Raw genomic sequence first — 246,454 nt, 5'->3', positions numbered from 1 at the left:
CCTTTATAGCTCAGTGACTGAGTGCCCGATTGAAACAATTCTTCTTGGAATGACTTACATTTACAATCACCGCTCATTTAATGTTTCGCATTCATTTGATAGTTTGAATAATGAATATTCGGATGGAGCCAAATTGTATTGAATTTGCTATTCAAATGGCTGTTGCCCTGAAAAATTATCGTTCTAGCTTCTCAGATGATCGAGATAATAAGCATAAGATATTCATTATGTGTGATCAGGTAGTAGAGCCCAATTACAGTGTCGTAGCACTCAATCAATATTGCTACTGAAATAAACAAATTGCTTAATAACTTCGTCATTTTGGCGCCATCTTTTCAAAATAAAATTCCGGATTTAATCACCTATTGCAATATATGACAATAAATTTTCTAGCATTTTTGTAAACACGAGTATAAGCAAATCAATGTTGATTGGGTGTGGCCCCGAAAAACCAAATTTTCAAATTTTAGCGACAGAATTCTCGAATGAATAGGTACAGTATGTCATCTGCAAAGCAACAAGTCCTGGACAAACCTGGCACGTACTACTTCGTAGCACTTGCCTCTGGTCCGTCAATGGTATAATAAGACCCAACGTATGTAAATTGACTTTGCCCCCCCCCCCTCTATGGCTGTATTTTCAAAGCAATGCAGACAAGTGTATACAAAATACGCGATATCTATATTCGTGGTTTTCAAGGATGAATTGTTCGACCCATATTTTTTAAATATTGAACGGACATTAATTGAACGCTGGAGGTCCTAGCGTTCATCTTAATGTCCGTTCAAATAAATTCCGTCCGTTGAAAGGCCGATAAGGTATATAATACTTCAATTAAGAATTTGAAGTAGTTTATTTGACTTTTTCTGTTCAAAACTTATAACTCGATTAGGCCCAAAATTTGGACCCCAAGTGGTGTCAAAAACGCGAATTGAATTAGTAATAGTTATTTTAGTCTCTTGAGTCTTGACACCACTTTAGGGTTAGAGGGGTTCCTACTAGCCGTAAAAGAACAAAAATCACTAAACTTACCTTGGTATCGATACATAAAACCACTCCTTGAACTAGATGAAATTTACAAACTAGATCACGTAACTGCGCACCGAATTCTCAATACAAATGCAGCTAACAAAGCCGCGCCCAACCCTGTAAGTGATCACAAATTATTAAAAGACTCCCTCATAAATCAGTCAAAATTTAGTCAATCCATCAAACCACTATGCAGCAAAAAGTATAGAATTCCTAAAATCATCGAAGCTCTAACCAATCAATTCAAAAAATGTTGGCAATATCAAAAATCTACTTCTTCTAAACTCTCATTCTATCACTCAATCAAACACACCTTCAACCGAGAGCCCTACTTATACTTATGCAAAGGCTTTTCTCGTCGTTACAGCACCACAAAACTTAGAATCAGCGCCCATGATCTCCATATTGAAAGAGGCAGATACTCCAACACACCCCGTGAGCAAAGACTATGTGGTTGGTGCCAATCAAGTATGGGCGTTGAGACCATCGAAGACGAGTCGCATGTTCTTTACATATGTGACTTGTATTCAAAACAGAGATCGAAATTAGTCAAAAATCTTTCTCAAATGCCAATCATTGAAATAAGCAATGAAATCACCGACTCCAGCAATATCAATGAAACAAATCTCAAAGATCATCTCATGGAAATTTTGTCTCCTTACTCAACTGTAATTCCTCAAAATCACCAGAGCCTCCATATTCACTGCCACCGCTCACTTGATAATTGATATTCAACCAAACACTCCACAGTATATTCAATTTCAAGAAAGGCGCTCCTATACTGTCAACTGTGTGTGCACTTATTTCCTTCGCTGCTCCGAAGAGCGAAATAGCTTCACCGAAGATATGCGTCAGCGTAATTCAAATACACGAAACTTAAACAATTTTACTATCAATTTGGTGAGAACTTCGCGAATTAGTCATAATTAAGACTTAAGGATAACCCTGGCCCTGACTTCAAGCAAAGATGATTGTTTTCATTAACTTCTGTAAACAATTATGACGGTCCATGATAATGGATCTATAATTTAATTTTAATCCTGTGTAATCCTGTGTAATCCTACTAGTATTGTTAGTGTTTTCAGCTTGCAGCTCGAAAAGTAATGAATTGATTTATCTTATTCTGATTTCTTTAGAATGATTGTTTTTCTTGTCCACATATAGTTACAATCTAAGTTTTTAGCTGTGAATTCTACGTTGATCTACTAAAGTACCAATTAAAAATACTTAATTTTATATCTAAAGCGGGTCCATCAATGATATCTAATACGAAGTGTTTGAATATGGCTTGGTTAAGGTTCCGGAGGAGAAATTGGGGAATCATATTTCTACCACAATAGAGAAGAATGCCTTATTGCCGAGGTATATCTATTTTAGTACTTAGTATGTATGCCGTTATTATCGAGAAGGAGTATCAGTATTCACGCAGAACAATCGACCTAGATGAGGTAAAGTTTTACATATTATCTGATACATACAAACTTCCATTTACCAAGAAAACCGGAGAGAGGGAAAATAGCTTGATGTTATATATATCGTAGATATACGGGCTACACACAGTTCCATGGCCGGATATTATGCCAAATTATTAGACGGAGGTCCATTTCCCGTAGATCATCTCCGGAGATGATTCTCCGGCTCCGTCTACTGTATTAGACGGAGATGAAGCTCTCCGGGAATTTCTCGGAGATTGTAGCAGTTTTTGGCAGTTTCTTTGCACTTTGCTCCTCCTGTGAGAATCAACAAAATTACCGTAGATGGTCTCCGGATAAGGTCGTGGAACTGCAAACCGGAGAAATATCCGGAGAAATATCAGTAGACGATCTCCGTCTAATAATTTGGCATAATATCCGGCTATGGAACTGGGGGTAACTTTTGATGCCATCCTGTTGATGAATGTAACACGTTGGAGAATGTTACTCGGTTAAGGTAGGAAATGCTTAAATAACCTCACGGTAAATCATGGTTTGACTCCAGTATTATTAATTATTATATACTGCTCCGTTAAATACCGTAAGTAGTGGACACACATTCGAGATCAGTTGAGATTGTACAGTGGTGTGATCGTATTTTGATTGTGGTGTTGAGATTGAACCTTAGTAGAGGCTCTTATACGGGCAAAAATACGTGTTTTCTGCTATGAGTTTGGAGACCTTACCATCAATTGGACACAATAGTATGATGTGTAAGGATCAAGAATATGTTTAAAAATATAAACAGGACCTTATTAGTCACGTGCTATACCAATGCGCGATTTTTTGACAGTCTATAACGATCTTAGGCCAATAACGTATTTATTTTCATATTTTGTCAGTAATAAGATCACATCGTTTTCTATTTGGTATGAAAATATGAGCTAAATCAAACGTAATCTCGCTGATGTTATGGCTGTTTGAGATTTTTGATGAATGCGCAGGAATTAAACAGGAATTAAACACGAAATGACAAAGGAGAACACTAACGAACTCGTCTTGGTAATACATCAATTGATCATAAAGATGACCAGAACTCTAAAACATCGAGTTAAAGCTATAAAAAGTAAAATCTTCAAAATTAACCGCGTTACAATTTCACGAAAGAGAAACAAAATCAAATATAACAATTTAAATACGAGTAAAAAATGGAGGCTGTGCAATGTGTTCTTGGAATGCCAATAAAAAGGAAACAAGTCATGGAAATTGGAGATGAGTTAATGAGGATGAGTAGGAGACGGGAAGTGATCACTAGGACTTCTTTTTAGGAGGATTTCTCTGTTGTATGGAATGAGTTCATGATGGCCCCAATATATTCATTTAGCATGACTAACGACGACTCTGACGAAAGTATGGTAACAGAGTCTGATGAAGAAGACAGCGAGATAAAGTTGACAGATCCCGGCTTATATTGCCCAAATAAGAGGGCAATATTTCAGGAACTATAACTATAACCTATCCGTCAATGACATATTCGACAACCAACACATCTCCACTATCGTAAACATTGTAAACTGCACACTAAACGCTTAATTGTGCCAGAGGAGCTGGACTAGACTGGTATAACATAATAACATAGCGACTACTCACACGTTGTCTTAGTTCACCTCTCTCTTCCGCATCCAGCTACCACTTAAGCGATCATTTATGACACATCTTACAATACTTACCATCATCCTACATTACACATTCTGATTCCACCGGCATCCTCTCATAGGAGGATCGCATGTGGTAGGCAAAGCATCCACATGCGATCCTCTCGTGGGCCACCCAGGCCCAGCCTATCCACACAAAAAAAGAAAAAATAGTTCACAGATAACTCGGATGACGAGGACATTGTGTAGGGTAGAATACGTTACGGTTAATTTATCATCTCACCCCAAACAAACACTAATTAACTCTGACACACCAACACAATAATTTAATTTTAACAATAATTAGTAAAAATATGCAAAAATTTGGAAAAATCCCGGTTTGGTCCCGGCAAAAATTCCGGATTTTGACCGGGACCGGGATTAGGCCGGGATCCCGGTCGACCCTTGAGTACTACTACTAGGTATATCGGCCGAAAGCAACCCTAAAACATTTCTAGAGAGTGTAATTGATGTAATAAAACCTGAACTTATTATAATTCGTAAGCCGTGAATGAATGGGAAACGCGAGCGACTGATTTCATTCTCGGTAAAATTTTGCATTTGAGAACGGTTATTCGAATTGATATCATTTCCTTTTGTTTGGGAAAAGGAGACACTCACAGACACTGGTAACGGTCCACTTATACCCAATTATGGGTTGTTGTAAAATATATTACTACAATCTGTCTTTGAACAGGGGTTTCAGAAAACCCTCTTCCCCATACTCCTGAAAATTTTCCATTCGATTTGGTCAACGTCTAGATGCCCTGCAAAATTTCAGACTTCTAACTTAATTTTAACATGATTTTTACCCACCTGAATATTAGTCTATGTAATAAGCGCCATGAGTTGGCACAGAATTTTTCCCGCCAATTTTTAATTTTATACATTTGGTACAAAAAGTTGTCTAAAAATGCGAATAAAATAAATCCATCGTTCACATATAATGTGACAGAATGAGCTTCATTTCCCAATAACAAAGTGCACGTAACTATTACCTAGCTAACCATTCGAAACAAAATATTTTAGGGCTATGATAACGAACCATCAGATAATTAGTTTAAATGGTTTTAAGGACACCTCTATGGCGGCCGAGATGGCTCACCAAAATTTTCACTGAAAATTTTGAATAAAAAAATTAATTATACAATTAATCGCAAAATAAAAACGATTTTGAATTTGATTTGTAAAATGATTTTAAAATTTAAATAAAAAACGATTTTCATATTGAAATTGAAAACGATTCTCATTTTTAAAACGATTTTGAGTTTGATTTTGAAAACGATATTGATTTTGATTTTGATTTTGATTTTGAAAACGATATTGGTTTTGATTTTATAAACGATATTGATTTTGATTTTAAAAACGATATTGATTTTGATTTTGAAAACGATATTGATTTTGATTTCTAAAACGATATTGATTTTGATTTTGAAAACCATTTTGATTTTGATTTTGAAAACCATTTTGATTTTGAAAATGTTTTTTTTTTTTTTGGTGGCGGCCGAGATGGCTCAGCCACCATACGGCTAGCTAATTAGCCGTATGGGATTTATGTTCCGGGGTATTTGGAACAGGTTTAGGGGTTTAAATAGTTAGTACCTGTCCCAAACCATCAGAAAAATCAAGTTTCGACCTCCCAACCCACTCAGGCCACTCACAGGGGCCACGCCCATACGGCTAATTAGCTAGCTGAGCCATCTCGGCCGCCACCGAAAAAAAAAAAAAAAAAAAAAATTCAAAATCAAAATGGTTTTCAAAATCAAAATCAAAATGGTTTTCAAAATCAAAATCAAAATGGTTTTCAAAATCAAAATCAATATCGTTTTAGAAATCAAAATCAATTATATCGTTTTCAAAATCAAAATCAATATCGTTTTTAAAATCAAAATCAATATCGTTTTTAAAATCAAAACCAATATCGTTTTCAAAATCAAAATCAAAATCAAAATCAAAATCAAAATCAATATCGTTTTCAAAATCAAACTCAAAATCGTTTTAAAAATGAGAATCGTTTTCAATTTCAAAATGAAAATCGTTTTTTATTTAAATTTTAAAATCATTTTACGAATCAAATTCAAAATCGTTTTTATTTTGCGATTAATTGTATAATTAATTTTTTAATTCAAAATTTTCAGTGAAAATTTTGGTGAGCCATCTCGGCCGCCATACACCTCACTGTAGAAAATAGGTATCGTGTTTTGTGTTTGACAAAGTTACCAATATTCTATTATAATGGTTGGATCCGTGCCCTTTAATCGATGTTGTATTATAGTTGTTAGATTGACCTAATGGCTAATCTACTACGTTTCAATGTACAAAAAATGGGTATCAAAATTAGTCGATAATAATAGAAACAGGATGTATGCACCAGTAGGCAATGTGTCGTGTCCACTGTCCCTGCTACATATACTTACATAACAGGAGCATGTAATAAATAAGCTTTATAAATACGTGCACTCCTTTGTACATTGTACACAAGAGCTGGTGCCTTGTGCAGTACTCTTCTGCTCAGTGCTCATGCTTACGTAATTTAATTTCATTGGCTTAAAAAACCAATTCATTATAACCAACTAATAGATATATATATATCGTTATGCAGTCATGATTATGTCATTTTTCTTTAAGAAATATTTCATTTTCCCTTCATAGCGCCATCTTATTTTGTTGTCCCATCAACCGTATGCTTTTTACCAATTGCAAAAAAGGATATGGCGAGTATACCGAATGCTATGAAATATGTCAACCAAGTAAGTTTCCCGCCAAAAAGGCATTCGAGTATAAAATTGAAAAGGCAGCAGGAAATATATCTCAACATTGCCTGGGCGACGTGGGTGTACAAGGTTTACAAGGTGTGTGTGTTTCACAGCAACTCTTACAAGATGCTATAAAATCGCCCTTTGTTTTTCAACTTTTACTTTTTTTATTTTGTTCTTTTATAAGTTATTTTGACTGTACAACTTTCACATTTTTGAACGTCGTAAACTAATTAAATCACTAAAAATCTATTAAATTAATTTGGTATTATGTAAATGTAACCACATATTATAGCACGCTAGCAGTAGCTACATGACACGTCGACATGAAGGCCTTGTTTCAATTTTAAATGAAAAGCTTTAATAGGCAACTTTGGAGCACCTTAACGGAATTCATTTTGACGGACATTATTTTAGAGGCTCGTTACAATCTAGAGAAATTTGCTTTAATAATAATGTCCATTCAAATAAATTCTCTCCATTCAATGTCCAAATTTAACAACTGTGTATACCCTAAAAAATCAAGATTTTTGTAAGTTTCAAAGTGCCTTTCTATCATTCATAATTTTGTTTAAAAATCATGACCGTTTACGCAATCTCCATCCAAATCATGTCCGACATGATAATAGTTAAATTGTTCAGCGAGGCAGAAACGATAATGACTATCATTATCAATATAAATAATGATTTCTATTTTTAATCCAAAATTAGCAGCTCTAATTGATTACATTTTTTCGTAGCGTTTATATCAATGGTCTCACTTTTGTTTGACTCTTCATGGTGTAGTTTCCGGCTTTTGCTAATTCGCTCGCCTTAAAATTATCACGTGACTTTTGTTGTTATGATTTTGCAGTCGAACAGTTTTCACAAGAACTTGAAAAAATTGAGGCGAGCGATTTATAGTGAAAGCTATGTCATGGGGGTGATTCGGAATCAGCGTCCCAAAATACATCGATCCAAGTTGATTTCAACCTTTTAGAAAAATCTCAAAGATCGATTGAAAGTGATTTAGCACGCTCGTGTTGCGTTTGCGAACGTTAACTTAAATTGATATCATTTATTTTTATTTCGAAGAAGGAGATACTGGAAACAGTTCAGTCAACCCAATTTTGTAAAAAATAGGGTTGAATTTAATTTGACTGAACTTAGTGAGTAAGCAACGCTAGTTATTGGTTATTGTCCTATATAGCGGGGATTCTTAAATTTCTCAGTCTCACAAAAGTCTAACTCTAATGTGTATTTAGTTTTACTCTTATTACCATTATTTTGATGCAGCCTTTTCATTGGGTTAAATAAATATTAATATGTTGGCACTTTTAGGCGAATAAGATAAATGAACTAACCCAGGTAGGATGATTCCAATAACTTTGGGAGAGGCACTGGACAAAACAAACAATCATGGCAGATACCAGATTTTGCTGTTTGTTCTATGCTCACTTTTCACGGCTCAAGAAGTATTTCACATCTGTTTAGACATCTTTACCGCTAAGCCTCTGTCTTGGAGATGGAGAAATGAGGACACAGAAATTGAACGGTAATTTGAGCGTGTTTAGTACGGTAAAACATCTCTTTAACAATCGCTGCGGGGCCAATGCCTCATTAAAGACGGACCTTTACCAGTTTACCGTGTTTAACGATTTTTCGTTCTTGACGTATATACCTAACATTTTAGTCTCTTGCTCGCTTTTCTCACGTGATGAAAAGAAGCTTACGTCTAATCGAAGAGGCTTGAAAATAGCGCCGTTTTCAGTTTTTAATCTAATTCTACAAACGCGTTGGATGTAAATTTGTTAAACTGAGGACAATCGAGCCATATCATAAATATAATCTAGAGCCAAAGTAGTAAGTTGCGAGTTACTTTATCAATTTAATGTGCCGTAATATCAAGTACAACTCCTTTTAGTTTTGTTAAATTTGTCGTCTTGAAAACATGTTCACATTTCACAGGTTCTCTTATCCACCGTGTCAGGCCAGCAGACCGTGGGTTTATACACAAAACAGCACGGTATCAATCAGAAGGTGGGTGTTTGACCGATCAATTATAAACTAATTCCTCTTAAAAACACTTTCGCACATTTTTAGTATTTTAAATTTTAAATTAGTTATTTATAATCAATTATTATCTTATAGTTATAAAGGACGCATATGAATTGTTAAGTTTATTGTTTGCATCTCTACGATTTTATCTTCATCCCAGCGAGTTTGACCTGCACTGCAGTCCAATAAAGCTAAGTCTGATTCCAGCCTCCTTCTTCGCTGGTCGAGTGTGCGGACTGCTCCTTTTCTGGAGCGTGAGTACTCAGTTTGGGAGGAGGTGGCCTGTCATCTGTTCCATCTGGGCTAACAGCATTGTGTCGTGGCTGCTAAGCTGCAGCGTCAGCTACGAGGTATTTTCAACTTTTATCCGTATCGTGATAAGCAAAACAGTCTCTCCGGAATTATTATTTTTGGCCAGTATTCACAAAAATTCCTATTACATATTATTATGATTAAGTGAAAAGTTTAACCTCAAGCATTAATGTTAATCTGGAATTATTTAATCTTAGATCATTAGATATAGGGATCTTAATTTTGAAACTTAAAGGGGCGTTATAGACTATAGTAGCTTAGTAAAGAAAACAAGTAAAGAGCTACTGCCATCTCGTGATTTTTCAATTCAGGCGCTTTCCATAAAAGGAACGTGATTATGAAACAGCACAATACTTGACATGGATAATAATTAATCACTCTACACTCGACTATCACGTGACACACTTTCCCAATCTTCAACTGAAGCATATGCTAAAAACTTAACGAGAAATTAGACCATGTCACGTGATCAGAACAGGCCGGAAGCATTTCATGTTCAACCCCCCCCCCCCAGTTAAAAGAACATGGATTTAAATTAGTTTCAATTGTTGATCAGGGGCTAGTTTTTAAAAAATCTCGGAGTTTGAGTGTTAAGAGATTTAAAACGCTCGACTTTACATCGCACTAATAATTTTCTTTGGACCACAGGTATACGTTATTTTGCGTATTTTGGACGGGTTCACAATGGAAGGGTATGTGACAATAAGCTACGTGTTATTGATAGAATGTATCAACGAAAAAAAAAGACAAATATTCGCCACTCAATTCAGGAGCTTACAGGTTAATGTTTATTTTATTCTTTATAACGTAGAAGTAGTTACAATACAGGAAAAATCATTAAATTCTCAAAAATAACGACCTGTGGTGTGAAGAACTTTTAATAGTCTGTCATGTGTAATAAGCGCCTGAATATTAGTCTATGTAATATAAGCGCCATGAGTTGGCACAGACTTTTTTCCGGTTTTGATAACTTTTGTACCAGAAGTTGTCTAAACATGTGAATAAAATAATTCCAATTCCATCGTGCAGCAATTTTCGCTAAAAATGCTTCGTGGTACTTAGTTCTTGCTACACGATGTATACCTCTTATCTTCGGGCGCGAAAACAGAAAAGGGGTTTACAACGTGTATAAACGCTTGTTCGCCGCACGTGCTTTTTTTGCGCAAATTTTACAGTTTTTATATTTTTTGGCCTATAACTTCCACAGTTTCAGATATTTTGAAATAATTGTTATGGAGTCGTAATCAGTTCAGCGAGACTAAACTTTTGGTACTAATAAGATAATATTATAGGCATTTTAAGCGAGAAATTATCTATTTTTCGTCCTTTTTACACACTTGCAATGCAGAAGAGGCTCACATACAAATCGACCTTATCGTGCTGCACGGTGAATTTGTATCATTCACACTTAGAGGCAACTTTTGGTACCAAAGTTATCAAAATCGGAGACAAAAAATTCTGTGCCAACTCGTGGCGCTTATAACTATAATTCAGCTAAAGCAAAACTTTACTGTTCATAGGGATTGGGATTCATCATTCTGTCCGCGGTAGCGTATCTGTCCTCCAGCTGGAAAATGACGAGTCTGATAATGGGGCTTCTTATAACGATACACGGAGCTCTTGCTAGTGTGTTTATACCAGAGTCCCCACGGTGGCTGCTCGCACAAGGTCCGAACAAAACTAGCACATCTGTAAATAAAGATTCAACAATATTGCAACATAGGAGATGGGTTTTTACAGCCATCCACATTCCACAGGGGAGTATCACCTCAATAAATGTAATAGATTTGCAGTGTTGTAATTAGTTTAAAACATTTATTGAGGTGAAACTCCCTTGTGAATGGCTGTAAAAAGCCAAAACTAGTCGAGTCTCAAGCGGGTCGCCTCGAGGTACATCGTTTTCATGACTATTTCAGTTCTGAATTTAGGAATAATAAATGTATAGTATTATGAAGCAGCACTATTCTCTTCAGGCAGAAACGGTGATATCGTAACATTGATTCACAAAGTATCAACTTGCAACAACCGAAGGATAAAAGACCAGTTTTACATTATCGAGAACAAAAAAATAACTCCAAGTAAGATCAAGAATCAAGACAGACTTAACTTGGTACTACCATTGCTTGAGTGAATGTCTGTGGTTACTGTGGTTACTGTGGTTACAATAATTATAACTCGACTCTTGGTCTGCTTGACGGATTTTTTGTCAGTTTTTTCGAAGAGTGCGATAACAAAACTATTTGCACTGTTTTGAGAGCAAAATGTCGTTTGACACATTCGTTTTACAACATTTAATTTTGTGTAGATTTTTGATAAGTAATAACCGATATAATCATGTAATATTTTAAGTAAAAATTTGTTGGTTCTACGGGCCAGTCTCCAATCAATCAATCATTGTTTGGTGAATTTGTGTAAATACTAAATCAATACTTGTCAGGAGAGAGTCTTATGGCAGAGAAGGAGTTATTTCTGACCACGCTAAGTCTTGTGATCGTATGGGGTCTTCTTCACGTAGCCGAGTACATCCTCTACTTCAACATTCTCTTCCTGCCTGGGAATGCTTATCTCAACCTGCTCTTACTAGGTATCTTACTCATTACTCAATCTCTCGAGTGGATTTATTGGAAGTTTGTGATAAGATACAAATCTGGTCTGTGCGGATTGTTGCAGAGATTTGTGAAAATTAAATAGCTATATATAGTTATATATACTGAACGTGTTTTTGATCTGTTGGTTGATTCAAATCAAAACAATAAAGTCACTACGCCGAATTGCTACTAGCAACTAAATGTGTAAAATGTTACAAGCTAATGAGGCCGCATGTTCAGGTGTGTTGCTACTAGCAAATAAATGTGTAAAATGTTAGAAACTAATGAAGCTACAAGTACATGTTCAGGTGTGTTGCTACTAACAACTAAATGTGTAAAATGTTAGAAACTAATGAAGCTACATGTTCAGGTGTGTTGCTACTAACAACTAAATGTGTAAAATGTTAGAAACTAATGAAGCTACATGTTCAGGTGTGTTGCTACTATATAACAACTAAATGTGTAAAATGTTAAAAGCTAATGAAGCTACATGTTCAGGTGTGTTGCTACTAGCAACTAAATGTGTAAAATGTTAGAAACTAATGAAGCTACAAGTACATGTTCAGGTGTGTTGCTACTAGCAACTAAATGTGTAAAATGTTAGAAACCAATGAAGCTACATGTTCAGGTGTGTTGCTACTATATAACAACTAAATGTGTAAAATGTTAGAAACTAATGAAGCTACATGTTCAGGTGTGTTGCTACTAACAACTAAATGTGTAAAATGTTAGAAACTAATGAAGCTACATGTTCAGGTGTGTTGCTACTAACAACTAAATGTGTAAAATGTTAGAAACTAATGAGGCCGCATGTTCAGGTGTGTTGCTACTAGCAACTAAATGTGTAAAATGTTAGAAGCTAATGCAGCTACATGTTCAGGTGTGTGTGATATCCCAGGCAGAGCTTTACCCATCGTCCTGATGGACCACTTAGGAAGAAAACGAACTTTGTTTCTGTGGAACCTGTTGGCAGGGTTATTTCTGCTGGTGTGTTGTGTCGACAACAAAATCGTCCGGTCCCTCTCTTACTTCGTAAGTTTGCATTAAAGTCGCTGTATTAACATTTTAGTCTTCTAGTTCTATACAGCAGACGTGGTTTAGAGTTTTTAATAGCATGTCAAAAATTTTGAATCTTAAAGCTTACTCAAATAATGAGCTAACTGTCACTTCCATGGCAGATCGCAAAGCTGGTTATGTCTGGGAATATTGTCCTGATTAAAGTGTACACAAACGACCTGTCACCCCGGAGCGACTACTCTGCGCTTTACGCCTACTGTGAGCTAATGAGCAGATTAGTCGGGTGCGGTGTTCCCTTCCTCCTCTGCCTCAACTATCAGTACCCTTCCTACTGGCACATGTACGCTGTGGCGGGCTGTTCTGTACTCCTCTCAACCATCTTCATCCTCCCTCTCCCTGAGACTCGTGGCAGGGCAAAGCCTGAAAACGTAAACCAGTTTATCAGCCTGTTCTACGGTTCCAGGTTCAGACCAGTTAATCAGGGATATTCTAATGGCCGTGTGACCACCCCCCATATAAATGCACAACTAACAATGAACGCGGGTAAAGCTGTAGATGATCATGTTTACCCTATGTCTAAAAAGTTGATGGAGTCAATTCCACAAGCCTCTACGTCTAGAACGTGGACTGAAAGAGTGGTCCCCAGATTTCCCCGAAATAACATGGATCAGCGCAATCATGGGACGCAAGAATTTAAACTTAGTCTACTTTCGAACACAGACGTGAGAAATCATGAGACACAGCAAGAATTTGAACTTAATCTACTTTCGAACACAGACGTGAGAAATCTCTCTCTACACGACCCAGATATCTACAAATTGAAAAAACACTCCCCCAACCTTGAGTCGGGTGTAAAAGCCCGAGAACTGGTTCGACCAAAATCTCTCAACATCCAGAGACGGAACAACAGACCAGTTTTATCTAGGAACCCTTCTTATGCGAGCTCGTTAAACGACACCAACACCATAATGAGTGCAACACCCGATACCAGCTTCGACCTGGCTGCATCTGAAAACAGCAACCTGTTGACACCCAATAATGCAGATTTTCAGATTAACGAGGATTTGTTGAAACGGAACAGTCTGTTTACATTCACTCCGAAATCAAGCGTTCGCAAGGACTTCTTTTCACTTTCCAGGGTCTAATATTTACCTTGTTAAGTTTATGTGTCATCTTGGCGTTTTCATAGTCGTGTTTTAATGACTTTATCTCTGAATTAGGCTGCAAATGCAAGCCATTGATGATTGAATGTTTGAAACATTCGAAAGGATTGGCGAACCGAATCTCTAACGGTCCGAATCCCTATTCCCTACCAGTACCACTTAACTAAAAAAACTTAACTCAAATCCATTTTTTATACAGTAAGTAAGAAAACCATGGTCGTTAAGCAGTAAAAATTTTCAAATATGTGTACATGATCAGTGTCTAATATCACAGTGTCTAATATCACATAATATCATCTTCTTCAAATGGGTTTTTGTGCATGAAATAGTTCATACTTAAAGCATCAGTGATTTCTAGCTTTATGGAAACGTTTTTTCATCAAACTACCGCGGTCCTGCATTTCAGTGTTAACTTTTACAATTGCCATTCGGCGTGAAGTGGTTTATTTTAAACAACTTAAGGTTATCCTTAACATCACGTGGATTACCTCCCCTGAGTAATATGAACTATAACAACGTCGGACAATGTCCTTGGCAACACGATTTACTGTAAAATCTACAGCTGGAACAAGTTTGTCATGTTGGCGGGGACTAGCTCATGAACTATGTTTTTGAGTGCCATAATTTCGTTGACTTTTTCTGCCAATTGACCCTTGAAAACATCATATACTAGTAGAGTTTTCTGGGCAGACCAAGGAGAATCCTTTCCGTCGTTAACTACCTTACGGCACAATAAAGTTCTCATAGTTGTCATATTCTGGACAAAAAGTTAAGAGTGGAAACATTTTTGAAAAAAATTCAACGGACTTTAACTTGTACGGACCTTAAAGTTAAATGAACGGACTTTATTTGAACGGACATTAACTTTAAAATGAACGTTAGGGCCTCCAGCGTTCAATTAATGTCCGTCCAAATAAGGTCCGATAAGGCAGTCGTCCAGCTGGACGGTTCTCCGCGGGACATATTTAATGCAAATAAAAATAAAAGAGAGACACTGGCAGCGGTCCACTCTACCCAATTATTATACCCAAATTCTATAATAAAAAAGGTGGAAAATATCTTGACGATTATAAGGACAATTCACGTAAACAATGACATATAATTAACAACTTGTTGAACAGAGGCCAAAAGAAAAATCCAACAAAGAGACTTGTCAACTACACGGCTCCGTAGTGAACTCTCCATCATATCAGGTCTAGCCTGAAACTTATAATACATACTTCGTGAACATTCAATGAAACAAATTATTCCGGCCAACTATGCTCCGGACCTTTTAATTACCGGACCTTTTAATTACCGGACCTGCTCAACTCCGGAAAAATGGCCCGTTTAACTGTTCTTTTTTGGTCCGGGGCTCGAAGTTTCACTGTAGGCCGCGTTTTCAATATCAGATTTGCAGAACAATGCCCACTAAAATATAAATTGTAAAGTGGCTAATGCTATATCGGGAGTATTTTGTTACTACTACTATAAGTCACCGCATTTCCACTGAAGATCTTTTGTTCTCTACGACAATACGCTTATTGCGCATCACAATATTCTGCCTCATTCTTACCTGGCACGGCAGGTAACCTCATTCCTGAATGTGGTATGCTCCATGAAGTGAGTTAATTTCACGCAGCGTTCGCGATGGTAGATATCGTCCCTAACCAACCTTCGGGCATTATAAAAAGGGGGTATTCCCGTCCCTTCATCCAAATTACGAGAGGAGCTCCATTTCCTTACGAATACGAAGACATCTCACCGCCAACTCAAAAAGGTAAGGAGGGCCTATGATTTATACTGTAAAACTTTTTTATAGCGTACCTCTCTAATTCTATACCAGGTACTTCTCTATACTGGGGCTCTTCTTTCCCCCAAATTGTTGGTAAATTAGCCCGTGTTTTGATATTAAAATGAGATTTTTTAATGCTTACATCGCATTTGGTGTAAGTACATATCAAGCTGTATTACATCGCATTTGGTGGTTCTGTAAGTACATATCAAGCTGTATTACATCGCATTTGGTGGTTCTGTAAGTACATATTAAGCTGTATTACATCGCATTTGGTGGTTCTGTAAGTACATATCAAGCTGTATTACATCGCATTTGGTGGTTCTGTAATCTGTAAGTACATATTAAGCTGTATTACATCGCTATATAGCTATATGACGCCGCACGTGACTTTCTCCACGTACCATTCTACAAAAGTATTGTTGAAGATGATCAGCTGTATGTCCTCATCTCTTGTCCCAAATACCGTAAGCAGAGGATTAACCTAGAGACTGAAACTAAATTACAACTCTTGCGATATGAAGATCATTGAAAACTTTTAAAGGACACCATCTTTCACTAAATATCCAAAGAAACGATCTCTCATCATCAAATTCAAACCTCACCAGGCATCCATGACTCACACACGTTGGCCGTTGCACTGATTTTGTCGAGTCTTTTTGTTTACATGACCTTTCTTTCTTTTTTACTGACTCTATACTTCTTCTTTTTAAGATATGACATTACACTGATATACCTAAAGATTTTATATAATATATTTGTAAACCTTGTAAACTTAGTAAAACTATACTAATGGGGTAAATGAGAGTCTCATTATGATACCCTTAACAGGTTATTTGAGAGGCTTCAGATACTAGGATACTAGGATTATTAGTATAGATATCTATAAATAGACGCTTTGGCAGGCAATTATAGGTTACTAGAAACCCGCTAGTCGAAAGCTTTGTTTGAGAAAATTTTTAAAATCAGTTTGTTTTACTTTCTCTTCATCATCTAGCTCTGTACTGTAAACACAGTACTGTGTACAGTGTACACACACACACACACACACACACACACACACACACACACACACACACACACACACACACACACACACACACACACACACACACACACACACACACACACACACACACACACACACACACACACACACACACACACACACACACACACACACACACACACACACACACACACACACACACACACACACACACACACACACACACACACACACACACACACACACACACACACACACACACACACACACACACACACACACACACACACACACACACACACACACACACACACACACACACACACACACACACACACACACACACACACACACACACACACACACATGAATTTGTACCGAATCAAATTGTTTTGTCTATAATTTCCAAATCCCCGACCAAACCATAAGTACGGTTTTTTAATATATGTCCCCTAAACTTAGAATAATTTAAAAATCCCCTTTTATTCACCGCTTCATGAGCGGTACTAACAAAAGCATATTTCCGCTTACCATTACTTAGGACCAGTGACGGCTGAGAACAAATTGTACTAATTTGCAGCTATCAATCAGTGGCTAGTAGCTTTGCAGCAGTAGATTAGCACCACAGCAATTTCCTTCTCCGAGAGTATACAAAATATAATTATAATCAAGTGCAGTGTGATTAGTCTGTAACGAGAGAAGATGAAAAGTTGTCTCACACTGGTTTACAATAATAAGCTTGATCGTCGATCGTTTCTCAGCGGCTCACATGACACCATTTACTACTGTCTGGCAATTATTTGCCCTAATCACAAAATTTTTCGACTGTTGGTGCGTGGAAACTTACATCTCTCTTCTCGTTCATTTTCCCTTTGAACGTCTGAATTCTTTATTATTTTCTTATGATAATTTGTTGAACATTGAACGCTAAAAATACCAATTGAAACTTCATCTGCTGATGTCTAGCTGTTATGCAGCTGTTATGTAACTTCTACTGATATTTACACTAATTCCGAAGTCTTTAACTTCTCGCACTGTTTAGTTTAGGTCTAAGTTTAAACTGGTGAGGTTATCTGGGTAGTTGCTGTGACGTGAGTTTGAGTATGGAGGAAAGAAGCGCTGTTCTTTACCCCCCGGATATGGAAAACTCATGTGCGTCTTTGGAAATCACAGTGCTGGCAAGTGCCGTCAGCCCCCTTACTATTATACCCCCTTTACTAGTAGTGTTTTGTTCATTTAGACTCTTCAGAAGTCGTTCAGCAGGTTCATTTGTGTTCAAAATGACCTAATTCAATGTTTAAAATGACAGGAATAGAAAATAGCTATGTGGAGATTTTTAAGAAATTTGCAGATAGAAACCGTCTAGATCGAGCTCCTCTCCCTGAAAAGGCAAGCATTCTGCATTAAAATTTGTTTCATTGAAACAGAGAACGGCGTATTTTGTGTATCGATCTATATTCTCCCGGAATTCTTCAATTTTACCATTAAGTGACCTAACGTTTAGCGAGAAAACTTTCAATTCATAATACTCGGTATGAGTTATGGGACTGGTTGTTTCGGTATAATGCCGTCAAAGCTATGAAAATTTGCATTTGAGAACGGTAGTTCACTTTTTTTTTATTCGGAAAAAGGAGACACTGGCGACGGTCCACTCTACCCAATTTTGGACTTTATTAAAATTGCAGCAATAGCTTTAGCGCAATTGGAGACAAATTTTCTGCAATTCGTGAACACTAAATAGTGAATAGTAAGAATACTTTTGATTTCATTTAACCCCATAAATAATTGTCACATGGTTTGTTGAACTCGATAAAATTCTTCGGCAATCTTTTTACCAACTTAAAACCATGCGCAGTCTCAAGAATTTGCGTTGATTTGTACCTATACTATCTAAATGCATTTGTTTCCTTGATGATCATTTTTGAAGATAGGTTTGATGTTGCATAATATTCTGAAGTAAATCAATTTTTGATAATGAGCATTAAAAAAATATATATAATGCAAGAATTCCGATAATCTCACTCAAACCAATTTATTTTCAGCTCAACCGAAGAGACAGCAAACTAAAGAATCTACAAGTCTGTCAGTAGAGCGTAAGTCTGTCAGTAGAGCGTAAGTCTGTCAGTAGAGCGTAAGTTGACTGTCAGTAGAGCGTAAGTTGACTGTCAGTAGAGCGTAAGTTGACTGTCAGTAGAGCGTAAGTTGACTGTCAGTAGAGCGTAAGTTGACTGTCAGTAGAGCGTAAGTTGACTGTCAGTAGAGCGTAAGTTGACTGTCAGTAGAGCGTAAGTTGACTGTCAGTAGAGCGTAAGTTGACGTCAGTAGAGCGTAAGTTGACTGTCAGTAGAGCGTAAGTTGACTGTCAGTAGAGCGTAAGTTGACTGTCAGTAGAGCGTAAGTTGACTGTCAGTAGAGCGTAAGTTGACTGTCAGTAGAGCGTAAGTTGACTGTCAGTAGAGCGTAAGTTGACTGTCAGTAGAGCGTAAGTTGACTGTCAGTAGAGCGTAAGTTGACTGTCAGTAGAGCGTAAGTTGACGTTATACCCCCTTTATCAAGTCTGTCAGTAGAGCGTAAGTTGACGTTATACCCCCTTTATCAAGTCTGTCAGTAGAGCGTAAGTTGACGTTATACCCCCTTTATCAAGTCTGTCAGTAGAGCGTAAGTTGACGTTATACCCCCTTTATCAAGTCTGTCAGTAGAGCGTAAGTTGACGTTATATATATCTACAAGTCTGTCAGTAGAGCGTAAGTTGAGGTTATACCCCCTTTATTATTTTTTAGAGCGTAAGTACATATTTATTGCTTCCGTTTTAAAAGTCTCAAATTTAGCACTCATAATATTAATAAATCTCCAGAGTTGAAAAATACGTATTTTACGAATTTTATAAAATATCAAAAATACGTTAAATACGGCGTATTTTATTTTCGTTGAATAAAATACGTAATAAGTTTTATTGTACCATTGATAGCTCCAATAAAGTAATAAGTACTATTGCTTTATATAAATTTACGATTTTATCAAAACTCGCGTAACTCTGTCGTTTTTCACCTCGCATATGACTTCAGAGTACTGGGCACGTGCTATACCAAAGCATTAAAGCGTTGAAGTTAAATAGAAATGTGTCTGAAAAAAATGCAAACGAATGACATAACTTTAGTCTTTGAATGAAATTTCAAGAAAAACGTATTTTAACGTATTTTTGACGTATTTTATTTCTTAGCAAAAATACGCAAAATACGGCGTATTTAAAAAATTATCTCACGTATTTTTCAACTCTGTAAATCTCTCTCTCTCTCTTTCTCTCGGTTACGGTCAACGGTTTCTGGCCTCCTACGGTAAGTGGAAAGCCTTCTCGCCGTGCCCACAGAGTGCAATTCCTGCTAGCTACACGTCAGGACTCCCAAAGTATATACATAATCATAAACAAATAAATATCTACGCAGACCCCTTATTGAGTCTTGAAGCTGCCACTACAGCTTCAAGACTCAAGACTCAAGAAATTTATGATTGATAGGGATCCTAAGATATCATTAGTCCAGATACTTGCCATGTGTAACTCAAATATCGGGTGAGATTTTCTCGATGAACCTGAAGGAGGATTGTCTGTCCTTTATTTTTACCATGTTACATCGAGCTAAAACGTTGTTTCCAGATTTTTGCGTAATGCATTCCTTAAAAGTTTAATGTATGTCCTATTTGCATCCCCGAGGAGTTCCCATTGCATTGTTTTTTGTTCCTTGTCCGGTTAGCTTTGCGTCTCAGAACTAAAGAGTTCTGCTATGCTTTAGTGAGCTATGCTGTTCACCAGGGTACTGTAGTAACTGTAGATCTAAGAGTTCCCCGTGAATGGGACAGGCTGTGTTAAAGCTGCTCTGCAGGATGCCCGAGATGAACTGTTTTCGAGCGTTGAGATCTTCCGCTGTAGAAACTGAATAGAACCAGTAAGGTATCAATAAATCAACTACACATCCTTCTCTAAATAGAGAAATAACGGGTTTCTCGGGGTAAAAGTTTTACTTTTAGCTCTATTTATAACACTAATGTGGAAAAATTAGAAATTAGGGAACTGTGTTGTTGTGTACTGCTGTGTAAAAAATCAGTAGTTTCCGCAATCAGACAAGCGAATGAGTTCCAATAAAACCTTTACAACATTTGCAAAATATTTTCAGTCATCGTCAGTAAATACCTAATAAAGATAGGATTAGTATTTAGTACTCCAATAAATTATATTATCATTATTATTATAAATAAGGTTAAATAAGAACAACTCTAATTCACGAAAGGATGGAAAGCACTCGGGTGTGGGGGTAATTGTGAAGCCCCAGCCCCCAACTAGTAGCGAATAAGTCACTAAGTCACTACATAAAAGATGGGATAATTTAAGGACCATTATCGAAAGACTTATTTTCAAATAAGAGAGGCATACCAAAAAGATCACAAGAGTTAATACCATACGGTTTCAAAGTTCCAAGTTTTTATATAAGGAGGTGTTCGTTAACTTCTAATTACTAGTGCTAGAATATTTAAGTATAAAAACGTTATGATGCATCAAAATCAGATCTATTAGAAAGTGTATGTTGGTCTACAAGGTGTACTGCTAAACTACAAGTATCATTATCATCTTTAAGGAAATCATCGGTATACTTTAAGGAAGGGTCTTTTAATCTTACAATATATAAAGCGAGACGATATATACATATATATTATATATATACATTTCATTGCTGAACTTCTACACAATAAAAAAAGCGGTTTTGACTAGATCCTCGTAATTCTTTGCATCCTTTATTAACATCAATTCTGAGAAATTATATCATTAAAGCAACTATAACAAATACGAATCATATACAATTGAGAATATATACAAAATAAAAGAAGTGGGAAAATCTTCAGAACGGAAATTTAAAAAAGGAACTAAAAGATGTGAAAAAATAAACTCTTATCTTATCTCATATCTAAAAACTGATAACTGATTCTCAGAAAATCACTTAACTTCACAAAATAAACCTGTAAAATGTATACTAAAGTAAAAAATGTGTACACACGTCTCTGGAATAATGGTATAACTAAATAAAATCTACAAATACAAAAACTTAAACTAAGCTCCGGCAGACTTAAAAAGTATATGGTTACTATCAAGGGTGTTCATACCCCCAAACCGTTCAAGGGTTTTCAATTGGGTTTGGTAGAACCCCTCTCTAGCTTCCATAGCCTTTTCTTTGTCTGAATTACTAATATTTGGCTCAAATACTAAAGCGTCTACTATAATGACAGAAAGGTGCTTGCTAAGTGAGGAATTATAAGAGGCTATGGTACTAAAATCTAAACCATGATCAATATCTAAAAAATGGTTAACTAATTTACACCTTCTTATACCTTTCTTTATGTGACTCTTATGGTTAGAGAATCTCTTAGGGAGATTTGAGGTAGTATAACCGACATACGACTGTTTACAAGTCTTACACTCCATCAAATAAATGAGGTTATAACTCTGACAAGATATATACTTAGTAATAGGGAAAACTTGTTTAGAATGGTGAATTCTAAAATTGGAACAGGCCGGGACAGGAAATTTTGCTTACTAACATAGCTATTTCCACAAGCATAGTACCCTGGGTCGACAGCCCCGGAACCGCCGTTAGACTTTCTGGGTCTGGTTCCTGGATCTGACTTGCAGTTGTTTCTCTCTCATTATCACAGTTTATAGTTCCACTGGCACGATACTTATTGTGTACAAGCATGCCACTGATAGTTTGATTCTTTCGATGACTCACGAATACACTGTCCGCCCGTACCAGCTTCTTCAGGGCCGGATCGACGTTGAGAAGGTGCTTATACTTAACATATATATAATATATATATATAAACTATCGGTGGCATGCTTGTACACAATAAGTACCGTGCCAGTGGAACTTTAAACTGTGATAATGAGAGAGAAACAACTGCAAGCCAGATCCAGGAACCAGACTCCGAAAGTCTAAGGGCGGTTCCCGGGGCTGTCGACCCAGGGTGCCATGCTTGTGGTAAATGTTATGTTTGTAAGCAAAATTTCCTGTCCCCCTGTTCCAATTTTAGTAGTCACCATTCTAAACAAGTTTTCCCTATAACTAAGTATATATCTTGTCAGAGTTATAACCTCATTTATTTAATGGAGTGTAAGACTTGTAAACAGTCGTATGTCGGTTATACTACCTCAAATCTCCCTAAGAGATTCTCTAACCATAAGAGTCACATAAAGAAAGGTATAAGAAGTTGTAAATTAGTTAACCATTTTTTAGATATTGATCATGATTTAGATTTTAGTACCATAGCCTCCTATAATTCCTCACTTAGTAAGCACCTTTCTGTCATTATAGTAGACGCTTTAGTATTTGAGCCTAATATTAGTAAAGCAGACAAAGAAAAGGCTATGGAAGCTAGAGAGGGGTTCTACCAGACCCAATTGAAAACCCTTGAACGGTTTGGGGGTATGAACACCCTTGATAGTAACCATCTACTTTTTAAATCTGCCGGAGCTTAGTTTTAGTTTTAGTATATTTTGTAGATTTTATTTAGTTATACCATTATTCCAGAGACGTGCATATTACATTTTTTACTTAAGTATAAATTTTACAGGTTTTTGTTGTGATTTTAAGTGATTTTCCGAGAATCAGTTATCAGTATTTAGATAAGAGATAAGATAAGAGTACATTTTTAACGGCTTTCAGTTTCTTTTTTAAATTTCAGTTCATCAGATTTTCCCACTGCTTTTAGTTTGTATTTATTCTCAATTGTATATGATTCGTATTTGTTGTAGTTACTTTAATGATATAATTTCTCAGAATTGATGTAAATAAACGATGCAAAGACTTTCGAAGATCTAATCACAACCGCTTTCTTTTATTGTGTAGAAGTCCAGCCATGAAATATATATATATTACTCGAAAAATTGCAAGCTAGAAACTAGGACGTACTGCAAACCTAGTGATGCCCATAGCTATTTACTCCCACAATCCTGCCACCCTACACACATAGCAGAGAATATTCCATATGGAGTAGCACATCGAGTGTTCAAAAACTGTTCAGAGGAAGAAGAGTATTTGAAATGTAAAATTGAATTTAGTGAATATCTAGAAGATAGGAATTACAATAAAGATCTTATCCATAAATCCTTTGAGAAAGTTGAGTTACTTAAACGGGATGATCTGATTTCAAAAAACCTTACAAGCTCTAATAGTAAGAAGAGTGAAAGATGTTTTCCTTTAGTTTGTGATTTTGACCCTAACTTACCTCCAATTGGTAAAATAGTTAACAAGAATAAATTTATCCTTGGCCTAGACCCCCTTTTAAAGTCTGTGATCCAGCCTAGTAAAGTATTTGTTTCATATCGTGGTAATAAAACTATCAAAGAAACTTTAGTTCCGAGTAAACTTTCAGAAGATCGTAAGTATCATGAAGATAGTAATGTTATAGCTTTAAACTCTAACACTGAAAATGTGGCTCTGCCTACTAGTATAGAAGAGGGGGGATGTTATCATTGTAACTCCAGATGTAAAGCCTGTAGAATGTATATTTGTGAATCAAAAACAGCTCAGAGCTACCACTCGGGGTACACTGTTAACATCATTGGTCAACTAGACTGCAACACAGTAGGGGTGTGCTATCTAGTAAGGGATAAAGTCTGCAGACGTGCTTCAGTAGGAAGCACAGTTAACAATTTTAAGACCAGATGGCAGAACCACAAATCACATATTAGGAAAGCGGTTAGGAGTTGTGAAATTTCTTGTCATTTTAACGATAACCAGTTCCATAACCTTACCAAAGAGCCCTTAAAAACGTTTGACAATGAGTTATCCGATCAGATAGAGGTTATTATTTTTGAAAAGCTAGATTTTATAAAATGTTTAACCTTAGAAGATAGAAGTAGGGTTGCTAAAGAAAGAGAATCATTTTGGCAAAACCAGCTTATGACCCTCAGTGATTTTGGAGGACTTAATAAACGTAGTGCTCTTAATGAAATAAAAAATTGACCTTTATATGATATGCTTTAATATTAATCTTTCCACAGACACTTGCATTTTGATGTTTACTTTCACCTCTGCATCTTTTGTTTATATCTTATGATTGAATGAGACTTACTCACAAATTTCCCATCTCAGTATTGATCTATTTTTGTCATGTTTTTAATTTACTTCATAGAACAGTTATTTTAATAAACTTGCTTTCAGAATGAGACATGTAAAGATTACACAATCGATAGCTTAATGTGAATTTCGTGTTTTACTGTTTCACTGAATGTCTCAAATATATATATATATCCGTACCATTTTACTGACACCACGGCATCAACTTTAACACGACTTTCCGCAAAAAACCGTCAAAGATATACAACTTTAACTTTTTTGACTGGTTCAAATGCTTTAATGGCCTTCAAATCAGCATGAAAAATAAAACATTAGCCAAGGAATAAGAATTTTAGTGCTCAAAATTTGGACCCCCGAGTGCAGGTGTCAAAAATGCGAATTAAATAGGTAATAATTATTTTAGTCTCTTGAGTCTTGACACCACTTTAGGGCTAGACGGGTTCCTGCTAGTAATTTATAAAGATTTGTTCTATGTTACTCTTTTATCTTTTTATGGCGGGTTCTGACAGAACGACCAACATCAAAGAAAGGCGAAGGACAGTTTACAGATGAATTTATAAATTAGATTATAACTAGAACAAGTTCCTGGTGCTTGTTTGATTTTAACCCCATTGATATGATAAGGTTTCACTTCCAATCATAGCAAAACATTTGCAGTTCCTCTGGTGGCATGACTAAAGTGTTGTTTTCTGCATGTAGTTGGGGATTGAGAAGTCTTTTTCGCAAAGATGACCCAGATCTTTTCACATGACTAGTCTTTGTTAACATTGCTAGTCTTTGTTTCTGTTTTTGAGCTCCCGCCTTCGCCGAAGAGACATCAAAGATAAACAGACCAGGCGATCCCTGTGTTTTGGACGACCAAAGTGAATAATCATTTATTTTACAGAAATAAACTTATCCATGATCTGGTAGCGACATCAAATATCGAAATAGGTTTATTTTCCTATTAGATTATGAAAACACTTTTTCGATTGGTTGTCGAACAATTTCTCTCGCCTTGACAGCCTTGAAAGCCTATGAATGCAGACATACCATATCAGGCAAAATAGATCCAATTAGCCGCGCTCTTTAATTTTCCTGTGCAAATTCCAATTAATTTCAAAACGTAAAGTCATCAAAGATAATGAATTTATTGTCGATAATAAGTAAACCAATACTTTTATTTGCATGTCAGTACCAACTCCATGAAATTTTCTCGTCGTGAATTTAATGGCAGCCTTGTCTGTGCTTGGTAGTAAAACTAGCTTTTCTGATGAAGTCTTCTCTAATGACGCCCTAAATAGACAAAGATTGTTCGACAATGAGATGTCGGAAGAAGGGGTAACTTCTCATCAGAATAAGGGGAAGAGAAGTTCAAAGTTTGCATTTATCGTAGGTGCATCTAAACCTGACTCCAAGAGATTCACACGGCAACCCTCCAAATCAGGTTGCAATAAGAATACCTATTACTATTTCATTTGTGACTCTAAATGCTGGCGATATTTACAAAGTTAAAATCACATTAAAAAGTAAAACTAACTTTCTTAACTGGTCCACTAAATATGATATTACCATTATCACCCAAAATGTTTTTTACAGGTCAGGTTATTGTGCTGAATCATTACCCAGATATTAATCAGACATAACCTGTCCTCCCTGTAACATATCTAGCATTCTCCTCCCTCAGACTGTTTGTTTTCTTGAAAAATCTGTAGAAATTTAGAAATCTGACAATTACAGACAATTAATCTTTTTTAGGAAAAACTTGAAAACTGCTCCCTTGGCAATATCACAAGTCCAAGAAAATGTATATGTGAATTAACATATTATATATTTTGCGTTGAATTTGTCATCAACAGGTTGGATGATAAAATATTTCCTTGTCATTAGCCATTCAACTGATGAATGATGCCTGATTACATTATAAAGCCTGCATGTGTACAACTTTTTCATAAACACGTTTTGCACTTTTGTCAATACTCCTGTCTACTGGCACCAACGTAGCAAAAATAAAATAAACTGCTTGTAAGACTAGCATACATGACAACTTTAGATTGTACTGTACCTCGTGGAGCCTAGCCTGTAGTCTTTTGCAATTCGTATTTTTGTATTATGATAACAATAACTATGTTTATCAGTATGTGTATTATTTGTCGTTTTTGCGAGATTAACACTCAAACAAAGTGTCCAACAATGAGAACCTCCGTTTGTTAGCCAATCTGCCAAAATTCAGGATCTGAACGCGGGGTCTTTAAAAATATTTAAGCAGGTTGAGGCATATCACGTGTAGCTGCAGTCAGGCAGTCTGCACGTGTAGCTGCAGTCTGCACGTGTAGCTGCAGTCTGCACGTGTAGCTGCAGTCCTCACGTGTAGCTGTAGTCTGCACGTCTTAAACTTAATTTTAGTGTTTGTTTTTCAAGACACTAAAATTAAGTTTGAGATGTACAGGGAACATTATCTATTTGAAATATTATGGTGGAGGTACTAGTAGAGATGTAGATATTTAAACGCTATTCCATAAATGTTGAACTCCTGCGAGAACTGAGAAGACCTGCAAAAACAATTTTCTGCATTAACTTTGGTGCAATGGTGCAGCTCTTTCCGCGTAAATGTTAATAAACTTAAACAAGGCAGTGGAGCAACTATAGTGCCATTAACACAGTATTTTTACCACCACTTGGTTGTTTGATAAGTACTTTTTAATCCGGGAGTTCTAGTTGCTCGTAGCTAAAAGGGGCAATGAAGCGGTTAAAGGAGACTCTGAATCCAGACACTTCAATACCAGTACCCCGCATACCACCACCCTCCAGAGAGGGGTCCAGAACGTACAATTTAGACAGCTTCAAGAAGTCCTACGCCCAAGCACCACGATCAAGCAGAAGATGGTCCAATCTTACCAAGTCGGTATCACACCCAGGACAGCCCGGACTACCTCTTCCACAGCCCGGACTACCTCTTCCACAGCCCGGACTACCTCTTCCACAGCCCGGACAACCTCATCCACAGCCCGGACTACCTCTTCCACAGCCCGAACTACCTCTTCCACAGCCCGGACTACCTCATCTAGCTCACAATACCCGGCATAACCACCCTGCTAAACATTTCACCAGACTATCAGATAGTGATGATATAGACGATGAGGCTAACAACGCTGAAACAGACGAGCTGATGAGGATCTCTAAAAATGCTCAGATGCACTATCCAACCGATGCTATACTAGCAAGACACCATAATAATGGCAAGTCCCACTGTGATACTTGTTGTAAATGTCCAGCAGTGGTTGATTAACGGGATCATGGATTCTTCCAATCATGAATTAGAGACAATTTAATTTGCAATCATACATAGCGAATCTTTAGAGATAGAACTGTTGCCGCATCACGCTTTCTAAATCACCCTCTTGGTCATTTAGCTGATTATTCTTTTCTTGGACGAACCAAACTTTGAGCGACCCTAATTATGACAGTATGACTATAGCTGGGGCAAGATTTCGAGTTAATCTGTTAATACTTTAATAGGAATTTTAATTTCAGAGGCCAGTATTGGAGTGTGTGGACAGTTGTTGCTGTTATTCGCCTACTTGATCATCCTTCTCACCTTCCCCTTCTCTCTTCTCGTTTGCATCAAGGTATTGTTTTAAACTAATTACAACACTACGAATCTATTACATTTATTGAGGACGTTACAGAAGGAATGTATTTAATGTAGTTATTGAGGAGTCCTAACTCTCCTCACGTCCGTAAATGTAGTTTTCTTTGTATCATATATGTGTATATTGACAAGGATCGACCGGGCCCGCTTTTTTGGCCGGGCCCGGTACTAGAAAAAAGTGCCGGGACCGGGATTAATAGACAGGGACTCAGGGACCAGGATTAAGACCGGGACCGGGATTTAACCGGGATTGGGACCGGGATCTTAGCTAACAAAATGTTTATTTTAAATATTCTTTGATCTTATAATGTACTAGTGTAACCCGGCCTTCGGCCGGGATTTCACTGCCGCAGTTAAAAAGGGCAGGAGTATTTGTTTGTTTGTTTATAGAACCCGTCCCCAATCTATTATCGGAAAATGACTAAACTCAGTTCTGAGTGTGAATACGGGTGGTACCTGCAAGTGTGTCCATTAAGCATTTAGAGTTCTGTAAAACTGCAGTTACAATTGTGCTAGAGTATTTTTAGTATGTACGATCGATATCAGATCTCTATCCCTACAAGCTTCCAAAATTGTAAATCTCCAACTTTTTGCACAATGTACTGGAATGTTTGTAAAAAAAAGGTGTTATAACACTTTTTCTTAAACTAATTATAATGTAGACAATATATATTTTTTAGCTGATGACGTATGTACTGATGAATTAGTCCATTAGAAACACACACATTCCAGGGCTTTCAATCAAATTTCAATCATATAATTATGTACATGACTTGATATTTTTTTAAATTGGTCACCAGAACTACCGACACCGCCCGGGAAACAACAGCACCTAATATGAAACATGGTTCAGTTATAAAACCAAACGTGTCATGTCCCCTCCCCCTCCCCTGTAAATTCTATATAAATCTACTGCTTTTGATTATATGTTTTATGATCGTGTCCAATTTATTGTAAACAATGTGTTTTTACCATGTTTGCTATCATATTTTATGTATCAGTACTATTCTCTAATTCTCTTGAGAACAGTAAAGTACCAGAACTATTCCCTGAGGACAGTAAAGTACCAGATCTATTCCCTGAGGACAATAAAGTACCAGGACTATTCACTTGAGGACAATATTAGAGTACCGGTAATCTCCTTGAACAGATCCGGTATTCTAATCAGGATCAGAGAAAATTATTCGAACACAATTTTTGATACAATGGTCATGACATCATTTTACAATCGCTCAAAGAGAGGACAATATGTTCAACAATAATACATTTAATAACAAACCACTAAAATTACATAGGAATGATAAGCAAACTTATCACGCTGATAAAATAATAGGTAAAAATAAAACCCAAAACTCATTGTCTAAACTCGTATACTATTGTCTTTCAGCTGTTAAGCAATCCGTGGTTTCTAACAGTTCGGTCATCTAAGATCCGGGGCACTGGCAGGCGAATGGTCGCTTCCTCTGCGTGCTATCATGGAAGGAGTCATCGAACTCTCCCCATCTGGAGATGGCTAGAGCATGTTGTCCGTTAGAATCGCTAAGGTACTCGGCGTTATCCTTTCCTGCCTTTGTTCTCCATGGAACGTTCCAATCCTCAACCACCTCTCCATCCAACCACTTCCATATTCCTTCCTCGTTCGAGTCACTTCCTCCGAGCCAGATCCAGTTGTTATTATTCCAGGTCTTCCAGGCGGGGTCCACTGCTCCCAAGAAGTAATCCATGGCGTTCTTCATCTCTTCAACCTCTCCCACGCTTCGAACCTTGGCAAGATTAAGTCCAGCAGCAGAGCAAGCTGCTTTAGCAGACTCCCAAGTCTTAGGTTCGCCAGAAAGGATGTATTTACCCTTGTAGTCACAGGCGTAAGGATGTAACTTGAACTTGTAGGTGTCGTCCCACTGTCCGTGGTGGTTGATCCTCATTTGGTTCTGGAGACACTGTGGCTCATCACAACCTTTCTTACCTTGCTTGAGGGCGTTTTGATCAGGCTGGTTTTTCATCCACTTTTTGAAATCGTTTGGGTTTGACTTATCGGCCCAATTCCAATCTGCTCCGTTGTAAGGTGGAGGTTTCTTCGAGTAACCGTTATTCTTTACTTTTCTGAGACCAGCCCAGACCCATTTTGTGTTGGTCCACTTGCTAGCTGGCTGTTGTTTTTCTGGATAGGCCAATTCCAAGAGGATTCCGAGATCCTGGTTCTTTTCTTCGTCATTTATTGTAACCAAATTTCCCTCTTCTCCTACTCCCGAGCCAATATCGAAGTTCTTGCACCTATTGTCGGCTTCATCGTAGTTAACCATTTCAGAGAACAGTACTATGTTGCAAGTGGCGAAGATTCCATCTCCAAGTCCCTTCAGCAGTTTCTTGAGACCCCTGATCTGGGTCATGCTGATAGCACGTTCGATCCCATTAGAGAGTCCCACTGCTAGTACAAGCAGCACTAGAATGTTCTTAATCATCCTCAAACTAGAGTTAAACGATATGTGACAAGTAAGCTACTGAGCTTGTAAGGTAGTGAGGTGTTAACTGTTAAGTTGGAGCGCTCGTTTGCGTCCTCCGCATCAAGATCAGTCTCTTGATTCTGGTACTCTGGGTCACGTGCTTCGAATATCTTCTTGTGATTGGCTTTGTGTCACGTGGTTCAAATACTGCGTTCTGATTGGGTGATAGAGGTTGTGCTTGATAATATCTCACAGAGGACAGTGGGGTTAATGGGGTGTTTGTGACCACATGGCCAACTCTCTCTGTACACTAACTTTATCGTTAAAGCTATTGTTTATAAAGTGTACATCAAATTGTTTGCAATAACTGGCTGAAAAATAAACCTGAGCTAATTATTTGTCTTCAAGAAACACACTCAACTCTTCCTTACAAGCACAATTGCACAGCTCACCCAACAAACTGGCATTTAACTCTGACACTGTTTTGTTGGTTAATTGGCATAGAATTTCCGGTCCCGGCCGATTTCTGACCGGGACCGGGATTAAGCCGGGATCCCGGTCAATACAGTATAATATATAACACACATAACCCCGGCATGCGCAGGGATTATATTTCAATTTTTCCCGCGACGCGCGGGAAAAATTTATAATAATTTCGAGTGCGAAGCACGAGGGATTATTATGAAAATAACCCCGACGTGCTTTAGCACGAGGGGTTATTTTAATATAACTTAAGCGTGCCGGTGTTATGTGTTATAAACCCCTCCGGGTTAGTGCTAGGACCAACAAATTTGACATTTTACTCTTAATTCTAGCTATATGAGATCATTATGAAAAAATATGAAATGGAATTGGGGACTACCAAATAAATACAACTAAGGTACTATGACTTTTGAAATTGGCGTTATATCTAAACATTATTCCTCAGTCAGAACGTTGAATGAATATGAATATCGATAAGGGGCGTCGAGTTAAGCCTGGCAAGCGATAAAAGCTAATAATGATATCGTGTCATGAAGTTCATCAAAGTAGACGACTATAATACATGGCTTATATCAAACACGACAAAATTAACCGAACCGGACAAAATCAAATGTAACCGTCGAGACAAGTTTTGGAACTGGTCCAATTAATGTAAGAGTTTAAGTAATGTAAGCAGTGTGCTGGAGTTTTGCCAGCGCCTGCAATTAGACCGATACGTAGATCGAGTGTATTTATAGTTCTTACGTTAAGCCATAGGTCACGTGACATATTTTACCAATGCGCGTCGTAGTAGTTAGTCACGTGATACACGTCATCAAAACACGTGACAGTGCGCGGTTGAAATTCTCATGGAATATCAAAACAAAACAAATCTTGTTGAGCCAAATTAGCGGGGCGGGATTATAAAAGCTGTGCCGGGGTTATTTATTCAGCGGGAAAAAACTAACAGCGGGAGCCGGGATTATCAGAATCTATTTAGCGGGAGCCGAGATTATCAGAATCTTATTCTATCCCGGAGGGGTTTATATATATATATGAGTATATGCAAATAGAAACGACCGGTTGAGTCAAACAATTGTTTCAATCATGCAAAATCATGATATCATCATTCATCAGTGACCAGCTTGCCGATTGAGCACTGTCAGCAGACGACGGCGCGACGCCACCCACAATTAATAATTGAGTACATGTATGAATATAGGAGAAATTTGTTCTCCCTTTGAATCAATCAAACTAGATAATTTGTTGTATTAGTGACTTTAAATATATAATCAAGAGTACTAGCCTGCTGATTTATCGCGGCTGTTCTCATCTGAAACTATGCTTGGTGTAGCTTGTTGGGATAGTATAGGAATTCTAGTTCCTATAGTTGGGAATGAGGTAGTTGTCTGTTCACAGATCGCCCTCTAAAAAACTTACAAGGAAATATTTCCTGTAGATCCTTGGTATATATCAGTGTTTATCCCCAAAGGTTTTAAAGTCTTGAGCAGTTGCATATATTTATGTTCACGGACTTCCAAAGTTTTAGGACTATAACTATAAATAATTGACACATAACAAATTTTGTTAAAATCCTCTCTTTGTCTAAAACCATGATCCAACAAGTGTAAGCCCAAACTATATTATTATTCATCACTTGTTTCGTCTACCTTATCACCACTTAAAAGTTTATAATTTTTTAACCTATGTTCTCCAGTCCTAACCCGTAGAGAGCGAGTAGTGCGACACTACATTGGAATATGATTATATATACTTATATATATATATATGAGTATAATATATAATATGTGCCTTTTCGGTAATTTAAGTTGCGATCAGTTAAGAATGGATTTCCTTCATCAACCATGACAGTGAACTTCATATTTTTCAGGTAATACAAGAGTACGAGAGAGCGGTTATTTTCAGACTGGGAAGGATAGCTAAAGGCGGTGCTAGAGGACCAGGTAAGCTTGATTTTTACAACGTTCAATTACTGCTAGAGACCACCAGGTAAGCTCGCTCTTTATAACGTTCACAATCTTAAAAATATATGGTTTAAATATTTGGTATTTTTGTCCTTTAGTCAATGTCTCAACGTTAGGTCTGTGTTTCTACCTACCATGTTTGGACGAGGTGACCGTTGTTGACATGAGGACTTTATCCTTTGCTGTACCACCCCAAGAGGTACTTACTCCGCATGCAATACGAACAGTAATCTCGTTCAGCCGACGAATTCCAGGGACGGGTTCTTCCCGCCGTCGATTTAGCATGTTTTAGTTTTACGCTGTTATTTCTTTCTAGGCATCTGTTTTCACTTTCCGTGCATGGATGAAGTTTACATTGTCGACATGAGGACTATTTCATTCGATGTTCCTCCCCAAGAGGTTTGTATTGCTGAATCTACAGTTATCAAACATTTTCCTGTATAATTTAATAAAGTGCATCAATTGCAATTTTCTGTTGGGCTTCTTTCAATAATTGGAAATTTCTTTGCATGATAAGCTTTCCCTTCTTTTCGTGTAAAAATCGTACAAATCTTATTTTTTCTAAATAAATAACCAGTGGTGAAACAACCGCCTCCCCACCACCCCGCTAGACACCTTTTTCCGAAGTGTAGGTATTTTTTTAAACGTAAAATTTTTGCATCCCGTCCACTTTAACGTTCAGTCAAAAATATTTGGGGTACAAAATGCTCCTAGGGGGGTGACAGCGGCGGCATATAGGTACGTTTCACCACTGTAACTAACAGATGTTTGTAGCTTAAAATTAATTTCCTTTCCCAAGATTCTTACCAAAGACTCGGTGACAGTGTCTGTGGATGCAGTAGTGTACTTCAGAATCAGTTCAGCTGTAGCTAGCGTCTGCAATGTCGAGGGCGTCCAAAAGAGTACCAGGTATCAATTTAATGTAATTAATTAATTAATTACCTTCTTTATAGTAACATGAGCCAAATTTGACCTAACAAATTAGGGCCAATTATTCATTTTCCCAGACTATTAGCACAGAGCATAAGATAATTATTTATTTTCCCAGACTATTAGCACAGAGGATAAAATAATTATTTTTTCCCAATTATTAGCACAGAGGATAAAATAATTATTTTTTCCCAATTATTAGCACAGAGGATAAGATAATTATTTATTTTCCCAGAGTATGAGCACAGAGGATAAAATAATTATTTTTTCCCAATTATTAGCACAGAGGATAAGATAATTATTTATTTTCCCAATTATTAGCACAGAGCATAAGATAATTATTTATTTTCCCACAGTATTAGCACAGAGCATAAGATAATTATTTCTTTTCCCAGACTATTAGCACAGAGGATAAAATAATTATTTTTTCCCAATTATTAGCACAGAGGATAAGATGATTATTTTTTTTCCCAGACTATTAGCACAGAGGATAAGATAATTATTTCTTTTCCCAGACTATTAGCACAGACGACGTTGCGAAACATTCTCGGTACGAAGAGTCTGAGTGACCTGTTGGCAGAAAGAGAGTCTATAAGTCATGATATGCAGGTAAATAAATTACCCTTTGCTTTCTAAATTCCTCCGGGATACTGCTAAGGTAGAAGGGACGGGATAGAAAAAAATAAGGGGCAGCCTTATTTTAATCAACTCCGCTTTGTTTCCAACTTGGTAAATAATCCCTATTCATATTCCGTTCGCTGGTCTAATATGTCACGTGTGCTGATGACGCGTATCATATGACTTACTACTGCGACGGCCTTGTACCCTTGTGCCAGTCAAGAATCCTCTCCTTCTGTTCTAGGAATGCCAATCTAACTAAGGAATGCTTTATAAGTCGGCTCATGTATATTTCATGGTTAATTTGATATGACTTATAACTTTACGCAAGAAATATGGATCCACTTGACACGTACCAGAGTCTCTGCATCTCTGGTCAAGATCAAGAGATGCAGGCGTTGGTAAAGTTCCAATACACCGCTTATTATTGAGTTTCTTGGACCTGTTCCAGAGCCTGTTTTGATTTTTAAACTTTAAAGTTGTTCTGCAGATTTTGTTGTTGAGCCGCGCGCGTGTTTGTATCACGTTGCGACCCCCACGGTCGTTTCACTACGAGCGCGGTGGGTCATACAACGTATGACAAGCGCGTGTAATTAAAATTATATCTAAACTACTATCATCATTCTACAACTGATAACTTAATAAGTTATGTGCAATCCGCAAACCTCATGTATTCTAGAAGTCAGTTCTGTTAGGCCGCCTTTATATTATCTGTGGGGTACTCAGTCACCTTATCTCGTAATCTTATTATGTCCAATATTAGGTCCTGTTGTGATATCGTTATTCAAATTAGTTTCACCAGGATCTGGTAGTACTCATCATACTGCAGTGTCTACGTATTGTCATATCGCACAACTCCTTAAAAAAATATGTCATGACGTGACTCGGACATTTATTGGGTTGACGAGGTGTCATAAAAGGGTTACAAAATACAAAAGTCACAAAAGTTACAAATTAGAATTTTTGAGTTACAATCGCAATTGTCAAAAAATAATCATAGTCATATTTATTTCATCATTTATTGTGATTTAATTAACAATCATTAATAACCAACTTTATATAAATTGAATGATTAATTGATTGAATCTCATTACTAACTAGCACTCATTGGACCAAGCCACAGACCCTTGGGGTGTTGTAGTAGAGCGTGTTGAGATGTGAGTTATCACCATTGTACTATCAGTGTCATTATACTGGCTTTTATTCATGTTAGTAAACTTTGAAAACTGGGGTGTAGGCCACGGGGCGTAGGCCACATTTCTTGGGAAAATCTGTTGTTCATCTCTTGAGTCTAATTGATGGGGGGGGGGGGGGGGGGGGGGGGGGGGGGGGGCCGCACTTTATGCGGTGCAAACAAATTTGACCGGCGTATCCTCTAAAATAACCTAATTTTTCCAATTTTACCTTTTATTATTTTACCTATACGACGCATTTGGCCGATGAACCCATTTATAAAGGTCTGTTTAATGCCAGGCAGATATTGTATTAAAGTATTAAACAACCTGAACAATTAGCGATCAGTTTCGAACGAAAAGCTATGTTATTGGCTGCAAACTGTTCGTTACATTTTTAATCGTTATGCAGCCCCTCATTTGCAGATGGCAGTGGAGAGAGTAGATAAACAAAACATTTCATTAATCGCGAAGCAGAAAACTGTCATTGATTTGCAGAATAAGCTTATTAAAATTAGAAGGACGAAGAACTCAAGTCAGTCCAAACAACAGTGCAGACAGATAAAATCATATTCTTTTGCCCTAAAAAAGACTTGTGCAGACTGCAGCTGCTCCTAATCTTACGCAAAAGAAGATCTGTACTGCAGTTAAGACAATAGCTGAAAAGGACGAAAGAAGCAGGACGATGATCAGTTAGAAAACAAAGTTGCTGAATTTCTTGGTGAGATAAATGAGAAAACTTCATTACGTGACTGTTGTAGAGTTGGTCTGATAAGAGAGCCGACACATCACGACCTACTAATCTATCTCTGAATAGCTCTGATATGGCAGCTCAGGCGCTGAGAAAAGCTAAACTTCTACGCACAAAAGAGGGCTATAAAAGTATTTGAAAGAGAAGTGGAAAGCAGAGCCTAACAAAGTTCATTTCATAAGGAACAATAAGATAAAGATAGTCAGCTCTGATAAGAACAGTTTATCAGCCACGTCTGACGAAATTTGAACTTTTCATATTCTTCACCATACGATAATTTTTTACACTTTCGTTTCACAATGTTGTTTCACATATTGGTTTTCATATCGGGGCCATGTAATTGCGGGCGCATTTTACTATGCCGTACCGTGTTTGGTCTCCCGTCAGATTTTACAGACGGGGGTAATATCTTATTCGATTATAATTTATATTTTATACGTTATAGTTGCTGTACTCTGTAAAGTTTGAAAAGTATTTGATAAAAAGAGGGGAGGGGATGCCGAAAGGGGGGCGCCAACATGCAACGTTACACCACTGGATGTTAATCTCAAAACATCGATGAGAGATAACAGATCGGGCTCAAATGAGTGGCAAAATGCTATTTATGAGAATTGTATCTTTGTCTTTTTTATGTTGATTGTTGGATTTGGGCTCATTGGCACCATTCAGAAACAAGCAGCCAAATAAGCAGCCAAATAAGCAGCCAAATAAGCAGCCAAATAAGCAGCCAAATAAGCAGCCAAATAAGCAGCCAAATAAGCGTTATAAAGTCGACAACAAATGGTTGATGTCTAATCTAAAAGAAGACTAAGTTATTGCTGAGCCTTATTTCCGATTTTGCTTCGAGATTGTGAGTATCAGTAATATCATAGTCACCAGGTGGAAAATTATAACAACAAACTGGTTACGGACAATAACATTATTATAGTGACGGTAAACCCAACAAACCGTTATAGTAAAAAACAATAAGCATTGATATAAAATTAAAATATAGAACCACCTGGGAACTTATTTGCCACAAATATTTCTGTGCAGGAATGTGTTGTCGATATTCTCAGGAATTATCCCAAAGTGTTGTAAATGTAGATCTGCAGGTGGGCACATCTAGCTAGAGTATAATATTTTCTCCACTAAGAACAAACTTTAAAAATTTGTTTCTGCCATTAAAAAAGCACTCAGTAGCTTAATAGGAGGTGCAAAGGGACCACAATGCTCAGATTATGGCAGGTGAATAAGAGAATAAAGGTTTAAAAGTGCTCAAACCTTCGCGAATCGAGATATCTTAATTTTTGGATTTTAAACTAAATTGATCACTAAACTTTTACCGAGATTGTCGACTAAATTGTTAACTAGACTATTAACTTATTAACTAGATTGTTAACTAAATTGTTAACTAAAACTTTTAAGAGCACGTTAGATTTGGCGACAGCACCATGGGGAGTGGTTGTAGAGCGGGTGGAGATGTGAGTTTAGTTTGTGTGCTGGGCATATCACGCTCCATGCTGTCAAACTACTTTATCATGGTTTTCATGAGTCAATATTAGCTCAAACTGTTACTGCGTGATTTGGAGTAAGCTTTGGATTTAACTATTAAATTAAAACTGCTGTTTTGGCTGGTTGTGATATTAGATACTGGCCAATATGCTCATTTCCCATGTTTTTCCCCAACAAAAGCATGTTTATTCAAGTGTGGGTATTCCGTTTTACATTAGGCATTAAGTTAATCTATGTGGACTTATCGGGATTTTTATTGCGAACCATTAAAAGTTTTATAACAGTTATGGTCTAAACTGTAGACTGATCTACAGTGTTCACTCAAGTAGCTCACTTTAACAAACTGGTAGTCTACAGTGTTCACTCAAGTAGCTCACTTTAACAAACTGTTAGTCTACATTGTTCACTCAAGTAGCTCACTTTAACAAACTGGTAGTCTACAGTGTTCACTCAAGTAGCTTACTTTAACTCCCCAGCAAAGACGTGAGGCTGCCGACTAATTTACAACGTGCAATGGCAGCAGAAGCGGAAGCCTTTAGAGAGGCTAAAGCTAAGGTTAGTCTTGTAAACCGATCTTAGTAAACTAACTAGCATAACTATACGTGGTCTACGTGGCGAGATAGTGGGCGTTCCTAACTATGACAGTCTACTTGACCCTAATAAATTGAACCTAATCCTACTTTATTACATATAAGTAAAATAACAAATTTAGCAGTCACAACCGTATTAAGAGAAACCGTGCTATTAAGTATTAACTAGCAGTTATATGCTATAACAGTGCCTTGTAATTAGTAATAGTGATAAATCATTACCTCGTCTGTAATTAGTAATAGTGATAAATCATTACCTCGTCTGTAATTAGTAATAGTGATAAATCAGTACCTCGTCTGTAATTAGTAATAGTGATAAATCAGTACCTCGTCTGTAATTAGTAATAGTGATAAATCATTACCTCGTCTGTAATTAGTAATAGTGATAAATCATTACCTCGTCTGTAATTAGTAATAGTGATAAATCAGTACCTCGTCTGTAATTAGTAATAGTGATAAATCATTACCTCGTCTGTAATTAGTAATAGTGATAAATCAGTACCTCGTCTGTAATTAGTAATAGTGATAAATCATTACCTCGTATGTAATTAGTAATAGTGATAAATCAGTACCTCGTCTGTAATTAGTAATAGTTATAAATCATTACCTCGTCTGTAATTAGTAAAAGTGATAAATCATTACCTCGTCTGTAATTAGTAATAGTGATAAATCAGTACCTCGTCTGTAATTAGTAATAGTGATAAATCATTACCTCGTCTGTAATTAGTAATAGTGATAAATCATTACCTCGTCTGTAATTAGTAATAGTGATAAATCATTACCTCGTCTGTAATTAGTAATAGTGATAAATCATTACCTCGTCTGTAATTAGTAATAGTGATAAATCAGTACCTCGTCTGTAATTAGTAATAGTGATAAATCAGTACCTCGTCTGTAATGAGTAATAGTGATAAATCAGTACCTCGTCTATAATTAGTAATAGTGATAAATCAGTACCTCGTCTGTAATTAGTAATAGTGATAAATCAGTACCTGATCGTCTTTATATAGTAATTAGTAATAGTGATAAAATTGTTCATATCTAATCCATGAAAATGCAGGAAATAGCAGCGAATGGGGAAAGAAATGCGGCGCATGCTTTGAGAGACGCTTCAGACACTATGATGCAGTCACCTTGTGCAATCCAGCTCAGATACCTCCAGGTCTTATAATTATTATACAACTCATAACAACAATATTAGAATATTGCCCGTTTTTTCGATGGAGGTGGACGCTAGATTTCGATCCACTGCATAATCTGACCAGTTTACGTTAAAACATTATCATGGTCCGAGGACTGAGGACGCTTATGATTTACATAATGTTAAAATGATTTTATGATTATAATACGATGATATTTTGTATCTTAAATCTGCTGAAATGTGTCAAATATTAGCCTGATTCACTATAATAGTATGGCTGATTGCTTTATTTTGATTTTTAATCCACTTTATCAAATTATTTACCAAAACGTTTTAACAATTCTGAACGACTATATCCGCAGACGTTAACGACAATTGCATCAGAACAGAATTCAACTATAGTGTTTCCTGTACCCGTCGACTTAATGGGGACCATCCTCGCCAAACCAAAGCCAAAACAGCAAAATAGAGACGTTCGAGCTGACCCTCTGACTGAAACAGGAGCTATATTGGAGTAAACAATTATTACGCTTTCAGTAGCTCAGTGGCAGAGTCCGGTAGCGGGTAGCGGTTGCGTCCACCAATCCTTAGTGCCACAATTGTAACAAACTATAGGATAGTATTTGCTGAGTGCTGACAACTGTTAGTTGCAGAAACCAGTTTCACGAAAATCAATGTGAATTTGTTATCTTGGAATACGGTTTGATCAATATTAGAGGTTATAACACTTACCAACCAGCTCGGTAGAATTTCTAATTGTTTGGAGTTCTCGATTGTTTGTTGGTAAGCAGTAAACAATTTGGAAAACTCTGTTATATACGATACGATAAACGATGTTTTGCATTTACGAAGAAGTCCATTTATTTTTCATCACGTGTTAGAGTATATGTTGTATGTTATAATATGGGAAGATGATATTTGGACACGTTCATTGAAGTGAATTTTGTCACATTTCGGTAACTTATCAAAATTATTATTAACCTCAACATTATCAAACTTGAGCTCTGATTTGCTGAATAATAACCTACCAATAATTTCTGAAAAAAACATCGAATTCTAATCAAGGTATGGTTCTCATTCACGATATCGTATCATTTATTTACTATATTTTAGACCAAGGAATGCTAAGTGGGCAGCTATAGTTAAAATGTGACATTTTAACCATTATAGTGCCTAACATCAATCAATTTTTTTCTGAACAGTGCATATGGGAGTATGGGTCACGTGGCTAATGTTCAGAACTTCTGAACATGCTATATTAATATATACTAAAATTAAGCCACTATCGTCGAAAACGCTATTTTTTTGTATAGAAATATCCCCAAACTTCAATGAACGTGTCCATATATAGTTAGAACAATGTAAGATGTGTTATATCTAATCATAGTGTTGCTGTCATAATAAGGTGTAGTGTGGTGATACTCATAAGTTCAAATTCCAAGAAAAAAGAAGTAAGATTAGAGTATCATCAATATTAACGCAGAAATATCTTTTCTCAAGGCAGGGAACTTCCAGAAAAAATCTTAAATATTTTCTTTAATCTTAAATATTTTTAAAATTCTCAATATGTTTCAAAATAGGGATCAAGTTTAATTTTTTGGCAATTTTCGGCAGCCTTAAATTTCCTCTTTTGAACATCCAGGTCCAGTCTGGCAAAATCCGGCAAACCGGAAAAGATATCGATATCCGGCCGTTTCTGGTCCGGCAGACAAAACTTTAGACCGGTTGGTTCATAATCTGTCACAGCACATTTACCGTCGATTCAACATATCCATCCACGTGTTTTATTGTACGTGAATTTAGATTTTGTCATTGGAGGTCTGTCATTACCTAGTTTGGTTGATTGACATGTTTTGATAGTGATTGATACATTTCGTATGCTGTATGGAAAGCTGACGGATCACCTGCCTCCATACATATGGCTAGACGTAAACGTTCCTTTGTGAGCCTTCAACTAAATGGATTTATCTTGTCAACGAGGCTGTCAGACTTAATCTATTTTAATGATAATGTGATGGTTTGGTTGGATCTCCTCGAGTGTTTCCAGACTCTAATAGGCTAGCTGTCGGAGACAAAGTTCCCGACAGAGATGTCTGATGTACAGTGTTGAAGCGTGGGTAAAGAAGAGAGACCATGTGATATATATTTATATAATATATATATATATATATGTATATATACCACTGTATGTGATAGGTTTCATTATTTGACTTGCCGTTTATTTAAAGCCGCAACTTCCCTGGATTTTTATTTTCGAAATTTTCGATATTCAGTTCAATTTGTTTTGAAGTTATAATTATTTAATTTAAAAAATACGCGAGAATTCAAAAAAAAGTTTTATCGGTACATTTTTACTGACAATGGCTACTTAATCCAACGGAAGATATTGATGCTATTAATTATAACACAAATAGCGCGATGCTCTCATGGGCCATGGCTGAATGAGTGAAGATGACCACGTTAGCTTGTAATAGTGGTACGTTAGTGGTTGCTTAGCAACATATTGTCTTGACGATCAAATTAATTGTCACTATTGGACCTAGCCTGGCCGTAAACTCAATGGTCGGCTCACCTTTTTACAAATATAAACCACCATCTTCATTAATTTAAACTATCATCACTTTCACAAAATAACGGTACTGACCATCGTGTTGACTAAGATTAGGATTGTATGCGAACATAGAATAAATAGTAAAATTTAAAAATTTATTACCCATTTCGGCTTCCTCTCATTCTTGCTTAGAGAAAGCTAAAATGAGTACTAAGTAGCTGAGAACTCAACTCGAGAGGTCAAAGCTGCAAAAACGACAATTTAAAGTGTTTTTTCGTTTTTCTTATATTTACAATAACTCAGAATTGTCTCTGGTAAGTGACTACTTGCAAATCGTGTGTCCAAATTAATGTTACACGAATGATGGTATTATTATTATTAATAATATTGTTTGTTAACGGTACTCACATTCATTAAACACACATTTGATAAACCAAACAGTTCAGCAAGACTTCATTAATTAGACCTACTGTACTAAGATATTCCACGATATTATAGCAAACCTTTTTCTGCTGATCATCTAGAACTTCTAGTTGCGCCATGACAACTCAACACAATCCCATTACACTTTACGATCAATAAAATGCAATGGCGAAGGTCTTAGTTGTAAATAGACAAGGCAACTCATTTTGCCTAGGTAGTAATAACTTAACAAGCGCACCATATTAATCCCCACATTTATTGCATTGGTTTTATCGGCCCTCCAGGTTGATATGATTATGATAAATAGATCAGTTCACGGTTGTCTGTTTTCAAACCTGTCCCTTCTCCCTTGAAAGTAAATTGTTGTTAAAGTAAGTCATTTAAAAAATAAGTATAACCCATCATTGAGATTAACTTGGCAAAGGTTAGTTTTCCTGGAGGTGAATCTAGAAGTTGCTATATGTGTTTCTTAATACTTTACAAAGAAGTAAGAGAACATAGGCGGAGGATTGTAGTAACTTATAGATTCGTCAGGGTAGGCATTAATTGAATGAGAATTAGCGGGATGACCCAGTTAACAGTTTATCAAATACATTTTATGTCGATTTCCCGGAATTAGATAGACCCGCTAGCAATAACCTAGCAGCATCTGATAGAGACTTTGATTTTGAAACCATATATTGAAATTTATGCCACGTCTGACGTAATTTTATTATCATCAAAAGCATAGGACCATGATAGGTACTCAATACTGATTTGGTTGATGTGTGTGTGTGTGTGTGTGTGTGTGTGTGTGTGTGTGTGTGTGTGTGTGTGTGTGTGTGTGTGTGTGTGTGTGTGTGTGTGTGTGTGTGTGTGTGTGTGTGTGTGTGTGTGTGTGTGTGTGTGTGTGTGTGTGTGTGTGTGTGTGTGTGTGTGTGTGTGTGTGTGTGTGTCCCGGGGCACTGTGTGCGTGTCACGTGTCCCGGGGCGCTGTGTGTGTCACGTGTCCCGGGGCGCTGTGTGTGTCATGTGTCCCGAGGCACTGTGTGCGTGTCACATGTCACGTATCTTCGTGAATACAGATTAGGTAATGAGTAACATTTAACTGAAAACTGTGGTATCACTTTTCCGCAATTTGTAATTTTATCCTGTGATCCGGAACCAAATCCACGTGACTACTGACGCTAGCACTTATCAGCTAGCTATGCGTCCTGATTAGTGATTGGATAGCGCAAATATCACGTCACATATAGCGTCATATTATGGAACACGGGGCTTATAATAAGTCATAGGATATGCGTCCTTGAAGCATCAGGTATAACGTTACTCATACTGCCCTATATAAGATATATTTTTTATAATATCTTTGAGTTTATTTCTACTCTCATATCACTATCAGATTGTACAAGCAATGAACTTGCTGAGTGGCTCATTGACCATTTCCCAAGAATAGCTCTAATTGTTCCATAATCCAGCTATTATAGTTATAGTGTAATTTACTAAGTAATATTACAATTTTCATTTTATAATTCATCGAAATGTCCTCACGCACAGACCGCGGTTTGGATATTTCATAGTCGGACCGCGGTCAGACCGCCGCCACCGACAAATTTTGGCGTACATAACGCCGCCGCATAAAAGTAACACGGTGCACATCTCTGCCAATGTACGAAGATCCGTGTTTAAAATTGTATTTCGTTGATGTAGTTTTATATTGCACGTCAAACGCAGGCATTAGTTTCATAACCACTATCAACTTCAGGTGATGAATGTGCGCGTGAATTTGTTGTTCTTTGGTTCCTCCTATCTGATGGTGGCAGCTGTAGCTTTTTTGGGGAACCTTTATAGTATCAGAAAAATTTACACCATGTTAAAGGTGAAATGTTATTTAATCAACTATGATATTACACAATTTCACTATTACGAAAACATTTATAAAGTCATGTTAATATGACATACATTCCTTTCCAATAATATTATTAGTAGCGTGATCTAGTTTAAAGCAATATAAGTAGGGAGTGCTCACTGCTAGACTGCTAGTCTGCTAGTATTATCATCCACGTTCGGGAGCTTCTCTTGAAACCTCCCTCCTATGATTTCCTACTCTGTAAGGCATCTCAGATTGCTTGAAGGTCAGATTCTTTAGAGCATGCGTAGAACCTGTCTTGCTTTATGGTCCTGGAACATGGACACTAAAGAAAGAGTTCGAGAAGAGGCTAGACGGATGTTACACCAGACTTTTTATGAAGGCAAAGAAGATCTCCTGGAAGAAGTACCGTACCCTACGGTCCCTACTTCATATCACTTATATTCTCGCAAAACGTAGAGCTCGTTTACGTGTGTATAAATAATTTGTGAATGGTACTACTCTCACAATTTTAACAATTTTTTAGTATCTTCAAATGATCACGTGACCACACAACTTGACTGCTGACAGGGCAAGAAGCTCAGCAGGAAAGCTGCAGATAAGATTACAATTACAGTTACATCTCACCAGATATTCAGTAACATTAATGCCTAAGATAACTTTGCGATCGAAAAGCTCCCGAACGTGGATATATTAATATTTTAATAATAATATAGTATAAATATATAGTATATAAACCTTATCCTTTTTGCACGCCGGAATGTATAAATATACAGCTACTCGGGCTTTCCGTACTGCATATCTTTATTCACCCGGCGGACTAAAGCCCTTGTGTGGATATTTCATGCATTTTAGAGTGCTGTATGGAGAAGCATATTTATCTTACTACTATTTTGATACATAGTTTAAATCGTGATAAAAATTTACAGCTCGCAAAAAGAAAAGACAAATCTGCATTGAGAAGAACGAATCTGTACCTGATCTTACACATGAGCTTTAGCGACTTGCTATCTGGAATTCTTGCTACACCCTTTACTGGACTGACCCTTCTTTTTCAGGTTCTTTTTCAGGTTCTGATCGAACATTTAAAAAACTATCTGACAGTAAATCTGAACTTTGAATGACCTTATATTTAAATTTTAAAAATATTGAGAAAATCAGCAATGGTAGAGGAAAAATCATGTCAAATAAGTGAAACATTTATTTTGAGATGTTTAAAATCCCAAATAACCAACTTATCAACAGGCGTTAGGAGACGATTCTCCAAATCATTTCTGGCTCCACACAGTGTTCTGCAACGTTTCCGGTTTTGTTCAGTGCACCATGAGCAGAGTAACCATCATATTCGCAATGTTTCTAGTCGTCCTCAGAGTAATGGCTATATACCAACCTAAAACGGTAATATATTATAAACACCTTCGCGATACTGCTAGTGCTAAGGGACCGGATAGAAAATAAGGGGCGGCGTTATTTTGACCCGCTGTTTTGACCCGCTTTCTAAATAATCCCTGCACAGTTCTAATAATCCCACCCCTTATTCACTTAACCCGGTTTGGTTAATTGTTGAGTGATATTCAGATATTTCGTTTTAATTTTGGTAAATTTTATTCGCTATCATCGGACTAAATTATATTAACCTTTTTACTGCCTAACCACTGCTTAAAAAAATACTGTATTAAAAATCGAGTAAAAAATTATCTGCTAAAATTGGGAAACAATTTCATATTAATGTTCGTTCAAAATTATGTCCGACCAATTAACGTCTGATAAGGTAATGCTCAAATCTTTGCACTTATGAACCCCCTCTGTATGATTGATATTATGTTTACTCTCGGCAAAACCAAGCCGATTATTTTATATTTTGATAAGTCCTCAATGTCATATCCACAGATTTCGGAGGAGAGATTTCTGAAGGCAACAATTTATGTGGTCTACGCTACATGGTTGTTTTGCCTATTAATGTCCTGTATTCCCTTTTTCAAAGGTCTGCCATTTCCTCACTTGTTTTTCCTGTTAATGTCCTGTATTCCCTTTTTCAAAGGTCTGCCATTTCCTCACTTTTATAGATAAGTGTGGTTGGTGGTATGAGGTATCTATGGGACCACTGACCATTGTGCTATGCTGACAAGTAAAGTAATGAATTATAAGTTAAGAATTTCTTTTTCTTTCATTAAGCTTGATTGATCATTCAACGTTCAGGTGTTGAGTACAAATACAACAGAAACTATGAAATGGGGTGGTGGAGTATTGACGAAGTATTCCAATTCAAGCAAGGAGTGTTCATAGGTAATTAAAGTCTGTCCATAGAATAATAAAGTGACTATATGGATCAAATATTTCCATCACATTCTTCAAAACTAAAACGGTCCAAAGATTGGTATTGGCCAATTACACTCACCAGTTCTGTCTTTCTTTTTATCAGACACTAATTTACTGCAGGTTATTTGATAGTGGATACAATACCATTCGTTGTCCCTGGAATAGTGGTTCTAATCGGAACTGTTCTTGTCATCGTGAGTACCCCCTCTTTACGTACCACTCTTTATAAAATGTACACTCTGTATACATCTATTAGGATTGGTTTCGGCCTGACGCCCAGCGTACTTTACGATAAGGGCAGTAGTTAGTGTCCAATTAGTTATTGCCAAGTACTGCCTCCGGGTAGTGTTCTTCAATTGATAAGAATTGTAAATGAATGGGGAAAGCGGGCGACCGATTTTATTCTCGGTACCATTTTGCATTTGAGAACGGTAATTCAAATTGATATCATTTCCTTTTGTTTAGGAAAGGGAAACACTGGCAACGGTCCACTCGACCCAATTATGGGTTTTGGTAAAATAACTCAACCGATCATTTAACAATAAAACGACACTATATGGCTAATTAAAAAAATGGAAAGTTAAACTGATGATTTAAGAAAATCTGAATCCGTTGCAATTTATTAATTGTTGATTAGAATGACCATATAATGATGTTATGAATGTTGGCAGCAGACTTTTAATAATTTTTAATGGGAAATATTCTTTCTAGGTCGGTTTGAGGAAAGTTCAAAACTCTTCAAATGAGAGCAAAGTAAGCATAGGAAGAAAGACCCATTCTCATTTCCAAGTAAACTAGCTTCACGTTTCCAAGTAAACTAGCTGATCATGTCTCATTCACATTTCCAAGTAAACTAGCTGATCATGTCTCATTCACATTTCCAAGTAAACTAGCTGATCGGTTCTTTTGCGATACTCAAAACGCGACAGCTAGCGCTGGAAAGCGACAACTAGCGCTATCCAGCGCTAGTTGTCGCAATCCAGCGCTAGTTGTCGCTATCCAGCGCTAGTTGTCGCGTTTTGACTATCGCAAAAGAACCAGCTGATCATGTCTCATTCACATTTCCAAGTAAACTAGCTGATCATGTTTCGGCTATATGATGTATGTATATGTTAGAGCTGGTATGAAATGTACAAAATGTTTGATTTATAACACAGAAGAATGTTTAATTTATTACAAAGAAGCCACATTAAAATTGTTCTTAATCAGTTTTTAAAAATTTTATTAATCGAACTTTGACAAGGCCACTCTGACAACGCTGATGGTAGCAGGCTTGTTCCTGGTATCCTATGGGATGTGGTGGATAACCTCTGTTTACACGCTCTGCAAACTGGTGGGTCTAATTTTTAGTGTTACCACGGTTTCTTATTTCTTGTGTTACCATGGTTTCTTATTTCTAGTGTTACCATGGTTTCTTATTTTTAGTGTTACCATGGTTTCTTATTTCTAGTGTTACCACGGTTTCTTATTTCTAGTGTTACCATGGTTTCTTATTTCTAGTGTTACCATGGTTTCTTATTTCTAGTGTTACCATGGTTTCTTATTTCCAGTGTTACCATGGTTTCTTATTTTTAGTGTTACCACGGTTTCTTATTTCTTGTGTTACCATGGTTTCTTATTTCTAGTGTTACCACGGTTTCTTATTTCTTGTGTTACCATGGTTTCTTATTTCTAGTGTTACCACGGTTTCTTATTTCTAGTGTTACCATGGTTTCTTATTTCTTGTGTTACCATGGTTTCTTATTTCTAGTGTTACCATGGTTTCTTATTTCTAGTGTTTTAATACTTTCAACACTACTATATAACAAATAATTTGAGGCATGTCTAAAAACTATGGCAACGGAAGTCAGCCGATGTCAGAGTAAAAGCCAGCCGAAGTCCCTGGTTGTGAAGGTGGCATGAAGGGTAGGCAGCGGCAGTTCTCCTAGCATCCCCCAGCTTGTCTGGGGTCCTAAACTTCTCAATCAGGCTAGTAATTGAACATATATTTCATTTTAGATCCACATTTTACCTTAAATAACTTTAGATTGTTATCATTGATTGATCTATTTCCTTCCTCTGATCTGATCTATATTGATACTTAATTTACCCCCCAGATAAGTTTTACTCCCCTCTGCCCGTCTCTATTTTCAGGCCGTTACATTCCATTTTACGGGGAATGTCTGGTGACTGCTGCCTAGTACCCCGATTGCCATCCTGATCACCTGGTGTAACTTTGTCCATTGATGCAAACTCTCCCAACCCCACTTCTACCTTCCTTCATCACTGATTTTCTTCTCAGTGCCTCCCAGGAGCAGAAAAATCACATTCTGTCCCTCATTAATGACGATGAAGAAGAATTTAAAGATGCCATCGATATCCTCCCAGAAGATCATCCGACACCTTTCACCTCATCTGAAGAGTCCTTTATTAATCCCTCAACTCCTGAGCCTAAGAAGTTTTCGGATCTTGTTAAACATGTCCAGCTTGACCTTCCAAAGCCCCTGGCTGATGGGGTATTGGATGAACTTAAAACAATGAAGATTCGCACAAGAGGAACGAGAGTAAAGACCTTGTGGCTGAGTCCCCGCATTGAGTCCTACAAGTATGGAAGGGTGGTCAACAAGCCCCAACCAATCAGTCAGTTCCCCAGGATTGTTGAATTGATGAACATTGTCAACGGCAATAAGGCCACCTCTGGGAATATGACTGCTTGTTTAGTCAGCTGTATGTCCTGCAAAGGAGCTAACCTGAACTACCATGACGACAACGAACCATTAATAGATCAGGACAGTGATATTTGTACGGTGTCGTTCGGTGCAGCAAGAGAACTGTACTTTATAAGGAACGACAACAACCTCTCACACAGGAAAGGTACCCCTCCTCCCCCAGAATTCTCTGTGCCTGCGACAGACCAGTCTCTCAATATTATGAAGGCTGGCTGTCAGTCCAGATTACTGCATAGAGTTCCTCCGGGCCTTGAGACTGGTGTCAGATACAGTCTTTCCTTTAGGAACCTAACTGACCCACTCAACACTCCTACATCTTCTCTTTCCTCTCCTTCTCCTCATCATCCTTCTACTCCTCATCATCCTTCTACTCCTCATCATCCTTCTACTCCTCATCATCCTTCTACTCCTCCTCAACATCTTCCTCCTAACACTGACCTCCATTCAGCCCCCCCTAAGAAGAAGATCATACTTCTCGCTGGAGATTCATATTTTGAGCGACTGGATATTGAAAAACTGGCCAAGGGTAAACAGACAGTTTTCAAAGTCGCCAAGGGTGGTCGCAAGATTGATGCTGTATTACACTCAATCGAGCAATTTGTGAGAGACCACCCTGATCTAGAGATTAAGAAACTGTTTGTGTGTGTAGGAACTAACGACATTCGATACTGTCAGACTGGCATATTACACCTTAAAAGCCCTCTGCAGAACTTTATGTCAAAAATTAAATCCTTAGCTCCTTCAGCAAAGATCTTTGTCCAGTCCCTCCTCCCTATACCTGCTAACGGTAACCCCAAGGGAGAACAAAACGTGGTCTCTATGAACAAACTACTCTTTAGTCTTTGTTCCAAATTTAAATTATTTTACCTCGATGTCTTTAGTAGTTTCCTTAGTTCATGGGGCGGCAGGAACTACCAGTTATTTCCTAAGTATAGTTTGGAATCCAAGAAGTGGGATATTCACCCCAATGCTAGGGGTATGGGTGTGTTAGCAAGACACTATATCTTTCTCATTCACTCAACATGGTTTAATCCGTTGGGTTACTGAGATTGGTATTTAAGTATGATTCATATTTGTTAGATAAATTATTTAGATGATGTATTAAAAAGTGAATTTTGAGTGATAGATACACCTGGGTAAAACACAACCGTGACATTGCTACACATGGGAATAAATGACCAGCAACACCGCATATGCACTGGAAAGTTTAATTCTGTTGTTCGAAAAGTTTGTGGTAAAAGAAAAGTCTGCTACGTGTCTGTGTTGTCCCAGTTATGTTCACCCATTGGATTATTTGTCAGTTCACTAATTTTATATCTGTATATTTTGTTATTTATTATTGTTATTTCGTTGGATCTATCAACACGTGTGGACAGTGGATTAAAGAATATTAGTCATATTGGTAGACCTGGTAATCTTCCCAGCCTTTATAGTAGTATTAACCTGTATTTCCTAATAATTATGACAGCATTTATTCTGAGATATTTTGATAAAGGATCTTATTATTTAAAGTGTCGTAAATCATCTGCTCTGAGAAGATCATTCCAATTCTTTCTGAGATGGATTGGTGTTCTTACTGCTCTGGTTATCTACACTTTCTCCCTGAACCTAATATTGCTTATTATATGTAACACGTCACTTTTAAATCCAGGACCTGGGAAAAAGCCTATATCTGTTTTTATAACAATGTACAAGGTCTAATTAACACTCGTGACCTTGCGTCAGTTAACCCACCACTTAACATGACGAAAGTACATGAACTACATGGTTTTTTGTATACAAACAAACCTGATATTGTTATTTTAAATGAGACTTGGCTGAAAAAGTCAATATTGGATAGTGAGATTTTACCTTCTGGTTATAAAATCTTTAGGTTGGACAGGTCCCTCAAAACTCATCCATGGGATCCTGAACGACCTAAGAGGTTTAGAAAAAACGGGGGTGGAGTCTTAATAGCTCATAGATTTGATCTAGATGTTACTAGTACTAGGATAGCTGTAGTGAAAGCTCAAGCTGAGTTATTGTCTGTTGTCTTGAAGCTTCCGACTGGCAGAAAGTTGTGTATTTCGACTTTTTATAGAGTGGGGACTCTAAGCGACGACAATTACGTGGAATTTTCTAATTATTTTAGAACTCTTGCCTTAAAAAAGAAGATTGACAAGCATGTTTTAATAGGAGATATGAATTTGAACTGTGTTTCTTGGCCTGCTGGTGAGACATCCTGTGAACTGCAAAATGGCTTCCTGGATTTCCTTACTGGTGACCTAGGACACACTCAACTAATTAATGAACCTACACATAAAGCAGGGAATGTGCTTGATTTACTGTTCACAAATGTCCCTAATATTATTACCAATTTAAAAATACTGGATCATAATGAGGCGTGCTTATCTGACCACTTTGGTATCAACTTTGGGATAAACTTCAATGTCAGCCGCAGAAAGTCTCCTAAACGCAAAGTATATAACTATACCAAAGCCAATTGGGACGGCTTGAACTTTGCTCTGAGGCGGGTCAATTGGGATAATGTGGCTGGGTCTCATGATCCACACATTTCCTGGCCTCTTTTCAAAGATGTTCTGATTAAACTCTGCAATGAATATATCCCAAAGAAAAATGTTAAGTGTGAGTTTCAGCCGCCTTGGTATGACTCTGATTGTGATAGGGTTCTGAGAGATAAAGAGAAATGGAGAGAAAAGGCTAATGAATCTGGCAATGAGTCTGATCTTGAAAAGTTCCGTCAGTACCGCAAAGATTTTAAACGCATAATGAACGAAAAGATGAGACTCAGTGTCGAAGATGATTCTGATTCTGCCCTTATTTCCAAAAAGTTTTGGACACACGTGAAATCAAAGTCTAAGTCGACTAGGATACCTGAAACGGTCCGATATGGTGATCGTTTTAGGAACACACCAGTTGAACAGGCTAGCTTATTCAATGAATACTTCTATCAACAATTCTCCTCAAGTAGCTCATATGACATTGACATCGACATGAGCTCCAGTAACAATTTCATGGATTTGAGATTTCACGTGTTGGATGTTTTGTTAATTTTAAAAGGGGTTAAACCGGGTAAAGCCGCAGGTCCAGATGGTATCCATGGCACTGTGTTAAAAAATTGTGCGAGCACTCTTGCAAAGCCTCTAACCATGATTTTCAACACCTCTTTTGTGACTGGATGTGTGCCGGAGGAATGGAAGCTTGCTTCTGTTGTTCCGGTACACAAGAAGGGTGAAAAAGGATCTGTTGAAAATTACAGACCCATCTCACTGACATGCTTAGTTATGAAAGTTTTTGAACGTTGTATTTCGAAAGAGTTGCTCGCAGCTTGTGAAGGGTTAATCGACTGTAGACAACACGGTTTTGTGAATGGGAAGTCTTGCACTACCCAGATGGTCCCATTCACAGACAACCTTGCACTGGCCCTGAACAATAAGTCAAGATCCGACATTGTTTATTTTGATTTTGCTAAGGCATTTGACAGTGTATCACATGACTTAATCCTTCGCAAGCTAAAAAATTTATATGGTATTGATGGTCTGATGCTTAGATTTTTAAAGTCGTATTTACAAGACAGACGACAGCAGGTTGTTGTAGGCGGAGCTGTCTCAAGCATGCTTCCCGTGCAATCAGGAGTGCCCCAGGGATCTATTCTGGGACCACTTCTGTTTGTTCTATTCATCAACGACATGTTCTCGTGTGTTTCGGAGGATACAAATGTAGCATTGTATGCAGATGACACCAAAATTTGGAGGGTCATCGAATGCTTTGAAGACCACTATATTCTCCAAGGAGATATAGACAGGTTGTTTGCCTGGTCAATCGATAACAAAATGACTTTTCACCCTTCAAAGTGTAAGGTGTTATCTGTAACTCTGCAAAGAAATGTATTAGACAATCTTCCTTTTAATATTTATTGGTATAATCTTAATGAAGTCATAATTGATTATGTGGCATCCCATACAGATCTTGGTGTAATAATGAACAACAGATTTCTGTGGGGTGCACATTGTGATCAATTGATATCTAAAGCAAGCTCAAAGCTTGGGCTCTTAAAGAGAACCTGTCATTTTACCATGGATAAACGCCAAAAGAGGGCTTTCTACCTTACCATTGTAAGATCAATCTTTGAACATTGCTCAGTTATATGGTGTCCTCAGCGATCGACACACATGTCGAAGTTTGAGGCAATCCAGAAAAGAGCGATCAAATGGATCAATGGACAACAGTTTGATCATTATAGTGATATTGAATTCTATGAGAAGCAGAAGGAGCTTAAAATTCTACCCATTAGATCTAAGTTCATCCATAATTCAATTACGCTCTTCTATAAAATAGTAAATGATTTGGTAAGTATATCTCTACCTGAATATATTACTGTTGTTGAAGCTGGAACAATGAGGTACACAAGGAGCACGGCATCAGTCATTGAAGGACTTGACACCAGCACATATACCTGCTCTATTGTACCAAACTGCGATAGTTTCAGAAACAGCTTCTTTTATAGAACAATGCTTCTGTGGAATGCACTGCCAGCCTATGTTAGACAGACTGAGAAAATTTCTATTTTCAAAACAAAGCTAACTGAATTTCTCTGGTCTTCTGACGTATGCTGGCCTGATTAGATGGCCCATCATGGAATATTATTATATATATATTTTACTTTATGAATGTCATACTCTCTATAATTTGCCCCTCGCACCTGCAGTAGAACGCGCCGTTTTTTCTTTTATGAAACAACCCGAAACAAGCGCGTCACGCAGTACGTGAGTGGCTAGATTGTAGATTGTTTTATTATAATATTATTTAATTATGTTATTTTGTTGTTATGTCGTGTAAGTTTGTGGAGTAGTAGCAAGAAGGTATCGTATACATTTAAATTTGTTCTCTTGATTATTTATTAATGATTTTATGTAGGGTCGGCACCAATGTTATTATGGTCTTACCACCGTGTTTTGGTTCAGCCGAAATAAATTTTACCTTGATGTTTTTACAATTTGTTTCTCACTCCAGCTGAGTCTGGTAGTGTTGAGTATCATGAATATTTTTCTAGCTCTCTTTTTCCATGTTTTTGCTTCACAGGAGATATTGTGGTCTTTTTATTGAATATAACTGTAATACATTGATGTAAAGTTTATTTGAATTTTGAAATAAAAAAGTTACCATGGTTTCTTATTTCTAGTGTTACCATGATTTCTTATTTCTAATTCTAGTGTTACCATGGTTTCTTATTTCTAGTGTTACCATGGTTTCTTATTTCTAGTGTTACCATGGTTTCTTATTTCTAGTGTTACCATGATTTCTTATTTCTAGTGTTACCACGGTTTCTTATTTCTAGTGTTACCATGGTTTCTTATTTTTAGTGTTACCATGGTTTCTTATTTCTAGTGTTACCACGGTTTCTTATTTCTAGTGTTACCATGGTTTCTTATTTCTAGTGTTACCATGGTTTCTTATTTCTAGTGTTACCATGGTTTCTTATTTCCAGTGTTACCATGGTTTCTTATTTTTAGTGTTACCACGGTTTCTTATTTCTTGTGTTACCATGGTTTCTTATTTCTAGTGTTACCACGGTTTCTTATTTCTTGTGTTACCATGGTTTCTTATTTCTAGTGTTACCACGGTTTCTTATTTCTAGTGTTACCATGGTTTCTTATTTCTTGTGTTACCATGGTTTCTTATTTCTAGTGTTACCATGGTTTCTTATTTCTAGTGTTACCATGGTTTCTTATTTCTAGTGTTACCATGGTTTCTTATTTCTAGTGTTACCATGGTTTCTTATTTCTAGTGTTACCATGATTTCTTATTTCTAATTCTAGTGTTACCATGGTTTCTTATTTCTAGTGTTACCATGGTTTCTTATTTCTAGTGTTACCATGGTTTCTTATTTCTAGTGTTACCATGATTTCTTATTTCTAGTGTTACCACGGTTTCTTATTTCTAGTGTTACCATGGTTTCTTATTTCTAGTGTTACCATGATTTCTTATTTCTAGTGTTACTACGGTTTCTTATTTCTAGTGTTACCATACATACATGTTACATGGTAAGGTCTCCTCCTAGTCGTTGGAGTGGCCTGCATCACACACATCGCGTTGGCGGCGTAACATATGTCTCCACTGTACTCGGTTGGTAGCCAAAGCTTCTGTTGTGTTGTTGTCGATGTTTTCAACACCTGTAAACTTAGCAGCATCTTCGAGTACGCAGGACTTCCAGTTCTTACGGGGTCTGCCCCTTGACCTCTTTCCATAATTTGGCTTCCAGTTCAACAGAAACCTCGGTAGTCTAGAGTCTGGCATTCTAACTACATGTCCATACCAACGTAGCCTGGCAGCACTGATGAAAGTCTCAACTGACTTGATGCCAGCCCTCCTAAGAACTTCTTCGTTGGTCACGTGAAAGAACCATTTAATCCTAAGGATCCTTCTCAAGGAGGTTTGATGGAAAACCTCGAAGCGTTTCATCTGCTTTTTGGTGGTGTTCCAGACTTCAGCTCCATACAACAAGATGGTGATGACAGCAGCCCTATAGATCCTGATCTTGGTTGGAGTCTTTATAGTTCTGCTATTCCAAATGTTCCAGAGCTGATGAAAGGCGCCATTAGCCTTCTGGATACGGACATCCAGGTCTCTGTTGATTGTCCCATCCCCACTAATAGTTGCACCCAGGTAGACAAAGTTGCTAACCTGCTCGACGGGTTCACCCTCAACCGACAGCTCAATACAATCATCCTTGATGAAAGGTCGCTGGGAGGCGCACTTGCTTACAGCCATGCATTGGGTCTTCTTTGCATTTATTCTGAGCCCAGCGTAGGAGCTGTAATGAACTAATAGATCAGTTGACTCCTGTAGGCCTTCCCCTGAGTTGTCCATAATAGCCATGTCATCAGCATAGTCGGTGTCCAGAATGACCTTTTCCTCGACCGTCTTCATCTTTTTCTGCAGCACTGCGCCTTGACTGATGATCTTGTTGGTCTCAGCCAGAAATGCAGAGAAGTTTAGGCAGAAATTAAAGACAGGAGGTGCTTGAATGTCACCCTGACCTGTGCCTGAGTTAACATCAAACCAGTCTGTCAGCTCCCCATTAACCCTCACGGCACTCATGGTACCCCCAAAAAATGACTGAAATATTCTGACATATTTTTCAGGCAGCCCATAGTGTCTCATACTGCACCAAATAAAGTCCCTTCTGATAGAATCGAACGCTGCCTTGAAATCAACAAAATTGATGTAAAGAGGAATGTTAAACTCAAGACAGTTATGAATAATAGTTCGGAGAGAATAAATCTGATCAATACATGAGCGGTTCTGTCTAAATCCGCACTGATTCTCCCTGAGAAGACACTCCATACCAGCATGTAACTGCTTAAGAAGAATCATCTGAAAAAGCTTGGATGCTGTAGACCTTAAGGCTTAAGGTGATCCCTCTGTTGTTCCCGCAGACTGAAGTGTCTCCTTTCTTCCCAATAACAATGATCACACCCTTTAACCAATCTTCAGGAACAGTCTCTTCTTCCCACACTTTCTTGAATAGAGACTCTAGTTGATCAACTAGAGCACTCGCACCATACTTCAGTTGCTCGTTAGTTATCCCGTCCACTCCTGGGCTTTTGTTGTTCTTAAGCTTTGTCAGGGAATAACTAATCTCGTCTCTGGTGGGTGGTCCATCCGAACAAGAGAGAGAGTCAAAGTGGGGTTGGGGTGGTACTGTATCAAGGTCGGCAAGGTCGACACTTGATAATGGAGGGTTCAGAAGTTCAGTAAAGTGCTCCTTCCACCTATCCCTCTGCTGTTGGGGATCCGTGATCTTCCTACCGTCCTTGTCCCGGACACAGGATGCTTGAGGCTTCTTGTTCTTACCAGAGATCTTCTTGATCTTTGCCCATACCTCACGCTGCTGACCTTTGCTCGCAGCTTCCTCAAGATCAGTAGCTACTCTAACTGCCCAGTTATTGTCGTCTAGCTTGCTGCTTTTCTTGACTAACTTATTAAGTTTAGAATACTCTGACCTGTTAGCGTCTAGTGTTACCATGGTTTCTTATTTCTTATTCTTTTTTCTGGCAAGCGTAGTAACAGCTAATAGCTGTATTTAATTGACAAACTCATGACTAACGCTATTCCCAAGGCTGGATGGGTAAGTAAAGCTCCTGGAGCCTTTCAGCTGTCCCAAGGTGAACATAACATCCTAATGATGTTATCTCACGGATTCCTGGTGTTTCTTAACTCAGCTCTAAACCCTATCCTGTACCACTACAGGTAATCAGCTATACAATATGCATATACACATCTATACATATACACAGCTATACATATACACTATACAGGTAATCATCTATACATATACACATCTATACATTATATACACAGCTATGTATATACACAGCTATACATGTACACAGCTATACATATACACAGCTATACAGTATACATATACACAGCTATACATATACACTACAGGTTATAGTATACACAGCTATACATATACACAGCTATACATATACACAGCTATACATATACATTATACACAGATATACACTACAGGTTATAGTATAAACAGCTATACATATACACAGCTATACAATATACATATACACTACAGGTTATAGTATACCTGCGGGCATATCCTGTCCAAACCCAGGATACATGACATAAAAGATTCGTTTTCACTTGTTTTTATGAAAAGCATTGATACATATACACAGCTATAGTCTATACATATACACTACAGGTTATAGTATACATATTTACTGCCCTTTAAGCCTTTATAACACTGAACCCCAGCTTGCTTTAAAAAAAATAGAATAGAAACTCGGTTACTATCGCTGAAAACAATAGTATTAAAGCATCCCATATACTCCACAAAGCTCATCGACAGGTTATTTAAGAACATAAAGAAAAAGAAGAACAGTGGTGTCGGGATAACAATATCATCATTGGAAAGATCGCCAGGCAGCTTGAAAGCAATGAATTATAGTAACAAAAAACCTCGAACACCTTTTCGTTCCATGTCTGATAACGGCACTCGCCGCAAGAAGTTTGAGGTATTAATTGGTTGATTTCTTGTTAAACTTAACAGTCTCTAATGTTGGTAAATTAACTTAACCATTATTCGAGATGTTTTAAATGTGATTAAAATTAATCGAATGACAGGTGGTAACGGTTATGGAGAGAAGAGCTTCGTTACAATGTACTTCACAATCAGAGTTGGCAGCCCCGAGTTTTAGACGTAATCTGCTTCAGAAATACTTCAGAAATCATCATGTTGCTCCGGTGGACACAAGGAAAACACTCTGTCCAAACTTTCTTGGAGTTGGCGAAGCATCATCTTCTCACGTTTTCTCCGAGGGAGAATCATTCAATTTAACTTCAGAGGAAAAAAGTCTTTCCTGTGAGTTAAAAAATAAACGGATGTACATTAATAGACAAACATCTGTCTCCGTGTGTGGTCATCAGAATAAGGACAGTAAGTCAAAAAAACTGTGCAGAAAAGTTCAATTCAATGATCAGCAGAAAAAGAATAACTTTGTGATGATTAAAATCACGGAAGAAGAACAGACTACTGAATAAGAATTAATGCTAAGTGACAACACAAAACATAAAGGCTAAAAATTTGACTCAAGTGTCTTGCTTCTGTTTTCAAATGTACAGGGTGGTGGGGGGGGGGGGGGCAAAAGTCAGTACACATACTTTGGGGTGTATTTCTCAGTCACCGAGTGCCTGATTGGAATAATTCTTTCTGGTATGACATCCTATTATCACTCATTCAAGGAATATACACAAATAATAATGTACATTTTTCCGAATGAACGTTCATTTTTCGCACTTTTTTGATATTTTGAATGATTGGGTCAAGTCAAATTATAATTGATTATGTTTGGCATTTTCAAATTTGCTTGTCCTGAAAAATGGAGCATTAGCTACTCTGCAGGTGACCGAGATATCAAGCATAATTATGAGATATTAAGCATAATTAAGAGTTTATTCTTTACGTGGTATGTATTAGGTGATTGGGTTGACATTAGATCCGAAGCAATAATAAATAAACAAATTGCTCGATAACTTCGCGTCATTTGTTCAGGTAATATTCCTCATTTGATGTTAAAATGAAGTTATAAACAATGCAACAGGGTCACTGCGGCCTAAATAAACACCTTCACACCATTTGCAAATCAAACACCAGTGCTTGTCCTATGTGCGGGGACGGAGAGGAAACTGTCTCACACTTCCTTGGACAGTGTCCGGCTATTGCCCAAATTAGAGGTCAATATTTCCAGGACTACTACCTCTCTGTCAATGACATATTCGACAACCAACACATCACCACAATTGTCAATTTCACAAACCGCACCAAACGCTTAATTGTGCCGGAAGAGCTGGATCAGACCGGGGTGACTTAAAGTATTATCTCATATGCTGTCTCGTCTCGTTTTACTCTTCCAAACCCAGCTGGCATTTAAGCGTATCATTTTGACTCATATAACATCCTACACCACCCTCCATCAATCACTCTGATCTCACCGGCAACCTTCCCCAAGGTTGCCACACCCCAGAGGTAGGCAGAGCATCTCAATGCTATCCTCTCGTGGGCTATCATGGCCCAGCCTCTCAAAAAAAAAAAAAAAAAAAAAAAAAAAACAATGCAACAGAATCCTCGAATGAGTAGTTACAGTATACCATTTGCATTAAGTTACAGGTCTGAAATATGATTATCAGAACCATCAAATAAATGCGACAATGAACCTTTATTCGAAAAAAATTAACATGAATATTCAATATTCTTTGATTTAACATAAATACTCAAATGAGTGGTGATAGTAAGTCACCCCCCCCCCCCCCCTCCCGTATATATAGTATAATGTATATGTCATGATTATTCATATGTGTAAACTGTAAAAAACGAGTAAGCTCTTGTTAAAATTGTGTTTCATTTACCGAAACCACGTAGCATTTCACTAAAATTCATAAAGATGTTTTGGCATATGAAACCCACGAAAATATTTTTTCAAATTTATAATAATATACGAGTTTATTTCGAAAATTCGGAGACACCTGGACAATAATATATTTATTATGGCCTTACAACTTTACAGTAGGCTGTGCACGATAAAATTAAACTTGCTCGGATTTTCAACATTTTTGTACCATTGTTTTCTTGAGAATGTGAGCTTTTTCACGATACCAAATTTGTAATACCTTTTTGGAATGATAAGTGATTTTCGCCTAGGTGCCATATTTAATGACGAGCGGGTTTAGGAGCTTCAGTAAGTGTAAAAGTCGCGTAATTTGACGAAATTCATTGATCTTCGTCGTATAATTCCGTCATGTCTTCGGTTCCTGGAATGGGATCATTCTGAAAATTCGTAAGGACCTTCCTATCGGACTTTAAAAACTTTCCGAAAAACTTGGTGGATATCGGAGTTGATTATGATATAGTGATAAAAATGGGGCAAAAGACGTTGCTTTGAGCTGTAACATAATGTCTGATGATTGGATACCGATATGCGGATGCCCAAACATTTTGGATGATGATTAATCACTCTAAGTCTACTCTCGACTGTCGCGTGAATTTTTTAACCCGATCCTTAGGTAGCTCTGAATAACCCTAACCCAATCCCTAACTGAAGCATATGCTAAAACCCTTGATTGACAATGTCAATTCTTCGCAGCTCGGCGTGGCCCAGTGGTGCATTTATCGATTTACTATCAATATAGTAAGTTATAAATATGGTCCATCAAACAAATGAACACTAGTATTCGATCATGAATTGGTTTAAAAAAGAATTTGGACACGTTCCATTGAAAGTAAGCAAGCTCTGTCAGTGTCGTTACTATATTGACCTTCGGTCTCCTATACCGTCTGGAGGATTAGTAGTTAAGTTGAGGCTAACTTTCAAAGGCTCCGGAAAAACTGTTTACAAGATGAAACAGCTGATCAGAGAAGATCTTTGTATTTAATGTTCTCAAATACTAGGATTTTTTTTGTAAAATAAGGAGATGAAAAAATCCCCAAATTGAAATACCATGATTTAATTTGGGTACTAAATTTGGCAGTTTTCGGAAAAAATCCCCTTATTTTCGTTCCCAAATCATTTAGGTCACCAGAATTATGTCGAACATAAATATTTCTTTTAAGGTATCACACCTTATTTATGTTTGCAGTTTGATATAAACTTTTTCTTCGTACGGTTGTTTCATTGTTTCCTCCATTTATTTAAAATTGTTGAACATGTAGAAAACTTGAATTGTACCGGAGATCAAATTGTTGCATGAAAAAATGAATCATAAAACTGTAATAGAATATTGAAATAAAATCATAAAATTGTTATCCATAATTCAACTACAAAGCTATCACAAAATCAACAATAATGTTTCATTTCATGCTGACATTATCAACCCTCAGCTAGTATTACTAATCCATCTAGCTAGTATTACTAAATTAAAGTCATCTATAGGTACCTGCATGAGCAGTTTTTATCCTCCTTTCAAGTGTATAAAATATACCACTTTAGTTATATATAATACGGTCCATATGTTAAAGTATTTTATTACCGCAACGGTAAAAGGAAAATATGTACATAAAACTGTATAAATATTTCAAAATTCAACACGGACCAGATTTGTCAATAGAGTTTCCTTTGAGCTTTTGAGAAATGTTTTTAACTAAGTTTCGTTCTGCGTGTAGGCTACATTGCTTCAGTAGACTCTCTGATGTATCGTCTAACATGGATCCTGAGTAGAAAAATGAAAGACACTGTACTACTAGTACTACCTGTCATTTGTTAATTTCATCTAAACTTGGAGCCAAATTATCGAAATCAAATATTTGCTTTACGTTCCTTATGTGCCGAGTAGAAATTGTGTGCAGCTGTTTTTCAGCGTTCAATATTTTCAAACATTGTATGCCAACATAAATAAAATCGTTTAACTTTTTTGCTTCAGCCGTTTCGTCCTCTCAGTATATTATCCAGCAAGGTAAAGACGCTTACTTGATAGCCATTCTGAATAGTCTGACAAATGTTGAAACGGTAACTTGTTCTGCAAATCCTTTACTTGGATCTGGGCTCCTTTTTCTGAAACCATATTATTCGAAAGAGTTTAAAAATGGAACCACTATTGCAAACATAAATGGTTAATTTTTTCGTGCGTTAAATAATTGATAGTTCAAGTTGACCTTAGAGTTAAATGGAATGATGGACAATTGAAACAAAATGAAAACACATAAGACATAACAATTCATCAAAAATTCAGTATGCATACGTTGGGTGATGGGTCACATAAAGATTAAAGTTATAACATAGCAGTGTTTCATAATTGAGACCTGGTACTTTTAAAAAATCTTCGAATGGTAATGGTACACTGTAACTACTAATTCGAGGATTCCGCCACCAAAATTTGAATATTCGATTTTAATGGGCGCACCAAAAATTAAAATTAAATTGCTTATTCTTGTGTTTGCGAATATGCTAGAAGCACCATTTTAACATATTACAAAAGGTCATTAAATGTGGAATGGGATCTGCAAACTTGAAAAGATGACGCGAAACAAATTGTCCCGCCCCCTCATTTACCGTACATGCAAAATCAAAAATAAATAGATCATTAACTTATAATTATTGTACTGTGTAGCAATAGCATATATTTCCTCACGACAAAGCACTTTCAATGTAAAATGACATCAAGTAGATGCAGTAACTTATTCACTACAAGATTGAACCTCACTATAAGCATTTAGCATTACACGGTTGTTTGGTTCACGTTATTTCCTCCGTCGATGCGCGTTATAGCGAGGTACAATACCCCACACATTTTACTATACAGTATACTTCAATACTAAAGATAGGGCCCACTGCCCCTGAATCATAATCATTAGGTACAGCTGGTACATGCGGACCACTAAGATAGGGCCCACTGCCCCTCAATCATAATCATTAGGTACAGCTGGTACATGCGGCCCACTGCCCCTGAATCATAATCATTAGGTACAGCTGGTACATGCGGACCACTTAGATAGGGCCCACTGCCCCTGAATCATATTCATTAGGTACAGCTGGTACATGCTGGTACAGCTGGTACAGCTGGTACATGCGGACCACTTATAAGACTTACCGATAAGAAACTTGGCTGCGTGGATGTTTCTATACTTGACCGCCGCAAACAGAGGAGTCTGTCCTTCTCTGTTCTTTATTTCTAAATTTGCTCCATGTTCTATCAACAAGCCAAGGAGCTGAAATGATATTTTTGGTGATTCAAAACTTGATTAATTTCAACGAGATTCCCTATTTGAGGACTGAGGAGTAACTTATAAAAATGAATAACGAGATTTAAAGATGTGCAGTGTAGATTACAATAAATAGTTGTTATATCTTATCGGCCCTGATTTTTCTGCTCCTAATTTGGTCAACCAAATAAATTGTTCAGCTCTAAGTACGGTCATAAACTGGATTTTTGAACAATCTCGATTGGGAAGTCAGTCGTTAATTGCAAGAGTCAATTTAGGACATATCGTCCTAAATATATCCACAGGAGACAGATCACAGATGTAGCCAAATAAGACCGATATCTTACTATATATAAAGCGAGACGATATATATACAATGTAGGCCTTGCACTGTGAGACTGTGCTTTCAGCAATACTCATACGTATATCCGTAGCTGTGGTTGCAATGCGCCTAGTCTACTGGAATGATTCTTCGGAATTTCGCTGGATTGCACAACTTTCGTCTTGGTAGATTCCAAACACAAGGAAAATTTCCTTTTGGTTGGTAATATACTCAATGATGGGAGTACAGTGTATTGGCTATGCCCCGCTTACTAGTTTAGCTCTTTCTAGTCCCCTGCTACACGGCATGTAAACAGGGATTGGCTAGTTAGAGGCGGTCCGTGTAGGCCTTACACTGTGCTTTCAGCAATACTCATACTAATACTCATAGGTATATTAAACATAAACAGGATTAAGCATAAAATTAAAATATAGGTATATCTGTTGCCATTTTACTGACACCACGCCATCAACTTTAACACGAATTTCCGCAAAAACTGTGAGAGATATACAACTGAAACGTTTTTGGCTAATGGGACACCATTAGATGTCAAGACAATATTATCCGCACACATTAGCACATACAAATAGGTATAAAAACCAATCCCTTTAAAAAACACAATACTCTACAAGTCCCACGACAAAGTGAGCTCCGAGGATAGCTTCCACATTCCACAAGAGTACCTCAACACTTTGTCGCCAAATGGAATGCCATCCCACCAGTTAAAAGTGAAAGTCGGCTGCCCTGTTAATTTCATCTTTTGAAGCTTCTGCGAAACCTGCTGCCACAACAAAGTCATTGCAACGGCACCAAATCGCTATTCGCTACTGTCTTGCATGATAAGATGGTAATATAATAGAAGCCGTGGTTGCCAGAGGGTCTTAAGGGTAACAAGCTATTCGTCCCCCGCATCCCTATCAAACCAACTGATGCTACGTTTCCCGTTGACATGACTCTCCGAAAATACTCTCTAAGACCCTGTTTTGCGATCACGTCCAATAAGGCCCAAGGACAAACTTTGAAGAGGTTTTTCGTTGGACATTGTGAGAACTGACAATGTTGTCTACCCAGAGGTTTTGGACAAATGATATTTTAACAAAGATTTTGTTTTTCGTGAATTTGTTTTGGAATTGGATTAATAGTAATAGTAATAATTATTAGAAATCAATTTGTTTTGGATTGATTTTTATTTGAAATTTAAACATTTGAAAATGCTGTTTTTCAATTCGACCCAAACAAATTTAGAAAATGAAAACGTGGTGTCAGTAAAAGTATGTAAAAGTAAAAAATTATTGTCGTCCGGAGGACGTGTACCCTGCTAATGTTAATAATACATCTATACTGTATTTTAAAACACAGAACATATCCCAATAAAAGTGACCCTTTGTATGAATCAGTTCGAGTTACAGTTCGCAAATGGAGTCTAAAACTCGCAATTTTTAGCAAAATTATTAAAGCAAAACATGCAGCTATTATAGTATTTTCGGCAGTATCCAAGAAACCCGACCCAATCAGCGTACTAGTCCGTGGACCAGTCCGCGGACTACTCGTTACATGGTGGTAAACAGATCATATGAATTATGAATGGTATCTTGGATGCAATTAGTTACAACTATATAAGTATTAGTTAATTGCTGAATGAAGTCAACGATTACGATTAATTAAATGTCGTATATAAGTCGATTTCTGTGGAGTATTATCAATTACCACTTTCAACAACGACAACAATTAATATTCCAATTCCTGACATGGAGCACGGACTAGTCCGCGGACTGGGTCGGGTTTCTTGGATACTGTACGTTTTTCGAATTTTGATTAAGGATTTTGATTTTTGTAAATAACGTCGGAAGTGATTAGTGAGGATAAATATACGTCAGAATAATAATGTTCTTAAAAAATTTTGACAGCGTCGTTGCGTAGCAACATCAAAATATTGCACGTGTACGAGCAAGCACATATTATTATTATCAATGCACGTTTTCATCTTGGATGCAATTAGTTACAACGTTTTCATGCTTTATGAATATGATACGTCATGCGACTAGCTCACATTTACGCTCACTCTATGACTATTTAAGTATTTGTAACTTTAGTTGTGATTGATGTTTTTCGATGCGTTTAACTTAAAAAGTATTGATTTGAGAATGCCTAAAACTTTATTGCTAAATAAAAATCCATACTTTCTACGCTACATGACGAAGAGAAATTAGAACATAACTGATTTTAAATTTTCTCGACTAAAGCTTTCGACCAGCGGGTTTCTAGTATTCTAGTTTTAAACTAATTACAACAGTCAACACTATAAATCTATTACATTTATTGAGGACGTTACAGAAGGAATATACCTTACAAGACATATTTATAACGTACGAAATGTGGCGGTTTTCCGAAAATTTCGCCATATTTTCGGACCGCCAAAATTTCGGTCGTCGTAATAGAATCCGTCGCATTATCTTTTAGCTTATTTCAATGACTGTGCCTTCACTGCTTTATTTTGTTTCTAAAAAGTAATATCAAGTAAAATAAATAAATAAATTCTGGCATCTTGGGACAAATTATCACCACACCAATGACGAATTGAATGTCAAGCAATACAGTTTAAATTTGCATTAAAATACATGTATGTGCTAACATGAAAGTCTTACAGTCTTAATACAGACTAAGTTTGAACATGATTTTACCGAATTTCAGAAATTTCCTTACTGCTTACTGTCACAAAAAATGATGAAAAATACCCTTATTTTCTGTGACGTCCGAAATTTGACGGTTTTTGTTAAATTTCGCCATATTTTCGGACCGCCAAAATTTCGGTCGTCGCCAATTAGGCCGCCATAAATATGTCTTGTAAGGTAGTTATTGAGAAGTCCTAACTCTCCACACGTCCGTAAGTGGAGTTTTCTTTTTACCATATATATCCCACCAAAATATACAAAATTTCGAAAATAATGTTAAATTTCTGATATTTGGACTGGTAACAAAATTGCAACCGATGTGCATTGTGCAACTGAGGGCTAAATATAGATGATTGCTCCTTCATAAATATAGCATAAATAACTACCTCAATAGTCTGTACAGATTTGGTTGTGATGTGTAGAACAGGATGCCCCGTTTTTTCGTACACAGCATTAGGATCCGCTCCGTTTTCCAGAAGTAACGAGCAAGTCTCCACTTTGATCCTCAAACTTCGCTCTGTATTTTGCAGCAACTCTCTTAGGAGAATTGTTGCTTCATCTAGGATCAGGATTATGTCATGTTTACCATGGATAGAATTAACAGATTTTATGATTAAGAATGTTTAAGAACCCCATTCCAAAACATCGAGTGCCCGCCGATTTTTCAACGGATTATCAAAAGCGGAGCATATAAACATGCTAAAAATTACGTTGATTTATGTTTTGGTTAAATGTTTGAGGTAGACACTACTGCAGGTGGATACTTATGAGTTATCTATGAGTGCACAAAATTTTAAGATAATATTTTTAAAACTCGATTTTTGAAGACAATATATCGATTTTGGCCGTTCAAGTGAAGTCTGTCTGTTCAAATAAAACCTGTTAAAGTTAAAGTTTCTCCCCAAAAGTATTCCACTACGAACTTGTTGTCCAGGATGTGACTACTTTTTAATTTCGGCCAATTTCAATTTCTAATTTCTATCATCGGACTAAATTATATCATCGGATCAATTAAAAACATCGCTGTATTAAAAAGCGATTGAACATTATCTGCAAAAATTGAAAAAAATGCGCTCAAGAAGATGAACAAATTTTGAATTATTAATGGTTTTAAGGGGGCATACACCAAATCTGTCCAGACCAAATGACCTCATAGGCAGTTCAGTGACCTTCTAGCGCACCGTTTCCACACCAAAAAAAATTATTTTGAGAATACCCATTTTTGTAATCGAGCATTTCCTGGTTAAGAGTGCAATTTTCGGAAAAAATTATTTTGTGTTTGAGACGCTATAAGTTAATCATTTCTTGCGGTATAGGGTTGAAATTTTGCTCGCCGTTTATTCACATCTATGTCAAGGTGTGTGTAAAATCTTGATATCGTATCTAAAAAGGCTGGTGTGTTATGAATTTTTAAAGTCAAAAAGCTAAAATTGTCCTTTTCAGGCTTATTTTAACAAAAAGTCAGTCAGGGAAGATCGGATTATTTGATGCTTGACACCAAATTGTTCTCTGAATTCTGGCGCAGTTTTTGATTCCCTCAAAAATATTTTTACTCATTCACCTTCTGATCTATTGGACCTCAAAGCCAAACAACAAATTTAGGCACATTTTTCGTTTTTAATATTTACTGATTTTTCTAAAATTTTGATAGGAATGTGCTATTGACTTTTTGAAGGTTGCAAAATAACTGCAACTAGCACATTTATATATGAGTTATGAACAACAAAACACCCTAAAATGCTTCCCTTTGAAGTTATGGGAGAAAATGTGATTTTTTGGCTTTGCAGATAAAAATCACATTTTCACCCATAACTTCAAAGGGAAGCATTTTAGGGTGTTTTGTTGTTCATAACTCGTATATAAATGTGCTAGTTGCGGTTATTTTGCACGCACCCTTCAAAAAGTCACTAGCACATTCCTATCAAAATTTTAGAAAAATCAGTAAATATTAAAAACGAAAAATGTGCCTAAATTTGTTGTTTGGCTTTGAGGTCCAATAGATCAGAAGGTGAATGAGTAAAAACATTTTTGAGGGCATCAAAAACTGCGCCAGAATTCAGAGAACAATTTGATGTCAAGCATCAAATAATCCGATCTTCCCTGACTGACTTTTTTGTTAAAATAAGCCTGAAAAGGACAATTTTAGCTTTTTGACTTTAAAAATTCATAACACACCAGCCTTTTTAGATACGATATCAAGATTTTACACACACCTTGACATAGATGTGAATAAACGGCGAGCAAAATTTCAACCCTATACCACAAGAAATGATTAACTTATAGCGTCTCAAACACAAAATAATTTTTTCCGAAAATTGCACTCTTAACCAGGAAATGCTCGATTACAAAAATGGGTATTCTCAAAATAATTTTTTTTGGTGTGGAAACGGTGCGCTAGAAGGTCACTGAACTGCCTATGAGGTCATTTGGTCTGGACGGCACAAACCACTGTTTTGGTGTATGCCCCCTTAAGTGCATTCGATCGTTCATTTGAATGTCCGTTCAAAATTATGTCCGGTCAAATAACGTTCGATAAGGTATACAAAATGCCAAAATGTTGATTTAGGTCGAACGAAATATACGCACCATCCACAAGCGGAAGACCGACACTGAGGAGCCATCTTGCACACCTAATATTGTTGTGATGGAATGCCAGGTAGGTGAGTGTGGGAGTTGTCATCTGATGGGACAAGATCTCTTTTATATTTTCCTCATCTTCGTGCATCAGCAGCATTATGTAGTCAGCTCTTCCCTGCAGAACAACTATAACAGTCTTTATAAAGCTGTATACACTATACAGTTGTGTATTTTATCTTAATCAATTTGGCATGCAAAAATAACTGATAGATATGAATATGAGCATGGCAAGGTGTGGTTAAATTTCTTGGCATATTTGGTGAAGCAACCTATATACTGCTGTCACGTGTTCCACACCTGAATAGCGCAGTAATGTTACGTGTTCCACACCTGAATAGCGCAGTAATGTTACGTGTTCCACACCTGAATAACGCAGTAATGTTATGTGTCCCACACCTGAATAGCGCAGTAATGTTACGTGTTCCACACCTGAATAGCGCAGTAAAGTTACGTGTTCCACACCTGAATAGCGCAGTAATGTCACGTGTTCCACACCTGAATAGCGCAGTAATGTTACGTGTTCCACACCTGAATAGCGCAGTAAAGTTACGTGTTCCACACCTGAATAGCGCAGTAATGTTACGTGTTCCACACCTGAATAGCGCAGTAATGTTACGTGTTCCACACCTGAATAGCGCAGTAATGTTACGTGTTCCACACCTGAATAGCGCAGTAATGTTACGTGTTCCACACCTGAATAGCGCAGTAATGTTACGTGTTCCACACCTGAATAGCGCAGTAATGTTACGTGTTCCACACCTGAATAGCGCAGTAATGTTACGTGTTCCACACCTGAATAGCTCAGTAATGTTACATGTTCCACACCTGAATAGCGCAGTAATGTTACATGTTCCACACCTGTATAGCGCAGTAATGTTACGTGTTCAACACCTGAATAGCGCAGTAATGTTACGTGTTCCACACCTGAATAGCGCAGTAAAGTTACGTGTTCCACACCTGAATAGCGCAGTAATGTTACGTGTTCCACACCTGAATAGCGCAGTAATGTTATGCGTTCCACACCTGAATAGCGCAGTAATGTTATGCGTTCCACACCTGAATAGCGCAGTAATGTTACATGTTCCACACCTGAATAGCGCAGTAATGTTACATGTTCCACACCTGTATAGCGCAGTAATGTTACGTGTTTTACACCTGAATAGCGCAGTAATGTTACGTGTTCCACACCTGAATAGCGCAGTAATGTTACGTGTTCCACACCTGAATAGCGCAGTAATGTTATGTGTTCCACACCTGAATAGCGCAGTAATTTTATGCGTTCCACACCTGAATAGCACAGTAATGTTACGTGTTCCACACCTGAATAGCGCAGTAATGTTACGTGTTCCACACCTGAATAGCGCAGTAATGTTACGTGTTCCACACCTGAATAGCGCAGTAATGTTACGTGTTCCACACCTGAATAGCGCAGTAATGTTACGTATTCCACACCTGAATAGCGCAGTAATGTTATGTGTTCCACACCTGAATAGCGCAGTAATGTTACGTGTTCCCCACCTGAATAGCGCAGTAATGTTATGTGTTCCACACCTGAATAGCGCAGTAATGTTACGTGTTCCACACCTGAATAGCGCAGTAATGTTACGTGTTCCACACCTGAATAGCGCAGTAATGTTACGTGTTCCACACCTGAATAGCGCAGTAATGTTACGTGTTCCACACCTGAATAGCGCAGTAATGTTATGTGTTCCACACCTGAATAGCGCAGTAATGTTACGTGTTCCACACCTGAATAGCGCAGTAATGTTACGTGTTCCACACCTGAATAGCGCAGTAATGTTACGTGTTCCACACCTGAATAGCGCAGTAATGTTACGTGTTCCACACCTGAATAGCGCAGTAATGTTACGTGTTCCACACCTGAATAGCTCAGTAATGTTACATGTTCCACACCTGAATAGCGCAGTAATGTTACATGTTCCACACCTGTATAGCGCAGTAATGTTACGTGTTCAACACCTGAATAGCGCAGTAATGTTACGTGTTCCACACCTGAATAGCGCAGTAATGTTACGTGTTCCACACCTGAATAGCGCAGTAATGTTACGTGTTTTACACCTGAATAGCGCAGTAATGTTATGCGTTCCACACCTGAATAGCGCAGTAATGTTATGCGTTCCACACCTGAATAGCGCAGTAATGTTACATGTTCCACACCTGAATAGCACAGTAATGTTACATGTTCCACACCTGTATAGCGCAGTAATGTTACGTGTACCACACCTGAATAGCGCAGTAATGTTACGTGTTCCACACCTGAATAGCGCAGTAATGTTATGCGTTCCACACCTGAATAGCGCAGTAATGTCACGTGTTACACACCTGAATAGCGCAGTAATGTCACGTGTTACACACCTGAATAGCGCAGTAATGTTATGTGTTACACACCTGAATAGCGCAGTAATGTTACGTGTTCCACACCTGAATAGCGCAGTAATGTTACGTGTTACACACCTGAATAGCGCAGTAATGTTACGTGTTACACACCTGAATAGCGCAGTAATGTTACGTGTTACACACCTGAATAGCGCAGTAATGTTACATGTTACACACCTGAATACCGCAGTAATGTTACGTGTTACACACCTGAATAGCGCAGTAATGTTACGTGTTTCACACCTGAATAGCGCAGTAATGTTACGTGTTCCACACCTGAATAGCGCAGTAATGTTACGTGTTCCACACCTGAATAGCGCAGTAATGTTACGTGTTCCACACCTGAATAGCTTAGTAATGTTACGTGTTCCACACCTGAATAGCGCAGTAATGTTACGTGTTCCACACCTGAATAGCGCAGTAATGTTACGTGTTCCACACCTGAATAGCTCAGTAATTTTACATGTTCCACACCTGAATAGCGCAGTAATGTTACATGTTCCACACCTGTATAGCGCAGTAATTTTACGTGTTCAACACCTGAATAGCGCAGTAATGTTACGTGTTCCACACCTGAATAGCGCAGTAATGTTACGTGTTCCATACCTGAATAGCGCAGTAATGTTACGTGCTCCACACCTGAATAGCGCAGTAATGTTATGCGTTCCACACCTGAATAGTGCAGTAATGTTATGCGTTCCACACCTGAATAGCGCAGTAATGTTACATGTTCCACACCTGAATAGCGCAGTAATGTTACATGTTCCACACCTGTATCTAAGATGAGAAGTATGTATCATACGTACTTTTCAAAGTATCGTACAAGTACGTACTTTTAAAATACTGCGGAATTGAAAAGTACCCAATGTTTGACGATCGGAACGTCATCAATGACTTTAAAGATACAGCTAGACTAATGAAGTTTGACAGCGGTATCGCCCTGAGAGAACTCGAGCATTACAGGCTAAATGTGGACAGCGAGGGGCTCAATTTATACACCGAAGTGGATTCGTTGCAGAATCTACCAAATCCTATGTTGTATTGGAGATACTATAGCCCACAGAGTTATGAGGTTCTCCATTTGATCGCTAGAAAAGTTTTTAGTGTTCTGACTTCTTCCTCAGTCTGTGAACAATGGAGTATATCTACTGCAGTAGAAGACTACGCACTAAGCCTGAGAGATTCAACAAATTGATCTACATCTACTCTAATGCAAAACTGAAACGTTAAAGCTGAAAGTAAATTTGATCTGTTGAAATGATGATGCTAGAAAGTTCATTGTTTTTTGTTTTGATGAAATGATGAAGCTTATTAAACTTTCTTTGTTATCTGCGATTGAGTGTTTCTATTATCTCCATGAATATGGCTTTCAAAACCATCATGACAATGAAATTTCAACCGTGGAAGTCGGGAGTTTCCAATAAATAAAACGTCGGATCTAAAAAACGTTACATCGCGCCTGTGAAAATAAGTTTGAAAATTTTTTGAATCGTACACTGAGGTATCATACGTACTTTTCAAAATAAAGTACAAGTACGTACTTTTCGCCCGGTATCATACATACTTCTCATCTTAGACCTGTATAGCGCAGTAATGTTACATATTCCACACCTGAATAGCGCAGTAATGTTACGTGTTCCACACCTGAATAGCGCAGTAATGTTACGTGTTCCACACCTGAATAGCGCAGTAATGTTATGTGTTCCACACCTGAATAGCGCAGTAATGTTATGCGTTCCACACCTGAATAGCGCAGTAATGTCACGTGTTACACACCTGAATAGCGCAGTAATGTCACGTGTTACACACCTGAATAGCGCAGTAATGTTATGTGTTACACACCTGAATAGCGCAGTAATGTTACGTGTTCCACACCTGAATAGCGCAGTAATGTTACGTGTTACACACCTGAATAGCGCAGTAATGTTACATGTTCCACACCTGTATAGCGCAGTAATGTTACATGTTCCACACCTGAATAGCGCAGTTATGTTACGTGTTCCACACCTGAATAGCGCAGTAATGTTACGTGTTCCACACCTGAATAGCGCAGTAATGTTATGTGTTCCACACCTGAATAGCGCAGTAATGTTATGCGTTTCACACCTGAATAGCGCAGTAATGTCACGTGTTACACACCTGAATAGCGCAGTAATGTCACGTGTTATACACCTGAATAGCGCAGTAATGTTATGTGTTACACACCTGAATAGCGCAGTAATGTTACGTGTTCCACACCTGAATAGCGCAGTAATGTTACGTGTTCCACACCTGAATAGCGCAGTAATGTTACGTGTTCCACACCTGTATAGCGCAGTAATGTTACGTGTTCCACACCTGAATAGCGCAGTAATGTTACGTGTTCCACACCTGAATAGCGCAGTAATGTTACGTGTTCCAAACCTGAATAGCGCAGTAATGTTACGTATTCCACACCTGAATAGCGCAGTAATGTTATGTGTTCCACACCTGAATAGCGCAGTAATGTTACGTGTTCTACACCTGAATAGCGCAGTAATGTTATGTGTTCCACACCTGAATAGCGCAGTAATGTTACGTGTTCCACACCTGAATAGTGCAGTAATGTTACGTGTTCCACACCTGATTAGCGCAGTAATGTTACGTGTTCCACACCTGAATAGCGCAGTAATGTTACGTGTTCCACACCTGAATAGCGCAGTAATGTTACGTGTTCCACACCTGAATAGCGCAGTAATGTTATGTGTTCCACACCTGAATAGCGCAGTAATGTTACGTGTTCCACACCTGAATAGCGCAGTAATGTTACGTGTTCCACACCTGAATAGCGCAGTAATGTTACGTGTTCCACACCTGAATAGCGCAGTAATGTTACGTGTTCCACACCTGAATAGCGCAGTAATGTTACGTGTTCCACACCTGAATAGCGCAGTAATGTTACGTGTTCCACACCTGAATAGCTCAGTAATGTTACATGTTCCACACCTGAATAGCGCAGTAATGTTACATGTTCCACACCTGTATAGCGCAGTAATGTTACGTGTTCAACACCTGAATAGCGCAGTAATGTTACGTGTTCCACACCTGAATAGCGCAGTAATGTTACGTGTTCCACACCTGAATAGCGCAGTAATGTTACGTGTTCCACACCTGAATAGCGCAGTAATGTTATGCGTTCCACACCTGAATAGCGCAGTAATGTTATGCGTTCCACACCTGAATAGCGCAGTAATGTTACATGTTCCACACCTGAATAGCGCAGTAATGTTACATGTTCCACACCTGTATAGCGCAGTAATGTTACGTGTTCCACACCTGAATAGCGCAGTAATGTTACGTGTTCCACACCTGAATAGCGCAGTAATGTTATGTGTTCCACACCTGAATAGCGCAGTAATGTTATGCGTTCCACACCTGAATAGCGCAGTAATGTCACGTGTTACACACCTGAATAGCGCAGTAATGTCACGTGTTACACACCTGAATAGCGCAGTAATGTTATGTGTTACACACCTGAATAGCGCAGTAATGTTACGTGTTCCACACCTGAATAGCGCAGTAATGTTACGTGTTACACACCTGAATAGTGCAGTAATGTTACGTGTTACACACCTGAATAGCGCAGTAATGTTACGTGTTACACACCTGAATAGCGCAGTAATGTTACATGTTACACACCTGAATACCGCAGTAATGTTACGTGTTACACACCTGAATAGCGCAGTAATGTTACGTGTTCCACACCTGAATAGCGCAGTAATGTTACGTGTTCCACACCTGAATAGCGCAGTAATGTTACGTGTTCCACACCTGAATAGCGCAGTAATGTTATGTGTTCCACACCTGAATAGCGCAGTTATAATGTCACGTGTGACACACCTGAATAGCGCAGTAATGTTACGTGTTCCACACCTGAATAGCGCAGTAATGTTACGTGTTACACACCTGAATAGCGCAGTAATGTTACGTGTTACACACCTGAATAGCGCAGTTATGTTACGTGTTACACACCTGAATAGCGCAGTAATGTTACGTGTTACACACCTGAATAGCGCAGTAATGTTACGTGTTACACACCTGAATAGCGCAGTAATGTTACGTGTTCCACACCTGAATAGCGCAGTAATGTTACGTGTTACACACCTGAATAGCGCAGTAATGTTACGTGTTCCACACCTGAATAGCGCAGTAATGGAGTGGCATGTATCCTCTCTTGTTAACAACGCTCAGACTTGCTCCATAGTTCGCTAACACCTCCGCTATATCTATTTGGTTATCTGAAGTTCCCGCTCTGGAACTGAAATAAACATTTGCATTAAGTATCTCCTGTAATAACCTGAATAGAGGCCTATCTCCTGTAATAACTTTAATAGAGGCTTCTGTAATAATTTTATGTTTGTTTTATTAGTAAGTACAGTATCAATCTGATATCTGATTTTGAAACAATTAATTTCTTTTCGAATAGAGTTACACAGTGCTTTATAAACATGGAAATGATATTAAGATAATATCAGAATTGGACCAATGTTATTGATTTAATATCGGTCCCGGCAAAATAAAAGTTTCTCTATACTCCCGATAACACCAGATAATTTAAAGATGAGTTATGTAGTGAGCTGCTTGGTTCCTATTGGCTGGGATTTTATTTGTTTTGTAGCACGTGCAGGCTATACGAATAATAAATAAATCAAGCTCATTTCTGGGAAAATGCAGGCTGATATCTCAGAAACAAAACAATAAATTGCATTTGTCTTTCACATATTATTTAAGTTATCAGCTCCACCAGAACTAAAAATAAACCATAACGCTAACTATAAATACTTGGTTGAGAAAGATCCCCACTCAAAGTTCTCTGACAAGTAGTGAGCTGCTTACTTACCCAGTTCCCTGATAAGTCCAGTACAAGTTGACAAGGAATGATCAGGGTTGGTCCAATTTCAAATAAATAACCCACTTTATATAACTACTAACTAGCGAATGGGTACCTTCCACTCACACGTGTGTTACCGTGGGTACCTTCCACTCACACATGTGTTATCGTGGGTACCTTCCACTCACACGTGTGTTACCGTGGGTACCGTCCACTCACACGTGTGTTACTGTGGGTACCTTCCACTCACACATGTGTTACCGTGGGTACCCCTCACTCACACATGTGTTACCGTGGGTACCCCTCACTCACACGTGTGTTACTGTGGGTACCTTCCACTCACACATGTGTTATCGTGGATAATTTCCACTCACACGTGTGTTACTGTGGGTACCTTCCACTCACACGTGTGTTACCGTGGGTACCTTCCACTCACACGTGTGTTACCGTGGGTACCGTCCACTCACACGTGTGTAACCGTGGATAATTTCCACTCACACGTGTGTTACTGTGGGTACCTTCCACTCACACGTGTGTTACCGTGGAGTGTGGGTAACTTCCACTCATACCACGTACAAGTAATGAAGAGGAGTGCCCTTAACCTGCACAAGTAATGAAGAGGAGTGTCCTTAACAAGATCTGTAGCGTTAACATCAGCTCCGTGTTCGATTAAAACCTGGAACATGGAGAATATTTATTTCTTTTTGTTGACTTGTTGACAAATTTTAATTCTAAATCGTGTTTTAGTAAGTTAATTCTAGATTACGTCGAATAAGCATTGACAGTTATCAAGTTTTTTTTGTTATATTTGATATAACCGACACGAATCGTGTCTTAGTTTTCAAAAAATAATTCTTCCTTACATGTGTCCTTTTATACTGCAAATGTAAGTGTTGATTGCAAGAGTATATTCACCTGACATGTGACTACATCGTGGACGTAATGAAGTGGTGTGGCCCCCTGACTGTCCCGTATCTTGACAGAGACTCCCATCTCTGCGAGAATCTCTATAATGGGTATGGCCCCGAACTTGGCCGCCACGTGCATGCAGGTCAGACCCTCAAAACACCTGCGCACAATTAGTTTCATTAATTATCTGTTGCAGGGCTATTATAAAGATTTGATAAAGTCCATTGGAACCAGGATTTAATAAGGACTTGCTTGCTACTATTATTACTACTACTGGCTGATCTATATTTGTGATAACATCTTCTCTGTACTTCTGTACAATTTTAATCGAATTAACGGATAATCAGGTAGTGCAATATAGTGGTACTGCACGTGCGCAATCAGTTATCAGCCTCAATCCTCATGTATATAAAGCTGCGTCTATTCTTTATATAACGTCTGTAAACTTAGATCAAGGACAACTGGACAAGCCCTAGACTAATTCTGGGTGTATATAAATATATACGGGACAATAGTGCTCACTAAATAGGCCCTTTGTCGGTGGTGAATATATGGCAGCTTTATAAGCACAAAGTAACACAGCTAGGGGCATTGTAATATTTGTATACTACTTTATGCGTGCTGGTCTAGTTGGTCTACTAGTAGGGCGTGCTGGTTAGTTGGTCTACTAGTAGGGTGTGCTGGTTGGTTGGTCTACTAGTAGGGCGTGCTGGTTAGTTGGTCTACTAGTGGGGTGTGTTGGTTAGTTGGTCTATTAGTAGGGCGTGCTGGTTAGTTGGTCTACTAGTGGGGTGTGTTGGTTAGTTGGTCTACTAGTAGGGTGTGCTGGTTAGTTGGTCTACTAATTGGTCTACTGTATGTAACCAGTAACTGGGAAAATATTATATATGTCACGTTCCTGTAGGTTACAAGAAACCAAATTGTAAGCTTTTTAGTCTTGTTGAGATATTTCAATCAGCCAGCAGTAATATTTTACAAAAAAAGCAGTTCATTTTGTCGAGAAAATATCAATTTTTATTATAGCAATTTCGACTTAATTTGTAATATTTTACAAATTACATATTTTTATTTTAGGTGTTACGTATTAGATTTACAAACTATGCTCTCTATATGCTAAAGACCTTCAACGTCTTGTTTGTGTTTAGAATAAAATCTATGACCTATGATATTGCAAAGCTTTAAAGTTAACCCATAGGGTGTTGGGACCCTGGCAAAAGAATGAATAAAATGTAGAATATATGCAATGATCGTTATAACTTAATACCACAGACATAAATGCATAAATGCATATTTATAGTGCGTGTCAATGACAAAAACTCACCTAGTTTTAGCACTGGAGAGTTCAACTGCTTTGTATTTGTGATCTAGGACAACTTTGTTGAGCAGCTCCATATCCCCAGCTAAAATGGCGATACTATTCTGTTTTATGTACTGGTAGTGACCCGTTACAAAGTCTCTGAAACATGTTGTTAAGTCTCTGAAACATGTTATAAAGTCTCTGAAACATGTTATAAAGTCTCTGAAACATGTTGTTAAGTCTCTAAAACATGTTGTTATGTCTCTGAAACATGTTATGAATTCTCTGAAACATTTTGTAAACTTAAAGTCTCTGAAGCATGTTGTTCAAATTGCACACACAACTGATGAGCGTTATAGATCTGGTGGTGAAGTGAACAAGGAGAGTGATAATTAGTTTCTAGCATTTACAGACCAAGAATTGTCATGTGTCCCCTCTCACCAGTATCTATCATATATCAGCATATATATTGTGTCACAATAAGTTGATTCTAGTTTGTTTAACTTGTTTAACTTGTTTAACTTGTTTAACTTGTTTAACTTGTTTAACTTGTTTAAATAAATATGTGACCATAATCTTAGCGTTTATATAATAACTGTGTAGCAGCTTAATCTCATTTACCTGAACTTTTCATTGTTCATCAGTTCTAACGCTGATTTCTGATAGCTGTTTTTGGTGAAGATATCAGCCCCCCACTCGATTAGAAGTTTACAGATCAGACGATCAAACCGCTCCGCAGCGATAAAGAAGGGGGTTTTCCCTTTCTGGTTCGGTAGCTCCACCTAAAAGTGGGAAATGTTGGTTGAAAAGGTTGGTTGAAAAGTCAGTTAAAAATACGATCGATTAAAATTTGGACGATCGTGATTATACTGGACATGTTTCTCCTCTAGCTACAGAACAATTTGGCTACTTGCGTTGCATTGACCAAATATGACATTGGTCAATATACGTTTTGCTCGAGCTTTCGGGTAGAATTCCAACTAGCAAACCTATATCTCTATTATACTATTATAATTTATTATATTATTATATATTATAAAACCTATAATATGGTGCTATTTCCTTTATCTGCACTACAGTGCTCAATTTCATGTTATGTATAGGTTATACATACTAGCAGGAACCCGTATAACCCTAAAATGGTGTCAAGACTCAAGAGACTAAAATAATTATTACCTATTTAATTCGCGTTTTTGACACCACTTGGGGTCCAAATTTTGGGCTCTAAAACTCCTATTCCTTGGCCAATTTTTTATTTTTTCATGCTGTCTTGAAAAGCATAAAAGCATTTGACCCAGTCAAAAAAGTTTCAGTTGTATATCTTTTACGGTTTTTGCGGAAAGTCGCGTTAAAGTTGATGCCGTGGTATCAGTAAAATGGCACAGATAAATATATATATATTTTGTAGCTGTACTCCTACACATTAAAAGTCGGTGTTGATTAGGTCCTCGAAATAAGTCTTTGCATCATTTTATTAAACATCGTTATCTCAAATTATTTGTTATATAGTAGTGTTGAAAGTATTAAAACTATATTATATATATATATCGTCTCGCTTTATATATAGTAAGATTAGCTCGATCCTGCTGTCGATGGACTTCGGTCTTCGGGTTTTTGATGATGATGAGCTTTTCTGCCAGGCACAAGTTGCACGTTCTCGCACCAGGCTTCAGGCTTGTATGATTGGCATTTAGTTAATATTTGCCAGTCAATGGTGTATTTTGTTTTGCCTCTCTTGAGTCTCCATACGAGTTTGGATAACTCGGTTGATATTTCGTAGGCCTCGTTCTTGAAGCTTTGGCAATGGTTTGACCAAAGCTTTTTGAAAGCGGTTTCAGTCAGCTCTATGTATAAATATGACGCTCCGTATATTGACTGACAAAGTGGCAAATATTAACCGAAGTTCATCAACAGCAGGACCGAGCTAATCTCAAAATTCAGGCACTCAAGGAAATTCCTAATAATGAGCTGATGTTAACTTTATGAAGGAGCAAACTGTCTTAAGAGAATATTTTTAGATCTAATCTAAATTCCTGACGATTGTTTTAGTTTAATATCTATAGTATGAAATTTGAAGTAGAACTTGCCATTTGAACTTTGTTTCATTTGTTCTATTATAAAACCTATACATATTTATAACATAATTCCTGTTATCATGTCTTCATGTAATTATACAGGGTGGGCCAAAAGTCAGTACCCATACGTTGGCCTTTATAGCTCAGTCACTGAGTGCCCAATTTAAATACTTCTTTCTGGTATGACTTAGTACCACCACTGGTTCGAGGAATTTGTCAACTCGAAAAATATTCGCGTTCATTTTTTTCAAATGGAGGTTCATTTTCACATTCATTTGATAGTTTGGATAGTCGGATCAAGCTAAATGTTATTGAATTGTGTTTGGCCATTCGAATTACGTTTGTCCTGAAAGAATTAGAACTGTAGCTTCTCAGATGACCGAGATATGAAGCATAACGAGTTTATTCATTACGTGTGATCAGGTGATTGGTTTACCTAATCACGTGATAAGGTGCCCCCGTTAACTACCCCGTTAAACATTATGGGAATTGTTAAGGGTGCCCAATTAAGGTGTCGTGTCACGGTGTCACATAATCACCCAGTCAATATTGTTAACGAGATACAGAAAATGCTATTTATAAGTACAGTATGCCATCTGCAAAGCAACAGTTCTCAAATATAAAACACGGCGGAGCTATTAAGGCCAACGTATGGGTACTGACTTTTGGCCCACCCTGTATGAATCATGATAAATCACTAACTGACTACGAATAAAATTATATTTTTATATACTCTATAGTAGCAGTTACTTTCAATAACATGATACCTTGGCGCCTTGCTCCAGAAGGTAGAGTACAATATTGAAGTGGGAATACTTCACTGCCAGATGTAGCCCAGTGTTCCCAGTCCAAATGTCTTTAGAATCTATAAACTCGGGTGCGTGATCGTAAAACTTTATCTGAGTGTGTTCGATGAATAGCAAAGCTTTATATGACCAAATAGATGCTGAACAAGCATATGTTTGGTAGTTAAAAGTTCTTGAAAAGTAACGGCTTGCGAAGTCATAAGAGTGAACAAAAATTGACATATCTGACCAGCTTTTTGACGGTGAGAAGGTCTCCAGCTTTTACTCTTTTATGGTAGACTTTTTGTAAAAACACCTGAAGTAATTTTGTTGTCAATGTTAGGTTAAGAAATACTCTAGTAGCAGTTGCTAGAGTAACATACTCTAGTAGCAGTTGCTAGAGTAACATACTCTAGTAACGGTTGCTAGAGTAACATACTCTAGTAACTGCTACTAGAGTAACATACTTGCTGACGTAACGCTAACAAAGAGGATCGTTATGAGATTTATCAAAATCGTTTGGTTCAGTACCCAGAAAGTGTAATGTACTGCTATAAAACAAGGCTGAATATTAATTGGCCCAATTATTCACATAATATTGGGGGCTGAATTATTTCTACTTCTTGACGTGATTTAACGAACCTGTGATCCAGGAAAGAGCTGATAGAGGAACTCTTGTCCAGGTTTCAACGTCCTGTTTCGGGTGTGGGACTCAAAATACACCACAAACTCCTCCTCGTAGTCATCGGCGAATATATCCGACATCTCCTTCAAGTAGTAGTGTTACCACTTATCTTACTATGTATAAAGCGAGACTATCTAGGTATATCATTTTTATTAGATTAATAAGTTAAAAGGTTACTAGTTACAAATTGTTAGTGGGCTACTTTTTATCTAAATTCTCCATTTCATGAGACTAGCTGAAATAAACTTACAAATTTCCTTTAGTGGCGCCAGGTAAACTACTACTCTACTACGTTGTTTTATGGTTTACGATAAGTGGTCACTATACATTTTCAACGGCATATAAACTTAAAAGTTCAAATTAAATAATAGATCCAATTTGCATAAACTAAAACATCTTTAACTTACGGCAAGTTTCCATAAACGATATTTTATGATCGTCGCCGATAATCGCTTATTGAGCGCTTTTTCGGCGCTTTTTAAAAAAAAAACCGTTTACAATCGCTTTTTTTACGATTATAAACGGTTCAAAAAAAAATCGCTTATAATCGACTATAATTGGTGTCATAATTCAAAAAAGCGCTTTTTTGAATTTAAAAGCGCTTATAAGCGCTTTTAAGCGCTTACTAGCGTCGCTGAGCGATTTGAAAGCGGTTTTCCAGTAGGATTAGCGCCAAAAACGGGTGGATAAGCGGTTGGCCGGATAAGCGATTCGTAGGCGCTTTTTTGAACCATTTATAAGCGACTATAAGCGCTTATAATTGGGGTGCAATTTAGCTGTTTGTAAAGCGCAAATAAAGCGCTTATAAGCGCTTTTAAAATTGAGTCAGGAAAACGCTATATTACATCTTATAACCGCTTATAATCGATTATAAGCGTTTTTTTAGAAATCGCTTATAACGGCTAATTCATCGCTATTTCACCGCTTTTACCGCTTTTCCTATCATCCATGACCAGGTGAGCAGGAATTAAAAAGCGCTTATAAGCGCTTTTTCGATGCTGCCCCTAGCCTGGTCGGAACGGGGTAGTGCCCGGAATTTAAAAGCGCTTATAAGCGATTTCTCAATTCCCCTTAACCTGGTTGGAACTTTCATGTGCTTTTCTGAGCAACCTGGGGTGCACCGGCAGAGTCAGGATTTAAAAGCGCTTATAGGCGCTTATGATCGCTTTTCTACCACTTTTCCTATCACCCATGGCATGGGTTGGCAAGAATTATAAAGCGCTTATAAGCGTTTTTCAATGCTGCCCCTTACCTGGTCGGAACGGGGGAGTGCCCGGAATAAAAAAGCGCTTTTTAAATGCTGCCCCTAACCTGGTCGGAACTGGAAATCAGAGTGCCCGCTTATAAGTGCTTTTCTGAGCAACCTGGGGTGCACCGGCAGAGTCAGGATTAAAAAGCATTATGATCGCTTTTCTACCGCTTTTTCTATCACCCATGGCCTGGTTGGCAAGAATTATAAAGCGCTTATAAGCGTTTTTTCAATGCTGCCCCTAACCTGTTTGGAACGGGGGTGTGCCCGGAATTAAAAAGCGCTTATAAACGATTTCTCAATTCTCTTCAACCTGGTCGGAACTGGAGAGTGCCCACTTGCATGTGCTTTTTTGAGCAACCTGGGGTGCACCGGCAGAGTCAGGATTTAAAAGCGCTTATAGGCGCTTATGATTGCTTTTCTACCGCTTTTCCCATCACCCAAGGCCTGGTTGGCAAGAATTATAAAGCGCTTATAAGCTTTTTTTCAATGCTGCCCCTAACCTGGTCGGAACGGGGGAGTGCCTGGAATTAATAAGCGCTTATAAGCGATTTCTCAATTCCCCTTAACCTGGTCGGAACTAGAAATCAGAGTGCCCGCTTATAAGTGCTTTTCTGTGCAACCTGGGGTGCACCGGCAGAGTCAGGATTTAAAAGCGCTTATAGGCGCTTATGATCGCTTTTCTACCGCTTTTCCCATTACCTAACCATGTGCTTTCGCGCCACTTCGGGCGCGCTTGTTTCACAAGTACGTCAAGAAGTGAGTGGGCGCGCGCTACTGCAAGCGCAAGGGCTCTGGATAGAGCAAATGGCACCCAGCTAGTGAGGCGAAACTCACTGATCTTTCCAAAAAGGTATGACAAATTTGGTATTGTGAAAATTCTCACAGTCTCTAGAAAACAGTGTTACAAAAAAATTTTAAAATCTGAGCAAGTTTATTTTATCGTCCACCCCTAATCCAAAGCCGTTGAGCTTTGATCTAGCCGCCAACCCTCCATCGATTTTGGCAACCATATATTGGTTCCCAAAATTTCCCGCACTTTGCAGTTTCTGCAGTAGGGGTAATTAGGTATAAACTACAGTACAGCTGTACTTACAATCACATTCACAAGCATGCAAGCTCACCTGGTCCAATGAGCCTAGCGGGAAACAAAAAACGTTTTAATTAGTTTGTTAAACGAAGTGTCGTACGTCACCTTAAGATCGGGTGACAGGGTGCTTACAATTCGCGTTACTGGGCGGCGCTCAGCCTGTCATTATCTGCATTCCGCCAAATCTTTATTCGGGCTGAGTGAATTACGACTTTCATCGCCCTAAAAAAGTGCGAATGCTCATTGGACTAGCATTCACGTGATCGTTCAGAACCAATTAGAGCCGCGCAAAAGATCACGTGCACGCCAACTACCAATAAAAAAGAAGTGACGTATGCACTACAAGAGCCGCGCGCTGAGTTAGATTGTAAAATCTGATTATTTGATTGTAAAATCGCATAAACACGCCTATTTGCGCGTTTTAGAGGGTTTAATTACGCCAGGCTATGCTTATGAACATACTAGCTTGGGGTCACCTGGTAAAATTCGCGCCACTTGTTTCACAAGTAAAGAAAAGTGAAAAGCATCAACTCGCCTTCGTGCGCGCGCCCGCAGTATTCATGTTGCCACGCGCGACGTCAGATTGCAGATATGAGGACAAAATTTTGACACCCAATATAAAATTGCTTAGATCCGTGCCCAGGCTGCAAGCATTTTTTCGCACAAGTACCGCCTCTGTGTCACCGGGAGGTGGGGCGCCACTGCAAGCGTAAAAACCCGGGTACTTAAACATTAAAGCAATCCGATTATTTTAAGAGTCAATGTTAGCGCGCGCCGTATTTGTGCGAAGCGCAATCTTGAACGTGATTGCGAGAATTGACGGGTGACACTCGTAAAATATTTGTTCCATATATTGGAGTCCAACTCGGCTTTTACTAATTCGCTCGCCCAAAAATTTCACGTGACTTTGGTTTTTATGGTTTTGCAGCCGTACAAAACGGTTTTACATAAATCCTAATCCCAACCCTAACCCTAACCATAACCCCGAAGTTAACCATAACCCGTTCCACAAGCCTAACCCTAACCCGGGCCCTAAACAATCGAATTCGTATTTTACTAGCCTAGCCTGTCACGTGACCAAAACGGATTTTTGCCCATAACTCTCCAGGGAAGCATTTTAACCCTACGTCATGGGGGGTGATTCGGAATCAGCGTCCAAAAATACACATATATAGATCATTTTCATGCCCCAAAGGGCCTTTTCACAAGAATTTCCTTAAAATTTGGGCAAGCGATTTAGTAGAAGCGGTAGAAAAGCGATCATAAGCGCCTATAAGCGCTTTTAAATCCTGATTCTGCCGGTGACCCCAGGTTGCACAGAAAAGCACTTATAACTATAAGCGGGCACACTGATTTCCAGTTCTGACCAGGTTAAGGGGAATTGAGAAATCGCTTATAAGCGCAGCATTATAAAAGCGCTAATGAGCGCTTTTTAATTCCGGGCACTCCCCCGTTCCGACCAGGTTAGTGGCAGCATTGAAAAAGCGCTTATAAGCGCTTTCTAATTCTTGCCAACCAGGCCATGGGTGATAGGAAAAGCGGTAGAAAAGCGATCATATGCGCTTTCAATTCCGGGCACACCCCTGTTCCGAACAGGTTAGGGGCAGCATTGAAAAAACGCTTATAAGCGCTTTATAATTCTTGCCAACCAGGCCATGGGTGATAGAAAAAGCGGTAGAAAAGCGATCATAAGCGCCTATAAGCGCTTTTAAATCCTGACTCTGCCTGTGCACCCCAGGTTGCTCATAAAAGCACATGAAAGTTCCAACCAGGTTAAGGGGAATTGAGAAATCGCTTATAAGCGCTTTTAAATTCCGGGCACTACCCCGTTCCGACCAGGCTAGGGGCAGCATCGAAAAAGCGCTTATAAGCGCTTTTTAATTCCTGCTCACCTGGCCATGGATGATAGGAAAAGCGGTAAAAGCGGTGAAATAGCGATGAATTAGCTGTTATAAGCGATTTCTGAAAAAACGCTTATAATCGATTATAAGCGGTTGTAAGATGTAATATAGCGTTTTCCTGACTCAATTTTAAAAGCGCTTATAAGCGCTTTATTTGCGCTTTACAAACAGCTAAATTGCACCCCAATTATAAGCGCTTATAATCGCTTATAAATGGTTCAAAAAAGCGCCTACGAATCGCTTATCCGGCCAACCGCTTATCCACCCGTTTTTGGCGCTAATCCTACTGGAAAACCGCTTTCAAATCGCTCAGCGACGCTAGTAAGCGCTTAAAAGCGCTTATAAGCGCTTTTAAATTCAAAAAAGCGCTTTTTTGAATTATGACACCAATTATAGTCGATTATAAGCGATTTTTTTTGAACCGTTTATAATCGTAAAAAAAGCGATTGTAAACGGTTTTTTTTTAAAAAAGCGCCGAAAAAGCGCTCAATAAGCGATTATCGGCGACGATCATAAAATATCGTTTATGGAAACTTGCCTAACTTACGTTCTCAGCTATCATCAGCAGTTCTCTAACTTTAGGCAGCTTGGGGTCTCTAAAACCACTGAAATCGATACAAACTAATAATACGGGGGGGGGGGGGGGGGGGGGGGGGGGGTGTATTTAGAAACGACACGCAAACTTATCTATTTTATAATTTTAACCTTGCGAACTGTTGGTACGGTCATATAAAATGAAAAATGAATATCGATTCTTCCTTTTAATTCTGACCTGAAGTCCTCAATAAAGAGATCTTGCTTTTTGTCATAGAGCACAATTCGTCTTGTGGGACTGACTGTCTCCTTGTTTTTTGAGGTGTAAAAAGCGGCTGAGTTCGTTAAACTCTGTAAATTGTTTCGGTGTTAGATTCCAAAAATGTTTGTTGGCTAACTCAGAAAAGCTCACCTTCCATTACTACTACTATTCTAGTACAATAATGGATAATTCGCCTAATGAATGATTGGATAGCTTTAAATCACCAGATTGATGTACTGCAAGTCGATCAGATTTGATATGACGATAGGTCTCTTCACTGGTTCACTGATAAATCTCTGCCTCAGTCGATATGCGACGACAGCGTGCACCTGCGTTAAAACAACATGTAGCTCATCTCGAGGTTATTACTATAACACTATCACTAATAGTTAATACTAAAACAGCTAATAATACAATTACAACTACAACTAATACTACAACTAAGTACTACTACTACTACTATTACTACTACTACTACTACTACTACTACTACTACTACTAATACTACTATTACTACTTCTACTACTATACTACTACAATTACAACAACTACAAATAGAAATAAACATGTTCCCTAGTCCCTACCCTTAGTCGTTCAGCTTCAGCATCTTTCATCCATATTTGTAATTTAGTTATATCATATGTAGTTCCAAGACGTTCATATTCTTTTTTGAGTACTTCAACCTAAAGAGTTCAAGTCGGTCATTTTTTAAACGAAACTTTTCGTTTCCCACGGGGGGGGGGGGGGGGGGGGAGGGGAGCAAAAGCAACTTAATAATTACTATCACCACTCATTCGAGGAATATGTTAACTCATAGAATATTTATGTTCCTCACAAAAAGGTGTTTAGGTTAGGTTGCACAGTAGTTGTTACAAGACCTCCCCCCCCCAAACAAGACTTATGGTTTTTTCGTAATGGATTCATTACAGTACGATACCGTTATAAATCTGTTACTGAACAATAATTACTTTATCTCCATAATGTGCATACTTAATTTGCATACTTTGAGAAGTAGTTCTTTTTTCTGACGAGACTCGTTAGCGCTCATGCTGATCTTGCTCATTTCATCCAGCTCTTTGTTGTAAACGGCCAGCTTCTCTTTGATTGTCCGGAGACGTTTCACAACCTAGATAAGGGTTGAACGTTTCAACATTTCAGTCTAAAAACATGACTGATTGATTAACATTTAAATGTTCGGTATAATTCTGAGTCAGTAAAAAATGTCAGTTAAAATAACAGTACCCGTTCAGTCTGTTTAAAATCGAGAGCTTTGTTGAAAATACAGGCAAGGTATGCGCACATTGCCTGATTGTCTGCCGCCACCAGGTCCTGAACGAATAATTGAAGAAGCACACATACAAGTAATTTGATAAAATAACAAATATAATTATAAAGTTATATAAAGTTATATAAAGTTATATAAAGTTATATAAAGTTATATAAAGTTATATAAAGTTATATAAAGTTATATAAGTTATATAAAGTTATATAAAGTTATATAAACGTTATTTGATAAACTGTCTGATTTTAACAACACACCCCCGCATTGTAGGGTTAGTTCTTTAGAGTCATTACTGAGTCAGTAATATTGCACTGAATTCTTCGTTATAACTATCAGGCACTTAGCACATCATTTGGTCTTTTATAATATCATTATAATATGGTCCTGTTAAAATTCAATTTCGGAACCATCCTACTTTTACAGGTATTTAAGGTGCAGTGCCTATAAAGTGTAGGCCTTGCACTCTCGTAGCACCATTTTAAATGTTTATTGTTTGTGAAGGAGTATTTTATATGTTTATTGTTTGTGAAGGGGCACATTGTTTATTAGCAGGAACCTGTCATGTTTAATATTTGATTCCTGCTAATTATATAGTGTGTCAGACTTTATCCTGAATATATTAGATATTGCCTCCAGTGTGTCCTAACCTCGCTATTAAAGTCAGAGTTTATCCTGAATATATTAGATATTGCCTCCAGTGTGTCCTAACCTCGCTATTAAAGTCAGACTTTATCCTGAGTATACAAGATATTTCCTCCAGTGCGTCCTAACCTCGCTATTAAAGTCAGACTTTATCCTGAGTATATTAGATATTGCCTCCAGTGTGTCCTAACCTCGCTATCAAAGTCAGAGTTTATCCTGAATATATTAGATATTGCCTCCAGTGTGTCCTAACCTCGCTATTAAAGTCAGACTTTATCCTGAGTATATTAGATATTGCCTCCAGTGTGTCCTAACCTCGCTATTAAAGTCAGAGTTTATCCTGAATATATTAGATATTGCCTCTAGTGTGTCCTAACCTCGCTATCTAAGTCAGAATGTATCCTGAGTATATAAGATATTTCCTCCAGTGTGCCTAACCTCGCTATTAAAGTCAGAATGTATCCTGAGTATATTAGATATTGCCTCCAGTGCGTCCTAACCTCGCTATCAAAGTCAGAGTTTATCCTGAATATATTAGATATTGCCTCCAGTGTGTCCTAACCTCGCTATTAAAGTCAGAGTTTATCCTGAGTATATAAGATATTGCCTCCAGTGCGTCCTAACCTCGCTATCAAAGTCAGAGTTTATCCTGAATATATTAGATATTGCCTCCAGTGTGTCCTAACCTCGCTATCAAAGTCAGAGTTTATCCTGAATATATTAGATATTGCCTCCAGTGTGTCCTAACCTCGCTATTAAAGTCAGACTTTATCCTGAGTATATAAGATATTTCCTCCAGTGTGTCCTAACCTCGCTATCAAAGTCAGAGTTTATCCTGAATATATTAGATATTGCCTCCAGTGTGTCCTAACCTCGCTATCAAAGTCAGAGTTTATCCTGAGTATATTAGATATTGCCTCCAGTGTGTCCTAACCTCGCTATCAAAGTCAGACTTTATCCTGAGTATATTAGATATTGCCTCCAGTGTGTCCTAACCTCGCTATTAAAGTCAGACTTTATCCTGAGTATATAAGATATTTCCTCCAGTGTGTCCTAACCTCGCTATTAAAGTCAGACTTTATCCTGAGTATATTAGATATTGCCTCCAGTGTGTCCTAACCTCGCTATCAAAGTCAGAATGTATCCTGAGTATATAAGATATTTCCTCCAGTGTGTCCTAACCTCGCTATCAAAGTCAGAGTTTATCCTGAGTATATAAGATATTGCCTCCAGTGTGTCCTAACCTCGCTATCAAAGTCAGAGTTTATCCTGAGTATATAAGATATTGCCTCCAGTGTGTCCTAACCTCGCTATCAAAGTCAGACTTTATCCTGAGTATATTAGATATTTCCTCCAGTGTGTCCTAACCTCGCTATCAAAGTCAGAATGTATCCTGAGTATATAAGATATTTCCTCCAGTGTGTCCTAACCTCGCTATCTAAGTCAGAATGTATCCTGAGTATATTAGATATTGCCTCCAGTGTGTCCTAACATCGCTATCAAAGTCAGAGTTTATCCTGAATATATTAGATATTGCCTCCAGTGTGTCCTAACCTCGCTATCAAAGTCAGAGTTTATCCTGAATATATTAGATATTGCCTCCAGTGTGTCCTAACCTCGCTATCAAAGTCAGTTTATCCTGAATATATTAGATATTGCCTCCAGTGTGTCCTAACCTCGCTATCAAAGTCAGACTTTATCCTGAGTATATAAGATATTGCCTCCAGTGTGTCCTAACCTCGCTATTAAGTCAGACTTTATCCTGAGTATATAAGATATTTCCTCCAGTGCGTCCTAACCTCGCTATCAAAGTCAGACTTTATCCTGAGTATATTAGATATTGCCTCCAGTGTGTCCTAACCTCGCTATCTAAGTCAGAATGTATCCTGAGTATATTAGATATTGCCTCCAGTGTGTCCTAACCTCGCTATTAAAGTCAGACTTTATCCTGAGTATATTAGATATTGCCTCCAGTGTGTCCTAACCTCGCTATCAAAGTCAGACTTTATCCTGAGTATATTAGATATTGCCTCCAGCGCCAAGTTCACACTCCACTTATCATTCAGCATGATGTCAGGGGTAAACACGTCCTCGTACAGGCTGTTAACAAACGTTAACAAAACTCTCGCGTCTTTCAGATCCCCTAGTGTCTGGAAATAATCCATCACTCCTTTACCCTCACTGAAAAGAACATTGTATTTAATACTTTTATTGATAATTGCGAGAATAAATGCATCGCTTAAATGCTTTTCCTCTTTCATAAAATGGGCGAAGAAGTTCAACGATTTCGACTTGCCGACAAAATTTTAGGCAAAATGACTTTTTGACTAATTGATTGTGCAATTATTCATCAATTGCATGACCAATGATTAAAAAAGCAATTGAAATACAATAAAGGAGAAGAGACAGCTAATATTTTGATTAATTCATTCAAATATAAGTACCCCCCCCCCCCTTGATCTCTTACAGTTACAGTTTTATGGCGCCCCCACTGACAGTACTGGAGCCTTTTGTACTCCAAATATTTGTTTTTGTGTCGACCAGAAGGGGAGGGGGGACCTTTGTCAATCATCGTAGCACTGGTAATGGGGGTGATCCTTCATAGCCAGGGTGAATTATTTTTGACACGATTTTTGCACTTTCCATTAGTCTCATGAGGGATTTGTTTATGATCTGATCAGCGATACGGCTACTCTCAGTATGATAAAGAGAGTGTTGACGAGCTATATTGTATAATAGTGGGCAACACCCCACGGTTACCAGTCATTCCATGATGTGTTACCATTTAAAGGCACCGTAATTGTTCCTTAAATTATATCGTGAATCACTTGTGTAGTTCGTGCGTTGCATCGACAGTTGTATTGTATACTAAACTATCGTTGTAGAGAGGTAGGAATGTTATATGACCATATAAGGAAGTTCTGTGGATAAGATGGTTAGGGTTTGAAATATTCATTCATTTTGACATTGATTTTCCGAGTCCAGGCTCAAGCTAAGGTCTCAAAAGTTAACCAGCTGCCCTGATTACATACGGTTCAGCCAATTCAAAATCAATAAACATTGTAAATTGTCTCGCTGTCCCCATCCACACTTCAATTACGTCGTCGATGAATAGGGCGCCCCATCAGGAATAGGGCGCCCATATCAGGTCCAACTCTGGGAACGCCATTTTAGGACTTAGGGGGGCGCCAAATCCTTGTTTGAATGTGGGACAATTTTGAAAAACTTAACTACGGTAATACGACGATACTAGAAAAACTGCGCGTTTTGCTCTAGAAACACATTTTTAAAGATTTTGCCTTTGCGTGTCCTCTAAAATTACCTAATTTGTCTAATTTCAGGGAGGGGCACGGCATTTTTTGCATGGCGTAACATGCAACGTTACGCCACTGCCTAGAGCGCTGTCAATACAATGCGAGTTTTAGTTTTCTTCCCACGAGAATCTGCTCGGCGCATTGTTAATGTTCTGATATGTCACGTGACCTGATGACGCGTATCACGTGACCTCCCACTACGACGGGAATTGGTCACAAATATCACGTGACTATAACCTAACGTTAGAACTATAGATCTTCTTGGCACGTACCAGGAGTTGTCAAATTTCCAGCACGCTACTTGTTATTCATATTGAATATCTTCGACCAGTTCCAAAACCTGTTTTCACTTCTTGCTGTTGTCCTTAATTTTTATTCCAGCACAGTGTCTGTTGGTTACCTTATTGGTTCTAATTCTATTTATCCACGAACCCTCTATCTAAATCTTTCACAACCCAGCATTTAAACTTGGTTCCTTTAATTGAAAGCTTGCTTATATTTGATACACGTTGTTAGCCCTTTTCGCGCGCGAGGCGCGCTGCGGCCTCCGGCCACAAAAGGCCTTCTCGCCGGCCTCCGGCCGGAGTACTATTCGAGTGCACGAGAAAGGCTTGCAACGTGTAGCAAGTATGGTACTTAAGGTCCTAGTTCCGGAGCGTGTATCATATTTCCCTTGGCGTTCATACTCATGATTCGTTTTTAACTTCCTCTGCCATGTTGAGGCTGTAATGCTTTCGGACGGCTATACATTGTACACACTATACACTATACACTATCCATTAATAATTAATAATTAGTGTAACGTTTCTTGGGCAAAATTTGTACTGATCCCGTTTGTTGCAACAGAAATTGTTCTACGCGTTTCAATGTAACAACATTGTATTCATGATTTCAAATTATTTATTATATATAACTATAATACATAATATAACAGATAACTACATATATATATATATAGTAAAGTGCTGAAAGTATTGAAATGCTTTTAAGTTTAACACCACTATAATATAACAATTCCTTTGAGAAATAATGTTAAATGTTCCTATCCGGATATTACAATTAGTTTAACACTATACAATATAAATTAAAAATATAAATTATAATTAATTACAAATTATTGCACCACGGACTACACAAGAAACGCGGCCTCATTTCTTGTTGTCATCGTTTTTGACCGAAAGTCAACTTCGCTTCTGTGCCAAAAATACTGATGTTATTTATCTGCCTACGTTATAACCTTTTTTTAGAAATGCATTTTAAATTGAGGGTTCGAAATTTCATTATACACTAATGTATAGTGTATAATGGATAATGAATGGCAGGTTACCACAAATGAAATTTTATGATCGGCGCTTATAATCGGTTATTGAGCGCTTTTAGAGCTTAATAAATAAATATAATGAATAATAAGAAATAAAGTTCCGTGATGATACAGGGTGAACACATAAGGCACAAATAGGTAAATTTTGTCACACATGTTTGTATGATATCTCAACATGTGTGAAATTGAGCAAATATTAGTATACGAACTTAAACACCCTATATTACGTACTATGGATCAATTAATAATATTTCTGGAAGTAATATGTTAACATTGGCAAAATTTTAACCTCAACAATATCGTAAAAATGTTTAAATTTCGGCATAAAAAATATCATAACTCTGTTTGCTCCTTGTTGGCATAGTAACCAGTTTATCGACATAGGCATGATGATAAGGAAACATTGTATTCTAATCGAGGTATAGTTCTTCAAAACAGGGGCAATAAATGTAAATTTCGTTACATCAGTCATTGCATAATTAAGATATATTTTCTTTCACATCAACAGTCCTTATTATAGTTGGCATTGATTTATACAGGAAATATAGAAACCCATGCCAATCTTTCATCACATTGAATTTATACTGTTGGGGCAGGAAAAGTGAATTTCGTCACATTTCGGTAACTTAATAAAATTAAACTCAGTATTGTTAAACATGAGCTCTGATTTGATGAAACCTACCAATCAATGAATCATTCCTGGAAGAATATTGAATTATAATCGAGGTATGGTTCTGCAAAATAGGGCAAGAAATTTTGTATCAATTCGTGACAATGTTAACATCAACTGCCCTTAACTTGAATCAATTTTATCGTCCTTATATAGATTTTTCCCGCATTCCAAACCAAAATCAGATATAAATGATTTCAGCAATTCATCCAATATTTACCTCATTTACCTAATATAACTTTTCAAAACAACATATTTTAGGGCTATGATTGGCAGAATAACCATCAAATAATGAGTTGAAAGGGTTTGAGGACACCTTACAGTAAAGAAGAGGTATCGTATTCTGAGTGTGACAAAGTTGACAAAATATTACGTTAAACCTGTTCGATCCCTGCCATTTAACCAATGTTGTATCATGATTGTTAGATTGACCTAATCTAATAAATTTTAGACCAATGAATGCTAATTGGGCAGCTATAATGGTTAAAACAGTCACAAAAATGTGACATTTTAGCGATTGTAGTGCCTAAAAACAATACTATTTCGTTCTGAGCAGTGCATATGGGAGTATGGGTCACATGGCTAATGTTCAGAACTTATGAACACGCTAGATTAATACATGCTAAAATTAAGCCACTATCGTCGAAAACCCTATTTATTTTGTTTACCAATATCCACAAACTTCAATGAACGTGTCCATATATCAAATTACTCTCCCTGTTACTAGAGTAAATGATTCTGAATAGTCTCATCAAGATTAAAGCTTTAAAGGCTTACCACTAGGCTGTGACTGAGAAGCACATGCAACCAGAAATATTAATGAATTTATTTGATGACTTTTTGTAGATTGGATGAAAGTCATGGCGTAGCTCAATCAGCTGATCGAATTTTGAATCTACATAAGAATTTTGATGAGGAATAGTCATTCCCTGTCTCCTCAACCTAGCTATAAGTGCTGTGAATAAAGATGCGTCAAACTGTCAGATAATATGAATACAAGAACAAGCTAATCTTCTGTCGCCAGCGCTAGCTTTGGGAGCTCACGTGAATTTCACGTGCATTTCACGTCCAATTCATCTCATGGACTGTGAAATCTCATGATTGGTTTTGTCATAGTTAAAGTTTGAACACTTTTAGTAATATTTTGCAACACTAGCACGTACAATCAAAATATCTTCCATTACATTCATTTTGCGAGCATATCTTGTGAGTTGTGCACCTATATTTCACCTAATAATTGTAAGGCTAAGTACTATACATATGCTACTTGAGCCCGTAGGGTATGATAAGGGTAAGTGACATAAATTGTTAAGTCCCGCTCAGCCCTACAGTCTATAACACTAATAGCATACCTATGTTTAATTCGCCCTGTTCAGCCCTACACTAATAGCATACGTTTGTTTAATTCGCTCTCTTATCTTCTTTCTTATCTCGCTTTGTTTAACGGCGAGATTTTGTGATTTGAGATTAGGTTCGCTTTCAAAATGACAAGTTAAAGAAGATGAAATACGGACTGAGCTCAATCAAGAATCAGTTGATTGAGAATCAGAAATTAGTCATCAGCGCTCAGGAATCAATGATTGACTGCAAAGAAAAGCAGTTGCAGTTGTTGATATAATTGTAATTGTTGGACATTTAGCCACAAAATAATTTAGTATCAAAACAAACATTTTTGGCTAAGGTTTATGGTCACTCCGTTTTTTCTCATACCTTATGCGTGATAAGTATTTGACAACCATGTCGATACAGCTGGAGGTGGGCCGCAGTTTCGCTTTCCAAGCACTCCTCTCATCTTGTTTGTTTCTTCTTTCTTCGTCAATTTCCTCTTCTGACCTGAGATCAAAATATACTTATAGCCTGGAAAAGAATTTGACAATATAAAAATTGTTTTCAGTTGTAACCTATGTCGCCTTATTCAATCTATAAGTTTAATGTCGGACACCATTTCAAAATTCTTATTCATTGGCCAATTTTTTAATTTTCCATGCTGATTTGAAGGCCATTGATGCATTTGAACCAGTCAAACAAGTTTAAGTTGTAACTATCTTTTACGGTTTTTGCGGAAAGTTGTGTTAAAGTTGATGCCGTGGTGTCAGTAAAATGGTACGGATATATAATATATACAATAATATATCGTCTCGATTTATATATATAAGTAAGATTATAAACAATTTAATAGCTCAATAATATTTATGTCATATATCATGCTCTACTGAAATTTTGGTCTGCTTTTCAATTAGTCGCCGAAAAATGTAGTCTCAATAAATTTGGTTTACAACAATTTTAGTCAACATTTTGACTAAATTTGTGGATGACTAAATTTGTCGTTCTTAAGTTATAGCGCTATCTAACACTAAATAGTTTTCGATATCATGCGAGAAACTTCTGCACTAAATTGAGTGATGTGTGAACAATTATTAAATTTACTGCTTACGTTCTCAAGGCATCCCATGTCAAAAGATATAAACCCTAAATTTACAATAACAACTTAAGATGCGGAGACTATTGAAGCAGCATCTGGTGACCTCTGTGCAGCACTTCATTGTGCTGACTAGAGACGGGGCTGATAGACCTGTCCAATTCAGCTAATAAGAGAGCGTTGATAATTTGGATAAAGTGGCAGGTGGCAGACTCTTTACAAACTTACCTGTTCGTTTCCAGAGTTTGCCGTTTGCTATTGAGCGGCGCTCAGCTTGCTTTAAGCTTATTTCAAATTGTGAAGAACCGTCGGTATGCTCACAAGATTACGCAGGATTTCATTCAAGAACGTTTTCTATATATCCAAATATGCGTTTAATGTGTCCCACGTAGCTAATTAGGTACTGTATACATATCATTTATATATATCATTAATAACTATATCCCATAAAACTATTAACTTATAAAAATCAGTTTGTCAGATTGATAAAGATAAATAAACAAGACTTTCCTTTATTCGGCCTCGGAAAAATGGCTCCAAAATGGGTTCATTGTTCCACTAATATTAAAACTATAGTGTAAGAAAGGTTAAGATTTACTTAGCGAAGAGACTTCTCCCTTTAGGGACAGGGTCGGTATCCTCCTCTTTGAAGTAGTAGGAATATGGGCTGTTGAGAAGTAGCGTGTTGTCCTCGAAATAAGATAGTGTGTTCTCAAACACTCTGAAATAAGAAAGTGTGATCTCAAACACTTTGCGAGAAAAAGAGATATTGGTTAAAAAAACAATTATTTGTACCGTTTTATTCTACGAAACTAATCATTTCAAATTTTCTGTTTTATCGTTAAAACTGTTCGACGTTTCATGATTAAGATTTTATCAAATCATTTTATAGAAAATTTGTCGAATAAGCTTAAATTGAAAGTTCTGTTTATGGCGTGTAGATTTATTATTATTTACCACGCTTTGAAAAGTTTGTTTATTACAACATGTTAAATGACAAGCCTTGTTGTTCATTAGCGGACTAAACTCCTTTAATTATAATTAGCGGACTAAACCCCCTTGGCCCTTAATTATAATTGATTAAAGCTGGTAGGCCAGCCTTGTGCAGTTGTACCTGTAAATGTCAGCTTTGACCATGCACCACAGAAACCACTCAGCCTCATCATACGAGCCACGCCCCAGAGCTGGGTACTCGCAGTAGAACGAGTTCTTGAGAACTCCCGCCTCTTTCAGTTCGTCCACTATCCACTCAACTCTTGTTACTTGCTGAAATTAGGCAGTCTTTATACTTTTATAATGGATGAATGAGCTTGTGAACATTGCATTATTTAACAACTTTTTGACGGCCCTTCTCGGAGAGATATAGTCCATTTGTCTTAGCTCATATCGTAATAACGTTTTATAAGTTTTAAATGATGATATATATTATACAGCAACAGTAAACACACACAATAACGCACTGTACCTGTGCACTGGAGAGATTTTCCCAGCCTTTTAACTTCTTGACCTCTTTTCCAATCAGTGATTCTACGAACGTTTTCATGTTCGTTCCCTTGTACAGCTCAAAAAATACATTGTTCAACTGAAAACACTAAGTCAAAACATGGCAACAAATTGAAAAATAACAAATGTATCCACTTATAAAGTTAACCAGCACATTCAGTGGCAAGTAATGTCGATTCAACAGAATTACGTCATAGTAATTACGTCATAGTAGTTACGTGATAGTAATGACGTCATAGTTATGCAGTTGTGTAGTGGTAATGTAATGGTATTGTGGTGACACTGATTCATTATGACACCATCAAAAGCATAAACAGTTAACACTAACTTATGGGACTGGGTCAAACTTTTTATTCAACTCTTTTTATCTCTAATGAACTCTTGTAAACGTAGTTCATACTTTCAAATTTTGCAGTTTTATTTCTGAATCATGAAATTATTTAATTATCTTGTGTGTGAATGAGATGAATAATTTTGTTGTATCTAGACCGTTACCATGGTTGCCTGAAGGTGTGTGTGTAAAATGTAAATGTGATGTTGTTGTATATATACCGTTACCTGAAGGTTTTTAGACTTAAGGCGAAGATTGGCCCACGTTGTATATCCTCGCTTTCGAGTATTCATGATCTGAACTAATAATTTTATAGTGTACAAACGGAACAAAGCTTAGCCTACTAATCAAATATTGAAGCATTAAATGATTTTACCACATATCTACTGAACATCCCCTCTCTGCTACTGGAGTAACTGAACATCGTGCGTATTTCTAAATCTTAATTAAAATTCGGCTGAATCTTATGAATGGCCGCACAAAAATGGCCGCCTATTTTTGTGCGGTGCAATAAAAGTTGTCACCTATCGAAAACCAACAAATAGTAATCAGGTCGTCACAAATGTACTTACCAGGGCTAGCAATATCGAAAATACCCTTACAGTAAGGCTGTAAGTGTCACATAATATGTTGCCATGGCGATGGCAAGGGTTTATTTTGGGTTTCAATTTCTAAGATAACAGAATATATTCATCCGAGCTCGCGACACAACTTATTCCTACTGTGATTTATTCGGGTGTGATATCCCAATTTTCAACATAAAGCACTTTCTTAAAGACATTATTCAAATAGCAAGAATTTGATAAGAAGCATGATTTTTGATTAAAACGAAATAGAGAGTAGCGAAGTAGCAGCGCAAACACACAAAGGACATCAAGTTCGGTAGTGATAAGTCAGAGCAGCGAGCCAGTACATGTTAAGAGAGCAACACGTGATAAGAGTCACATGTTCCGTCTGAGATGAAGTTCTAACATCTCAAACAGCGCAATTCATACTCATAGTGATACTATATTTAAACATTCTCGCCATTCACTATTTGGGGTCTGATAATACACGTAAAAAACGATTAATAGACACGTCTTTAAAATACACATAGCAGTATCCTGGAGGAGTTCACCACACACATATTAACTATAAGTAATAAGGGGCTTAGTACAAATGAAACGAGCGTTCTTACCACTAGAGCCACAGACTCTGCCACAGACTTTACCACAGACTCTGACACAGACTCTGCCACAGACTTTACCACAGACTCTGACACAGACTCTGACACAGACTCTGCCACAGACTCTGCCACAGACTTTACCACATAATCTACCACAGACTCTGCCACAGACTTTACCACAAACTCTGCCACAGACTCTGCCACAGACTCTGCCACAGACTCTGCCACAGACTCTGCCACATACTCTGCCACAGACTCTGCCACAGACTCTGTCACAGACTTTACCACAGACTCTGTTACAGACTCTGCCACGGACTCTGCCACAGACTCTGCCACAGACTCTGCCACAGACTCTGACACAGACTCTGCCACAGACTCTGCCACAGACTCTGACACAGACTCTGACACAGACTCTGCCACAGACTCTGCCACAGACTTTACCACATAATTTACCACAGACTCTGCCACAGACTCTGCCACGGACTCTGCAACAGACTCTGACACAGACTCTGCCACAGACTTTACCACATAATCTACCACCGTTTCTGCCACAGACTTTACCACAAACTCTGCCACAGACTCTGCCACAGACTCTGCCACAGACTCTGCCACAGACTCTGCCACAGACTCTGCCACAGACTCTGCCACAGACTCTGACACAGACTCTGCCACAGACTCTGACACAGACTCTGACACAGACTCTGCCACAGACTCTGCCACAGACTCTGCCACAGACTCTGCCACAGACTCTGCCACAGACTCTGCCACAGACTCTGCACAGACTCTGCCCAGACTCTGTCACAGACTCTGCCACAGACTCTGCCACAGACTCTGCCACAGACTCTGCCACAGACTCTGCCACAGACTCTACCACAGACTTTACCACAGACTCTGCTACAGACTCTGCCACGGACTCTGCCACAGACTTTACCACAGACTCTGCTACAGACTCTGCCACGGACTCTGCCACAGACTCTGCCACAGACTCTGCTACAGACTCTGCCACGGACTCTGCCACAGACTCTGCCACAGACTCTGCCACAGACTCTGCCACAGACTTTACCACAGACTCTGCTACAGACTCTGCCACAGATTCTGCCACAGACTCTGACACAGACTCTGCCACAGACTTTACCACAGACTCTGCTACAGACTCTGCCACAGACTCTGCCACAGACTCTGCCACGGATTCTGCCACAGACTCTGCCTCAGACTCTGCCACAGACTATGCCACAGACTATGCCACAGACTCTGCCACAGACTCTGCCACGGACTCTGCCACGGACTCTGCCACAGACTCTGCCACAGACTCTGCCACAGACTCTGCCACAGACTCTGCCACAGACTCTGCCACAGACTCTGCCACAGACTCTGCCACGGACTCTGCCACGGACTCTGCCACAGACTCTGCCACAGACTCTGCCACAGACTCTGCCACAGACTCTGCCACAGACTCTGCCACGGACTCTGCCACAGACTCTGCCACGGACTCTGCCACAGACTCTGCCACAGACTCTGCCACAGACTCTGCCACGGACTCTGCCACAGACTCTGCCACGGACTCTGCCACAGACTCTGCCACAGACTCTGCCACAGATTCTGCCACAGAGTTTGGAGTGCTTTTAAAGTCAAGGTTAAGCTGCTTTTAAACCAAACTCTTACCCACTTAGTAGAGTAGTATTATTTAGCCGTGCCTGAAGAAACGTTCTTAGTGCTTTTGTAATTGGAAATGATATTGTGCGGTCGTTTTCATTCGCCACTTTAATTTTAATTATGACAAAGTGTTTAACAAAATTAATTAGCCATATTACAAGCCACTTACCTTTTGACACTGGTTGAGTTTGTTCATTGCAAATTAAAACTAATTTACTAACAAGTTTACGGCTGATAATTAAAATTGAAAGGATGATGTTGAATAATTTCTTGGATGAGACAACTACCGTTTATTGACGACTAAATATTTGTAAATTACATTATTCTCGTCTCAAACACAATATTATATATATAACTCTTCATAGTTTTATCATAATGTGGTTACTGTGGGTACCTTGGTTACTTTGGTTACTTTGGTTACTTCGGTTACTTTAGTTACTTCGGTTACTTTGGTTACTTTGGTTACTTTGGTTACTTTGGTTATTTTGGTTACTTTGGTTACTTTGGTTACTTTGGTTATTTTGGTTACTTTGGTTACTGTTGTTACTGTTGTTACTTTGGTTACTGTTTTATTGAATACTTTTCAAATTTTACATAGTACAGCAATAATTGATCAAAAATAGAACCATTATAAGCAGGGGCGACCCCCCCCCCCCCCCCAAAAATGTTTGTCTTCGGCAAACTGAGCACTATTATATTATTGAAATTTATGAAACCTTTGAAATTCTGGCTTTGGCAGTGTGGTACACAGCGCGTACTATATTATAAAGACTTAAATATTTAAAAAGACAAGTTGACACGGTCGGTCTTAATCTTACCTGTAAAGGAATTCCAATCCAAATTATATGGGTTCTGTAAAATCCATATAGCAATTAGCATGCAAATGAAATAATGAAATTATTCACAACGTGAATTAAAAGGCGTTAATAAAAATTATGGCTAGCCAAACATATCTTCTCCAAATTATTTGCTCTAACAAGAGTCCTTGCAGTGGGGCGCCCGCCGTCCGGCGGTAAAAGGGCTCTAGCTACCAACTCGGTGACCGAGCTAGACAGTACTATGGGCCACACCGAGCTGCGAAGGATTGGCATCGTCAATCAAACCTATTATCGACTTCTAAAGGTATTTTCTCAGTCCGAAGGGAAATACAAGGCACATTGCAACAACTGATGCGATCATACAGTAGCAGAAGATGTGGAGATCAAATAGGGAAGGAGAAAACATGGAACACGTGTAGAATAAATAGAAACCAATGGCGTTGGTAGAATACCCTAGAGCTGGCTCGTCTCCGTAAATCCGTCCAGCTGTTGTATAGTAAATGATGCTCACTCCACTGTCAGCTAGCCCAATCAAAGCACAGATCACAACAACGTGAATGGAGTCAGGTGTGAATTGTGATGTAGGTCTCAGTTGAACCAAGCGCCAAAATCTCCGAGGCTGCACCTTTGGGGAAGATCAATATAGAAAGTATGAGTGATGCCAAGAGCATCGCTGAAGCAAACACGATGCAACAAATGTTGTTGGTGATCTTTGAGAGAAGGTTCCAAGTTGTCGATCCAACTAGGGAACATACCCCATGTATTACAGATGTAAGAGGAATAAGGTTTCTTTTGTCGGAAATGGATGCTGTAGCTGTAGGAAGTATCTTTATGAAGTATCCCCATATAAATCCCCAGTAGATAAGAGGAATGAGCAGAAGCCAGAATTCAGGAATCCTCGCCATAACTGTGAACCAATCGAGACCTTCTTTCAATCCAGCTTTCTTAATCATGACTTTGAACCAATCTTTGACTTTATTCACTCCATATGGTTTCCCAGGCATCATAACATTCACATCTGCTTCCCCTCCCTTGGTGGAGTATGTAATTTCGTCGAAATCATCCCGGGGGACGGTTTCAATATCTTCATCTCTTAGTGGTTGATGTCGTTTTGCGCTTTTCTTTATGTCACTGTCAGTGATCCCAAATGCAGCTACAAGACTAGCAAACAAGGTAACACCTGCGCAGATTGTGTAGATAATGACCCTGTTTTTTGAGGATATCTTTGTCACTCCTTCGAAGTAAAAGTAGTTTGCCAATCCCCCCATCACAGTTCCGCTAGACTTTGCCATAAACCAGTAACCCATATTCTTCTGTGATTTCTCTTGCTGAATTTGCAATCACAACCATGGGCCACAAGTATATCATATACTTATTCACAATCCATATCATCACCCAGTAGTTGCCAGTCACCAGAACAGTGGACAGCAGTGCAGTGACTTTGATCCCAATCAGTTGGTAGACTGGGTGAAAAAAGATTGCTGCGACGATACCTGCTACCGTTTTCACCATCTCAGAGTAATACCCGACTGAGAGGTCGATGTCCGTGCTCTCAGAAAGGGCTATATTTTGAACTGTTCCGGCTGGCGCACCAGCAGCGAAACACACACACGTACAGAACGAGGCCACGGCAAGGTTCTTAGTTCTCTCATCACAGCAGTTCTTCAAGTTCATGCTAAGTTCTCTGTTCCTATATATAATATATAATATAAGATATAACCATATTGTTAGGAACAATGTTACATGAAAAGTTAACAACAAATAAATAACGTTGCTAAGGACTTGCGACAAATAGTACAATTTAAAACTCATTATTCTTATCATTATCATTAACGTTTGATAACCACATCCGCTTGAGTATCGTTATACTGCTTATGGACACGCTGAATGAAATTGCACCGCCAAAGTTGATTTTACTCATGAATCCTTTAAAATGGAAACGGTAAAAAATTAGTATTTTGTAAGAATACAATTACTGTACGGTTATAAAATTGTAAGTTATCGTTTGATACTGTGATTTAATAAATAAAGGAATGTACAGCTACGTTTTTAAGAATTTAAAATATGAAAAATTTGAAAAATTTTGTGATTACGTCTCTGGGGCTCCAGCTTGTCCTTCAAATATCTGGTAACCTCGTTGGAGATCTGGGTTCGTCTGAAGTACTGCGTAGGAGTTGGTCAGTTGCTTCCAAGTCGCTGCATCATCGTCAATCTCTCTGACAGATTCGTCAGTATCACTGTTTCTTCCTTTCTTGATATCACCGTCCACACTGATTCTTGTACTCTTTCTTTGTCAGAAGCTCACCTCTCTCTTAGATTTACAGATCAGGAACTCTTTGGCGGCTTGGGATTTCTCTCTACAAGTAAAAACAGTTGCCTTGTAGGTAAAGAGTCGCTCTGATAAACCATAATGCAACAGCTACTCAGACTCTAATAGTCTAATAGATACGTATAACCAAATACCAGTAGTACATATGTTTCACTTTTACGCTAACATCAAATGTACAATATTCTAGAAATCCAATACACTGATCAACCAACTTTCTGACAAAAAATAGTGTTCAAATACTGCACCTAACGCCATTATAAATTATAAGATCAAAGAATATTAAAAGTATAATTTTTTAAGCTATGATCCCGGTCCCAATTCCGGCTTAAGGGGGGGTTCACCCTGATTTTTTTGTGAAACTTGGTTTCGAGATAGCAGTTGACCAACAAACTAGGACCAGTGACCAAACTTTTGAGGGGGTTCCGGACCCCAACCGCCAAACTGTTACCACGGGGCAGCCACGCCCATATTTGCTCCAAATTAGGCCCAATTTAGCCAAATACCCTGAACATGCTCAAAACCCATATTTTAGGTGCTTTACTTGTAGCTAGTGGTCCCCTGAACTCGTATATGAATTTTCATCAAGATTGGACAAAAATTGACTGAGTTATGAGCCAAAAACCATATGACCATATTTGGGCATACGCACCAAATTTAATAGATTTTGGCCCATAGATTGGTCAAATATCAATATTTGTGAATGAAACCAACTTTATATGGAAGGTAAGCTTATACCTTATCGGACCTTATTTGGACGGACATTACTTGAACGCTGGAGGCCCTAGCGTTCATTTTAATGTCCGTTCAAATAAAGTCCGTTCAATTAATGTCTGTCCAAGTTAAAGTCCGTTGAAATTTTTTCAAAAATTTTTCCATTTCGAACTTTTTGTCCAGAATATGACAACTTTGAGAACTTTATTGTGCCGTAAGTTAACGACGGAAAGGTTCTCCTTGGTCTGCCGGAGGCACAGAAAACTCTACTAGTATATGATGTTTTCAAGGGTCACTTGGCGGAAAAAAGTCAACGAAATTATGGCACTCAACAACATAGTTCATGAACTAGTCCCCGCCAACATGGAAAACTTGTTCCAGCCTCTAGATATTACGGTAAATCGTGTTCCCAAGGACATTGTCCGACGTTGTTATAGTTCATATTACTCGGGGGCGGTAATGAAACAGTGCTAGGAGAGCTCCACGTAATGTTAAGGACAAGGTTAACCTAAAGTTGTTTAAGTTAAAACCACTTCACGCCGAATGGCTTGTAAAAGTTAACAATGAAACGCAGGACCGGGGTAGTTTGATAAAAAAGGTTTCCACAAAGCTAGAAATCACTGATGCTTGTTTAAGCATGGACTATTTCATGCACGAAAACCCATTTAATGAAGATGATATGTGATATTAGACACTGATCATGTACACATATTTTAACATTTTTACTGCTTAATGACTGCTTTTCTTACTTACTGTATAAAAAATGGATTAAAAAATCATTTGCTGAAATTAAAAAAACGTCAAAAAATTGAAAAAAATTCGGATTTTTGATGGTTTTGAATGCCTTCGAGCGTTCATATTAATGTCCGTTCACAATTATGTCCGTTCATGTAATGTCCGTCCAAATAAGGTCCGATAAGGTATTACACATTCTCTGTATCAGCTCAGTATCTACCTAACTGTGGATTCTGTGTTCAAATAATCGAAAAGAATGAACAAAATTGCCCATATCTCAGTTCGCGATATTAGCAAAACTGATTTCACTCAAAACAATAGAACTCAATAGGGTTTCAATATTTTTACATGAAATTTTCAGAATCAACGTAGAATCGCATTTCGACAAGTTAAAAAAATTTGGCGGCCAAATTCTGAAAAATGCCTGGCAAGTTTTAGAATTTGGCCGCCAAATTTTTTTAAAGGCCTAACTTAAAATTTCAATACAAAGCTTAAGGTCGAAATGCGAGTCTACGTTGATTCTGAAAATTTCATGTAAAAATATTGAAACCCTATTGAGTTCTATTGTTTTGAGTGACATCAGTTTTGCAAATATCGCGAACTGAGATATGGGCAATTTTGTTCATTTTTTGCGATATTTGAACACAGAATCCACAGTTAGGTAGATACTGAGCTGATAATCACAGAGAATGTGTAGTATTATATAACTTACCTTCCATATAAAGTTAGTTTTATTCAAAAATATTGATATTTGACCAATTTATGGGCCAAAATTTATTAAATTTGGTGCGTATGCCCAAATATGGTCATATGGTTTTTGGCTCATAACTCCGTCATTTTTTGTCCAATCTTGATGAAAATTCATATGGTTTTGAGTATGTTCAGGGTTTTTGGCTAAATTAAACCGTTTGGCGGTTGGGGTTCGGAACCCCCTCAAAAGTTCGGTCACTGGTCCTAGTTTGTTGGTCAACTGAACTGCTATCTCGAAACCAAGTTTCACAAAAAAATCAGGGTGAACCCCCCCCCCCCCCCCCCCCCCCTTAAGCCGGAATTGGGACCGGGATCATAGCTAAGAAAAATTATACTTTTAAAATTATACCTTAATCCCGGTCCCGGTCTTATTCCGGTCCCGGTCTTATTCCCGGTCCCAGCATAATACCGGTCCCGGCACTTTTTTCGGGGTCCCGGTCGATCCCTGGACACAACCCTACAGGGCAAATTTTCTAAATTACCCTCATTCGCGTATACGGGATTTTAGTATTTCGGATCCTGAAGGTCATAGATACTTCATTTCAAGCTTAAAATTTCCGCAAGAAGCCATATTTAAGTATTTATATAGTTATACAAGTTATAAAGCAACATAAAGCCTCCAGTGCTTTGTTTTATAGATATTGGCAAAAACTGTTTTTTGGCTCAGCGAACCAAAAATGGCACTGGATTTTGGTAACTTGAACTAAGAAGGTCGTAAAGACTTGAAATTTAGCTTAAAATGACTGCAAACGTCACATTTATAATATACAACTTATAAAGTAATATAAGCCCTTTAATGCTTTATGTAGAGATATTGACAAAAATCTGTCATTTTGGCTACACGCGTGTAGTAAGGAAAGATACCAAATTGGGCAACTACTTTGTTGTTTTGTGCCAAGTAGGGTTGTGTCTAGCGATACAAATTGTGTACCTAAACGATTTTGGTTTAGAATGACATAATAAACGACCCTTTGTTGTCAGAAATCGTATACATCGAAGGGCACATTGAACTATTCCCTGCTACTAAAATATAGTAAAAGGAAATATAAAACAGGAATGTGGGCAAATTATTTGTTGTATAGCTAAGTGTTGAAAGTATTAAAACTGTTGAAAGTTATCATATTATGCAAGAAGGATCTGTTACTCAGAGTATTTCTCACACTGAAAACATTCTAGCGTGCTAAATCTCTAAATCACTCTACAGTCGATCTTAGAGATTTTTCTAAAAGGGCCTCTGACAGTTGAAATCCACTCAGTAAGATGTATTTTCGAACGCTGATTCCGAATCACCCCACATGACATAGGGTTAAAATGCTCCCCTCGCGAGATATCGGCGAAAAATTGTCTCGATCACATCGTGGTATGACCATATAAGGTAGTTGGTCTAATTTCTCGTTAGGGTTAGGGTTTCAGCATATGCTTCAGTTAGGGATTGGGTTAGGGTTAGGGTTGAAATCAGATGACAGTCGAGTGATTAATCATCATCCCAGAATATTTAATTGTGTTTAGAAATGTAAATTTTACTCGATAATAAAATCCAATCAAACCAGAGAATCATAGTTCGTGGTTAAAAGAACAATCTCAGATAAGATGCCACCTCAGATGTATGGTGGCCGAGGAGTCTCATTTAAAAAAATTTAAAATACAAAATTGTTTAAATGAGACTCCTCGGCCACTATACACCTCGAATAATTTTGAAAGAATTTGCAGCTCAAATGTCCCTAATATAATATCTTAAGCTTAGAAATGCATTAATTACACCATCATGTACTTGTTTGATTGTTAATTGTTTGTTTATAGAACCCGTCCCCAATCTCGAATCGGAAAATGACTCAACTCAGGTCTGAGTGTGAATACGGGTGGTACCTGCAAGTGTGTTCATTAAGCGTTTAGAGTTCTGTAAAACTGCAGTTACAATTATTGTGCTAGAGTATTTTTAGTATATATACCATCAATATCAGGTCTATATCCCTGCATGTTTCCAAAATTTGTAATCAATTTTAAATCAACCATTTAAAGTCGGAAAATCAAAGAATGTAACGTTGATACCAAACAGATTATTGAGCGATGATATCTAAGTAGTTGATTCCTGGGTTGCAGAGTCCTCCAGATTTTTCAGTCTTTGAATGTGGTTTTTTTCATAGTCGGTTCGTGCGCACTTAACGTACTTTTAAAACATAACGCACTTAAAGTACGAAAAAACGTAAAACGGTGAATTCAACGGTAAATGTACTTAAACGCACTTTTAACGCACGAAATAATTCAAACGCACTTTACGTACTTTTCCCGAAAAATTGACGCACGAACCAACTGTGGTTTTTGTTCTTGTTCAGTTCTGTCCATATTTCCTCGTGTTATGTTCAAGTTTAAGTTTTGAAGTCTGTGTCTTATTTAACTATCATATTATAATCATGTCATATTATTATATTATGTCACATCTAAATACCTTAGTTTAAATTACAAAACGACTGCCAGTGCCATTAATGATATTAATATCAAAGAAAGTTTATTTTTCTGTCAGGTAGCCAACTTGAAACCTACCAAAGAAACTGTAAGATCAGTAACTACAAGATCTTTACAGACGTTATGTTTTGAGAGAAGGGTGTGCCCCGCCACTAACTAAAGTCTGTCTGACTGTTACGACATGGTCACACGTATAGAGCTAGCCTAACTGTGATGATCTTACGTTAATATCTGGGTAATATAACAGTGTCAACATCGTGGTAAGATTACAATCTGTGAGAGATCTTGGCAGGATCTTTATTTGATCTAGATATAAGATTAGAGCTACTAAAAGCCAAAACAACAGAAGTTGAATTTACATTTTAAACAGCTAATACAGAAGGCTAAATAGAACGCACTATTATATAACAGTAGAGTTTACAAAAACGCTTGCGGAGGCGTGATGACACAGATAGCACACGAAAGCAGCGACTTTACAAGATGCCAGATGGGAGTACTGAGTAGTGCTTTACATAACCCCTACAACTATCACTACCTAAACTATGTAGGCCAGTGACAAAGCATGTTGTTCTACCAGTCAAGTGCAGGGGGGCCAGTGCATTTCTGGGCGTTTTTGCGACGGGATGGACGTTTCCCCTGTATCTGCCATAGCAGTGCTAATATAGATCAAATATGCATCGGATTGTTGTATCTCGTAAGACATAATGCGTATTTGTGTGGCTTGATTGAGTTCAGTGCGTGGTGACTTAGTAACTCACTTAGTGCAAGCTTCATGGGCACTTGACTATCAATTAGACGCAGTACCAATAATCTATTAATAGATGTGCGATGATTGATTATATAGAGGGGGGGATCATATTCAATTATAGATTGATGAGCATTATATAATTGTTAAAAGCATTGTTTGTGTGATTAACCTACAGTAATTGTATTCCGTTAATAATATATATTAGAAGTATCGGGACAGTGTCACTATATTCTATTTAGCAAATACTTTAAGTTTACATCTTATTGACGCCCATTTGACCTTTTCCATTTTATTGGAATGTATCCTCGTTTGGATACCGAGGAGTGCACTATCAAACAATATAAAAAGGAAACATCAAGTTTTATATGACTTATTATGCATATTCTAACTTAGCAATACAAGTGTGATTTATATTACAAAAATGTCACCATGGACTTAAGCTTATATTATTTTGCTCAAACCTCCGCAGGGAAGCAGTTTTACTTTATTTATTATTACCTTATTATTTATTATTAGTATTACGTCGCGTCATGGGGATGATTTGGAATCATTGTCCAAAAATACATCGATTGACGTCAAGATTTTCAAAATTTGGGCGATTTAGTGGGAGTGGTGCAATTGCAGCGGTGCCAGTCTTAACAGTATAGTTATAATAACATAAACCCGCCACGCAAAGGGTTTATATAACAGATCATCCCGCGCTAGCGGGATGATCTGATAAACACATACGAGTGCGCGCAGCGCACGAGTTTTGTGTTAATATGTAATCCCGAAGCGCCAGCTGAGGGATTACATTTATTTAGCCCTGAGCGTGAAGTGTTTATGGATTATAATTATCTCCGGCGATTTCGACAAGGGATTTATACTTTAGAAGAGAGTGATAAAATAGTTTTTATTTCGGAATACGGGTCTGATTTTAGTAATATTTTCATTTCTATTTGTGATGGTGATAACAAGTGAAATCTGGATGACTGAAGCCAAGAATTAAATTTGTTTAGAGCCCAGTTGTTGACTCTAACTGTACTGTCCGGAACACGATTGGAAAGCAGTTCATCAATCTGAATGTCAAACCGATCTGTCATAGTGGAGCAATAGCTTGAACGTTAGCAGGAACAAGAGCTGGAAGGAGAGCAAGCAAAACAATACTATTTTTAGGGCACGGACAAGGGTAGCTGGCTAGTCGCCAACTTCTCACGCCACGCGTTGGAGAAATTCCAAGAATTAGCTGCTTTGGCAACGTTCCCAGGAATTTGCGTGTAAAAGAAGTGGACGGTTACGGTGTTTCATATCACGTGGTGCGCTTTCGTGTCACGTGGTATAGACTCGGCGTATGCTATTGGTGGCACGTGGTACGCACGTGACGCGCCCACGTGATCGCGCGTCTAACTGTTCTACTATTATCGAGTTCTAATCAGCAGTATCATTGATTATTGTAAGTCGGAGAATTGAATGATAAACATCAGTTACGACTAAAAAGCGGGCCGGGTTTATACAAATTTCCGGGGCGGGATGATATCACCTTGAGATGTTTATCTAACAGCGGGCCGGGCTGAGTGATAATATGATCCCGCGTCGAAATCCCGGAGATATTTATATACGCTAATCTAACTGCGTATAATGCGATTACACTATTAATTGCACGAGGCGCAGCCGAGTGGAAATTGATACAATAATCGCACGAGGCGAAGCCGAGTTCGATTATTGCATTTATACTAATTACTAATTAGTTAGTTCACAATTATTTGAAGCCTCAGTCTCCTCCCTTACTAGAGTAGCGGTATGAAAGCGTTTTGCAGTGTGGTGGTCACGTTGCTACTGGTTACGTCATCTAACTCCTACGAGAACATATCACAGAAGGGGTGTGCTTATCACATGCCGGAGAATGGAGAGATATTCGGACACTGCGATCTCGACAACAGCTTCTGCAGCTATGGTTGTCAGGTATTACGCGGTTAGGGGTCGTTCACATATTATTACGTAATCATTTTTTGGATCATTTTTACCCCCCCCCCCCCTCCCAGCTCCGTAATCAGTTTTACACATAGCTATTGTGTCAAAATTACACTAGCGTAATCATTCGGAACCCCCCCCCCCCCCCCTCAGCTGATTACGTAACATGTGAACGACCCCTAACTGTGGTTATATATTTCTAGCAGCGGTTAACACAGCCAACATTTGTCTTCCATTTTGTCTATATGTAGCAGAATCACGTGACTCTTGAAGTTGAATTATACTGTCATGTATGTATTGAATCTCTTAACACGCTGCTGTTATACCACAATTATCTAGAACTTTCTCAGCAAATCAGTGTGTATTTATAAATGGTTGTTTCATATTGAAAACCTCATTTCATAATTTTAAATGATAATTATTATTATCAGCGATGATTCGAATAGTGAATAATTAAATTTCCTTGCAGAAAGGGTACTGTTGGAAGCAGTGTCTGAATAAGGAAAATGAATGTGCTGTGAATCACCGTGGATACTCTCTTGCGCTTAATAAAAAAGGTAACAGCATTTGACTTAATAAAAGCAATGGTATCAAAATTAAAAGGGTTTTCGAAACTGCTGCCCGTTTTTATGTTTCCTAGCTATCTGTAATGATAATACAGCTTAAATTTAAATCTTTTTAGTGTATTTTATAGGTACAATTTCGATACATATTTATTTAGGTTTCATTAAGTCACGGTTAACTTACAATTTAATAAAACGTCGAGACACGTTCAATTTAATTTGATTGGAATATTTTCCAGACGAGTTCATCAAGTGCCAAACTGAACAAGATTGTCTCGAGGATGGCATAGACTTCTCTCGTGACAAAACCTGCTACTTCGCAAATCCGACCTATTAGAAAACATCATCAGGAACAAGAACTACTAGTAGTACTGTTAGCAGGGTGCAGGAAGATGGGGCAGGGGGGCACACCCCTGACTGAGGGGGCCTACACCCATGACTGAGGGGGCCTACACCCCTGACTGAGGGGGCCTACACCCCTGACTGTTAGGTAGAGGAACAAGAAAACTTATAGATAAAGCCTACTTAGGGTATCACTATACTTAGTAGATTGTTTCACTTAGTGTATCACTATACTTAGTAAAGTGTCTCACTTAGTGTATCACTATACTTAGTAAAGTGTCTCACTTAGTGTATCACTATACTTAGTAAAGTGTCTCACTTAGTGTATCACTATACTTAGTAAAGTGTCTCACTTAGTGTATCACTATACTTAGTAAAGTGTCTCACTTAGTGTATCACTATACTTAGTAAAGTGTCTCACTTAGTGTATCACTATACTTAGTAAAGTGTCTCACTTAGTGTATCACTATACTTAGTAAAGTGTCTCACTTAGTGTATCACTAAACTTAGTAGAGTGTTTCACTTAGTGTATCACTAAACTTAGTAGAGTGTCCCACTTAGTGTATCACTATACTTAGTAAAGTGTCTCACTTAGTGTATCATTATACTTAGTAGATTGTTTCACTTAGTGTATCACTATACTTAGTAAGTTAGTAGAGTGTTTCACTTAGTGTATCACTATATTTAGTAGAGTGTTTCACTTAGTGTATCACTATACTTAGTAGAGTGTTTCACTTAGTGTATCACTATACTTAGTAGAGTGTTTCACTTAGTGTATCACTATACCTAGTAGAGTTTTTCACTTAGTGTATCACTATACTTAGTAAAGTGTCTCACTTAGTGTATCACTATACTTAGTAAAGTGTCTCACTTAGTGTATCACTATACTTAGTAAAGTGTCTCACTTAGTGTATCACTATACTTAGTAAAGTGTCTCACTTAGTGTATCACTATACTTAGTAAAGTGTCTCACTTAGTGTATCACTATACTTAGTAAAGTGTCTCACTTAGTGTATCACTAAACTTAGTAGAGTGTTTCACTTAGTGTATCACTAAACTTAGTAGAGTGTCTCACTTAGTGTATCACTATACTTAGTAGATTGTTTCACTTAGTGTATCACTATACTTAGTAAGTTAGTAGAGTGTTTCACTTAGTGTATCACTATATTTAGTAGAGTGTTTCACTTAGTGTATCACTATACTTAGTAGAGTGTTTCACTTAGTGTATCACTATACTTAGTAGAGTGTTTCACTTAGTGTATCACTATACCTAGTAGAGTTTTTCACTTAGTGTATCACTATACTTAGTAGAGTGTTTCACTTAGTGTATCACTATATTTAGTAGAGTGTTTCACTTAGTGTATCACTATACTTAGTAATGTGTTTCACTTAGTGTATCACTATACTTAGTAGAGTGTATCACTTAGTGTATCACTATTATACTTAGTAAAGTGTTTCACTTAGGGTATCACTATACTTAGTAAGTTAGTAGAGTGTTTCACTTAGTGTATCACTATATTTAGTAGAGTGTTTCACTTAGTGTATCACTATATTTAGTAGAGTGTTTCACTTAGTGTATCACTATACTTAGTAGAGTGTTTCACTTAGTGTATCACTATACCTAGTAGAGTTTTTCACTTAGTGTATCACTATACTTAGTAGAGTGTTTCACTTAGTGTATCACTATATTTAGTAGACTGTTTCACTTAGTGTATCACTATACTTAATAATGTGTTTCACTTAGTGGGAGCTGATTTTACTATCATTTATGCTGACTTTTTCTCTCTTTCTGAGATCATTTATTTACAGAATACAGACTGTTGAAGTGATAATATGTACAATTTACCAGCAGCCCGCAAATGTTTATTTCATTTCTTGTTTGATGAAAGAACTCAAATTTAAATCAAAAATACTTTTATTTAATCCTTTTATAATTAATGAAATATTAAATTTTCATACAGTTGATGCAAAATTAGTGTCAGCAGCTTCTGCTTGTGCCTTATTTGGTAGTCTCTTGATACTATCATCATAGTATCATATACAATATATTCAATCGTCAAACAGTCAATTATTCAAAAAGTCGCAGTTAATGACCAATGACCATATAAGGTAGAGTTTATTTAATTTCAAAACAATACACATTTTATAAATCATGAATAATATTAGTGTTATCTCTCCTCGTTGTGTATAGTAGTACTCTGCTACTAGAGAAGAAAGTCAGTTCACGAGGCTAAGGAGAGTTTTTCTGTAATCACCGCTTGTGTCATCCTGAAATTGTCAACCTTAGAAATTTAGACGCTCCTACGTCAAATAATAGCTCCTATGTCAAATAGTAGCTATTAAATAGTAGTACTACCTATAATACTACTGTACTATAGGTAGTACAGTAGTAATATAGGTTTGAAAAGTTCCACAACTAGGCGGTTCCCCAGCCATGGATTTGAACATAACAACTATATGTGTTTATAACACATTATAAGACAGATTTTCAGGAAAAACCCTAATTGTAACGCGTTGGAAGACCTTGATTTGTTGGCTAAGTTTCTTGTTGAACATTTCAAAGTACATTTCCTTAATGTCAGCGAGATCCTTGTCTGCCCGAGTAGTAATGATCCGAGTCAGAACTCCCTCCTCCGTGCCGTCCCCCTTGAAAATAAGAATATAAATATATACATCTCCCTTGGTGGAGCGAGGCTGCCCTTACACTATGTATTTAATGAGTTTAACAGTAACACTAATATTTAAACTCACATCCATTGCGTTGTGAAGTTCGTAAGCGCAGTATCTGGTAAAGTCAGTAGCAACTGACATCAAACTGACAAACCCGTCCTTCATATGGTGATCTGTTATACTTTCCAGTGCTTGGTACAGCTCAGAACCTTCACTCTGAAACGGTGGCGTAACGAAGGGCCCCGCCGACTCCGCTTTGCAGGGGGGGGGGGGGGGGGGGCGCCATTTTAGGGGGGGGGGGGGGGGGCGCCAAATTGTCGTTTGAATGTGAGACAATTTGGAAAAACTTAACTACGGTACTAGAAAAACTGCGCGTTTTGATCTAAAAACACTCTTTTTACTTTTTTAGAGATTTTACCGGCGTATCCTCTAAAATCATCTAATTTGTTTTATTTTAGGGAGGGGCGCCACAAGGGGAGGGGCGCCAACAGGGGGGCGCTTTTTCAGCGGGAGGGGGGGGGGGGGCACTTCCCTGAAACACCGCGCTTGTTATTTTATTATAGCGCCACGTAGTTCTTTAAGTCTCCAATCAGAAAGTTGTTTAACCTTATAAATATAATTGAAATAACGTTAATACCCATCACCTGATAGTACTTTTCCTGCAAAATAGCCAAATGTTTGAGGCTCCTGCTTGTCACTAGATATACTATGTCCTTCACCTCCTTTGCAGCGAGGAACTCTTTGATGTCGGAAAAGTCGGCTTCTACCGCTTCGTTGTCAACCTCAGCTATAATTAGGAACATATTAATGTTCTCAATTTGATTTTTACAAAACTCAAAAGATTAACTAAAAACAATAAAACTTTTAAACTTTAATGAATAACGCACTTATTTGTCTGAACTGAAGGAGTATGTACCTGATTCATTGAACTTAGGGCGGTCAAGCACCTCAACCAGGAAATCCTTGAATGGAGAGTCAGTTTCACCTTTGATCTCATCTTCTAGATCCGTGTTGTAAACTGAAATTAAATGTGTGAAATGTGTAAAATGTGTAAAATGTGCAAAATGTGTAAAATGTGTAAAATGTGTAAGAACCTCCCCTTACTACACATTGAAAGCGTTGAACCCTCCAATAAAGCTGACGGTGCCAAAGATCATTGAGATTAAGGTAAACACTATAAATATTGTCAGCTTACTTGCTTTGTAGTAGTCCTTCAAGCCCTGCACTGTGTCGTAGTCATTAACTGTTAGCATCAGACACAGCAGCAAGGTGTCTTCATTTGTCCCCCAACCGCTCTAGAAGTAGCAATATAGCTATAGAAGTAGTAATACTGCACTACCTATACTTTCAATATAACTGCAACAATAGAAGTAGTAACACTGTACTACCTATACTTTCAATATTACTTTCTCGAAGTAAAGCAAAAATTTTACCATAGCATTTCGCATCTCCTCTGCTAGGAACCTAGCCTCTGGCAGCACAAGCCCTTTTAGAGTTGTTCTAAAATGGTTGCTTGTTTCAGACTTGATATCTTCCCACAAGGACTTAGAGTAAGTTTCTCGGTACAATTGTGTTATTTTCTGGAGGAATGGTTATTAACATTGTTGTAAGTCCTATGAGTCAGTACTAATGACTTACTAAGCGATTGTTGTAAGTCCTACGAATCAGTACTAATGACTTACTAAGCGATTGTTGTAAGTCCTATGGGTCAGTACTAATGACTTACTAAGCAATTGTTGTAAGTCCTATGGGTCAGTACTAATGACTTACTAAGCTATTGTTGTAAGTCCTATGGGTCAGTACTAATGACTTACTGAGCGATTGTTGTAAGTCCTATGGGTCAGTACTAATGACTTACTAAGCTATTGTTGTAAGTCCTACGAATCAGTACTAATGACTTACTAAGCGATTGTTGTAAGTCCTATGGGTCAGTACTAATGACTTACTGAGCGATTGTTGTAAGTCCTATGGGTCAGTACTAATGACTTACTAAGCGATTGTTGTAAGTCCTATGAATCAGTACTAATGGCTTACTATAAAGCAATTGTTGTAAGTCCTATGGGTCAGTACTAATGACTTACTGAGCGATTGTTGTAAGTCCTATGGGTCAGTACTAATGACTTACTAAGCGATTGTTTTAAGTCCTATGAATCATTACTAATGACTTACTAAGCGATTGTTTTAAGTCCTATGGGTCAGTACTAATGACTTATTAAGCGATTGTTGTAAGTCCTATGAATCATTACTAATGACTTACTAAGCGATTGTTGTAAGTCCTATGAGTCAGTATATTGATGAGAGTATTCTCATTAGTTCCCCACCCACTCATGGCTTGTCTCATATCTTTAGCATCTGTTAACAAATCAATCGTTTCTGGTTCTTCTATAGTACTGCCTTCAGCTCTGCAGAGAAAATCATGAAATCTTGTCAGAGGGGGGCGGGCGAGGGGGATGGGAGGGGCGCGGCAACATTGGCGGCAACATTTGTTATAGGGGAGGGAGGCAACACTTGTTAGGGTGGGGGGGGGCAACATTTGTTAGAGAGGGAGGGAGGCAACATTTGTTAGAGGGAGGGGAGGCAACATTTGTTAGAGGGAGGAGGCAACATTTGTTAGATGGGGGAGGGAGGCAACATTTGTTAGATGGGGGAGGGCGGCAACATTTGTTAGAGGGAGGAGGCAACATTTGTTAGAGGGGGAGGGAGGCAACATTTGTTAGAGGGAGGGGAGGCAACATTTGTTAGAGGGAGGGGAGGCAACATTTGTTAGAGGGAGGAGGCAACATTTGTTAGAGGGGGGAGGGGCGGCAACATTTGTTAGAGGGGGAGGGCGGCAACATTTGTTAGAGGGGGAGGGAGGCAACATTTGTTAGAGGGAGGGGAGGCAACATTTGTTAGAGGGAGGAGGCAACATTTGTTAGAGGGGGAGGGAGGCAACATTTGTTAGAGGGAGGGGAGGCAACATTTGTTAGAGGGAGGAGGCAACATTTGTTAGAGGGGGGAGGGAGGCAACATTTGTTAGAGGGAGGGAGGCAACATTTGTTAGATGGGGGAGGGGCGGCAACATTTGTTAAAGGGGGAGGGCGGTAACATTTGTTAGAGGGGGAGGGAGGCAACATTTGTTAGAGGGAGGGGAGGCAACATTTGTTAGAGGGAGGAGGCAACATTTGTTAGGGGGGGGAGGGGCGGCAACATTTGTTAGAGGGGGAGGGCGGCAACATTTGTTAGAGGGGGAGGGAGGCAACATTTGTTAGAGGGAGGGGAGGCAACATTTGTTAGAGGGAGGAGGCAACATTTGTTAGAGGGGGGAGGGAGGCAACATTTGTTAGAGGGGGTGGCAACATTTGTTAAAGGGGGGAGTCAACATTTCATAGAGGGAGGAGGCAAAATTTGTTAGAGGGGGGAGGGAGGCAACATTTGTTAGAGGGGGGAGGCAACAATTGTTAGAGGGGGGAGGGAGGCAACATTTTTTAGAGGGGGAGGCAACATTTGTTAGAGGGAGGGGAGGCAACATTTGTTAGAGGGAGGGGAGGCAACATTTGTTAGAGGGAGGAGGGAGGCAACATTTTTTAGAGGGGGAGGCAACATTTGTTAGAGGGAGGGGAAGCAAAATTTGTTAGAGGGGGAGGGAGGCAACATTTGTTAGAGGAGGGGCGGCAACATTTGTTAGAGGGGGGAGGGAGGCAACATTTGTTAAAGGGGGAGGGCGGTAACATTTGTTAGAGGGGGAGGGAGGCAACATTTGTTAGAGGGAGGGGAGGCAACATTTGTTAGAGGGAGGAGGGAGGCAACATTTTTTAGAGGGGGAGGCAACATTTGTTAGAGGGAGGGGAAGCAAAATTTGTTAGAGGGGGAGGGAGGCAACATTTGTTAGAGGAGGGGCGGCAACATTTGTTAGAGGGGGGAGGGAGGCAACATTTGTTAGAGAGGGGAGGGCGGCAACATTTGTTAGAGGGGGAGGGAGGCAACATTTGTTAGAGGGAGGGGAGGCAACATTTGTTAGAGGGAGGAGGCAACATTTGTTAGAGGGGGGAGGGAGGCAACATTTGTTAGAGGGGGTGGCAACATTTGTTAAAGGGGGGAGTCAACATTTCATAGAGGGAGGAGGCAAAATTTGTTAGAGGGGGGAGGGAGGCAACATTTGTTAGAGGGGGGAGGCAACAATTGTTAGAGGGGGGAGGGAGGCAACATTTTATAGAGGGGGAGGCAACATTTGTTAGAGGGAGGGGAGGCAACATTTGTTAGAGGGAGGGGAGGCAACATTTGTTAGAGGGAGGAGGCAACATTTGTTAGAGGGGGGATGGAGGTCATAGAGGGAGGAGGCAAAATTTGTTAGAGGGGGGAGGGAGGCAACATTTGTTAGAGAGGGGAGGGAGGCAACATTTTTTAGAGGGGGAGGCAACATTTGTTAGAGGGAGGGGATGCAAAATTTGTTAGAGGGGGGAGGGAGGCAACATTTGTTAGAGGGAGGGGAGGCAAAATTTGTTAGAGGGGGGAGGGAGGCAACATTTGTTAGAGGGAGGGGATGCAAAATTTGTTAGAGGGGGGAGGGAGGCAACATTTGTTAGAGGAGGGGCGGTAACATTTGTTAGAGGGAGGGGAGGCAACATTTGTTAGAGGGAGGAGGCAACATTTGTTAGAGGGGGGAGGGAGGCAACATTTGTTAGAGGGGGGAGGCAACAATTGTTAGAGGGGGGAGGGAGGCAACATTTGTTAGAGGGGGTGGCAACATTTGTTAAAGGGGGGAGTCAACATTTCATAGAGGGAGGAGGCAAAATTTGTTAGAGGGGGGAGGGAGGCAACATTTGTTAGAGGGGGTGAGGCAACAATTGTTAGAGGGGGGAGGGAGGCAACATTTGTTAGAGGGGCGGCAACATTTGTTAGAGGGGGGAGGGAGGCAACATTTGTTAGAGGGGGTGGCAACATTTGTTAAAGGGGGGAGTCAACATTTCATAGAGGGAGGAGGCAAAATTTGTTAGAGGGGGGAGGGAGGCAACATTTGTTAGAGGGGGGGAGGCAACATTTGTTAGAGGGAGGAGGCAACATTTGTTAGAGGGGGGAGGGAGGCAACATTTTTTAGAGGGGGAGGCAACATTTGTTAGAGGGAGGGGAGGCAACATTTGTTAGAGGGGGGAGGGAGGCAACATTTGTTAGAGGGGGGAGGGAGGCAACATTTGTTAGAGAGGGGAGGGAGGCAACATTTTTTAGAGGGCGAGGGAGGCAACATTTGTTAGAGGGGCGGCAACATTTGTTAGATGGGGGAGGGCGGCAACATTTGTTAGAGGGAGGGGAGGCAACATTTGTTAGAGGGGGGAGGGCGGCAACATTTGTTAGAGGGGGGAGGGAGGCAACATTTGTTAGAGGGGGAGGGAGGCAACATTTGTTAGAGGGGGAGGGAGGCAACATTTGTTAGAGGGAGGGGAGGCAACATTTGTTAGAGGGGGGAGGCAACATTTGTTAGAGGGGGGAGGGAGGCAACATTTTTTAGAGGGGGAGGCAACATTTTTTAGAGGGAGGGGAGGCAACATTTGTTAGAGGGGGGAGGGAGGCAACATTTGTTAGAGGGGGGAGGGAGGCAACATTTGTTAGAGGGGGAGGGAGGCAACATTTGTTAGAGGGAGGAGGCAACATTTGTTAGAGGGAGGAGGTAACATTTGTTAGAGGGGGGAGGCAACATTTGTTAGTGGGGGGAGGGAGGCAACATTTGTTAGAGGGAGGGGAGGCAACATTTGTTAGAGGGGCGGCAACATTTGTTAGAGGGGGGAGGGAGGCAACATTTGTTAGAGGGGGAGGGAGGCAACATTTGTTAGAGGGGGAGGGAGGCAACATTTGTTAGAGGGAGGGGAGGCAACATTTGTTAGAGGCGGGAGGCAACATTTGTTAGAGGGGGGAGGGAGGCAACATTTTTTAGAGGGGGAGGCAACATTTGTTAGAGGGAGGGGAGGCAACATTTGTTAGAGGGGGGAGGGAGGCAACATTTGTTAGAGGGGGGAGGGAGGCAACATTTGTTAGAGGGGGAGGGAGGCAACATTTGTTAGAGGGAGGAGGCAACATTTGTTAGAGGGAGGAGGTAACATTTGTTAGAGGGAGGAGGTAACATTTGTTAGAGGGGGAGGGAGGCAACATTTGTTAGAGGGAGGGGAGGCAACATTTGTTAGAGGGGGGAGGCAACATTTGTTAGAGGGGGGAGGGAGGCAACATTTTTTAGAGGGGGAGGCAACATTTGTTAGAGGGAGGGGAGGCAACATTTGTTAGAGGGGGGAGGGAGGCAACATTTGTTAGAGGGGGGAGGGAGGCAACATTTGTTAGAGGGGGAGGGAGGCAACATTTGTTAGAGGGAGGAGGCAACATTTGTTAGAGGGAGGAGGTAACATTTGTTAGAGGAGGGAGGCAACATTTGTTAGAGGGAGGGGAGGCAACATTTGTTAGAGGGGGAGGGAGGCAACATTTGTTAGAGGGAGGAGGCAACATTTGTTAGAGGGAGGAGGTAACATTTGTTAGAGGGAGGAGGTAACATTTGTTAGAGAGGGGAGGGAGGCAACATTTGTTAGAGGGAGGAGGCAACATTTGTTAGTGGGGGGATTTACCAATAACAGCAATATCTATGACTTCCATGTCATGAAGTCGCAAAGATTGAAATAAAAGCCCAGTTTTGGTAATACTCACGTAAGTGCATTAGATAGAGAGACAAAGCAAAAGTGTAGTGCGAGTGCCCTGACTACACTAGTCCACTGTAACCTCATCTAACAATCGAAAAATAGAAAACTGACTAGGTTGAAATGAGAAATTCAATGAATCGTTAGTCGTGGACTAAGAAAGTAAGAATTTTTGCAATTTGATATGAACGACGATAATCCTAATCTATCCTGAAATATTTGGCCCGGAACATGGAAAACGTCCAACAATATAAGGGAGAATATTAAAATAATGAAATTATGTTATCACATTGTCAGGAAAATGATAATTAGTACATGCTCTTACTTTCAAATCCCAATCATATATACATTGAATATAAACACCGGTAAGTGCTTGTATAAACTGTATACACAGTAAAGAGGCGAGTTTTTGTGGTTCTACAACTTAAGATGTAGCATTGGTGGTTTATATTAACATTACGGGCCCAACTTTCACCTTCCTATGTAGAAATGACATACAGTTTATACAAACACTGACCAGAACAATCGCGTCATCACTTGATAAAATTAAAGAGCAACTAAAATGTTAACTGTCAAGACACTAAAATGTTAACTGTCAAGACACTAAAATGTTAACTGTCAAGACACACTATAAAGTGAACAGTAACATGGTTAAGTGAAGTTTCAAAAAAATCGCACTGCAGCTGTGAGACTATACAACATACAATATACATTAACACATTACTGTGAAACTATGCAATATACAATATACATTCATACAACTCTAAGACTATACGCGATGTACAATAAACACATTATTACTATAAAGGATGACAAATGAATGGCGTGCACAGTATAGCAATATATCCACCAGCGTGCGCTTTTTCGCATAGCGGGCTCTCACCAGCCCGCTGTCAAAGGGCCCGATATCTCTACAGCCCGCTCATGATATAGCCCGCTAACAAGTGACATTAAATTTGACCAGTAGCAATATAGCCCGGAGTTCTCCAAAATATTTTCAGTTTCTGTATCGTCTCCATGTGAAATTCCTTATTACACTGACTATATATACATTTTATTTTTGTGTCCGGTAGGGCTGCTCATGCAGCTCGTGAGCAGATGACATGATACTTTGATTTATATCAAAGTTATTATAACACACTACATAATACACATCAGCACTATAATCCCCCTATATTATTGATATTCATCGTCACTGACATTACATTCATTATTCCCACGGCCCAGGAATGCAGTGCATCTCCAGCCCCTATATACGACACAGCCCTTTATGATTGGCTTACATTGAACACGTGACGTGTTACCATGGTTACAACAATTAGTGGCGACCTTTTCTAGAGTTGGCTTTTATACAAGCTCCATTGTTTATTTATAAAATTATATATGAACTGTAATACGCCCGCTGGTGGATATAATCCACATCACCTCGACCCGCGGGCGGAAAAATCGTATAGCACTCGGGCCCGATGGGCCCTCCGTGCTATACGAAAATATGTCCTCCTCGGGCTAGCGCCCTCGGGGACATATGAAATATTGCACGCGCTTGCGCGTGCAATATTTTGTTCCGCCCGCGAGTCTCCGGTGATATGTATATATATACGTGTTGTGTTGGTAACAAGATTAGCAGCTCTTATAAAATTGTAATAAGATCACCTGATGAAGAGATAACTACACTCATCGTCATTAACACACTGCCCTGACTACACACTACCACTGCCCTGATTACACAGAACCACTACCCTGACTACACATTACCACTACCCTGACTACACACTACCACTGCCCTGACTACACACTACCACTACCCTGACTACACACTACCACTACCCTGACTACACACTACCACTACCCTGACTACACACTACCACTACCCTGACTACACATTACCACTACCCTGACTACACACTACCACTACCCTGACTACACATTACCACTACCCTGACTACACACTACCACTACCCTGATTACACACTACCACTACCCTGACTACACATTACCACTACCCTGACTACACACTACCACGGCCCTGACTACACACTACCACTACTCTGACTACACACTACCACTACCCTGACTACAAACTACCACTACCCTGACTACACACTACCACTACCCTGACTACACACTACCACTACCCTGACTACACACTACCACTACCCTGACTACACACTACCACTATACTCTTACTGGGCCGCGCTCAGCCTGTCATTCCGCCTAATCTCTATTCTATGTTAATGAACATAATAGCCTGGGGTCCTCAGGTAACCACTACTCTGACTACACACTACCACTACTCTAACTACACACTACCACTACCCTGACTACACATTACCACTACCCTGACTACACACTACCACTACTCTAACTACACACTACCACTATACCCTGACTACACTCTACCAATAACCTGATTACTGACTAAATATAATAATTTTGCTAGCAGCATGACATTGCGAGATCACTATAGCAACTAGCAAGCATTAAAATGCTTTCGATGAAAATGAGACAGGCACGCAAATTGCCTGTCATAATCGTACATTATGTTATCGTCATTGAAACACAATAAATCACAATGAAACATAATGAACCACAATGAAACTCAATGAAACTCAATGAAACACAATGTTAAAATGAAATGAAATAATGTGCTTGTATACCGCCCATATGATTAACAACTAACACATGAATGTCAGGTACTAACCATGTCAGAGCAGTTCTAAAGGGTGAGGTGAAAATATTCAGTAACAATTAACAACTAAATCATCTCAAAAAACATATCTATTCAGAAAATATCATTTAATTATATCATATAGTAATCATACCAAATATCACATCAATAGTATCATATACGAACCATAGGATGATTTATTGATGTATTACAGTATTGCACACTAAAAATAAAGATACACCACAAAAAGGATCGATGCTGTGTGCCATTGGTAACAGGACAGATAATATGCCTCCCCTAAAGATCCTTGACAAATTTCTATCATCAAGTCTAAGTGGCCAATGGTATAACTCACTGGATTCTCTATATTATATACTAGTGTAACCCGGCCTACGGCCGGGATTTCACTGCCGCAGTTAAAAAGGGTAGGAGTAATTACCCGCTGAGTCAAAACCCGCATTAGGTGACCCAATAGTTTCTTAAACAATAATCTCATAATCAGTTATTTCTTGTGGATAATTAAGTCATTATTAGCCATGAGGCACCACACTCCATGATCATAAGGTCTGAACACCGAGTATTACACCTCATCACTCCCGTCTTGAATCGCTTTCTATTTTTATTTAAATCGTTATAGAAATTAACCCTTGTTAACTCCGCACCACACCCGCATATTATATTTGAAAACACGCATAACATTGTCGTATGAACTCTCTCTCTCTCTCTCTCTCTCTCTCTCTGCAGTCCAAACAGACCCCAAACACTAACAGTCCCCCCTCCCCTAATAAGCTTAAGGTATAACATTACAGCGAATCTTCCAGGCTAATCCAATTATGACGCTACTTAAATGCAGCTAAAACATATTACACAGTAATGAGAGAGAGAGCAAGCCCCGTAACTCTTGCCGTTCTGCTCACGCAATTTTATGTAACATTTGTGGTACAAAACCATCAATTAAACCACTTACCATCGGCCGATTTAAAAAAAAATTTCCTATGGGCTTCATCAGAGTTTTGTCGACACTATACCGAAAAAATCAGTCCCGTAACTCTTACCGTTTTTTTTGTATAACCGACCGGAAATTACACACGGACAGACAGACAGACAGACAGACACACACACACACATTCTGGTGTTATATTATATATAATGAAGCGAACCAAGGTTGAACCTTATCTCTTTCAGCTCACCACCGTCTCGACACAAAGAGACAGAACCTTGGACAAATGTTTTAAACATGCCCGGAGGGGGAGACGGATTCCCACAATTTTGATATGACGAAAAGAACAAAAACTAGTTTATGTAAGATGTTTGGAAGCGTTGTCTATTTGTATTTATTGATCACCTATAAGGTCAATACAAAACAGCCATTTTTAGATGATTAGCCACCTGGATCGGCGGTATTTCTGTAATGTGAAAAATGGATTATATTTGGATAAGAAATATCTTACCAAACTCTTTTTGGTAATGTTATTACCCGAGTATTATTACTCGGGTAATAATACTTTATTATCAATTTTATTATTAGCTTTCTACCAAAAACATTCAGAACTTGGTCGGATATACTTCGTAAACATTCAGAATTTGGTCGGATAACTCCGCAAACATTCAGAACTTTGGTTAAATTTAGCAGGTTACAGGTGGCAGAACCAGACATAGGCGCCGCCGGTCATACGACGCCGCCATGAAATAACTCACGCCGCCGCCACCTTGAAATTTTGAACGGCGCGCCGTTTTCAAATTTTTCAGCTAATTGAGTTTCGAAAAAAAAGCTGATAATTTCATTTTAACTAAAATAACGCTGTCCGAATACCCAATCCTTGCTAAACTAACCAGAGCGCTCTTTCATGAAGCATAAAGCATGCATGCTTTATGCTTTAACACACCTGCCACATAATATGCTGCACCAATAGAAAAAGTGTGGTCGGAGGGCCGGGGGCTTATTATAACGGCCAAAAGGTCTCCAGACAATTTTAGAAATCTGGTTTTTACCAACTGCAATTATTAAAAATATTTTAAAGAAGTTGTGAGCGTATCCTGAAAATTTTAGGTGTTGAACAAGATTTTTTGTTTTCCTTTTCCTAAGATGAGAGAGAGGTGGTTTCGAAAATTCGGACACACCCGGACAGAGGGAGGGGGGTGGTCTGAAAATTTGCGATTTTGGTGGACGTCCTAAGTAGATGGCCCCTAATTGGAACTTGTTGTTGCTGAGCTGAAACTGTGAAGGATAAAACAATAATTAGGTACATGAATGTCGAAAAAATAATAGTATTTTGGAGTTAGGTTACGTCTTACCTGAGGACCCCAGGCTATTATGTTCATTAACATAATAAAGATTTGGCGGAATGACAGGCTGAGCGCGGCCCAGTAAGGTTACGTCGTGCAGAAGGGATCTTAGCTACTATACAAGTACAACTACACGCTGCGCCTCATTAAAATGATTTGCGCACACTGCCGTCAAAATTTATCCGCATTTCTGGTATTTTAGGATATAAGCATCTTATTTGCCAGCATTTAAACGTGCGCATTTTCTGCGCATCACTTGCAAATTTAATTACTTTGACAAGAGCTGAGGCAATTTGCGTTTTCAACAGTTTGGACGTGGATTGTGCCGAATTATATGTGATTTGTTTTAAGTTAAACAACTCGACTACGATCAGCAGTCAATACCTATCAAGTGATGGCAACCACGACTGACGCGGTTACACATTTTAACATCAATTCAAATACCCTGTGGTCAATAAGCTGTAAATTTCACATAGCTGAATGCTGAGTCTTTTTAACAGTAATTACTGGTTGAAAAATGGATATCATAAATGTTGAACTGAACAACATATTTAATATTAGTTAGCCTACTAAAGTAGTGAACTAATTTGAACGTCAGTCCTCGTCCTTACGCTCAAAATTTCCATGAACAAAATTGAGCAATGGTTCGGGTAAAATTTTCCACGCCGGTCAAACGCCGCCGCCGCTGACCAAATTATGGCTTCACGCCGCCGCCCGCCTATGCGTTTACGGCGGCGCCCATGTCTGAAAGCTTCCCAATTGATCACTGAAGTTTAATTTATTTTTACTCGTAATACAATCCGAACACGACTCCCACAGCGAAGAAAGTGTCTGCGGTAAATTCCCAAGACGCGAACTTGTCAGTGGGCGTGTACCACATGCACCTTGATGCTATCTGGATGGCTTGTGACTGTTTCGGTGCCATGGTAACCATGACCACTATCTTGTACCTGCGATAAAGACACAATCACAAAATGCACACTTTTATATTTTATGCACACTTTTAATTTTTATGACTTGTTAACGAAGCATGAACCAGGGTTTACCTCGAAATCGTCACTGCGGCCAAAGTGGTTTTTTTTTTCAAGTAACAGCTTAATGTACTGAAATAGTCACTTATCATCACAATACTGGCGGAAAAATTGCGTAAAATATTTAGTTCAGATCGCACCTGTTGTTGAATGACAGCTCCTGTTTTACTTGTGTCTTGATCTGTTCACTCAGCTGGATAGACATCAGTCTAAAACTATCGGATGTGTATCTGCGGGATAAAATAGCAATAACAATTATAACAATAACAATAACAATAACAATAACAATAACAATAACAATAACAATAACAATAACAATAACAATAACAATAACAATAACAATAACAATAACAATAACAATAACAATAACAATAACAATAACAATAACAATAACAATAACAATAACAATAACAATAACAATAACAATAACAATAACAATAACAATAACAATAACAATAACAATAACAATAACAATAACAATAACAATAACAATAACAATAACAATAACAATAACAATAACAATAACAATAACAATAACAATAACAATAACAATAACAATAACAATAACAATAACAATAACAATAACAATAACAATAACAATAACAATAACAATAACAATAACAATAACAATAACAATAACAATAACAATAACAATAACAATAACAATAACAATAACAATAACAATAACAATAACAATAACAATAACAATAACAATAACAATAACAATAACAATAACAATAACAATAACAATAACAATAACAATAACAATAACAATAACAATAACAATAACAATAACAATAACAATAACAATAACAATAACAATAACAATAACAATAACACTGTTATTGCTACTGTGAGCAGCAGTTTCTTTGCACTATAGTCCTCCCGTGTTATTTGTCCTTACCTGAAAATGTTTCGAAATTCAGACAAAAAATATTTAGAATTTGGCCCCCCATGATTCCATGAAGAAAATCATTCCTACACTCCTGCTGTACAATGTTTATAACAACTGTTTATAACTACTTACTGTCATGCATATGCAAGGTACTGTACAACAGCGACAAACACAATATCCAGGGATTAGGCCGATGTATCATATTTAGGGAAGCTACATATTATATATGTTAATAATATAACAAAGGTGGTGAAATTTAGACTCGTACCTTCTGCAAGTTAGGTTATGTACTTATAGTTATTGCAGTAACTTACTTGACGTTTTCTAACTTTTGAATGAAAACTGCTTTGATGATGTCCTGAATACGTTTCACGGAGAACAGCTGGTGTGGATATGGTTCTAGTTGGTACGTGTTTTCATAGGCCAGCTGAAAATTATCTATGTTAGATTTTCTGTGATAACTTAAGCTTTTATTTTCCTTGGGGCCTTGTCTTCCTAGGTATCCAGGTAAAGCGGGGAAGTAGCCTCCTCCCCCCGCATACTCAGGTACTTACTCAGGTACTTACTCAGGTACTTACTCGGGTACTTACTCAGGTACTTACTCAAGTACTTACTCAAGTACTTACTCAAGTACTTACTCAAGTACTTACTCAAGTACTAACTCAGGTACTTACTCAGGTACTTACTCAGGTACTTACTCAGGTACTTACTCAGGTACTCACTCAGGTACTTACTCAGGTACTTACTCAGGTACTCACTCAGGTATTTACTCAGGTACTTACTCAGGTACCTACTTAAGTACTTACTACTATCGCCACACAAGCAAACCTGTGATTGTACATGAGTTTCCTCTGAAGTAGTTGAGCCCTGATATGTAGAAGCAGATAACCTCCGGTTAGTGATCTGAACTGACTTCTGTTTTAGTGACGTCATTTGTGTGACGTCACGCGAGGGCTGTGTGACGTCACGCGAGGCTTGAGTGATGTCATGTGAGGTTTGCGTTGTGCTTTCTAGCTGAGATGGGTCACGGCCTTGCATTCTCTGAGTTAGGTAAATGTATAGATTTTAGTTATAGGAAAACAACTGGTTGATATGAAATATGGATTTTAGTAAAAGGAAAATGAAAGTTTTCTTAACCTGATAAGAAGAGTAAGCGATCGCAACCACTACAAATGTGTCTGAACCTGATAAGAAGAGTAAGCGATCGCAACCACTACAAATGTGTCTGAACCTGATAAGAAGAATACATGTTTCCTAACTAACACACCATGTCTTATAAACCCACCATATGATCGTCTTGAAGAGCTGTGTTTGGCTGGCTCTAGCCACGTGCCCTTCTAAGTAACAAGCTATTGGTTGACTGGTTGTGATATTAATCGTATCACAAGCACTTGACTTGATCCCCTACTGTGCGAGAAGTGTGTTCAACAGGTGGTGGTTTAATACCCTTAATGAAGATGGAAGATTAAACTATTTCATATTGAAACTGTTAGCCATGGTGACACACTGTTAGAGCAGCTCAAGGTTTGGAAATGGCAAACTTAAAAGCTTAAAGTTTGGATGTATTAACAATTATATGTATTAACAATAAGATGAAACGCTGAACAGCACTGCGTTTCACAATAAGATTGTTATTGGAAAACTCTCTAAAACACTGGGGTAGATTCAATTTATTGATTTTTTACCCGTTATAAACTCCTCTGGTTATAATTATATGTGTATTGCGAATATGCTAGCGGGCTGACAGGCCACAGGCCACTAGCATATTATCAGCACGTGGCGAATAACGTCAACTTCGAGACGCAAGATTGTGACACTGCTGAGAAGCTGAAACATCCCAGCACTTTTAGCATATATTCAGCACATGACGCTCAGGATGAGGATGAGGATTTTCGGCAAACCTCTCCTTATATTAATATACTGCTACACGTGTATCAATCTCCTTGATTGACGATGTCAATCCGTCGAGATCGTTGCTCTGCGAAGCAGAGCAACGATCGTCGACGTTGCTTCGTCGACGTTGCTTCGTCGACGTTGCTTCGTCGACGTTGCTTCGTCGACGTTGCTTCGTCGACGTTGCTTCGTCGACGTTGCTTCGTCGACGTTGCTTCGTCGACGTTGCTTCGTCGACGTTGCTTCGATCATCGATGCGAAGCAAGAATGCTAGTTCGCGCGGCGCGTCGAAGCGGCGAAGTCCTCCAACAATCTCCTTATAATTATTACAATGGAGGAACTCAATAGTAGACTTAACCACATTTTCAAATTTGTGGAACAGATGATTGATAAAGGACAACCTATTTGGATAACCTCCCCAGCAACCTTCCCCAGGAACTCTCACCATGCCATGGCCCTGCAATTGTCCATTGTAAATGGACTAGCCCGGCGCACGCTACTTTGTACTTGTAGCACTTGCCTTGTATTGGGCAAGTGCTATAATTTCGAGAAGAAAGCGGCGCGCGCTACTTCGAAGAAATTTATACGAGTAACATCCGTCAAGCCCTGCCATGCACTGGAAATCCAACTTAGGCTTGTATCCCCACAAAAAAACTTCGCCAGGCCAGGGCCTCGCTCGGAATAAAGTCCCTGCCTGGCGCTCGCGGAGGTTTATACAAGGGAAAAGAGTTTGCTCTAAGTCTAACTCTAAGTCTAAGCACCATGAGACCTGAACCGCTACCAGGTAGCGACAGCTTCAAGACTCCCGATATTTTTTGCGTTGAAATTGATTGTTATTTATGTTTATAAATATAATTATGGTATATACTTAGGGAGTCCTCAGTCCTTGAGTGTAGCTAGCAGGAGTTCCACTCTGAGGACAAAAAGAAATGTGTATTATAATGTTCTCAGGACGTAATATCCCCGAAAAGTCGTTCGCTTTGAGCGCTAATAATTGACGTGTGTCTTGAAGGACATATTATCAAACGGCAAATGCATATTGAGTCGCCTTTGATACACGTTGTAAACTCCTTTTTGTGCGCGGTCAAAAATTTTAGAAATAATAAATATTACAACGCGACTATGAGTATGTCTATAACAATTATTTCAAAGTAACTGAAACCAATTAGAAGTGGGGCGCTTTTTTCTCAAATTGTAGGTACTTTTTACGAAAATACGTTTGATTCGGTAGCAAAATGTAATATCAATTATTAAATATATCCCGGTCAATTTAACGTTCAATCGACGCAATAAAAATACTCGAGGGAACAAAAAGATGGAGCGGAGACCATTTTTTCAAACAAATTTCGTACTTGTGGCCACAAGTAGTGGTAGACTTAGGTACGTACTAATAAAAACCTCGTACCGTACGTACTTTAAGCCAGGTAGGTACGTACTTCTCATCTTAGCTTTTAGTTTTACCCTTTGGCTTTAGCTAATGGTGCTATCAGTAATTGTTTAATTTTAAGTGAAGCTATGGAGAAATTAAAGGTTACATCATTAACGGGCTATGATTACGCAATTTAGTATAACTTGTAGAATTTAGTTACCTGGCTTAAGCTAGTCTTGTAGATCAACTATGAAAAAGGGAAAGTCCGGATGATGATTAATCACTCTACACTCGACTGTCACGTGACTTTTTCAACCCGTTCTCTAGCTGGTCCTGAACGACTATTCGAAACCCTAACCCTTTAATCTGATCCCAACCCTAAGGCTAACCTTAACCCAATCCTTAACAAAAGCATATGCTGAAACTCTAACCCTAACGAGAAATTAGACTAACTTCCTTATACGGTCATATCACGTAATCGAGACAGTTTTTCGCCAATATCTCGACAGCTAGGGGAGCATTTTAACCCTATGTCATGGGGGGGTGATTCGGAAACAGCGTCCGAAATACATCGATTGAAGTTGGTTTAAACTGTTGGGGGCCCTTTTAGAACGATCCGAAGATCGACTGTAGAGTGATTTAGCACGCTCTGGAAAGTCCCGCGCAAAGAGCGGGGGCCGACTCCAAATAATAATATTTGCAATATACAAATATGTAGAAGCATATTTGTTTTTGACCTCAGGCTCATACTCATAGTCATAGTCATAGTCATACCATGCCATATAAGCGTACTCAATAAAATTTTCGAAATATATATAATACATATTACATCAATACTGACCAATACTGCAATACAATACATAAATACAATAATCAAAACGATATTAAATATTTTCTAAATTAGCTTCATTACAATTTAAATTTCTAAATGGAAGTCCTCGCGCGCTAATGAAGTTGACTTTCAATTAAGTTCTTGTAGTTGTACCTCTGATACATGATAATATTTATTTCAGATAAAGTAAACTTATTTTGATTCGAATCCAGTTGGCAACGTTGCTGTAACTTTGTAAGAGTCTTGCCCTTTTCAGCAATTTTAGTACGCATAATATAAGTTTCTTAAAAAGGTCTTGCATTCTGCGTAGGTACTCAATAATGTATATTATTTAACAGTTCGACCCGCGATCACGGGTACCCTGCCATTTAAAATTTGGAGGGTGTCTTATCCAAATATTCATGTCCCCAAGTCTCCAAGTATCCAAGTCTTCAAGTTTCCAAGTTTCCAAGTTTCCAAGTCTCCAAGTCTCAAAGTTTCCAAGTTTCAAAGTTTCCAAGTCTCCAAGTATCCAAGTATTCATGTCTCCAAGTTTCCAAGTTTCCAAGTTTCCAAGTCTCCAAGTATCCAAGTATTCATGTTTCCAAGTTTCCAAGTTTCCAAGTTTCCAAGTTTCCAAGTTTCCAGGTTTCCAAGTCTCCAAGTCTCCAAGTTTCTATTCTCGTTGAAAACAACACCGTGAATCACAATCATTAGGAATTATTACTACTCGGCGAAGAAACCTGAAATTAGAACAGATCTCGATCAATTAGCGTCTAATAGACAAATTACTGGAAGAGGGGCTAAGTTTGCTGTCAGGATGTTGCTGTAATCGCCTGATTGCCCCGTGGCCCACAAAGCTACAGCTCACAATACTACCTAATCTCATTAACCTCGCCTGTACAACATATAACTGCGTTCTGCCAATGAAATTACCTGCAGGTAAATCGTGCTACACTTTCCAGTTGCATACAATATAGATAGTCGGCTGGCTTTTACCTTTTATGTGAGAAGCTGTGCCGCTATCAGCTATGGAGCACTTACGCATTGGGATCTGGTGATTGGAATTGGTAATTTCAACTGCTACTAGAGTACCTGAAGTACACGCTGCTACTAAAGTACTTGAACTACACTCTGCTACCCCCTCCCCCACACCATACAATACCACCCCTAGTCTGTTCTGTATTATGTATGAGAAGTCTAACTATACAGGTATAATTCTGCTGCTCCCTGTATGAATTAGAAGAGTCCCGGTGTAGATACCAGCTTATAGTGTAGTAACTAGTAAACCATCCATTAAATATGCATGCTGCATGAAGAGGTCTCCGCTCTCCTTTCCTATTGGAGTGGCCTGAATCACACACATCTCTAGTACGACGTAACAGGTTTCTACATTCCACTCGGTTCAGTGCTAACTGACGTACTGTAAAGTTGACAGAATCCTCTCGATCATAACGAGTTACCCCTCTTCTCATCAAGCCACTGGGGGCTTTGCCCAGTTGCTGGCCTCACAGAGAGTTTGATAATTCTGTAGCAAGGAATTGAAGGTGAACGAGCAGCTGACCCATTGCACCCGATCCACTGCATTGCACTGGAGACAACCCTGGCCCTCCCTCTTTACACGGGCTTGGGACCGTCAACATGACTTAGTACTTAGTAATAGTATTAGTTCGTATTAATGCTTAGTAGTAGTAGTTGTAGTAGTTGTAGTAGTTGTAGTAGTTGTAGTAGTTGTAGTAGTTGTAGTAGTTGTAGTAGTTGTAGTAGTTGTAGTAGTTGTAGTAGTTGTAGTAGTTGTAGTAGTTGTAGTAGTTGTAGTAGTTGTAGTAGTTGTAGTAGTTGTAGTAGTTGTAGTAGTTGTAGTAGTTGTAGTAGTTGTAGTAGTTGTAGTAGTTGTAGTAGTTGTAGTAGTTGTAGTAGTTGTAGTAGTTGTAGTAGTTGTAGTAGTTGTAGTAGTTGTAGTAGTTGTAGTAGTTGTAGTAGTTGTAGTAGTTGTAGTAGTTGTAGTAGTTGTAGTAGTTGTAGTAGTTGTAGTAGTTGTAGTAGTTGTAGTAGTTGTAGTAGTTGTAGTAGTTGTAGTAGTTGTAGTAGTTGTAGTAGTTGTAGTAGTTGTAGTAGTTGTAGTAGTTGTAGTAGTTGTAGTAGTTGTAGTAGTTGTAGTAGTTGTAGTAGTTGTAGTAGTTGTAGTAGTTGTAGTAGTTGTAGTAGTTGTAGTAGTTGTAGTAGTTGTAGTAGTTGTAGTAGTTGTAGTAGTTGTAGTAGTTGTAGTAGTTGTAGTAGTTGTAGTAGTTGTAGTAGTTGTAGTAGTTGTAGTAGTTGTAGTAGTTGTAGTAGTTGTAGTAGTTGTAGTAGTTGTAGTAGTTGTAGTAGTTGTAGTAGTTGTAGTAGTTGTAGTAGTTGTAGTAGTTGTAGTAGTTGTAGTAGTTGTAGTAGTTGTAGTAGTTGTAGTAGTTGTAGTAGTTGTAGTAGTTGTAGTAGTTGTAGTAGTTGTAGTAGTTGTAGTAGTTGTAGTAGTTGTAGTAGTTGTAGTAGTTGTAGTAGTTGTAGTAGTTGTAGTAGTTGTAGTAGTTGTAGTAGTTGTAGTAGTTGTAGTAGTTGTAGTAGTTGTAGTAGTTGTAGTAGTTGTAGTAGTTGTAGTAGTTGTAGTAGTTGTAGTAGTTGTAGTAGTTGTAGTAGTTGTAGTAGTTGTAGTAGTTGTAGTAGTTGTAGTAGTTGTAGTAGTTGTAGTAGTTGTAGTAGTTGTAGTAGTTGTAGTAGTTGTAGTAGTTGTAGTAGTTGTAGTAGTTGTAGTAGTTGTAGTAGTTGTAGTAGTTGTAGTAGTTGTAGTAGTTGTAGTAGTTGTAGTAGTTGTAGTAGTTGTAGTAGTTGTAGTAGTTGTAGTAGTTGTAGTAGTTGTAGTAGTTGTAGTAGTTGTAGTAGTTGTAGTAGTTGTAGTAGTTGTAGTAGTTGTAGTAGTTGTAGTAGTTGTAGTAGTTGTAGTAGTTGTAGTAGTTGTAGTAGTTGTAGTAGTTGTAGTAGTTGTAGTAGTTGTAGTAGTTGTAGTAGTTGTAGTAGTTGTAGTAGTTGTAGTAGTTGTAGTAGTTGTAGTAGTTGTAGTAGTTGTAGTAGTTGTAGTAGTTGTAGTAGTTGTAGTAGTTGTAGTAGTTGTAGTAGTTGTAGTAGTTGTAGTAGTTGTAGTAGTTGTAGTAGTTGTAGTAGTTGTAGTAGTACTAGTAGTAGAATTGTAGCGACCGTAAAATGTTTCTTCTTCTTTTTTGATCCCGCGCACTTATTACTTTATTACCTCACAATATATCAATACTAATAATCCCAATAAATCTGTGTGTGTGTGTGTGTGTGTGTGTGTGTGTGTGTGTGTGTGTTTGTGTGTATGTGTGTGTGTGTGTGTGTGTGTGTGTGTGTGTGTGTGTGTGTGTGTGTGTGTGTGTGTGTGTGTGTGTGTGTGTGTGTGTGTGTGTGTGTGTGTGTGTTTCACTGTCATGTAATACTATACGCTTGTTGCGGTCTGTTTAGACTATAGAGAGAGTTCATGATACTTCCATACGACAATATAATGCGTGTTTTCGAATATAATAGGCGGGTTTATACTTTTGCATTTCAACTGCGATAGTGAAGACCCGGCCGTATTATAGGCACGGGTTACAACTTACATTATAAGTATAAAATATATAAGGTAGTGAGAGGTAGCATATAATATTATACACTATCGTGGCCCAATGTTCATAATACGGATTAAAACTTACGGAACTCCTGAACTCTGGCCGACTATTATAAAGTTATAAGTATGATGAATAACCATTGAACAAGAAGATCCTTAGATCTTGCAAACAAAGGAAACTGTGTAGATAGTGTTGCTGGGCCTGTGTAGATAATCAGGCTGGGTTCAGGTCTAGAACAGAGACTAGGGACATTATGGTGATTACTGACAAATTACACACGCTCTCACTCGACAAAGCACGATTAGCTATACACAATTGTGTTCTCGCTTCAGCAACTAGAACAATCAGTGGTTTACTTTATACCTTTTTGAATGCAAATTTCCTGGTGAGTAAGGTAGACTATCCAAATCCCCTTATACAGTTATAGTTTACTGTTCACCCACCCCCCTGTTCACCCACCCCTATATTTTTCTTTCCACCCACCCCCTAGTTTACTCTCCACCCACCCCCTAGTTTGCTCTCCACCCACCTCCCTAGTTTACTCTTCACACCCCCTAGTTTGCTCTCCACCCACCTCCCTAGTTTACTCTCCACACCCCCTAGTTTGCTCTCCACCCACCTCCCTAGTTTACTCTCCATCCACCCCCTAGTTTGCTCTCCACCCACCTCCCTAGTTTACTCTCCACACCCCCTAGTTTGCTCTCCACCCACCTCCCTAGTTTACTCTTCACACCCCCTAGTTTACTGTCCACCCACCCCGAGTTTAGTATCAGCCTTTAATAATAAGTATAGCGAAAAAATTTTAAAATCTTAAGGGGCGCCGAATCGTCGTTTGAATGTGAAACAATTTCGAAAAACTTAACTACGGTACTAGCAAAACTGCGCGGTTTGATCTAGAAACACACTTTTTAGAGATTTTACCGGCGTATCCTCTAAAATCATCTAATTTGTTCAATTTTAGGGAGGGTCGCCAAAAGGGGAGGGGCGCCAACAGGGGGCGCTTTTTCAGCGGGGGGGGGGGGGCAACAGGCAACGTTACGCCACTACTTACAGTTACACATGACAAATAAGGTCACTAACGACATAATCGAAAAAATATATACTGATTGTAAGGGTAACAGTATAAAAGTATAATAAATAAAAGGCTGTCATTTTTCCGGAAAAAAATGGCCAGCCTAAATTTTTCCGGCCTAAAAATGTTCGTGTCTATATATAGACACTGTATATAGACACTATAGGAATATTGTCACTCAACCACCCGGACAAATCTTTAATTCGCCCAGCCGTTGATAAACTAGTCACAGTATTCTCAAGTACCAAAGTAGAATATTATCTGCCTTAGCTTATCATTACTGAGATACCAGCTATTATGGGGCATTGTGGGGCATTGTGGGGTATTGTGGGGTATTGTGGGGTATTGTTGGGTATTGTGGGGTATTTTGGGGTATTTTGGGTTATTTTGGGGTATTGTCACTATTGTGGGCTATTGTGGGCTATTGTGGGCTATTGTGTGGCATTGTGGGGTATTGTGGGGATCGGAGAGTACTCCCGGAATTGCTTTTGAAAAAGCAGTAGACGATGATAATTCCATTGCAACCTCGGAATAATAAGTTTCCTGCTTTATCTAATACGTCAGAGACGTGATAGATCTGTTGCACTAAATTAAACGGAATAATCAGCTTTCAAGCCTAGCCTAATTTCAGCCTGTAATTAGAATTACCGCACTTCAATACAATCGTGTATACTATTTAATATTAATAACAGTATGTATACGAAACTGTGGTTTGTGTACTTTTTACTTTTGACTTCTTTTACTAGCAGTGTAGTGTAGTGTAGTGTAGTGTAGTGTAGTGTAGTGTAGTGTAGTGTAGTGTAGTGTAGTGTAGTGTAGTGTAGTGTAGTGTAGTGTAGTGTAGTGTAGTGTAGTGTAGTGTAGTGTAGTGTAGTGTAGTGTAGTGTAGTGTAGTGTAGTGTAGTGTAGTGTAGTGTAGTGTAGTGTAGTGTAGTGTAGTGTAGTGTAGTGTAGTGTAGTGTAGTGTAGTGTAGTGTAGTGTAGTGTAGTGTAGTGTAGTGTAGTGTAGTGTAGTGTAGTGTAGTGTAGTGTAGTGTAGTGTAGTGTAGTGTAGTGTAGTGTAGTGTAGTGTAGTGTAGTGTAGTGTAGTGTAGTGTAGTGTAGTGTAGTGTAGTGTAGTACTCTTTACTTTGCTAACAGTAACCTTAGCGTGAATAATTATGTCCGTGAAAATAATGTCTGTGGCATTTATAAAGTCCGGGAATAATTAAGTCCGGTAATTATTTCCATTTATTTTAGTGTGTGTGTCCCTACATATGCGTAGATATTAAGATGCAATGAAAATACCGGACTACGATGTATGGGGACTTGCCACCCCATGCCCGGCCATGGCATCATTAAAATATATCGACTCTGTAATCTGTTCACCAAAAATGTTCACAATTTCATGGACATTTTTGGGCGGTCATGAGCGCAAATAATTATAAATCAAGAGGCTTGCATATAATGAACATATTGACACGGGTGCAGAGTTGAGTCTGTACGGAACCTAGTAGTTTCAGATCCTTGTTTAACTTGCCGTACAGCAAGGTCATCCACTACTTTAGCCCGGCGAGGCACATAACTCCCTCTACAACTCCATGACAAATGTTTCATATATACTAGCCGAGTTCACAAGTTATATCCTTGTGTTTGAGAAGAGCTCGTTAGAACTGCTTCCTTTCCCTTCAGTATCCCACAGTCTCTCGAGTTTCGTAACTGCCAGAGAACTCTCTTAAACAATTACTGTCCGTGAAACATTTGGTTCGTGAAAAAATTATCTGTGACAATCATGAATTATGTCCGATAAGCCATAAAGTAGTTACAGCTTTACAGGTGTGTAATTATCCAGTAAGCTGTCATTATTCTAGAGTGCATGTTTATTAAGTAGCTTAGTGTTGTCTTTATACTGGGGTGGTATTGTCTTTCGCCTTTTGCTTTATGAAACACATGATATTGCAGCTCTCGTTTTACAAATGTATGTTATATAAGTACTGTGCAACAAACTTACGGTACCTTCCTCTGCTCTTTATGAAAAACTTGTCTGTGATAATTATGAATTATGTCCAATAAGGTTATAGTTACAGCTTTACAGGTGTGTAATTGTCCAGTAAGCTGTTAACATGGTAGTTCCTTGTTTTAAATAATTCGAGTGCACTTTAAGTTTAACTACTTGGTATCAAGTGTAAATATGCTGTTCTTTGGAGACAAAGATCACTTCGTTTTAACGTTTAGAGATTTGGAAACAAAATGTAATAGCCGCCACTTTGATGTAACGTTTAGAGATTTGGAAACAAAATGTAATAGCCGTCAATTTGATGTAACGGTTAGAGATTTGGAGACAAAATGTAATAGCCGCCACTTTGTTTTAACGTTTAGAGATTTGGAAACAAAATGTAATAGCCGCCACTTTGTTGTAACGTTTAGAGATTTGGAAACAAAATGTAATAGCCGTCACTTTGTTGTAACGTTTAGAGATTTGGAGACAAAATGTAATAGCCGCCACTTTGATGTAACGCTTAGAGATTTGGAGACAAAATGTAATAGCCGCCACTTTGTTTTAACGTTTAGAGATTTGGAAACAAAATGTAATAGCCACCACTTTGTTTTAACGTTTAGAGATTTGGAAACAAAATTTAATAGCCGCCACTTTGGTGTAACGTTTAAAGATTTTGGGACAAAATGTAATAGCCGTCACTTTGTTGTAACGTTTAGAGATTTGGAAACAAAATGTAATAGACGTCACTTTGTTGTAACGTTTAAAAATTTGGAAACAAAATGTAATAGCCGTCACTTTGTTGTAACGTTTAGAGATTTGGAGACAAAATGTAATAGACGTCACTTTGTTGTAACGTTTAAAGATTTGGAAACAAAATGTAATAGCCGTCACTTTGTTGTAACGTTTAGAGATTTGGAGACAAAATGTAATAGCCGTCACTTTGTTGTAACGTTTAGAGATTTGGAGACAAAATGTAATAGCCGTCACTTTGTTGTAACGTTTAGAGATTTGGAGACAAAATGTAATAGCCGTCACTTTGTTGTAACGTTTAGAGATTTGGAGACAAAATGTAATAGCCGCCACTTTGTTGTAACGTTTAGAGATTTGGAGACAAAATGTAATAACCGCCACTTTGTTGTAACGTTTAGAGATTTGGAGACAAAATGTAATAACCGCCACTTTGTTGTAACATTTAGACAAGTTTGACCATTTGCATGATCTCTATTCCCTCTCATTATTCTAGAGTTCATATGTTTATTAAGTAGCTCAGTATTGTCTTTATACTGGGGGTGGTATTGTCTTTCGCCTTTTGCTTTATGAAACACATGATATTGCAGCTCTCGTTTTACAAATGTATGTTATAAGTACTTTGCAACAAACTTACGGTACCACTACCTTCCTCTGCTCTTTATGAAAAGAAAGTTTGCATTTCTATCTTTTTGAGTTTTTGCCATTTATATTCACCAGTTTATGTGTATTAGATATTGAAAATTGAACCTTTGCTTTATGAAATTGAGCTGATGAACTCCGACCCCGGGGTGTTTGTCAGTCACGTGACACACGAACAGACACTTGCGTAATAAAGTGACGTCGCACGCACAAACACGTGCGTTATAAAGTGACGTCACACGCACAAACACGTGCGTAATAGCGGGATGTCAGACGCGGTAGTATCTATTAACTTCGGTCAAATTGACAGCGGGTCAGTGATCGACCGGGATCCCGGCCCCTGCCCCGGATACGGCCGGGATTTGTGTTTTCCCCGGCCCCGGCCCCGGCAAAATAATTTTCAAAATCCCGGCCCCGGCCAGAGGCCCCCAATCCCGGCCCCGGCTGTTTTTGTCAATTTTTGTCGGGATTTCTCGTATTTTCTGCCTCAATTTAAACCGATAGATTATCAGAATTTATCTTGATTTTTAGACTTAAATTAAACACAAAATTTTCGGTAACATGACATCGAGTGAAAAATATAAATACGAGGACTTGACATCATTCCAGTTTGATATTCAGAAAATTTCAACTTTGAATTTTCAAAGAATGTAAAATATTAATGTTGATTAAAAAAGTTCGAGGTTGATTAAAAAGTTCGAGTAAAGTCATGTGTTCGTGTACCGTTTTCTTTCATATAACTAGTACAAACGTCAAACAATTCAGTTCAGGAGCAAAAAATAGTAGAGAGTGAGGCCGACTCAATGCAGATGATGATGATAGTCTGTCAGATCACAGATGACTACTCGTTTCCGGTGTCAGCTTCAGTGTCCGAAATATCTATGTCCGATGTTTCGTCTTCGCTCTGTCTCGATTCTGTCAATATGTTCATTATATGCAAGCCTCTTGATTTATAATCACCGAGTCTAGTAATTGTTTAAGAGAGTTCTCTGGCAGTTACGAAACTCGAGAGACTGTGGGATACTGAAGGGAAAGGAAGCAGTTCTAACGAGCTCTTCTCAAACACAAGGATATAACTTGTGAACTCGGCTAGTATATATGAAACATTTGTCATGGAGTTGTGGAGGGAGTTATGTGCCTCGCCGGGCTAAAGTAGCGGATGACCTTGCTGTACGGCAAGTTAAACAAGGATCTGAAACTACTAGGTTCCGTACAGACTCAACTCTGCACCCGTGTCAATATGTAACATGTTCATTATATGCAAGCCTCTTGATTTATAACAGGGGTTGGTAGAATACGGCTATTTGGAGCCACAAAGTCCTCCACAGGTGTTCTTTTTCCCCATTTAAGGAGTTTATATGAGTTTGATACGAGTTTCCGGAAACTTTCAAAAATTTTCAAAATTAGATTTAAAAATCCCGGCCCCGGCATATTTTAGCCAATCCCGGCCCCGGCCCCGGCCTTGGCAACATTCCAAAATCCTGGTTAATCCCGGCCCCGGCTGATTCAACTTGGTCCCGGCCCCGGCCCCGGCAAAATTTCGTCCCCGGTCGATCCCTGCAGCGGGTTTATAAGTTTATAAGTAAAACGGCTTTTCCCGGGCATTCTCACTTAAAGTTAAACACCCGGACTATAACTCTATAAGAAATGAAGAACCTTAACCTTTGATCTATACCTACTAGTACTACTCTACTATATCGCTGCAGTGTATATCGCTAATTTGACTTATTAATCGTTATAAAAATGTACATCATAGACGGTAAATTCCACTTGCTTTGGGTTTTAAATTCAGTTAAGTCACCACACAGAGCGTTGTAAGATAACTATATTATAGCTGTGTTACAAGTGTACACTTACAGTGTTCCGTGTACATTCCGTGTACATTCCGCGAACATTCCGTTTATAAACTTACAAATGACATTTGAAAACAGAAACTGGACCGTTTAATTCTGATACTTCTATCTTTCACACAATAATGTTCAAATTTTATTTGGATCGTTTGCACAGCTAGAGCGTAAAGCTTTCCATCGTCCACGTTTCTGTTCAGTATATATACCTATAGTTTAATTTTGGGTGGCGTCGTCTTATATATTGTTTCACGAGTGAATATTTATGTAAACTTTTAGTTTTGTAATTTTAATTTTTAGTTGTCGCTGATGATATCATGGTTTTGTATCATGATTAAAACATTTGTCTGACTCAACCGGTCGTTTCAATTTATATCCACCAGCGTGCGCTTTTTCGCATAGCGGGCTCTCACCAGCCCGCTGTCAAAGGGCCCGATATCTCTACAGCCCGCTCATGATATAGCCCGCTAACAAGTGACATTTAATTTGACCAGTAGCAATATAGCCCGGAGTTCTCTAAAATATTTTCAGTTTCTGTATCGTCTCCATGTGAAATTCCATAAGACAGCAACTTACAAGTTACTTAGAACTATAGTTAAAACCGGTTTAATTCATTAATGATGAATTCAATTGCAATAATCGTACAGTGAGCTAATTAGTGTAGTTTCTGTTTCTAAATTCCCACGGCAATATGCAGTGGATGTAAAGAATGTATCAACTGTAAACTCTGAGCGCACCCTTTATCGGACGCTATATTAGTTGTCACGCAGTTTGCCATGATTGGCTCATAATGAACACGTGACACTGACACACTGTTACTATGGTTACCAAATTCGTGGAGACGTCCAGACTAAATTCTAAGCCGGTGATCTCTATTATAGTATCGATAATTGTTTTGTGTTTACCATTTCAGTTGTGTTTACCATTTTCATTTCACTAGTTCAGTCGATAAATCTTGAAATGTAGGCCGAAATTTTACGTGTTATTCTATTGTGTTCCCGAAAGATATTCTGCCCTGTTTTTGTTTTGAAACTGCCATTTAAATTGATGTTATGAATTTGATCTTTAACTTTCATATTAAATGTCCATGATCAGACTGTGATCTCGAGCTCTCTGGGTTACTACTTTGAAGTGTCCAGCCACTCAGTAGCTGCTACAGAAACTGTAGTAACTGGTTACCCGGGTAACCCTGGTTACCCAGGTAACTGACATGATAATGACAACTAACTTGGTAGTAGAGGGCTCTGTGGCTACTGGTGGTGCTTGTTCTGGTTCCAGGGAGGGAGAGGGGAGAGAGGTAGAAAAGTATAGAGGAAGAGTAGGAGAGAAAGATGGGGAGAGGAGGAGAGAGGGAGATAAAGAGAGAGGGATAGAGGGATAGAGGGACGTAAGGAGAGTGGGAGAAGGAGAGAGGAAGATAGGGAGAGAGGGATAGAGGGATAGAGGGAGAGAGGGAGAGACGGAGAGAGGGAGAGAGGCCTATATTTTGATCGTTTACATTAAAATATGTACCTGAAACAATGAGCTGAAACATTGTTTGATAGCAGCCGGTTTTTCGTTCTATAGTCAGTCATTTTGGCCTGTTTTACATCTTAAACCTAAAGCAACATGATTTTTTCGTAACTTTTCTGAAATCTTGTACATTAATTTGCTGTGATTGTTGCAAACTGAAGCTTCGTGATAAACGCCCGCTGATGGATATACACGATATCATTCCTCGCCTCGAGGGCGGAACTATCGTATTAGAAACATGTTGAAACTGAAAGTAAAAGTGAAACTAAATTAAAAACGGATCTCTTGAAGAAACTAAAGTAAAAACTAAAAAACTAATATCTGTAAGAAAAAGCTCACGCTGGTGGATATAATCCACATCACCTCGACCCGCGGGCGGAAAAATCGTATAGCACTCGGGCCCGATGGGCCCTCCGTGCTATACGAAAATATGTCCTCCTCGGGCTAGCGCCCTCGGGGACATATGAAATATTGCACGCGCGTGCGCGTGCAATATTTTGTTCCGCCCGCGAGTCTCCGGTGATATGTATATGTATACCTAGTTTAATATAGACACGGCACGCAAAAGCCTCCATTCAGAAATTCAGATAGATCCGCGTAAGCAGAATCTATTTGATTGACAGCACTGAGTGCCCCTGGCCCCTTCCCGACTATTTTCACTCAAACACCTTATTCGGTACGAATTACGAAATTCGGTGGTTTTTCATTATTTTCGTAAATATTGGCTGTATTCCATCTCTTCAGACTGCTAAATATTGGCTGCATTCCATCTTTCAGACTGTTAAATATTGGCTGCATTCCATCTCTTCAGACTGCTAAATATTGGCTGCATTCCATTTCTTCTGACTGCTAAATATTGGCAGCATTCCATCTCTCAGACTGCTAAATATTGGCTGCATTCCATTTCTTCAGACTGCTAAATATTGGCTGCATTCCATTTCTTCAGACTGCTAAATATTGGCAGCATTCCATCTCTTCAGACTGCTAAATATTGGCTGGATTCTATTTCTTCAGACTGCTAAATATTAGCAGCATTCCATCTCTTCAGACTGCTAAATATTGGCTGCATTCCATCTCTAGAGGCTGCTAAATATTGGCTGCATTCCAAGTCTACGGACCGTTAAATATTGGGTGCCTCTGTAATGGTACAGTACACCTACTGCTGATGATACTGTCTACATGAAAGTATCTACATGAAATTGAGGCGGGGTTTACCAAACATTTTGCGTGGTTACGGCTTCCCACTAAAGCTTTGTGTTCCACTGTCAAGTGTTACCCCTTTTGAGAAAGTGCCACCATACTGTAGTGTTCTCCGTCATACTGCCCAATGCCGTATTGTCCTCTGCCGTATTGTCCTCCGCCGTATTGTCCTCTGCCGTATTGTCCTCTGCCGTATTGTCCTCCGCCGTATTGTCCTCCGCCGTAGTGTCCTCTGCCGTATTGTCCTCCGCCGTATTGTCCTCCGCCGTATTGTCCTCCGCCGTAGTGTCCTCTGCCGTAGTGTCCTCCGCCGTATTGTCCTCTGCCGTAGTGTCCTCTGCCGTAGTGTCCTCCGCCGTATTGTCCTCTGCCATATTGTCCTCTGCCGTATTGTCCTCCGCCGTATTGTCCTCCGCCATAGTTTCCTCTGCCGTAGTGTCCTCCGCCGTAGTGTCCTCTGCCGTATTGTCCTCTGCCGTAGTGCAAGCGGGACAACCTTATTTTCCCGATTTTCATTATGTATCGTCTGAGTAAAGCAATACTGCTGTATGATGTGTGAATATTATAGAGTGGGTTTGAACCGCCCTAGTGATTATAGTAGACTGCTGTGTTTATCAGTGTATTGTAGAGTACAACAACTGTATTCGTATAATCATGCCACCACCAATATAGGTAGTAAGACCCAGGGGACCACTATGCCCGGAACAATCACCCCAGCAACAGACTTTAGTGCTGACAAGGACTGTCAGGAACTGAGGAACGCTATGAAGGGTCTGGGAACTAACGAGACTAAAATAATAAACATCCTGGGAAACAGGAGCCGCGAACAGAGACTACAAATTGCTCTCGTGTTTAAGGTATCAAATATGTTATATATTATAAAACTTACTCCTTCATAAATATATATTATATTATAAGCTTCTCTTCGTCAACAGGGGACTTTTTTCTAAAACATTGAAATCAGTTAGAATAAAAATTCTTGAATTATTCAGATAAAACTTCTAATTTCCTTTCAGACGATGTACGGCAAAGATCTTCTAATGGAGTTTAAGTCGGAGTTAAGCGCCAACTTTCTCCGACTTTGCAAGTGCTTACTTTTCTCAATTCCTCAATACCTGGCCAAAGAACTTAAACGTGCAATGAAGGTTAGCTAAGAATATAGGTAAAACACGTATTACTGCAGTAGTATTAGCTGAGCACGTAATACTGCAGTAGTATAAGCTGAGTACGTAATACTGCAGTAATATTAGCTGAGCACGTATATTATACGTATTATATTACCGCAGGGAAGTGGTACGGACGAACGAGCACTAGTCGAGATCCTGGTGGGGTTGGATAATAGGGGTATTGCTGAAGTGAAGCACATTTATAAATCAAGTAGGTCCATTTTTGTATTATGTAGCCCAGAAGTAACTACTCACACGGGTAGAACGGCAACTTGGTCGTTTAGCTCCGGACAGTCTATGCAACGTCTATGCAACGTCCATGCAACAACAAAAGAACCGTCTATGCAACGTCTATGCAACGTCCCTGCACAATGAACACTCTATGCACACTCCCTGCACGGTCAGTCTATGCAACGTCTATGCAACGTCCCTGCACAGTACCATATGAACACCAACTTCCCGGTAGACCAACTTCCCGGTAGAACTACTTTTGTAATACTAATTTGTTGTAATTCTCCCCTGCTGCAGCTTTTCGCTATTTTCTGCTATTTGCATTTCTGATCTGTAAATAATTAATAATGTAATTATAGACTGTCCGGAGCTAAACGACCAACTTCCCAGAACGGCAACTTGGTCGTTTAGCTCCGGACAGTCTATGCAACGTCTATGCAACGTCCATGCAACAACAAAAGAACCGTCTATGCAACGTCTATGCAACGTCCCTGCACAATGAACACTCTATGCACACTCCCTGCACGGTCAGTCTATGCAACGTCTATGCAACGTCCCTGCACAGTACCATATGAACACCAACTTCCCGGTAGACCAACTTCCCGGTAGAACTACTTTTGTAATACTAATTTGTTGTAATTCTCCCCTGCTGCAGCTTTTCGCTATTTTCTGCTATTTGCATTTCTGATCTGTAAATAATTAATAATGTAATCGCATTATACGCAGTAAGATTAGTGTATATAATTCAATTGTGTGCTTTATCAGTTTATCTAACGTATTTTGGTGTTTTCCAAGGATCTTGCGCGAGACATAGTAAACATACCAGGTACTGAGTGTTTTCCCGGATTTAACATTTCACAATTAACTTTTCACTATATTATCACTGCATGAAGATCGCCATTATATTAGCATAGTAGTTAGTAGTATGTAGTTCCCTAACTATAGTACAACAAATAAGCTCAACATTTAAAAAAACTAGTTGGCAGCGCAATTGTGCATGAATTTTAGCATGATCAACTATAAGTTGAATTAATTCGTTTTCCTTATCTAACCTTAACTCGAGTTGCTTGGCATGTCACCAAAAGTTGTTAAAGTTCAGACAGCTCTCCACATATAAATTAACCTTTTAAACAATTTACCAAACAAACGAGCTTCTTATCTGCACAACTTCACCAGTAGTAACATAACTACAACTTTACCGTTCATCATGCAGTTTCTGGAGTATAAGTAAGTACTAAGTATCCACACACACAACTACTTCACTACACAGTACTGAGTACTGCAGCTATCATAAACAACCTAGCCTTCGTCAGAGTTTTGTCGGCACTATACCGAAAAAACCAGTCCCATATCTCTTATACCGTTTTCTTGATTTAACCATTCGTACATTACAGACACACACACGTCACACACCCACAGATTTATTGGGATTATTAGTATAGATACTAATATTACATACTACACTACTACACTACTATTACATACTATACTACTACACTGCTATGCTACTATTACATACTATACTACTATACTACTATACTACTATACTACTACACTACTATACTACTACACTACTATACTACTATCACATACTATACTACTATTACATACTATACTACTATAGTCTATACTACTATTACCTACTATATTACTACACTACTATACTACTATTACATACTACGATACTATACTGCTACACTACTATAATACTATTCGGGTGATAACTTTCTAATTTCAGTGTTTGAAGCAGAGTTGGAGCGGGAGATAGTGAGCGAGACGAGTGGCGACTTCAAGAGACTGGCTCTGAGTCTGCTACAGGGAAACAGGGACGAGAACGATGTGGTGGACAAGGAGGTGGCAAAGGAAGATGCCTTGGTAATACATTATACGTTATACGTTATACGTTATACGTTATACGTTATACGTTATACGTTATACGTTATACGTTATACGTTATACGTTATACGTTATACGTTATACGTTATACGTTATACGTTATACGTTATACGTTATACGTTATACGTTATACGTTATACGTTATACGTTATACGTTATACGTTATACGTTATACGTTATACGTTATACGTTATACGTTATACGTTATACGTTATACGTTATACGTTATACGTTATACGTTATACGTTATACGTTATACGTTATACGTTATACGTTATACGTTATACGTTATACGTTATACGTTATACGTTATACGTTATACGTTATACGTTATACGTTATACGTTATACGTTATACGTTATACGTTATACGTTATACGTTATACGTTATACGTTATACGTTATACGTTATACGTTATACGTTATACGTTATACGTTATACGTTATACGTTATACGTTATACGTTATACGTTATACGTTATACGTTATACGTTATACGTTATACGTTATACGTTATACGTTATACGTTATACGTTATACGTTATACGTTATACGTTATACGTTATACGTTATACGTTATACGTTATACGTTATACGTTATACGTTATACGTTATACGTTATACGTTATACGTTATACGTTATACGTTATACGTTATACGTTATACGTTATACGTTATACGTTATACGTTATACGTTATACGTTATACGTTATACGTTATACGTTATACGTTATACGTTATACGTTATACGTTATACGTTATACGTTATACGTTATACGTTATACGTTATACGTTATACGTTATACGTTATACGTTATACGTTATACGTTATACGTTATACGTTATACGTTATACGTTATACGTTATACGTTATACGTTATACGTTATACGTTATACGTTATACGTTATACGTTATACGTTATACGTTATACGTTATACGTTATACGTTATACGTTATACGTTATACGTTATACGTTATACGTTATACGTTATACGTTATACGTTATACGTTATACGTTATACGTTATACGTTATACGTTATACGTTATACGTTATACGTTATACGTTATACGTTATACGTTATACGTTATACGTTATACGTTATACGTTATACGTTATACGTTATACGTTATACGTTATACGTTATACGTTATACGTTATACGTTATACGTTATACGTTATACGTTATACGTTATACGTTATACGTTATACGTTATACGTTATACGTTATACGTTATACGTTATACGTTATACGTTATACGTTATACGTTATACGTTATACGTTATACGTTATACGTTATACGTTATACGTTATACGTTATACGTTATACGTTATACGTTATACGTTATACGTTATACGTTATACGTTATACGTTATACGTTATACGTTATACGTTATACGTTATACGTTATACGTTATACGTTATACGTTATACGTTATACGTTATACGTTATACGTTATACGTTATACGTTATACGTTATACGTTATACGTTATACGTTATACGTTATACGTTATACGTTATACGTTATACGTTATACGTTATCTATATTATATTTTAAACTTGACGAAATTTCCCCGGCAACGGGGACATAGAAGAAAAAACACCGAAAATCGACCTCAAAATGACCCTCTGGTGATGCCAAACCCAGCTCGCAAATGGAGTTGAAACCTCGCCATTTTTAGCAGGGTTGTAGAAAAAGGATAGGAATAGGCTATAGCATTCTTAGAATTTTGATTTAGGCTTTAGATTTTTTATAATTAACGTCGGAAGTGAGGTAAAATAACCGTTAGAATAATGTCGTTATTTTAGCAAAGGTTTACTGCGCTGTTGCGTAGCAACGTTAAAATGCACGTGCGCGAGCAATAACATCTTAACTACGCGCGTTGTTATGCTGTATGCTACGTCATAATTTCAAAACTAGCTCACATTTACGCTCACGCTATGACTTATATTCATAACTTTGGTTGTGACTGGTATTTTTTGATGCGGTAAAAAGTATCGTTTTGGGAATCCGAATACTAACAACGCTGTCGCCATTGTTAGATAAATTCCATTATGTCTACAGTATAACTAGGCAGTGCGCCATCGACAATAAGACGCGCGCGCTGACCATTGAATGGTTTTTTTGCTCTTATTTCGGCCAGCACATTATTTTGGAAACAATCGAAAAGTTATTATACTTCCCATATAACAATTTTGTTGAAATTTGGTCAGCTTACGTAAACACTTATGTTTTACTGAACCTAATTTAGTTTGAGCAATTTCGATGCTCAGAATTTGAGTTATCAACGAATTTATACCTATTTTGTCATTTTTAGACCTCTTAATCAAGGCCAATCTCTCCAAACTAAATTAGGTTCGGTAGTTAAGTATGATTAAAAGGTCCTGACAAATTTTCAGCATGATTTATGTTCAGGAACCGAAGATATGACAGAATAATACGACAAAAATCAACGAATTTCGTCAAATTACGCGACTTTTAAACCTAATTTTGCTCCAAAAGCCGCGCACCATCAAATATGGCACCTAGGCGAAACTCACTGATCATTCCAAAAAGGTATGATAAATTTGCTACTGTGAAAATTCTCACAGTCTCTAGAAAACGATGGTACAAAAATTTTGAAAATCCGAGCAAGTTTATTTTTATCATGCACCGCCTAGTATAACAGAGCTATATGATGAAGAGAAATTAAAACATAACTGATTTTTAAAATTTCCTCGAACAAAGCTTTCGACTAGCGGGTTTCTAGTACGTTATACGTTATACGTTATACGTTATACGTTATACGTTATACGTTATACGTTATACGTTATACGTTATACGTTATACGTTATACGTTATACGTTATACGTTATACGTTATACGTTATACGTTATACGTTATACGTTATACGTTATACGTTATACGTTATACGTTATACGTTATACGTTATACGTTATACGTTATACGTTATACGTTATACGTTATACGTTATACGTTATACGTTATACGTTATACGTTATACGTTATACGTTATACGTTATACGTTATACGTTATACGTTATACGTTATACGTTATACGTTATACGTTATACGTTATACGTTATACGTTATACGTTATACGTTATACGTTATACGTTATACGTTATACGTTATACGTTATACGTTATACGTTATACGTTATACGTTATACGTTATACGTTATACGTTATACGTTATACGTTATACGTTATACGTTATACGTTATACGTTATACGTTATACGTTATACGTTATACGTTATACGTTATACGTTATACGTTATACGTTATACGTTATACGTTATACGTTATCTATATTATATTTTAAACTTGACGAAATTTCCCCGGCAACGGGGACATAGAAGAAAAAACACCGAAAATCGACCTCAAAATGACCCTCTGGTGATGCCAAACCCAGCTCGCAAATGGAGTTGAAACCTCGCCATTTTTAGCAGGGTTGTAGAAAAAGGATAGGAATAGGCTATAGCATTCTTAGAATTTTGATTTAGGCTTTAGATTTTTTATAATTAACGTCGGAAGTGAGGTAAAATAACCGTTAGAATAATGTCGTTATTTTAGCAAAGGTTTACTGCGCTGTTGCGTAGCAACGTTAAAATGCACGTGCGCGAGCAATAACATCTTAACTACGCGCGTTGTTATGCTGTATGCTACGTCATAATTTCAAAACTAGCTCACATTTACGCTCACGCTATGACTTATATTCATAACTTTGGTTGTGACTGGTATTTTTTGATGCGGTAAAAAGTATCGTTTTGGGAATCCGAATACTAACAACGCTGTCGCCATTGTTAGATAAATTCCATTATGTCTACAGTATAAGTATAACAGAGCTATATGATGAAGAGAAATTAAAACATAACTGATTTTTAAAATTTCCTCGAACAAAGCTTTCGACTAGCGGGTTTCTAGTACGTTATACGTTATACGTTATACGTTATACGTTATACGTTATACGTTATACGTTATACGTTATACGTTATACGTTATACGTTATACGTTATACGTTATACGTTATACGTTATACGTTATACGTTATACGTTATACGTTATACGTTATACGTTATACGTTATACGTTATACGTTATACGTTATACGTTATACGTTATACGTTATACGTTATACGTTATACGTTATACGTTATACGTTATACGTTATACGTTATACGTTATACGTTATACGTTATACGTTATACGTTATACGTTATACGTTATACGTTATACGTTATACGTTATACGTTATACGTTATACGTTATACGCAAATCTTTGCACGTGCACGTGCAACACTGACACAGAATTTAGATTTAGTCTTTAGATTTTTTTATAATTAACGTCGGAGACGGAAGTGAGGAAAAATTGGCGACAGAATAATGGCGTAATTTCATCATTGTTTGACTACATCGTTGCTTAGCAACCTAGAAAGAGATTGCACGTGCGCGAGTAGGCACATATTAAGATATTAGTAACCTGCAACGCGCGTTGCCAATAACTCAATAATATGTCATCAGTCATGAATAGCTCAAATTTTAATTAACGCTCGCTCTACAACTATTCATAACTTTGGTTGTGATTGATATTTTTCGATGCGGTAAAAACTATCGTTTAGGGAATCTAAATATTTAGAACGTTGTCGTCATTGTCAAACAAAATCCATACTTTCTACAGTAATAAAGAGAAATTACAACATAACTGATTTTTTTAAATTTTCTCGAATAAAGCTTTTTTAGTAAAACATATTTAACTCAGTTCACCAGAAATAAAATCCATCAAATAACTAGTCCGGTGTAATTCTACCCATTCTAACAATGATATAATTCTTACCAGGAACTTTTCAACGCGGGAATTAACAGATTTGGAACGGATGAGTCCAAGTAAGTTAACAAAACATTAAAACATTCCCTGTCAATAAACCGATAGCTTCATGAAATATTAGTACCAACAAAGAATTATGGAGGCATTCTTGTAGATACATTTTGGTTAAGATAAACATTGAAGTAACAACGTTAAATAAAGTATAAGAAGTACGTATTACTATTACCATCAGATTATATATACAGACTACTTTTTGTAGCCCCACATTTTCATACAAGTTTACTTTTTGTAGCCCCACATTTTCATAAAGCTTACTATAGACTTTTTGTAGCCCCACGTTTCCATACAAGTTTACTTTTCGTAGCCCCACATTTCCATACAAGTTTACTTTTTGTAGCCCCACATTTCCTGTTGGAGTATTTCGAAATAAGCTATTGACCCGTCGCTACGAAGATAGGTAAGTTTATCAGCTACAAAACTGAAGCGAATATTGCCAAACCCTGCAGACGGAGTGCGCTAATATAATGTCAATGATAGCTGCTGTTTGATAAAGCTATAAAGATTGAGAACACTTCCTTATACTTATACTACTAGTACTATACTTACAGTCTTGCTTTCATTATCCTACATAGGTGATAGGATGAAAATCGACCTTACATCTTTTAATATTTATTTAAATGGAAATTAAAATTAAAGATGCTATTATAGTATTATCTTATTATATTAGCTTGTACCTTGGTTTGATAAAGCCTAACCTCGCACTTCGCAGGTTCAACAGTATTCTGTGCGCTAGAAGTTATCGTCATCTCAAGATGGTGTTCGCTGAGTACAAGATGGTGAGTTACTTTAATTTTTTCACAACACTAATGGTTATGGTGGTAGGGAAAACTAATCGTGCTTGGTCTAATTACTACACGTCGAAACTATTGTTTAAAATTCGATTTTGAAATTGTTCTCAAGAAAATGTTTCTCGCACCGTTCTACGCCGACCTTATTTCATGGCGGCAACTTTTTATACAACGCCTTCTAAGATATATAGTTGATTATCTCTTATATTACTTGATAAGTAAGATAAGTATAAGATAAGAAATGTTACAATTTCTGATCCGTGTACGTACTAAGATTCAACTCGTTGCTCTTAGGTAATTACTAACTTTAGGAGGCAAAGGTTGTAGAAGAAAGTACTGATCAATCTTTCTGATCTGAAATTTTCTTTTCCCCAATGTCTAGAAATACAGGCGTGAATTGACAAGTGATATGCAGAAACTTTTGGAATGGCGAAAAAACGTCACAATCGAGCCAAAAACCTCAGAGAGGGCCGGGGTAGGAATAAGCTAACTACATACTAATTAGCTGACTTCTTACTAATTAGCTGACTACATACTAAAGAGCTGACTTCATATTAATTAGCTGACTACATAATAATTAGCTGACTGAATACTAATAAGCTGACTTCATACTAATTAGTTGACTACATACCAATCAGCTGACTAACTTACTAATTAGCTGACTACTTACTTATTAGCTGACTACATACTAATTAGCTGACTACATACTAATTAGCTCACTAAATACTAATAAGCTGACTAAATAATAATTAGTTGACTAACTTACTAATTAGCTGACTACATACTAATTAGTTGACTACATACCAATCAGCAGACTAACTTACTAATTAGCTGACTACATACTAATTAGCTCACTAAATACTACTTAGCTGACTACATACTAATTAGTTGACTACATACCAATCAGCAGACTAACTTGCTGATGTTGGTATTACTACTCTCTAACGCTATTGCAATTCAAACTTATTGCAGATTGCTGGAACCTTTCAAAGTTTAACTGAAAGAAGTTGGAAAATTTGCTAAAAATTTCCAAACATTATAAATATAATTATTGTATCAGCTCCTAAAATTTAGACAAATTGTAAATATTATTATAGTTAACATATTGAATACCCTATCAGACTTAATTTGAACGGACATTATTTGGACGCTAGAGGCCCTAGCGTTCAATTTAATGTCCGTTTATTTTAATGTTCGTAATTATGTCCGTTCACGCAATCCCCGGTCAAATAACGTCTGATAAGGTATACTCATGTCTCAAACACGTACAAATTCGACTCATGACATGTAATACATTCAAACTTCAATGAAATCATCTCCAACAAAAACTTGTATAAACGCTGCAATGCTGGACCGTTGACCGTAGTTGGTGGAGAATGTTAAGGCACGTTTTGCGGGGTCCTGTTGATGGACGAGTTGTTTTCCTCCCTCATTTCCTCCCTCATAACGACATATCGAGGGTGACTGTAGTGCAAAGATTGATGATTTATTAAACCTCGGTTCAAACAAGTAGCTCTCACTACATTTAATGCACTACAGTACAGTACAGTACAGTACAGTACAGTACAGTACAGTACAGTACAGTACAGTACAGTACAGTACAGTACAGTACAGTACAGTACAGTACAGTACAGTACAGTACAGTACAGTACAGTACAGTACAGTACAGTACAGTACAGTACAGTACAGTACATGTTATACCTAACTTATACTCCACCAGGTAGCAGGGGAAGATATCGAGAAATCTATCAGATCAGAAATGTCGGGAGAACTGGAATTAGGATTCCTTTCTATCAGTAAGTATTATTACATACTACATACTACATACTACATACTACATACTACATACTACATACTACATACTACATACTACATACTACATACTACATACTACATACTACATACTACATACTACATACTACATACTACATACTACATACTACATACTACATACTACATACTACATACTACATACTACATACTACATACTACATACTACATACTACATACTACATACTACATACTACATACTACATACTACATACTACATACTACATACTACATACTACATACTACATACTACATACTACATACTACATACTACATACTACATACTACATACTACATACTACATACTACATACTACATACTACATACTACATACCACATACCACATACCACATACCACATACCACATACCACATACTACATACTACATACTACATACTACATACTACATACTACATACTACATACTACATACTACATACTACATACTACATACTACATACTACATACTACATACTACATACTACATACTACATACTACATACTACATACTACATACTACATACTACATACTACATACTACATACTACATACTACATACTACATACTACATACTACATACTACATACTACATACTACATACTACATACTACATACTACATACTACATACTACATACTACATACTACATACTACATACTACATACTACATACTACATACTACATACTACATACTACATACTACGTACTACATACTACATACTACATACTTCAAGTCTCATTATCGTAATGAAACTCTAATTTTTTTCAGTTAAAAGGATAAAAAATACACCAACATATTTTGCAGAGGAGCTTTACAAGTCGATGAAGGTAAATTAAACAATGTCTGATTGATCGTTACTGTAGAATGCACCTGTTAGATTATTATTATTTTATTATTTAGTGGTAATCGATTGAATTTGTATTCATGGGTTTATTGTTGTTTCCAGCTTTCCAGGCAAAGCCTGGCATGGTTTTTGAGGGGAAAACAACAACAATTAGCAAAAATTGATAATAATATACTCACCTCACTCCTCAGGGTCTGGGAATTGATAATAATATGCTCTCCTCAGGACCTAGGAACTGATAATAATATACTCACCTCACTCCTCAGGGTCTGGGAATTGATAATAATATGCTCTCCTCAGGACCTAGGAACTGATAATAATATGCTCTCCTCACTCCTCAGGATCTGAGAACTGATTATAATTGATAATATGCTCTCCTTAGGGTCTGGGAACTGATGATGATCAACTGATAAGAATAATAGTGTGGAGATCTGAAATAGACCTGGTGGAGATAAAGGGAGCATTTGAAAGTTTGTACGCCAAACCTCTCCGAGACTTCATTAAAGTTAGTAACAAACCTCTCCGAGACTTCATTAAAGTTAGTAACAAACCTCTCCGAGACTTCATTAAAGTTAGTAACAAACCTCTCCGAGACTTCATTAAAGTTAGTAACAAACCTCTCCGAGACTTCATTATAGTTAGTAACAAACCTCTCCGAGACTTCATTATAGTTAGTAACAAACCTCTCCGAGACTTCATTATAGTTAGTAACAAACCTCTCCGAGACTTCATTAAAGTTAGTAACAAACCTCTCCGAGACTTCATTAAAGTTAGTAACAAACCTCTCCGAGACTTCATTAAAGTTAGTAACAAACCTCTCCGAGACTTCATTAAAGTTAGTAACAAACCTCTCCAAGACTTCATTAAAGTTAGTAACAAACCTCTCCGAGACTTCATTAAAGTTAGTAACAAACCTCTCCGAGACTTCATTAAAGTTAGTAACAAACCTCTCCGAGACTTCATTAAAGTTAGTAACAAACCTCTCCGAGACTTCATTAAAGTTAGTAACAAACCTCTCCGAGACTTCATTAAAGTTAGTAACAAACCTCTCCGAGACTTCATTAAAGTTAGTAACAAACCTCTCCGAGACTTCATTAAAGTTAGTAACAAACCTCTCCGAGACTTCATTGAAGTTAGTAACAAACCTCTCCGAGACTTCATTGAAGTTAGTAACAAACCTCTCCGAGACTTCATTAAAGTTAGTAACAAACCTCTCCGAGACTTCATTAAAGTTAGTAACAAACCTCTCCGAGACTTCATTAAAGTTAGTAACAAACCTCTCCGAGACTTCATTAAAGTTAGTAACAAACCTCTCCGAGACTTCATTAAAGTTAGTAACAAACCTCTCCGAGACTTCATTAAAGTTAGTAACAAACCTCTCCGAGACTTCATTGAAGTTAGTAACAAACCTCTCCGAGACTTCATTAAAGTTAGTAACAAACCTCTCCGAGACTTCATTAAAGTTAGTAACAAACCTCTCCGAGACTTCATTGAAGTTAGTAACAAACCTCTCCGAGACTTCATTAAAGTTAGTAACAAACCTCTCCGAGACTTCATTAAAGTTAGGTAACAAACCTCTCCGAGACTTCATTAAAGTTAGTAACAAACCTCTCCGAGACTTCATTAAAGTTAGTAACAAACCTCTCCCAGACTTCATTAAAGTTAGTAACAAACCTCTCCGAGACTTCATTATAGTTAGTAACAAACCTCTCCCAGACTTCATTAAAGTTAGTAACAAACCTCTCCGAGACTTCATTAAAGTTAGTAACAAACCTCTCCGAGACTTCATTGAAGTTAGTAACAAACCTCTCCGAGACTTCATTAAAGTTAGTAACAAACCTCTCCGAGACTTCATTGAAGTTAGTAACAAACCTCTCCGAGACTTCATTAAAGTTAGTAACAAACCTCTCCGAGACTTCATTAAAGTTAGTAACAAACCTCTCCGAGACTTCATTAAAGTTAGTAACAAACCTCTCCCAGACTTCATTAAAGTTAGTAACAAACCTCTCCCAGACTTCATTAAAGTTAGTAACAAACCTCTCCGAGACTTCATTAAAGTTAGTAACAAACCTCTCCGAGACTTCATTATAGTTAGTAACAAACCTCTCCGAGACTTCATTAAAGTTAGTAACAAACCTCTCCGAGACTTCATTGAAGTTAGTAACAAACCTCTCCGAGACTTCATTAAAGTTAGTAACAAACCTCTCCGAGACTTCTCTCCGAGACTTCATTAAAGTTAGTAACAAACCTCTCCGAGACTTCATTAAAGTTAGTAACAAACCTCTCCGAGACTTCATTGAAGTTAGTAACAAACCTCTCCGAGACTTCATTAAAGTTAGTAACAAACCTCTCCGAGACTTCATTAAAGTTGGTAACAAACCTCTCCGAGACTTCATTAAAGTTAGTAACAAACCTCTCCGAGACCCAAAATCGCTATATTCAGGTGCACAAAAAAAGCAATTTTGCAGCTTCATGACTATCGGGAAGTAGTTTTTTTTTTGTTCTACGACAGATTGTCGTAAGACGTAATCGGTAATATATGTAAAAAGATAAAAGTATAAACATACATAAACTAAATATATATTCAGGACGGTTTGCCTCTCAGTTGTAGCCTGAATTCAAATGTCCGCAGATTTATAGTTATACGAAATACCTACAGTCATTTCGGACTACAGATCTTCAAGTCAATTTTTTTTAGTTACTTTGTAAAAAAAATAATTTTGTGATTTAGTATTTTCTGGTGTTGGGCCATCCCTTAGGTTTTGGAGCTCAGTTCTGCTTTTTATTGTCATACGTTGTATGACCCGCCGCGCACTAGTAGTAGAGGCTCTTACGGGCAAAAAGACGTGTTTTCTGCTACGAGTTTAGAGACCTAACCGCTAATTGGACACAATAGTATGATGTCTAAGGATCGATAATATGTTAAGAAGTATAAATTTGGCCTTATTAGTCACGTGCTATACCAATGCGCGTTTTAAACTTTGACAGTCTATTACTCTAAGGCAAATAAAGTAATTATATTCATATTTTGTCAGCAATAAGATCACATTATTTTCTATTTAGTGTGAAAATATGAGCTAGAACGGACATAATCTCGCTGAGTTATAGCTGTTTGAAATTTATGATGAACGCGCGGGTGCCAATTGATAACAACTAAATGCTTTTGCGCGTAGTGCGCGTCGAAAATTTGGCAAAAACGCTTGCGGAGTGACAATATTCAAACTTCGATAAAGTATATGAAGTGGGTACTTCTCGGAAAGGAAAAATTTAGGCAAACACGATGTGACTATTTTTGGGTTGATTTAATACAACTGCAAAAAATTATTCAAACTTCAAGCAAAAAAGTCAAAATTTTTACCACTTTTTTGGATTTTTACCTCAGAACAAATAGAGGGATTTGTTTTATTTTTATACAATCTTGTGCGGCTGTCTTTTAGCTATCTTTATGCAAGTTTTGCCGACATGCCAACAAAATTAACTTGCTCAAAATATCAAAAAACATGGTTTTTTGGCCTATTTTTGGCCCAAAAATCGGTTTTTTGCGATTTTACCCCAGAACAATCAGTCCAATCATCTTGAAACCACTTTCAATCGATTCTACGGTCAAAAATACGTCTAGTAAGGTGTATCTGGGGTCCCTAACGTATCGAGCAGACAATGCCCGTAAGAGCCTCTACTATAGTGCGCGGCTCCCCCTGTATCGTTGAAACTCTATTATAGTAAAACGACCGTGGGGGTCACGATGTGATACAAGCTTTTTATAGGTATATATTGACACATATGCTGGTTTAAAAGTTGAAAATCGATTAGATCATGCTTTCCCAAAACTGTTAAAATTAAATTACATATATCAATATAATACTGCAACTTGAATGGATATAAAGTGCTATATTCAGTCAGATATCAAGAAATATGCTGATTCAAATACAAGTAAATGTTTTAAAAGATATAATTTTGAGATCGTTGAAATTACTTCACGATTCAGCTCAATGGAGTTCTCAGTTTTACTTTTACAATTTAACTTTGTAAAGGACCCTTACATCAACCAAAAGGAAGTAATAGTTTTAACCAAAGCCCTAAATTAGGTAAAGTGGACATGAATCGCCAGTGTCTCCTTTTTTCAAACAAAAGGAAATGATATCAAGTTAAGTTACCGTACCCATTTGCAAAATGATACCAAGAATAGAGTCACTTCACTGCTGCACTAACTGAGCTTGTGGTAGTCTGCAGGCCGGTTTCATTCTCAGTATCATTTTGCGTATGGGTACGGCGACAGTCCGGAATGACTTATCAATTTTTTGGGAATGATTGTGATTACTTTGCAGGAAGACACGAGTGGGGACTTCAAGACTCTCCTTCTAACAATCCTCAAATAAACGAATCCTGTGACTTCAACATGTCGCCCCACTCCAACTCGTCCCATTACAATCATTGTAATGTAATCATCTTCTGTCTTTATCGCTGTGTAATAGTAACAATGTTACAATGTTATTAACATAAGTCATTCTATTAATTTGCTTCAAGTTTTATAAAAATTTTAAAGATTTTCTTCCCTGCAGTTAAACTTAATAGAATCGTTTAAACAGATGTATTGCTATTGCTATTTCTATCGAATTTATTAGTCGATAAGTTTCTTATAAATGTATGAATTAAATTTTCTTTTTTCAATACAGAACCTCAATATTGAGACTATTCTTGCACGAAGATTTTGATTTTTAATTATCTTTAAATATGGACGCGGATAAAAATATCTATCCGCTTAAAGGGCAAATAAAATGCCATGAATTTCTAAATAAATTATCTTTTTTTCTAAATCACTGTTCGAGCAAATAATTTTGCGACCTCACTTAATTTTATCGCCTTTTCACAAAAATTAACTTACATTCTACGAATTACATGTATTGCCATTGGACATCCCATTTATCTCTTCTAACTAACTGCTGGTACAGATTGTAAGTATTCACAGACATATATATCGCCCCTGATATTTCATGATTTTTATAAAACAGAATAGTTTGAAATATAATTTGGAACATTACAGTAACGTTATTCAAACAAGCGTACTAAATCACTCTACAGTCGATCTTCGAGATTGCTTTAAAAGGGCCCCCGACAGTTGAAACCAACTTCAATCGATGTATTTTCGGACGCTGATTCCGAATCACCCCCATGACTTAAGGTTAAAATGCTCCCCTGACGAGATATAGGCGAAAAACTGTCTCGATCACGTGATATGACCGTATAAGGAAGTTAGTCTAATTTCTCGTTAGGGTTAGGGTTTCAGCATCTGCTTTTGTTAAGGATTGGGTTAGGGTTAGGGTTGGGATCAGATAAGAGGGTTAGGGTTTCGAATAGTCGTTCAGGACCAGCTAGAGAACGGGTTGAAAAAGTCACGTGACAGTCGAGTGTAGAGTGATTAATTATCATCCTTATTCAAATCTCAAACAGAAAAAGTATATTTCAAAACTTTGTGTTTTGATCATATGATCGTGGGTGTATAGTGATTTTGATTGCATAATTTTGATTGGGCTGTGATGGTGAGTGAGAACTTTGTAGTTTCAGTAACTCTGTCAAATGAACAGCAAACTGAGGAGTTGTCATACGTTGTAGACCTGCCCCGCACGACTGCGCGGCTGTATCGTGGCCACGATACTACCACTTAGTGAAACGACAATGGGGGTCACGACGTGATACAACTGAGGAGTGGGTGAGCACAATACAAACGCGAGAACAGCAAAGAGGCCGGCGGCACAAAACGGCACACACGGAAAAGACACAGAAACTAAGCCGTGTGCGGTAAGTTAGCCACTAGCTGCAGTGTCTGAGTCCTGAGATCCGGTGTTACCCCGCAGGAGGCCTCCAAATAAGGTACCGTGATGAACTGTTCGAGAGCAAGGCAGCTCTAACTGATAATGAAAACTGAAGATGTAGACTGAACGTGACGGGAAGTAAAGAAAAAGGGATGGGAAGGATCCAGCTAAGGTCTGGCTCATGTCAGGATTCAGGAAGTGATGAAAACCTCACAAACAAAATCATCCGTGGCTGTCTACCCCGTACGTAGGCAGTTTCCGAGATTTCAAGTATCAGGATACACTAAAACAGTGCAGATCAGCTGATTACGACCAGGGTCCTCACGGACACCCCGCCTCGGAAGTCGAGCCAAAGCCCTGCTTTCGATGCTTATGTCTACTGGTGCTCTGGTGGAACCTTCATAACCTTCGATGACAAACACTTAACAATCGACCCGAGCATTTATTGCACGCAACAATATTTCTTATCTAATTAAATTCATAAAAATGTTTAATTTTTTCTTTAGTCTGCCAGCAAATCATAAAGCAAGTTGTCCTTCATCGTGGTGACTTTGATATCTTTAAAACTGAAAATACCATACACTCATTTAAACGTACTATTGCACGAGAACGTCTTAAAGATTTTAAAATGAATTAATATTAACTATATTACTTTTATCACTAAGTAATATTAACTATATTACTAAGTAATATTATAGTTAATATATTAAATATATTATTTAATAATATAGTTAATATATTCTGTCGCAATTTTGTTGCAAAGTCTTAAAGTTAGAGCTTATAGTTATACTTAATGATTTATAGGTACCCTGATATGAAAAACCTGAATGGTTTTTTTTCCCCAATCGAACTTTTTTCCTGACTTGTTCAAAGAATATAAAGTTTAATAGTTTCACAACTCTATGCTTCATTACACTAGTTACTTGATCGAATATGCTCATCTAATTGTTAACGAATTTGAGGCTAGTTAATTACAGATCGATTACCAAGAGACTTGACACCACGTGGTGTTGTCTATCAGTATAAATCATTAGCGTTACCATGACGATAACGATGTAACTACCAACACTAACTGTTAAGGTGATCACCGAATCGTTAAACATCGCCTTTAGGAACTGTTATTGTTTGCAGTTTTCTTCGAGGTTATCACACCTCATTGCAATCTTTTGATAAGACATTTTGTGGGCGCTACAGGGCGCTAAAGGCCGCTGGAGGGCGCTGGAAGGCGCTTTTCTTTTGTCTCAAATATGAACCTTGCTTTTACTTGGAGGGGGATTTGTTTTAAAACATATAAGAGATACGAAAAGTTTGTTTTAACAGGAGCTTTCAAAATACATGTGTTAATCGTCTTCGGCTTGCTTTTACTTTTTGTATCCGAAAGTTTAAACATTGATCAGTGTTCACTTATTAATATTTGACTATCAGTATTACCAAGACACCAGGACAACATGAATGAAACAGTAAGGCGAGAAAGCGCCGTCTCACGCAGAATGAGCTTAGTTGCTCCTCGGAGAATGAGTGTGCTCGGATCGAGGAAGGGGAGTGTGGCCTCCACCAGTGGGGTTTCAGAAAACTACGCTCAGTCCCGGCGAACGTCCAGAATGATGAGCTTTGCGGATCAGAGGGATCAGGTGAGACAATTAAATAAATGGGGTGAGAGGCCTGTATGCTTAATACTTATGCTCTTATAGTACTGCTGCCCTTCCTGGGGTGGTGCCCCTAATGAGGGGGGTGCCGCTCTATACCCGGTCTATCCCTCTTTTTGGGAGGGCAAGGATCTGGAATTCAGAGTCTTTGCTTACAAAGACTTATTTAGCTGGCATGTGTGTGTCCACATTGGATGAGTGAGGTAACCATGGCAACTCTCTGGAGGAAGCAGGAGACAGAGTGAAGTAACCAGGGCAACTCTCTGGAGGAAACAGGAGACAGAGTGAAGTAACCAGGGCAACTCTCTGGAGGAAGCAGGAGACAGAGTGAAGTAACCAGGGCAACTCTCTGGAGGAAGCAGGAGACAGAGTGAAGTAACCAGGGCAACTCTCTGGAGGAAGCAGGAGACAGAGTGAAGTAACCAGGGTAACTCTCTGGAGGTTTTTGTTTTTACTCCTACTGTTGGGTGGTGTCGTTGTTTACTCCAACGTTCACAGTCACAGATCCGCACGCCGAGCTGTTTGAGTAAGTAACCGCAGTTCTCTGGTTATACATGCTAGGTACCCTGCTAACTCATTATATATATCACATTGTGATTAAAACAGAAAAATAAATATATTCTCAGAGGGGGGCGGCGATGTACGAGCCACCTTGTAGGTCACATAGGTAGGTTGTAAAGGTAACTGCACTTGAGCGTTTATTTTATCAGCTGGTGGGTCTGTTAGAGCATATTGGGAGTATATTAAATACTACGCTCTATATAATATAGTATATATACTAGTGACAATACCACGCTCCCTCAGTGTTTCGTATTGATTGCTTTAGCAAGAAGATGAGGCAGATGCTTCGGCACTTTTCAGTTTTGCTGCTATATTTATTATCACTTCTTTTATAAGTACACTTTTTGAGAGTTTTATGTTCAGCTTTTTTATTTCTTTTACAAGCCTCTAATGTTCAAAAGCTGTAAGGTTGGAAATAAGAGCCAGCTATAGTTTGATTTATTGAATACGTGTTTATTGAATATTGATAAACTTAAAGGACAAGATGAGATTTTAAGTCCATTACTTTTCTTTTGTCGCAGACAATATTTAAATTTTGTCATTGTATTACGCATATTAATCTCAAACCACCCCGTAAAGCTACTATTGGCCCACCCTGTAAAGCTACTATTAGCCCACCCTGTAATATTTTTGATGATGAGTCGCATAAACTCAGGAGAGTCGACTAGCTCTAGTATTAAGAAAAGTGTCGGATTTACGGGATTAGGACATATGGTGAGTAATTTTACTATCTATACTATATATCGTTTCGCTTTATATATAAGTATATACTTATATATAAGTAAGTCTTACTATATATAGTAAGATTATATAGCAGCTAGGTATATCTGTTACCATTTTACTGAAACCACGAAATCAACTTTAACACGACTTTACTATGAGCTTTTATGCCCTTTTGAAAACTGGACACCGAGGTGGTGTCAAAATCACAAAATATTTTATCGTTGTCGCTTGACGGGCACCTACTGATAACTCAAAACTGGAGTACTGGACTATTGAAATTTGAATATGCTCATATGAGGACATAATTAAGTCCCTAGCCTATATACATATAGTTTTTTTTTGAGCTACTTTCACAGCTACATTAATTATAGAAATTTATTGAGATTATAATATGTACAATGATGCAAAGAATAACGAGGATTTAGTCAACACAGCTTATCAAGTTATCACTCAATCACTGTGTAGAAGTTCAGCTACAAAATATATACCTTAGTTCCCAAAAATTTGTGTGCCATTATATTGAGCACAATTTATTTGAGCCCGAAAAATTTGGGCAGAAAATTTGAACTCATTTGGGCGACCGAAAATTTGGGCACAAATTCTTCGAAAAATGAACGATTTTCCACTAAAATTTCAGTTAGATATTTGCCTTAGTTCATTATTATTCCTTATTATTCCAGTCATTTTGCTTTCAATTTTAAGCATGTAGGTGGTAGTCTGAGTTGTTTCCCATTATGAAATTTACGATCTGCCCAGTAACTACTAAAAAATACAGTGATGATGGCACAGTACAAAATGATGAGAGACCTATCTATACCAACCATGATGCTTGAACGACGCTTCACGGTCACCACTCCTGGAGCTGACAACATTGGTTATAGAGGCTCACTCCAAAACACCATCGACAACATCCCCAGTGAAACCATCACCTGCTACACAGACGGGTCACGCACAGACTCAGGTAGCGGGGCTGGTTATATTATCACCACAGACAACAACAACACTACACTAGATGAAAGATCATTCAAGCTTCCCGATTATTGCACCGTTTATCAAACAGAACTCACTGCCATCATCGAAGCTTGTAAATATCTATCAACTTATACAAACACACACATCATCATATGGTCAGACAGTCTCTCCTCTATTCAAGCCATATCCTCACCTTCAACGAGGAGTAGGACTACTAGAGACTGTTACGACACCCTCAATACACTCGGATCCACTAACACCTTAGAGATCAGATGGATAGCTGCACACATTGGATTGTGGGGTAATGAAAAAGCAGACGAGCTGGCCAAAAATGGTACAACCAGTGAATCCACTTTGAATTGCCCAATTCCACAATCTTACATCAAACGCCTGATCAACGACAAAGTCACAAAACTTAATCAAGAATCATGGATTACTGATGGTCCCAGACACACTAAACTGACACTTGGACATAAAAACATCAACATCATCAAAAATCTCAACACTACACTCAGTAACAACAGACAAAATTATAGAACTGCAGTGCACCTCATCACGGGACATTGTGGCCTCAACAAACACCTACACACCATTCGCAAATCAGACACAAGTGCTTGTCCTAAATGCGGCGACGAAGAGGAGACTGTCTCACACTTTCTCGGACAGTGCCCGGCTATTGCCCAAATAAGAGGTCAATATTTCCGGGACTACTACCTCTCTGTCAATGACATATTCGACAACCAACAAATCTCCACCATTGTCAACTTTACAAACCACACTAAACGCTTAGTGGTGCCAGAGGAGTTGGACCAGACAGGTGTAACATAGCGACTACTTTAACGCCGTCTTATTTCGCCTCTCTCTTCCACACTCAACCACCACTTAAGCGTTTATCTATGACACACCCCACAACACTTTCCATCATCCTTGATTACACATCTTGATTCCACTGGCATCCTCCCACAGGACTGCCATACCCCAGAGGTAGGCAAAGCATTCATATGCTATCCTCTCGTGGGCCAACCAGGCCCAGCCTCTCTAAAAAAAAAAAGAAAAAAAAAGTACAAAATGATAGATATACATACAATAGTGATATTTAGTCTCTCAATCAGATAGTTTAGTCTACTTACACTCAGCATATCTTATCATACAATTTTCACATACAATTTTCATTATGACGCCTCACCAGATGGTCGAAAGGTTTGGAAGAAAATTAGAAGGTTTACATCATGATCTATCAAACTAAGCGGCACATACGCTTAGCTTTGGGGGAAACAAAGGTGTACATAATTGTGTGTAGCGAACTACTGTAAACCCGGACCAAAGGTCTTGAAGTCTAATTCCAGTTATTTCTATTCATTTAAATTATAAATGGAATTTCGCTGGATTGTACAACTTTCGTCTTGGTAGATTCCAAACACAAGGAAATTTTCCTTCTGGTTGGTAATATACTCAATGATGGGAGTATAGTGTATTGGCTATGCCCCGCTTACTAGTTTAGCTCTTTCTAGTCCCCTGCTACACGGCATGTAAACAGGGATTGGCTAGTTAGAGGCGGTCCGTGTAGGCCTTACACTGTGCTTTCAGCAATACTCATAAGCCTTTTTACTTGGTCAAGCCATGAATGACAGATTAGAAAACTAAAATTTCAAATATTATTTCACTTGGATTATATATGAAGAAAAAGCCATCTTTCTATAGATTTCAGGGCCACAGGCCAAATGCCAAAAGTTTGGTTAGCAAAAAATTTAGCAGACGGAAAAGATTTATGCAATTAATTTGGTCTGCAAAAAATTTGGGCGAGAGGCCCGCTCAAATTTTTGGTCGCCCAAATTTTTGGGAATTAAGGTACACTATACACTATACAGGGGGGGGGGGTCAAAAGTCAGTTTACATACATATTACATTGAACATTCGAGGAATATATTAAATCAAACAATTTGCATATGCTAATTTTTTTCGAATGAAGGTTAATTTTCACATTTATTTGATGGTTTGAATAATCGGATCGAGCCAAATTGTATTGAATTGTTTTTGGCCATTCAAATTACACTTGACCTGAAAAATTAGAGTTCTAGCTTCTCGGATGACCGAGATATAAAATATAACGAGCCCCCTTTCCCCCCCCCCCCCCAACCCCCCTAGCTAACTTACCAGGCCGTTAATTTACCAGTATAGTAACCAAAGCGTTAGAGAGCCCCCCGCCCCCCCCCCCCCCCCCCCCAGCTAACATGTTACCACTTACTACACTGCTGGCGTCAAACAAGAACATGCTAAGTCGAGCTCCCTCTAAATTATTAAGTCCTTTTAAGTAGGTGCTATTAGCAGTGTAATTGCAAATTAAGGGTTAGTAGTTACGCCTTGTAACTGTAACTGCTATTGTACCCAAGTAACCATGGTAACTATTATAAGTGCTATTATATGTTTGTTTGTTTGTTTGTTCAAAGTTAAATAATGATACAGTTCACAAAAACATTAAAGTTAAACCAATCTGACCTTAGTTATTAATATTATATCACATATCAACAACAAAATAAACATAGCTCCAAAGATAACACTAACAGTAACATTACACGATTTTCATTTTAACACAATTTAGAGAGCCTGGTAGGACTAAAATGATAATTTTCTTGAAATCAACAAAATTTAGAATTAATTCATTGGTTACTTGGAAAAATAAATTCCAAGAGTGAGACTAGGTTAGCGAACCTCAAATAGAGTAGCAGAGTGTAGTAACCTCCCGCTCTGACTGATTGTTGCTTGGCAACGCGCTTTCTCCGAGGTAAACAAATTATTACTAACATTGTTTATCAGAGCGAACCCCCAGTAACCATGGTAACCCTCTTTAGTTCGTTTATTTCATTTCTCCAGTCATCAGTTTTACTTTATCTCTTTCACAAGCTTGTTTCAATACAAATCAGTCATGTTAATAAAGAGATCCTCACTTTTAAGACGAGTTTTTGTTTCCAGAAACAATCCACTGGTAAGTGGACCCAAATCATCAACATATTTTTATTGAGGTTGAAATAATCAACGAAATGAGCCTCAGAACATCTTTTGCATTACAAATAACGTTCATAGGCAAAATGTGATGACTGGCTCTATGATATAATATGATGAAGTAATATTTGCGCAATGTGCAAATTGTGCATGTCTTTTAACTCAATGCAACTTCTTCTTAATAATTAAGGGGGCGTCATCAATCTAATGTGAAGAAGCGCACACCCGCCCTAAGCAGCAAGTAATCATGCACATGTACATGAGTGATGTGAAAGAGCGGTAGACAGTAGTGACACTTCAATTAGTATCCAATCCTCTCCGCCAGCATGATATGTAGTTTATAGTGCTTTGTCTTTGCAAGCATAGCATGTACAGTTACTGGTTCAACTCGTAATCTCAACCACTCTCCTGTCTATTTTAACATTTAACACATAATATTGCTGTGGCGATGGTCCATAATTGTAGCCATCATATAGAGACATGATATTATAGTAGTGCGTATATATTAATACTATATTATAATACTGAGCGCTTGTAGACTCTTTAGGTTGTGGTATTTTTGTTGTTGTTATTCTTGTTCGGTCCTGTTCGAAGGACAAGCTGCTGACTACACTACTTTTAGGATGATGCGAAAAAAATTTGGCGGGCTTGGTCAGGTAAAATATCTGTTGTTCCGACGGGTTGCCATGGACTTGGGTTGCCATGGACTCGAGTGGTCATGGTCATTTCACTGAAATTATTAAAAATTTTGGTCTACATGATTTCATTTTCCGCCCTTGCAGAAATATAAATAAAGTAAGACAAACTATAACAAACTAGGTATACTAACAAAAAAATATAAAAACGTAAAAGAGCACTAATGTTTCAGAAACGGTGGCAGGATGCCATCAACAGAGTGTCTCTAAACTTGCAGACCACGAGAAAGAGTTCAATGTCCACGAGGGGGGGCAGTTTCCACAGCGACAGTGAAGTAGACGTTAGTATTCAGTCACGTGACAGTTAGTAGTTCTAATGAATCAGCTTCAGTCACGTGACAGTTAGTAGTTCTAATGAATCAGCTTCAGTCACGTGACAGTTAGTATTTCTAATGAATCAGCTTCAGTCACGTGACAGTTAGTATTTCTAATGAATCAGCTTCAGTCACGTGATAGTTAGTATTTCTAATGAATCAGCTTCAGTCACGTGACAGTTAGTAGTTCTAATGAATCAGCTTCAGTCACGTGACAGTTAGTAGTTCTAATGAATCAGCTTCAGTCACGTGACAGTTAGTATTTCTAATGAATCAGCTTCAGTCACGTGACAGTTAGTATTTCTAATGAATCAGCTTCAGTCACGTGATAGTTAGTATTTCTAATGAATCAGCTTCAGTCACGTGACAGTTAGTATTTCTAATGAATCAGCTTCAGTCACGTGACAGTTAGTATTTCTAATGAATCAGCTTCAGTCACGTGACAGTTAGTATTTCTAATGAATCAGCTTCAGTCACGTGACAGTTAGTATTTCTAATGAATCAGCTTCAGTCACGTGACAGTTAGTATTTCTAATGAATCAGCTTCAGTCACGTGACAGTTAGTATTTCTAATGAATCAGCTTCAGTCACGTGACAGTTAGTATTTCTCATCGATGGTAAATACGTCAAAAAATCGCCTGTAAATACGCCGTATTCAAAAATTCTAAGAAATACGTGAAATACGGCAAAATTTGGCGCTTAAATTCTTTGATGGTAAAATTTCTCAAAATACGCGCGTATCTCTTTCGAAATACGTGATTACAGATTAGTGATATTTGCGCGTGCGTCGCTGGCCCAGTGGTATATTAATATAGCAATACTGACAGTCGTTTTGGAGACTTCACGGTGCTCGAATGAAAACGCTGCAGCGACTTGCTATTCTTATGCTGAACTGCAACCAATCAGTCGGTCTGCTGCAGAGCAGAGCTTCTCAGGTTATAAAGCAGTTATGCCTCCCTCGAGGAATAGACTTTCAACCGAGACCCAGTTCCAGTGCATTTTTATCTATTACAATATTCGCAGACTAAGATCACAAGTCTCTCTTGCTTGAATTTTGAAACCGGTTACCGGATTAACACAGACTTCCCAGTGGCATAAGTTTAAAAAGTGACTAGGAATCCAGCCTGGAAAGAAAAAACGGCTATAATAAACTTTTAAAACGGCTATAATAAATTTTTCGGCCGGATGACGATTTCATTTCACCTTGCTAGTTATATTACAGAGGTATTTTTAGTTATTCATTAGTTATTCATAATTGCCAAAAAGTATGGGGAAAAATTATCCTATCCGAGTCTCGAACTCGCAATCTGCTGATATGGAGCTAGCGTATTAACCAATTAGGCCACGATTCCATATACTGTAATGTAATATTTATATATAGATGTTCGCGCGTTACTGCAACTTAATTTGAAATACGTAATTTATCATCGGGAAATACGTATGCGTAGTACCTACGCGTAGTCTCCCCAAAACGCATTTACCATCCTTGGTATTTCTAATGAATCAGCATCAGTCACGTGACAGTTAGTATTTCTAATGAATCAGCATCAGTCACGTGACAGTAAGTATTTCTAATGAATCAGCTTCAGTCACGTGACAGTTAGTATTTCTAATGAATCAGCTTCAGTCACGTGATAGTTAGTATTTCTAATGAATCAGCTTCAGTCACGTGACAGTTAGTATTTCTAATGAATCAGCTTCAGTCACGTGACAGTTAGTATTTCTAATGAATCAGCTTCAGTCACGTGATAGTTAGTATTTCTAATGAATCAGCTTCAGTCACGTGACAGTTAGTATTTCTAATGAATCAGCTTCAGTCACGTGACAGTTAGTATTTCTAATGAATCAGCTTCAGTCACGTGACAGTTAGTATTTCTAATGAATCAGCTTCAGTCACGTGATAGTTAGTATTTCTAATGAATCAGCTTCAGTCACGTGACAGTTAGTATTTCTAATGAATCAGCTTCAGTCACGTGACAGTTAGTATTTCTAATGAACCAGCTTCAGTCACGTGACAGTTAGTATTTCTAATGAATCAGCTTCAGTCACGTGACAGTTAGTATTTCTAATGAATCAGCTTCAGTCACGTGACAGTTAGTATTTCTAATGAATCAGCTTCAGTCACGTGACAGTTAGTATTTCTAATGAATCAGCATCAGTCACGTGACAGTTAGTAGTTCTATAATGATTTTGACATTGTATTTCAGGATGGTCCTAAAGGGCCAGCCGTCCTTTATGAAAATACATTCCAACTCGAGCCTAAAGATAATCAGAAATTCCCAACCAAAAAAGCAGAGGATGTCATCAAGGTAACATTATAATTATGATTTAATTTTGAAATTTTGTACTCAAGCCCGACTTCCCGTCTCGCGTTTTATGCAGTGTGAAATTACACTCTTCATAGGTTCGAAAGAATACTATGTTTAGTGTTAACAGTGTAACATATACATTATACAGGGGGGGTGGCCAAAAGTCAATTTACATACGTTGGGTCTTTTACCACCGCCGTGTTTCATAATTTAGACCTGTAACCTTACAGATGGTACATTGTTACTCTGTTAAAGTGTTACCTAACTAATCATTCGCCAAAATTCAAAAATTCGATTTTCAGAAGCCACACCTAATCAACATTGCTTATACTACTGTTTGTGAACATGTTAGAAAATCCATTGTAACATATCGTCACCTCCCAAGTAAAAGGGTATATCTCTAAAATTCCATTTTGAGATAATCAATAAAAACTGCTTGTTGTTTACAACTAAAGGACTGGTAAACAAGTTCCTGCTGCATAGGCAAGTGTCCCGGGTGAAGAATTAGACAAAGTATTAATTTTCAGTTACACCTCTTTGTGAGTCTTAAAAGTGGGGATGAACATAATATACCCTTTGAACTAAATTTTTCAAGTTATTTGTATTATAATATGGGGTATATGTCAACATATACTCTTTTATTTATTAATGATTGGTTAATTTATCGAACAATTAATGATAATTAAAAGGATATATGTATGCTTTTCACTATAAATCATAATTGTGTGCTAGACTGCTAGAAGATGATTCCCATCTTTTGGGAATAGTTGACCATTGGTACTAAGACTCCAAAAAAGGGTGTATCTTGACTTTTACCCTTTTACTTGGGAGGTGACAATATTGCAATTACATCAAATCCGGAATATGATCTGAAAATATGGTGCGAACCGGATTTAAAATGACAAATTTATTCAGTTTGTTTGTCTCGATAACAAGATTAACTGGGTAATCAATGATCATCTAATCAATAATCATGTGATAGCGTGCTATGACACCAAAATTGGGTTCTCTGCACGATTCCGGGATTCCCATAATGCCGATCTAGTGTCAACCCAATCACCTGATCACACGTATGCTTCATATCTCGGTCATCTGAGAAGCTAGAACTTTAATTTTTCAGGTCCAATGCAACTTGAATGGCCAAACACAATTCAATACAAGTTGACTCGATCCGATTATTCAAACCATCAAATAAATGCGAAAATGAACCTTCATTCGAAAAAAATGAACATGCATATTTTTTGATTTGATATATTCCCCGAATTAGTGATCATAGCAAATCATTGCTATGGGCTACCGGACAGCTTCACCTAATTTGTACTTTTCCTAAACTGGGTAGCATGGGAAATAAAGACCAAATTTTTTGGGCTTAATATGGCATAACCAAAACAAAACTTACCTCAAGTTGATACAGGCGATATTCAATTCCAACTTGAGGGACAAGAAGTACATCTCCGACAGCTCGAGGAATCTGACAACAAACCTATCAGAACTTATCAGGACTCAAGTAAAGCAAGAACTCGGCAAACAAAATAGGTAAACAATGTGCTGTGTTACCATAGTAACACTACTTTATATGAGTACTAGAAAACCCATGGTCCGGGGTCCCAGGGAGGAATCTAATACTCTAATAGTATTCTTTGGCAGTCAGTTTTAATCGTGTCAAAAAGTATTCATCTCCACCGAAGATACAGCCGATTAAAATGTTGCTCGCACTAAACACAACGTAATATCAACAAAACCGATAAAAATGCCGTTTTAACAATCTTTGCACGTGCACGTGCGTGTAACAACCCTCGTTACCATGGTTACTTTGCAACCTTTTGCTTTTTGCCTAATTTGCACGTGGGCGGTCGTACAGTGTACAGTGTACATTGTACAAAGATAATTCTTTGAATTATAATATAGATATGGTACTAGAAAGCCCGTGGTAACAGGGAGGAAGCTATAGTAGTATTCTTTGAAATAAAGTTTTAAGCGCATACAAAAATATCCACCCCAACCAAAAATACAGCCGATTTAAATGTAAAACACTTTAAAATAATTGCACGTGCGTGTAACAACCCTCGTTACCATGGTTACTATGCAACCTTTTGTTTTTAACCTAATTTGCACGTGGGCGGTCGTACAGACATTATACAGCATAAATAATTTTCTGAATTATAGTAGAAATATTCGTATACCATGTGCTGTGAATAGTATATTTTGATAAGTCAGTTTTTATCGCATCAAAAAAAGGTATCCCAATGATACAATCGATTTAAATGTAAATCACTCTAAACAGTAACACAACGTAAATACCACAAAACCGATAAAAATGCCGTTGCAACAATTATTGCACGTACACGTGCGCATAACAACCTCATTACTATGCAACTTCCTATTTCTCATCTAATTTGCACGTGGGCGGACAGACAAACAGACAGACACCTTCGAATTATAATAGAGATTTCTGGTACAATAAAAAATTGATCGTGCGTGGTATAACTATAACCGCAGCGAAATTCTTGTTTTAATTTTACAAGATCTAAACAGTAAATGCTAAAATAGTAGTATTGTTTCATATTCATTTTGGTTTGGACACATAGTAAGACAGCACAAATATAGGTGAATTCTTCGTAGATTTACATCACTAGCCTATAAAAATAAAATCAGGTTAGACTAATGAAAGCAATTTAAAAGTTAACAACTTGAAAATTCAAAACAGATTTTAATCTGAAACTTTACAAAAGAAGAAAAGAGTTCAATGTCTTAGGTAGAATGGACAACAGCGCATAACAGTTACCGAAAAGGCGTGTATTGTTGTTTCATATTTGTATTTAAAATAGTAATATTGTTTCATATTTAAAAAATTAATATTGTTTCAGATTTAAAATAGTAGTAATGGTGCTAATTGGATCCATGGAAGGGCAAGGAGTCAGATGCGCTTCTAGGTTTGGAACTATTAAAATGTATTAATTACATATATACTTATATAATATGTACCATCGATTAATTTTATCATTGTTAGAGACACTCCCTTTACGAGGGTTTTACTTGTTCACTTGTTTCAGGTGCCTGTGGTACCCTCAGTGCGACCGGTTTGCAACATACCACTACAACAACGAACACTTGTTTGCAGTGGGCACTGTATACGGGGTTTATTACGAGTAGTAATATTACTAATATTACTAATATTACTAATATTACTAATATTACTAATATTACTAATATTACTAATATTACTAATATTACTAATATTACTAATATTACTAATATTACTAATATTACTAATATTACTAATATTACTAATATTACTAATATTACTAATATTATTAATATTATTAATAATACGTGCAGTTCCTAGAATAATATAAAGTATTCAGATTGCTGTGGTTAAACTAAAAAACCTTTTTTAATTATTATTTTGCTCATTTAACAAATCGAGCTAATCGGGATAGAATGTGAATAATTGTTGAGGCCTAATTTACCGACCCTATTTAATCTGGCCCTAAGTAAGGTGACAAGCTGGATTTTTGAAGAAAGGAAAGAAAAAAGAAACAACTTTCATAGGTTTCCTGATCAAGCACAGAATAATTGACCATTGTCAATTGATTGCTATATATAAGGTCATAATAAAATAAATTCCAAACCACTCTACTAATCTAGTAGCAGAGTGTAACCAATAACTATACTAATGTTATGGTATCCGTATCAATAAAAATTCCGATTTGCTGGAATTTTTCCAGATAAATTTGGTCAACCAATAAGTCTTTAAGGCACTAAGTATGGCCATAGCATTAGCGGCCGAATTTCTGCTAAATTAGAGACAGACAAATTAAGGTCGATGAGGTAATAAAAATCATATCACAATCTACTAAAGTAAGAAAGTGACATAAAGTAAGTTACTAGATGCTTAGATGGTTGAAATTAACTACTTTTTCGATTATTTTCACATCTGAGCTCTTAAGGAAGTGTGATTTACATTTTTATAGAAAGTTTAATTTTCCGATTAAATGTTAAATTAGGATGCGTCTTCAGGCGAAAGAGACATGATTAAATTTAATGGAGAGTTAGTCAGTATAATTGTTTTTATATTTACATGCGGTTCAATTGAGATGAGTGTACAAATTATGAACCGTTTGATAAAGCAAGGAACGAGCAGGATAATTCCAAAATGTTAATGCTGTCTATAATGTTTAAAAATTTGTTTAAATATGTATATCATAAATGAGTACATTTTTAAACCATGGTTTTTATTTTTTTTAAATACTATCATTCGACAAAAAGAGAACAATATCATCAACAACCTAGCTAGATGATAAGAAAAGCAGAATCTTTTCTAATAATAGTATTAGTTATAGTCACTAGCAGAAACTCGTATAATATTAACTGTAAGTTCCTGAAAAACAGTCACCATTCTGCGTATAAACGAGAGATCAGAAAATGTTGGAAATCAAAATGATTTATATTTCTATATTTCTACATTTATTTTAGTCCACAACTTGTTTTTAATCCCTATCCAAAAACTACAGTGAAACTTCAATCAACCGTTAGTTAGGCAATTGTTCGGGACTTAAAATGGTCCCTATAAGTTCCAAGACATAAATGTCCAAAATAAGTTGGTCAGAAAAATATTATATCCAGGACTGTTTTCGGAGTCACTTAAACTACTTGGTCAAGTGGTCAATTGCCTGTTAGCAAATGTACATCCTTGATTTCTCACCAATTGCTTGGCTCACTGTAAATGTGTAATAGGATGCCCTGAAAATCAAAATCTTCGCTTTAAGATGTAGATACTAAGTCAATCACACCCTGCTACTGGAGTACTAAATGATTCAATAACTTATTTGATAACTTTAATTCACTTGAGAAACAACTAGTACAGGCCACTTTGTCACGTGTCCTGGAAGTTAAACAAGTTCCGGCTCCTTTTTAAACAGGTACGTTTATACTTCGTACGCTGTATTGAGAATACAAATACAATGTCAGCACAAGAACGAGTACTTTTATACTTTGTACGCTGTATTGAGAATACAAATACAATGTCAGCACAAGAACGAGTACTTTTATACTTTGTACGCTGTATTGAGAATACAAATACAATGTCAGCACAATAACGAGTACGTTTATACTTTGTAAGTTGTATTGAGAATACAAATACAATGTCAGCACAAGAACGGGTACGTTTATACTTTTTACGCTGTATTGAGAATACAAATACAATGTCAGCACAATAACGAGTACGTTTATACTTTGTAAGTTGTATTGAGAATACAAATACAATGTCAGCACAAGAACGGGTACGTTTATACTTTGTACGCTGTATTGAGAATACAAATACAATGTCAGCACAAGAACGGGTACGTTTATACTTTGTAAGTTGTATTGAGAATACAAATACAATGTCAGCACAAGAACGGGTACGTTTATACTTTGTACGCTGTATTGAGAATACAAATACAATGTGAATGTCAGCACAAGAACTGGTACGTTTATACTTAATACACTGTATTGAGAATACAAATACAATGTCAGCACAAGAACGGGTACGTTTATACTTTGTAAGTTGTATTGAGAATACAAATACAATGTCAGCACAAGAACGGGTACATTTGTACTTTGTACGCTGTATTGAGAATACAAATACAATGTGAATGTCAGCACAAGAACTGGTACGTTTATACTTAATACACTGTATTGAGAATACAAATACAATGTCAGCACAAGAACGGGTACGTTTACACTTCGTACGCTGTATTGAGAATACAAATACAATATCAGCACAAGAACGGGTACGTTTATACTTTGTACACTGTATTGAGAATACAAATACAATATCAGCACAAGAACGGGTACGTTTATACTTTGTACACTGTATTGAGAATACAAATACAATGTCATCACAAGAACTGGTACGTTTATACTTTTTACGCTGTATTGAGAATACAAATACAATGTCAGCACAAGAACGGGTACGTTTATACTTTTTACGCTGTATTGAGAATACAAATACAATGTCATCACAAGAACTGGTACGTTTATACTTTTTACGCTGTATTGAGAATACAAATACAATGTCAGCACAAGAACGGGTACGTTTATACTTTGTACACTGTATTGAGAATACAAATACAATGTCAGCACAAGAACGGGTACGTTTACACTTCGTACGCTGTATTGAGAATACAAATACAATGTCATCACAAGAACGGGTACGTTTATACTTTTTACGCTGTATTGAGAATACAAATACAATGTCATCACAAGAACTGGTACGTTTATACTTTTTACGCTGTATTGAGAATACAAATACAATGTCATCACAAGAACTGGTACGTTTATACTTTTTACGCTGTATTGAGAATACAAATACAATACCATCACAAGAACTGGTACGTTTATACTTTTTACGCTGTATTGAGAATACAAATACAATGTCAGCACAAGAACGGGTACGTTTACACTTTGTACACTGTATTGAAAATACAAATACAATGTCATCACAAGAACTGGTACGTTTATACTTTTTACGCTGTATTGAGAATACAAATACAATACCATCACAAGAACTGGTACATTTACACTTTGTACGCTGTATTGGGAATACAAATACAATGTCAGCACAAGAACGGGTACGTTTATACTTTTTACGCTGTATTGAGAATACAAATACAATGTCATCACAAGAACTGGTACGTTTATACTTTTTACGCTGTATTGAGAATACAAATACAATGTCATCACAAGAACTGGTACGTTTATACTTTTTACGCTGTATTGAGAATACAAATACAATATCATCACAAGAACTGGTACGTTTATACTTTTTACGCTGTATTGAGAATACAAATACAATGTCAGCACAAGAACGGGTACGTTTACACTTTGTACACTGTATTGAAAATACAAATACAATGTCAGCACAAGAACGGGTACGTTTATACTTTTTACACTGTATTAAGAATACAAATACAATGTCAACACAAGAACGGGTACGTTTATACTTTGTACGCTGTATTGAGAATACAAATACAATGTCAGCACAAGAACGCGTACATTTACACTTTGTACGCTGTATTGAGAATACGAAACAGCTGGCACAAATCCAAGGCTACAAATATCATGTACTTCAGAATGACGTACTATATATAAATGAAAATTCCACCCCAATTTTTGAGAAATATGTCTTTATCTGTTCACGATCAAGTTTCAAGTTTCATTTCCCGTGGCGAGGGATATAGATAACGCTACTTTGTCTTGCCAAGCCTAGTTCCACTGCAGTTTGGTTTGTATATACTTTTATACAGTACACTAGTATAATACTACTAGTGTAGTTTATACTTTTATACAGTACACTAGTATAATACTACTAGTATAGTTTTACTTTTATACAGTACAGTAGTATAATACTAGTACTATTAGTATAGGTTGTAGTGATGTTGAGGAAGCTGAAACAGAGAGTGTTAAAAAGGCCAAGGAGTTCCGCCAGTGAGTGTGGCAGTGCTCGCAGTATCATTAGAGCCAGGTATGTTTGACAAAAGATACACTTTATAAAATAAACTTTTATAAAATAAAAGATACACTTTTTTATGGATGTTGTCTTCGTTAAACTTCATGGGACTGAGAAATCTTAATGCTCTTGAGTCCCCGACTTTCATTTCTGAAATCCGAAATAGTTTGTGGCTGTTTCCAACACTGCCACTAACCACCGACACGGGGTCTTTCCAGATCCCAGAGTTGGTTCTGGAGCTGGTGGAGGACCCGTTTAGTTGTACGTTATGGAGCAGAAGCTTGTGGAGGACCTCTTTAGTTGTATGTTCTGGAGCAGGAGCTGGTGGAGGGCCCCTTTAGTTGTAGGTTCTGGAGCAGGAGCTGGTGGAGGGCCCCTTTAGTTGTAGGTTTTGGAGCAGGAGTTGGTGGAGGGCTCCTTTAGTTGTAGGTTCTGGAGCAGGAGCTGGTGGAGGGCTCCTTTAGTTGTAGGTTCTAGAGCAGGAGCTGGTGGAGGACCCCTTTAGTTGTATGTTCTGGAGCAGGAATTGGTGGAGGGCCCCTTTAGTTGTAGGTTCTGGAGCAGTAGTTGGTGGAGGGCCCCTTTAGTTGTAGGTTCTGGAGCAGAAGCTGGTGGAGGGCCCCTTTAGTTGTATGTTCTGGAGCATGAGCTGGTGGAGGGCTCCTTTAGTTGTAGGTTCTAGAGCAGGAGCTGGTGGAGGACCCCTTTAGTTGTAGGTTCTGGAGCAGGAGTTGGTGGAGGACCCCTTTAGTTGTAGGTTCTGGAGCAGGAGTTGGTGGAGGGCCCCTTTAGTTGTAGGTTCTGGAGCAGGAGCTGGTGGAGGGCCCCTTTAGTTGTAGGTTCTGGAGCAGGAGTTGGTGGAGGGCTCCTTTAGTTGTAGGTTTTGGAGCAGGAGTTGGTGGAGGGCTCCTTTAGTTGTAGGTTCTGGAGCAGGAGCTGGCGGAGGGCTCCTTTAGTTGTAGGTTCTAGAGCAGGAGCTGGTGGAGGACCCCTTTAGTTGTATGTTCTGGAGCAGGAGCTGGTTGAGGACCCCTTTAGTTGTAGGTTCTGGAGCAGGAGCTGGTGGAGGACCCCTTAGTATGTTGAGTATGTTCTGGAGCAGGAGTTGGTGGAGGGCCCCTTTAGTTGTAGGTTCTGGAGCAGGAGCTGGTGGAGGGCTCCTTTAGTTGTAGGCTCTAGAGCAGGAGCTGGTGGAGGACCCCTTTAGTTGTATGTTCTGGAGCAGGAATTGGTGGAGGGCCCCTTTAGTTGTAGGTTCTGGAGCAGGAGTTGGTGGAGGGCCCCTTTAGTTGTAGGTTCTGGAGCAGAAGCTGGTGGAGGACCCCTTTAGTTGTATGTTCTGGAGCATGAGCTGGTGGAGGGCTCCTTTAGTTGTAGGTTCTGAAGCAGGAGCTGGTGGAGGACCCCTTTAGTTGTAGGTTCTGGAGCAGGAGTTGGTGGAGGACCCCTTTAGTTGTAGGTTCTGGAGCAGGAGTTGGTGGAGGGCCCCTTTAGTTGTAGGTTCTGGAGCAGGAGCTGGTGGAGGGCCCCTTTAGTTGTAGGTTTTGGAGCAGGAGTTGGTGGAGGGCTCCTTTAGTTGTAGGTTTTGGAGCAGGAGTTGGTGGAGGGCGCCTTTAGTTGTAGGTTCTGGAGCAGGAGCTGGCGGAGGGCTCCTTTAGTTGTAGGTTCTAGAGCAGGAGCTGGTGGAGGACCCCTTTAGTTGTATGTTCTGGAGCAGGAGCTGGTGGAGGACCCCTTTAGTTGTAGGTTCTGGAGCAGGAGCTGGTGGAGGACCCCTTTAGTTTTATGTTCTGGAGCAAGAGTTGGTGGAGGACCCCTTTAGTTGTATGTTCTGGAGCAGGAGTTGGTGGAGGACCCCTTTAGTTGTAGGTTCTGGAGCAGGAGCTGGTGGAGGGCCCCTTTAGTTGTAGGTTCTGGAGCAGGAGTTGGTGGAGGGCCCCTTTAGTTGTAGGTTCTGGAGCAGGAGTTGGTGGAGGACCCCTTTAGTTGTAGGTTCTGGAGCAGGAGCTGGTGGAGGGCCCTTTTAGTTTTAGGTTCTGGAGCAGGAGCTGGTGGAGGACCCCTTTAGTTGTAGGTTCTGGAGCAGGAGCTGGTGGAGGGCCCCTTTAGTTGTAGGTTCTGGAGCAGGAGTTGGTGGAGGGCCCCTTTAGTTGTAGGTTCTGGAGCAGGAGTTGGTGGAGGACCCCTTTAGTTGTAGGTTCTGGAGCAGGAGCTGGTGGAGGGCCCTTTTAGTTTTAGGTTCTGGAGCAGGAGCTGGTGGAGGGAACCTTTTAAACTTGCTGCTAAAACTCTTGAAACACTGTTCTATTTATTATCCCTTTTGCATTTATTATGGTACCTAAAAGTATCAGGACACTCCGCAATATTGTCCAATATTTTTGTATCATTGAGCTGTTTGGGTCCTCCGCTGTGATGTCCATGTTAAAATGACTATTGTGTGTCCGCTATCTTGATCTATATTGTCCGCTATCTTGTTCTCTACCGTGGTGTCCATGTTAAAGTGAGTATTGTTTGTCCGCTATCTTGTTCTCCACCGTAGTGTCCATGTTAAATTGAGTATTGTTTGTCCACCGTAGTGTCCACCTTTTGTTTAACAGCCTCATTTACCTCAAACGTCCCTTTTCGCTCAACTGTGGATCAAATTTTAATTATCAGCAGCTGTAAAGCTGTCACAGCTAAAGTTTCCGGTGTTCTGACCAACTACCTTTTTATAATCACTGTCATTTTGGGTGTATTGTTAGTTTTTGTTCTTTTTCTGTTGTTCTTATACATAATATACTCTTCAACCTGTATTCAATTCTACTAGTATATTTTCTACTGGTTTGCAGTTTTTGGACTTACGTTGTTACCTAGGGTAACCTTCATGTTGCTAGGGTAACCTTCATGTTGCTAGGGTAATTGTCATGTTGCGGTAACACGACATCTGTCCGACAGCGACATCTGTCCGACAGCACTATTTTATTGTGTTTGAAGTGATATCTCAAATTTACACAAATTATTTGTCTTAAAGCTATCTTACTATCTAGAAAGTTTCAAGAAAATCGTATCGTTCGATCTCCAGATATATGCCTTGGTACCACTGCAAACCGAATTTTAGTTATTTTGTGTGTTTAAGGAGATATCTCAAATTTGGCACATAGAAACTCGCTCAAACTTACACAGATTATTTGTCCTATAACCACCATACTTTATGGAAAGTTTCAAGAAAATCGTACGGTAGGATCCGACATAAACTATTGTCCGAATAACCTATTGTCTGAGTCGGACAGATGTCGCTGTCGGACAGAGGTCGCCCAATCCCTGCTGCTAGGGTAATTTTCATGTTAGTAGGGTAATCTTCATGTTACTAGGGCAATCTTCATGTTGCCAGGGCAATCTTCATGTTGCTTAGGGACTAGGGTAAACTTCATGTTGCTAGGGTAATCTTCGTGTATTATATATTATCAAATAAAAGTTCTAAACCAAGGATAGTGCTTCTAAATAAAATATTTGAATACCTTATCGGCTGACAATTGGTAAAATGCGATATAACTAATGTCTTCAATCTTCCAATATTTATACCTAGGATCTAGGCCGCGTATTAACACCGGGTCGGCTCAGATACTCTGATCTAACCATTTTTAGGCCAATCAAATTCTAACGATGGATCACTTTTTGTGACCGTAGGTCTGTCACTACCCAGTCTGTAAGGCCCTAATTTGGTGGGTTCTAAGTATGGGCAATGTAAGCACTTAGCAAGCATGATAGTTAAAATGTTGTTGTTCAGGTACGAAAGTGAGGGTTCTAGCAACTCTGCCAGGTCGGGAATGAGCCGGGCTGTGTCTGATGGTCACATCAGTCAGATGAACAGAGTCAATCTGAGGGATCTAACAGACCTCCGGGATCTGAGAGACCGGTCTCTAATCGCTATGGGCAACTACTACACGGTACAAAGATTTGACATGACAAGGTCAGGTGTGTGGTTTTGCGCTTGCAACAAAATGTTCTTCGATTAAATATGTTCGGAAATTTAAAAAAATTCTACATAATTCATAATTACACTTACCACTTAGCATGGGAGAACCATCTGTGAAAAAATAATAAGATTTTTTCTCAGCGTATGTTGTTAAGAAATTGGTCAACAATTTAAATGCGTCATAATATGATATGTCATCATAGCTTACAAATTAATTGACTAAGAGCTTCCAAACCATCATTTGCCCCCATTAAGGGGACATATACAAAAAGCTTTTATGTTCTGAACAGGCTGTAACTTCATATTAAGAAAGTATACATTAAAACAATAAGATTTAATACATTAAAAATTATTTTTGAGGAACCGCACTTTCGAAAAAATAAATATTTTCTTTTTCGAAAATTTTGAAAATTTTGAGAAGTCTGTCACTGTTATACCGATATTTCAGTCGTTTTTAACTTTTTTTGGCTGATTTTTTTCCTGAACATTATTTGCAATCCGTACAAGAAGCCCTTCAAAGGATTTCATAATTAAAATATAGATGACGAAGTTACAGACCAAACAAGGTCGAGAGAAGCAAAATTGAAATTTTTGTAAAAATCAAAGTTGTATATTTTACCATTCACCCAGGTCATAAGATATCGCTTTAAAAATTCTTGTGAGTGTAGCTGATGATCATATCCAACTTTTTGGAACAGGATTTCTCTCAGTTTTGAGTTTTAAGGTATGAAATGTGGCCTAAACGACTTAATAAAATTCATCATAAAAAAGGGCCAAACGTGGCAGATTTAAGGCTTAAAATGCCTATAACTCAAAAAGTATCAGTTTTTTGAAATAATTTTTACAGGATCGTAATCAGCTTAGTAAGACAAATCTTTTAGTACCAAATTTATAATAGTTAAAGACACAAAATTTATTTTTAAATGTGTACAATTTGTACAAAATTTATACAAGGGGGGACCCTTGTGTTCGAGCTGGAAAATTATTAAGACAATTTGTCTTCTAAAATCACCTATTTGGTACTAAAAGATTCGTCTTCTCGAGCTGATTACGATTCTGTAAAAATTATTTCAAAAAAACTGATATTTTTTGAGTTATATGCATTTTAAGCCTTAAATCTGCCATGTTTGGCCCTTTTTTACGATGAATTTTACTAAGTCGTTTAGGCCACATTTCATACCTTAAAACTCAAAACTGAGAGAAATCCTGTTCCAAAAAGTTGGATATGATCATCAGCTACACTCACAAGAATTTTTAAAGCGATATCTTATGACCTGGGTGAATGGTAAAATATACAACTTTGATTTGTACAAAAATTTCAATTTTGCTTCTCTCGACCTTGTTTGGTCTGTAACTTCGTCATCTATATTTTAATTATATACGGATTGCGAATAATGTTCAGTTAAAAAATCAGCCAAAAAAAGTTAAAAACGACTGAAATATCGGTATAACAGTGACAGACTTCTCAAAATTTTCAAAATTTTCGAAAAAGAAAATATTTATTTTTTCGAAAGTGCGGTTCCTCAAAAATAATTTTTAATGTATCAAATCTTATTGTTTTAATGTATACTTTCTTAATATGAAGTTACAGTTGTTCAGAACATAAAAGCTTTTTGTATATGTCCCCTTAATGTGATAATTGCAGTAATTCTGATGAAGTTCTTCACCTCAGGAACCACCAAACATGACCAACTTCAACTTGTTGTAGAAAGTTATGCCCATCGATTGGCGATGGAAAACATTTTGTGGGGGTTCTTTAGATTCTTATTAAATTTGTTCAAAAATGGTTCTTGATCTCCCAATACTCTAGTAACCCTGCTACTAGAGTACAAACTACTAGATCAGATCTAGAACCACTAATAGATCTCCCAATACTCTAGTAACCCTGCTACTAGAGTACAAACTACTAGATCAGATCAAGAACCACTAATAGATCTCCCAATACTCTAGTAACCCTGCTACTAGAGTACAAACTACTAGATCAGATCTAGAACCACTAACAGATCTCCCAGTACTCTAGTAACCCTGCTACTAGAGTATAAACTACTAGATCAGATCTAGAACCACTAACAGATCTCCCAATACTCTAGTAACCCTGCTACTCTTACTAGAGTACAAACTACTAGATCAGATCTAGAACCACCAATAGATCTCCCAGTACTCTAGTTACCCTGCTACTAGAGTACTAACTACTAGATCAGATCTAGAACCACTAATAGATCTCCCAATACTCTAGTAACCCTGCTACTAGAGTACGAACTACTAGATCAGATCTAGAACCACTAATAGATCTCCCAGTACTCTAGTAACCCTGCTACTAGAGTACAAACTACTAGATCAGATCTAGAACCACTAATAGATCTCCCAGTACTCTAGTAACCCTGCTACTAGAGTACAAACTAATAGATCAGATCAAGAACCACTAATAGATCTCCCAATACTCTAGTAACCCTGCTACTAGAGTACAAACTACTAGATCAGATCTAGAACCACTAACAGATCTCCCAGTACTCTAGTAACCCTGCTACTCTTACTAGAGTACAAACTACTAGATCAGATCTAGAACCACCAATAGATCTCCCAGTACTCTAGTAACCCTGCTACTAGAGTACGAACTACTAGATCAGATCTAGAACCACTAATAGATCTCCCAGTACTCTAGTAACCCTGCTACTAGAGTACAAACTACTAGATCAGATCTAGAACCACTAATAGATCTCCCAGTACTCTAGTAGCCCTGCTACTAGAGTACGAACTACTAGATCAGATCTAGAACCACTAATAGATCTCCCAAAACTCGAGTAACCCTGCTACTCTTACTAGAGTACAAACTACTAGATCAGATCTAGAACCACCAATAGATCTCCCAAAACTCTAGTAACCCTGCTACTAGAGTACTAACTACTAGATCAGATCTAGAACCACTAATAGATCTCCCAATACTCTAGTAACCCTGCTACTAGAGTACGAACTACTAGATCAGATCTAGAACCACTAATAGATCTCCCAGTACTCTAGTAACCCTGCTACTAGAGTACAAACTACTAGATCAGATATAGAACCACTAATAGATCTCCCAGTACCTACTCTAGTAACCCTGCTACTAGAGTACGAACTACTAGATCAGATCTAGAACCACTAATAGATCTCCCAATACTCTAGTAACCCTGCTACTAGAGTACAAACTACTAGATCAGATCTAGAACCACTAATAGATCTCCCAATACTCTAGTAACCCTGCTACTCTTACTAGAGTACAAACTACTAGATCAGATCTAGAACCACCAATAGATCTCCCAAAACTCTAATAACCCTGCTACTAGAGTACTAACTACTAGATCAGATCTAGAACCACTAATAGATCTCCCAAACTACTTGCAGGAAAAGAAGTCCTGCAAAACTCTTCAAATCCTGACCATGAGCAGACGCCAGATTGTAGTTCTGTAACGTGTCACCAGCCAAATAGCACTCCTAGCACCAGTTATCAGGCAACTAGCACTCCTAGCACAGATAATGTAGTGCATAGAGTGAGAAGCAGATCCTCTATTCATAGGTCTGTTCCTAACTTCTTGGACATCCCTAAGGAGCAAGAAATAGGTAACGGACCCTCAACCCTCGTACCCATATAATATTCTGATATATGTAACGGACCCTCAACCCTCGTACCCAATATATTGATTTAGATAACGGACCCTCAACTCTCGTACCCATATAATATTCTGATATAGGTAACGGACCCTCAACCCTCGTACCCATGTAATATTCTGATATAGATAACGGACCCTCAACCCTCGTACCCAATATATTGATTTAGATAACGGACCCTCAACCCTCGTACCCAAATAATATTCTGATATAGGTAACGGACCATCAACCCTCGTACCCACATAATATATTGATATAGATAACGGACCCTCAACCCTCGTACCCAATATATTGATATAGATAACGGACCCTCAACCCTCGTACGCATGTAATATTCTGATATAGGTAAAGGACCCTCAACCCTCGTACCCATATAATATTTTGATATAGATAACGGACCTTCAACCTTCGTACCCATATATTATATTGATATAGATAAAGGACCCTCAACCCTCGTATCCATATAATATATTGATATAGATAAAGGACCCTCAACCGTCGTACCTATATAATATATTGATATAGATAACAGACCCTCAACCCTCGTACCCAATATATTGATATAGATAACGGACCCTTAACCCTCGTACCCATATAATATATGTGCGGACTATGTGCCGAACCGTCGAAATTCAGACATAGATAAGAGTTCAACAAATGTTAAAAAGTTGATTAAACACCACTCCCTTATATGGGCATCACGTGACTACCAGTAGCCCATGAAACACGAGATGGCTGATAATAATCTAATTCTGAGAAAAGCAGCGTAATTTGGAGCAGCCTCACAAAATACGAAGGGCAATCAGTTCAAAATATTTTACATTACAACTTTTATAAGTTGCGTTTTGTCGCTAATTTCCCGATTATTGCTGAGACTGTTATTTGTTATCGGCAGTATGAGCGAGCAAGGTAAGTCATTTTGTCATCCCCACCTCCCTCCCTCGCCTGAAGTTCCCACAACACATTATCTTCCTAGTCATACATGGGTCCATTATCTACAAATTAATCACCATAGCAACCTGATCATCCGTTACTCAAGAATTACACACCAAGTCTCACTTTACAATGTCACAATATTCCTTTCTTCTCTCTGTTATTCTAATTTATCATGCACGTTCGTATGTGTCAATTCTTCATTGATTCTCATCCTTAAATAATCTATATCTATTATACAGCAGGGCGAGTTATATCTATTATAGTAAAATATACTGCACTACATTATATCGAGTTCTCACTCAGTGTTCTGAGAAAGTCCCCACGTTGTTTTACAGTAGTTTTACAGTAGTCTACTGTTGTTAACAGTAGTGAGTAGTCGAACTACCTTTGGCAATGTTCCAACTCGTTCTGTTTGGTATTATCTCGCTCTTTTATACACGTACATTGTTTAAAAATAACGTGCGCTGAGATAAACATACACCATCTATGCTGTTTCTTAACATAAAACAGCTTTATGTTTTATTTACCGTTATTGTTGATGTGTTATTGAAGCTATTATATAATACATACCGTATCAGATTTAATTTGAACGGACATTGATTGGACGCCGGAGTTAATTTTAATGTGATCCGTTCAAATAAAGTCCGATGAGGTACTCAAATTAGATACCGATCATGAATGCCTTCGATTGTTCATTTTAATGTCCGTTCACGCAATGTCCGATCGAATAACGTCCGATAAGGTATACTGTTACAGCTTTATAGGGTATAAACCAATCTCCAATTTCCAAACAGCTTCAGACCAAGCCCCCTACACGCCAACAAGTCCAGCTAGTTTTGAGGATAGGAAATATGTCTTGGAGCTGTTTAGAGAAAACCAGAAGAAGCTGACTTTTGATAAACAGGTACACGTGATCAGTACCCTGCACGTGATCAGTACCCTGCACGTGATCAGTACCCTGCACGTGATCAGTACCCTGCACGTGATCAGTACCCTGCACGTGATCAGTAACCTGCACGTGATCAGTACCCTGCACGTGATCAGTACCCTGCAAGTGATCAGTACCCTGCACGTGATCAGTACCCTGCAAGTGATCAGTACCCTGCACGTGATCAGTACCCTGCACGTGATCAGTACCCTGCACGTGATCAGTACCCTGCAAGTGATCAGTACCCTGCACGTGATCAGTACCCTGCAAGTGATCAGTACCCTGAACGTGATCAGTACCCTGTACGTGATCATTACCCTGCACGTGATCAGTACCCTGCACGTGATCAGTACCCTGCACGTGATCAGTACCCTGCATAAAAGAACTGCCTAAATTCTCAATCCTATAACCTGAAGCTCTGATGATTCAGTAAAGTTACTAGAGGGTAAACTTAAAGTGTGCCCCCTAACCCCACCCCCCCCCCACTACCCCTAGCCCCCTGCCACCCTTATCTTATCTCCTCTTCAGAAACAAGTGAGTCTAGAAGAGACGGACTCCAACAAACCGACAAGATCTAAAAGCTGTGTTTCGGACAAACTGGTAAGTGTAATTGCTTCTACAGGGAATATGGGCGATTAGGTTTGGCCTCTATACGGCCACTATACGGTCTCTATACAGCCTCTATATGGCCTTCATACGGCCTTTATACGGCCTCTATATGGCCCCAACACGGCCACTATACGGCCTTTATACGGTTAGTTGCCTACTGTAAGAAAGAATCAAAGTTAAATTGTGACCTGCTGTGACTATTTGACTGCAACTAATCGGAAAATAGCAAGTAGTGGCCGATTAACGGGTGATGAATAAAAAATGGGACTACATGTTTTAAATTCCTCAGCTTCCACCTGAACAAAATTTTGATATTTTACCACAACCACCAGTTACTCTGAACGATACTCGAACAGTTTCCGCCCCCATTTGATCAAATTGGTTGATCTTTGTCCCCGATAATGGTCTCGAACTAGGGGAGGGGTCCTATAAACATTTTACAGAAAAGCACTGTTCACAGAAGTCGCCTCACGGTTAGTTAAAGCTTCCATACCAAAAAATTGTTAGCAGAGAGTATGCCTAAACTTCCTATCTATCACATCCTAAAGCGATTTTAGCAGCAGAGGTCGGTAGCTAGAGCTACAGAGACAAAAAGGCCATCCTGTATTATAGCACTTACGAAAATGACCCAATAGGAACTGCTGGTGAGCCACATAACCGGCACCCTACCGAGATCCCTGGTGATCCGTTTTGGCTGTACTCTCGGTTATATTTCCAGGGCAGTCCCATGACTAAATGTTTGTTGTCTGAAAGGTGTCAAAGCCCCTAAGATTAGAGATAACACCCAAAAATGGGAAGTCGTGAGCAAATTCGAAAATATGTATAATCTTGACTAAACGCTATATTTTGCTATTGTTGAGAAGAAGTATTTCGGTCTGACTGTTGTCCATACGTCAAGAAGTAGGGAATTGTATGCTTAAGACTAGGGTTCAACACCCATCAGCGTAGCTAAAACCGGTTAGAAGATATTTGAGCTCAAAACAACCTGAGGGGTAAAATTTTACCGTGTGAAAGATCGAGGCTAGGTCAAACTATCGGCTTTAGCATGGTCTATAATGGTACCACGCAAAAATCAAAGTGCTTGGAGCCTTGCCTGGTGTTGTTCCTACAAGAAAATATCCCCAAAGGGTGAAAGGTGGTTCGTTAGGATGGGGCTAGATCGTATTTTTCTGCGAAAACCACATCTTTACTTGCAGCCCATAGGGTTAATTTCGTCCCAAAAGTTATCGACCAAAGTAAATTTTGACAATCTCAACCCATAGAGGACTTCTTTGGAGTCCTGGCAACACATGTCCATGCCCAGAATATGGCTAGCAAGCATACATGGGCCTTAGGGCACAAAAGAAGAGACTGCGCCAACACGATTTTAGGCCCAACTGTGAAGACGGATTTTTGAGCTTGAAGAAAGAAGCCCTCTTGAACCAATAAAAATGGGCTCATGGGCGCTTGTCATTGACCATACTTGTTCAAAATTGCCCGCTTTACAACGCTGTTTCATTGGTTTGAACTAAAAATAGTTTTATCGACACTAAAAAGACCCTTGAAAAAAGTCCCATTTTTTAGTCATCACCCGTTAGTAGCCGGTTTGGAACCTCGAATAATCGGGTCTTCTTTATAACGTAGCTAAGTGCCGGTTAGTAGCCGGTTAGTAACCGGCTAGTGACCACTTTTCAAGAGCCGGCTAGTAGCCGGCTAGTAGCCGGTTTGGAACCTCGAGAAAGTAGGTCTGCTTTAGAGCTCAGCTAATAGCCGGCTAGTGACCGCCTAGTAGCTGGTTAGTAGCCACTTTGTGGTCACTAGCTAGCCGGCTAGTAGCCACTTTTTAAGTGCCGGTTAGTAGCCGGTTTCATGTAAAATATCTTTTAAGTGGCCGTATAGTGGCCGTATAAAGGCCGTATAGAGGCCGTATAGAGGCCGTATAGTGGCCGTATAATAACCGTATAAAGGCCGTATAGTAGCCGTATAAAGGCCGTATAAAGGTCGTATAAAGGCCGTATAGAGGCCGTATAGAGGCCGTATAAAGGCCGTATAGTGGCCGTATAGAGGCCAAACCTAATCGTCCATTTTCCCCTTCTACATGATACTATAATTATCTGGTGTTCATATTAAATTGGTGAGTGTAATTGCTCCTACATAATATTAATTATCTGCTGTTCATATTTTATTGGTAAATGTAATTGCTCATACATAATATCAATTATCTGGTGTTCATATTAAATTGGTGAGTTTAATTGCTCCTACATAAAATTAATTATCTGGTGTTCATATTAAATTAGTGAGTGTAATTGCTCCTACATAATATTAATTATCTGGTGTTCATATTAAATTGGTGAGTGTAATTGCTCCTACATAATATTAATCATCTGGTGTTCATATTAAATTGGTAAGTGTTATTACTTATTCTATGTTCATCACGTGTTCTAATAATCGTTTTAGATTATGTACAATAGGTAAATCTGTAAATTATCAAAGTAATGTCACAATCAGTCATGAAACTTTGCAAATTATGATAGCGACTGCCAAAGCGGCCCCGAAATTAAAAGTCATCGTACAGTCTTTGGTTTGATGATCAGATAAGCTTCACCTTTCAAAAAAGTACGCAATCTGAAGCAGATAATGTTTATTTCAGAAACGCAGTGCTTCCACCAAATCTAAGCCGGAGGAGGATCCGACTTCTGAGACAGTTCCTGAAGGTTATTGTTCAGTTAGAGCACTTATCGGACTTTATTTGAACGGATATTAATTGGAGGCCCTAGCGTTCATTTTAATGACCGTCAAAATCAAAATTTCCCCAGGCCAGAAGTATTCCACTACGAACTTATTGTCAAGGCCAGGATATGACCACTTTTTAATTTCTTCGATTTCAATCAATAAGTCTAAATCATATCAAAATTTTTACTGTTGAATCTTTAATTATCTCCTCGTGATACCAAATTTCCGGTTCCTATTAGTTATTATAGTGAGTTAATTTACCCGCAGGTATTCCAAAAAAGAAGTACATAGGAAAGTACATTGAGGACCACGAGGGGGAGTTATTTGACGACGGCTCTATCATCTTCAACCGCAAACCAAAGGACAGAAAGGAAGGGAGAGGTTTTAAACGTACGTACTACGTACCGCTCTCTTATCCCCATCAAAATGTTCAGGATCTTGTGTTAATTTTAGACTCGGAGAGCACCTGCAAATCAAAAAGTCATTCAGGGTGTAAAAATGAACAGCAGGCTGATTATGAGGTTCAATTAGAAAATAGAACCACTATAACTAGTAAGTAATTAGTATTACTGTAAGAAGCTAGGTAGTAAGCTGCAGCCACACGGTCCCGCGCTTTGTGAGGGACTTTCCTTTTTCAGGGGGGAGCGTACGTCCCTCCGTACGCCCCTCCAATCCCCCTTTGACTACGCCCAGCTCTCTTGTCCCCAATTGGTGTTGTTACAATGTTGTCTAATATCAAATATTATACTTATATAAATATAGGTATAACCCTTATGAGTTCATTAGTCATACTTTCCTGTCTCTGAACTCACGCTTATTTTTAGAAGATCGTTAATTTCACCTATTTCTACTGTTAACCGGCCAGCAGTTATAAATATAACATTAGCATTGCAAATGGTTCTAGACTAAAAGTAAACCATCTTATCACACCAGATCAAGTTACTACAGGTGGGTGTTACCCTATAACAGTCTGAAAAATTTCACAACTTAATATTCATAATATTTATCATGTTTTATATATCTATAGGACTCTGCAACCCCAGATAAATTATTCCGAGGAATGAGCCGCTTTACATTTGCTGGATTTATTGGAGGCGCGTCCCTTTATACCATTATTTCTCGTAGATTTGAATTAGGTTATTTTGGTTATTCGGGGTAGCCTTGTAATCCTATTACTCCTCATAAATCCTATTTCCGTCACTTTATCTCGTCTCTTTCCCGATTATTTTCTTAAGAATTTGGTTTTTATTTTCATTTCTGTAATATGCCGAGCCTCGCAGGTATGTAATATCCTAGAACATTTTATTGAACCTAAAGTATTTTTACCTATTTTATTAAATACGAATTGTTTGCTCTATATTTTTGTTATCAAAATTGTTACGATAGAGAGACAGCGGATAAACCAAGACAGTAAATAAACCAAATCAAATTTTCATCTCGAACCACATTATTTAGGATCACATTATTAGCTCCGACACTCATAGCTTCAGTGCCAATCGTTAAATTTAATTAAGAGCTTACCTCCATGACAGCTCTTTGTTCATTTTCAATGAATGAGATGGCCTAATATAGCAGGGTGACCCACTTACTTATCCAACTTTCATTGTCAATAAGACCAACCAAATTTATTTAGGAATGAGTGGAAATTCATTTAATTAACTTCCCAAACTTTCGAAATAGTTTTTTTTATTTTTCATCATAGGGATTTATTAGGGATTATATCAGTTCTCATTCATATCATACTCATTTGTATTTATGATTGATACTTTTACAAAATGATTTAAGACAATTTGTCTGACAAAGATGATTTTTGAATTCTACTAATTTAGGATACATGTTATTCTGGTAACCAGATCATTCTCAAAGAAATTCTCAATCAGTAATGTTTCTAGGAATATTCTCGACCGGCAAGAAAAGAAGTAAGTTAGAAGATAAAGCACCCGGCACGAAGTCATGTCTACTTACAGAACAAAAGAAAGAGCTGAAAAAACGCCATCGAGGTTTCAATTTGTTTTCATATTTACGGTTTTTTTATAGTTACACAAATATTGTATGAACTTAAAGTTTATTGATTAGAATCCGAACTATTTCACAATTATACAAATGTCAATATGTTGAAAATTAACTTTCTATAATCTCGTGATGTTAATAAATACTTTCTGTGGTCCTCACTAACTGAACCCTTTATAATCAAATACTCTGCAGATGTTGCCGGCAAGTTTCTCTCGGTCCGTTTCTCCGTCAAGGAACAAATAATAGCGTTAATGTACACTAAGGAGGAGCTAGAGTTGATTGATCAAAGAAAACAAGCGTGAGTCGCCGCGATGCTGGCAAGCACGACCGTCAACTTTTATACCCCCTTTACCATTTTTCATTTTCATTTAGACTGATCAAAAGTCGTTTAGCAAGTTTATTTTTAGTTCAAAATATTCGATTTCATTGTTCAAGTTAACAAAAAATAGCCATGTTCAATGTTAATAATTTTATGAAATTGGCGCTAGATACGCGCTAGATACGTAAACTACTGTGTAACTACTGTGTAACTACTGTGTAACTACTGTGTAACTACTGTGTAACTACTGTGTAACTACTGTGTAACTACTGTGTAACTACTGTGTAACTACTGTGTAACTACTGTGTAACTACTGTGTAACTACTGTGTAACTACTGTGTAACTACTGTGTAACTACTGTGTAACTACTGTGTAACTACTGTGTAACTACTGTGTAACTACTGTGTAACTACTGTGTAACTACTGTGTAACTACTGTGTAACTACTGTGTAACTACTGTGTAACTACTGTGTAACTACTGTGTAACTACTGTGTAACTACTGTGTAACTACTGTGTAACTACTGTGTAACTACTGTGTAACTACTGTGTAACTACTGTGTAACTACTGTGTAACTACTGTGTAACTACTGTGTAACTACTGTGTAACTACTGTGTAACTACTGTGTAACTACTGTGTAACTACTGTGTAACTACTGTGTAACTACTGTGTAACTACTGTGTAACTACTGTGTAACTACTGTGTAACTACTGTGTAACTACTGTGTAACTACTTACTGTGTAACTACTGTGTAACTACTGTGTAACTACTGTGTAACTACTGTGTAACTACTGTGTAACTACTGTGTAACTACTGTGTAACTACTGTGTAACTACTGTGTAACTACTGTGTAACTACTGTGTAACTACTGTGTAACTACTGTGTAACTACTGTGTAACTACTGTGTAACTACTGTGTAACTACTGTGTAACTACTGTGTAACTACTGTGTAACTACTGTGTAACTACTGTGTAACTACTGTGTAACTACTGTGTAACTACTGTGTAACTACTGTGTAACTACTGTGTAACTACTGTGTAACTACTGTGTAACTACTGTGTAACTACTGTGTAACTACTGTGTAACTACTGTGTAACTACTGTGTAACTACTGTGTAACTACTGTGTAACTACTGTGTAACTACTGTGTAACTACTGTGTAACTACTGTGTAACTACTGTGTAACTACTGTGTAACTACTGTGTAACTACTGTGTAACTACTGTGTAACTACTGTGTAACTACTGTGTCTCGTTCCGGCGAAGTGTGTCTGTGTTATATAGACAGCTGTAGCTAAATCAATATTTTTACTCTCCAGATACGATAATTTAAATCTTGATAAGAATTGGTGCATCGCCCAGCTCCACGCAGCGCTCTCCCCAGAAACTCACCTGTACCAGGTATTTTCTTATTTCACAAACTGGTTACCATAGTAACAAACTCAGCTTTACATTTGTCCCATCTGCTTACATTTGTCCCATTGCATCTGCTCTTAACAGAATTTTAATAGAATAATCAGTAAAATATTTTAAAAGTAATTTTTGTATTCCCATCTGCGGTATCCAGGTAGAGTTGGAAAAAGACAACGCTTTTGGACTTGGTTTTTACCTTTACGGACTGGGTCCGGACAGATTGGTGCCGTACGTTAGTATATTTGTGAAGGACGTTATAAAGGGGGGCTACGTGGACAGACAAGGCACTATCAAGCCACACGATCAGATCATCAAGTGTGGCAGTGAGTCATTTGGGAGCGAACTGTTTCCCGTATATTGTACTATGCGATTATTATTATGTTATTGTTATATTATTACATATATGTAGGGATAGTTCAAATCACGATACTTTAAATAGCGTATTGGATAGAAATGAATATTGTCCTTGTTCAGGAGCTAGTTTTGTAGGAATAAAGCAAGAGGAAGCACTGAGACTAATGAATATTGTCCTTGTTCAGGAGCTAGTTTTGTAGGAATAAAGCAAGAGGAAGCACTGAGACTAATGAATATTGTCCTTGTTCAGGAGCTAGTTTTGTAGGAATAAAGCAAGAGGAAGCACTGAGACTAATGAATATTGTCCTTGTTCAGGAGCTAGTTTTGTAGGAATAAAGCAAGAGGAAGCACTGAGACTAATGAATATTGTCCTTGTTCAGGAGCTAGTTTTGTAGGAATAAAGCAAGAGGAAGCACTGAGACTAATGAATATTGTCCTTGTTCAGGAGCTAGTTTTGTAGGAATAAAGCAAGAGGAAGCACTGAGACTAATGAATATTGTCCTTGTTCAGGAGCTAGTTTTGTAGGAATAAAGCAAGAGGAAGCACTGAGACTAATGAATATTGTCCTTGTTCAGGAGCTAGTTTTGTAGGAATAAAGCAAGAGGAAGCACTGAGACTAATGAATATTGTCCTTGTTCAGGAGCTAGTTTTGTAGGAATAAAGCAAGAGGAAGCACTGAGACTAATGAATATTGTCCTTGTTCAGGAGCTAGTTTTGTAGGAATAAAGCAAGAGGAAGCACTGAGACTAATGAATATTGTCCTTGTTCAGGAGCTAGTTTTGTAGGAATAAAGCAAGAGGAAGCACTGAGACTAATGAATATTGTCCTTGTTCAGGAGCTAGTTTTGTAGGAATAAAGCAAGAGGAAGCACTGAGACTAATGAATATTGTCCTTGTTCAGGAGCTAGTTTTGTAGGAATAAAGCAAGAGGAAGCACTGAGACTAATGAATATTGTCCTTGTTCAGGAGCTAGTTTTGTAGGAATAAAGCAAGAGGAAGCACTGAGACTAATGAATATTGTCCTTGTTCAGGAGCTAGTTTTGTAGGAATAAAGCAAGAGGAAGCACTGAGACTAATGAATATTGTCCTTGTTCAGGAGCTAGTTTTGTAGGAATAAAGCAAGAGGAAGCACTGAGACTAATGAATATTGTCCTTGTTCAGGAGCTAGTTTTGTAGGAATAAAGCAAGAGGAAGCACTGAGACTAATGAATATTGTCCTTGTTCAGGAGCTAGTTTTGTAGGAATAAAGCAAGAGGAAGCACTGAGACTAATGAATATTGTCCTTGTTCAGGAGCTAGTTTTGTAGGAATAAAGCAAGAGGAAGCACTGAGACTAATGAATATTGTCCTTGTTCAGGAGCTAGTTTTGTAGGAATAAAGCAAGAGGAAGCACTGAGACTAATGAATATTGTCCTTGTTCAGGAGCTAGTTTTGTAGGAATAAAGCAAGAGGAAGCACTGAGACTAATGAATATTGTCCTTGTTCAGGAGCTAGTTTTGTAGGAATAAAGCAAGAGGAAGCACTGAGACTAATGAATATTGTCCTTGTTCAGGAGCTAGTTTTGTAGGAATAAAGCAAGAGGAAGCACTGAGACTAATGAATATTGTCCTTGTTCAGGAGCTAGTTTTGTAGGAATAAAGCAAGAGGAAGCACTGAGACTAATGAATATTGTCCTTGTTCAGGAGCTAGTTTTGTAGGAATAAAGCAAGAGGAAGCACTGAGACTAATGAATATTGTCCTTGTTCAGGAGCTAGTTTTGTAGGAATAAAGCAAGAGGAAGCACTGAGACTAATGAATATTGTCCTTGTTCAGGAGCTAGTTTTGTAGGAATAAAGCAAGAGGAAGCACTGAGACTAATGAATATTGTCCTTGTTCAGGAGCTAGTTTTGTAGGAATAAAGCAAGAGGAAGCACTGAGACTAATGAATATTGTCCTTGTTCAGGAGCTAGTTTTGTAGGAATAAAGCAAGAGGAAGCACTGAGACTAATGAATATTGTCCTTGTTCAGGAGCTAGTTTTGTAGGAATAAAGCAAGAGGAAGCACTGAGACTAATGAATATTGTCCTTGTTCAGGAGCTAGTTTTGTAGGAATAAAGCAAGAGGAAGCACTGAGACTAATGAATATTGTCCTTGTTCAGGAGCTAGTTTTGTAGGAATAAAGCAAGAGGAAGCACTGAGACTAATGAATATTGTCCTTGTTCAGGAGCTAGTTTTGTAGGAATAAAGCAAGAGGAAGCACTGAGACTAATGAATATTGTCCTTGTTCAGGAGCTAGTTTTGTAGGAATAAAGCAAGAGGAAGCACTGAGACTAATGAATATTGTCCTTGTTCAGGAGCTAGTTTTGTAGGAATAAAGCAAGAGGAAGCACTGAGACTAATGAATATTGTCCTTGTTCAGGAGCTAGTTTTGTAGGAATAAAGCAAGAGGAAGCACTGAGACTAATGAATATTGTCCTTGTTCAGGAGCTAGTTTTGTAGGAATAAAGCAAGAGGAAGCACTGAGACTAATGAATATTGTCCTTGTTCAGGAGCTAGTTTTGTAGGAATAAAGCAAGAGGAAGCACTGAGACTAATGAATATTGTCCTTGTTCAGGAGCTAGTTTTGTAGGAATAAAGCAAGAGGAAGCACTGAGACTAATGAATATTGTCCTTGTTCAGGAGCTAGTTTTGTAGGAATAAAGCAAGAGGAAGCACTGAGACTAATGAATATTGTCCTTGTTCAGGAGCTAGTTTTGTAGGAATAAAGCAAGAGGAAGCACTGAGACTAATGAATATTGTCCTTGTTCAGGAGCTAGTTTTGTAGGAATAAAGCAAGAGGAAGCACTGAGACTAATGAATATTGTCCTTGTTCAGGAGCTAGTTTTGTAGGAATAAAGCAAGAGGAAGCACTGAGACTAATGAATATTGTCCTTGTTCAGGAGCTAGTTTTGTAGGAATAAAGCAAGAGGAAGCACTGAGACTAATGAATATTGTCCTTGTTCAGGAGCTAGTTTTGTAGGAATAAAGCAAGAGGAAGCACTGAGACTAATGAATATTGTCCTTGTTCAGGAGCTAGTTTTGTAGGAATAAAGCAAGAGGAAGCACTGAGACTAATGAATATTGTCCTTGTTCAGGAGCTAGTTTTGTAGGAATAAAGCAAGAGGAAGCACTGAGACTAATGAATATTGTCCTTGTTCAGGAGCTAGTTTTGTAGGAATAAAGCAAGAGGAAGCACTGAGACTAATGAATATTGTCCTTGTTCAGGAGCTAGTTTTGTAGGAATAAAGCAAGAGGAAGCACTGAGACTAATGAATATTGTCCTTGTTCAGGAGCTAGTTTTGTAGGAATAAAGCAAGAGGAAGCACTGAGACTAATGAATATTGTCCTTGTTCAGGAGCTAGTTTTGTAGGAATAAAGCAAGAGGAAGCACTGAGACTAATGAATATTGTCCTTGTTCAGGAGCTAGTTTTGTAGGAATAAAGCAAGAGGAAGCACTGAGACTAATGAATATTATCCTTGTTCAGGAGCTAGTTTTGTAGGAATAAAGCAAGAGGAAGCACTGAGACTAATGAATATTGTCCTTGTTCAGGAGCTAGTTTTGTAGGAATAAAGCAAGAGGAAGCACTGAGACTAATGAATATTGTCCTTGTTCAGGAGCTAGTTTTGTAGGAATAAAGCAAGAGGAAGCACTGAGACTAATGAATATTGTCCTTGTTCAGGAGCTAGTTTTGTAGGAATAAAGCAAGAGGAAGCACTGAGACTAATGAATATTGTCCTTGTTCAGGAGCTAGTTTTGTAGGAATAAAGCAAGAGGAAGCACTGAGACTAATGAATATTGTCCTTGTTCAGGAGCTAGTTTTGTAGGAATAAAGCAAGAGGAAGCACTGAGACTAATGAATATTGTCCTTGTTCAGGAGCTAGTTTTGTAGGAATAAAGCAAGAGGAAGCACTGAGACTAATGAATATTGTCCTTGTTCAGGAGCTAGTTTTGTAGGAATAAAGCAAGAGGAAGCACTGAGACTAATGAATATTGTCCTTGTTCAGGAGCTAGTTTTGTAGGAATAAAGCAAGAGGAAGCACTGAGACTAATGAATATTGTCCTTGTTCAGGAGCTAGTTTTGTAGGAATAAAGCAAGAGGAAGCACTGAGACTAATGAATATTGTCCTTGTTCAGGAGCTAGTTTTGTAGGAATAAAGCAAGAGGAAGCACTGAGACTAATGAATATTGTCCTTGTTCAGGAGCTAGTTTTGTAGGAATAAAGCAAGAGGAAGCACTGAGACTAATGAATATTGTCCTTGTTCAGGAGCTAGTTTTGTAGGAATAAAGCAAGAGGAAGCACTGAGACTAATGAATATTGTCCTTGTTCAGGAGCTAGTTTTGTAGGAATAAAGCAAGAGGAAGCACTGAGACTAATGAATATTGTCCTTGTTCAGGAGCTAGTTTTGTAGGAATAAAGCAAGAGGAAGCACTGAGACTAATGAATATTGTCCTTGTTCAGGAGCTAGTTTTGTAGGAATAAAGCAAGAGGAAGCACTGAGACTTATGAATATTGTCCTTGTTCAGGAGCTAGTTTTGTAGGAATAAAGCAAGAGGAAGCACTGAGACTAATGAATATTGTCCTTGTTCAGGAGCTAGTTTTGTAGGAATAAAGCAAGAGGAAGCACTGAGACTAATGAATATTGTCCTTGTTCAGGAGCTAGTTTTGTAGGAATAAAGCAAGAGGAAGCACTGAGACTAATGAATATTGTCCTTGTTCAGGAGCTAGTTTTGTAGGAATAAAGCAAGAGGAAGCACTGAGACTAATGAATATTGTCCTTGTTCAGGAGCTAGTTTTGTAGGAATAAAGCAAGAGGAAGCACTGAGACTAATGAATATTGTCCTTGTTCAGGAGCTAGTTTTGTAGGAATAAAGCAAGAGGAAGCACTGAGACTAATGAATATTGTCCTTGTCCAGGAGCTAGTTTTGTAGGAATAAAGCAAGAGGAAGCACTGAGACTAATGAATATTGTCCTTGTTCAGGAGCTAGTTTTGTAGGAATAAAGCAAGAGGAAGCACTGAGACTAATGAATATTGTCCTTGTTCAGGAGCTAGTTTTGTAGGAATAAAGCAAGAGGAAGCACTGAGACTAATGAAGAACCAGCCTCATCTGACCCTGACCATGGGCAGGAGAGCTAAATGTGACGATGTTCCCGTAACTAAGAAGGATCATAAAGAAATATTAAATGCTGTGGGAAACAAGTGGCTGGTAAGTATATAATATACATACTTTCTACAGAGCTAGATGATGGAAAGAAATAATTGATTTCTAAAATTTACTCATACAAATCTTTCGTCTAGTGGGTTTCTAGTTTGTTATATTTAACAGATAATATATAACAAATAATATCAAATCTGTTGTTTATAGTAGTATTGAAGGTATTAATACTTTCAATACTGCTATATAACAAATAAAAGCCCCTTATAACAGGACCCTTATTACAAGCCCCTTATAACAGGACCCTAAACGAAGTGCTGCAGCAATGGAAAATGGGGATTTCCGCCTTATTAAGAACAAAGATCGCATTGATCCCTTCTTCACTTGCAACAATTCGTCACCAAAGAAAACTATTCAGATTGACACAAACGACCTTGAAAGGTATAATAGCTTTAAAAGTTTAAAAAAACTTTAATCGTGAGATGAAGGAAAACACCCCAGTAGCAATGTGTAATATCTGTGATAAACTTTTCACTTTTCACTGGAACCCGCAAAAAAATCAAAACATTAGCACAACTTTTTTAAAAACTCATTCTTCTAATTCTAAATGTTTGGCAGGATAAACAGTAGCTGCAAGCTTAGTCGTGTTAGCGAGGCTGAAGATGGAACTCCTAATTTAAATCAATTTCATTACGCCCGGCAGGACTACTTGGAAGAGGAGCTCAAGGTTTCTATTAACACATTTATGTTAGTACCTGTAACCATGGTGATTTAGTGGGAGCGAGGTTAGTCAGTACTTGTAACCATGGTGATTTAGTGGGAGCGAGGGTAGCTACCTTAATGTTAGTACCTGTAACCACTAACCATGGTGATTTAGTGGGAGCGAGGGTAGCGACCTTAAAGTTAGTACCTGTAACCATGGTGATTAAGTGGGAGCGAGGGTAGTCACTCTAGTCAGTACCTGTAACCATGGTAATTTAGTGGGAGCGAGGTTAGTCAGTACCTGTAACCATGGTGATTTAGTGGGAGCGACCTTTATGTTAGTACCTGTAAAGCTGTAACCATGGTGATTTAGCGGGAGCGAGGGTAGTCAGTACCTGTAACCATGGTGATTTAATGGGAGTGAGGGTAGCGACCTTAATGATAGTACCTGTAACCATGGTGATTTAGTGGGAGCGAGGGTGGTCAGTACCTGTAACCATGGTGATTTAATGGGAGCGAGGGTAGCGACCTTAATGATAGTACCTGTAACCATGGTGATTTAGTGGGAGCGAGGTTAGTCAGTACCTGTAACCATGGTGATTTAGTGGGAGCGAGGGTAGCGACCTTAATGTTAGTAGCTGTAAACATGGTGATTTAGTGGGAGCGAGGGTAGCGACCTTAATGTTAGTACCTGTAAACATGGTGATTTAGTGGGAGCGAGGGTAGCGACCTTAATGTTAGTACCTGTAACCATGGTGATTTAGTGGGAGCGAGGGTAGCGACCTTAATCTCCTAATGAGCTATCATAGCTGGGGTGATGGGTGGTGTGATTGAAATACGGTCCCTACATTACTAGTAATATAACGCTTTATATTATTATCACATAACTATCTTTCTTATTCTGTATTTTAAGTTTAATACTTGAAACTGCATTAAAAGAGAAAAACCACCAATATGGAATAATAGCATGTTCATATTTGACAGTTGAATTTCAGTCAGAACAAAAAAATCGAAAAGAAGCTGACAGGAAACGAAAAGAAGCTGAAAGAAAAACCGAAGAAACTGAACAAAAATACCAAAATGTAATTAAACTTTTACATTTGTCTGGGACTGATACCATGGTTACTGGTACTCATTTTCATCGATCAACCTTAACTCGGTTCAATCAGTTATCAGTTTCAATTACCCAACATTCAGATATTAGATGAACTAAATAGATTGAAGTTTTAATTATCAAATATTCAGATAGTAGATGAACTAAAGAGGTTGTAGTATTAATTTACCAAATATTCAGATATTAGATGAACTAAAGAGGTTGAAGTGCGAAAAGGACTTCGCCACTCAAGAAGCTAAATATGCAAATATAAAGATTGGGGAGTTGGCACACCAAAATACTCAACTTGTGTAAGCTTTTAAAAATAAAACTACAAAAACAGGAGATAAAAACTGTCTTATAAACGCATTCAGTCCAAAAAATTCGATGTTAAATTTAACTAGAATTTCGCCCGTGTTTGTTTTCGGGCGGAAGCTAGATTTCCATCCACTTCATGCTATGATCAGTACACTTCAGATGAGGTAAACACTAGAATGGGCCCATTTTAGTCTATTTATTGATTTATAGGGTTAGGTTTAGCCTTAGGGTTAGGTTTAGGGTTAGATTTAGGGTTAGGTTTAGGGTTAGGTTTAGGGTTAGGTTTAGGGTTAGGTTTAGGTTTAGGTTTAGGTTTAGGGTTAGGTTCAGGGTTAGGTTCAGGGTTAGGTTTAGGGTTAGGTTCAGGGTTAGGTTTAGGGTTAGGTTTAGGGTTAGGTTTAGGGTTAGGTTTAGGGTTAGGTTTAGGGTTAGGTTTAGGTTAAGGTTTAGGTTTAGGTTTAGGTTTAGGTTTAGGTTTAGGTTTAGGTTTAGGTTTAGGTTTAGGTTTAGGTTTAGGTTTAGGTTTAGGTTTAGGTTTAGGTTTAGGTTTAGGTTTAGGTTTAGGTTTAGGTTTAGGGTTAAGTCAAGCATAAAGACCTCATTCATTACGTGGGATCAGGTGACTGGAACCCCTGGAGTTCTGGAGGAAACATCACTCTTTGTACCAGCTTGTCTGGATTTATCTGCATCTACCTCCTCACTCAGTTGCTTACGAAAAAAAGGCCGGAAAACTTATAAATTAACTTGATTATTAAATACAACTAAAGAGCAATAAACTACGAAATAGCATGGTTACGGATTCTGATGAAGAGGCAGTTAGATTTACTGACGAATAAGATGATGACGACATTTCGTAGAGTAGCATTAATTTACTCAACTCCAACCCTGGTATCCTTTACTGATTACAAGCACAATCACAGCTTACCCAACAAACCAGCAATTAACTCTGACACGACAACCCTGGTATCTTTTACTGATTACAAGCACAGCTCACTGAAAAAACCGGCACTTAACTCTGACACTGTTTTGTTGATTAATTGGTAAATAATGTTGCTTTAAACTTAAGTTTTTCCAATCGTTCATTTGTGCAAACAGTTTCTCAGTATATAAAAAATAATCAAAAATTGAGAAAAAATCCCGATTTGGTCCCGGCCAAAATTCGGCATTTTGGCCGGTACCAGGATTAAGCCGGGATCCCGATCGAGCCTTGATCAAGGTAAGTAACTATTACCGGTAAGGTTAGCACAATTTGCAGGCTGGACTCTAAAGAAGCTCCTGCTATGGATAATGGACCAGAAGTTGCGGCGCGGGAAGCTGCTGACGATCTGGAGTCTCTTCTTCACCAGGATGACACTATGAGCGTGAGCACTGTCAGAACTATGGAGCCCATCACTTACTGCAGTCCAGTTAGATCTAGCTTCAAGGAAATGGGTGAGTGATATTATGCATCATTAATTATAAAAGCATGAAGACCTCATAGTCTTCCGTAAGGGCTGCAGTCACATTCGGATTGCAGGTTGCATGTCTAGGTTTCTTCTTTTATGTCGAGGGAGAAAAGGTGCAGGAGACCACCTACTACACGATGGCATCTAATACAATACAATACAATAGGGCCGAGTAATGGCTTCGAGTTATAGTGCTCCTCAATCAAATTATAATCAAATCCTCCTCCCTAGAAGCGTTGTCCAGCGAGAACCTGGAGAGGTCCACAGAGCTGCAGAGGGACGCTGGTCAGTACGTCAACCTGCTCACCTGCTCTGAATCCGGCTCTAATTCCAGGCAAATATTTATTGGTGATGAAAATATATCTTTCGTTAATGTAACTGTAACCGTGATAATTAACTCTCCTTTTAGGATTAACTCTCATCCTCCCCCTAGGTTCAGTTACCCGTCCAGCTACTCTCCTCCTAGGATTAACTCTCCTCCTCCCCCTAGGTTCAGTTACACGTCCAGTTACTTTCCTCCTAGGATTAACTCTCCTCCTCCCCTAGGTTCAGTTACACGTCCAGCTACTCTACTCCTAGGATTGACTCTCATCCTCCCCCTAGGTTCAGTTACACGTTCAGCTACTCTCCTCCTAGGATTAACTCTCCTCCTCCCCTAGGTTCAGTTACCCGTCCAGCTACTCTAACTACTCCTCCCGAAGAACTAGTGGTCAGAGTTGCCAGCTTTCTGGCACTACAAGTCACATATCCTCAATGGTTTCTCTTAACAGTGTCACTAGTGACGAATATGATTCTGAGGTTAGAGCATAAGTTTCAGTTTTATTTGCATTTCTGCAATATATATATATTGTAATTACTGCAATTAATTACTGTAATTAATTACTGTGATTAATTACTGTAATTACTGTAGTTAATTACTGTAATTACTGTAATTAATTAATTAATTTCTGCAATATAATTACTGCTGGCTCCTCCAGGAAAATACATAATTATTACTGACTACTTCATGGAAATATATAATTACTGCTGACTACTCCAGGAAAATATATATAATTACTGCTGACTACTCCAGGAAAATATATAATTACTGCTGACTTCTCCAGAAAAATATATAATTACTGCTGACTACTCCATGAAAATATATAATCCCATGAAAATATATAATTTATTTACACACTAAAAGACCATAAAGAATATTTTGCCACAAGCAAGGTGTGCAGATTAATTAATCCAGCTAAGTCAAACTTGGGCATCGTCAGTAAAACAATACTAAAGAAAATCATCAAACAAATACAAACTCAGAACACAAGCTCTGGAAAAGCTCATCTAACGTTCTGCAATGGTTCAAAGACTTACAACCCTCATCCAAGCCACGTTTCATAAAGTTTGACGTACAAGAGTTTTAGTTTTACCCATCCATATCATGTTCACTGCTAACCAGAGCCATAGAACACGCCCGATCCTACATCAACATCACAACGGACGAGGAATAAATTATAAAACTGAGCAAGGAATCTTTATTATTCAGCGGAGGGAAAACCTTGGAGAAAAAAAACCAGCCCTGAGTTTGAATTTACAATCGGAGCTTCGACGGAGCAGAGACCTCTGAGCTAGTAGGGCTTTACTTATAGACTTATTAAGCAAAGTCTCAAAGATCATTGAAAACGGACACCTCAGCCTGTACCGCGACGATGGACTTGCATTCATAACAAACTGCAATGGTCAAAAGCTTGACAGGATCAGAAAGAAGTTACACCAAACTTTCAAAGAAGAAAGGCTTAAGATAACTGTAGAGTTGTGTGACGAAAGCGTAGACAATTCTTGGATATCTCGCTCAATGTAACTGACAAATCACACAGACCCAACAAAAAGCCTAAAAAGCCATCCAAAGAGCATAATCAATAACATCCCTGACATGGTCTCAACACGACTCAGCAACCTATAAAGTGACAAAAGATCTTTCCTTGGTACAAAACACGTATACGAGTCCGCTCTCAAACATAGTGGTTTTGATGAAGAGCTACAATACCAGGAGCACACAGCACCCAGAAAAAATACAAAAAGAAATGTAACATTGTTTAACCCACCCTTTAGCTCAAATGTGGAAACTAATATTGGGAAGAAATTCTTCAACATCCTAGACACGTATTTCCCAAAGCACCACCACCTCCACAAGGTCATCAACAGAAACACGGTTAAATTAAGCTACTGTTGTATGCCCAACGTTGGCTGGCTACTAAAGGCACACAGCCAAAAGGTCCTCAAACAACAACAAGGTGACTACACCGACCAAGATTCCACAACTTGAAACAAAACGAATTGTCCACCGCCAGGAAAGTGTCAGATTAAATCAAATCTCAAAATTCAGGCACTCGAGGAAATTCCTAATAATGCACTGCTGTTAAGACTAAGTTTATGAAGGAGCAAACTGTCTTAAGAGAATATTTTTAGATCTAATCTAATTTCCTGACAATTGCTTTAGTTTAATTGCTATAGTATGAAACTTGAAGTTGAACTTGTTACTTGCCATTTGAACTTTTTTTCATTTGACCTATAATTTATTTATACATGTATTTATAAAATATAATTTAACTGAAAGTATTGCAGAGGACTCCTGTCAACAGATTGATAGACCCGCGACTGGTGATGCAGGTAGATGATGGCCACGGGGAAATGTCCCAACACCATATGTTCGGGGATCATGATGAAGAAGAAGAGGAAGAGGAGGAAGGGGAGGAGGAAGGGGAGGAGGAGGGTGGGGTGGACGGCGAGGGAGGTCTAAGAGAAAATAGGGTATTTTTTGTGTGATGATCTCTACAAAGACTATCATACGATTAATCTCGTCCACTAAGTACCTATAAATATCTATAAGTCCTAGTTTTGAACGTCTAGCTGCTGGACAGTATACACACCAAGCCCTTTTAGGTTGGAGCTAATTTGAGCTATAGAGTTGTTCACTAAATAACTGATTTGTTTCCACCCAGCAACAACCCCTTTTAGAAATCTGAGGACCTGGTAAAGTGGTGTCTATAAAAGTATAAAAGTGACCAGTGTACCAGTGTAGTTTTAGATGCTATTTTTATTTTTTAGAATTTAGCATTAGAAATTCTTGAAAGATTTGTCCCTATAATTGGTACCATTTATTTTTATAATTCACTTTCATTGCTTAGTAAATATTAAAGCTCTAAGTTACTCGGAACCAAACATTTTTGTGTAATTTAATTAAGTTGTTTCGTTTTTCGTTCTCTTGAGTGGGTCGATCATGTGATAGATTACTGGGGATGAAAACTTAATTAAGATATTTAACAAACTGTTTGATCTACAAATCAACGTTAGAGTATGTGCCTGGTAAGAGTATTGACAGTTGTAATTTCTGTTCTATATTAGCAGATTAGGGTAATATTAAAGTTGGATAGGCAGTAAAACATGTATTAGGGTATTGTTAAAAGAATTTCAAAGAAATTTTAAAAGCAATCCAACACAGTGTAATCTTTACAGAAAGCTATCGTAAAGCTTAGAACTCAAACAAATTAGTAACAAAATACTTAATAAGTTCTCACCTGATTGTATGGGAAATATAAATTTTAAAGTTCGGTTGCTTGCGGAGTTGCGTATTTAGTCACTTTGTAGATATATTATTTTGTCATTCAAAGCACACCTATTTCAGTCGAATAATCTGAGATATATCAGATAAAAACCTCGCCATAAAACTGTTGTGATAAATTCATCTTACTCTCAGACCCTGAGGCAACAGGTATAGGACATGGGACATCATATAAGCGCGGCGGGTGCGGAACCAGACCTTTTTGGTAGTGAGCCTCCTTTACCATTAGTAGCCCATCATACAGGCTATATATTTCACATTAGTAGCCCACCATACAGGCTATATATTTCACATTAGTAGCCCACCATACAGGCTATATATTTCACCTCAGTCTCACCGTACAGGCTATATATTTCACCTCAGTCTCACCATACAGGCTATATATTTCACCTCAGTCTCACCATACAGGCTATATATTTCACCTCATTCTCATCATACAGGCTATACTATATTTTACCTCAGTCTCACCATACAGGCTATATATTTCACCTCAGTCTCACCAAACAGGCTATATATTTCACCTCAGTCTCATCATACAGGCTATACTATATTTTACCTCAGTCTCACCATACAGGCTATATATTTCACCTCAGTCTCACCAAACAGGCTATATACATTTCACCTCAGTCTCACCATACAGGCTATATATTTCACCTCAGTCTCACCATACAGGCTATATATTTCACCTCAGTCTCACCATACAGGCTATATATTTCACCTCAGTCTCACCATACAGGCTATATATTTCACCTCAGTCTCACCAAACAGGCTATATATTTCACCTCAGTCTCATCATACAGGCTATACTATATTTTACCTCAGTCTCACCGTACGGGCTATATATTTCACCTCAGTCTCACCATACAGGCTACATATTTCACCTCAGTCTCACCATACGGGCTATACTATATTTTACCTCAGTCTCACCATACGGGCTATATATTTTACCTCAGTCTCACCATACATGCTATATATTTCACCTCAGTCTCACCAAACAGGCTATATATTTCACCTCAGTCTCACCAAACAGGCTATATACATTTCACCTCAGTCTCACCATACAGGCTATATATTTCCATCCCCCTTTGTTAATATTTTCAAAAAACTCGTCCATGGTGTTTGTTAAAAGACTGACAAAAGTTCTTTTGCAATACTCGTCGTCTAGTGAGTCGAACTCTACACTAGCCATATGAGAAGGGAGCTGTCTGTACTTCCAGGTGTCAGTCCACCCCCACCAGTGCACCACACAGCCCGGGTGGTAATGTCTGACACTGATCTTGCTGCACGCCGGGTACTTCACTTTCTTGTCCCGAATATATAGGGGCACCCCCTCTCCTGTCTGCTTCAGCTGCAGTTTTACTGCGTGGTTTCTAATGTGGGTGCAGTCAACCATCCCGCACCCTACAATGCACGTGTTATTTATATAAAGTTATTTTCATTATCTTCTTATCTTAAGGGTTTAACGGGAATATCTTAAGTTTAACAAAATCGATTGATTTGAATTACCCTCCCCCCCCCCCCCCCTGTACTTAATATTACCTTGCCCCCCCCCCCTCCCTGTACTTGAAATTACCTTGCCACTCCTGCCACGTCTCCTTTTTGTATTTGAGCTCAGTAGGATTACATGGGAAGGAGTAACTAATAATATGTCTGTTTTTAGAAGCTCTAGCGTGTACATCGTACTTCAGGTGGTCCGTGAGATGGTTCTTCAGATCCCAAATATACCTGCCGTATAAGTACTTTAAAATATGCTTATAATAGACTGTATTCCATATTATTACCTGTCGCAGAGGGCGCTTAAAAGGACTGTATTCCATATTATTACCTGTCACAGAGGGCGCTAAATGGGACTGTATTCCATATTATTACCTGTCGCAGAGGGCGCTAAAAGGGACTGTATTCCATATTATTACCTGTCACAGAGGGCGCTAAATGGGACTGTATTCCATATTATTACCTGTCGCAGAGGGCGCTAAAAGGGACTGTATTCCAAATGATGGCTACACTGGTCTGGTCAGGTCGGTGAAACTCTATCCACGCCACACAGATCTCTGTGTACTCAACTGGAGTTAGGTAGTCTGTGTCGTGCAGGCAAATGATGTTGCTGACGTCTAGGGTTTCCCACACTTTGTTCTGAATCATCACCCCCACATTCAGCCTGAGGAATAAAGCAATATAAGCTGGACAAACTACATATGTGCATCAAATGGGAATAGAAGATATCGGTCAATGAGGACCATGGCCTTATTTTAAGATACTAATTTTAATATATTATTATTAGTATTTAAGTAACCTTAATTGCAGCAAGTAATTGGTATTTAAGTAACCTTAATTGCAGCTGAACCTACTTGCTAGAAGGCTCGTTGGGGATGATAAGACATATCTCGTCAGTACTGCAGGCATCAGGTCTTGCTGGAGCTGACCTTGTAGACCTTGTGGAGCCAGTCCTACAGGTTCTTTTTGGTAGTTTGCTACGTAAACTCATTCTAGAAATTAATCGCGGTTAGATATATTTAATAGTTAATTGATACGTAAACTAATTTTAGAGATTAACCAATTTTTTTCGGCTAAAATATACGCGGCGAAAATGTTTTTAGCTAAGATTAGTAAGGCCTCACTAATATTACGGGTATTTTCTGCTCGACACGTTAGGAACCCCAGATACAACTCTCTAGGCGTATTTTGACCGTATAATTCATTAAAATGGTCCTGAGATGGTTATACTGAGTTTTCTCGATTTAAATAATTCAAAAAATAGGCCAACGAAACCATTTTTTTAATTTTTTGAGCAAATCAATTTTGTTAGTATGTTGGCAATCAAAAGTTGACTCTAAGTGTGAATAATGCAAATTCACCGTGTAGCACGATAAAGTCGAGCTGTATGTGGGACTGGGCCTCCTATGCATTGCTACATGTAAAATAGGTAATTTCTTGCTTAAAATGCATATAACTCCTTAAATAGCGAATATTTTGAAATAATTTTTACAGGATTGTAATAAGCTTAGTCAGACGCAACTTTTGATACCAAAATTATAATATTTGATGGACCAAATTTTTCAAAAATTTGTTTGAAATTTTACACTTGTGTTCAGGTTTTAAAAATTTGAAAATAATATTAATGTTCCTTTAAATCTTGTGATATCAATACTAAAAGTTTCGTCTCGATGAGCTGATTACGATAACAATTATTTCATAATAACTGAAACTGTGGAATTATTTTATTCACATTTTTAGACAACTTTTGGTACCAAATTTATCGAAATCGGAGGGAAAAATTGTTTGCCAACTCATGGCGCTTATTACATAGACTAAAAGTATTTTGGTGTTTTTACTCAGTGGCGCAACGTTGCATATTTGATATTGTAGGCCACTACCTAATATTGCACAACTCGCACCTTACTTATTTTGAGCTCTGAACAACTTTCTCAGATCCCCGAGGTCATATCGCGCGTATTATATATACTTATATAATAGACACGGGTTACATTAGTATCTATACTAATAATCTCAAAATGTGTGTATGTCTGTCTGTCTGTGCGCGTGTAATGTCCGAGCGGCTTAATCAAGAAAACGGTCAAAGTCAAACTTATGCGGGACTGGTTTTTTCGGTATAGTTTCGACAAAACTCTGTCGAAACCAATAAGCAAATTTTTTTAATCAGCCGGTGGTAAGTGGTTTAATTGATGGTTTTGTACCACAAATTTAACATAAAATGGCTCACTTTTTCCCCTCCTCGCTCTCTCTCCCATTACTGCATATGCAGCGTTGGTACATAAATCATAATTAGATTATTTGGCAGTGTATCAGGGGCAAGATTCACTGTTTTGTAATACTATAGGCTTATAGTTATTAGGGGCCGGGGCAATCATACGACAATGTATGTAATGCGTGTTATCGAATATAATAGGCGGGTTTATACTTTTAAATTTCAATTGCGATAGTGAAGTCCCGACCGTAGGCACGGGATACACTAGTCTATAGGTCTATACTAATAATCTCAAGATGTGTGTTCGTTACTTCGTTCGTTCGCGTGTAATTTCCGAACGGCTTAATCAAGAAAACGGTAAGAGATATCATGGGACTAGTTTTTTCGGTATAGTGCCAACAAAACTCTGACGAAGCCAAATGAATAAGGTTTCTCAAATCGGTCGGTGGTAAATGGTTTAAGTGATCATTTTGTGACCCAAATGTGATACTAAATTGTCTCAGTACTCTCCCTCTCTCGCTCTCTCTCCCCTCATATCAGAAAAGATTTGCTATATAATTAGGTAATTTAGACCTCAAGATTGCCTATCAAGACGTATTAGGCATGGGTTACACTAGTACATATTATATATTATATATTAGTATTAGCAAACAGTACCCTGAGACAGTACTTCTGAGCAGTAATTAGCCCCTGTAAATAATGAAGGACATACTGAAACCGTTCGTGATCGGGGGACACCCTCATGTGGCTGTATGTACAATGATTATAATGATCATATGCCTAGTTATAGAAATAAAAGCTTTTCCACTATATAATGAACACTATGAAAGGTTTTTTTGCTAAAAGAAATTTATTCTTTTTCGTTTACATTCAGCAAAAAATCAAAGTTGTGAAAGAAGTGAATAAAATATTATAAAATGCAAAAAATGCAAGTTGAATATACAATAATTACAAATGGACTCACGATTGATTATTTGTATGAAAAGATTAGCTGCAGATCGAAAGTGATGGAGAAATGTTATGTGTTACCCGCCGAAATTCTAGTTGTACTACTAGTACTATAATACAAAGTAATGACACGGTTGACGCAGACTATCACTATAGATCAAAAGAGAATACACGATTTAACAGCTAATACTGTAGGGGGGTGGGGGTTCCCGTTCAGCAGTGGGGGTGTAGGAATTCTCTAATTCGCGATATTACGTAGGTAAATGACGTCCATGATATGACAGTTCTCCTTTAAATGTCCACGAAGTAAATGTTACAGCTACTTACTGAACATAGAGAGAACTAAATAGCTAGAGGTTACCTTGTGACAGAGCAGTGCTCATAGCCAAAACAGTCAGACTCGCTAAAAGGTTAAAATATGTCGACATGCAGTCCCTATATATAAAATATATATAAAATATATGTCCCTACTCAACTCGTCGGGAGTACTTAATGTTCTAACACGTTCTCTATATTATATAGACTCTATATTATATATAATCTATATTATATAGACTCAATATTATATAGACTCTATATTATATAGACTATTATATAGAAACTATGCTTGGTGTAGCTCGTTGGGATAGTATAGGAATTCTGGTTCCTATAGTTGGGATTTGGGAATGAGGTAGTTGTTTGTTCACAGATCGCCCTCTAAACTTACAAGGAAATATTTCCTGTAGATCCTTGGTATATAAGCAACATTTGACAGAGCATAGTGTGGAGTGAGCTATGTGCCCATCCTTGGATCAGAACCCGGTGGATGTCCTTGCTGTACGGTAGTGTTAAACAAGGAACTGGAACCGAGGGGTTCCGGTCAGGCCCTTCACACTTTGTTTCTGTCTAGTTCTAGTGTACTGTCACAATAGTGACTTTAATATTATATAGACTCTATATTATATAATTCTATATTATATAGATATATACAATAAGCCATGTTAGATTAGTTCATTATTTCCCTGACAATCGACTTCAAAGAAATGCTTGCAACTTGTCAAAATAGTCGGCGTTTCAATTTTATCGTTTCCGAGTACCAACATCCCCCGGTACCACATTATGATTAACCAGAACACTCTGGTGACGTGCGCACGTGGGCACTCAATACCATTTAACAGAACACTGTCTTCAAAACAATACCATCTACTGAACTAGGGGGGTTTTGAAAGTGATCTGACAATGACATAACGAGATTCATTTTACTGACACCACGGCATTAATTTTAACACGACTTCACGAAAACCGTCAAACACATACTATTGAAAATTTTTTGGCTGGGTCGAATACTTTTAATATGGCCTTTTGACCAGTTTGAAGAAATGAAAATTGGCCAAGGAATAAATAATTTAAATACCGAAAACCACAAATGAAAAATATCTTTGTCTCTTGACTTTAGAGTTAGAGGGGTTCCTGTGAGTGTATATAAATAGTTGTAACATTAACACGGTAAAATACGCTCCTGACGCGGTTAAGATAAAGAAGTTCGGAAGCTAAAATTAAGAAGTGTAATATAAAGGGATTAAGAAGTTGTAATATAAGGGATTAAGAAGTGTAATATAAGGGATTAAGAAGTGTAATAAAAGGGATTAAGAAGTGTAATATAAGGGATTAAGAAGTGTAATATAAGGGATTAAGAAGTGTAATATAAGGGATTAAGAAGTGTAATATAAGGGATTAAGAAGTCTAATGTAAAGGGATGGAGTTAAATAGATGGTTAGATAGGCGTGTACGATAACTCCCAAAAAGGTTATATCTTTGTGAAGCGAACAAAATTCTTGATGTCATTATTGGTTGCGCAATATTAGAGGTATGTCGCTATTGTAACTTTATAGGAATTAATCAAATCTTTACAGTTGAAATGACGTGATTTTGTATCCCACTTTCCAAAAATGAAATACTAGAAATATTATAAGAGAAAACGAATACTAAAAGTGCTTAGGTACTAGAAATATTAGAAGAGAAGACGAATACTAAAAGTGCTTACTAGAAATATTAGAAGAGAAAACAAATGCAACTGTAGCAGAAGTATTATAAGAGAAAACGAATGCTACAAGTAACTAACCACTAAACCATCCTGAGCCTAGTTCTTTATTACATTACTATTATACGCCAGACACTAAAAAAGTGTAGGTACGTAGTCCAAAAAGCAGTGAAATAAGATTGCAGACCTAGTGTTACACGCTACAGCTGTAGTGTAGCGTTATTTCTTGATTAGTTCATCATAATCTCACCGTGTCTCTGCATCACCACTCCATGGTAACTATCTGAAATGGTACACGTGTCTCTGCATCACCTCTCCATGGTAACTATTTAAAATGGTACACGTGTCTCTGCATCACCTCTCCATGGTAACTATTTGAAATGGCACACGTGTCTCTGCATCACCTCTCCATGGTAACTATTTGAAATGGCACACGTGTCTCTGCATCACCTCTCCATGGTAACTATTTGAAATGGTACACGTGTCTCTGCATCACCTCTCCATGGTAACTATTTGAAATGGTGCACGTTGTTAATGAAGTTATGACTTCATTTCCTTTTCATCAGCCCCTCTTGACTGATAGATAAATCCCACCACCCCTCCTAACTACCTCAGCAGACATAATTCCGGTGACCGAAATGATGTGGAAACAAAAATATGTAGATTTTATCCAAAAACCGTCCAATTAATTAAATCATGATACTTGGGGATTTTTTCATTTCTTTATTTAACAGAAATTAAACCCAATTTTCGAGAGCACGGCCCATTTTGATTAATTTAGCTAGCTTCGGGATTCTGATGTTTCATTAATAATAATAATATTCATGCTCGAATACTAGTGTTCATTTGTTTGATAGTCATATTTATAACTTAATATATTGATAGTAAATCGAGTCATAATTAAGCAAAACACATGAAAAATAATTTTTGGGGAAATAATGACGGTGACCGGAATTTTGCTAGTCCGAAAATATAGGGTTTTTCTTGAAAAACCACAGAATTTTGTACCATATAGATATTTCTGGTGAGGTAATGATTATCTACACTCTAATCAACTTAATAACAGCAGAATGTGTGTGTGTGTGTGTGTGTGTCTGTGTGTGTGTGTGTGTGTGTGTGTGTGTGTGTGTGTGTGTGTGTGTGTGTGTGTGTGTGTGTGTGTGTGTGTGTGTGTGTGTGTGTGTGTGTGTGTGTGTGTGTGTGTGTGTGTGTGTGTGTGTGTGTGTGTGTGTGTGTGTGTGTGTGTGTGTGTGTGTGTGTGTGTGTGTGTGTGTGTGTGTGTGTGTGTGTGTGTGTGTGTGTGTGTGTGTGTGTGTGTGTGTGTGTGTGTGTGTGTGTGTGTGTGTGTGTGTGTGTGTGTGTGTGTGTGTGTGTGTGTGTGTGTGTGTGTGTGTGTGTGTGTGTGTGTGTGTGTGTGTGTGTGTGTGTGTGTCTGTGTGTGTCTGTGTGTGTGTCTGTCTGTGTGTAATTTCCGAACGGTTATACAAAAAAGAACAGTAAGAGTTACGAGACTGGTTTTTTCGGTATAGTACCGACAAAACTCTGATGAAGCCCATAAGCAAATATTTTTAAATCGGCCGGTGGTAAGTGGTTTAATTGACGGTTTTGTACCACAAATGTTGCATAAAATGGCTTGAGCAGAACGGCAAGAGTTACGGGGCTTACTCTCTATATCTCATTACTGTATAATATGTAGCTGCATTTAAGTAGCGTCATAATTGCGTTAGCCCGGGAAGATTCGCTGTAATGTAAATGTAATACCATAAGCTTATTAGGGGAAGAGGACTGTTAGTGTTTGGGGTCTGTTTGGACTGCAGAGAGAGAGAGAGAGAGTTCATACGACAATGTTATCAGGCTTGTCCGCCGCCGCCGAACGCCGCCGCCGCCGGGTGATTTTGCCACGCCGAACGCCGCCGATACACCCCGGCGTACATCGGCGTACGGCGTGCATTTTCTGACTTCAAAATAATTCTGTCTTCATTTGAAGATATCAGTGTTACTGATAGCGATTAGCGGCTAGGGGCAACACACACATGATACACACCTTTAGCTAACTTAACAATATTGATTATCAGAAGAACTGAGCAGATACCTACCCATAAGTTTGACTGAAGAAGAAATTTTACAATTCGAACTTTTAAGATTTTGGGCCGATAGGCAAAAAACTTTCCCAATACTCTCAAACATAGTAAGAATAGTGCATTGTATACCTGCCAGTAGTGCGGAAATTGAAAGAACCTGGTCGGCTGCAGGTTTAATTCTTTCTAGTCAGCGATCTAGGATGAATGTTAAAAATTTCAAATATGCACTGTTTTGTTCTAAAAACTATGATTTTGTTTCCAACAAAAAAGATTGAGAGATCCATTGATTTCAGCAATAATTTATTGTTTATGTATTTTACCTTAAATAAAATAATTGTATCAATTTGTCTCAACTTTTATTTGATAGCAGATAATACCATAACAATATACCAACATCATTTGTTTAAGTTAAGTCTAAATTACCCAAATTAAGTACATGATCATATTCATATTTCATAGACCTCAATTCAGTTGGCCTTGATTTCACGGCACACGCCGGCGTACGCCGCCGCCGCCGGTGTAATTTTAGTGAAACGCCGCCGCCGATCCATTCAGCCACGGCGGACAAGCCTGAATGTTATGCGTGTTTTCAAATATAATAGGCGGGTGTGGTGCGGAGTTAACAAGGGTTAATTTCTATAACGATTTAAATAAAAATAGAAAGCGGTTCAAGACGGGAGTGATGAGGTGTAATACTCGGTGTTCAGACCTTATGATCATGGAATGTGGTGCCTCGTGGCTAATAATGACTTAATGATCCACAAGAAATAAATGATTATGAGATTATTGTTTAAGAAACTATTGGATCACCTAATGCGGGTTTTGACTCAGCGGGTAAATACTCCTACCCTTTTTAACTGCGGCAGTGAAATCCCGGGTTACACTAGTATCTTAATATAGTGGTTACTGGGTTGATATGGGTTAAACTTTCAGGCACTGCTGGCAGTGATCAGCTCAAACCATGTAACTATATTAATCTGATATAGCTACATCGCTTTATTGCTTTACTGGATCATCAATCCAGAAGGTGTTTGCTAATTATATATTATATCTATAGTCTATACTAATAATCCCAATAAATATGTGGGTTCAATATATATAAATATATATCTATAGTATATACTAATAATCCCAATAAATGTGTGGGTTTGTACGTCTGTGTGTAATTTCCGAACGGCTTCAATATATATCTATTATAGTCTATACTAATAATCCAAATAAATATATGGGTTTGTACGTTTGTGTGTAATTTCCGAACGGCTTAATCAAGAAAACGGTTGGAGTTATGGGACTGGTGTTTTTTGGTATAGTTTCGACAAACCTTTGACGAAGCCAATAAGCAAATTTTTAAAAAATTTGCCGGCGATAAGTGGTCTAATTGATGGTTTTGTACCCCAAATTCGATACTAAAGTGTTTCACTTTTTCTCCCTCTCTCTCACACTCTTTCTCCCATTTATAGCTCCCATAATTACAGCTTTGGTGCATAATTAGGTAATTTGGTAGCGGAGTCTATTAAGTATTACTATTAGATACGTGTTGGGTGTTCAGAATTAAATGTTTTCCAATGCGATCGGTTTCGACTAACCGAGTTCATTGGACTTTGGCAGTATCCAGATAGGTTACCAGATCATATGACTGCATAATAACAGTACACAGACTTGCTTGCGATGATGTGAACCACTTGACAATGAATCAAGCAGGGTTCACGCAGGGTTTTTCTGAAATAGGAAGTCTCGAGCATTCTCTAGGGAGGCCGTGGGTCCATTAATTTCGTCTAGTATACAGAAGAGTAGTCAGGAATAGTTGTTGTTGTTGTTGATGATGGCAACTGATATAAATACTCCACCAAAAACAAACGACGTATATAACACATTTAAATCGTTATCATTTATTTCATTGAGCAATGAATAGTTTGATCCAGCAATTTAATACGCTACAATTATTGGCAAATTATGCTAATCGTAACTAATTGCATCCAAGATACCTTACATACCATTAAATTTCATAACATTTCATGATTGATATGCGGTCATATGATCTGGTAACCAATCAATAGATTGAAGCGGTCATATTGCATATACTCATATAGTGTACAACTGTTCGCGAACGGTTGTTCGCGAACAGGGGTCGGGCTATCTGGATAGTGGATACTGCCTTAACTTTTGCACTGTTTATTTAATACTTTTGCAATTCAACTGCGATAGTGAAGTCCCGGCCGTAGGCACGTGTTATTACACTAATTCTATCATATTTTCAAACTACTATATTAATATAACAAATAACTTAAGGATATCATAATTGTAAAGGTTTTAATGACAGACAATCGAGATCACGTGCGTGTTTTATTAACTTCTATGGCTAACTAATGTATATATATATAAATATGCATCATTTTAATAATAACTCGAGAGCTTGAACAATATTGATCAGTTGCTAGGCTACTGAAAACACGATGGATAACTTGACGCAATCTTATAATCAATTTCTAAGAATAATGAAGATATGATGTAATCCGGATATAAAGAATTGCCAGGCTGTATTGGGGTAACTGAAACACATATGGCTGGATCAGGAACTCAGACTTTGAGCAATGGGGCTGTTTTGGTTTATTCTGGCAGGAGCGATGGAGTACGGAGAGAAGGAGTTGGTGTTGTTCTTTCCAAAAAGATGAAGAATACTCTCATATCATACACCCCTGTATCAGGACGGGTTATAAAGCAATGAAAGGCATTAGTTTGGTCAAATCAAACGGAACATATGCTATCAGACTTTCAACTGACTAAGGCAGGGTTAAGACAATCTCGACGCTTATGACTGCCCGTTTACATAGCAAACACATCAACATTAGTGTTACAGTTGTGTATGCTCCAACTGAGGATGCAGAAATCAGTTTAAAAGACTCATTCTACAAGGAATTGAATGATGTTCAATCGGGACTACCTGCTCATGATATAAAAATAGTTTTAGGAGATTTTAATGCTCGTGTTGGAAGGGATACTGATGCTCACCCTGGTGTTATAGGAAAACACTCATATCACACAGAATCGAATGATAACGGAAAACGGATGCTAGATTTCTATACTATGCACCAGCTGACGATTGGAAGCACACTCTTTGAACACAAGGATATCCACAAGACAACATGGAGATCCCCAAATGGTAACACCGTCACTCAAATTGACCATATGTGTATTTTGACGAGATGGAGCCATTCTTTGCTTGATGTCAGGAGCATGAGAGGAGCAGATATAAATACTACTCACTATCTGGTTAGAGGATATGTATCTATTAAACTTAAGTGTCCTCAGAAAAGAAAGAAGCGTGTAAGACAGCCTGCTTTAGAGCACCTGCGTGATAGATCTAAGAGCCAGGAATATAGTAACAGAATAGCTGAAGAGTACTATAACAACGATCAGGAGCATGGAAACTCTCCTTTAGAAGAACAGTGGCAAAATTTAAGAGATATAATAACTGATGTTTCATTTGAAGTTCTGGGTGAAAGGGGCCGGAAAAAGAGAACAGAACATCTCTCAAGGGATACTAAGAATCTCCTAAAAGAACGAGGGGAGATTAAAAAGAAACCCAGTACTGCTGAGAACCGTGCTAAGTACTCGCGGATTAACGGTCTTGTTAGGCAGAACTGTAAAAGAGATGATAATGCTTGGGCTGTTAGAATAGCTGAGGAATTAGAAGATGCTGCCAAGCAGGGTCAACAAAGAGATGTTTGGCAGAAAATAAATCCCTAACAAACAAGAGAGTAAACAGATCTGCGGCAGTGCGGGATAAGAATGGGACGCTTATATCAGATCCCGAAGCTCAATCACATCGCTGGGCCGAATATTTTGAAGAACTCTTGACGCCAGCAGCAAATGCGGTGGATTTCTCTATATTGGATCAGGATGAAAATTTACTTTCTTTTGAATACCTTAGTAATGATGATGAACCACCGTCCTTGTTTGAAATTGAGGAAGCTATCAAGAAGTTGAAGAACTACAAGAGTGCTGGAATTGATGAAATTTCAAATGAGCAGTTAAAGTACGGTTCTCCTGGACTTCTGCCTTGGTTAAAGGATCTTTTTGAAACTGTGTGGAAAAGTGAGGATATTCCTAATGATTGGAGAAAAGGAATAATCACCATCATCCCAAAGAAAGGGGACCTCACATATTGCAACAATAACAGAGGTATAACTTTACGCTCAACTATATCAAAGTTATTCCAAATTGTGTTGTTAAGGGGGGGGGGGCCAATGGATATTTTTTTGTGAAACTTGATTTCGAGATAGCAGTTGACCAACAAACTAGGACCAGTGACCGAACTTTTGAGGGGGTCCCGGACCCTAACCGCCAAACGGTGCCTGCGGGGCAGCCACGCCCATATTTGGTCCAAATTAGGCCCAATTTAGCCAAATACCCTGAACATGCCCAAAACCCAAATTTTAGGTGCTCTACTTGTAGCTAGTGGTCTCCTGAACTCGTATATGAAATTTCATCAAGATTGGACAAAAAATGACTGAGTTATGAGCCAAAAACCATATGCCCATATTTGGGCATACGCACCAAATTTGGTAGATTTCGTCCCATAAATTGGTCAAATATCAATATTTTTCACTGAAACTTACTTTATATGAAAGGTAAGCCTAAACTACATATTCTCTGTAAGTTATAGCTTTATATCTGTTTAAATGTGGATACTAAGGCGAAAAGACCACAAAAAATGAACTAAATTGCCCATATCTTGGTTCGCGATATTCGCGGAATTGATCTCATTAAAATTGTAACAACTCGATCAGTTTTCAAAATTTTTCCATGAAATTTTCGGAATCGACTCGAAATCGCATTTCCACCTTAGTTTGAGAACAGATTTTTGATTTAGGCCTCCAAAAAAAATTGGCGGCCAAATTCCAAAATTTTCCCGGAGAAATTCAGAATTTGGCCGCCAAATTTTTTTTGAGGCCTTAATCAAAAATCTATTCTCAAACTAAGGTGGAAATGCGATTTCGAGTCGATTCCGAAAATTTCATGGAAAAATTTTGAAAACTGATTGAGTTGTTACAATTTTAATGAGATCAATTCCGCGAATATCGCGAACCAAGATATGGGCAATTTAGTTCATTTTTTGTGGTCTTTTCGCCTTAGTATCCACATTTAAACAGATATAAAGCTATAACTTACAGAGAATATGTAGTTTAGGCTTACCTTTCATATAAAGTAAGTTTCAGTGAAAAATATTGATATTTGACCAATTTATGGGACGAAATCTACCAAATTTGGTGCGTATGCCCAAATATGGGCATATGGTTTTTGGCTCATAACTCAGTCATTTTTTGTCCAATCTTGATGAAATTTCATATACGACTTCAAGAGACCACTAGCTACAAGTAGAGCACCTAAAATTTGGGTTTTGGGCATGTTCAGAGTATTTGGCTAAATTGGGCCTAATTTGGACCAAATATGGGCGTGGCTGCCCTGCGGGCATCGTTTGGCGGTTGGGGTCCGGGACCCCCTCAAAAGTTCGGTCACTGGTCTTAGTTTGTTGGTCAACTGCTATCTTGAAATCAAGTTTCACAAAAAAATATCCATTGGCCCCCCCCCCCCCCTTAAAAAGACTGAGTAATGGGCTTGAAAAATTACTCAGAGAGAATCAGTGTGGTTTCAGGAGAAACCGTTCTTGTATAGATCAGCTGTACTCACTTCATTGTATAATACACAATTGTATAGAATTCAACGTCCCTTTGTACATAAACTTTATTGATTTTAAAGCTGCTTTTGATTCAATCAATCGTGACTTTATTTGGAAAGCTTTTGAACATTATGGTCTTCCGACAAAATATATCAATGTTTTCAAAGCGTTCTTTAGAGCAACTGAAAGTGCAGTTCGTGTCAATGGAGAATTGACAAGATGGTTTGATGTCGATTCGGGGACTGGACAAGGTGATGTGCAAGGGCCCCCTATTTTTAATCTTGTACTTAACTGGGGATTAGAACTTGCAGAGAAGTTTAAGAATATATCCTGTGGTTTTACACTTCAGTACAGACAAAGTTCCAGACAACCGGAAAAATGTGTCATTGATCTTGACTATGCTGATGACATCGCAGGAATGGATGACACTGTTGAAGGACTGCAAGAAACTACGGACAATATTGCGAAATACTGTGGACTTGGGGGTTTAAAGATGAACGCAAAGAAAACAGAGATCATGGTCATTGGGAAAGATACATCGCAGCACCCACTCCCAGAGAATAGGACCATAGATATAACTGTCGATGGAAACTCTGCAAAGCAGGTCACTCAATTCACTTATTTGGGTGCCAAAATTACATCAGATGGCAAGATTGATAAAGAAATAAGTGTCAGGATTGGAAAAGCAACCGGAGCTTTTAACCAACTCAACAACATTTGGAAGAATAAGAACATAAGCATTAACAACAAAGTGCGAATCTACATCGCAGCTGTTCTTACCATTCTGACCTATGGATGTGAGATATGGAACACGACTCAAGTGCAGACAAGAAGATTGGAGTCTTTCCATCAGTACTGCTTAAGAAGAATCCTGAGAGTGAGGTGGTTCCATCGAGTAAGTAATGAGGATGTTTTAAGAAGGGCATCAATAACTGCCCTTGCTGACATAATAACAACAAAACGGCTGCGTTGGTTTGGACATGTCAGTAGAATGCCTGAAGATCGGTTGCCCAACTATTTACTTGAATGGAAACCCAAGCATGGGAAGAGATCAAGAGGCAGGCCTAGGAAGAGCTTAAATGATGTATTCATTGAGGATGCTGAGCAGAGATTGGATCGTAATGGACTCACGATTGATTGTATGAGAAGATTAGCTGCAGACCGAAAGGGATGGAGAAATGTTACCCGCCGAAGTTGTATAATACAAAGTAATGACGCAGTCGACGCAGACTAATCCTTTTGGATGGAGATCTCGCCATGTAACATGTATGTATGTAGGCTGTATATATCAAGTATTAAAGTGCTATTCATGTTTAATGTTTATCAAGTATTAAAGTGCTGCTGTAAATCAAGTATTAAAGTGCTACTGTTTATCAAGTATTAAAGTGCTACTGTAAATCAAGTATTAAAGTGCTCCTGTATATCAAGTATTGAAGTGCTACTGTATATCAAGTATTAAAGTGCTACTGTAAATCAAGTATTAAAGTGCGAGAATACGTAATCATTTTTTGGAACATTTTCACCCTCCCCCCTCCCCTCAGCTGATTACGTAATATGTGAACCACCCCTAAGTAAGCAATAAGTAAAGCACCGAAACAAACACAAATAAACTATCAATCCCAGTGCTGGCAAGCAATATATTATCAATAAATTACCAGAAAAGCGAACTTACTAACACATCAAATACACACACAGAGCTCACTAAATATGAGTTTCTCTCTCTGATGATTATTAAACTGACCGCTTTATTAAGGTGGTATTTAATCTTCAAGTGTACTGGTACTGCAGAGAGATGCAGCTAGTTACACCACTGCTAGTACTAGTAGTTGTAGTATTGTGTATAGGGACTAGTATTGCTATTGTAAGTGCACGTCTGCGATAATGTACTGATCACACAATATCACGTTACCTGCTAACGGTTACCATGGTTACGCTCTCCTTCTATATTACCACCTAGCACCTTACCATGACAAATTTTCACCTGATTTGATGATTCGGTGATTCCATTATAAATGTAGCAGGTGCATTATACAAGTCGGGAAGTTTCTGATTAATTTGACTTGGAATAATTATAATAGAGATTGATCTCCGTGGCCATATTTGTGGTCATGTTATAATAGTGATGTGTCAGAGCAACAAAGTAATGTAGTATGTAGTATGTAGTATGTAGTATGTAGTATGTAGTATGTAGTATGTAGTATGTAGTATGTAGTATGTAGTATGTAGTATGTAGTATGTAGTATGTAGTATGTAGTATGTAGTATGTAGTATGTAGTATGTAGTATGTAGTATGTAGTATGTAGTATGTAGTATGTAGTATGTAGTATGTAGTATGTAGTATGTAGTATGTAGTATGTAGTATGTAGTATGTAGTATGTAGTATGTAGTATGTAGTATGTAGTATGTAGTATGTAGTATGTAGTATGTAGTATGTAGTATGTAGTATGTAGTATGTAGTATGTAGTATGTAGTATGGGTGATTTCAATACAGTACTGGAGGAAACACGCCAGAGAGTGGGTGATTTCAATACAGTACTGGAGGAAGCACGCCAGAGAGTGGGTGATTTCAATACAGTACTGGAGGAAGCACGCCAGAGAGTGGGTGATTTCAATACAGTACTGAAGGGAACACGCCAGAGAGTGGGTGATTTCAATACAGTACTGGAGGAAGCACGCCAGAGAGTGGGTGATTTCAATACAGTACTGGAGGAAACACGCCAGAGAGTGGGTGATTTCAATACAGTACTGGAGGAAGCACGCCAGAGAGTGGGTGATTTCAATACAGTACCGAAGGGAACACGCCAGAGAGTGGGTGATTTCAATACAGTACTGGAGAAAGCAAGTCAGAGAGTGGTCATCCTACACCATTGGTCAGTCTTGATCATGTGACCGTTTATACCCGTTGCCATTGGCAACACGACGCTAAGCAGCTATTATACAAAACACTGAGAGTGGTACCATGGTTACCTAAAGTTACATTACACAGAGAGGCAGCTGCGTGATTCTAAACTAGTATTGAGTTACCTGATCAGACTACTGCAAATCAGTCCACTTGACAACAGCTGCCTTGCTTCATGATGACGTCACAACACTTGCCTTGCTTCCTGGTGACGTCACAACAGCTGCCTTACTTCCTGGTGACGTCACAACACTTCATTTACTTCTTAGTGACGTTAATCTCCAAGCAGTGATAACGATAGGGGGTGCACGATAAAAATAAACTTGCTTGGATTTTTAAAATGTTTGTACCATTTAGTCGGATCCCAACCGTTCTAAAAGGCTATCTCGTTAGCTTTTCGTGTTAAAAGCGATTTCTCAACGGTTATCACCTCTCTAGATGATTCTTAAAACATTTGGACACTATTGCATTTTTGAAAAAATTGCAATAGTGGCGTTTTCGGCCACACCCTTTTTCAGGGTTTTGCGGTCAGTCGAATTTTTGTATTTCAGCCCAGGAAGGTCTTAAAGACTATTCCGATACACCAAAATGTGCCTAATAGCCACATTTATATACAACTTATGAAGCAACATGTACCTTAAAATGCTTCATTTCGGAAATATGGCCGAAAAAACGGTTTTTGGCTTGACGCAGTTCATAATTTCCGTGATTTTTGGCATTTCCGCCTAGGAAGGTCGTAGAGACTATTCTGATACACCAAAATGTACATAATGGCCGCATTGATATACAACTTATGAAGCAACATATATACCCTTAAAGGCTTATTTTCGGAAATGTGGCTGAAAAACGGATTTTTGCCGAGCGAAAAATGACAATATTCACAAATGGGCTATTGGACTGTTAACTAGAAAGGTCTTAAAGACTCATGAGCAACATTTGTCACAAGATGTAAGATGACTCACTTTGTGTCCAGAAACTCCTACAAAAATTGGAGAATGATCTACTTTATTGGGCATCTCTCTTAATGGGCCAAGCCAGCAGCATATTTGTGTCTTACGCAAGGGCAATTTTTCAAAATTACGGTTTCTTAAGGTCAAAGGGTCGGCCGCTAACAGCAAATTGTTTGCAATTGCCGACTCATGCACGTCATATAGTTATACTGAAAAACGCTCACTTTAGGAGTCATCAGTAAATAAGTTGAACTACTGCATGATTTGTGAAAACTCCAACAGTTAATTTTCATTGGCACCATGATTTAAATAGAATGTGTGCCAAACCAAAATTCAACTTCAAACTTTTTATTTATTCGTGCCATGAAACCATGATATATGTACCAAGAATACCGGGCCTAAAATAAATCGGCACTGGATCCGGGCCAGACTGTTGCTTGACCGCTGACCAGTACCCCACTTTATAATTATGATTGATTTCGCTGTCTCGACCAATATTGGTCTGTAATCCCTGGATTGAGATCTGTTGGCTGCAGTTAAATTTAGCTAATTTCCTATAATACCGCAGTGGTTTGGTTCCCACTTCAGAATGACCACATATTCTTTTTTCAGTCGCATAGATTTTCCCATCGTATGATAATGATATTGCGTGTCATTCCCTCGTTTTTTAATCAAGTGGTGACTGGCTAGTTCTTCTATTATTATAGCTGTGAGCTGCCTCAAGATCTTATCTGGGGCATGGGCTATATATATATATATCCTCGAACAAGTAGGTACAGTATGCCATCTGTAAAGCAACAACTCTAAAATATAAAACACGGCGGAGGTATAAGACCCAACGTATGGGTACTGACTTTTGGCCCACCCTGTATAATAGAAGGTCTCGAGATGCTGATTTAGCTATTGAGGTTTCACATGTGAAATTTTTCCAGCTTTGGGTAAAGTGGACTTTAGAGCGGGGAGGGGATCAAAATCTGAACGATCTCTTACTTACGGGACACTACGGATCTCGGGCCTAATACTAATAGCTGGTTTTTAATGAGAGGCTGGAGTCTGGACCTAGATGGTCAACGTGAGGATAGCTTGAGGATTTAGGATGTTATGCCTGCCTTTCATGGGGTTTTGTAACCCCGAAAGCTGGTATATCGCATCTCACTTAACCTTGGTTACATCCCGTGCATGTTTAATTCCTGTTTAATTTAATTCCTGTTTAATTCCCGTGCTGTTTCGAATATATAATTAGATTTAAAGGTCCAATATCAAGTAAAAAAGTCTGATCTCCGGTACTGATGTTACACTTACATGATTTCCGACGCGAGGATCTCCGAAGTCCGATCTTAAAGTTGGATCTCAGAGCCAAAAAGAGGAACCTAGGCCTTGGTTCCTCTCTTTGAGAGTCAAACAGGAAATTCGGTGTTATCAACTCAAACTCGGATTCGTAGCACAATTGAAAAACCAAAGAATAAAAATCTTAATGAATTTCCTGACATCCTAAAATTAATATCAGGTCGTATTCGGTTCAGTGGCCCAAACTCCAGTAGGTTACAAGACTTAAGTTCAAGTCGAGGAACACTTTGATTCAGCATGATCCTTGACTAGTTGGATTTTTCCCATACCATGCAGTTGTTATCTACTAATCACTCCTAAACTGAACGTTTTAGAGTCGAATCTCGAACCCTGCCATTCGGCCAAGAAATCTTAATCTGAAGTTCTAGAATTACAGTTCTAATGTTCTAGTACTAATTTATTAGTGCCCTAGATAAGATGTCGACTGTCGAGGCAGCTGTAACAACAAAAGAGACAGCCAGTAACCAATTGATAAAAAACGAGGGAATGACACACATTATCATACGATGGGAAAATATATGCGAACCAAACCACTGCACTGCGGTATTACTATTATGGTAAATGAGCTAAATTAAACTGCAGCCAACAGATCTCAATCCAGGGATTACAGACCAATATTGGTCGAGGCAGTGAAGTCAATTATAATTATAGTGGCCTGGGGTACTGGTCAGTGGTCAAGCAACAGTCTGGCCCGGATCCAGTGCCAAATTATTTTAGGTCCGGTATTCTTAGTATATATCATGGTTTCATGGAATCAGGAAATAAATCAAAAGTTGAATTCTGGTCATTACATTTTGGCTAAATTGGTGCCAATGAAAATTAATTGTTGGAGTTTTCACAAATCATGCAGTAGTTAAACTTATTTACTGATGACTCCTAAAGTGAGCGTTTTTCAGTATAACTATATGACGTGCATGAGTCGGCAATTGCGAACAATTTGCTGTTAGCAGCCGACCCTTTGACCTTAAGAAACCGTAATTTTGAAAAATTGCCCTTTCGTAAGACACAAATATGCTTCTGGCTTGGCCCATTAAGAGAGAACCCAATAAAGTAGATCATTCTCCAATTTTTGTTGGAGTTTCTAGACACAAAGTGACTCATCTTACATCTTGTGACAAATGTTGCTCATGAGTCTTTAAGACCTTTCTAGTCAACAGACAACAGTCCAATAGCCCATTTGTGAATATTGTTATTTTCGCTTGGCAAAAATCCGTTTTTCAGCCATATTTCCGAAAATAAGCCTTTTAGGGTATATGTTGCTTCATAAGTTGTATATCAATGCGGCCATTATGTACATTTTGGTGTATCAGAATAGTCTCTACGACCTTCCTAGGCGGAAATGCCAAAAATCACGGAAATTATGAACTGCGTCAAGCCAAAAACCGTTTTTTCGGCCATATTTCCGAAATGAAGCATTTTAAGGTACATGTTGCTTCATAAGTTGTATATAAATGTGGCTATTAGGCACATTTTGGTGTATCGGAATAGTCTTTAAGACCTTCCTGGGCTGAAATACAAAAATTCGACTGACCGCAAAACCCTGAAAAAGGGTGTGGCGAAAAACGCCACTATTGCATTTTTTTCAAAAATGCAATAGTGTCCAAATGTTTTAAGAATCATCTAGAGAGGTGATAACCGTTGAGAAATCGCTTTTAACACGAAAAGCTAACGAGATTCCGTTTCGTCTCTGACTAATTGTTTTGTAGAGACTGTGAGAATTTTCACAAAACCAAAATTGTTTTACCCTTTTGGAAAGATCAGTGAATTTCGCCTAGGTGCCATATTTGATGGTGCACGGCTTTTGGAGCAAAATTAGCTGTAAAAGTCGCGTAATTTGACCAAATTCGTTGATTTTTGTCGTATTATTCGGATATATCTTCGCCTTCGGTTCCTTGAATGAGATCATTCTGAAAATTGGCGGCGACCTTCCAATAGGGCTTTCACAACTGTCCGAAAAATTTTGTGGATATCAGAGTTGACATAGTGATCAAAATGGGGCAAAATACGATGCTTTTAGCTTTGTAGGTTTACAACCTACCTTGACCATTGTTAATGATTTGGCCCGGCGCGCGCTACTTCGAAGAAATTTAGACGAGTAACATCCGTCAAAACCTACCAGGACGCGCGCCGAGTTGGACTCGTCGACGGTCCAATATATGGAACAGATATTTTACGAGTATCACCCGTTAACTTTTAGCTGTAACATAATGTTTGATGGTTGGATATGCTTTAAATTTGTCGTACACTTTCCTTGTAAGTCTATGAATAAGCTTGACGGATGTTACTCTTCTAAATTTCTTCGAAGTAGCGCGCGCCGCTTTCTTCTCGAAATGTTCTCGAAATGGCCCAACGGCACGAGCTACGAAGTAGCGCGCGCCGGGCCAGATCATTAACAATGGTCAATGAGTAAGCTTACTAATTTTTATCGCAATCGGAGGTCGGGAAGGATACTCAATATTCATTTGTTTGAAGAAAATTGTGCTGGCCGAAATTAGCGCTAAAAAACCATCCTACAGTCGGCACGCGCGGCTCACTGTCGATGGTGCACTACCTAATAACGAACAACTTTCCTGCACAGCTTGCATTACACTCCGCACGCACAGTGATAATTACCCATCCTACAAGTACAGCGTGTATGGCGTATAGAGATTATATTTCAACTTGAACTTATCCCGCGGCGCGCACAAACATTGTAGTTGTACAATTAAATTACTGAATTACAGCTGGTCTCACTATTCCTGCGGGACCTAAATAAAATCTTGCGCGTGAGGCTTTTACTAATTCGCTCGCCCAAAAACTTTACGTGACTTTGGTTTTTATGATTTTGGTGACAGTTAAGCTTGTTTTTAAATTTTTTTCTATTCACACCGACCCTTTTATAAAAAGGCAATGCCAATATATAATGAAATGTTACGAATAGACGTTTTTGCAGAAAAACGTGGATTTTGGAGGTTGGGGTGACTTACTGGGCCGCGCTCAGCCTGTCATTCCGCCAAATCTTTATTATTATATGTTAATGAACATAATAGCCTGGGGTCCTCAGGTAAGGGGTGACTGAAGCTAGGTGCCAGGTGGGTTTAAATTTCGTTTTTGTTCGTCACCCTAACATCAGGTGAACTGTATCATGTATATAGTAGAGGCTCTTACGGGCAAAAAGACGTGTTTTCTGCTACGAGTTTAGAGACCTAACCGCTAATTGGACATAATAGTATAATGTCTAAGGATCGATAATATGTTAAGAAGTATAAATTTGGCCTTATTAGTCACGTGCTATACCAATGCGCGTTTTAAACTTTGACAGTCTATTACTCTAAGGCAAGTAGAGTAATTATATTCATATTTTGTCAGCAATAAGATCACATTATTTTCTATTTGGTGTGAAAATATGAGCTAGAACGGACATAATCTCGCTGAGTTATAGCTGTTTGAAATTTATGATGAACGCACGGGTGCCAATTGATAACAACTAAATGCTTTTGCGCGTAGTGCGCGTAGAAAATTTGGCAAAAACGCTTGCGGAGTGACAATATTCAAACTTCGATAAAATATATGAAGTGGGTACTTCTCGGAAAGGAAAAATTTAGGCAAACACGATGTGACTATTTTTGGATTGATTTAATACAACTGCAAAAATTATTCAAACTTCAAGCAAAAAAGTCAAAATTTTTACCACTTTTTTGGATTTTTACCCCCAAAAAAATAGAGGGATTTTTCAAATTTTTATATCATCTTGTGCGGCTGTGTTTTAGCTATCTCCATGCAAGTTTTACCGACATGCCAACAAAATTAACTTGTTCAAAATATCAAAAAACATGGTTTTTTGGCCTATTTTTTGCCCAAAAATCGGTTTTTTGCAATTTTACCCCCAAAAAGTCAGTCTAATCATCTTAAAATCACTTTTAATCGATTCTACGGTCAAAAATACGTCTGGTAAGGTGTATCTGGGGTCCCTAGCGTATCGAGCAGACAATGCCCGTAAGAGCCTCTACTAATAGGGGTAGACGGGGCAGACCACGCATTAGACCAAACTTAAAACAAGATGATTTGAAAGAGGATCATTTTAGTTTAATATCTGTGAACGGCCTATAAATGTTCATAACAGATCAGAATGGTGTTTAACGGGTGATACTCGTAAAATATCTGTTCCATATATATTGGACCGTCGACGAGTCCAACTCGGCGCGCGTCCTGGTAGGTTATAAACCTACAAAATGGTGTAAGAAGTTTAATTTCAGGCCTATATAATACTTGTTTGAATGAAAAGCACTAATACATATACTTATAGGAGAACCTTTTACCCTAGCTTTATACTTTTACATCTTTTTAAGATTTTGTTGTCCTTCATGCAGGACTGGTTAACTCTTTGGGATGTTGTTTTATTTTAATTATCGAAGTGTTAGAATACAGTGTTATATATTATTAACACCGCAATTCCAGTCGCAAGCATGGGACCACTACTAGCAGTGTCACAACATCTACAAAGCTGCCATATAGCCTGACTGACAATTTTCTCGACTGACTGACAATGTTTCTTCTTTTCCCCATTTAGAATACAAAGATTAGTACATTTTAGCTTATGATTAATATTATATTTTTACCTATAGTTTACCTAGAATAATATATACATATCCAAATTTTATACATATATATGTAAGTGAAACAAATCCATTTAATGTACATTTAATGTTCATTTAATGTATATTGTACATCTAAATAAGTCTCTCCTTGTATCCCGTTCAGACAGATAGGATTATAGCTGCTACAAATAGAAGTAGTATATAGTATATAGGTATATAGGTACCGATGATACCTATGCGCTAATACTACTACTAGTAATACACTAGGAATACACTTCTAGTAGCAATAATCTCACTACTTTGTAGTAACTCTCAGCTACTAGTCTACTACTAGTCTGTAGCACTACAACTCTCAGCTACTAGTCTACTACTAGTCTGTAGCACTACAACTCTCAGCTACTAGTCTACTACTAGTCTGTAGCACTACAACTTTCAGCTACTAGTTTACTAATTACTACTAGTCTGTGTTCTATCTCCTGACGCGGCAAACCAGACAGGTCCAGGAGAGCAAGCAGAGGACACCTCCTATCGTTACCAAGGCTACCATGTTAGGCCACCACACCTCCTCCTGTAATATAACGGTCTAATATAAAGTAGCCGATAAACCCTGGCTCAAAACCCGTTGCCCTGCAATTAGGACATGCATAATTTACGTTTTTAATTAGTACGATTAGGACTTACGGGGCTTAGAGAAAACCTTTCCAAAACGTCAGTGCCGTTTACAAAGTCACACCGGTCCCTATCACAACCTGTAATAATAAGTAACAGTAGTAATATTAGTAACTGTAAGGTTTGCAATAGTAACCCATTGACAGGGGACAAAACGCCAAGTTTAATTCAGAACTAAAATTTAGCAGAGTGTATTTTATTAGAAAAATAGAAATTGCTCACTTATTTGAGAGTCACTGAATTCGTTTGACATCATCATACTGAATCCGTAACGAAACCAAGAAACGTACTTAATAGGTTCCAAAAAGACTGGCGTCGACCTGACAAATGTATGCTGTAACCATAGCAACACTACCTTATATGGTTAAGTATGCATAGCAACACTACCTTATATGGTTATGTAGGCATAGCAACACTACCTTATATGGGTAGCTCGTGACAACACGATTAAAGATATACTAACTGGTCGTTTTGATAGAAGCCCCCGATAAGGAAGAAGGGCATTATAAGAGGTGCTATGAGAGCTCCAGCAATATTACTGTCTCCAGTCCAAGTAGCCACCAGCCAGCCTGCAACACAAAGTTCCTTGTAGCAGTACAGGTAATAGTAGTAATAGTAGTAATAGTATAGACTACTACTACTAGTAGCAGTACAGCTAATAGTAGTATATTAGTATAGACTACTACTACTAGTAGCAGTACAGGTAATAGTAGTAATAGTATTAATAGAAGTAATAGAAGTAATAGTAGTAATAGTATAGACTACTACTACTAGTAACAGTACAGCTAAAAGTAGTATATTAGTATAGACTACTACTACTACTACTAGTGTCTAGTAGCAGTACAATTAATAATACTATATTAGTATAGAAATTACTACTACTACTACTAGTAGCAGCACAGGTAATAGTAGTATAGCTCTGAAGTCTGAGTGAACTCTCAGTGAGAGCCAGTGGCGTAACGTTGCCTGTTGGGCCGTTGGCGCCCCCGCCGAAAATGTGCCCCCCTGTTGGCGCCCCCTCCCTAAAATTGAACAAATTAGGTGATTTTAGAGGATAAGCCGGTAAAATCTCAAAAAAGTGTGTTTCTAGAGCAAAACGCACAGTTTTGCTAGTACCTCGTCAAGTTTTTCAAAATTGTTTTACATTCAAACGACGATTTTGCCCCCCCCCCCCCCCCCCCCCGCACAGCGGAGTCAGCGGGGCCCTTCGTTACGCCACTGACTCTCACTTTGAAAAAAAGAACGCACCTAGGCCAGTCCCCACCCACGACACCCCTCCGTACGCTGCTACATTGGTCAAGAACGCAACAAACGTCTTCTTGAATCCTGAAAAGATATCTCGAGTGTACTAAGATACAGAGGTAAGATATAGGAGTGTACTAAACATGTGTATATATATAATATAATATGTGTGTAATGTGTATCTTTAAATTGATTTAGTGTCGAGTACTCGATGCCGAGTAGAGTTCTTCTACTATTGAGACTCGATCAGTAAATTTATTTTAGTTCACAATATTATTGAGGTTTAAAATTAAATTTTAGGAACCCACCTATCATGAAGTAACATATTGCCATGGTAACAAATGGCAGCCCGAACACAAATGGTAACTCAGAAATTATTTTGGATATGAAGTATGGTAAAGTTGAGTACATCCCGTTTTGGTACTCTCTTTTTATCACCGGCAATTCGCCTGGTATTGACTGAAAAGAGATTGATGGTTGAGTTCCGAAGCCCGAGAATGTTTTGAAGATTCAGTAATGAATTTGCAATAAAAGGAACTAATAAAGAATAAGGCACTGACCATGGTTTGAGTTGCGATGCTGTTAAAGGTAAAATAAACTATCAGATTGAACAGAGCTCCCGACTTGTTCTGTGCTACATTTTGGTCATTTTGTGTGTTCAGGAAGGTCAGTCCCATCAGTAACCCGATCACCTGGAACGAGCTTACCATTAAAGCATTAAGGGGACATATACCAAAACATTTTTTGCCGGGATTCGGGATTTGACTTCATATTAAGAAAGTATAGATTACAACAATAAGATTTGATCGCGGCGAGGCATTGAACAATTCTTTTTGAGAGTACGCACATTCGAAAAAAAAAGTCTGTCACTCTTATACCGATATTTCAGTAATTTTAAACGTTTTTTGGCTGATTGTTTTATCAAGCTGATAACGATTCTGTAAAAATTATTTCAAAAAAACTGATACTTTTTAAGTTATAGGCATTTTAAGCCTTAAATCGGCCATTTTTTGCCCATTTTTACGATAAATGTTACTAAGTCCTTTGAGGTCAGATTTCATACCTTAAAATTCAAAATTGAGAGAAATCCTGTTCCAAAAAGTTGAATATGATCATCAGCTACACTCACAAGAATTTTTGAAGCGATATCTTATGACCTGGGCGATTGGCAAAATATACAACTTTGATTTTTTGCAAAAATTTCAATTTTGGTGGTCGGGGCCGGAGGGTCGGGGACGGAGCCAGGGGGCGGGGGAAATATGCTCTTATTTGTGAGTTAACCTGGCCATTTGAATCTAATAAATGTACACAATTTATAAAATAACAGAAACAAGCAGCCTTACTATGGACTGCATGACTCTAGCTTTGCTGTAAGCAGGATTCCTGACTGTCCCTGTTAGACTTCTTCTAAAGTTCTCCACTACTTGTACCCACAAAGAGGACTGAATACGTTCCTTGCTGAGCAGTTATACACTATACATTATACATTATACATTATAGTACATGTTAGTAAGATAAGAGAAACTGAGCAGTACAAATTATTCACAAGAATTGAAGCTACCTGAGATCCTTGATAAGAACTAGAGGAGCGTTATCCGAAGATGAGTCTAGTTTGTCCCTCATACTGCTGTAGAACTGGGAGTGTTTGTAATGCTTTATAAGATGCTGACATCTCTCCCTACAGGTCTCCTCGCTGCCCGGGCGTATAGCCAGGGTAAACACGAAGTGATCTGCTGGATTAAAGTTATCTTTACAGGGATATCCAGCCGAGCTGAAGGTATCTAGTCCTGAAGCTGTGTCTCCCATGTACGCTATCTCTCCCTCCGACACCAGACATATCCTGACATTACATTATACATTATACATTATACATTATACATTATACATTATACAACATACATTATACATTATACATTGTACATTGTACATTATACACATATCCTGGTCAGCCGTCAGACACGTTATATTAATCAACACAAATCAATGTGTCATTAATATCAGACTTGAATATCGAATGCAATCGTAACAATCTAGCAATTTCAATTTTTGATTTAATCGACCTTGAAAAGAAAAGCACAGTAATTATCAGTAACCTGTCGAAGAGTTGAAATATCTCTGAAGCTGGTTGGTGTATAGTGCAGAGTATCGTCCTGTTAGCTTTAGCAAGTTTACTAATCAATGTGACCACGTTCTCTGAAGAAGGTATCCCAGGTATATCCCGCCGTTTCATAGTATAGATACTTGTACACTAATTCGATAGTTTTGAAGGTGAAACTATATACCTTACGAGACATATTTAAAAGGTACGAAAGTCGGTGGTTTTCCGAAAAAAAACACCATATTTTCGGACTATTTAGGTCACCATCATTATTTTTCCCAAATTATTTTTCACGTATTTTCTTTAATTATGACTTAATTATGACTTGTCGATTTACAATCAATATAGTAAGTTATTAATATGTTTCATGACGGTTGGACACGTTCCATTAGAAATCAGCAAGCTCTGCTACTATTTCATTTGCCACGGCGGTGAAATTTCGGGAGTGGTGGAGGATAACAATTTGTTATCCTCCACCGACCACCACTCCCGAAATTTCACCGCCGGTGTTAGAGGTGCCTATTGATTTTCTCAAATATTGAGTTTTATTTCATAAAGAATTAGAAATGAAAAAAAAATCCCAAATACCGTGATTTAATTTAGGGTGCGAAATGCGGTGGTTTTCGGCAAAAAATCCCTTATTTTCGTTCCCAATTCATTTCGGTCACCGGAATTATGTCGAATATAAATATGTCTCGTAAGGTATTGAAACTTCTGACGTTACCTTATTATTTTTATCAAAACAAGTTTAATTGCACAGTCACCTCGTGGCCCGCGGGGGCCCAGTGCTGGCTATCAGATATATATCAGATATATCAGGTATTTACAATGTATATCGACACTCCTCTATTGCCATTCGATTGGATTTTTGACCGGCGACATAGGAGGGGAGGTAACTCACCAGCCATAAAAGAGTCTAGCCCAGATGTAGGCTCGTCTATAAAGAGAAGGGGAGGGTCCATTATAAGCTCCGTTCCCACAGATAATCTTTTTTTCTCTCCACCTGTACAATGCAGCATTCAGCAATGATATACCACTACTAATGTACCTGATACATTACCTGGTAATGTACCAAGTAATGTACCAGGTAATGTACCCGATAATGTACCAGATAATGTACCAGGTAATGTACCCGATAATGTACCAGATAATGTACCAGGTAATGTACCCGATAATGTACCAGATAATGTACCCGATAATGTACCCGATAATGTACCAGATAATGTACCCGATAATGTACCCGATAATGTACCAGATAATGTACCAGGTAATGTACCCGATAATGTACCAGATAATGTACCAGGTAATGTACCCGATAATGTACCAGATAATGTACCCGATAATGTACCCGATAATGTACCAGATAATGTACCCGATAATGTACCCGATAATGTACCAGATAATGTACCAGATAATGTACCCGATAATGTACCAGATAATGTATCAGATAATGTACCCGGTAATGTACCCGATAATGTACCAGATAATGTACCCGATAATGTACCCGATAATGTACCAGATAATGTACCAGATAATGTACCCGATAATGTACCAGATAATTTATCAGATAATGTACCCGGTAATGTACCCGATAATGTACCAGATAATGTACCCGGTAATGTACCCGATAATGTACCAGATAATGTACCCGACAATGTACCCGATAATGTACCAGATAATGTACACGATAATGTACTCGATAATGTACTAGGTAATTCAGTTTACCTGAAATGCCTCGTAATTTGCCGGTAGGAAATCCAACTAAAGTATCTTGAGCTTTTGTGAGCCCCAGTATCACCAAAATATCTTCAACTTTTTTCAGCTTCTCCTCGGCGGAAATTTTAGGATCCATCCGTAAATTTGCCTGACAAATAATTTCTTGATGAAACTGACAGAACTTAACCCAAGTATTTAACATCTTCTAATCGGATGTGACAGAAGACTTGACGCATATTATAGGTATTATCGTTGTCCTATAAAGTTTAACACATTTCTTAAATAACTGGGAGCACTCACATGAAACATCATTACTTCCTTGACTGTCATTGTTCCTATAAAGTAGTCTTCTTGCTGCACGTACGCGCTTACTAACTTCATCTTGGATTGGGAAATCTCTTTACCGTTTATTTTTATTGTACCTGAAATTAATTCATTTCTGTCTCGTTTCTACTTTGTTTCTATTTCGGAAACATTAAATATATATTGTTAACAATAATGTGTTATATATACCCCCCCCCCCCCCCCCCCCCCCCCACTACGCTACATTGCTAATAAATAAGTAAATAGAAAACACTTTCGGAAGAACAAAGATTTAAAATTATAAAGCCCATATTTATGGTAACCTGAAGTAGAGATGGATTTGCTGTTCCTGCAAGCCAGTGTGTTGAGGAGAGTGGTTTTGCCAGCCCCACTAGCGCCCATTATCGCTACAAACTGACCTGGTTCTACCAGGCCTGATACTGAAATACTGTGTCAAAATACTACGGCTTCATGCTTCAAATCCCGATCATGATAAGTCACTCTACACTGGAATTGCCGAACTTCAAGAGTTTTTCCCGATCCATGACTCAAAAGAGTCAAGGACAAGGGTTAGGAACGAGAATATTTTGTACGTGGGAGCTTGCGTCCGCACGAATTCCGTCCGTTATACTGATTCTGAATCACCCTACATGACATAGAGTTTAAAAGTTTCTCTGACAATTTATCTAGTAGTGTAACTATGGTAACCATGAGCAGTGTTATCTAGTAGTGTAACTATGGTAACCAGCAGTGTTATCTAGTAGTGTAACTATGGTAACCAGCAGTGTTATCTAGTAGTGTAACTATGGTAACCAGCAGTGTTATCTAGTAGTGTAACTATGGTAACCAGCAGTGTTATCTAGTAGTGTAACTATGGTAACCAGCAGTGTTATCTAGTAGTGTAACTATGGTAACCAGCAGTGTTATCTAGTAGTGTAACTATGGTAACCAGCAGTGTTATCTAGTAGTGTAACTATGGTAACCAGCAGTGTTATCTAGTAGTGTAACTATGGTAACCAGCAGTGTTATCGGCAAAAAAATGTTTTTTAGCCTGTAAGGGAGTCCGGAGTAGGTTGAATTTCTCCTATTGAACACAGTGTAAACTGTAAACCTATTGAACACGCTTGTATTTACAATTTACCTCCTTTCAGTATCTCTTTAGATGTAGGTTTATCAGTCTTCTTGCACCGTTCAAATAGACTAGGAGCAAGATTAGCGGCGACTGAGACATCCTTCCAAGAGAGTGTAATCTTTGAAAATAACTTGAACCTCCCTTCCTCGTCAAGCTGAGGTTTATTATAACCTTTATATATTACTTTATTATAATGGGATATGTTACTTTATTATAATGGGAGTTTTTACCAAAAGCACGACCGTTGCCCCGTTTATCCCCGTTGCTATATTCACATCGATATCATTTCTTTTTATTTGAAAAAAAAGACACTGGCGACGGTCCACTCTACTCGAATTTTGGTTTGGGGTAAAAAGGCTGACGGTCGTGCTTGCCAGCACTGCAATGTATCATTTTATTAAAATGGTATACATCATTTTATTATAATGGAATATAGTACAATTTGTGTCAGGATTACTCACTTCTTCCATCTTCATCTCGAAATCGTGGGAGACTCCATTTTCCTGTCCTGATGAAGGAGAGACATCCGTCTCATAACTATCTTCTATTGGCTGGTAGCCTTCACCCATCTTAACTGAGAATCAGGGGAATCAAGAAGACAGACTACTGCACATTTGGACTACAATTATTGATCTAGTATCTGGTAAATATCCAGTACTATACATAATATCAGCTTCAAGTGAGAGACAAAGTTACAAATTGTGTGTAAAAGTTGAATTGAAACTTGACCGACAGTCGTCAGTTTCAAATATCTTATCTCGTCAAAAAATTAAAATAATCGCTGCATTTGGTAATAATTGAATTACTAACTGAACATTGCTTTCAAAGCCGAGAGTATTCGCAAATCCAATAAAACTCGAAATGTTTATGAAAAATTCGACCAGGGCGTAATACTAAAAGCAGGGAAGTTGGATACATCTTGGTGACAGTGAGCAGGGAAGTTGGAGCTACATCTTGGTAACAGTGAGCAGAGAAGTTGGCTACATCTTGGTAACAGTGAGCAGAGAAGTTGGCTACATCTTGGTGACAGTGAGCAGGGAAGTTGGCTACATCTTGGTGACAGTGAGCAGGGAAGTTGGCTACATCTTGGTGACAGTGAGTAGGTAAGTTGGATACATCTTGGTGACAGTGAGCAGGGAAGTTGGCTACATCTTGGTAACAGTGAGCAGGGAAGTTGGCTACATCTTGGTGACAATGAGTAGGGAAGTTGGCTACATCTTGGTGACAGTGAGCAGGGAAGTTGGCTACATCTTGGTGACAGTGAGCAGGGAAGTTGGCTACATCTTGGTGACAGTGAGCAGGGAAGTTGGCTACATCTTGGTGGCAGTGAGCAGGGAAGTTAGCTACATCTTGGTGGCAGTGAGTAGGGAATTTTGATACATCTTGGTAACAGTGAGCAGGGAAGTTGGCTACATCTTAGTAACAGTGAGCAGAGAAGTTGGCTACATCTTGGTGACAGTGAGCAGGGAAGTTGGCTACATCTTGGTGACAGTGAGCAGGGAAGTTGGATACATCTTGGTAACAGTGAGCAGGGAAGTTGGCTACATCTTTGTGAGAGTGAGCAGGGAAGTTGGATACATCTTTGTGACAGTGAGCAGGGAAGTTGGCTACATCTTGGTGACAGTGAGCAGGGAAGTTGGCTACATCTTTGTGACAGTGAGCAGGGAAGTTGGATACATCTTGGTAACAGTGAGCAGGGAAGTTAGCTATATCTTAGTAATATAACAGTGAGCAGGGAAGTTGGCTACATCTTGGTGACAGTGAGCAGGGAAGTTGGCTACATCTTGGTAACAGTGAGCAGGGAAGTTGGCTACATATTGGTAACAGTGAGCAGGGAAGTTGGCTACATCTTGGTGGCAGTGAGCAGGGAAGTTGGCTACATCTTGGTGACAGTGAGCAGGGAAGTTGGCTACATCTTGGTAACAGTGAGCAGAGAAGTTGGCTACATCTTGGTGACAGTGAGTAGGGAAGTTGGCTACATCTTGGTGACAGTGAGCAGAGAAGTTGGCTACATCTTGGTAACAGTGAGCAGGGAAGTTGGCTACATCTTGGTGACAGTGAGCAGGGAAGTTGGCTACATCTTGGTGACAGTGAGCAGAGAAGTTGGCTACATCTTGGTGACAGTGAGCAGAGAAGTTGGCTACATCTTGGTAACAGTGAGCAGGAAGTTGGCTACATCTTGGTGACAGTGAGCAGGGAAGTTGGCTACATCTTGGTAACAGTGAGCAGGGAAGTTGGCTACATCTTGGTATCAGTGAGCAGGGAAGTTGGCTACATCTTGGTGACAGTGAGCAGGGAAGTTGGCTACATCTTGGTGACAGTGAGCAGAGAAGTTGGCTACATCTTGGTGACAGTGAGCAGGGAAGTTGGCTACATCTTGGTGACAGTGAGCAGGGAAGTTGGCTACATCTTGGTGACAGTGAGCAGGGAAGTTGGATACATCTTGGTAACAGTGAGCAGGGAAGTTGGCTACATCTTGGTGGCAGTGAGTAGGGAAGTTGGCTACATCTTGGTAACAGTGAGCAGGGAAGTTGGCTATACATTTTGGTGACAGTGAGCAGGGAAGTTGGCTACATCTTGGTAACAGTGAGCAGGGAAGTTGGCTATACATTTTGGTGACAGTGAGCAGGGAAGTTGGCTACATCTTGGTAACAGTGAGCAGGGAAGTTGGCTACATCTTGGTGACAGTGAGCAGAGAAGTTGGCTACATCTTGGTGACAGTGAGCAGAGAAGTTGGCTACATCTTGGTAACAGTGAGCAGGGAAGTTGGCTACATCTTGGTGACAGTGAGCAGGGAAGTTGGCTACATCTTGGTGACAGTGAGCAGAGAAGTTGGCTACATCTTGGTATCAGTGAGCAGGGAAGTTGGCTACATCTTGGTGACAGTGAGCAGGGAAGTTGGCTACATCTTGGTGACAGTGAGCAGAGAAGTTGGCTACATCTTGGTGACAGTGAGCAGGGAAGTTGGCTACATCTTGGTGACAGTGAGCAGGGAAGTTGGCTACATCTTCGTGACAGTGAGCAGGGAAGTTGGATACATCTTGGTAACAGTGAGCAGGGAAGTTGGCTACATCTTGGTGGCAGTGAGTAGGGAAGTTGGCTACATCTTGGTAACAGTGAGCAGGGAAGTTGGCTATACATTTTGGTGACAGTGAGCAGGGAAGTTGGCTACATCTTGGTGACAGTGAGCAGGGAAGTTGGCTACATCTTGGTGACAGTGAGCAGGGAAGTTGGATACATCTTGGTAACAGTGAGCAGGGAAGTTGGCTACATCTTGGTGGCAGTGAGTAGGGAAGTTGGCTACATCTTGGTAACAGTGAGCAGGGAAGTTGGCTATACATTTTGGTGACAGTGAGCAGGGAAGTTGGCTACATCTTGGTAACAGTGAGCAGGGAAGTTGGCTATACATTTTGGTGACAGTGAGCAGGGAAGTTGGCTACATCTTGGTAACAGTGAGCAGGGAAGTTGGCTACATCTTGGTGACAGTGAGCAGGGAAGTTGGCTACATCTTGGTGACAGTGAGTAGAGAATTTTGATTCATCTTGGAACTAGTTCACAAAATTCAAAAAGATAGAAGATAGTTTTGAGATCTTGGCTTTAATAGAAAACCTATTAAAGCCAAGATCTCAAAACTGAAGGGAAGCTGTCACTGATCATTAAACCATGGTTTGAAATTCAGATCATGGTTTGGTAAGTGATGGCTCTCACTAGTGTAGTGATTAGAGCTGTGAAAATGGCACGAGTGCATTACCATGTATATTGTATATTGTATATCGGGAAAGGATTAATATGAGCCCGGTGGCTAACAATTCCATATAATTTAATACAATTACAGTGGGCATTTTCTAGTTACAGGTAAAATAAAGCACCTTTTAAGATCATCACCCGGTTTAAAACCAGATGTGATTTCACTGATTAAGAAATAGGAAATTAACAGAAACCAATATGGAACCTAGCTCCAATTCAAGGCGCTTATCAGTTATTACCCCCTCCCCCCCCCTCCCCCTCCCCCCCCCTCCTATTACAGCTGTACCTCCTCTTGTCCGCTAATTAGTTATCATGAATTAAATATAACAGTCAACAAGGGATACCAGCTGTATCACAACCAGTTTCATAATATGCAGTACATATGTGCAGGTAAGCTAGCAGACTACAGAAGATCAAGAACAGGTGAGCACCATGGTTACCATGACGTGTCTGGTTTAT

General features: G+C 38.2%; 12 protein-coding genes across 16 annotated transcripts; 6 read left to right on the top strand and 6 right to left on the bottom strand.

Annotated features, from left to right (window-relative positions):
* The first annotated feature begins 8,209 nt into the window (after positions 1-8,209).
* On the top strand, positions 8,210-14,043 carry LOC134817771 (solute carrier family 22 member 15-like). The gene is made up of 9 exons (XM_063827094.1): positions 8,210-8,425; positions 8,839-8,910; positions 9,089-9,278; positions 9,889-10,020; positions 10,761-10,908; positions 11,214-11,318; positions 11,678-11,824; positions 12,709-12,860; positions 13,007-14,043. The coding sequence occupies exons 1-9, from the start codon at positions 8,244-8,246 to the stop codon at positions 13,988-13,990; spliced, it is 2,112 nt and encodes a 703-aa protein (XP_063683164.1). The 5' UTR covers positions 8,210-8,243; the 3' UTR covers positions 13,991-14,043.
* Positions 14,044-15,637: 1,594 nt separating this feature from the next.
* LOC134818182 (band 7 protein AGAP004871-like) lies at positions 15,638-40,996 on the top strand. Its single transcript, XM_063827621.1, has 11 exons — positions 15,638-15,767; positions 18,834-18,884; positions 28,428-28,522; positions 33,340-33,412; positions 33,550-33,632; positions 34,233-34,342; positions 34,879-34,972; positions 36,083-36,138; positions 38,875-38,953; positions 40,049-40,150; positions 40,492-40,996. The coding sequence occupies exons 1-11, from the start codon at positions 15,638-15,640 to the stop codon at positions 40,645-40,647; spliced, it is 1,029 nt and encodes a 342-aa protein (XP_063683691.1). The 3' UTR covers positions 40,648-40,996.
* Positions 29,751-31,067, bottom strand: LOC134818232 (uncharacterized). The gene has a single exon (XM_063827708.1). It carries the CDS (start codon positions 31,002-31,004, stop codon positions 29,970-29,972), a length of 1,035 nt encoding a protein of 344 aa, XP_063683778.1. The 5' UTR covers positions 31,005-31,067; the 3' UTR covers positions 29,751-29,969.
* Positions 40,997-49,063: 8,067 nt separating the features above from the next.
* LOC134817931 (annexin A11-like) lies at positions 49,064-163,199 on the top strand. Of its 5 annotated transcripts, none has more exons than XM_063827298.1 (13): positions 49,064-49,089; positions 147,173-147,357; positions 147,517-147,645; positions 147,787-147,877; positions 149,636-149,772; positions 154,638-154,684; positions 155,023-155,082; positions 155,395-155,461; positions 155,856-155,948; positions 157,194-157,269; positions 158,071-158,129; positions 158,529-158,651; positions 162,472-163,199. In XM_063827298.1, the coding sequence occupies exons 2-13, from the start codon at positions 147,196-147,198 to the stop codon at positions 162,520-162,522; spliced, it is 1,095 nt and encodes a 364-aa protein (XP_063683368.1). In that variant the 5' UTR covers positions 49,064-49,089; positions 147,173-147,195; the 3' UTR covers positions 162,523-163,199. The 5 variants fall into 5 exon arrangements, with proteins under 5 accessions (XP_063683368.1, XP_063683370.1, XP_063683371.1 ...); XM_063827299.1 differs by having other exon boundaries at positions 49,066-49,093; positions 147,177-147,357; XM_063827300.1 differs by lacking the exon at positions 155,023-155,082.
* Positions 62,219-99,655, bottom strand: LOC134819039 (uncharacterized). The gene is made up of 25 exons (XM_063828800.1): positions 99,568-99,655; positions 98,972-99,088; positions 98,621-98,772; positions 98,105-98,227; positions 96,798-96,920; positions 91,768-91,963; positions 89,101-89,187; positions 88,862-88,984; positions 88,443-88,541; positions 88,083-88,187; positions 87,835-87,947; positions 87,610-87,667; positions 82,780-82,905; positions 82,388-82,453; positions 82,120-82,251; positions 79,899-80,059; positions 79,302-79,436; positions 77,987-78,140; positions 77,674-77,747; positions 76,378-76,498; positions 69,775-69,940; positions 67,575-67,747; positions 64,083-64,200; positions 62,963-63,046; positions 62,219-62,705 (listed from the first exon to the last, which is right to left on the bottom strand). Exons 1-25 carry the CDS (start codon positions 99,631-99,633, stop codon positions 62,578-62,580), a joined length of 3,000 nt encoding a protein of 999 aa, XP_063684870.1. The 5' UTR covers positions 99,634-99,655; the 3' UTR covers positions 62,219-62,577.
* On the bottom strand, positions 115,494-123,105 carry LOC134817932 (annexin A13-like). Its single transcript, XM_063827304.1, has 9 exons — positions 122,901-123,105; positions 118,495-118,639; positions 117,671-117,817; positions 117,433-117,532; positions 117,154-117,255; positions 116,882-117,024; positions 116,319-116,453; positions 116,091-116,213; positions 115,494-115,835 (listed from the first exon to the last, which is right to left on the bottom strand). Exons 1-9 carry the CDS (start codon positions 122,975-122,977, stop codon positions 115,785-115,787), a joined length of 1,023 nt encoding a protein of 340 aa, XP_063683374.1. The 5' UTR covers positions 122,978-123,105; the 3' UTR covers positions 115,494-115,784.
* Positions 128,629-130,703, bottom strand: LOC134818181 (dynein light chain Tctex-type protein 2B-like). The gene is made up of 4 exons (XM_063827620.1): positions 130,611-130,703; positions 130,085-130,197; positions 129,016-129,105; positions 128,629-128,794 (listed from the first exon to the last, which is right to left on the bottom strand). The coding sequence occupies exons 1-4, from the start codon at positions 130,701-130,703 to the stop codon at positions 128,629-128,631; spliced, it is 462 nt and encodes a 153-aa protein (XP_063683690.1).
* Positions 146,573-147,016, bottom strand: LOC134818179 (ctenidin-1-like). Its single transcript, XM_063827618.1, has one exon. It carries the CDS (start codon positions 147,014-147,016, stop codon positions 146,573-146,575), a length of 444 nt encoding a protein of 147 aa, XP_063683688.1.
* Positions 163,200-171,346: 8,147 nt separating the features above from the next.
* LOC134818313 (dynein light chain Tctex-type 5-B-like) lies at positions 171,347-178,511 on the top strand. The gene is made up of 6 exons (XM_063827826.1): positions 171,347-171,514; positions 171,727-171,834; positions 174,075-174,176; positions 175,591-175,712; positions 177,044-177,109; positions 177,230-178,511. The coding sequence occupies exons 1-6, from the start codon at positions 171,482-171,484 to the stop codon at positions 177,327-177,329; spliced, it is 531 nt and encodes a 176-aa protein (XP_063683896.1). The 5' UTR covers positions 171,347-171,481; the 3' UTR covers positions 177,330-178,511.
* Positions 178,512-181,574: 3,063 nt separating this feature from the next.
* Positions 181,575-210,880, top strand: LOC134817933 (uncharacterized). The gene is made up of 20 exons (XM_063827305.1): positions 181,575-181,683; positions 185,435-185,622; positions 189,005-189,220; positions 190,999-191,108; positions 191,661-191,732; positions 194,371-194,434; positions 194,721-194,843; positions 196,346-196,453; positions 196,659-196,764; positions 198,101-198,182; positions 198,349-198,517; positions 203,609-203,769; positions 204,020-204,159; positions 204,337-204,445; positions 205,416-205,502; positions 205,715-205,824; positions 207,087-207,262; positions 207,508-207,610; positions 207,936-208,074; positions 209,884-210,880. The coding sequence occupies exons 1-20, from the start codon at positions 181,595-181,597 to the stop codon at positions 210,082-210,084; spliced, it is 2,553 nt and encodes an 850-aa protein (XP_063683375.1). The 5' UTR covers positions 181,575-181,594; the 3' UTR covers positions 210,085-210,880.
* Positions 210,881-222,719: 11,839 nt separating this feature from the next.
* Positions 222,720-223,382, top strand: LOC134818177 (uncharacterized). The gene has a single exon (XM_063827617.1). It carries the CDS (start codon positions 222,720-222,722, stop codon positions 223,380-223,382), a length of 663 nt encoding a protein of 220 aa, XP_063683687.1.
* Positions 223,383-235,058: 11,676 nt separating this feature from the next.
* On the bottom strand, positions 235,059-242,923 carry LOC134817709 (protein white-like). Its single transcript, XM_063826948.1, has 16 exons — positions 242,710-242,923; positions 242,258-242,402; positions 241,440-241,556; positions 241,114-241,235; positions 240,823-240,961; positions 239,999-240,100; positions 239,093-239,192; positions 238,561-238,839; positions 238,343-238,457; positions 237,560-237,691; positions 237,308-237,458; positions 237,006-237,083; positions 236,221-236,326; positions 235,980-236,077; positions 235,770-235,837; positions 235,059-235,656 (listed from the first exon to the last, which is right to left on the bottom strand). The coding sequence occupies exons 1-16, from the start codon at positions 242,815-242,817 to the stop codon at positions 235,558-235,560; spliced, it is 1,959 nt and encodes a 652-aa protein (XP_063683018.1). The 5' UTR covers positions 242,818-242,923; the 3' UTR covers positions 235,059-235,557.
* Positions 242,924-246,454: the final 3,531 nt, after the last annotated feature.

Source organism: Bolinopsis microptera, chromosome 7 (genome assembly GCF_026151205.1).
Source record: "Bolinopsis microptera isolate Bmic1 chromosome 7, MBARI_Bmic_1.0, whole genome shotgun sequence".
NCBI classification, from domain to species: domain Eukaryota; kingdom Metazoa; phylum Ctenophora; class Tentaculata; order Lobata; family Bolinopsidae; genus Bolinopsis; species Bolinopsis microptera.
This window is presented reverse-complemented; position numbering and strand designations above follow the sequence as displayed.

Coding starts and splice junctions, on each gene's coding strand:
- LOC134818179 (XM_063827618.1), bottom strand. CDS start 147,016: ATGAAAATCGGGAAAATAAGGTTGTCCCGCTTGCACTACGGCAGAGGA.
- LOC134819039 (XM_063828800.1), bottom strand. CDS start 99,633: ATGAATACTCGAAAGCGAGGATATACAACGTGGGCCAATCTTCGCCTT. Junction 96,921..98,104: donor GGGAGAAGTCTCTTCGCTAA/GTAAATCTTAAC, acceptor TTTTGATCTCAG/GTCAGAAGAGGAAATTGACG. Junction 62,706..62,962: donor CTATTCAGAATGGCTATCAA/GTAAGCGTCTTT, acceptor TTTTCTACTCAG/GATCCATGTTAGACGATACA.
- LOC134817932 (XM_063827304.1), bottom strand. CDS start 122,977: ATGAGGTTACAGTGGACTAGTGTAGTCAGGGCACTCGCACTACACTTT. Junction 117,256..117,432: donor GAAGGACTACTACAAAGCAA/GTAAGCTGACAA, acceptor ATTTAATTTCAG/TTTACAACACGGATCTAGAA. Junction 116,214..116,318: donor AACTTCACAACGCAATGGAT/GTGAGTTTAAAT, acceptor CTTATTTTCAAG/GGGGACGGCACGGAGGAGGG.
- LOC134818232 (XM_063827708.1), bottom strand. CDS start 31,004: ATGATTAAGAACATTCTAGTGCTGCTTGTACTAGCAGTGGGACTCTCT.
- LOC134818313 (XM_063827826.1), top strand. CDS start 171,482: ATGATGCGAAAAAAATTTGGCGGGCTTGGTCAG. Junction 171,515..171,726: donor AATTTGGCGGGCTTGGTCAG/GTAAAATATCTG, acceptor CTAATGTTTCAG/AAACGGTGGCAGGATGCCAT. Junction 174,177..175,590: donor AAGCAGAGGATGTCATCAAG/GTAACATTATAA, acceptor AAGTTGATACAG/GCGATATTCAATTCCAACTT.
- LOC134818181 (XM_063827620.1), bottom strand. CDS start 130,703: ATGACGTCACTAAAACAGAAGTCAGTTCAGATCACTAACCGGAGGTTA. Junction 129,106..130,084: donor CAAAAGTTAGAAAACGTCAA/GTAAGTTACTGC, acceptor TTTATCCCGCAG/ATACACATCCGATAGTTTTA. Junction 128,795..129,015: donor GAGCTGTCATTCAACAACAG/GTGCGATCTGAA, acceptor TCTTTATCGCAG/GTACAAGATAGTGGTCATGG.
- LOC134817771 (XM_063827094.1), top strand. CDS start 8,244: ATGATTCCAATAACTTTGGGAGAGGCACTGGACAAAACAAACAATCAT. Junction 8,911..9,088: donor AGCACGGTATCAATCAGAAG/GTGGGTGTTTGA, acceptor TCTTCATCCCAG/CGAGTTTGACCTGCACTGCA. Junction 9,279..9,888: donor GCTGCAGCGTCAGCTACGAG/GTATTTTCAACT, acceptor TTTGGACCACAG/GTATACGTTATTTTGCGTAT.
- LOC134818182 (XM_063827621.1), top strand. CDS start 15,638: ATGGTAGATATCGTCCCTAACCAACCTTCGGGCATTATAAAAAGGGGG. Junction 28,523..33,339: donor CTCTTCTCGTTTGCATCAAG/GTATTGTTTTAA, acceptor CATATTTTTCAG/GTAATACAAGAGTACGAGAG. Junction 33,413..33,549: donor AGGCGGTGCTAGAGGACCAG/GTAAGCTTGATT, acceptor TCTCAACGTTAG/GTCTGTGTTTCTACCTACCA.
- LOC134817931 (XM_063827298.1), top strand. CDS start 147,196: ATGCCCGGAACAATCACCCCAGCAACAGACTTTAGTGCTGACAAGGAC. Junction 147,646..147,786: donor AACTTAAACGTGCAATGAAG/GTTAGCTAAGAA, acceptor ATATTACCGCAG/GGAAGTGGTACGGACGAACG. Junction 155,083..155,394: donor ACCCGTCGCTACGAAGATAG/GTAAGTTTATCA, acceptor CGCACTTCGCAG/GTTCAACAGTATTCTGTGCG.
- LOC134817933 (XM_063827305.1), top strand. CDS start 181,595: ATGTTGAGGAAGCTGAAACAGAGAGTGTTAAAAAGGCCAAGGAGTTCC. Junction 204,446..205,415: donor ACTTGGAAGAGGAGCTCAAG/GTTTCTATTAAC, acceptor GTTGAATTTCAG/TCAGAACAAAAAAATCGAAA. Junction 205,503..205,714: donor CTGAACAAAAATACCAAAAT/GTAATTAAACTT, acceptor CCAAATATTCAG/ATATTAGATGAACTAAAGAG.
- LOC134818177 (XM_063827617.1), top strand. CDS start 222,720: ATGCACCAGCTGACGATTGGAAGCACACTCTTTGAACACAAGGATATC.
- LOC134817709 (XM_063826948.1), bottom strand. CDS start 242,817: ATGGGTGAAGGCTACCAGCCAATAGAAGATAGTTATGAGACGGATGTC. Junction 239,193..239,998: donor GCTAGACTCTTTTATGGCTG/GTGAGTTACCTC, acceptor TACCTTCTTCAG/AGAACGTGGTCACATTGATT. Junction 237,692..238,342: donor CTAGAGTCATGCAGTCCATA/GTAAGGCTGCTT, acceptor AGCTCGTTCCAG/GTGATCGGGTTACTGATGGG.